We start from the raw sequence: 271351 nt of genomic DNA on the forward strand, positions 1-271351 counted from the left end.
TGCAGACGGGCACTGAGACAGTCAGACTCCAAGGCCTGGCACCAGTACAAAACCATGCAACCGATGGCTCAGGAATGGCCATTTTACCCAACCCTTCCTGGAGCAGGGTCATGTTAGAGCTGCAACAAAATACAGGTATAGACTCTTAGAGGATTATAGCATGAAAACAGGCCCTTCAGCCCAACTTGTCCATGCTGTCTTTTTTTACCACTAAGCTAGTTGCAATTGCCCATATCCCTCAATACCCATCTTACCCATGTAACTGTCTAAACACTTTTTAAAAGACAAAATTGTACCCACCTCTACTTTTACCTCTGACAGTTGTTCCAGACACTCTCCACCCTGTGTGTGAAAAAATTGCCTCTTTGGACTGTCTTGTATCTCTCCCCTCTCATCTTAAACCTAATGCCCTCTAGTTTTAGACTCCCCTACCTTTGAGAAAATACAAAACAAAGGGAGGCACCAAACCCAGTGGTAACTGACCCCCATGCTTTCAAACGCTGATTACAACCATTACATCATTCACCCCAGGTGAGAAACAGATGATATTAAAAGACCTACCTGATCTGCAACCCAACTGTGGTAACAGAGGATTTTAGAGAAGGTTGCAGGAAATGTACTTTGAAGTATATACATGTCCTTGTGAGACGTAAATCCCCTCCACCCCCACTCCTTACAAATTAGGAACCAAAGCCTTGTCAATATCAGAAGTAACATGGGACACTACTGGGGAATGGTTTAGGTAAGATATGAAGGGTTCAAAAATACAGGGGACAGAGAGTGGTGATGGGCAGAAGCCGAGTACCCGAGAACGTCAGTCATTTTCATTGAATTCCTACAGTACAGAAGGAGGCCATTTGGCCCATCGAGACTGCACCGAGGGACAAATAAGGTCGGTCCATTCAAAAATCTGATGGCAGCAGGGAAGAAGCTGTTCTTGAGTCGGTGACCTCAGACTTTTGTATCTTTTTCCTGACAAAAGGCCCTTTCCAAGTGGACCAACTTTCCAAGTTGTCATTAATGGACAATTGTTTCCACTTCAGACAATTCGTGACACATTAACTGGAAAGTAAACAGTGTAGAGAGTGGATTGGCCAATCTAAAATAATATCTTTATAGCTGCCTTGCCCATTTACAGCTATTCTAATATCAGCTCATATAGAATCGGGTAAAATCTAAAGCACGGAAACAGGCCATGCTGTGGGTTCCAGCAACTGCGAAGGAACGGTGATATATTTCCAAATCAGGATGATGAGAAGTTTGGAGGGGAACTTGCAGGTGATGGGGTCACATGTAGGGTAGATATGGATGGCAGGTCTCTTCTCTAAAAAATATTATTGAACCAGATGGGTTTTTCTGACAACAATGGTTTCATGGTAAATTTTTAATTGCAGGTATTTTTTATTGAATTCAAATTGTACCATCTGCCTCGTGTGATTTGAACCCAGATCCCCAAAACATTAGCAGAGTTTCTGGATTAATAGTCCAGCGATAATACCACGAGGCCATTGCCTACCCATATACTCTATACTCTATCTTTATCTTTATTTAATAAGCTGTCCTCTAATCCTGCAGGTACTGGGTTTCAAATCCAGCTGTCTGCAAATTGGACACTTCTTTAATGTGCCACCACCTGACTTTCCCTCTTAACCTGGTGTCTTTGCTCTAGCTGCATGACTGGGAAATTCTTCTGCCTCCTCCCATTCCACCAAGGAGTGCAGCGGGAACCCCATCTACATGCATAGACAAATGCTTCTGCCACACTTCAGGCAAAGTAACGCTGATGGATCTGAAGCAGCTCCAAAGAATTTCCTAGTTTACCTTCCATCGTAGTTTCTATTTCTTTCAGAACCACCCTTCGGAATCCTAACTTAAACAACAGACCTTCAACCTTCTCCACGTCTGAAGTGCCAGACCTGGAAATGGGCAAGATCTAAAATCCAGCATGGATTGTCCCCGGGGTTGCTGGTTTTCAGGCATTGTGTCTGTCCTTTGAATTTCACCACTTAATGTATACTTTCTTTTCTTATCCCTCCTCCCAAAAGGACAGCACAGTGGCACTATACCTCACAGCACCAGGGACCTCGGTTCGATTCCAGGCTTGACTGTCCCTGTAGAATTTGCACATTCTCCCCATGTCTGCGTGGGTTTCCTCCAGGTGCTCTGGTTTCCTCCCACAGTCCAAAGATGTGCAGGTTAGTTTGATTGGCCATGGCAAATTGCCCCTGAATATCAGGGGGATTAGCAGGGTAAATATGTTGCGTTATGGGAAAGGACCTGGGTGGGGTTGTTGTTGGAACAGGCTCAATGGGCTGAATGGCTTCCTTCTGCGCTGCGGGGATTCTACGATTCTAGCTATTATCTTGGATTTCTGTGAGTTGTCATCTGATGGTCCCTTTGATCAAACTACCAAGTTGTCCTGAACTCAGGCTGCTCCACATTTCCTATTTTTATGTTGTAACCACTGCACCCCACCCAACCCAAATGAGAAGTGGTCCCAATGCCAACTCCTGGGGTGACCACTGTTTAAATCGCTGGCAATAGCAAAACATCTGGAAGGCACAGCTATTTTCTGTTCTCTGAGCAGCTTCTTAGTCATTGCCCTACTCGCGGGTCTAATTTGTTCACCAAACCTGCTTCAAATGCCTTTTGAACACAACATCACTGGCATTTCCTTCATCAATACATTCCACTGTGTCCTCAAACAATTCTTCCATTTGTCACCACTTCCCTTTTACACATCCACTCTAATGGACATTACTTAATCCCATTCTGCTTAATTTATTATCCTGAATGAAACATTCCAGAACCCTATTTGCTGCTGACATTATGCTGACTAGTCTATGGTTAATGGATCTATTGTTTTACCTTACAGAACAGTGAGGGTTACGTTGACAGTGACTTCCATATTCAAGAATGTTTGAAATATTGTGGGCAGGTCTTTGCTATTTTCCCTCTGAGAATACCAGGTCCTGTGCCAAAAAAAGGGTCCAGTGACTTTTCCACTTTGGCTATCCTCTAATTTTCTTTCAATGTTTATCCTTGATCTGTAGTTATCCTAATTATTCTACCCTTCTTCCTTCATTTGATGGCAATCTTCTGTGAAAACAAAAGCAAAGTACTCTATAGTGGGCAGCATGGTGGCACAGTGGTTAGCACTGCTGCCTCACAGTGCCAGGGACCTGGGTTTGATTCCCAGCTTGTATCACTGTCTGTGCGGAGTCTACATGTTCTCCCTATGCCTGCATGGGTTTCCTCCGGGTGCTCTGGTTTCCTCCCACACTCCAAAGATGTGCAGGTTAGGTGGATTGGTCATGTAAATTGCCCCTTAGTGTCAGGGGGACTGCATGGGGTTATGGGGATAGGGCCTGTGTGAGGTTGTGGTCGGTACAAACTCAATGGGCCAAATGGCCCTCTTTTGCTTTGTAGGATTCTGTGATCTCTCCCATTCCATCATTTCCATAAAATTTTCTTCCCATAAATTGTTCCAGTTTTAATTTGTAAAAGTAATTTATTTGAGTAAATAATTTGTTATTTGGTGGTCTCTCTTAATATGTCCTTTATAATTATTCCAACCTATATTTCCCTTCCAAACCTGTTTTTTGTGTAAGTACACCTGGATGAATAATATGTTTCTTTTAAATGTTTTAATTCCTCTGCTTATCCCAGGAAATCTAGCTTTTGCCACAGCACATTTGTTTTATTAGGAGTATGTCCAGTTCTGGAGCTCATCTGTGTAAGTGTGGTGGAGAGAAATTTTACCTGAGCAGTATCTTGGCGCCCTGTTAGGGGGACATGGTGGCACAGTGGTTAGCATTGCTGCCTCACAGCGCCAGGGACCTGGGTTCGATTCCCAGCTTGGCTCTCTGTCTGTGTGGAGTTTGCACGTTCTCCCTCTGCCTGCGTGGGTTTCCTTTGGATGCTCTAGTTTCCTCCCACAGTCTGAAAGACTTGCTGGTTAGGTGCATTGGCTGTGTTAAATTCTCCCTCCCGAACAGGTGCCGGAGTGTGGCAACTAGGGGATTTTCACAGTAGCGTTATTGCAGTGTTAATGTGAGCCTACTTGTCACACTAATAAATAAACTTATATTTTTGGATAACTGGAAATGGATCACTAGATGCAGGCAATGCACAGCATGGGGCGTTCCAAGAAACAACAGTGAGGAGCTGATTGGGAAGGGAAGTCTCAATCTTAACGTAACCTTTCAATGTTCCCATCAGTCAGCTTAGAATGAACCTGAAAGCCCTTCACAGCTACTAATAGACACAAGAATCGACGTGACAGCAAGTGCACCTTAATCACTTAGATTGCACAATGTTTAGGCACCAGATTTTCTGTCGTGTGAGTATTATTTCACTCACAGTATTGGCATTTCATGCAGGCAGTTATGAAACTATAATTAGCCAGTTTTTTTTAAATAATTGGATTTACCACATTTTTCTCTTGAAGGAAACCTGGTATTTATAAGTCAGAAAATTCCAAGCGCAAATGTTTTTTTATTCATTTGTGGGACATGGGCGTTGCTGTCTTGCCAGCGTTTATTGCCCATCCCTAATTGTCCTTGCTCAGAGGACAGTTGAGATCAACCACTTTACTGGAGTCACATGTAGGTCAGACTGGGTAAGGGCGGCAGATTTCCTTCCCTAAAGGACATTAGTGAACCAGGTGGGTTTTTGATAACGATTTTATTTATTTATTCATGTCACAAGTAGGCTTACATTAACACTGCAATGAAGTTGCTGTGAAAATCCCCTGGTCGCCACACTCTGGCGCCTATTCGAATACACAGAGGGAGAATTTAGCACGACCAATCCACCTAACCAGTACATCTTTCGGACCATGGAAGGAAACCGGAGCACCCGGAGGAAACCCACGCAGGCATAGGGAGAATGTGCAGACTCCACACAGATAGTGACCCAAGCCGGGAATCAAACCCAAGTGCCCAGCACTGTGAGGTAGCAGTGCTAACCACTGTGCCATCCTATGGTCAACAGCAGACTCTTAATTCCAGATATTTCTTATTGAATTCAAATTCCATCATCTGCCGTGGCGGGATTTGAACCCGGATCTCCAGAACGTTAGCTGAGTTTCTGGATTAAGAGTCTAGTGGTAATACCACTAGGCCATAGCCTCCCGATGTTTGATGATAGCTTTTGGTAACAAAAATCTGAGGAATTTTTCTTAGCTTTTGCAATGATTCTATTCGTTTGGAAGGGACACCTCTTTGTGCCAACTAAATCATATTAAGTTTTAATATCAATTGGAGTCTCATGTCTAATTCTGGGCATCACATAACGGGAAGAATTTCATATTACTGGAAAGAGTCTAGAGGAGATTGCCTTAAATTTCATCAGGAATGATATACTTCAATTACGTAGACAGGCTGAGAGAACCTCCATTCTCCTTAGATCAGGGAAGATTTGATGAAGGTCTTCAAAATCTTGGAGAGCTGAGATGGAGTAAAAGGTGGGAAACTGGTTCTAGATCTGAAGCAATTGGCAAAGCAATCAGAGGCAAGATAAGGCAGATAAAAAAATGAAGAAAGATGTAGTGATCTAGAATGCGCCGCCTGAAGAAGAGGGGGAAACAGATTGAATAATAACTTTCCAAAGGGAATTGGACAATATTTGGAAAGTAACTGTTTGGCTATGGGGAAAGAGAGACCAATGAGATAGCTTTCTCAAAAAGATGGCACAGATATCATGGACCAAATAGCCTCCTTCTGTACTATCCCATTCTATGATGCTATGAACTGGCCTGTAATTATCCAGACACAGTAAGAAGTCTGACAACACCAGGTTTAAATCCAACCAATTTATTTGATAGTAAACTCACAAGCTTTCAAGGTTTCCCTCTGAGGTTTACCCCAGTCCAACACTGGCACCTCCACATCATTATCCAGACACCCAGAGAAAATGCTGGAAAATCTCAGCAGGTCTGGCAGCATCTGTAAGGAGAGAAAAGAGTGACGTTTCGAGACCAAGTGACCCTTTGTCAAAGCTAAAAGGCAGAGAAAATGGGAGATATTTATACTGCAGGGTGAGGGAATGAAAGGTGTGTCAGAGCCACAGAAACCATGATGTGGATGTGCCGGCGTTGGACTGGGGTAAACACAGTAAGAAGTCTGACAACACCAGGTTTCAGTCCAACCGATTTATTTGATAGTAAATTCACTAGCTTTCGGGTTAGCCCCTTCTTCAGGTGAATGGAGAGTTCTGGCCTCGGACAGAGCATATAAAGCACAGACAGTTTACAGATTACTGATTAGAATGCGAAACTTTACACCTAACCTGCTGTTCAAGTCTTAAACATCTCTTTAACCTGTGATCAGTGCTCCTTCCACACACATTGTTGGCCACTTTAAGACTTGAATAGCAGGTTAGGTGTAAAGATTCGCATTCTAATCAGTAATCTGTAAACTGTCTGTGCTGCGATATGCTCTGTCTGAGGCCAGAACTCTCCAATCACCTGATGAAGGGCAAACCCGAAAGCTAGTGAGTTTACTATCAAATAAATCGGTAGGACTGAAACCTGGTGTTGTCAGACTTTTTACTATAGCCACAGAAACCAGGGGAAAGGCTGTCCGTAGAGAGAATAGAAAATGTGAACGGCCAAACAGCAGGTAAATTGAAATCAAAGGGTAAACTGTGACAGATGAAGATGTGGTGGGAGGGTGGAGTTGGGTGAGAGATAAAATTGAGAAAAAGGGGGAGAAGGGGAAGCAAAGGGGAAAAATAAGGTAGGGAAAAGAGAGATAAAGTAGGGGGAAAGAATGGGGGGGGATAGAAAAATAAAGAAAGACAATAAAGAAATAAAAGGTAGAGAACAGTAAAAAATTAAATAAAATGAAAACAAATGGGTGGAGGTGGAGTAGAGCAAATCATGTGAAGTTGCTGACTTTGATATTGAGACCAGAAGGTTGTAAAGTGCCAAACTGGAAGATGAGATGCTGTGCCTCCAGTTTGTGTTGAGCTTCACTGGAACATTGCAGCAGGTCAGGGACAGCCATGTGGGCACAGGAGCAGGATTGTGTGTTAAAATGGCAAGCAACCGGAAGGTCACAGACTGAAGGTGCTCAGCAAAGCGATTACGCTTGGTCTCTCTGATATAGAGGAGACCACATTGGGAGCAGCGAACGCAATACATCAAATTGAAAGAGGTGCAAGTGAAACACTGCTTAACCTGGATGGTGAGCATGGAAGAGGTAAAGGGACAGGTGTTACACCTTCTGCGATTATACGGGAAGGTGCCATGAGTGACAGGAGAGGTGTTGCGTATAGTGGAGGAGCGGACTAGGTAATCCGGAGGGAACAGTCTCTGTGGAATGCTGGCAGAGGGAGTGAAGAGAAGGTGTGTTTGGTGGTGGCATCACGCCGGCGTCATACTCTTTTGTTGAGTGGACAGTAAATTGACTCATTTTCGGTTCTCCCACATTCACTTTCATTTAAACCCTGACATATAATTTCTTGTTCCTCCACTGTCTACGTGGGTTTCCTCTGGGCTCTCTGCTTTCCTCCCACAGTCCAAAGATGTACAGTTAAGGTGAATTGGCCATGCTAAATTGCCCCTGGGTATCCCAAAATGTGTAGCTTGGATGGATTAGCCACGGGAAATGTTTGGGGTTGCAGGGAGCGGGCCTGGGCAAGACTCGATGGGCTGAATGGCCTCCCTCTGCACGGTAGTGATTCTGTGATTTCATGTTTCTTCATCCATTACCTCAAGACGCTTGGATGCATCATATCAGATCCTGGCATCTTGTCCTCCTTTAACTGAATCAGCACTTTCATGTACTGTGTTCTGTAGAAGGAGAGGGTGCAGAGTGTCGTGTTAGAGTCATCGCTAGGGTTACAGAGAACAATCAGCTTACTATAAGGCCGGTCTAATCAAAAGTCTGATGGCATCAGGGAAGAAGCTGATCTTGAGTCAGTGACCTCAGACTTTTGTATCTTTTTCCGGACAAAAGGCCCTTTCCAAGTGGACAGATCATTAACAGACAATTGTTTCCGCTTCAGACAATTCGTGACACATTAACTGGAAAGTAGAGAGTGGATTGGCCAATCTAAAATAATAACTTTATAGATGCCTTGCCCATTTACAGCTATTCTAATATCAGCTCATATAGAATTGGGTAAAATCTAAAGCATGGAAACAGGCCATTCAATCTAACGTGTCTGTGTGGGTGTTTATGTTCCACAGAAGGCTCCTCCTACACTGTGGCGTGTAAGCCTGATCAAATCTGGCCAAAAAAAAAATGTGACTTTCCACCGAGGTGGGTTAAGCAATGTTAATCATTATTGAAGGAAATTCTCATTACATTTAGACTCTGAGATCAGCCAGTGACTAATTGTGGTGCAGCAGTGGTTTCTGTAAGAAAAACTGAGACCACCTCCAGCAACAAGTTAAGAAGGTTTCTGGGTTACGCTCATGATTTTAAAAATAGATGTTTTACAATAGTGAGTTAAGATGGGAATCATCTTTCCTGGTGAAACTGCACCAATAATTACACAGATAATTACACAGATATTTGGTTCATTGTAAAAGATACCATCATTAGAGACTGGACTGCATTGTGAAGACGATACAAATAAAATGAGCTCACGTTTCCTAACATACTTATAGAAAATCATTCAAAACGAAAATAATCTATAAGGTAAGGAAAAGGATTGCACCAGTATATAAATGGCTGCGATACTTTTGCTAAATGCAAGTCTCCTTAATTTATCTTCATAGAATCCCTACAGTGCAGAAAGAGGCCATTCGGCCCATCAAGCCTGCACTGACAACAATTCCACCCAGGCCCTATCCCCGCAACCCCATGCTAATCCCCCGACACTAAAGGACAATTTAGCATGGCCAATCCACCTAACCAGCACGTCTTTTGGACTGTGGGAGGAAACCGGAGTACCCAGAGGAAACCCACGCAGATATGGGGAGAATGTGCAGACTGCACACAGACAGTGACCCATGTCAGTAATCGAACAGAAGGCTCCTCCTACTCTGTGGCGTGTAAGCCTGATCAAATCTGGCCAAAAAAAAAGTGACTTTTCATCGAGGTGGGTTAAGCAATGTTAATCATTATTGGAGGAAATTCTCATTACGTTTAGACTCTGAGATCAGCCAGCGACTAATTGTGGTGCAGCAGTGGTTTCTGTAAGAAAGATCGAGACCACCTCCAGCAACAAGTTAAGAAGGTTTCTGAGTTACGCTCGGGTCCCTGGCGCTGTGAGGCACTATGCTGCCCCCTGTAAAATAGAGAACTGGACTGTTTTGTAGGCTGGAATTCTCTGGCTGTTCTCACCAGCGGGATTCTCTGCTTCCTCTGGCAGTGGAACCCTGTCCCCAGGTTTCCTGGAGGTGTGGAGTGGTTTCATTGGGAAATCCCATTGACAGCAGCAGGACCAGAAAATCACACTGCTCCCCGAGAAACGTGTGGCTGGGAGGTCTCAGAATCCCACCCATAGTCTATTCATTCTATATTTTGTTTGTGGAATGGTGTATTCTCTCCTTAATCCCTTCACACATTCACTTGTGTGGTTGTGGAGAGGGAGGTAGAACATAGAACATTACAGCGCAGCACAGGCCCTTCGGCCCTCGATGTTGCGCCGACCAGTGGAACCAATCTAATGACCCTCTAACCTAAACTATTCCAATGTTATCCATATGTCTATCCACTGACCATTTGAATGCCCTTAAAGTTGGTGAGTCCACAACTGCTGCAGGCAGGGCATTCCACACCCTTACTACCCTCTGAGTAAAGAATGGTGGCAATGGAATGTGGGATTCAAGAGTTTTCTTACCACCTTTCAGCGTGGGAATGTTAAAACATTAAACTTTGTGTAATGACCCTTTTGAAATGTTTGTAATCTTTTTATTACATTGAAATGCCTCAGAGAGCAACACGATCTATGTAAAAAACTCGAATATCATTGCACTTTCTCTATTGACCATCTCGTAATGTTTCGTAATGCCCTTCTAGATATTTTATAAATACAATATATACTTGAAAATAAAAAGACTAGCGTTTGAGTAGTGTTAGTGTGCGTTACTTAGGATCAGTTTTGGAGCCTGTTTCTGAATGCTTTTAAGCTTGTTCCCTACTTGTGACACTAAAATATTTATGGGATCAAGAGAAACCAGAGTTGAGCTTGTTCCCATGAACAAAGAACAGTATAGCACAGCAACAGGCCCTTCAGCCCAAAGCAGTTCAGAGTCAATTGCATTACTGTGGCTCTGGAGTCACATGTAGGCCAGATCACGTAACGACGGCAAATTTCCTTCCCTAAAGGACATTAGTGAACCAAATGGGCTTTTCCGACAATGGTTTTGCGGTTATTAGTAGATTCTTAATTTCAGATATTTTTATTGAATTCAAATTCCACCATCTGCCGCGGTGGGATTCGAACCCAGGTCCCCAGAACATTAGCTGAGTTTCTGGATTAATAGCCTAGTGATAATACCACTAGGTCATCGCTTCCGTTATGAGTTTAGTTTTAGGGCCGATCAGATTTAGAACTAATTCCAGCATTCCTGTGGGTAACTTGTGGAGGGTGACCTGTGGTAAGACACAGGATTGGACATGAATTGAATATCAAAGAACACAGAGATGAAATCAAAGCACTTCAGGTCCAATCACATAGTTTCTTGCAAGTTGTTTCTTATACTACTAAAAGAACATCTGTAGTGAATCCACTGAAATCACTTCCTGACTCAGAGGTTCACCCTGGTTGTTTTTTCACTTTGTGTCTCACCACAGGTAACCTGCCCACCTTTAACAAGTTACCCAGAAGAATGTGTCACTGCAGAGGCGCTTATCTTTGCCCGTCTGTCGTTGTAATTGTTGCTGCTCAAGTGCCTTGTCACGTGACTGTCTGGATTTCCAAATCAGAAAGAATGTGCTGTCTTCTTGTTGTGACTAGCCAGTGGCTAATGCTGTCATCGATGCTGCCGGCTATCTGTACAGCACATTTCCAAAAACGGGCATTCATTATTTCCAAACAGGTACAACCCTGAAATAATTGCCTGCAGCGGAATGGGTTGTATTCAGTGCCGTAATATTTACATTCACGGTGGCCGGTATCTGGTGTGAACCGTGTACACAATTTTGTGTCTGAGAAGACATAGAGACATAGAAATATAGAAGATAGGAGCAGGAGGAGGCCATTTGCCCCTTTGAGTCTGCTCCACCATTCATTACGATCATGGCTGATCATCCAACTCAATAGCCTAATCCTGCTTTCTCCCCATAATCCCATTTGCCCCAAGTGCTACATCCAGCCGCCTCTTGAATACATTCAATCTTTTAGCATCAACTACTTCCTGTGGTAATGAATTCCTCTAATTGTACCAATTGGTTTTGCCACCTTTCTATTGGTAATATTTTCTGCGGCAAATGGATTTCAATTTCAGCAGTGTGAGGTTATTCATTTTGGACTGAAAAGGATAAATCAGAGTACTTAGAACATAAGAATGCAGCTAAGTCTGGTAAATGTCCAAGGAGACTTGGGGGGTTCAGGCGCAATAAATCTTTAAAATGCCACAAACAAGTGTAGAAACTAAAATTTATTTATTAGTGTCACAAGTGGCTTACATTAACACTGCAATGAAGTTATTGTGAAAATCCCCTAATCGTTACACTCCTGTTCAGGTGCACTGAGGGAGAATTTAGCGTGGCCAATGCATCTAACCAGCGCATCTTTGGACTGTGAGAGGAAACCGGAGCACCTGGAGGAAATGCATGCAGACACGGGGAGAACATGCAAAGTCTGTGCAGACAGTGACCCAAGCCAGGAATCGACCCCAGGTCCCTGGCACCGTGAGGCTGCAGTGCTGCCTTCAAGAGAGCTATTGGAATGCTGACATTTATATCTAAAGGGCTGGAGTCTAAGGACGCAGAGGTTATGCTGCAGTTACCCAGGTTGGACCCCCACTTGGGGTCACTGTGAGCAGAGCTGGGCACCACATCTTAGGAAGGATTTATTGGCCTTGGAGGGAGTGCAGTGTATATTTACAAGAACGATACCTGGACTTCAGGGGTTTAATTACGAGGAGAGATTACACAAATTAGAGCTGTTTTCTCTACAATTTAGAAGGTTGCAGGGTGATCTGTTCGAAGGCATCAAGATACTAACACAAAAAGACAGAGTGGATAAGGGCAACACGGTGGCACAGTGGTTGGCATAGCTGCCTCACAGCACCAGGGAGCTGGGTTCAATTCTGGATTTGGGGATTGTCTGCGTGGAGTATACATGTTGCCTGCGTGGGTTTCCTCCGAGGCAGTGGGAGCTCTGGGTTCCTCCCACAGTCCACGTGCAGGTTAGATGGGTTGGCCATGCTAAATGTGTGGGGTTACGGGGTAAGGCAGGGGAGAGGGCCTGAGTAAGATGATGCTCTGTCAGAGAGTCGGTGCCAACTTGCCTCCTTCTGAACTGTACGGATTCCAAGGGAAAGAGAAACTATTTCCACTAGAACTTGGGGTCATAGTCTAAAAATTAGGGCCAGACCATTTAGAAGAGGTGTTAGAAAGCACTGCGACACACAAAGGGTGCTAGGGGTTTGGAACTCTCCCACAAACAGCAGCTGATGCCAGATCAGTTGCTCAATTTAAATATGAAATTGATAAATTTTTGTTAAGCAAAGATATTGGAGCAGGTATATGGAGTTAGGCCACAGATCAGCCATGATCTCACTGAGGGGCTGAGGGGCTGAGGGGCTGAGGGGCTGAGGGGCTGAGGGGCTGCCCCTTCCTTCCCCTTCCCCCTCCTCCCCCCTCCCCCTTCCCCTCCCCCCCCCCTCCCCCCCCCTCCCCCCCCCCTCCCCCCCTTCCCCCTTCCCCCCCCCCTCCCCCCCCCTCCCCCCCCCTCCCCCCCTTCCCCTTCCCCTCCCCCCCTTCCCCTTCCCCTCCCCCCCTTCCCCTCCCCCCCTTCCCCTTCCCCTCCCCCCCTCCCCCCCTTCCCCTTCCCCTCCCCCCCCTCCCCCCCTTCCCCTTCCCCTCCCCCCCTCCCCCCCTTCCCCTTCCCCCCCTCCCCCTTCCCCTCCCCCCCTCCCCCCCTTCCCCTTCCCCTCCCCCCCTTCCCCTTCCCCTCCCCCCCTCCCCCCCTTCCCCTTCCCCTTCCCCTTCCCCCCCTTCCCCTTCCCCTCCCCCCCTTCCCCTTCCCCTCCCCCCCTCCCCCCCTCCCCCTTCCCCTCCCCCCCTCCCCCCCTCCCCCTCCCCCCCTCCCCCCCTCCCCCCCTTCCCCTCCCCCCCTTCCCCCCTTCCCCTCCCCCCCTTCCCCTCCCCCCCTCCCCCCCTTCCCCTCCCCCCCTCCCCCCCTTCCCCTCCCCCCCCCCTTCCCCTTCCCCTCCCCCCCTTCCCCTTCCCCCCCTTCCCCCCCTCTCCCCCGGGTAGAATCATGACCAGGTCAGGGGTGACAAGAACCCGGAGGGAATCCCCCTCCAATGCAATGTCACATTCCCTTGCCTCAGAATCCACCCTTACTGAGGGGGGGGGTGGTGTCTGTGGTTGGGGGGGGCGGAATTCTGACTAATTTTCTCACCCCTTTTGTTCCAGACCGTGTTTTATTCACAACACCTGCCGGTCAAAGCCCAGTCCACTTCAAAACGTCCTGCGGGCAAACATTACTCAGGATTAGTCATGCTGACTGCACCCAAGGTGTGGAGATGGGGGCGGGCGACTCATTGGCAAGTCTCAATTAGGTATTTCCGGAGGTGTTAAAAGTTTAGCAGCTTAGTGTCAAACACACAGAGGGAATCCGGGGTGAGAACAGTCAGCATGCAGGGGGAAACAGCCATATCAAGGGAAGGATTCTTGGTCAAAAGGGTAAGGGAATCTTATTCATTATAAACTGCATATTGCTGCTGCAAAAGTGAGTTCTACCTAATGTTACTCGACACTAATAGATAGTGTTAAATGTGAATCAATTCAAGTGACTATTGTTTCGAATTAGTAATTGATGCCGTAATAAGCTTAAGAAAAGTTTTAGCATTTTAAAGTTGGTTAAAAAGTTCGTGCTGTGTAAACATAATTAAGCATTTCAGACTGAAACATTTTGGGACCCTTTTATTCCTGGCTCTTCCTTATTCTCCCTGCTTTGTATTGTTAGATTTGTTTTCTCACGTAGTTGCTTGTCCGGAATGCAAACATCCAAAATAATTTACTCTCCAATTTGACTGAGGTTCGAAACTCCAGAAAAAAAAAAGTAAGGTTTATTTATTACTGCCATAAGTAGGCTGACATTAACACTGCAATGAAGTTACTGTGAGAATCCTCTGGTCACCAGCTCCGGCGCCTGTTCGGGTACACTGAGGGAGAATTTAGCATGGCCAATGTGCTAATCAGCGTGTCTTTGTGGGAGGAAACCGGAGCACCCAGAGGCAACCCATGCAGACACGGGGAGAACGTGCAGAATCTGCACAGACAGTGACCCAAGCTGGGAATCAAACCCAGACCCCTGGTGCTGTGAGGCAGCAGCACCAACCACCGTGTCACCTGTATTTTCTTGTTTATTTCTATGACGTGGTGCAGAGGATACCAAGATCTTGTCTTTCATTGAACAGAAGTGACACAGGATGGAGTGAAAGTAAAGTTCTTTATTTAGAAAACCTCTTTGTGTATGACTGCTAAGCTCCTTGCGCAGCAAGTTTGAAGTAAGGTGATGTGAGCAACATTAGGACTTCTGTTATTTATTACTGAATAGCCTCCTTCTGTGCTTTCTCATTCCATGGGCGTGATCTTACCGGCTGTTCACGCCACGCTCCCTCTGCAACGAGGGCAAAGATTTTGGAGGCCAGCCAAATCTCTGTTCACTGCAGTGGGGCAGGAAAATCCCGCCGGAGCAACCATCAGAAAATTCCGGCCTATAATTCAATCACCTCGAGTTTTCTCTGCCGCAGTCCCTGGTGTTAACCCTGATCGAGCACAGTTCCCCGGGCAGAAGGAGTCCTCAGGAACCTTTGCTCAAGTGGACTTCATTGACAAGCGAGCCAAGACAGTGCCAGTGCAGATATTTGACCACGGGAGGAATCGCACCAAGCCTAATCTTGTCTTTACCTAATGGGGCTTTCTAACTGAGTTAATGGATCCAAACCAAAGCAATCCTAGCTGATATTCTCCCCCCCCCGTCCAATACTGATTAGCTGGCCGATTGTGAACCCAGTTGGCAGAACATTTTGATCTGAATGATTGTATACCACACCACATGGTTTATGCAGCAAAATGTCAAGAAAAATCTATTTTTCCGTCCAAACTTGGCTGTTCAGGAAACCAATTCACTCAGTTGTGTTAGCATTAACAGTTTACCTTCGAGTTAGGGAGCAACTTAAGATAAGTTGGAAAATGAAACATGTCCTGTTTTCCTGTTCTTTGTTTACTGGCTTTTTTTTTTGCTTCTTCCTGGTTTTCGCTGATATTTCTTCCCTACCTTGTCATATTTGATCAAATGTGCAGTCATCTCTGTGCGATTGGCATTTAAATGTGACATAATCGAAATAGAAAGTGCTGGAAACTCTCAACAGGTCTTGCAGCAGCTGCGGAGAGGGAAACGGAGTTAATGGGTGGAATTTTACAGTCCTGTCATGATGCGAGGCAGGGCTGGAAGGTGTGGCGAGCCATTAAAAAGTCCACTGGCTTTGGCAGGACTGGAAAATCTTACTGGTAAGAGTGGGGGGGAGGGGTGTTAAAGTCCACCAAAAGTTTTGAGTCAAAAATGACTCATAGCCAACTCAAAAAACACCAACTCTTTGAGCAGGATTTTACGTCCTTTGCTTGAGTGAGATGGGAAATTCCTACCCGAGGTCAGTGGGCGTTTCTGTTGTCTGCTCCTCACCTTGCTCTGATTCCATGGCTGGCGAGGCAGGAGAATTTTGAAGTTTTTCTCTCTCCACACCTTTATTATTTTAAACATGTTTGTCTTTGTTGCAAGTTTTTTTATCATCCATGGTATTCTGCTTTTCTTTGAACATGATATTAAATAATCACAGGTCCAACTTGAAATCCTGTTTGATTAATGTCCTATTTAAACTCTCTGGAATAAAAGCAAAATGCCGCAGTTGCTGGAAATCTGAAATAAAGGCAGAAATGGTCTGGCAGCGCCTGTGGAGAGAGAAACACAGTCAATGTTTCGAGTTAGATGTGAGCCATAGCCATGATGGTCAGCGTGTGATGTGGACTGATGCCAGTGGCATGGGTTCTATCACCGTGTTGGTTGCAGTGGTTCATGGAGGCCCGTCTCCTTCACTTTTGGAATTGGGTCCTTCAAGTTGTTTACAACCACTTGGCTCATCTTTTGAATGGAGAGATGCCCACAGTCCCTTGTGGATCACATTAGGGGAGGTTATGGCCTAGGGGTATCATCACTAGACTATTAATCCAGAAACTCAGCTAATCTTCCGGGGTCCCGGGTTCAAATCCCGCCACAGCAGATGGTGGGACTTGAATTCAATACAAAAAAAATTGGGATTAAGAATTACTGATGACCATGAAACCATTGTCAATTGTTGGAAAAACCCATCTGGTTCACTAATGTCCTTTAGGGAACAAAAGATGCTGTCCTTACCCAATCTGCCCTACATGTGGCTCCAGAGCCACAGCATTGTGGTTCACTCTCAAATGTCCTCTGAAAAGGAAGTTAGGGATGGACAATAATTGCCAGCCCGGCCAGCGATGCTCACGTGAATAAAAAAGACTCATGGGCTTGTATGATGTGTAAACGGAGATGACCAGTGATGAGTGAATTCTACCTGAGGTATTAGGTGGGGAACAAGGGCAAGTTTAGCCACGGGTTCTTGGAGTTTGAGTTCAGATTGGATGATGAGGATTGACCCAAATATCCGGAGCTCTCAGTATGGCCGCGAACCCAAAGCCTGGGGAGGTTTCAGTGATGGTGGAGGGAACTCCGGGCCTAGGGTCCTGGGCTTCTCGCTGCTGGTGCTGAATGTCTCTGAGCATGTTCAGCAGCAGCTGTAACTCTCCTGTACAATTCCCTGGCTGCAAACAGATAATACTGACCTTGTAACTCCCTACACTCATAAACAGGCAGCTCAGAGTTCCCAGGATCTAACACAGCATCAATATCCCCAAACTGTGCTGGCCTACTGGACACTTACTCCGTGGCTTTGATGACCTGACGATGTGAAACGCATTTGTATTTGTACTTCCTTTTGGCAGCTTTACGGGGAACTCACAGCATACAATCAGGCCCTTCGGCCCACCTCCTTTATGTTGGTGTTTATGTTCCGCACAAGCTTCTTCCCATCCTTCTCGATCACACTATCAGGGTAACCTTCAGCTTCTTTCTTCCTCATGTGTTCATCAACTTGCTTGAATGGGAGATCCTAAGGGGGTCTTGACAGAGGATTGGAGAGAATGTTTCCTCTTGTGGGTGAATCTAGAACTAGGGCGTTCATTTAAGCCCAAGATGAGAAGTTTGTTCTCTGCAGGTAACAAATCTTTGGAAGTCTCTCCCTCAAAGGGCAGTGGGAGCAGTATTTGAATATTTTTAAGGCTGTGCTAGGTAGATTCTTGATGGCTATTAGGGGTCAGTGAGAAGTTACAATCAGATCAGCCATGATCTTATTGAATGGTGGAACAGGATTGACTGGCCTACTCCTGTTCCTAATCTGTATGTCCATATGATGCAGAATGGTTATGGCACAGAAAGAGGCCATTCAGCACAATGTCTTTGTATCAGTTCCATGCATCAATAACTGAGCCTGTCCCACTTCTCCACCCTCTAGCCCTGTAAAAACATTTTCTCTTCAGATAATTGTCTAATTCCCTTTTGAAAACCACAATTGAATCTGTCTCCATCACACGCCCAGGCAGTACATTTCAGATCCAAACCACTTGTTGCCTAAAGATGTTTTTCCCCATGTTACCTCTGGCTCTTTAGTTAATTACCTTGGTGTTTTCGACCTTCTGCTGATGGGAACAGTTTCTCCCCATTTACACTCCAGACCCCTCATGATTTTTGAACACGCCTAACAAATCTCCTCTTAACCTTCTCTTCTCTTCTCTAAGCTACCCCACATTTGCCAATCTATCCTCATAAGTCTCTCATCCTCAGAACCATTCTAGTAAAACTCTGCACCCTTCTAAAGCCTTCACATCTTGATTTTGTTTTGATTTGATTTATTATTGTCACGTGTTAATGTACAGTGAAAAGTATTGTTTCTTGCACGCTATACAGACAAAGCATACGGAAATAAGGGAGAAAGTGCAGAATGTAGTGTTACAGTCACAGCTAGGGTGTGGAAAGAGATCAACTTAATGCAAGATAAGTCCATTCAAAAGTCCGATGGCAGCAGGGAAGGAGCTGTTCTTGAGTCGGTTGGTATGTGACCTCGGAGTTTTGTATCTTTTTCACGACGGAAGAAGGTGGAAGAGAATATGTTTGGGTTGCGTGGGGTGCTTAACTACGCTGGCTGTTTTTGCTGAGGCAGTGGGAAATGTAGGCAGAGCCAATGGATGGAAGGCTGGTTTGTGTGATGGACTGGGCTTCGTTCATGATCCTTTGTAGTTTATTGGTGTCTTGGGCAGAGCAGGAGCCCATACCAAGCTGTGATACAACCAGAAAGAATGCTTTCTATGGTGCATCTATAGAAGTTGGTGAAATCCTTCCTTTTGAGGATGAACCCCCGCTATATGAAGGTTCATTATTTTGTGCTCTGCCCCTATTTCCAAAACACAGAATTTAGTTTAATTTATGACCTGCTTTCTCGACCTGCCCTGCTGCCTTCAATGATTTTTGCACACTTACATCCATGAGCGTCTGCCCTGTATTTCCTTTAGAATTGTATCCTTAATTTATGTTGCTGCTTCTTCTAATCACACTTCTCTCCATATTGTTCCACTCTCACATGTTTGCCCATTTCTCCAGCATGTTTCTAATCCTCTTGAAGTACATCACTACTCTCCTCACAGTTCGCAATACTTCCAAGATTTGCATCCTCTTCAGATTTTGAAATTATGTCCTGTGCACCAAGATGAAACTTTATGAATATAAATTAAGAAAAACATTTGTCCCTTGATATACCATTCCTCAGCTGGAAGTAAGTTATTCTGCGGCACTGCTGCCTCACATCGCCAGGGACCCAGGTTTGATTCCTGGCTTGGGTCACTGTCTGTGTGCAGTCTGCACACTCTCTCTGTGTCTACGTGGGTTTCCTCCAGGTGCTCCAGTTTCCTCCCACAGTTTGAAAGATATGCTGGTCAGGTGCATTGGCCATGCTAAATTCTCCCTCAGTGTACCCGAACAGGCGCTGGAGTGTGGTGACTATGGGATTTTCACAGTAACGTCATTGCAGTGTTAATGTAAGCCTACTTGTCACACTAATAAATAAACTCAAACATTTTTAATAGGCTTACATTAAACAGTTAAACTGTTGTAAAATGAAATACTAGCTATGCTAATGACTAATTAATCAAAATACCGCTCGGTTCACTTAAAAAGGCTTCATTTTACTGACATTTGAAGACTTGAATAATAAAGATGTGGTGATGCCGGCATTAGACCGGGGTGGGTATAGTAATAAGTCTCTCAACACCAGATTAGAGTCCAACAGGTTTATTTGGAATCACAAGCTTTTGGAGCGCTGCCCCTTCATCAGGTGAACAGACAAAATCCTGAAAGGGCTACACATCACCAACCCACTCAAGTTGAGTCACTCACCTGAGGAAGGAGTGGCACTCCGGAAGTTTGTGATTCCAAATAAACCTGTTGGACTTTAACCTGGGATTGTGAGACATCAAATAATAAATACCTAGGAAAACAATATAATTTTAGATTTAGAAATGATATGGCTAATGCAGTTTCTCTGAGCTCTACAGCTCAAACTTTGGCAGTATACCATGGATAAGGAATGGTCCTAAAGTTATCAAAATTCAGTGCTGATGTGGGTAAGATGCACTTTCCTTGTGTAACAATGAATGTGTTCTGCAAAAGTTTGCAATCGTCACACAGCTGGGTGATTCTGCTGGTTAGGGATTGCTCTCAGGGAGATTTCTAAGATGAGCGTTTAATTTCAGGGCCATGTTGTTCACAACTGGAAGATGCGATGGTTCATATTATCCAAAGATCAGCTTCTCTACTATAAAATACAAGGAGGAAAGAAGGAGCCTCGACCTAGAGGTATCATATCTCTGGAAGGGTGCACTCTCCTCTGTCCATGCATGGATTATGCAAACAGGCCGGTAAGAATTGTAAAGCATGTTTGTATGTTTATAACATTGTAAAGCTTGTTTGTGTACTTTATGCCAATGAATTTCTTTAAACTGTACAATTTTATAAATGAATTGAAGATTCTAAATGCACCATTCCTTTCTGATATTCTTTATTATTTGATAACTCACGGGTGGCACAGTGCTTAGCGCTGCTGCCTCATTGCACCAGGGACCTGGGTTCAATTCTGGCCTCAGGTGACTGTGGACAGGATTCTTGGGCTACACTTGCCTCAAGGCCAGAAAATCCCGCCAGAGGTCAATAGATGTTTGTATGGTCCATGTTCCATCTGCTACGCTTCCCATGGTGGGCAGGACGGCAAAATTCCATCCTGTCTGTATGGAGTTTGCATGTTCTCCCCATGAACGCATGGGTTTCTTCCAGGTTCTCCAGTTTCTTCCCACAGTCCAAAGAAATGCTGGTTAGGTGAATTGGCCATGCTAACTTGACCCTTAGTGTCAGGGGATTAGCAGGGTAAATATGTGGGCTTACTGGGATAGGGTCTGGGTGGAATTTTGTCAATGCAAGCTTGATGGGCTGAATGGCCTTTTCTGCACTGTAGGAATTCTACAATCCCTGACTGATTTCCCTTTTCCCATAACACCCAAGGTCACTTCAGGTCATCGCAGCGTCTCTATCACCATTTCAACTGTGACAAGCTAACAGTGTAGGCAAGACATCAAATCTGGAGCTGTGTGACACTGTTTTACACAGCTCGCAATGCGGCCTTTAGACACTTGACAGAACTGAATTCCCTCAAAGCAATGCTTTAAGGAATGCAAAGTGCATTGATTTTAAAAGAATTATTCCTTCATGGAATGTGGGTGTCACTGGCATTTGTTGCTCCTCTCTAATTGCCCTTGAGCTGAGTGGTTTGGGGGCATTTCAGTTGTGTCACGGTGTCAGTTTTATTTGATCATGAAATGCGGGGGTCGTTGGCAAGGCCATCATTCCCAATCGCCCTTGAGGAAGGGGATACGCCATCTTGTTTAACCGCAGCGATCAGGTGCTGTTAGGGTGAGAGGAATGGTGCTTCCAAGATTTTGACCCAGGAAAGGAATAGAGGTATATTTCTAAGTCTGGGACCAGAATTCTACTGGCCCGCTGGCCTCGGGAATTGGAGCGGGTGAGGGGCAGAGCATGGGAAGGTCTGTTGACCTCGGGTGGGATTTTACAGTTTTGGGATGAGCAAGGCTGTAAAATCCCACCCAGGGTCTTGTGTAATTCAGAGGGGAACTTGGATCCAGTGGTTTTACCATGTGGTCTTGCCCTTGCAGGGGGAGGAGTTTGGGGGTTTGGAAGGTACTGTTGAAGGAGCCTTGGTGAGTTGCTGCAATGCATCTTGTGCACGCTGCTGTGAAGGAGAGACTGAATGTTTAAGGTGGTGGAAGAGTGCCAATCAAGCAAGCTGCTTTGTTTTGTAAGATGTTGAACCTCTTGAGTGTTGTTGGAGCTGCGCTCATCCAGGCTGGTGAAGAGTATTCCATCACACCACCTGCTTGTGGTCCAGTTACATTTTTGGTTAATGGAAACTCCAGGATGTCGATGGTAGGGAAATTAGGTGATGGCAATGCCATTGAAAGTCAAGGGAAATGTTTGGACTCTCTCTGGTTGGGAGGTTTTGTCAAAGAGGTTGAAAATTTTAGAGTCAAGTCTGAATACGTCTTCAACTCTCTTCCAGCTGGTGATTAAATTGAAGGCAAAGAATTCCGTTGAGCATTTCCTGGAAGCGGCGTCCCGTGAACAGCGAGATTCCTGGGCGGCAGACATTCAAAAAATGATCAGAGCTGCTAACCCTGATTGCCAAGAGCAATCAAACACTTCAAACGTGCCGTTTGAAATACCAGCAAACATCTGCCTCAAGTAAGTGTTCCTGTTTCACAGTCTGTGTCCTGTTTTCCTCCCAGAACTTTCTCCTTCTTGTCTGTAGCCATTCCAGACTATAGTCCCACATGGACTGACAGATGTGGCCCAGCTGTACGACCATTCTATTAATGCAAATCTGGACGATCGCCAATTGAACCACTTGGCACATGACAGACAAGGACGATCCTGTCTTCATCTATCTACACACATGTTCCAGCTGGAGTCACAAAAACCCAGTCTGCAGGTGCAGCAGGTGATCAAGAAGGCGAATGCAATGCTGGCCTTTATAGCGAGGGGGATAGAATATAAAAGCAGGGAGGTCTTGCTGCAACTGTACAGGGTACTGGTGAGGCCACAGCTGGAGTACTGTGTGCAGTTTTGGTCGCCGCACTTGCGCAAGGATATTTTGGCCTTGGAGGGAGTGCAGAGGAGGTTCACTAGGCTGATACCGGAGATGAGGGGGTTGGACTATGAAGAGAGACTAAATAGACTGGGTCTGTACTCGTTGGAGTTTAGAAGGATGAGGGGGGATCTTATAGAGATGTATAAGATAATGAAAAGGATGGATAGGGTAGAGGTAGAGAGATTCTTCCTGCTTAGAAAGGATAGCAGGACTAGAGGGCACAGCCTCAAGATAAGGGGGGTGCAGTTTAGATCAGAGTTGAGGAGGAACTTCACTCAAAGGGTGGTGAATCTCTGGAATTCTCTGCTCGTTGAAGTGGTGGAGGCTACCTCGCTAAATATATTTAAGTCACGGGTGGATAGGTTTTTGACAGACAATGGAATTAAGGGTTATGGGGAGAAAGCGGGAAAGTGGAACTGATCCACTTCAGATCAGCCATGATCTTATTGAATGGCGGGGCAGGCTCGAAGGGCCAGATGGCCTACTCCTGCTCCTAGTTCTTATGTTCTTATGTTCTTATGTTCTTATGTTCTTATGTTCTTATGTTCTACTGTAAGGGGAATCATAGGTCAGGGTTTTCCAGCCCCTCCCTCACCCCCACCCAGTGTGTTTTCACACAGTGGGGGCAGCTTGCCATTGCCAGCGGGGTCTTCCAGTCGTGATGATGCCTGAGACGTTTTACATGGCTCATTCACCCTGCCCCACGGGGAGGGTGGGGCTCACCTTCAACAGGACCGGAAAATCCCACCCATAGCATCTTCCAGAGGGAGGCCATTCAGTCCATCTTTTCCATGCTGGCTCTTTGAAACACTTCCCCAATTCCACTCTCCTGTTCTCCCATTGTGCTGCAAGGTTCTCCTTATTGAGTGCATGAATCCCAGTTTCTTTTGAAATTTACTATTGAATCTGCTTCCATCATCCTCTCAGGCGGTGTATTCCTGGTCACCCCAACTCAATTAATACATCCCCAAGCAGACCTAGTCCCACCATGTCTTAGATAATCTAACTGAGCACAGTCCAGGGATTGAACCCAGGATCTGTGTGGTTTGTGTGGCTTATCCAATCATAGCCATCAAGGAAGTCAAAGGAATATCCTAGGAAAATAGGAATTAGGAGCAGAAGTTGGCAAATTCAGCCCTTCGAGACTGTCCCACCATTCAATCAGATCATGGTTGATCTTTCCCTGGTCTCAAATCCACCTCCCCACCTGTTCCCCACATCCCTTTAACCCATTTTTTTAATTAGAAATTTATCTATCCCCTTCTTTAGACCATTTAATGATTCAGATTTCGCCACGCTATGGGGCAATGAGTTCCACAAATTCACTACCCTCTGTGGGAAGTAGTTCCTCCTCATCTCAATTATAAATCTACTGCCTCTCAACCTATACTCTGTGACCTTTTGTTCCAGATTGTCCCATAAAAGGAAACATTTGGTCTACATTTACTTTATCAATCCCTTTTAGTATTTTATATACCTCAATCAGAACGCCTCTCAATCCTTCTAAACTCCAGCGAGTATAAGCCCAAACTGTTTAATCTTTCCTCATACATCAATCCTTTCATTCTCAGAATCAATTTGATGAATATCTTTCACCTTACTGATGCACCTGTTTTGAAAAATATTCATGGCTGATCTCTGTAATACAGTGACTTGCTACAAATGTGCGTTATAAGTGTGGCAATGATATATTTTTGATATTCTCTATTTTATATCATAATCAGTAGGGAAGAAGCTAGATGTTTTTAATGTATTTTGATGGCAGCAGCGTCAGGAAATGCTGCTTTTTATTATTCTGGTTTATTATTTAGCTTCACAAAACCTGAAATAAACTTGTTCTTTAATGTTCAAATTAATTTATTCATAACAAGTTTGTGGACAGCACGGCGGCACAGTGGTTGGCATGGCTGCCTCACAGTGCCAGGGATCAATTCCAGCCTCAGGTGTTGCCTGTGTGGAGTCTGCACATTCTCCCTGCGTCTGTGTGGGTTTCCTCCGGGGTGCTCTGGTTTCCTCCTATTGTCCAAAGATGTGTGTGTGTTAGGTTGATTGGCCCTGCTAAATTGCCCCATAGTGTCAAGGGGATTAGCAGGGTAAATGGGTGGGTTACAGAAATAGGACCTGGGTGGGATTGTTGTCGGTGCAGACTTGATGGGCTGAATGGCCTCTGTCTGCACTGCAAGAAGCTTATGAATCATTCCATTCTAAAGTTTAATATTATCCCCTCCTTCTCACAGAATCATAGAATCCCTATAGCACAGGAGGAGGCCATTCAGCCCATCGAGTCTATACTGACCACAATCCCACTCAGGCCCTATTCCCATAACTCCACACATTTACCCTGCTAATTACTCTGACACTAGGATCAACTTTAGTCAATCGACCTAACCCGTACATTTTTTGGACTGTTATTCTATTATTCAATAAGGCGGAACTAAAACTGATTGGCTTGCACGTTGACTCTGATAGTGTTTAACTGCTGTACACTAATATTCAATTCCAGTGTAAAATCTGGAACCTATCAATTAATATAATAGTTATTAAAATTAAACTTAATTAAATTTCAATTGCCTTGGGATATTTAGCTACGGTAGTGTGGAGGGTTACGCTGCTGAAGAGACTTGAGTTAATACACTGTCGAATGCGAGTTTCAAATCCCACAGAGAAAGCTGGAGAATTTGGTTTTGTAAAGAAATGGAAGTCAAAAATTGGTATCAGTAAAACGTCCTTTAAACTATTGGAGAAAACCCAGCTGCTTTACCAATTCCCCTCGGGGAAAGCTACCTGCCATTCTTACTCAGTCTGTTCTATTTGTGATTCCAGATCACAATGTCTTTGACATTTAATTGCAGGGACCCAGGTTCGATTCCAAGCTTGGGCCACTGTCTATGTGGAGTTTGCACATTCTCCCTGTGGCTGTGTGGGTTTTCTCCGGGTGCTCCGGTTTCCTCCCACAGTCTGAAAGACGTGCTCGTTAGGTGCGTTAGCCATGCTAAGTTTTCCTCAGTGTATCCGAACAGGCGCCGGAGTTGGTGACTAGGGGATTTTCACAGTAACTTCGTTGTGGTGTTAATGGAAACCTATTTGCAACATGAATAAGTAAACTGAGGTCTGAAGATCGAGGTTTTGTTTGTATTAAAGTTAGCTCCAGCAGTTTAAGGAGGGCTTCTGCTCCAAATCCTGAAGGACACAGCTCCCCACATCCGAGAATGATAATAAATAAATCGTAGAATCCCTACAGTGCAGATTGAGGCCATTCGGCCCATTGAACCTGCACTGACAACAATCCCACCCAGACCTTATTTCCACAACCCTTGTATTTACCCTGCTAATCTTCCTGATACTAAGGGGCAATTTAACATCGCCAATTCACCTAACCCACACATCTTTTGAAGTGTGAGAGGAAACCCACACAAACACGAGAAGAATGTGCAAACTCCACACAGACAGTAACCCAAGCCGGGAATTGAACCCAAGTCCCTGGCGTTGTGAAACAGCAATGCTAACTGCTGTGCCACTCACTACCTTTAACAGCAAAATAATATTTCCTTTTCAATTTATAGTCACTTAATCATTGACATGCAAGAAGCCAGCAGTGGGATCAAAGAGATGACAAATGGCGAATATGGGAATACCTACAAGATGTGCTTTACAGGTAAGCGAGTGAATGTGGAACCCTGGACAAGGCTTGAGTTTTGTTTCACTATTTTGTTCTTTCTGCTTTTCTTCCCTCCCTTATGGAAGATATGGTTCCAGACAATCCTCTGAGGCCATTCTTTACTCATTGCTAAAAAGCATATATGTGATGATGGGCTGTTTGACCATGGAGGGATCACAGTTATGCTCAATACCCTCTTCAATTGAATGTGTTTCTCAACACTGCTTCTGTTTCAGCCAGAAGGATAGTATCTCCATGATCACTTCCACTAATGTTCTCAAGACCTGTTAGATGTCATTCAGTTGGAGTCGAGCTCAGTCATAGAATCATTACTTCCAACTCAGCTTCTGTGGCATCTATTTACTTTACTGAGTCAACACTCCAGCTTAACCGATCAAGCACAGTAAGCATAGATCAGTATTCAGAGTCTTATAATCAAACATTGAATATTTGAACACTACAATTTGTAATTCTATTTCCTCATGGCATTGTGTTATTTTGCCTATGACATCTGTCCTGCAGTCTAGAACCCAACACTGCACACCATACTCCAGCCAGGATCTTACTAAGGATCAATGAAGAATCACCAATACACTTTTTACTTCTATTATACCTGAAAAGCAACAAACTTCCATTTAAAAATCTTGACTGTTTTAAAATTAAAAATTGGTTGGTTTTCTCATAATTAGTGATTTCACACTGTGAACAAGTTCATATTAATAAAAGCAAACATTTTCTTCATAAAGATACTAGATAAATGAGCAGGGAACTGTAATCTCCCAGTATAAATAAGGAGTGTTGATATGTTCAGAAAGGTATAGTAAGTCACCTTTATAGCAATAATAGTTCTAATAATTTAGTTTCTTTTTCTCCTGTTATGTTTTTAGTGTGACCTGGAAACTGGTTCTAATTCACTGCTTTAACTTCTGATATGCTGAGGTTTGTTTTTTGGTGGGAACAGATGCTTGATAAGATTTCAACTGAACCTGTCCAAAGAAAAGCCCAAGGAACAAATGGTGAAAGGCAAAGCTGCTTTCAGTAGATATTTACACCCTGGTTCCTTTCAGTTAATGTAAACATTTACTTAGCAAAATACTACTGTAAGAAGGTGCAGGAACATAAAGCCATTTTAAAAAGGATTTCCAATTCCAATTGATGATATATATCTCTATCTCACAGAAACTTATAAAATGCTAACAGGATTTGATAGGGTAACTTCAGAAAGAATGTTCCCAATGGTGGGGGAGTCCAGAACTAGGAGTCACTGTTTGAGGATAAGGATAAAGAGATAAGAACATAAGAAATAGGAGCAGGAGCAGGCCATCTAGCCCTTCGAGCCTGCCCCACCATTCAATAAGATCATGGCTGATCTGTCGTGGCTCAGTTCCACATTCCCGCCCTCTCCCCATAACCCTTAACCCCCTCTCTTATCAAAAACCCATCAACCCGCATCTTAAAACTGAGGTGAGGAGAAATTTCTTCACCCAGAGGGTAATGAATGTGTGGAATTCACTACCACAGAAAGTAGTTGAGGCCAAACGTGTGATTTCAAGAAGAAATAAGAGAGAGCTCTCGGGGCTAAAGGGATATGGGGAAAAGGGGGAAATCAAAATTTTGAATTTGATAATCAGCCATGATCAAAATGAATGGCAGAACAGGCTCAAAGGGCTGAATGGCCTACATCTGCTTCTAGTTTCTATGTTATTGGATCTGAAAGTTGGGCAATAAGCTTATGATATCAAGATTTCACAGTATTACATAGTTTTTGGTACTGTGTGATACGAATTAATACTGATCTAAATATCTTCTGCCTTTTAAAAGTTGACTTCAAGAAAATATGTCAATGGTTAAACTATAATCCCTTTGGAAACTAAATATAGCAAAAACGAAAAGAGTCTGTAATTTTATCACTTGTTTTTCCAGCAGAACCATGGCTTTGCATTTTTTTTAAAGATAATACGCCTGCAATCCCTTATCTGAGAGGTATGGGGAGCTCTGACTCTCCACTGAATAGAATGTGTTCCCTCTATCTCTAGACTAATTCTCAACGAGTGGAGCTAATTATTTAATATCTTTATTTTTCTGTCTAAAGGTGCTACTGTGATTGACTGGCTGGTGTCCAGAAATGTTGTCCCATTTCGTTCTGATGGTGTTGCGTTAGCCTCTCTCCTAATTGAAGACGATTTCATTAAACCAGTTGGAGATAAAAGTACGAAAGCTGTGTGGAATACTGCTGGCACAGACCTGTTCCTCGATGATTCTACAGCACTTTACTGCTTTGTAAGTCTCCAGTTGTGCGCAGTGTCACTCTTTACCTTTTCTCCTCTTTCATTTTCTCCTCTTCTGAAGGTGTTGATTATTTACTGAAACATAGATCCAATGCTGGCAATGCACCTCCAGTACATCCTTTCAGGCAGCATGTTCCAGCTCACAACTCACTGTGTATAATAAATTTTTACAGACACACCATAGAGAGCAGCTTTCCCCACTGCATCACAGCTTGGTAAGCCTCCTGTTCTGACCAAGACCACAAGAAACTACAAAGGGTTGTAAACATACTGCAGTCCACCACACAAACCAACCTCCCCTTCATTGACTTGTCTACGTTTCCCACTGCCTTGGCAAAGCAGCCAGCATAATCATGGACCCACGCATCCCAGACATATTCCCTTCCACCTTCTTCCGTTGGGAAAAAGATACAAAAGTCTGAAAACTCATACCAACCAACTCGAGAACAAGCTTCTTTCCTGCTGCCTTCAGACTTTTGAATGTTCCTATCACATATTAAGCTGATCTTTCTCTTCACCCTATTGATAATTGTAACACTGTATTCCGCAACCTCTTCTTTCCTTCTTCCCTATGTACTCTATGAACAGCATGATTTTACTGTATAGTGCTCCATTTGCACTGCATCCCAATACATGGGACAATAATAAATCAATTCAAAATGTCTCCCCATCCCCCTCCAGTTCTTTTGCCACTTATTTTAAAGCTTAACCAAATGAGAGGCCACCTAGGCTAGTGAGTGGGCAACATGAGTGGCCCCCCTCCATCCCAGTGGGTTACAAGATTTGAAATAGGGCTTGTTAGCTAACCATGGCCCTATTAAAAGTATTTTGGATACACAAATTGCGCTCAGTATTTTAATATTACTTTCACTCCGTGCTCTGCTGAATATCTCATAATGAGCTGTAGAAAATGTTGCAACAAAACAGAAAATGCTGGAAAATCTCAGCAGATTGGATAGAATCTGTGGAGCGAGAATAAAGACAACGTTTTGAGTCTGTATGGCCCTTTGTCAGAGCTTAATCAATCAGATGATTAATCATTTACACAGTAATAGAATTATCATCAACTTGGTAGAAACAAAATAAATATTTACAATTTGGACACGGAGTGCACAACTCTCTCAAACAATGTTGTGAGGCCACGATGGGGAGATGCTGGTGTTGAACTGGGGTGGGCACAGTAAGAAGTTTACAACACCAGGTTAAAGTCCAACAGGTTTGTTTGGAATCAACAGCTTTTGGAGTGCTGATCATGAGATGAGTGGAAAGGTAGGTTTCACAAACATGCATACAGACTGGAGTTTGTCTATCTGTAAACAGACCTATGTATATATAGGTCTATGTATGCCTTGTTTGTGAAACCTACCTCTCCACCCACCTGATGAAAAAGAAGTGCTCCAAAAGTTTGTGATTCCAAATAAACCTGCTGGACTTTAACCTGGTGTTGTCAGACTACTTAATGTTGTGAGCAACTAGCACGCACCTCATTTCACATGCCTTTACTTCATGTGCGAATCACTTCAGTCATACCTATCGGAAAACCACCAAATGGATGGAAATCAGCAGAATGTGACAACCTGCGTGTGAGCAACGGTCAACAAAATGTCTCATGGGTCACACTTAGAATCCAGATGGACCACATGTGCACCACCCACCTCCACTGCCCCCCCCCCCGGCCATAGGTTGCCCACCGCTGCTGTAACTTCTGGCTGTGTACCCACACACGAGAGAACAGTGTTTCTGAAAGTTTGTGGGTTTACTATCAAATAAACTGGTTGAACTTTAACCTGGTGTTGTGAGACTTCTTACTGTGTGGATCCTCCTTCCAGTGGAAATAATTTCTCCTTGTGTTATAGAGGGAAAGCCAGGTGGGCACATTGTCTCAAGGAGGGGTGTAAATTCTTATCTAAAACGGTGATTGCACCATCCTATTTCGGCAGCACAATACATGCCTTATGTCAATGTGACCCCATTAAGTTTCAACATCACGTTGAGACCCCTAAAGGAGAAACCAACCATACTTTTAAACTCCCTTCCCAGTCATGAGGGTGGGGTAGTGGTGGGGACAGGGTGGTGATGTGGCGAGACTGTGGACAGGATGCCAAAACCTAACTCTTGAATTTTGTATTTTCTATAGGCAAAAAATGAGGGGAAGACGGATAGTTCAAATGATAAGATCGAAATACCCCATATGGAGCTCAGCGGCAAGATTGTGAAGCAAGGGTTTCTGGTGAAGCAGGTAATCTGGCTCTTAATCTCTGCAATTCATTTGGCTTGAGATGCGAACATTCTGCAATTAATTTAGTTTGTCGAGCCCTGTGATGGAAGAATTGAGGTAATCTCTCAGGAAAACCTACCTTACAAGTATTTAAAAATGACAACTCCCCAGAGTTGACATGTTGATCAAAATATCAGTTAAAATCCTGGAATTCCCTCCCTAACTGCACAGTGGGTGTACCTACACCACATGGACTGCAGTGGTTCAAGAAGGCAAGTCACCACTACTCTCTCAGGCGCAAATAGGAACAGGCAACAAGTGAGGCCCAAATCATATGAATAAAAATATATATCTTTTGGATTGATGTAGTTTTAAAATGAATTTGTTAATGGGAGTATGTTTAAGTATTAATGTCACAAGTAGGCTTACATTATTACTGCAATGAAGTTACTGTGAAAATCCCCTAGTCCACACTCTAGTGCCTGTTCGGGTACACTGAGGGAGAATTTAGAATGGCCAATGCATCCAAACAGCACATCTCTTGAACTGTGGGAGGAAACTGGAGCATCCGGAGGAAACCTGTGCAGACTCTGCACAGACAGTGACCCAAGGGGTCTCTGGTGCTGTGAGGCAGCAGTGCTAACTACTGTGCCACCGTGTCACCCTATAATTTAACTTTGGGTGAAGGCGTAAAATGGCAAATAAGCTGCTCCTCTATGTCTCCTGCTCTTCATTTCAAACAGTGATCGGGGGCGGGGGAGTGGCTCTAATCTGATTTTTGACAATTTTACTCAATTGTTCCATTGTCTTCATAACTGGAAGGGGAAATGAAATTGGAATGTAGAGGGGGAGTCATAATGGGAAATAAGGGGCCGGGGGATTTGGGGCGTTAATGCCAAATGGGATTCATGAGTTGGCACTTGCTGGAAGTGCCAGTGCTGTCTTGCTGGAGGTGGCCTCCGTATTGGCGATCTCCACATTCACCATCCTGTTAGGGATACCAATGCTGCTGGTCCAATCTGAGGGCCAACAACTCTAGAGCTTCAGCAACCCCACAAGGGAAGATGGGCACAGCTGAGGCAGGCCAGGAATCACGAGGGCACCTCACCATGGAGGATTATTTTGACCCTCAGGTGCAGCCTTCCATGTGGATCCAAAGATGTGCGCATTAGGTTGATTGGCCATGCTAAATTGACCCTAGTGTCAGGAGGATTAGTAGGGTAAGTATGTGGGGTTATGGGAATAGGGCCTGGGTGGGATTGTGGTTGGTACAGACTCAATGGGCCGAATGGCCTCCTTCTGTACTGTAGGGATTCTATGGTTAACCCCCTCTTTGGGGCAAGAGGGGGCCCTCTTGACAGCTCTGATGTCCCCCTGATCTGCTGCAGGGAACCACCTTGATCGAGATGACAACCCCCTGTATGTGGCTGGGTGGAGCCATTGTGTAATCAGCAAAATGCCGCTGAGCCTGCAAAAATTACTCCATAATAACTGGGGCCTTAAACATCTTAATTGGCTCCCTGGTTCTGAGGTGTGGGAGCCATTACACTTCCCTGCCTTCCCCAGGTGTTGGGAAACAGCAGAGCCATGCCCAGATGCTGCTCCCATTACTATCCCAGCCCACTCAACCCCATGGAAGCCACAAAAATCAAGCCCAAAGTTTCAAAATGTTGGTTTTGGCTTTTTTATTTAATCAAGAAAAGGTTAAATTCACCACTTTGAAACTCTGGGTGGATTTTCTATCTTAACCTTGTTTAAGTGGGTGGGAACCAGAGGGAATGAAGACAAATTTATTACCATTGCTAAAGGTTGTTTTGCTAAATAAATATGTTTATGCATTTTTATTGATATTGATTCTATTACGTAATTATTTAATCAATTACTCTTAAGGCTGCTTTGAATATACCCAAGCTCCAATGGTATTGTGAATTAGCTCACCTTTTGAATCGAAGCCAGGTCCATGATTCTAGTTGTCATGTGCATGAATTTTGACCATTGGATTGTGAAGCCAAATATTATTATTTAACCTCTGAAGTGGAACTGCCAGACTGGGTGGTGCTACATTCCAAGCTGCAAAATGCAGCCCAATTTTGACATGTGGGCCAGTGGCACAATGGATAACACATCAGACTATGGATTAGAAGATTCCAGGTTTGACTCCTGGCTGCCTGCTGCCTCAGCACCGGGGATCCAGGTTTGATTCCGGGCTTAGGTCCCCATCTGTGTGGAGTCTGCACGTTCACCCCGTGTCTGAGTATATTTCCTCTGAGTGCTCCAGTTTCCTGCCACAGTCTGAAAGACATGCTGGTTAGGGGCACTGGCCATGCTAAATTCTCCCTCAGTGTTATCCAAACAGGTGTCGGAGTGTGGCAACTAGGGGATTTTCACAGTAACGTCATTGCAGTGTTATTGTAGGCCTGTATGTGACACTAATAAATAAACTTCAAAAACTTTAAGGCAACATGAATGTATCACAGTATGTTCGAAGAGTGACTCTACAATGCGAGAAGCCTGGAGATTCCGCTGAATATCAGTTTTCATCTTAAGTGTTTAATTATCTACATGAAACTTTAATCTTTCTGAATTCCAAGATCTTAAACATTGTGAATTTTGTTTTGTACTTAGGGACACAAAAGGAAGAATTGGAAAGTGAGAAGATTTGTTTTGAGGTCTGAACCTGCACACCTACATTACTACGATCCCTGCAAGGTTAATATTGTGCATTTTAACGTCAGCTTTCTGTGTGAATGTGTTGACTGCTTCATCTGTCCCTGTCATACCATTTCAAGGTCAGCTGCTGGGAGGGATTCTTGTAGCAGAATGAGGTATCTGCCTTGATATCCCCCCCTCCATTAGCTGGACATTCTCTGCCCCATTGCATCCAAATCTAGGCAAAAGTCTGATAGAAAAGTAAAATACGGCAGATGCTGGAAATACTCTGCAAGTCAGGTGGCATCTGTGGAGAGAGAAACTGAGTTAATAGTTCAGGTCGATGACCCTAGAGTTCTTTTGAAAGCTCATTGACTTGAAATATTGGCCGGAATTTTACATCTTGCTTGCCCCAGAATCGGGGCGAGCAAGGCTCGCAGGACGGCATTCTCCATTGGCTCGGGGTGGGATCTTATGAGCCTCGGGTGAGCATGCCGATAAAATTCTGGCCATTAACTCTGTTTCTCTCTCCATGGATGCTGTCCGACCAGCTGACTAAATCCAGCATTTTTTTGTTAATGCTCTGATACTTTTAAAAAAATTATTCAGTCTGATGTCTTTCGCACATTAGACTCCACCGCTGTGATCCTGATCCCAGTTATAACACTCAACCTGGGTTAGTGGCTGCTAATATAGTAAAGAAAGGAATATCACATGAACATTTTGCTCATGAACACTGATTGTCAAAAGGCGACCTCCAGCTTGAAGTGACTAGTGTACTGTGTATGTGTAACATTTAAAACTGTCACACAGCCGTGAATCACTGGATAACACTTACACCTCAATCAGAAAATTGTGCAAAGACTTATAGAATCCTACAGTGCCGCAGGAGGCCTTTTGGCCTATTGAGTCTTCATCGACCACAATTCCATCCAGACCCTATTCCCGTAACCCGACGTATTTACCCTGCTAATCCGCCCGATACTAGGATCAATTTAGCATGGCCAATCAATGTAACACACACATCTTTGGATTGTGGGAGGAAACTGGAGCACCCGACGGAAACCCACACAGACATGAGGAGAACGTGCAAACTCCACACAGACAGTAATCTGAGGCTAGAATTGGGACTGTGAGGCAGCAGTGCTAACCACTGTGTCACCATGCCACCCTAACTTTAATGCAAATGTGAACTGACACTCCACTCCTGCACCTGAGGGAGTGCTGCGCTATTGGAAGTACTGTCTTTGGTTGTTAGGCAACTTGCATCTTCTTTATTAGATGCGTCCTAGCTAATACTTACTAGCACAAAAGGAGGCTGGATTGGAAACCCTCTCTGGATCCACAGTCTCACTTCAAGTCCTTCCCTCTGCTTCTCGTGATGAACTCTACTAACCTCTTACCTCGTGTAAGAGAGATGTTGAAAGGGTGAAGCAAAGTCTGTAGTGGTGTGGAAGGGAACACAATATTTATTTACTTTTTTGGTAGTGGTGCTGTGAGGAGTACAGAAAAAGCTACAAGGTTGACATCTTGAATCCACCTCGCAGATCATGCAAGAGCAGCCAAGAGACTAGGGGGAAGCAGAATGTTATCAAAGTCCTCAGTGTAGGTTTAGCTGTGAAGTGTGGCCTACAGAAAGACCAAAAAAAAATGGAATATTCAAAAGAAAGTTCCTGTGTAACTTGCAGTCAATTTGTGCTTCCTGCACATTAACATTTGTTTTGATTAAATCATGAAAGGTTTTTCTCAACTGACCTGAAATAATTGCTTTGCCTCATTAGGAAAACAATAATCAGCCTGCAGGTGGGTTGTCACTTCGAGGCTGCTTGGTTTCTGCTCTGGAAGACAATGGCGTCGCACCAGGTAAGACCTGATCTCTCATTAGAAATCGGTGGAGATAGAGGCATTAAGTTGCGCAAAATAACCAGTGAAATATCGGGCAACATTTGAGGTGCTTACAGTACAATAATGTGGTGGTTATGGTACTGGAGGACCCACAGAGGTCAAAGGTTAGTAACAGAGGTCATGTACTAGCAACAAGGGTCAAGTTCCAAATCAACTGCTATCAGCCTGGTGATTTGTGAGCTGCCATCCAAAAAACAAATCGACTGGATTATTGTAAAGACCCAACTGGTTTCTTCAGAGGTCAGATCCTTCAACTCTGACCCATTCTGGTGCAGAGATTCAGTCTTGCGCTATCTGGTTCACTCTTAAGTGCGTATGAAATGAACACATGAATAGGATGGGAATGGAAGGATATGGACTCAGTAAGTGCATACAGTTTTAGTTTAGGTAGACATCATGATCGGCGCAGGCTTGGAGGCCCAAAGGGCCTGTTCCTGCACTGTATTTTTTTTTACTCTTTGAAATGGCCTAGCAAGAGATTCAGTTGTTTGGCTAATTACTGCTTAATAAAAATGCGTACCAAGACCTTCTTAGGCAGCAAGAGGCAATAAACAAATTTTTGCTGGTTTCTCCCATGATAAATTAAAGAACAAAAAGTTATGAAAAGCTTAATTCAACAGACAAATGTTGGCAGCAAGTATTGACCAGAGGTTCTGCTGTCTTTCAACAAGATATTTAATTATAAGATTGCAAACTGCACAACTTATGCATTTCATTCAATCATATAAAGGAGTAATAAAGACCTCATTTTATTTTCGAATTTAAGTCAATGTCAATAATTACCTCATTTGTGGAGAGGCTGCTCTCAGTCAAACTTATTAGATGAGATGTCAATTTGGACAACACACCTGAGGAAGATGCTGCAATAAGCAGCTAGTACAATGAGTTTGAAAATAAAAGGGGGAAAAAAAACAACTTCAGAGTAGTATTGGTCTTTTTCAAATCTCTGTTAATCACCAAGTATCACATTTAGAGATTATAGATTAGAGTGGCACAGTGGTTAGCACTGCTGCCTCACAGTGCCAGGGATCTGGGCTCGATTCCCAGCTCGGGTCATTCTGTGTGGAGTTTGCACGTTCTTCCCGTGTCTGTGTAGGTTTCCTCTGGGCATTCCGGTTTCCTCCCACATTCTGAAAGGTGTATTGGTTAGTGCATTGATTCAAATAGGTGCCGGAATGTGGTGACTCAGGGAATTTCACAGTAACTTCATTGCAGTCTTAATGCAAGCTAACTTGTGTCTAATAAATAACTTTAAGAATCCCTACAGTACAGAAGGGGGCCATTTGTCCCACCAAGCCTGTATTGACAACAATCCCACTCAGGCCCTACCCCTGTAACCCCAGGGTAAATAAAATTACCCTGCTAATCCCCCTGGTGCTAATGGACAATTTATCATGACCAATCCACCTAACTTGCACATCTTTGGAGTGTGACAGGAAACCGGAGCACCCAGAGGAAACCTATGCCGACACGGAGAGAACGTGACCCAAGCCAGGAATCGAACCCTGGTGCTATGAGGCAGCAGTGCTAATCATCATGCCTTCATGGCTCCCCTAGTGCTAATCAGCTAGTGCTCATGATGTATCTCATTTAGAGATTTAAAGATTGCTTCTAAGCTGTGACTTGTGTTAGGTTCACCAAATTATTATTTTCCATCAGATGGCAGAAAAGGTCTTTTTAATATGACAGACATAAATATTTATCCTTTTTGGTTATTGAATCTTTCAGGCATAAAGGGAAACGTTCAAGGCAATCTCTTCAAGATCATAACTACGGATGATGTGCATTATTATATTCAAGCTGGCTCCCGTGCAGAAAGGTCAGAGTGGATCCAGGCAATTAAACAGTTGACATGAATATCTTGCAAAGGTGCCATCAGTTGGCGTGAGAAAAACAAAGGAAATGAACTTGATGCCAAATTTCTGAAGTGCTTCTATCTCGTGGCATTTGGACTATTTTTTTTAAAATTGCCAGAGAATGCAGTCCTGAATGTGAAAACATGTCCAATATTCTCTCTCTCCCTTGCACACGTCTACATTGTTGACAGAAGTTACTAATTGGCTTTTGAGATCTCTTTTGCTGGGAGAGCGAGTGAACCTGGCAGACTTTGGATATAAAACAACAACCACAGGAGGTATTAATCTCCAACTCTGGATTAATATTTTGCTATTTGTCCATCTGTAAATGTTTGACAAATTGAGCAGTCACCAGATTGAAGAGATTGCACTCAAAGACTGTGCTCCACCCCACCCCAGTAGGCATGCCACATGGAAACAGTACCTTTTCACTGGAATTTCAAGACAAGATAGAAAATGAGGTCTTTTGCAGTTGTTTAATACCCAAATTATTATTTATGCACTTTATTTTTCTAAATTTTGCAGTTCTTTTTGTCATGTCATTGCTTTAATGTGTACCCAAATATAAATACCTTGTGGAATTTGCTACTGCAGTTGGATTTTGCTTTCATCTAAAAATATTAACTCAGCGCTCCTTAAAATTGGTCTGAGATTTTTGACTGTAATTAAAAGGATAAAAAATCTAATAATTAAAGGAGGACACTGGGTGTTTTGAAGTTGTTTATCTCCTCTCTGGTCATTCTTGATTTGGCTGATTGCTGCCAGTAGGCAGAGATGAGACATTGTTCCGAACAGTTGTGTCCCTGGACGGGTGACTGAAGGAGAAGGTGGGAATTAACTGGGTTTTCCTGCTCCTGGTTGCTATCCAGCAATGACAGACGTAAGATGAACATGCAGCAAGCTTGGCTGTGACGTTTTCGCAGTCGAATAGTCCGTTAAGGTTCTCAGAACTACGTAGCTGCTGACATCTGTGGAACCCTCTTCTGCATCATTCCACTGTCATTGCGATGGGATGAGTTAGAGCAGGAAACAGAGATACTTAAAAACTCACTGGAATTTTTTTTCATCTGTCCTTGCTCAGTGATAGGTTTATCCAGTGAACAGTTGATGCTGGCCAGAGGAGGTTGATACTCCCCTACTCTGCCCTGAGATAGCAGACCTGTGCATGAGTGCAGTAAGGGTACTGTATTCTGTGCCTTAGCCTAGGGCCGGAGAAATGTTACAATCCCACAGAATCCCTACAGTGCGGAAGGAGGCCATTCAGTCCACTGAACCTGCACTGAAATTATCCCACACAAGTCCTATCCCCGTAACCCCACATATTTATGGAATTGACGTTCATAGAGTTCTTACAGTGCAAAAGGAGGCCATTCGGCTCATCGAGCTGACACCGACAACAATCCCACCCAGGCCCTATCCCTGTCGTCCATGTATTTACCTTACATGTTGATTGTAACATTTTGTCCCACTGACACTAAGGGGCAATTTAGCATGACCAATCGACCTAACCCGCACATCTTTGGACTGTGGGAGGAAACCAGAGGGCCTGGAGGAAACACACGCAGCCCCGGGATGAATGTGCAAACTCCACACCGACAGTCACCCAAAGCTGCAATCGGACCTGCGTCACTGGCGCTGTGAGGCAGCAGTACTAACCACTGTGCCATCCCCACAGTGCAGAAGGAGGCCATTTGGCCCAAGTTTGCACCAACAACAATCCCACCCAAGCCCTATCCCCGTAACTCTCATATTCACCATGCCAGTCCCCCAGAAGGGGCAATTTAGCATAGCCAATCAACCTATCCTGCACATCTTTGAACTGAGAGGAAACAGAGCACCTGGAGGAAACCCACACAGACATGGGGAGAATGTGCAAATTCCACACAACCAGTGACCAGGTTAGGGACAGTAACTTTTGTTTAAAGCAGCCAAAGGTTTGAAATTTCAGTTACCCTAGGGAGAATAACAAACAGAATATAATTTACTACACTAAGTCAGGGAAGTAAAATCAATTACCACATCGATATTCTAACATTCAGCATTAACATGAGGCAAATATGAACTGTGATCAAACACAATATTCTGTGCATTAAAGGACAGATGCAATCAAGATGGATCTCAGTAACCTGCCCAGTGACCATAGTGAGTGACAAAATCTTTTTAAAATTCTCCTTTGAGGGATTTTAATTCCTCATTCTTGAATATCTGATTTCCCACTAAATATGCTCTGACCCCGACTGCTTCAATGACTGCTCACCTGTCAATGCATCTGTTAATATCAATCACTTCTCCTGAGACTGCATCCCATGGGATTCACAAAGCCACATTTCTACTTCCAACAATCAGATCACTTGCAACTCCGTTACAGACTGCTAGCTTCACAAAGCTGGCAATGCCTGGGTTTTCTCAAACTCCAGTCTCCTGGCTGCATGAAGCTATAAATGGCTCCTGAGGTTTTTTCTGAGGCCTATCTCTAACATTCTTCAATCTTCCACACCTTATCCATTCCCCAAGCTTCTCCTGACCTCCGACTGCATCAAACAATTTCCAGGGTTTCTTGTGTACTGCAAAGCACACAAGGTCCAAACTGCAATTCTAAGCTGCATTGAATGGCTCCTTGGGCATTTTTGAGCCCACATTGCTTGCAGCTTGCTAACCCTTTTATATGAAGCATCTTCTCCTGTTCCTAGGAAACATACAAATTGAAACCAGAGGATCCTCTTAAACCCCATCAATATCACTTTTTACAGTCAAGAGAAAAGAAAATTCGACAAGTTATAATTCTGGCTGCTGACCGAAGATTGCACATTCTGCATTCCCAGTAAAGACCAATTTCACCCTCTACATCTTTATTCTCTACTCCCTCATCCTCTGCTTTACAATTGGTATCACAGCCTTCAAACATCCGCTCTGCAATTACTGTCCTGTCTCCCTTTCACTTTTGTTACTATCTCCACATCTTGGTGTGTGTCCTCACAAATCCCTTCATCTTTTCCTTTGTTTTTCTCCACTTAGTTTTCCCCCAAACTGTGCTGTCTCGCTCCCCACCACTGCTGCCCTTCATATAAAGGGCCATGGGACATTTTCCCCATTAAAGACTTCCGGAAGCAGAGGAGGAACATTCTAATGGCTCTTTGAGAGAGAGTGAGATTGAGATAACCTCTTCAGTCTTTGACAGAAGACAAAAATTTCAGGAACTAAGTGGGCTTCAGGCATTATTTTTAGCAATGCTGGGATAATTTGAAAGTGGAAAGGCAAGAGTTCAAAGAAATGTTGGAGGGGGAGTAATTAACTGCTTCATTAATGACCCTTAATACCAAGGCGATAGGAAGCCCAGAGGAAGGAGAGAATTAAAGACCTACGGTGTTTCTCAATTTGGATTCTAAAATTTTAACTAAGGTGTTTAGAAAAGGGTGCGAGAAAAAATAAAAGATTTAAGAATAGATGAGCATTGATGTTTCACAAGTAATAAAGAGGTCATGATTTAAAATAAAACCTAAGTTAATAAACTGTAGTGTAAGACAAGCTATGGCTCTAGGACAAAACCCAAACAATGAATGGGACACAAACCATAGAAGAGTCCTTTCAGGTCAAATTCAAGGATGTTTTAAAAGGGTTTGCTGTTGCTACCTGAACTGAGACCCACGCAAGCACTTATCTTTGTAGTACCACCTAGTTACACTCTGGGGAGCCTGAAAATGTTCTGCTTATTCCTTCTCTCTGCTTACTGTACACTAATCAAACCTCAATCCATGCTAATATATTACCCCCTAATTTTATATATATGTGTTAATGCTTTGTTGGGCCAAATAAGGAATACACCTTTTGCCCAAATGAAGGAATGATGCTACCTGAGTACAGTAGGAAGTATATTCAACAGAATATTCAACCTGTAGCTTGACTGTCAATTTAAGTTTAACCTTATTTATTAATGTCGGAGGTAGGCTTACATTCATAGTGCAATGAAGTTACTGTGAAAATCCCCTAGTCGCCATATTCCGGTACCTTTTTGGGTACACTGAGGGCGAATTTAACATGGCTAATGCACCTAACCTGCACATCTTTGGACTGTGGGAGGAAACCGGAGCACCCAGACAAAACTCACGCAGACATGAGGAACATGCACATGTTGCACAGATAGTGACCCAAGCTAGGAATCAAACCCGGATCCCTGGCGCTGAGAGGCAGCAGTGTTAATCACAGACTGTCCAAAGGTTACTTTAATATTAAACAACAGTTTACTTTTGATGTTACTACTGACTTGTGCTCAGGTTGCACTCACTGAGACAGCATGTGGCTTATCTGTTGCTTCATAAAGAGTTGCCGTAATACACAGTAAGCTGTCTGTTCTGGACCCAGGCTTTTGCCTCACCTCCACTACACATCATGAAATGCTGACTCAAACCCAACTTTCATTGTATCAAGGCTTTGTTGGTCTAGGGGCATGATTCCCACTTAGGGGCTTTCGTTGCGTTACTTCAGGGCAGCACGGTGGCACGCTGGTTAGCATGGCTGCCTCACAGTGCCAGAGATGCAGGTTCAATTCCAGCTTTGGGGCACTGTCTGTGTGGAGACTGCACATTTCCCCATGTCTGGTGTCCTCCCAAAGATGTGCAGGTTAGGCAGACTGGCCTTGCTAACTTGTCCCTTAGTGGGCGCAGATTCAAAATAGTTGGCATCGGGGTAACAGTGATATGAGGAAAATGTTTTTCACCCAGAGGGTGGTTGGAGTCTGGAACAAACTTCCTGGAGGAGGTAGGTTAAATTAACGGGAATTGGATTGTATCTGAACAAAAAGATACAGAGATGCCGACATTAGACTGGAGTAGGCACAGTAAGAAGCCTCACAATACTAGGTTAAAGTACAACAGGTTTATCTGAAATCTTGAGCCCTTGCAGCGCTGCTCCTTCGTCAGGTGTGGACTTTAACCTGGTGTTATGAGACGACTTACTGAAAAGAAAGAATGCACAAGGTTCCATGGGTAAGGCAGGGGAGCGGGATTAGGTAGAATGCTCTTTCAGCAAGTCAGTGAAAACTCAATGTGCCAAATAGCTTCCCTCTGCACTGTAAAGATTCTGTACTCAAAGAACACCCATGTTTATCTTTACATAACCTTGCCACACCCTATTGATTGCTGAGAAAGGTGGGAGAAATATCTCTGTTCCTCCCTTTGCCAATACCAGTGATGACAGTATTCGTAGAACAGTGCAGAAAGAGGCCATTTGGCCCATTGGGTCTGTACCGATCACAATCCCACCAGGCCCTATCCCCATAACCCCATGCATTTACCCTAGCTGGTCTCCTTGACACTAAAGGACAATCCACCTAACCCGCATGTTTACCGGACCGTAGGAGGAAACTGGAGCACCCGGAGGAAACTCACACAGACACTGGGAGAATATTCAGATTCCGCACAGACAGTGACCCAAGCTGGGAATTGAACCCAGGTCCCTGGCGTTGTGAGGCAGTAATGCTAACCACTGTGCCACCATGACACCCCAGTATTAATTTGAACTGAGCAGCAAGAGCAGTGACAGTGCCGTCAGAGTCTGGATTATTGTTTGGAAGAGGTTCTCTCAGAAATTGCAGTTTATGTCGGCTTCAGCTCCACTGAAATTCCAAAACTCACCATGGGAAAAATCTGCCGCAGCTAAAAGGTACCAGCGAAGGACTCAAACAGTTGAGTTTCTTTGACCTTTTATAACTGAAGTTTAATTTGGCAAAAAACTTTTTTTTGTTTATATCCAATTTAATCCAATCAAAGTCCAATTCAAAGTCTCAACAAGTGAGACATTCCCAATCCAAGCTGACAATACAGGGCTCTCACCCTCTGTCTGGGGCTTGATCTACATAATCCAAGCTGATTGGAGCAGTCTTTGCACCTTCTCCATGGCTTGATCTCATTTGCATCTTAGCCAAAAGGCCAAAATGCCACTTTAAAAAAACTAATTGCCTATTGTAAAACTTATTATTTTGCATGCTTGTGTGTGTTGGAGGTCAGAATGCGGGTTTACCTTTTTAAATATCTATTTAACTGTACCTGAGTGCATTTTAGCTCAATAAATCCCCTTTGTATTTAAATTCAAGAAAGCCTGTCAGACTGGGTTCTTGATAATCAGCATGTGAATGGTTAAGCACAGACATTGAACTACCTTGTTTTTTCATTCGTGCAACATGGGCGTTGCTGGCTGAGCTAACATTTATTGCCCATGCCTAGTTGCCCAAGAGCAGTTGAGAGTTAACCACATTGCTGTGGCTCTGGAGTCACAAGTAGGCCAGACCAGGTAAGGATGGCAGATTTCTTTCCATAAAGAATCTTCATCCTGATAGTTACAAAAAACCCTGTTGTTATGATCAATCGAAGAGTGAGAAATAAATGCATGAATGTGGCGGACATGTGTCCTGATTGTAACGCCCTTGCCATACCACCTATTTTGTGGAAAAGTTTGTGCAGAAAAACACCTGTGACCACAAGTCCATCAGGCAGTGGCTGGCAGAACTTTTGAACAAGCACCTTGGCTGATGGTGAGAAGGCCCCTCCCCATCTGGTTATCACTGCATGCTGAGCATCTCACTGCATCTGTGCGCTTCCCTGGAGGGTACAGTGGGGTCACCCAACTCCTTCTGGAATGTGCCTTTGCAAAGAAGGTATGGAAAGAGTTGCAGTTTTTTATAAGATTCATTCCAAGCACTCTGTAATGTAGGACTCTCTATTGTACAGGCCGTTCTCAGGGATGCACCAACTCAGTTAAAAATGCTCATTTGGTCTGCTGAATTTTGCTGGTCATCCAGTGAAAAGAGCTGTGGATGACCAATCCTTTCGGATTGGTGAATTCTCAGTCCAGGGCTACATGCTGAGGGACACCATATAGCTCGAGGCAGATGTCATAAAGGTTTCAGTGGAGAAAGCTGCTCCTGCTACAGTAGAACGAGGGGCTGGAAACCATATCAAAGCCCTTGGGCTGGACACACCAGAGAATGGTTAATATGATATGTAAATGCAAATTGTGAAAATGCCCTGTAAGTGTAGTGAGATACCTCATGCATCATACTGAAGCAAACTGATCTGTACTGCACTTTATATAAAAGGTCAAGTTTGAACTGTTGTGCATTGCACTTTTACAAATTTTGTGAATGAAGTATATTTTTGGAAAAATAGAATCAGTGGAAATGAAAAAGAACTCAGCACAGAAAGGGTGATTCAGAATTATGTGTGAACACAGACAATTAGCTTTAGGGAGATTAAAATTCTGTAACCATCAGGTTTTTGTAGGAAGGCAAGTTGAACAGGTCAGGAGCACTCTCTCACCCTATAAAAGAGCTGGAACATATCACCTCAATTCACTGTTTCTAAGATGGATCATATTTAACTGCAATGAGGGAATAAATACACTTCTGAAGTTTAAAACTGTGTCCAGCTCAGCAGATAAGTAAGGAGGGCTTGCAGTAGTGGGCACTCAAATCAACTGTAGGGTGGGGGGAAGATTAAGCTTAAGAGTATGTAATTTACAAGGTGCTAACAGTTCCTCCAGCTGTTGAGATGGCTGGCTCACCTAATAATGTTGAAGCGTTGCCTGCGATGCCATATTTATGCTGCCTCAGAAAAGCAGCTGCATAATCAAGGACACCTCCCTGCATCCCAGACATTCTCTCTTCCACCTTCTCCATTAGGAAGAACATACAAAAGTCTGAGGACACATACCAACCAACTCAAAAACAGTTTCTTCCCTGCTGCCATCAGACTTTTGATTGGATCTACCTCGCATTAAGTTGATCTTTCTCTACATCCTAACTATGACTGTAACACTACATTCTGCACTCTCTCCTTTCCTTCTCTATGAATGGTATGCACTGTCTGTACAGTGTGCAAGAAACAATGCTTTTCACTGTATATTAATACATGTGGCAATAATAAATCAATGGGCATCTATTATTAATCCAGAAACTCAGCTAATGTTTTGGGGACCTGGGTTCGAATCCCATCATGGCAGATGATGGAATTTGAATTCAATAATAAAAATAAATGTCTATAATTAAAAATCTACTGATGACCATGAAACCATTGCTGATTGTTGGAAAAACTGTCTGGTTCATTAATGTTCTTTAGGGAAGGAAATCTGCCATCCTTACCCAGTCAGGTCTACATGTGACTCCAAAGCCACAGCAATGTGGCTGACTCTCAACTGCCCTCAGGCAACTAGGGATGGGCAATAAATGCTGGCCAGCCAGCAACACCCATGTCCTGCGAATAAATAAAACAAAATCAAGTAGCTGTTCGGGATAAACAATGATGGTATAAGGCAAGTGGTGGGGTCTATATGTCTTTTATTGCACATACAAGTGCTCTTTGACATACTTCAAATAATAGGACACATTGGCCAATATTCAAGCAATAGGACAGCTAACTTTTCACAGTGTGGTATAAACAAAAAAGCAAGTGCAGACAAACCTCAAAACATCCAAACTATTTAATTGCAGAAAGGAAAAAGCTCTTAACCAGGTCCAATTTGTCACTATACTTTAAAAGTCAAATTCAATTGTTGAAAAACTTCACTGCACAGAACTGTCTTGAACAAATGCTGATGATTTTTAATCGTTTTTTAAAAATCACACTTTTCCAATGTTTGCAAAAGGTTCTGCTGCTGCTCGGAAAGCCAGTGGTGCAGGATCAGAGAGTCTCTATACTTTAAAATACCTAACTGAGTTATAAAAGCTGGGAAAGGCACCTGCTTCTTAAGTTGTTTTTCTTCTATCATCACAAAAATCAAACTACTTTCGTCAGTCGGACATCACCTGTAATTTTTAAAGCAGTTAGTTTTTGTAGTTGTTGGACGCGGTGTGCAAAATCAAATAGCCTCTGTCCATCCACCTGGACCCGGAACTGCTGGTGTTCACAAAGGATTTCCATCTGAAATCAAATATTTTAAAAGGTCACGTTGTGCAATCACACAACACAGGAAGTGGTTATTGAGAATATCATGCTTGTACTCTCTGTTAGTTATCAAATTTGTCTCACTCGCCGGCTCTTTCCACATAGTCTTTCAAATATTTCCTTTTGAAATAAATACTTTAAAAATTACTATTAAATCTGCTTTTCATAGAATCACTACAGTACGGAAGGAGGCCATTTGACCCATCTAGTCTGTACCTACTACAATCCCACCCACAATACGTGTAACCACACAATTACCCTGCTAATCCCCTGACACTAAGGGGCAATTTAGCATGGTCAATCAACCTACTCCATACATTTTTGGATTGTGGAATGGAAACTGGAGCAACCAGAGGAAACCCATGCAGACAAGGGAAGAAAGTGCAAACTCCACACAGACAGTGACCCGAGGCCAAAATCGAACCTGGGTCCTTGGTGCTGTGAGGCAGCAGTGCTAACCACTGTGCCACCGAGCCATCAGTGTCCTTATATCTGTGTCCTCTGGTTACCAACCCTGTTGCCAGTTTTATTTAAGCTATCAAAACCCTTCATGATTTTGAACACCTCCATTAAATCTTAATATTCTGTACCCTGAGGAGAGTAATTCCAGCTTCACCAGTCTCACTTTAAAACTGAAGGTCTTCATTCTTGTTATCTTTGTGGGAAATCTCCTCTGGACCCAAAGACTTTGACATCCTTCCTGAAATATGGCACTCAAAATTGGACACAATACTCCAGCTACTGTTTAACTGATGATTAATAAAGGTCTAGTATAAAGTCTCTGCTTTTGAACTCCACACTTCTATTAATCAAGCCAAAGGTTGTGTTTATTTTATAAACAGCTTTCTCAATTTGTCCTGCCAGCTTCAAGGATTTGTGTATGTGAGCCCTGCAGGTCATTTTGTTCCCGGACCACCTTTAAAACTGTACCCTTTTGTTTATGTTGCCTCTCCTTCCAAAATGTAACTCAACAGTCTTTAGTTCAGGGCCTGAGCGCTAATGAACAAATGTCTTGGTTCAATGAGTAAAATCAAAGCAGCAAAATGGTCTGCTATCAATAATGTGTATTGTATAAAATCGTTGCTATCTGGCATCAAGTCACAAAGTAAAACCTTCACTCTAGTTATTAAGGTATCAGAAACCAAAGCTGGAGTTACAGCTTTCATTGTGCTGACAGCTATTTACAATGGTGTTCTGGACAATCATTTAGATGTATGCTTCTCCCTTTTGTCACTTTCTGGAAGTGGCTTCATGTGAGATGCTGGTGAAGGGGAAAGAAGTGGATAGGAGATTCGTTCTGAGGTTAATGACAGGCGCTGCGAATGATTTATCCTTGCAAAGGTACCACATATTACCAGAAAATGAGTTGAATCCGATACAGTAAAGTGTCAGGTGTGGGTGTATTTTTTTGGTGGGGATGAGTCTGAAGATTTGAAACAACTGTAAAATTGTTTAGAAATTGAGCCTTTTTATTCATGGGATGTGGGCGTAGCTGGCAAGGTCATCATTTGTTGCCCATCCCTAATTGTTCCAGAGGTGGTGGTAATGAGCTGCCTTCTTGAAGCTCTGCAGTCCATTCGGTGTAGGCACACACAATGATGTTGGGGATGGAGTTCCAAGTTTTTGATCATGTGACAGGATTATTTTATACTAACCACATGCCTAATAGTGTGTAGTTAGCATTGGAAAGTTCTTCTTTGTTATAGTGAATAAGCAGCCATGCTTGATCTCTCTTCATGCACATTTCTGCCATATCATCCAAGATATTTATGTTCAATTATATCCCAAGTACCTCAAACTTCTACAGAGTTACAATAACATAAATATATTTAAATTCATGCCGTACTCAAGTTGTGATCTGATCAATGTCGGCCTCGCCTATTCTTCACTCTTACATGCACTTCATACAGTCTTACAGTATAGAAAGAGGCCAGTCAGCCCGTTCTGCCTGTGCTGGCACTCTGAAACAGTTATCCAATTCATCCCACTCCCCTGCTCTTTTCCCAAACACAGACTTTCACCCTCATCAGTTAGGACTGGATTTGAATCCAGGCCTCAGAGTTTAGGGGCTAGTATCTAACCTATAACATCAACCATAAAAGATCAAAAATTCTCAATCAGGTGTGGCCATTTTGTTTCTATCCTCTTTATGAGAGCACTGAGGCAACTTGCACCCACTGTTGTTCTGGCTCCAGAACTCCGCATAGATGAGAGATTAAGCTTGAAGATTTTTCAGCCACTCACTTGTTGAAGACTCTAAACAAAGGGATCACTGATTTTGAACGTAACTACATTATTAATTATACACAGAGTTGGTAGAAAGAAAATGTTACAGTTCTTGAGTTAAATTATATTCATGCATTTGCCTAGATACTAACTGATGCAATAAAATTTCCACTAATGCTCTCACTAGCTTGAGTTTCTGCTCAATCACTTCAAAGTAATTAGCATATCTACCCTGTCTTGGCTTTCAGGATAGTACATAAAGACGGCACAGGCTTTATATAGTTTTACCTGACACTCACCTTGAAGTGCTGCAAAGCTGCGAATGGGAAGTAAGGTATGATTTTCTCTTCTTTTCCCCATTTTCCTGAAACTTTGGCATTCCGTACAACTGAGCGATCCCGGAAGTTAATAGTCACTTCGAGGCCTACATCTGCCTCTGGTTCTGAAGGGCTGCTGATGAGACTTAGTACAAAGCTGTTGGATAATCACAAGTGCAAGCATTAACCATACGTGATCAGGAAAAAAGAGTCACATTTGAAAGGATGGTCCTTGTTTTCAAAATCACTTTTTCCTTATACTCCTGACATAAGCAGCAAGTTATGTTGGATTACTGGCCCATAATTGGCATCAATTTTCAGCGATCATTACTCATGCAATTTGACAGCAGGCATTCGACTGTGATATATCAGAACCAAACCTGATCCTGGCCTCACCTGGCAGGTAAAATTTTGCCTGCTTTTGCTGTCAGTGAAAATCTTGAACAAATGTTTCATTAGTTAGGTCCAGTGAGCTAATTATAACATCTCCTGTGATTAGTCAACCTTGCACAAGGCTAGAACTTGGGATCTTTCTCGTCTGTTGTCGTTAGTGTGAGATAAAGGCAGCTGGAAAAGCACACAGCACCAAAGGTTTTATTAGTAGGGGCATGGAGTACAAGATCAAGGAGGTCATATTAAATTTGTATAAAAATTTTCTTTGGCCTTGGCTGGAGTATTGAGTTCAGTTCTGGGTGTCATACTTTAGGAAAGATATAAGAGACTACAGCAAAAAATTCATGAGAACATTTCCAGGGATTAGGAACTTCAGATGCATAGATTGGAGAAATTGGGATTGTTTTTCTCGGAAAAGAGAAGGTTGGGAAGAGATTTGGGCATTCAAAGTCATACCCAAATGATTTGGGGCAGTAAGCTGACACAGTGTTTGCACTGCTGCCTTGCAGTGCCAGGGACCCACGTACAATTCTGGCCTTTGGTGACTGTCTGTGCGGAGTTTGCACGTTTTCCCCATGTCTGCATGGGCTTCCTCCGGATGCTCCGGTTTCCTCGTACAGGCCAAAGATATGAAGATTAGGTGGATTAGCCATGCTAAATTGTCCCTTCTTGTCCCAAGATACGTAGGTAGATTAGCCAGAGTAAATGCGTGGTGTTATGGATATAGGGCGGTGGGTGGGCCTGGGTCAGATGCTATTTTGGAGAGTCACTACCGACTTGATTGGCTGAATGGATCCTTTCTACACAATAAGGATTCTATGGTTCTATAAGGGTTATATAATGGACAGAGTAGACAGAGATAAACTGTTCCTACTGCTGGAAGGATCAAGAACAAGAGGGCAATTGGCAAAAAAAGTAATGGAGATATGAGGAGAAACTTTTTCACATTGCGAGTGAAGAAGATGTGTAATGTGCTGCCCAAGAGTATGGTAAAGGCAGGTTCCATTGAAACATTCAAGAGGGAACTGGATTATCTGAACAGGAAAGATACACAGGGTTAATGGGGAGAAGGCAGTGGATGTGTTGCTCATTTGGAAAGCTAGCAGAGACAATGTGGGTCGAATTCTGCGATCTGTTAAAACCAAAAGTGGCTTGTTTCTGTGATTCTCTGGAATCATGAGCTGGATATTGATGTATGCTAATAGCGTAACTTTAACATCAAGTTGGATGAAAATTTTAATTTGAAAGTAATCATAGAATGATGCAGCACAGAAGAGGATTATTCAGTCCCCATCATGCTGGTGTTAGCTCTTAACAAGTTATTTTCCTTACAAGCTTTTACCAATTCCTTTTTGAAAATTCTGCTTCTACCTGTGGAGACAGTGCATTCTGGATCACAATAATTCTCTGCATAAATATTTCCCTTATGTCACCAATGGTTCTTTTGCTAATCATCTTAAATATTTGTCCTTTGATTATCAACTGTCCTGTTTCTGGAAACAGTTCCTTATTTACTCGATCAAATCTATTCACGATTCTTAGAATCCCTGTCTAATCTCTTCTCAACTTTCTCTGCTATAAGAAGAACCACAGCCTATTTAGTTATTCTCATTCTCATCAATCTTTTCTGTACCCTCTCCATCCTTCCAACTGTGTAATGCCTGGAACAGAACACAATATTCCAGCTGAGGCCCAACTAACGTTTGATAAAGCTTCATTCAGCCTTGCGTATTCTACAAATAGGTACACAATAGATTTCTTTGACTTTCACTGCGTCAGTAGCAACAATAACCTACATTTAAATAGCATTCTTTTAAATGTAGATAAAATTTGCTCAGGTGTTTCAGAGAAGACCAAAAGACATCGGAGCAGAATTAGGCCACTCAGCTTATCGACTTTGCTCCACCATTCAATCATGGCTGATATTTTTCTCATTCCCATTCTCCTGCCTTTTCCCCATAACCCTTGATCCCCTTATCAATCAAGCACCTATCCATCTCTGTCTTAAAGACATTCAATGACCCGGCCTCCACAGCCTTCTGCGGCAAGAAAGGAGAATGAAGTGCCGAAGGAACTAAACTGTTATTGAGAGTGAAGAGACATGAACAAAAGCTTGATTGAAGAGAGATATTCTCAGGAAACATTTGGAGAAGTAAAATAGATTAAGAGTGTTGGATTCAATGCTGAAGTGTAGGGAGTGTCGGTTAGTCAAGTCAGAAAAATGATAAGTTATTCCTGGTGCAGGACATAGCATGGGCACCCTCCCTATTTCTTTGCTTTTTTTTTGTGCTGTATAGGTAGCTACCATTGGAAGCTTAGTACTGTGCAGATGGAAGTCATTGAATCCCCATAGTGCAGAAAGAGGCCATTCAGTCCATCAAACCTGCACAGAACAACAATCCCACACACCTCTATCCCCATAACCCCATGTATTTATCCTCTACCTGCACCCCCCCCCCACCCGACACAAAGGAGCAATTTAGCATGGCCAATTAATCTAATCTGCACATTTTTGGAGTGTGGGAGGAAACCAGACCACCCAGAAGAAACTCACATAGGCATGGGGAGAACATGCAAACTTCACATAGACAGTCACTTGAGCCCGGAATTGAACTGTGAGGCAGCAGTGCTGACCACTGTGCCATTGTCCCGCCCCAGAAGATCTATGATTTTAACCACAATCATTGGTAAGATTTATAGAGATGCCAGTCTACAAATCTCATTTGAAAATGATGAAGTCAAGACAATTAAGGAGGGGGGGATTTCAATATTAGCTTGACCCTCTGACATGGACAGTGATCTTAGGTGGTTTTCTTTCAGGCAAAAAATGTACACTCATCTCGAAATTTATACTGAATAACAAAACCTAATTCACATCCAGTACATAGAAATAAACTTGTTTTCACATGCTCACAATACCCAAAGGTACTTTAGAACTAACGGAATCACTTTTACGCTGACAAACAGCCAATTTGCACAGTACAAGATCACATAAGCAGAAGTTAGATAAGTGACCACCTAATCTGTTTTTGTTGTTATTAGCCAATAAATATTGGCCAGAAAACTGGAATGTGTCCCCTGTTCTTTTACATTCATCTCAACTGGTTGACAGGATCTTAAGTTACCCTCATGTGTATCTACTCCAGAAGTAGAAAGGGAATACTTAACTTTTGTAATCCACTCCCCAGATAGTTATACTGAACATTCAGAAACTCTTTGATTATTGTAACTGGGTTGTTCAGGTCAGCTCCAAAGGATATAAGTCCAGCTGAAAAAGTAAGAAATTACTGGGTCCAAGTGACCTAACCTTTTAAAAATCATGCAGAATCAGAGTGTGTGTGTGCGGGGGAGAGGGGGGGCTGTTTGAACAGAAAAGGAACCATGAGGTTGATGCTCAAGGGAGTTGGCAGGAGTCTTCATTACAACCAAACGTAGTGCTCCAAAAGGGAAGAATTGCTACATGCTGGAATAATTAGCACCACGTTATCACAACATAATCCCACTTTGTTGAATCACTCAGTATCTATTTTTTAGATGAGGAGCCACATATCTGTCTCTTCACTGCTTTTTTATTTCAGAAATTGCAGCATTTTGAGACTGGGTCAATTAATTGTTAATATTTGGACGTTTCAACTGAATAAAGTACAATGCTCCAAAATTGACTTAGTGTACGATAGATTCTTCTCCATTCACCTGCATGAGTGCAATTCCAAAAGATCACATTGTCCATGACAAAGTAGCCATTTGACTGGCTCCTGAACTATAACCGTCAATAGTCACTGCCTCCACGAATGATGCGCAGTGGCAGCCGTGTGTACAATCCACATGATGCACTGCAACAATTCACCAAGGCTCCTCTGACAGCACCTTCTAAACCCATGACCTTCCACCTACAAGTACAAGAGCAGCAGACATATTGGAACATCACCACATCACCACACCATCCTGACTTGAACCCATATTACCATTCCTTCACCGTTGTGGGGTCAATATCCTGGAACTCCCTCCTAAACAGCACGATAGATGTACCAACACCACATGGACTGCAGCAGTTCAAGGTGGCAGCTAATCAAATCCTTCTCAAGAGGAACTGATGACAGACAATGAATTCTGATCTTTGTGGTATAGGTTGTAGATCGGTTGGAGACTTGGGCGGAGAGATGGCAGATGGAGTTTAATCTGGACAAATGTGAGGTAATGCATTTTAGAAGGTCTAATACAGATAGGAAATATACAATAAATGGCAAAACCCTTAAGAGCTGATAGGCAGAGGGATCTGGGTGTACAGGTACACAGGTCACTGGAAATGGCAACTCAGTTGGAAAAGGTAGTCAACACACAGCATGTTTGCCTTCATTGGCCGCGGCATTGAGTTTAAAAATTGGCAAGTCATGTTGCAGCTTTATAGAACCTTAGTGAGGCCACACTTGGAATACAGTGTTCAATTCTGGTCGTCACACTAGCGGAAAGATATTGAGGCTTTGGAGAGGGTACAGAAAAGATTTACCAGGATGTTGCCTGGAATGGAGGGCATTAGCTTTGAGGAGAGATTGGGGAAACTTCGTTTGCTCTCACTGGAACGATGGAGGTTGAGGGGTGACCTGATAGAACTCTACAAGATCATGAGTGGCATGGACAGAGTGGATAGGCAGAAGCTTCTTCCCAGGGTGGAAGAGTCAATTACGAGAGGGCGTAGATTTAAGGTGCGAGAGTCAAGGTTTAGAGGAGATGTACAAAGCAAATATTTTTACACAGAGTATGGTGGATGCCTGGAACTCACTGCCGGGGGAAGTAGTGAAAGCGGATACAGTCGTGACTTTTAAGGGGAGTCTGGACAAATACACGAATAGGATGGGAATAGAGGGATATGGTCCCCGGAAGGGTAGGGAGTTTTAGTTCAGTCAGGCAGCATGGTCGGTTGAGGCCTGGAGGGCTGAAGGGCCTGTTCCTATGCTGTAATTTTCTTTGTTCTTTGGTGATGCTCACATCCCAAGAATAAATTCATAAAAAGAATGTTTAGGAAAATTCTACTTTACTTCAAAACCCTTAACTGATCTCAGCTGGCCTTATACCAATGTTTGTTCTGCGTTCTTTTAATTACTTTAAAACATTGTTAGGGTCCACTCCCCCTCCGCCTGAAGATTATATCCTTTTATAGAAAGTGACTACTTAAGTAATTTTCTGCAGAAGGGGATTGTCATAAAGATGCAACACTCAAGTTCATAATAAGAGATGATTTTGTCCTGCAGTTTTCCAACTCTTTTTCATATTGTGATGTTTGATTTTTGGTAATGTGGATGGGTCTATGTAGCTGAGCAAATTCTTCATTGGCACAGGATGTTGATATATCCTGGAATTTGAGAGTCTGTACATGATTTCCATAGTAATGAGGGCCTAACTATGGTAAGGGCGGCACGGTGGCACAATAATTAGCACTGCTGCCTCATAGCGCCAGAGACCCTTGTTTGATTTGTGGCTTGGGTCACTGTCTGTGTGGAGTCTGCATGTTTTCCCTGCATCTGCGTGGGTTTCCTCCAGGTACTCCGGTTTCTTCCCAGAGTCCAAAGGTGTGCAGGTTAGGTGGATTGACCACGCTCAATTGCCCCTTAGTGTCAGGGGGACAAACTAGGATAAATTTATGGGATTACGGGTATAGGGCCGAGGTGGGATTGTGGTCAGTGCAGACTTGATGGGCTCAATGGCCTCCTTCTGCACTGTAGGGTTTCTATGATTCTAAGGCTGCCAGAATTCTCTGAAAAATGGGATAGGTCTTTAACTCTGCTGCTCATGCATTTATACACGCCCTTACCGGTGGCACATACCGGGGAGAAGGTTATATGTTCTGCATTGGGAGCTGACTGAAAAGAAAGGCATAAGGATATGGATACTACACTCCAGTGCAAAGAGTTGTCCAAAACTGAGTGTTGTGCATTGGCATATTCCACGTCAGGGACTACGTGCCGAGAAATGCATTAAAACGTGGAGCAGCCACCAAAAAGGCTCAATGCGGAAAGGCCATTGTGTTAAGGCCTTTTGCCTTGGTGCACCAAGGGGCTGGTAAATTTGTAGAACCTTTCAAACCTCATGTTTGACATGGACTGTATATTGTAAATATCAGTGTAGTGCAACTGTATTCAGGCATCTCAGTGTGCAACATGCTACCGGGACAGAGCTGTGCCCGTAATTCTATCTTTTACTCTCATCCTATGCTTTTAAAACTATATTCTGTAACACTACATTCTGCACCCTCTCCTTTCCTTCTCTATGTATGGTATGCCTTAACTGTATAGTGTGCAAGAAACAATACTTTTCACTGTATGCTGGTACATGTGACAATAATAAATCAAATCAAAGTTGAGTATTACTGCACTTTCTGAAATGCCCAATTGGAAATTCTTTGGAATGTACTTATATATATTTTTTTGAATAAATTATACTTTTTTGGAAAAAAAAGTTTCTTCCTCTCCTATCAACTGTTAAAAATTTTTCAGTTAAATTCCTACCAGCTTTTAATCTTCTATACTCAGGGGTAAACAAGCTTACTCTATGGATTTATAGGGAAGTTTTAAAAGTCTTCTACTTGGGAACTGCTGCACAATTTTTAAAAAATAGTGTTTGTCGCTGTTTTGGGTGGAAAAGAGTTCATTACTGAACTCACTAATTCTGAGATGGAAAGACTGAGGATCGGGCAGAAGATGCTGAGACATTAGAACTGCAGCCCAACATAACGGATGGTTTGTTTCTTCTTCTATTATGAAGACATTGGCTTCGGGACACCACCTATCATGGAGCCTGAAATAAGTTTCTAAAACCCATTTAATTTTCTTAATGAAGTTGATGGGAAACACTCACCCACTGGCTCAAAATGTATTTTTTTTAATTCAGTGACCAGCCAGCCAAAACAAAAACAGAAATCCTCAACTGTGCGGAGTTTGCCAAATTCAGCAAGGTCAGTGTTAATGCCACCATAATCAGCCTCTTTAGTAATAAGAATAAGCCAGGGCTCTCACTGTTGAACACTATTATGTTCCTGCCTGCTGGAAAACCATGTATTAGCTATCAGGTGGGGATAGGAATCACTCGGGCTCTGTTGGCCATTTATGACAATGAAGATATACAAACAAAGGCTACGTGAACATTGTACTAAGAGGTTACCCGGGGAATCATGTCACAGCAAAGGGACAAAGGGATATTGGTTGTAGTCTGGTCAGTTATTTTTAAAAGGAATGCTTTGAGAAAAAATTCATGGAAGGTGATAAATTGCCTTAACTTAATTTTTCAGTTCTATATCTTTCCCCAACTTTGCAATTTCAAGTACTGGAACAGCAAAGTAATACATCAAAAAGTATTGCTCTTTCTTTCTCATCAAGAGATCCAAAATTGCAAACAAGCTGCATCGAGATTTATGTAGGTCTTTGCTTATCTTCTATATTCTGCCAGCATTTTTTTTTATTCAATGTAAATCAGTCGGGTAATGGCCATTATCTTATAGAAGACTGACAAGACAAAAGTGCGGAATTTTGCCGCCTTGCCCAGGGCGAGGCTCGCAGAACAGAATTCTTGGTTGGCCTCAGGTGGGATTTTACAAGTCTCGCCCAACCAAGGTCATAAAATCCCACCCAAAGTTTGCATTTGTTATGCACGATACAGAAAAGGCTCAAGAATTAATGTAACTGTTTTCTGTAATGTGTTGGCATATTTAATCTGTGGTTGTTGAGAACTTGTGCTGCTACTGTTGCAAAACAGCATAATTGTAGATGAGGAGAAGTATAGGATTCATATATTTTTGACCAAAGATGAATCACCAGCACATAAATAGTTGGTGATTAAGCCTTGGGAATGTTGTGCTTTCTTGCTATGACCTATCATCTTCCCCAGAGCCATGAGAAAGTAAACTATGGCATGTTTACTAAAGAATGGGGAATGCTCATTCTTCCTGTGCCAAGAACTCTGATCTCACATGTGAACGCTGTTGACCTCTTAGATTTTCTTTGAATTTTTTGTTGTCTATTCGTTTTGGTTCAATCTAGTGACCTTTGTTGAAAACACATGTATGTAGATGTCTGATGACAATTGGACTAGATCCTCAGTACCTGATACGTTCTCCTTCTCTATCCTAACTAATTGTACTAGCCCTACTCACCACTGCTTCTCATATCTTTTGCCACTTCAGCTCTCCTTTTTCTACTGGGCTGGTTCAGAGTCTCTCTCTGCCTCAAGCTAAGAATCCTGTCTTGTTCACCGACCTTTTTCTCCATTGACCTCATTCCCATCCCCAAAGCTAATTCCTCTGGAGCTAATCTCATCAAGGTTCCTCCAACAAACCCTCAACAACCTTCCCTCTCCACATCAGCCACTGAACTGTATGCAATTTTGAGGATAAGGCTCTCCTCACCCAAGGCCCAATCTTGCAGAACATATGAACAGGAATAGGTCAGTTGGCCCATCATTTCTGCTTTGCCAGCCAATGAGATCTGTGATCTAATTGATAGCTGATCTGTGATCTAATTCTGTAGACCCTGCGTTGCCCCACATCCCTTAATACTTTCGTTAACATTCATCTTATTCATAGTAACATTCATCATTGGATAGCACGGTGGCACAGTGGTTAGCAATGCTGCCTCACAGCGCCAGGGACTGGGTTCAATTTCCGGCTTGGGTCACTGTCTGTGTGGAGTTTGCACATTCTCCCCATGTCTGTGTGGGTTTCGTCCAGGTGCTCTGGTTTCCTCCCACAGTCCAAAAATGTGCAGGTTAGGCGCATTGACCGTGCTAACTTCTCTCTCAGCGTACCCAAACAGGCACCGGAGTGTGGCAGCTAGGAGATTTTCACAGTAACTTCATTACAGTGTGAATCATGTGACTAATGAATAAATTTTACTTTAGTTTTAAAATCAACAATTGACTGAGCATAAACTGCAATGTGCAGAAGCAAGATCTAAAACTTTACTGCCCTTTCTTTGTATAAGTGTTCCTAATTTCACTCCTGAAAAGATTGGCTCTAATCTTTGAGACTATGAATCCTTAGACTCCTCAATCAGCAGAATTAGTTTTTTTATCAACTCCACCCAGCAGAGATCCTGGTTCAATTCCGGCCTCAGGTGGAGTTTGCATCTTCTCCCAGTATCTGCTTTGTTTTCCTCCCACAGTCTAGTGGATTAGGTGACTGGCCATGGCAAACTGCCCTTAGTGTCAAGGGGATTAATAGGGTAAAAACATGGGATTACGGGGATCAGGCCTGGGTGGGATTGTTGTCAGTACAGGCTTAATGGGCTGAATGGTCTTCTTCCTCACTGTAGGAATTTTATGATTCTATCAGTTCCCTTAACATCTTAAACTTGGATTTAAAATATCCTCCTAACCGTAAATTCCAGGGAATACATAGGTTGTGTAATTTCTCCTCATAATTTAACCTTTGGAGTCCAAGTGTTATTTGGTAAACATATGCTGCACTCCCTCCAAGGCCAATACGTCCTTTCTAAAGTGTGGTGCCTACACCTGCTCAAGTACTCCAGGTATGGTATAACCTTGGCTTTGTGTCGCTGACATGATGTGGAGATGCCGGCGTTGGACTGGGGTAAACACAGTAAGAAGACTGACAACACCAGGTTAAAGTCCAACAGGATTATTTGGTAGTAAACGCCACTAGCTTTCGGGGTTTGCCCCTTTGTCCCCTTTGCCACAAGGGAGGGGGGAGGGAGGAAAGGGGGAGGGGGGAAGGGGGAAGGGGAGGGGTCGGGGAGAGAGGAGAGGGGTAGGGGGAGGGGGGAAGGGGAGGGTGGAAGGAGTGGGAAGCAGGGAGGATGGAAGGAAAGCGGGAGGGGGAAGCAGGACAGGGAGAGGGAGGGGTACAGGGAGTATCATGTAATTCTATGCTTCTATCCACAGTGCTTACAATGCCATCTATCTGGAAGATATAAATATGCGGCTCTATCATTATCATTGTTTACTACATGGTGAACAATTGTGATTCCAACTTGGATGCCAGTGGGACACAATTAATCATACCCTGTGAATTATCCCACCTTTGTTTCCAGCCATTGAGCCGTTTTCATAACTATGTCAATAATTTGACTTTAATTCCATAAGTTTCAACTTTAGATTAGATTTTTTTCAGAAGGACATTTTCAAATAGCTTTTGGGAGTCCACTTAAATTACATACATAAACATTACTCCTTCAGCTAATTTAGTCACGTCTTCTTTTTTTAAAAATTCAATGAAGTTCATGAAAGATACAAAAATCTGAGGTCACGTACCAAACGACTCAAGTACAGCTTCTTCCTTGCTGCCAATTTGAATGGACCTCCATATGCTAAGTTGATCTTTCTCTGCACCCTAGCTGTGACCATAACACTACATTCTGCACTCTCTCCTTTCCTACTCCCCTATGTACTGTATGAACAGTATGCTTTGTCTGCTCTCCCTCTCCTGCTCCCCATCTCCCGCTCACCCTTCCTGCTCTCCCTCCACCTCTCCCCCTCCACCCCTCCCCCTGCTCCTCCGCATCCCCCCTCCCCCTCCATTGATTGGCCATGCTAAAATTGCCCGTTAGTGTTCTCAGATGCATAGGTTAGAGGGGTTAGTGGGTAGGGCCTGGGTGGGATTATGGTTGGTGCAGACTCATGGGCTGAAGGGCCTCTTTCTGCACTGTAGGGTTCAATGATCAATAATCTATAATTGATACCCTTGCAAGTTTCTTTTTGTAATATCTTTTTGTAGCTCTTTACTATTTATTTTGTAACCTTCTCATTATCTGCGATAAGGGTAAAACAAAGGGCTGGATATTCTCAGAAGGTAAGCAGCCCCGCTACAGGCACCAGTTGACACAGTGGCACAGTGGTTAGCACTGCTGCCTCACAGCGCCAGGACCTGCGTTCAAATCCTGGTTTGGGTCACTGTCTGTGTGAAGTTTGCATGTTCTCCCTGTGACTTCATGGGTTTCCTTCGGGTGCTCCGGTTTCCTCACAGAGTCCGAAAGATGTGCTGGTTACGTACATTGGTCATGCTAAATTCTCCCTCAGTGTACTTGAGCAGGTGCCGGAGTGTGTCGACTGGGGAATTTCACAGTAACTTCGTGGCAGTATTAATGTTAGCCTACTTGTGACACTAGTAAATAAATAAAACTTGGAAAAAAAGGCCATGTGAATGGGTGTTGAGATCCTGGATGATGTTTTACTGGCAGTGGGAAATGAAGATGCAACCACTGGGACCACCATTCTATTGGGGATGCAGTGGCTCTGTTAAGAGGTGGCCATTACTAAGGCTGCAAGGAGAAGGAGAGAGCCCCATCACGACAAAGTGCCCTAAAGACAAAGTAAGCTTTCTTTCCTGCCATGTCAGATCCCTGGTGATTGGAGAGGGCGGACAGCACCCTCTGTAGCTGCAGGGGTGGCCACAAAGTTGGGTGAACCCTCTGTGGGCCATGGAGTGCTCACAAATGAGACTACCAGTATTTACCCTGTTTCCCCCCATATGGCAGTTGAACATCCCAAAGCCAGTAAAATACTGACGGGGACAATGGTTTCAAACTGTATAAAGTAGAATATCTGTGCTTGTTAAATAATGACCTCTAACATGCTTCAAAGTTTGTTGCCCTGAAAACATTCCTGCCGAGGTCCTCTGAGACTTGGAGCAAGCTGTGGGATTCCAAGTAACTGGCCTCATAAATCAGACCCATTAAAGGAGCCAACTAAAATTATTCACAAGACAAGAAGCAAAGTATGTTTGTGTGCATGTATCTGCGTATAATGTATTGCTGCTTACATCACTTCATAGTATATTTCTAGACTTAGGCTTTGTGACAACATTGCAATTATTTCTGCTCTCTAACTATAACAGGCTAAATACATTATGAATAACATTCTTGTTTTCAACTCCTTTTACTGTGCCCTTTTACAAAACAGTTTAGTTTTTAAATGGTTAAACATTTGTTGCCCAAACCAACCACATATCCACTCCTTTGTGTGGAACTGTGTGATAAGGCAAGGCTCTTTCTGGGACTGCAATGATTAACAAACAATGTATGGAATACACACAGTGCACTATTTATACAGCAAAGCTGACTTGCAGGACACCAGTAATGAGAATTACCCAAGTCCAGGGTCACGTTTGAAAGAGGTGTTCCAGCTCACTCTACCTGTTGGGGTGTGAATGAACCATCCCAGTGATGCTCATCTTCATGGACGGTTTCAGCCCACTTTTGATCTCCCCGACAAAGGGCTTAGCCTGTAAAATGCAACCAAACCACAGAGTAAACTTGAGAAGCAACGCAAACTTCAACACTATTACAATGCATTTTAACAGTGCCTTAGACGTTAGGCTTGAACTATAAAGGGAATAAACCAAATTATTTTAAAAGTATGCAGTAACTTGAAGGGACAATTTGATGTTTGAGACCAATAGATTTCTACATATTAAAGATATGAAGGGACATGGGGAGGGTGCAGGAAAATGACGTTGATGTAGAAGATTAGCCATGATCGTATCTGAACGTTGGAACAAGCTCGTATTTCCTGCTCCTATGTTCCTCTGTTGAAGAACATGTAACATGTGCAAAGTTGAATACAAGCCACCCTAATGCAGCAATTTCCATTACAGCCCGCTCCCACCCTCAAGAAATATGCTTCATTCATAAAATTTGTAAAAGCGTACGTCAAATTGAACATGACAGAAAGTGCAGTGGAATTCAACTTTTCTCCACTTGGCATATTGCACTAACGCAAACTTCAGCCCAGCAACTAGCTCAGATCTCTAACTTTTGCCCCAAGACACAACTTTTTCAAAGGAACGGAGAAACCAAAAACCAGAAAGAAAAAGTGGTTGATCTGTGTAGTTAATGGTCACAATAAATATATATCTTCCATATCACAAAAAGGGAGACACATTTCCCCTGACAGCAGCAACAATGCAGGCAAAAGCAGGTGCTTGTTAAGTTTACACCTTGTCCTTTTCCTCTCTCTCTCTCGTGTATAAAGTTTAAAAGCAGCAATTTAAAATGAAGTTGGATCCAGCAGCAAAGCAGCGACCGCTGCCTGGGGCGAGAGGCGCTACAGTCTCAAAGACATGTACGTCCCACAAGTTTGTCACCATCATATTTCGTAGTAAGAAGTCTGACAACGCCAGGTGTTGTCAGACTTCTTGCTGGGTTTACCCCAGTCCAACGCCGGCATCTCCACATCATGACCATTATATTTCACCAGGCTGGCTGTGATAACAGTGCAGAGCCGGTGATCAGGTCCTGAGGAGAGAGACAGGGAAGCGGGGGGGACACATATCAGCACATTCTGTATGGACCACATTCAGGATGGGTTTCTTTCTAATTTTATAAATAAAAAAGTTGAGACTTACGGACGATGAGTTGTCCTGATCCGCCATGCCTGTGGGGTTTTTTTGGTTAATAGACAGATAAGGGGTTGCGGGTGGGGTGGGGAGGGGTGGTGAGTGCACCACTCGCACTGGAGCTGCCTTTCACTGGGTTATCTCCATTTGGAAGCCGCGCCTGCCTCCAAGCTCCCTCAGCACAGGGCCGCCAGCCGCCGCTGCCATGGTAACCACAGTGGGGCGGACCTATCCGCCAGCCCCGCCCCCTCCCCCCCGCTGCTAGGTAATGCGCGCCCCGCCCCCTCGCTGCCATGGCAACCATTTTACCCGCCCCCTCCTCTCAACTTGCTGCACCGCCCCAGCACTCCGCTCGCACGCGCCTCACTGCTGCCATGGTAACAACCGCACGGGCCCGCCCCCTCCATCAACTCCACGCGGCGCCCCAATTCTCTGTGACGTGCGCCTCCTCACGTTCCGCAGCCATGATAACCCCGGCGAAGCGGGCCGAGTGGACAGCCTCGCCCCCCCCCGTCCCTGCTTGGCTGCCATGGTAACGGCGCCCCCGCCCCTAACCTCCGCTCGCGCGCCCCCAATCACGTTTCGATGGCACGCCTCCGGCCCCGCCCCCTCATTGTCTCTCCTGCCCCATCGCTCGTGTGCCTTCAGCACCTCGCACCCTGTGTCTGCGCAAGCGTAAACCAACTCCGCCCCCCCGCTCCACGTGCCGTTATCATGGTAATTCCGACGGGGTGGGGCCTCCTTATCGATCGTGTCCCTCCTCTTGCTGCTGCTGCCATGGTAACTCCGGCCCGCCAGTTTTCTGCCTTGATAACGCTAATCTGGCTGCGACACATGAGCTGGAGACTGACCAGGAAAAAAAGCCTTGCGTTTTTAGAGCGCCGATTACGGCCTTTTACACGCTATGAAGTAATCCTTGAAGTGAGGCCGCTGCTATTAATGTGGGAAACCTGGCAGCCAATTTACCCTCAGCAAACTCCCAGAGTGACCAGACAATCTGTTTTATTTGTGGTTTTAAGTTAAAGTTTATTTTTTAGTGTCACAAGTAGGCTTACATTAACACTGCAGTGAAGTTACTGTGAAAACCCCCTTGTCGCCACACTTGTTCAGGTACACTGAGGGAGAACTTAACGTGGCCAATGCACCTAACCAGCACATGTTGGGATGCTAAAGGGCATTTTATCACGGCCAACCTGCCTAATCTGTACATTTTTGGATTGTGGGAGGAAACCGGAGGAAACCCGCACGGACAAAGGGAGAATTTGTAAGCTCCACACAGACGATGATCTAAGCTGGGAATTGAATCCAGGGCGCTGGCGCTGTGAGGCAGCAGTGCTAACCACTGTGCCACCTAGCACCTTAACAGTGCAATGAAGTTACTGCATTGTCGCCACACTACGGTGCCTGTCGGGTACAGTGATGTAGAATTTAGCATAGCCAATGCACCTAACCAGCACATCTTTCAGACTGTGGGAGGGAACCGGAGCATCCGGAGGAAACCCACGCAGATACGAGGAGAATGTACGCAGACAGTGACCCAAGCTGGGAATCGAACCCAAGTCCCTGGCACTGTGAGGCAGCAGTGCTAACCACTGTGCTACTATGTTGATGGAAGGATAAATATTGGCCAGGCCACCAGCAATCACCCCCCCGCCCCCCGCTTTTCAAAATAAATGGTAGCCATGATGTGGAGATACTGGCAATGGACAGGGGTGGGCACAGTAAGAAGTTTCACAACACCAGGTTAAAGTCCAACAGATTTTTTTTTAATTCATGTTTAAGGGCAACCTGTTGGACTTTAACCTGGTGTTGTGAGACTTCTTACCGTGCTTACCCCAGTCCAAGACCGGAATCTCCACATCACAGTAAGAAGTCCATAATACCCGGTTAAAGCCTATCAGATTTATTTGGAATCACAAGCTTTTGGAGCACTGGTCCTTCATCGGGTGAGCGCTCTGAAAGCTCAAGATTTCAAAGAAACTTGTTTGACTTTAACCTGGTGTTTTGAGACTTCAAAATAGAACTATAGAATCCTTACAATGTAGAAAGAGGCCTTTCAGCCAACGCTGTCTGCGTTTACTCTCGGAAAGAGCATCTTTTCAGACCCACCTCACCTTCCCTACTGTATCCCAGTAATCCCCACAGGCATTTACCACGGCTAATCCGCCAATCTACACATGGGATTGTTTGCATCTACCTAAGCAAGTATCTTAATTTAATATTTCATCCAAAGGAAAGTGCAGCGTTTCCATGATGTGTGCTTGGGACAATTTAAATTCACAATGGCTGCCATATAACAATGATCCACAGCAAAGTCACTTTTTAAAAAAATACTTGAGATTGCCCATTATACTGCTTTTAAAATTATACACGAATGATTTTGAATGTTCCATTATGTGCCTGCTTCTTTTACACATTAGTATCCTGTGGAGCAGAAATTTATGTTCTTGCTCAAAGCACTGGCTTAGTTCCCTATGAGACATACAAATGGCGAAGATTTTGCACTCGGTGGCAAAGTGATAGTCCCACCACTGACCTTGATGGAAGCTGCCCACAAAGAATTAGCAACTCTGGCAAATATTTCATCTTTCCTGATGTTAATTTACATCTGGCGCCAAGTCAAGAGAATGCCCCACTGTCCAGTAACAGGAGATGTTATGAAGCAGGGTAAGCATTGCAGAATTCTCAGACAACAAACCAGGAAATAAAATGCACTGATTACCCTTAACGTTTTATAACGTATACAGAGAGCAAAATATAACTGCAACATGAACCTTCAAAGCTGATTTATCATTATTTAAAACAAAATTATATGAAAGAATACATAGATTTCAAAAGGGAAAAAAATCCAGAGAGGTTATTCACGTGTGTTATGACCTAGTACACCATTAAAATCCCAGTTACACTCATTTTTATACAAGGCATAGCTTTTACAGGAGATTTTAAGTAGTGAGTAAAGTGAATAAGTAGTAAGTGTAGCACAGTGATTAGTTAGCACTGCTGCCTCACAGCGCCAGGGACCTGGCTTCAATTCTGGCCTTGGGTCACTGTGTGAAGTGTGCATGTTTTCCCCGTGTCTGTGTAGGTTTCCCCAGGTGCTCTGGTTTCCTCCCACATGCCAAACATGTGCGGGTTAGATTGATTGGTGATGCTATATTGTCCTTTCATGTAGGGGACCTGCAGGGTAAGTAGGTGGGGTTTTGGGGATAGGACCTGGGCGAGATTGTTGTTGGTGCTGGCTCAATGGGCCGAATGGTTTTCTTCTGCCCTGTAGGGATTCTGTGATTATGGCATAGGTCGTGGTGGTGGTGGTGGGGGTGGGGCTGGGTGCAGTTAGCTTCATTAGTTAACATGTGGTTTTGATGGGGTTCAATATTTGTTCCAGCTGAGGCAGACCTGGGGCTGCTTCTTCACCTGCCCTGTGGTAAAATCACAGCATAAACTGTGATGTGCTCACCCTGCATAATTGGTAACCTAGAATCAGAATCCTGTGGCTTTTTTAAAGCAACCCTCGACTCATCCAAGATGTGATTAAATAAAGAACATTATTTCATTCATCTTGTCAGTGAAGTGATTGCTAAATGATTTTCTTCTCCGGAGACTTCAAAAGCACATCCTGTGGAAAAGCATAGAATCACTGACAGTAACTTCTAGATTGCCACGTTTAGCTGTAGATGTGTGGACTCTAGAAATAGCTGTCGCTTTCAGAGGAGGTTGCCAGTTTGGCCATTATTGTTGGAACATCTGGACCAGTGTGATCTGCTGGATGCATAGTAAGCAATATAACTTCATTCCATTAACTGAGTACTGACTCTCTGAAATTGACATGCAGTATAACTTCAGCATTAAAGACTCTTCCACTAATAAATAATAATTATTTGTGTACATTGTCAGCGCTCAAAAGATATTCGGATACACAGTTAAGATCCCTTGTTGCCTCCTTATTGACAAGGAGAGGAGAACCGGAAAGTTCCTAAGGCTTCTTCAGTCTGCCCTGTTCAATTGCCTTTTTTATAGGGCATTTTTTACAACTTCTAGTTAGGATAATTGTACACCAGTAAATTTACATATGCTACAAAAAGATAGGCCCAAGACAGCAGCTGTTTAATTGCATCCCATTGGTAGTGTCATAATCTTTAGTGGTAGATGGATCAAATGTCCGTTCAGACAATGGTCACTTAATCATGTATTTATTCCAATTTTCGCGCTGTTAGCAAGGACATTCAACTGTGTACTGTTGATAGATATAGTGAAACATCCTCCTTTGTCGGCACTGTCTATTTCATGTACATGTAGAGACAGCCACTCTACAGTGAGGGTACTTCTGCTGATGTGCTAATTTTCCTGGTCCCCTGGCTGATCCTCCGCTGAGCTCAGTCTCCTCTCTCACTTCATAACAACTACATCTTGCATTGATGTAGCATTGACTGCATGTATGCAGCAGTGATACAGAAATGTGCCATTATTGCATCCACTAATTTGTCATGCAATATTTGATAAAGAATTTAATCAATGTTAATGAACTTTTAAAAAAATTATGACAATTTTCTCTCACTTATCTCCTCCATATAAACTGAATATTTACTGATGTATTATTCCCTGTTTTAGAAATATTAGAACACAAATCATGTGGTAATTAGGATGGGTCTGACAGTAAGATTTCTCTTAAATAGACTGATATAATCAGCATTCTTCGAATGGAATAGTGCAATGTTTGAACATAAGTATTATAGTAAAAATTCATTGGGGTTTTATTTGTTGGTTTCAGCCTATTTGTTTTGAAAGGAAACATAAAATCTCCATTGGTTGCAGAGCTCTGGGCCACATTGATGGAATGATCATGAACTGTGACCTGGTTTGCATCATTAATCTCGAAGTGTCAATGCAACATTGTTCATCTTGGCTGTAAGACATTGGAAGCTTAACTCTGGCTAACGTACAATTTCACTGCATCTGTTAAAAAAGAAATCTTATGGTCAGAAATTTCTGGCTGGAACACAGGGAAACGAAGAAGAAACTCAAAAGAACCTTAAGGAAACATTATAAAGCATTTTAAAGGAAAAGTAAACAATTAAAAGGTTAATTATATCTATGGAACATTTACAAAGATACAAAGAACAACACAGCACGGGAAACAGGCCCTTCGGCCCAACGAGCCCGCGCCGCCGTCCTACTATCTCAGTGACCTATTCATGATTTTAGTCTACGCCTAACGTGCGAGGATCAGGGAGGTCCAATTTAGGGACAATTTTAGTACCCAATCAATCAGCCTAAAAGCACATCTTTGGGGGATGTGGGAGGAAACCGGAGCACCCGGAGGAAACCCACGCAACCACGGGGAGAACGTGCAAACTCCCACAGACACAGGCCCAAATCCATGTGTCCGCACAGCAACAGAGATAGTCTCTGAGCTGTCATGTTGCCCTCGAGATGGTCCAGTTTAAGCACACTAACGACATGAAGCAATAGGCAACTCCCGAAGCAACATCCAAGAGCAGCCCACTACAACATGCCGCCCGCATGCCCCTTGCTGGACTTAAATGCCTGTGGAGACAAAAAAATTCATTATTAAACAGGCAAAGACTAACATTCGAGGCAAAACGTATTCCCAAGCCTACAATGTTCAGTAAGGCCTACTATATCCCCCTATATGTAGCCCGCTCATATGGCTGTCTAAGTGACTCTTAAACAACCCTAGCGTGCCTGCTTCCACCACCTTACTCGGCAGTGCATTCCACACCCCCACTACCCTTTGCGTGAAAAACTGCCCTCTAATATTTGTCTTATACCTAGCCCCCCTCACCCTAAGCCCGTGACCCCTCGTTCTATCCATTTCTTGTAGCGGAAAAAGCTTACCACCATTTACTCTATCTATCCCCTTCATAATCTTATAAACCTCTATTAGATCCCCCCTCAGCCGACGTCTCTCAAGGGAAAACAGCCCAAGTTCATCCAATCTTTCCTCGTAAGACAGCCCTTCCATACCAGGCAACATCCTGGTAAATCTCCTCTGCACTCTCTCCAGGATCTCTACATCCTTCCGGTAGTACGGCGACCAGAACTGGACGCAGTACTCCAAGTGAGGCCTAACCAACGTTCTATACAGCTGCAACATCAGACTCCTACTCTTATATTCTATACCTCTTCCTATGAAGGCTAACATACCATACGCTTTCCTCATCACATTCATTTAATGCGTGAAGGGAGAAGTTGGGTAGAAATATGGGGGGAGATTTCAGGAAATGATAGATGTGTTAAATTAATTACACATATAAAACTGGAGATCCAGTTAAACTATCTTGGGGACTGTAACATATGCAGAGGTTAGTGAAGCATGTGTAAGAAGTTGCCTAGAAGTATTCAATGTTTATAGGTCACCAGGAACCGATGGGATACACTGGAGATTACTTAAAGGAACTAGCAAGTATATGAGGCTTTTGTTAATATTTTCAGAATGTTCTTAAATGGGTTGTTAAATGTAATCCCTGTATTCCAAAGAAATTTCATAGAGAATTTTGATTCTGTTGATTTGTCACTCAAGGATATCTTTTTGGTTATGTGTCCCAATATCTCCTTATGTGGCTCATGGTGTCAATTATTGCTTAATAACTCTCCAGTGAAGTGCTTTGGCAAGTTTTACAATATTAAAGTTGATGTACAAATGCAAATTGTTTTGCTGTTGTAGTCAAGTTGTTGATAACTTCTATCTAACTGAGGAATATTGTCTGCAGAATAACCTTGTTAATGTTATTAAGATTGTTAATTGCCATTTTTATCAACATTCCTTTGCATCCAGGATAATGTAAGAATTCAAAACATTTTGGAGTGAATTCTTCTTTTCATGGGGAGGGTAATTAGACAGAGCAGAGTGCCCGCTTAAACACTCTTATCTTGAACCTTGGTTAAGTCATATGTGAAGATCCATGTACAGTTCTGGTTGCCACATTATAAAAAGGATGCAGAAGCACTGGAGAGTGTGCAAAAAAGGTTTATCAAAGATGTTTCCAGTACTTAAGAGAAAGCTAGCTGGAGGGAGAAGGGAGTAGAAGGTTAATGCTGATAACTTTAAATGAGAAAGGGTGGAAGGAAGGATGCTCTAGAGGAACCTAAATGCTATCAAGGGCTGAATGGGCTAAATGGCCTAATTCTGTGGTGTATATTTTATGCAATTTACCTGATTTTTATCTCAATCATATGAATGGAATGAAAATCCATCAGGCTCTGTAAAGAATGAGTGAATCATTTAGTGAGGTTACTGCCACTATGGTAAGGATGGAAGTTTATCCCCAAGTTGCAAGCAGAGATTGTTAGAATTAAATCTGTCTCTAATTGAGAGTGGAGCTTTTTTTCCAGGTATTCAAAATACTGAAGGACAAGGACTTGACTGCAAGGGAACATTTCTATTTTTTGTCAATTGTACAAAATGTTGACTCCTCATAGACTTTCCACCATCTATAAGGCACAAGTTAGGAGTGTAATGGAATACTCTCCACTTGCCTGGTCTTTGACTTTAACAACACTAAAAATGCTCAACACCATTCAGGACAAAGCATCTGCCATCCATCAAGTTAAATATTAATTCCTTTCACCACCAATGAACAGTGGCAGTGGTGTGTACCATCTACAGGCAGCACTGAGACAACTCACCAAGGCTCCTTCAACAGCATTCCAAACCTGTGATCTCTAGCACCTAGAAGGACAAGGGCAGCAGATGCATGGGAACACCAGAACCTTCAAGTTCCCTTCCAAGCCAATCACCATCCTTACTTGGAACTACATTGTCGTTCCTTCACTGTCGGTGGATCAATTCCTGGAACTGAATAGCCTCTTTCTGCTCTGTAGGGATTCAATGATTCTATCATTGGGCTGTTCTGATTATTAATTCAAATCTACATCATACAAAATACCTCACAACAAATCATACTCTCAGAAGAGAAAATGCTGGAAAATCTCAGCAGGTCTGGCAGCATCTGTAAGAAGAGAAAAGAACTGACGTTTTGAGTCCAGATGATCCTTTGTCAAAGCTGAGCTTTTGGTTTCAGATTCCAGCATCTGCAGCAAGTTGCTTAAATCATATTCTCATATTGCCAAACAAGACCGGATGGAATTATTTTAAAGTCAGCCAAAAGTGACAATGTGAATTTTCTTTCCATTGATCAATTACTGTTTTCACTTTTCTGATACTTACCAGAGTTATCGTTATCTGTGCGGTAAGTTTAATTGCCTCAATTATACTTGTCATTCTGATGTCCCAGAATTTCCCTCAGCCAATTTGGCCTTGCAATTTCTATTAATACACTACCAGTAACTTTCAAAGGAAATGTCAAATACTGCCCTCCAGCTTTGCCAGCTGCCATTTCTTCTTGTCTCTTGCCAAATCCTATCTTTTGTAACTTTTACAAAACCTCATTCCTGCTCCTTTAGCATCTTGATGGCACGGTTGAGGAAAAGGCTCCCTTTCTTATGCAGAATCACAGAGTGGTTATAGTGTGGAAGGAGGCCATTTTGTCCATCATGTCTTTGCCAGCTCTCTGCAACAGTAACTCATTTAGTGCCACTCTCCCCTGCCTTTTCCTCACAGTCCTGTAAATGTTTTCCCTTCAGAGAATTGTCCAATTCTCTTTTGAAAGATATGACCCAATCTGCCTCCACCACATTCTCTGGCAGTGCATTTCAGATCTCTCACTGTATTTAAAAAAAGGCTATTCCTCATGTCACTATGCCTTCTTATGTCAAACACATGAACGTTTAAGGTTTTTGATCCTTTTGCCAGTGGGAACTCTGTCCCAATCACTGATGATTTTGCTCACCTGTTTCAAACCTCCTCTTAATCTTCTCTTTTTCCAACCCTAACCGCACACCTCGCCCCCTTCTCCAATCTATCCACACCCCGGAACCATTCTTGTGGATGTTTTCTGCATCCTCTACAATGCTTTTGCATCTTTCTTAAAGTGTGGTGCTCATAATACTTAAACTGCTGGTAAGCAGTTTTATCATAATTTCCTTATTTTAGTATGTATGCACATATTTATATAGCCCAGGATTTTGCATGCTTTTTAACTGGTTTCTCAACCTATCCTGGCACCTTCAATGATTTGTGTGCCTATACCCCCAGGTCCCTTTGCACCTACAATTTGCACCTACATTGGAACAATGGCTTTAAACATGTTAAAAACTTAAGTTTCATATAAATTAAAGACATCAGGGGCAAAACGGTAAATGAGACTAATTGTAATGCCCTTGCTTCAACCACGTCTGGGATTGGTTAACTCAAACCAGGAATTAATACCTAGACCTCCCTGAAATATAAGGCTTAATGAATGTAACATTTATTATAATTATGCAGAGCCACCAGAGAAACACTATTTTTATAAATGTAAGACTTTCTGCTTTCCTGAACTTATGTTTTTTGTAACATGTCATATCTTTTAACATGGGCAATTTATTGGGTTGTCATGTGGTGATAATGTATTCTTACCTCCAATCACTAACATTACTGATTGAAAACCTCTCACTTTGAAATGTACATTGATGAAACATTTAGACAAACTATTACTTTATAATGGTCACCCATGAAGCATATTATTCAATTTCAAACTAGAAACTGATGTTTTGGATATTATTTAGTTATCTGATACTAAACGTTTCCCAAAAATAAGTGAATTTGTTCTGTTGCCACTGTAATTTCCATATCTCTTCCACTCCCATCTCTTAACAGTCCCAATCCTCAAAGCTATTGACCTCCCTCCCACGCACCTACTGGTGCATCATCTCTCCAGCCTTTAGGAAATTAATTTTCTCTGCAAAGCCCATTGCCAGGCTCTTTCGACCCCTACTAATCCAGTTGCTGACCACCCAACTTTTCCTTTCCATTCCCAAGGTTGCTACCATTGCAACCTCTCCTTTCCTACAGGCATTGTCTACTTTTTCAAACCTAACATTATCACCATTCACTTCAGATTTCTGGATTCTGTTATAAGATTGAGATGTAATAAAATGGTTACATTTTAAACTGTCTCTTTAAATTCAAGGTAAAATGGAAATGGACATATGATCTCCTACTAGTTCAGCTTGGTGATTTGCTTATGCGTATTAGCTGCCTTGGGGTCTGGGGGCCTAGGACAAATCCTGTTGAAATTCAAGTACCAGGTCTTATATCTGGACACAAAGGAAAGAGCAGCTTCCCTTGCTATTGGAGGCCTATTGACTCATAGACCTTAAAGAAAGAGAGTATGATGAACAGCTTCTGCAGCGAAGAAGGTTGTTCTCTGTTAGCCCAGTAAGAAGTCTCACAACACCAGGTTAAACTCCAAAATGTTTATTTGGCAGCACAAGCTTTCGGAGTCTCGCTCCTTCTTCAGGTGAGTGAGGAGATGTATTCACAAACAGGGCATATACAGACACAAACTCAATTTACAAGATAATGGTTGGAATGCGAGTCTTTACAGATAATCAAGTCTTAAAGGTGTAGACAATGTGAGTGGAGAGAGGACCAAACACAGGTTAAAGAGATGTGTATTGTCTCCAGCCAGGACAATTAATGAGATTTTGCAAGCCCAGGCAAGTTGTGGTGGTTACAGATAGTGTGTCATGAACCCAAGATCCCAGTTGATGCTGTCCTCATGTGTGCAGAACTTGGCTATCAGTTTCTGCTCAGTAATTCTGCATTGTCGTGTGTCATGAAGGTTGCCTTGGAGAATGCTTACCTGAAGATCAGAGGCTGAATGCCCGTGACTGCTGAAGTGTTCCCTGACACTTCACCAGTCACGGGCCTTTTATCCTGACCCAATGATATAGGTCAGGATAAAAGGCATTGAGCACAGACAACATGCAAGTTTCACTGGAGTTGTGAATGTTACTCAAACTTGGTGGCCTATGATTGAAGACCTGAGGACTAATTCAAGTATTATGCCTGCTAGAAGGGGGAAACCCCAGCAAATAAATATCCTTTCTCTGTTCCTTGTATTAAACCAATTGTATTCATTTGTATGCAAATACTTTAACTGGGGTGTCAAGTGTGTTCCTATAGATAAGAAAGAGCTGAAACTAATTGTTAGGTTAGGAGTTGTTATGTTTGCAATGTGTATCTATTTTAATAAATGCTTAGAAAAATGTGTAAAGACTGACTAGAGTTGTATCCTTCACTTGGCTTTCTGATGTATAAAACTGACTAATCCATCTCTCTGTTTCTCTCCTTCCCCTTGTCTTGATCATTTTTTGACAGCTATCATCCAGCTCTATGTGCAAGACAGTTCTTCCCTGCTGCCTAAATAATGCCCCCTTCACCCAGATGGGCAGAGTAGCTCATGAATGATGTGTTGAGAACGCTAGAAAAATACTCACATGAAATGACCATTCTTAGGTAAGGTCAGGTTATTTGTATGGATGGGCATGAGTAGCATCGAATAGGCAATATGTTACTGAGCACATTACATAATCTGATGCCACATGATGGAGCCTCCAACTAAAATTGGTAACCATATTAGGAAAGTCATATTGCATGATTGGCTAGAACTTACAGGAATGAAGGAATGAGGAAGAGAAAATAATAAATGACACAGCATATTTATAATTGACCAAAGTAATACCACAATTAATGTTTTTCTCCTATTTACATTTAGATTTTTATAGCTGTCAGCACACAGGGAAGTACTCAAGTACATATTTTTAACTTCAGTGACTGGACCACTAATGATTACTTAAAGATAAGCAGGAAAAGTAAATGTAAAGAGGGAAAAAAAAAACAAAATGTTGGAATTATAAAATTCAATTAGAAACTTTTGGAAAGTGCACAGTAGGTCAGTCAGCATCTGTAAAGAAAAAGATAGACATGGTAATCTTTCAAGTGTAGATCCTTCATTGGAATGCAGTGACCAAAATAAAACAGAAAATGTTAGAAATACATTTGTTAATCAGCATCATAGATACATTTCTTATAAAATATGTATTATATATCATGTATTCATATATAGCTGAAGCTACATAAGGGCACATGGATGCAAAATGACTCAGAACTTTACAGCCTGTAGCAGTACAATCCCTTGACACAAAGGGAGGCATAAGGGGGTCCAATGGAAATTAATGCTACATATCTTTAAGAAACACAGTTTGTACTTTCTGTGGTAGTCTGGAGCTCTTTCTGTCATCCAGGTTCTTTCCCAACAGTTACCTTGCAGAACCTATTTGCGTGGTTACATTATGGTATTGGTGAGGATCTGACTTCTCTGTTAGTTGGTGGAGGGGAGGAGGGACAAACAAGAGTATTGTTTGTTGACTGGGGTTCCCATGAGCATTGGGCCAGATGCTGATGTGAATGCAATGGTGTGAGTTGTGTTCACTGGACTTACATTTTTGTTATTTCTATTTTTAAATGTTCAAGTTTCTCATACTTGCAGTAAGATATATTTCGTTCTAAAATGGCAATTTCTAACTAGTTCAATTCCAATTATAGTATTCTTGTTGCCATTTCACTATTTGGCAGAATATCAAGTGTGTTTGGCTGAAAGGAAATTGTATAACTAAAAATAGCTTTTAATTGCTGCCACTGTTGTCTTTTCCAAAGACAAAGATTGATGGCTTTGTGATATAAAATGTCCCAAAATGCTTCACAGGAGCATTATCAAATAAAAAAATTTGACACCAAACCAGAGTGGCCATAAGCATTGGATTGTCACCTCATGCCCAATTACTTACACAAAATATGTTCTGTGTTGGTCTATGACTTCTTTCTCAGGCCGGGCAAGGCCTAAGCTTCGCAGCTGTCTTGGAAGTCCAGCATCAGAATCGGGCAAGAAGGAGGACCTGACCCCTTTTTTATGGCACTAACTACCATAAATGACAGGCCAGGAAGAAGGTTATTATTTAAGGTAAATGGATAGGATTTGGAGGTAGGATCAGAGGTCGAGAAGAGTGGTTGGGGGGGGGGTGCGGTTGGAGGTTGGGGAGATCGGACATCAGGGTAAGCATGGGGGCATTGGACATTGACGGGAGGTTGATGATGTCTGGTTAGGTTGGAGGGGAGTGGTGGGAGGTGGATGGGGAGGAGGATTTGATCCTGTATTGACAAAGTGGAATTTGGTACCACAGGGAGTGGAGACAAACAGCAAGATAAATCTAAATGCATGCTAGATAAACATATGAGGGTGAAGGGAAAATAAAATCATGATGAAAAGATTAGATGAAGAAGGATGGGAGGAGGCTTGTTTGGAGCATAATCACCAGCATGGATTAGTTGTACCAAACGGTCTGTTTCTGTGCTGTACATTCTATGCGGGCAGCACAGTGGTTAGCACTGCTGCTGCACAGCGCCAGGGACCCAGATTTGATTCCCAGCTTTGGTCATTGTATGTGTGGAGTCTGCATGTTCTCCATGTGTCTGCTTGGGTTTCCACAAGTGCTTCGTCTTTCCTCCCACAGTCTGAAAGATGTGCTGATTAGGTGCATTGGCCATGCTAAATTCTCCCTCAGTGTACCTGAACACTGCCCAGAGTGAAGCGACTAGGGGATTTTCACAGTAACTTCATTGCAGTGTTAATGTAAGCCTACTTGTGACACTAACAAATTAGCTTTACTGTAACATCTGTAGTTGTAGATCTGAAAAAGTGCTTTTACATTTAACAAAATGAATGTGCTGAGTTACAGCAGACATATCTCCAGAGGAGAAAAATCTCAAAATTCAAATTTGCATTGCAGTGGAAAGTCGACAGTAACCTCAAAATAGAATAGGAGCTTTTCACACGAACACTGCATTGCAGGAACCACTGAGAGTCACACTAAAAGACTTTGATATGTTCAGAAACCATCCTTCACTCCTGAAACTATAATCTCAGATGGTCAAAGGAGAAAAGAAGGCAGAATCCTAGATCGATTCTGCTTTTATACTGTTTCGAAGAATCATTAATGCAATATAAAACAACATATTTTGTGGAGTAGTGCTCCCAAGATGAGACATACTAGAAATTGGTAACATCAATTTTTCTTTTAGAAACAGGAAGACGGACAGGTTTGCTTAATTGTAGAAAGGGATTGCACTGTGGTCATTCTGTGTAGCTTATCCACTGTACACTAGAGAATGCCAACTGATCTATATATATTTTCAAAAGTATATATATAAAGTTGTGGCATCATTCTGTGGTCCCTGTGGGCGGAAATGAGTATGTCTGTAAAAATTCAGTCACCGAGATAACGAGCAGACAATCTTCATGAGTGTTTGTTTCTGCCTTTTAAAATTATTTTACAATTGTTTTATAGTTGTGGCTAAAAGAAAGCTGCTGTGGTCCTGAAATAGCTATGTTGTTAAAAAGTTGCATGACCTCACCAGGAGCACAAGATAGGGAACCACAATGACGGGTCTTAATCAGACATTGCAAATACTTACTGTCACGAGGTCTTCCTTCAGACCCATGTGTTTCTTTGTTATGTCTGCAGCTTCCTATGGTTACACTTTGCACGTCCCAACACCTCTCTTTTGACTTGCATTCATCCTTAAAACACCAGCCCTGTTAACTCCTCATGCTCAGCACCAGTACGTTACATGCTATTGACTTCTCAGTATCCATAGCATTCTATAAGGAGTCTTTCAGGATACATTCTGGCTGGGAATCTCATCTACTAATACATAGTGCATAACAGACAATAACAAGGGAATGATGGAAGAAAGTCCTGCTGAGTTGCATCCTCCCGCTCCTCGTTAAGGAACATGCTGACAAAGTATATGGCCTGGGATTTGATGGGACAGGAGAAGTGAAAGCACAAGGTTTAGCCTTATAGTTCCGTTTTTCCAACAGGTCTGTCTTTTGCTGTCCATCTTAAGGACAGCCTGGTGGTGCAGTGGTTTGCACTACTGCCTCACAGCCTCAGTAACCTGGGTTCGATTCCTGGCTTGGGTCACTGTTTGTGCAGAGTCTGCACTTTCTCCCCATGTCTGCATGGCTTCCCTCTGGGTGCTCCAGTTTCCTCCCACAGTCCAGAAGACGTGTTGATTATGTGCATTGGCCATGCTAAATTCTCCCTCAATGTATCTGAGCATGCACTGGAGTATGGTGACTAGAGGATTTTCACAGTAACCTCACAGTCGTGTTAATGTAAGCCTACTTGTGACAATAAATAAATTTAAGGTCATTCTATTTTACATGTAAAGACTTGGAATAACCAATAGCTTAATGCCAGCATTTTTTTGCAAGTTTCTTGGCAAAAAGTTACAGTGAGGACTATGGATAGCAGTTTCTCTTTTCCATTATCTGTGTCTGCAGGTGTAGAAGAAGAAACAGTGAAGGGACCATCTCAACTGCAATTTCCACCCAACCTTACATAAAACACCATCCGTTCCAATTCAGGTCATCAGTCTGAACCACTAGATGAGCTACTGAGTATGAGTAAGCACAAGAAGAAATCAGCTTGAGAAAGCATCTTTTCACTTTGATTCACAGCCGAGGAGGGCAGGGATCCTGAATCCTGCAGTCCGGCTTTCTAAGGAAGGATGCTTTCAGAACATGAGAGCTTGTTGGGGTCATTAAGGGGCTTCCAAGGAGCTTTCAACATATGATGGTTATTGTGAAGGATTCCACAACCCTTGGGTGCTTATATATAAAATATAAGCTTTGGAGTGATTGGGATCTCCAGCGCTATCTATAATGCATACTGGAATCAGTGACACTCCAAAGTACAGCATTTTATAGAGGTTCTGCTGGTCTCCTAGAGCATCCATGGGAGCCTGGTGAAACTCAGAAATTGTGGTCACCCCGTTGACCACCCCCTCCCCATCCATCAACACCTTGAAAAGTAAATGACAACAAAAGGGGAAAGCAAGTGTCCTTACAGCTAGTGAGGATTTATTCAAAATGTTGGATGGTCGTTTACCACAGGAAAGAAGGTCTACACTACGAAGTGGATTTTACTATATGCTTTTACTTGATTCTGAGTATTAGACAAATGAAAACCCAGCAAATATGTTTGATCATTTTCTGCTATATTTATATCTCAATGTTAAAAAAATTTTATACAACAACGTGGTCATTTTGCACATGAAATGGAATCACTTTACATTATGGCCTGGGAATTCCATTCATTACCCACTGTAACTCCAGCTGTTTTGTTGTGGGGTCTAGATGGGGTTTTGGGATAATTTATTCTCCCAAAGTCTGCTGCATGAGTCTGTAGTTTCTTAAATCATTACTCTTTATTAACAGCAAATATTTACACATTTGCACCTCTACACAAAGTTGGGGTTTCTGCTTCTGCCAGATCTCTTACTTCTCAGTCATGTGATCAGACATCATTAATAAATTAGCACATATGTTTCTGATGTTAACTCTTTACAGCTGCAGGGGCACTACCCTGCTTTAGTCTAACAATAGACCAAGGATAGCATACTTTTTCCAAAGGTTAGTGTTCCTAGGGGTTTCTTTAATGCCTTGTAAAGTGTAGACTTTTATTTCCCTGTACAAAGTGAATAGCAGACTAGGCTAAGCAAGCGGTTCAAGGAAAGGGTTATCTTATATTGGGAGCTGAATACATTGGATCTATACTCTCTGGAGTTTAGAAGAATGAGAAGTGATATTGTGAGGAATGATATCATGGAAGGATACATACTTTTTAAGATGCTTAGAAGAATAGATCCTGAGAGGTTGTTGCCCCTGACTAGAGAGTCTAGAACATGGGGGTGCGGTTTCAGGACTCATGGTTGATCATTTAGTAATAAGATGAGGAGAGGATTATGAATCTTTGGAATTCTCTACCCCAGACAATAGTGGATGGATGTTACATCATTAGGTGGGATTTTCTGGCTGCAGTTGTCCTAAGGTCAGAAAATCCCACCCAAGGTCAGCAAACTTTTGTGTGTCTGTGTCCCACCTGCTACAATTCCGGTGGTGGGTGGGATGGATGGGAAAATTCTGCCCATTGAATATATTTGAGAATGAGATAGACAAAATTTGGTCTTGTAAGGAATCAAAGGAAATAAAGTAAAAGTAAGTTTATTTATTAGTCACAAGTAAGGCTAACATTAACACTGCAATGAAGTTACTGTGAAATTCCCCTAGTCGCCACCTGTTTGGGTCAATGCATCTAACCAGCACGTCTTTCAGATGGTGGGAAGAAACCAGAGCACCCAGAAGAAACCCATGCAAACTTGGGGAGAATGTGCAGACTCCACACAGACAGCGACCTAAGCCGGAATCGAACTCGGGTCCCTTGCACTTTGAGGCAGCAGTGCTAACCACTGTGCCACCGTGCCATTACAATCGGGAGTGAGTAGGAAACTGGAGTTAAGACAGAAGATCAACCACGATCATACTGATTTAGTGGAGCAGAGCTGAGAGGCTGTATGGCCGAATGGTCTTCTTCTATGCTGTAATGACGACAATTCTATGTCTACTCCTCCTACTTCATATGTTCCTTTGTCCTTCAGGTGTGTGTCCAATCTAAATCCAATTTCTTTGCATGCATGGGGACAAAAAGTATTTAAAAAAACAATTATTTGGAATGGATCCAAAAAACAAGAAATCTTGGAATTTTTTCAGTGACCTGTACACGAACGAGTCAAGAGGTTCCATATCATTTAGACTGTGTAACTTCATCACATTTATCAGCAGAATAGTACATGGATCTTAATTGGTATATTCAATCAATTCACTATATAAAAATTTACATGCATAATTTAAATACATTAATAAAATGATGCAAACAGCAAAAGTGAAGAAATGGTGCAATTTATGTCAATAAATAAGTAAGCAAAAGCACAATTCATTAAAACAGAAAAACAAAGAACAATATTACTCACATGGCAATATTACTGAGATTGCCTTCAGACGAGTAACCTGAATTAAGGCGGTTAGTATTAGTTTTCTTGAGATACATAACCCTTTGCAGCAATTTGCTTTGGTTGGGAAGTCAACTATGTGTGCAATGAAGCTTTTAGTAGTGTGTAAGAAACCAAAGACTGGGTCATCAGTAGAATCTTTAAGCAAATATTAGGCTGTGCAGTTTGGATTCTTGCAGACTTGACCTTTTCAAATTTGTATGTTTCATTTTCTCTGCAGCATATAATTTGGTGTTGCAATATGAAACCTTGAACATTAATCTTCAGAAACATTAGCTAACAAAATGTACTTGCTCTCGTATGGCTTATAAATCACCACAACTTTGTCACACAGTTGAGGTGGAAGACACCATTAGTTGCAGAGTTTTGTCTTCTGTGTGAATTTGGAAGCTAATTTTCCCCGTCATCTTAAGTTGTTGTGTATAATGCTGTGTTCTTACTGTCTGCTTACTATATTATTGATGGGATTCTTTTGGATTTGTGTGGGGAGACTGAGTAAAATACATTAAATAAATAGCTGTTTGAAAGGGAGGCTGGCAATGGTGCTCAGGTGGTTACTTGCAATCAAAAGCTAATCATTAACAAGATTGTTTAGCTGGTACATCGGCTTGTTGAGATGCCAAGGTATGAACTTGAGACTGAACTTGTTGACTGTGATTGGTGCTACCATTGCGGCACCACCAATCCAGACAAAAGATTTGTTCCATGTCCAGTCCAGTAACCAGTTCTTCACAAAACAATTAAGCTACTGTTCACATTCCATTGGCTTGAAGTACGGGAATAATTCATGTTTTAGTTACCTGCCTGTTGAGTAAGCAGCTGTAATCTGCATTGAAATATGCCATTGAACAGGACTGTTTTGATCTGGAGTACCAAAAGCTGACTCGGAAGTATGATGAATCTCCTTTTCCAAATGTTGCAGTTCCTTTGTTTCAATAATTTCTTTGACGTGATGAGACAGGACTTAAGTATAGTATCGACATGCTGTGCTTGGGTGAAATCATTAGGTTACATTTCAGCTTCATTTGAAGCAATTTTTAAAGCCGCATCTCGGCCTTTTGGCTAAGATGCAAATGAGATCAAGCCTTAGAGGAGAAGCTATGCCCACTCCAATATAGATCAAGCCCAAGGCACATGAATTTGTAAATAAGGTAAAGTTAACATGTATTCCTCAGCCAACACCAACAAAAATACGCCAGGTTTGTTGTTTATGGACTGTACTATACACAATTTGGCTACTGTGTTTTTTCACATAATAAAGGACAATATATCAAAAATACTTAATTCAGCTATCAGTCTGAAGAAGTGAAATGGCAATATATAAATGCACATGTTTCGAGAACTATTTTCTGGCATCAGTTCTATAATATGTACCCATGCCTCTTGAGATGGTGTTTAGGTTGAAACTTTTCTATTCTTAGCAGTATTACATATTTCCATGAGATCTATTCTTATAAGTTATTTTTAACTGTTCCTCATAACTTTGCCAGCTCACAGTTCCAGTGTTTCCTGTGGCTCATTAACCTGGATGCACTATTGAAGTTGCAACTTGAGCTGAGCATTAAACAGCTTCAGCAAAGGCATTTTCAGGATGATTTTCTCTTGATTTGGCATTTTGTTTCTTCTGGCAAGTGCTGCTTTGCAATGTACGGAGAGGTTAATGTCAAATCCACTACTGTATTGGGTCACTTCTGGCGATAGGTAATTATCTTGAAACATTCATTGTTTCTTTCTGCACAGATGCTGCCTGCTCCCCCATAGAGGGGAGCATTTGCAGCATTTTTTGATCTCGTTTCAGATTTCCACATATTTTGCTTTTGGACATTTATTACTCCTGCATCAGACATGCTGACTCACAGGACACTAACTGCGTTCACACTGCACTGTCTTTGGGTGAGATGTTCATCTGCCTTCTCAGGTGGACATGAAATATCCCATGGCATGATTTTGAAGAAAACAAGGGAATTCTCCTGGGTGTCCTGGCCAATATCTATTCCTTGCCCAGGATCTGGAACAGATTGTCCAGTAATTGTCACCTTTATTCCTGCAAAATATCTATTTATAAAATTTGTAAAGGTACATAAAAATGCAAAATAGGTCAATTTCTTTCAGTATAGTGTTTCATCCTGAGGTACCTCATGACATTTATAATTATAGCTTATATTGACAATGTATATTTACATGTCATATCACATGTTCTTTGTTGCATATAGCCCAACAGGTTTTACACTTACAGCATGTCCGTCTGCTTGTAGTCCTGGAATTGAATTGTGCTATTCTGTACCAGTCATTAACAGTTCTTCATTAGGAGATATACCTTGTGGTTCTCTCTTCAGGTACCATGCATAAAAAGGGCATTGGTTACCATAGACATTCACGTTAATCTTGCTCTAAAGGCATGGATCATCATTTTTTGTTACACGTTCCCCAGCTTGGAAGGCTCTTTGAAAAGATTGTTCTTTGTCTAACTTGATTTGTTCTACGTTTGATCTTTCCCATTAGCATCTTCTAGATCACGATTTCTTATCACATACCCAAAAAATTCTAACTGTCTCTTCCTGCTCTTGGACAGCAGAGTTCTTTTGGTCTCAGATTTTATTAACATTTCTTTATTAGCTGTGTCACTTGTCCAAGATATCTTCACTACTCACCTAAATAATATCACATTACACAGATATAGGAGCCAACATCCAATGTATTTCTCAGATCTCACCATGTTGTTAGTTCTGTGGTGCAGTAGTGAGTGATGTGGCACCTAGATACTTAGGTCTACACATAGTTCCTGACTTTTTCAATAATATCACAGAACTTTTACAATGCCAAAGGAGGCCATTTGATCAATTGTGTCTGAACCAGCTTTCTAAGTTAGCAATTCATATAGTGCCATTCTCCCACTGTCTCCCCATAACTTTGCATATTCTTCCTTGTAAGCTATCAGTGTCATAGAGATTTACAGCATGGAAACAGGCCCTTCAGCCCAACTTGTCCATGCTGCCTTTATTTTTTTTTAAAAACCCCTAAGCTAATCCCAATTGCCCACATTTAGCCCATATCCCTCTATACCCATCGTAACCATGTAACTATCTAAATGCTTTTTAAAAGATAAAATTGTACCTACCACTACTATTATCTCTGGCAGCTTGTTCCAGACACTCACCACTCTCTGTGTGAAAAAAATCGATAGTCTAATTCCCTTTTGCCTTGATTGAATCTATGTCCACCACAATCTCAGGCAGTGCATTCAGTTTCTCCTACTCTGTCCAGACCCCTCATGATTTTGAATAGCTCCATTCAAAACTCCTCTCAATCCTTCTCAAGGAAAACAGTGTGTACTTCCCCGATAAATCCAAGAGGTTATAATAACCTGGCTGATTGCGGGAACTTGCTGGGTTGCATTTCATAAATGACAACAGAGCAAAACATCCACGTTCAAATGTACTCCATTAGGCTGTCCTGATGTGATGAAAGGCACTGAGTGAATCATCCATTCCTACCAGTTGTGAGTCTTGAATAATGAATTCTCCTGGTTGGGGAGTGTAGAGGGGAGTCTTTAAGTTAGAAGAATCATAGAATCTCCAAAATGCAGAAGAAGGCCATTCAGCCCATCAAGCCTGTACTAACAATCCACCCAGGCTTATCCCCATAACCCTATGTATTTATCCTGCTAATTCCCTGACACAAAGGGGCAATTTACCACAGCCAATCCACCTAACCCGCACATCTTTGGAGTGTGGGCAAAGACCAGAGCACCCAGAGGAAAAACCAACAGACATGGGGAGAAGACACAAACTCCACAAAGAGACTGTGTTCCGAGGCTGGAATCAAACCTGGGCCCCTAGTGCTCTGAGGCAGTAGTTCTAACCACTGTGCCACCAAGCAGTGCAAAGTTGCTGCAAATATAAAATTTTGTTTTAGAGCATGTTATAAACCTTGTCTTATTTTCACAGTAACTTCATTGCAGTGTTACTGTAAGCCTACTATTGATATTAATAAATAAACTTTAAACTTTTATTATCTTCAGCTCTGACAGAGGGTCAGCCTGGCTCACATAATATCATACAATCTCTACAGTGCTGCAGGAGGCCATTTGGCTCATTGAATATGTACTGACTCTTTGACAAAGCATTTTACCTATCCTGCGACTCCACATATTTACTGCACTAATCCCTCTAACCTACACATTAATTCCCCCTCCTACATATTTTAGGAGACTAAGGGGCAATTTAGCATGGCTAATTCACCTAACCTGCACATCTTTTGACTCAAAACATTTGCCGGAATATTACTGGCTCGGACAACAGCATTCTCCGTTGGCCTCAGGCAAGCAAGACAGTAAAATTCTGGCAATTGGCTCTATTGTCTATCCACAGATGCTGTCAGACCAACTGAGATTTTCCAGAATTTTCTGTTTTTGTTTCAGATTCCAGCAGCCATAATAATTTAACACTCTCTCTAGCGATCACCCCTCTAGTTTTTTTCCTGTAGTTTAGCGAGTGTTTGTAAAGGGTGAGGGTGGGGGGGTGGGGGGCGAGAGACTGAGGCTTCAGGAAGAGGAGGTAGGCCGCTCATCGCCATGGAGACGCGGCCGGAAGTGGTGACCTGCGACCCCCGGACGGATGGAAAGCGGCGTCACGTGAGCCGGCGGCCAGGCTCGAGGTGGAGGGAGGCCGTTTCTCCGCCCGATTTTAAAGCAGCAGCAGCAGCGTCCCAGGGACAGGCGGCATGCGGAATGTCTCCCTCTGTCCCCTTCCAGCCTCACCGATAGTGACTTAAAGTAAGGCTCCTGGGGAATGGGGGGAGATCCGGGGGTGGTGGGAGGAGATGCATTGGCAGGTGAGGGGTTCCCCCCCTCGGAGCAGGGAGGCTGGGGGTCCCCGCCCTCGGAGCAGGGAGGCTGGGGGTCCCCGCCCTCGGAGCAGGGAGGTGAAGGATCCCCCACCCCCTCTCCCCCCTCGGAACAGACAGGTGAGGGGTCACCCCCTCTGCCCGAGGGAAGAGATGAGGGTCTGGGAGTGGGGCCAGTGCTGGAGTGGGACCTTCCTGTCCCCCTTTCTACTTGAAAAACACGCTGGCCCCAGGCTGAATCACGGGGAAGGAAACAGCCAAACTGGAAATGGAAACTAATAGTGACACTTGTTGGAATTGGTCCTGCCTGTCTTAAAATGAAACTCCACACTGGTATTTGTACTGGAATTTGAAAATTGTCCTCCTCCCCTCACCCACCAACTGAATTCACACAAAATAAATGTGGCTGGATGAATATCACTGCACGGTAGCACAATGGTTAGTGTTGCTACCTCTTAGTGCCAGAACCTAGTTTTGATTCCTGGCTTGGCGCACTGTCTCCCTGTGTCTGAGTGAGTTTCATCTGGGTGTTCCAGTTTTCTCTCTCAGTCTGAACGACAGGCTGGTTAGGGGCTTTGGCCATGCTGAATTCTCCCTCAGTGTACCCAAACAAGCTCTGGAGTGTGGCAACTTGGGGATTTTCACAGTAACTTCATTGCAGTGTTAATGCAAGCCTACTTGTGACACTAATAAATAAACTTTAAATTGGGAGGAAAGTTTTTTTTCAGACCATTGTGGCTCTCCAGAACCCAGTTCTGAAATTCAACACTCACTTTCTCTCCCCATAGATGTCAGCAGACCTGAGGAGTTTTCCTACCACTTTCTGTTCTCATTTTGGACCTCCAGCATCCACTGTGCTTTGCTTTTATTCACCATTGTAAGTTTTTGCTAAGTGGTGTGTTTACAAATATAGCTCATTGTTCATGCATCTATCTCCCTTGTCAAAACTTGCTCCCTGGTATGTTGAAAAAGAGCCATGCTGTGTTGAAGCTTTTTGTCTTGTGCTCATTCAGACGCAAGCATAAATTGTTGTTCTCGTTGAAATTTGACACTCTTGCATCTGTCCTGATGAGTGCAAGGCAACAAGTTTTGACATCATGTCTCTTTTCAGAAATAACTGAATTACTGTCCATTCAAGTTTTAAACTTTGCAGCAAATCTGGACCTTGCTCTCACTACTTGCACTTCCCTTCCAAAACTGTTTGGGGACCTTGGTAAGTGTCCAGACTGTGAGTTGGAAGATGAATTGATTGTGGGAGACAATTCAGCTGATTGCAATCCCATCTTCATTTATCACCCATGTACACACTGCACATTTCAGCAGGAATTACAGTATAGGGATCAGGACTGGGGACCCTACCTCACCCACAACTTCATATATCAGAGGTCAGTTGTAATGCTCTTGCTGATACAGCTGAAATCATTCTGTTTTAAGCGAAAGCTTGGGTAGTTTGAGCCACTTGATTTCAAATTGTGCACTGGCAGCTAAAGAAAGAAAGTGATTCTGGGCTTACCTTGAAACTTCACACTACAACCAGTGCACAGTATTTATGTGAGCAGATCATTGTAATGACTTCACTCGGTAGCTTTGGCAAAATTGTGTTTGTCACTCTGTAAAATTTCCTTAAACTGTATTGTCCTTCAATAAACTATTTTCAGAGGTTGCTAAGAGTACATCCTGGGTGTTTGGCAAATAAAAATTGGAGGGAGAGCCTTGAGTTTGAGATGCATTCAATGGGAAAATTCACTAATGTTTTAATTGATTACTTTTAGTCAATTAAATTCAAATTTGTAACCCTAGAATTTCTCCTAGGATCAATTTCACTCTTTTAGATGTATGTGGCATGATATGGTTCATTCTTTGATTTTTAACACTTCGCTGTCATGGTGAGAAATTGAGGAACCGTGTTTAAATAGCTAGGATGTGCAAAATGGAGAAAAATTAACAACTGATTTTGCGCAGTGGCATCAACTTGGAATTTTGTTCAGTCAGCCCAACACAGGATAATCTGTCCTCGTTTTTACCTCTGTCTTTGTTTCCTTGAGGAATAGTGAAGTGTTTTTAATGTTTGGTATGTTTTTTCTTTTTCATTGTTATACAGCTGTTTGTGTTTGTTGCAGTGCCATTTCTGATAGTTTACAATTACATGGGTAGATGAATTGTTCCTGTAGCTATTACTCTTGACTTATCCCTATATGTTGTGTTTGAGAGTACTGATGTTGGCATATGTTGAAAGATAGAATTCATGGGAGAGGCAGTTTCTTAGCCTGGCATTGAAATGAAATGATACATCACTGATCCTAATCAGTATTGACCATTGTTAGGATAGTATAAAATTCCTCAAAGAATGGATGGTTGAAAATATTGCAAATATAAATTAGGAAAATTAGTGGTAAAATGAAATTACATTCTCAAAATTCACATTTCGATGTTGCACTTTTTTACAATTTCATAAGCGATGTTTAATTTCGGAGCAGTACAGGCAGTTTCATGTTTTACATTTTGGAAGTTTAAAGCTGGAAGTTTCTTAGTGGACATTTGCTGCAATGTCCAACTTTGTCATCTTTTATCTGCCCTTTTTGATGGAGAATAAATGATTATGTAGAATGGAGGAAACAAAAATTGCAATGTAAAATTTGTGGCAGCTGTTTACTTTGTGCTTAACCTATTACTTCTGCTTTATGATACTGCAGTAATGCAAGTAGAAATTTCAATAGTTTTAATATAATTTCCTTATTTGCAGGCAATGCGTCTTAAGTGGTTAAATAGCTGATAGTGCAAAATATCTTTGCCATGGAAGGATCTTTGTCTTGCCTGGGCACTGGGACGAAGGTTGCGAACATGCATCCATTTGGGAGAGAGGAAGATGACTCATTGGAGAGGCTGTTTGTGTTCTTCTGTGAGCAGTTGCGGCAGGGACACTGGGCTTTGGCACAAGCCTGTATGCCCCAGTTAAGGCAGTGGCAAGGTGGTGGTGCCGAACAAGTGAAGGAAATCATTCAGGCGATTGTCGTTTGTCCATACAAGCTAAGGTGAGTACTCTGGAGGTGCTTGTAGAAGCATAGCAGTTTACAACACAGACGATCACACAGCCCATTGTATTTGTGCTGACTCTTTCTTTGAACAAACCAAAACTGGTCCCACTGTCTAATCTCTTCTCACAGACTCATATTTACTCTATCCACTTTCCCCTTAAAATTACATAGAATTTTGAAGCACAGGCCAGTTGCCCAAACACTGTTTATGCAATGCTCCTCTCATCTTACTTAATCTCACCCATCAATGTATTCTTCTGATCCTTTCTTCCTCATGTACTTAATTAGCTTCCTCTTAAATTTAGCAGGTAAATGTGTAAGGATATGGGGCTAGCATCTGGGTTGGATGTAATTGGTGCAGACTCAATAGTCCGGATGGCCTTTTTCTGCACTGTAGGGATTCTATTCTATAAATGCATCTGTGCCTTATGCTTCAACCATCTCACTTGGTAGTGAGTTCCACATTCTCATCACTCAATCAGAACTAAAGAACTTTGCCTCAGTCGTGTCCTGTGGTGAAACATTCTGAACTTTAACAATATTCTGTGTAGCAAGATTTCTCGAGCTTTTTCCTCACTTTTGGTTGTAATCTTAAATTGATCATGCTGATCATTGACTCTCCAAGCAGAATTTTAAACCCTTTTCTTCATAGCCTTCATTGCGTAGTGATAAGGGATCCTAGTACCTCAAGTCTCCCTTCATAAACTTAATTTCCCATCTTTGATATTATTCTTGGGCTCTACACTGTGTACTTTATATGGTCTTAGTGTCCTTTTTTATAATGGGATTCCCAAACCTATGCACAGTCCTCTAAGAGTGGCCTTATCCATGTCCAATATAAAGTCATTATTCTTTATTATTGTACCTCATGGCCCTATTTTTAAAACAGGGAATTCTACTGGCCTTTCGTTTTTGGATCTATGTGCTTGAACTGTACTTCAGAGAGATTTTTTAACCCCATAGTCTTTTATCCACTTCCAGTGCCTTTCCATTGGCATATGCATCTGTTGCTTGAACAAAGTGCTGCAGATGCAAGAAATCTAAAGCAGAAACTGCTAGACGAGCTTAGTGGGCCAGGTGGATTTGACAGAAAGAACAGCAGCATTGATGTTTTTGCCCAGACCCAAAATGTCAGCTGCCATTCCAGTTTTGTGTTCCTCTTAAGATCCAACCTCTTGCCATCGAAATTACACATCAGCTGCCTGCCCATTTCTTGAACGAGTTGATTGTTTTCTGAAATTCTTTGCAGTACTAGCTGTGTGAAAGCTGTGGCCTTCACAGCCAACACTTCTAAAATCCTTGTGTAAAGTTTAAAATTTATTTATTAGTGTCATGAATAGGCTTACATTAACACTGCAATGAAAATCCCCTAGCCGCCATACTCCAGTGTCTATTCATATATACTGAGGGAAAATTTAGAATGTCAGTGCACCTAACCAGCACGTTTTCGGACTGTGGGAGGAAACTGGAGCCCCCGGAGGAAACCCACACAGACAGGGGGAGACTGTGCAGACTCCACACAGACAGTGACCCAAGCTGGGAATCGAATCTGGGTCCCTGGTTCTGTGAGGAAGTAGTGCTAATTGCTGTGAGGAAGCAGTACTAATCGCTGTGCCACCGTGCTGCCGAACTTCCTTTGCTGTGCCATCTATTTCTTGTACTTGAAAAAGGGCTCTGTGAGTATGCTTTCACTTCCCTCTGGCACTAGGCTATTGACATCATGTGTCTTTTGGGATTCTAAACTATAGTCTGTTTTGGTTGATTATTGTAAAGCGGCACTCCATTTATATATTTATATAGCTCTATCTTGATCTGCTTGACCATTGCACAAGATTATAACTTGTATAAATTCAAAAGGAACTGAAAGTATGATTAACTGATAGAAGACTCTCCTTCAGTCATAATGTCTTCAACTTTTTGCATACAGATTAACACATGCGTATCAAAATCTCGTATGAAGGACTTTTAGGATGTGGGTTGTCTGTTCTTAGGTTCTGTGTGATAATCTGCTTTTCCCTCCTCAAATATGTTTTTCCCCCCATTCTTCCTAAAGTTATTGATTTGTTGCCACATATCCAGATCGGTATCTGGTAGCTCGACCAGGGGGTTACCTCTGATCTTGGTAGGATTTTGGTTGTAGGGGTGTCAGAGATCATGTGTAATACTGTCCTCAGTCAGTATCATGGACACGCCCAGTGGTTGGGTAGGAGGGTCACTGAACCATGGTCAGAATACTGGTTGATGTTTTTCCTCCCAAATCCATGGGTGTTGTGGCCCATTTGATTGCCTAGTTCAGCCAGCCTTGGGTTCTTCCTGATCATTATGGAGTAATTATTCACTGGATAAGTTTACACATAACTAGAGATTTAAAAATGCCTTTATGTGAGCTGCTCTATGACTGGTTTCACCAGTCTTTGGGATGTTAAATAAACTGTAACCGCTTCAGTCCAGAATGCTTTGGACTAAATACGGAGTTTAGAAGAATGAGAGGTGATCTTATTGAAATTTAAGAACCTGAGGGGAGTTGACAGGGTAGATACTGGGAGGATGTTTCCATTTGTAGTAGAGACCAGAACTAGAGGACGCAGTTTAAAAATAAGAAGTCTCCCTTTTAAGTCTCCGATGGGAAGAAATGTTTCCTCTCAGAGGATCGTTAGCGTGTAGATGTCTCTTACTTGGAGAGCAGTGGAGTGAATTTATTTAAGGCAGAGTTAGACTGATTTTTGAAAGACAGGAGTCGGGGTTTGCGGGGGGGGGGGAGGTGCGTTGGTGGCGTAGACAGTAACATAGAGCTGAGACCATAATCAGATAACCCATCATCTTATTGAATGGTGGAGCAGGCTCGAGGGGCCAAAGGCAAACTGTGCTCCCAATCCTGTATTCTAGATTATTTCTGGATTTTGGAATTTTCTGGATTATAGAATGACATTAGAATGCCTAATTGCAAGTGTGTGAACTAGGAAACACTGGAGATATAAATATTTACCTGAAGTATTAAATATTATAAATCACAATAAGTTTCTTACTTATCCAAATAATTTACATTCTATGTTTCTGCTTCCAAAATACTACACTAAAAAATGCCATGAATTGTTTGGGTCTGCTCAAAGAATTTTGGTACAACTGGTGGTTCTGCATAATAGATCTCCAGACTGGAGAGGTTGCTGCGTTCTTCAAAACTGATTTGAAGAAAATGTTTCAAATGTGACAAATCCCATAGTTCAAAAATTGTAAGCAGTTTTAATTTTTCATCAAGTTTTAAAATTTTGATTTCTGACTGGCTGGTTGTATGCAGGTGGGAGTCGGTTTCTAGTCCCCATCGACTTGCCTGGCTGTGGCTACTGGAGCTGGAACGTTGGTGGTCACACGATCAGGTAAATGGACACTTCATGCATTCAGTGATTCTGTGGTTGATCTCAGTCAAGTTTTATATTAATTTCGAGATGTTTTGTTCTTTGATTCTGAGATGGCCATTAATTTCTTTTGCACCAGATATCGCTCCCACCATTTGTCAAAAGCGAGATTGAATTCTTTCTGCTCCTGGAAGAGCTGCAACCACACATCTCACAAGCCATCATAAAGGTGATGTGTATTTTATTTAAATAATTTCAGTGACTTATTAAACTGATCTCTTAATTGAGACTACTATTATTACTGAAATGTGTGGTGAATTTAATATTCTATTATGTTGCTGTGCAATTTTAAAAATCAAGTGGCAGTGTTATTTCCCCAGGATGGCACTGTGGTTAGCACTGCTGACTCAATGCCAGAGATCAGGATTCAATTCCCAAATGGGTGACTGTGTGGACTTTGCATGTTCTCCCTGTGTCTGCCTGAAGTTTCTTCCTGGTGCTCTGGTTTCTTCCTGCATTCTAAAGATGCGTGGGTTAGGTTGATTAGCCACGCTAAATTGACCCTTCAGGGAGATTAGCAGGATACGTACATAGGGTTATGAGGAAGGGCCTGAATGGGATTGTCTCTGGTGCAGGCTCGATGGGCCAAGTGGTCTCCTTCTGCACTGAAGGGATTCTGTGATAAATTTGACATATTGACGTGTTGACCTTCTAGTAATATTCCTGCGTTCATGTGTGATTTGGATAGTTATACCAAAACTGGGTACAGTAAGAAGCCTCACAACATCAGGTTAAAATCCAACTGGTTTATTTGGAATCACGAGCTTTCAGAGCGCTGCTCCTTCATCAGGTGATCACCTTCTTCACCTGCTGAAGGAGCAGAGCTCCAAAAGTTCATGATTCCAAATAAACCAGTTGGATTTTAACCTGTTGTTGTGAGACTTCTTACTGTATCCACCCCAGTCCAATGCTAGCATCTCCACATCAGAACTGGATAGTATGTGATGCTAATGGTATATTTTATTCTCTGTACAGGAACTTCACAATATATTTTTAAACTGTCATAATCCTGATCTGGCCGTTGAGAAGCAAGAGGAATTCAGCACCTATAAGCTCAGTCCTGAGGCATTTTCTTCTTTGTGGAACCTTTTATCCAGCAGCCCTCAGCTTGTGCAGGCTGTGGTTGCTTGCTTATTGGTAGAAAACAGCAACAACTCTACTGTGGAATACAACCACAGGCTACAGAAACTACTGGTTGACTTTTTGCGGGATGCTCTACATTCGCTGAAGGAAGCTCGCCAGGGAAAGGCTAGGAATGGATCTGCCATTGATGTGCAGGAGTGGACCAAGAACCATATCTACTCTGTTGTTTCTGTGCTCACTTTTGATATGGAAAGGCAGGCCTCTGAAATCCGACAGTTGTGTGAGGAACTGTACGAAGCTTGCTGTGCCACAGAATACGGACTGAATGAGGAGCGTTTACTTGGCTTTATGCTTAGAAAATCAAACCAAACACTGATCAGTTTGTACAGCACTGTATCCATTGAGAAGAATAAAGAGAAGCTAGTAGCACAAATCTCACCTGAAAGAGGTAATCAGTTTTGTGTCCTTCCTTCAGATGCCCCACTCGCATTGTGTAGAATCCCTACAGTGCAGTAGAAGGCCATTCAACCCATTGAGTCTGCACTGACTACAATCCCATTCAGGCCCAATCCTGAAATCCCACATATTTACCCTGCTAATCCCCTGACACTAGGGTCAATTTAGCATGGCCAATCCACCTAGCCCTCACATCTTTGGACTGTGGGAGGAAACTGGAGCACCTGGAGGAAACCCACGCAGACACAAGGAGAACGTGCAAACTCCACACATTGACCTGAGGCTGAAATTGAACCCTGACCCTTGGGCTGTGAAGCAGCAGTGCTAATCACTGTGCCACCATGCCACAGAACTTTAGGAAATAAATTTATTTTGGTTTAGTTTAATCCTTGGAATCACAGAGTCATCTCAAGCTAATAATTTACAAATACTTGTATAGTTTTTATTTTCCAGTTATTTCCATCCTTTAACCACTCCTTCAACACATACATTCCTTGCGAATGAGCTGATAGACTGTTGAGGTATGACATCAAGCTGTATCAGTGTGCACACAGCCAATGGTAAGGCATGGAACGTTTTCTGATTCATTTCAAACTTCTCTCCAGTCTGGTGCCAATATTAACACACAGAGTGGCACAGTGGTTACCTCTGCTACCTCACAGCACCAGAGAGCTGGGTTCGATTCCCAGCTTGGGTCAATGTCGGTGTGGAGTTTGCATATTCTACCCGTGTCAGCGTGGGTTTCTTCTGGATGCTCCGATTTCCTCCCACAGTCCAAAGATGTGTGGGTTAGGTGGATTGGCCATGCTAAATTGCCCCTTGTTGTCGGGAGAAATGGAGTTATAGGGATAAGGCCTGGGTGGGATTGTGGTTGGTGTAGACCCGGTGGGCTGAATGGCATCCTCTACACTGTAGGATTCTATTGCCACAGACTAAGATTGACTAAATCATCATGGGTTAAGGATGAAATAGCCCCGCGAACCCTTCCCAATATGGCAGCTGCTCCACACATTGTCTTTATTTGTTACCATCATTATCCAACATACAGAGCATTTCTGCCATTTAGTGTTTCCTTGTCAGTAGAATGGTGGATTTGTGGACTGAGTCATTGCCATTTGTAAACTCAGTCTTTCTGTTTTAGGCTTGTGCTGTACCTGCAGAAGCAGAAGACTCTGCCAAGTATAACAGAAAGATAATAATTTACATTTGTGGCAATGAGGACCTCCACAAGAAGAAGTGAATTGTATCTTTTGGGTTAAAAATTAGTTGCTGGATTCCAGTTTCTATTGTCTTGAGCTCGCAGATAATCTGGGATAATCCTCCTGGTTCACATGTTGCTGTATTTTTCTGGCCAAATGTCAGATTAGTCAGATATGCAGTACCCAATGAGCAGCATTATTTGAAATGTAGTTTGGTTCCAGGGGTTGAAGCATTTTAAATTATTGGCACTACTAGACAGGTTCATCCAGGTCCCCAGTTTAGAAGGATGGCCTTTAACTTTCTCCTTGCTAGATGCACATCTACCAGGACAGGCTTGGCAGTGGTCCTTGAACTTCTGTACCATGTTGCTGCTTACACCTTGGATGCTCCTCCCGAGCTTGTTACTAGAATGTAGTTCAAAGCAGCAATGTTGTTGTGTTTGAGAGTTGGAATGCACTATTTGACTATTTGTTTTATTTTGTTTCCTTATTTTTTTTCAGTTTCTCTTGGACTGTCAGAGGCTGAAAAGGTTACACTAGCATTATTCACAGACTCAGACAAACCTGCTACCTGGAAGGAAGCTTATTTCTACAGCACAAGCACCAGTAAGCACTTTCTGGAGCAGGTTCTGGTATGTATTAGGATTGAGGGAGCAGGAAATGTTGATTTTGTGTCTTGAGTAAATAGTCAACAATGAATATGGGACAAAGTTTATATCGAGAAATGTACACCAAAATATCTATTGTTTCCAAATTTCATGTATTGATCCAAATGGGTCTTTTCAAACTTCTATATCCCACAATGATTTAATTTGATTTATTTTTGGAACAAAAAATCCAGAACTCTGAACTAAGTGTTATGTTAGTGTTCTTAATCAGATGACCACACACATTGTGGAAACAGGCTTGGAAGGAAAATGATGATTTTGGCCCTATGGTTCCCAAGGTTCTCAGCTATTGGGGTTTTCCTTGTGCCTTTTGTGGATCTATTGCTGTCTAATTGTTAGATATTCACTGCTCTGATTAGCCAGCAACTTCATTATCATTGTATTATGCAGTCAACTACCAGGATGGGAGAAGGTGAACGAGGACCATGGTCTCTTTTATCAAGCATTCCAATCTGCAAATACTAGTCCCAGGTGTTGCCTATGGCTGTTGAGTCATGTCCTTAGATCACTTTGATGTTTCGTTGTATACAAAGTGTAAAATGACAGATCGGTGTAGCCTAGCCACACCTGTGGTAGTGTGCTCTGACATGCAGCAGCTCATCAGACTGAAAGACTCTCTTGCAGATTAAAATCTATAAAATCTCAGTAATATCAGAAGCGATCCTGTAATGTTCTAAGCTGGAATCACTTGGCTTCATTATTGGTGACCAGCTTCTGTGTGTTACGTGTGCTTGGCTTCTAATACAGGAAACACTTGTTTTTGTTTCATATGCAAAGTCTGCAGCCAACTGATTTCTGTTGGCGGAAGGCAAACCTTCAGTATAATTTGCCTTTCTTCAGTTCCAAAGCAGAGTCATATTGGACTCAAAATGTTAACTTTCCTTCTGTCTCCACAGATGCTGCCAGACCTAAGTTTTTCAGCATTTTTTTGTTTTATTTCAGCTTTCAAGCGTTCACGGCACTTTGTTTCAATTTATGTGTAGGTTGTCTTTTTTTAAGCTGTTTAAACCATCAGTCTTCCAAAATATTTTCTGCTGTTATCATTTGCTTGCTTTAGAATGCAGATGTTTCTTGAGATTCACGCTGATGTGGTTGCTGTACTATTCAGTCAATTATAGTATTATATGAATAAGTAATCTGCATTTTTTTCTGTTTGGCTTTATAACTAATTTACCTCATGCAATTTTAGTGAATTAATAACATTAGAAAGTATGGACAGCTGATATAATTGACATTGGCCATTGTAAGAGAAGTGAGAGTGACTGCCCTTGACACTTGAATGTGTGGTATCAAGGAGGCCTAGCAAAACTGGAGTCAGAGAATCAAGAGGGAAAGTCTTCACTGGCTAAAGTCATAATTAGCACAAAGGAAGATGGTTGAGGTTGTTGGAGGTCAATCATCTCTTTCCTGGGACATCACTGCAGGAATTGCTTAGGTTGGCATCTGAGGCTCAACCATCTTCAGCTTCATCATCAATAACTTTCTCTCTGCCATAAGGTTGGAAGTGGGGAGATTTTCTGATGATTGCGCAATGTTCAGCTGCATTCACAACTCCTTTGACATAGAAGCAATCCATGTTCATATGCAGCAAGGCTTGGACAGTATTCAGGTTTGGCTGATAAGTGGCAAGTAGCATTTGTGCCAGGCAATGACTCTCTCCAATGAGAGATAATCTGACCAACTCTGATATTAATTCCACCTACGAGTTATTGTTGACCAGAAATAGAATTGGGCCAGCCATATAAACACTGTCCACAAAAGCAAGGCTGAGGCTGGCAATTCTGTGGCAAGTAACTTGCCTCTCTGCTCCCGAAAATCTGTCCACCACCTGCACGGCACAAGTCAGGAATGTGATGGAATACTTTCCATGTGCTTGGATGAGTGCAGCTCCAACAACAAACTCTGTCAGCAAAACGAAGGAGATTGTTATCGACTTCAGGAAGTGTAAAGGAGATCATGTCCCTGTCTACATCAATGGGGATGAAGTAAAAAGGGTTGAGAGCTTCAAGTTTTTAGGTGTCCAGATCACCAACAACCTGTCCTGGTCCCCCAGTGCCAACACTATAGTTAAAGCCCACCAACACCTCTACTTTCTCAGAAGATTAAGGAAATTTGGCATGTCAGCCATGACTCTCATCAATTTTTACAAGTGCACCATAGAAAGCATTCTTTCTGGTTGTATCACAACTTAGTATGGCTCCTGCTCTGCTCAGGAGTGCAAGGAGCTACAAAAGGTTGTGAATGTAGCCCAATCATCATGCAAGCCAGCCACCCATCCTTTGATTCTGTTTACACTTCCCGTTGCCTCGGCAAAGCAGCCAGCGTAATTAAGGACCCGGTTCAGCCTGGACGTTCTCTCTTCCACCGGGAAAAAAAAGTACGAAAGTCTGAGATCACGTACCAACTGACCGAAGAACAGCTTCTTCCCTGCTGCTGTCAGGCTTTTGAATGGACTTACCTCGCATTAAGTTGATCTTTCTCTACACCCTAGCTATGACTGTAACACTACATTCTGCACTCTTTCGTTTTCTTCTCTATGAATGGTATGTTTTGCCTGTATAGTGCGCAATAAACAATACTTTTCACTGTAAATACATATGAAAATAAATCAAATCAAACAACATTCAAGAAACTTGACAATGGTACAGCACTGACATTATGACAAAGTAGCCTATATGTTCGACATCTCATCCACCACCTTCAACATTCACTCACTCCAAAACCGACCCATAGTGGAAGCAGTGTGACCATCTACTAGAAGCATTGTAGCAACTCACCAAGGCTCCTTTGACAGGGCCTTCCAAGCTTACGACTTCTACTACCTAGAAGGACAAGAGCAACTGTTGCATGAAAGCACCCCACCTGAAAGATCCCCTCGAAGCCACATGTCATCTTGACTTGGAACTATGTCGCCCTTCCTTCATTGTCACTGGGCCCAATCCTGGAACTCCATCTCTAACAGTGCTGTGGATATAACTAATGTAATTACACCATATGGACTGCAGCAGTTCAAGAAGGTGACTCACCACCATCTTCCGAAGAGCAATCAGGATGGACAACAAATGCTGGCCTAGCCTGTGACTTCATGAAAAAAGTCAAACATTGACCTGGAACTGAGAGCGTCTGTCCATAAAATTAAAACTGCATGAAAAATAAGCGAGTAAATTATGATTGACTCCAGCTGAATTAAGTTAGAGTATTATAACATTATCTAGTTACTGATTCTTTAATGTTCACCCTACTGTACTTTACCTGAGAGAGCTTCATACTGGTAGTAAGTGTTTGAAGTGAATGTGTTATTTTCATTATCTCTCAAGGGGTACAGTACTGCTTTGTAATTATTGCTGATCTCACTAATTTGGCAATGGTGCAGTATCAGCATCCCTATGCCCCTGCCACCCACTCCTCAAATACCTCTCCTAGAAAATTAAAAGAGCACCACTTGGAGAGCAGTTGTCTTAACATTGCAATTGAACATTTTTTCATTTAACACTGGCTTTTAAATTAAAATTATGTTATTTTGTGATCATATAGAGGTTGAACGCTGCTCATTTTTCTCTCTTTTTTAACTTTGGTAGATTACTGCCCTACAGTTAGTAAAGCGGGAGGATTACAGCACATTAAGCAAATTGATAAAGACATTTAAACCCCTTTCATGCCTTGTGGTGTTGCTGGGATGGACTTTCTGTCAAAGTCTGGAATCGACTCAGACTCTGCTACACGTGCTTCATGAAAACAAGGTATAAATGATGTTGATTGTAGCAAAATACTTCAGTTGCACAGGCACTGTGAACCTATGGTTAATGGCAATAGCATAAATGGTTCAGAAATATTACCTTGTGACGTAAACATGATCACCCATACAGCTAGTTTCACTTGACTTTATAGTAAGGATAATAAAATTAAGGCTATATAAATGATCTAACAATGCCAAATTCTCAGCAGATTTTACTTTCTTGAACTAAATTCATTTCTGCATTGCCTACATTGAAACATGCCTGACTGAGTTATTCAGTCACCTGCATTCTACTTCCTTTTGTTTATTGACTTTGACTGTCAGATGCAGCTGTTTTGGGAGAATAGAGCCAACATTTTAATGCCCTTCAAGAATCATCCAAACTCAACATTTGTTCTATACTCTTTCTGCAGGTGCTGTCGGATCTGCTGAGATTTTCCACCTTTTTTTGCTTTTTGTTTCAGATTCCAGCATCTGTAGTATTTTGCCTTTATCAGGTTATTTGATTATTTGTTGCATTGCAGTTTGTGGGGCTTTGCTGTGCATAAATTAGGTGCCATGTTTCCTTGTGTTACAACACTGACTTTACTTCATTGGCTGTAATGTACATTGAGGTCATGAAGGGTGCCCTTTACGTACAAGTTCATTATTTTTCTTTCCTCTACATCTAGTTTTATTAGATTGTACCGAGTTCTTTGAGCTGACTCTGTGAGCTAAAAAAATCCACCTTATATCAGTGAAAGTTAGAGCAGAAGGATTTACAAATTCCATCCTCAAAGTCCTAACCGCTCTTGTGATTTAACTGGTCAAAATGTTGCAGCCTTTTTCTTACTGATTTGCTTACAAAGGCTTTATGGTACAGCTTTATAAATAAGTAGCACTGTTCATTTACCTTTTGGTGTTCCTTCCCCAGGAGTTATGTTGTGATGCTGTACTCCAAGAGTTCTGTGGCGGGTTATCTTCTCACATTGAGGTTCTTGAATGGTGTTTGAAATGGAACAGGTAATGACATTGCGATCGTTTTCCAGTCCTTGTTTCACACCATTGTCATCTGTTACAATCTCCAGCTTTGCATCATTGAAATAATTCTTGTCATGTTGCAGATAGATTAACATAAATAAATATTTACGATAAATCCTCTCAGTCCCATGTTTAATTCATAGTCCTTGTTGAGTTAGCAAGAACGCTACTTGTAGTTTTGACATCTTAGGGCTAGGTACTGTACTGTGGGAAATGGAATTGCTTAGGATTCCTGTTATCCTCTACTGAAAAATGCAGCTGAGAGGAAGTTTAGATATGGGCTGGATTTTTTTTGGTGGGGCCTGTGCAAAGGATGCCCTGAGAGAGAAAATATATGTCCTAGGCCAAGAGAGGGGATTAAGGGTTATGGGGAGAGGGCGGGAAAGTGGAACTGAGCCAAGACAGATCAGCCATGATCTTATTGAATGGCGGGGCAGGCTCGAAGGGCTGGATGGTTTACTCCTGCTCCTATTTCTTATGTTCTTATTTCCTCCCCCTGTTTGTACCTCAGAATTGCAATTGCACTTCTACGTGCATTGTATGTTCTTGATTTGCATATTTTAATGAGGCCCCTCCCACCTGCTTTGGGGGGGACCACCTGGCCAGCATTCGTCAAGGACCCCAAAATGGTGGTAGAGGGGGTTTCAAAATAGAACCTTAAAAACTGACTTGCATTTATATAGTGCCTTTTGTGACCACATACATTTCAATGTACTTTAAAGCCACTGGTATGCGGCAGCTACTTTGCACACAGCAAGCACTGACAAAAGTGATGTGTCTTGTTTAGTGATGTTGATTGAGGGATAAATATTAGCTGGGACATGGGGTGCTCCTCTGCTCTTCAAAAAAATTTTGGGATCTTTAAAATTCATCTAAGAGGGCAGAAAGGACCAATGTTTTATACCTCATCCAAAAAATGGTACCTCTGACAGTGCCACTTGAGTGTCGGGTTTGATTTTTTGTTTTTACTCAGCAGTCCTGGAGTGAGACTTGAACCCAGAATCTTTTGATTCACGCAGAGCGCTACCAACTGAGCCATGACTTGTACCTCACTGCAGCAATCCAATTTTAGCGCTCAGATGAAATGTTGACATTGGCCCACTTGTTAACAAATTAAGATACATGCTCTGATTTCTGTTTCTGTTCCTGTTCTTTTTTTTAAATAAATCCCTTAGAAACAGCATTCCTGAGAAGGATTTTGTTCGGCATTTGCACAGTCTGGACTGCCATTCTGCTTTGTATAGCCTGCATCACCTTACCAACCTGCCAGCGCTGAAAGTGGAAGATGTCATTGACCTCCTTCAGAAGCAACCTGCTAATGGCAAGGGTGATGACAATTGTTAGTTTCCGTTAGTTATTTTGAACTGTTAGTAGGCTTTCCCATGACATTAACCTAAAATACAATGTGGTGTGTGAATCTTATATCAGAGAGGTAAGAGTAGGAGTTTAAAAACAGGGAGGTTATGTTGCAGCTGTATAAGGTGCTGGTGAGGCCATACCTGGAGTACTGTGTACTTTTTGGTCTCCATACTTGAGAAAGGATATACTGGCACTTAGGTGGGGGAAGAGGAGATTCATTAGGTTGATTCCAGAGTTCAGAGGGTTGGCTTATGAGGGGAGACTGAGTAGACTGGGACTGTACTCATTGGAATTCAGAAGAATGAGGTGAGATCTTAGGAACATATAAGATATGAAGGGAAGTTGTTTCCACTGGCAGGTGAAACTAGATCTAGGGGCCTGGCCTTAGAAGAAGGGGGAGCAGATTTAGGACTGAGTTGAGGAGGAACTTCTTTACCTGAAAGGTTGTGAAATCTGAAATTCTCTGCTCACTGAAGCAGCTGAGGCTGCCTCATTGAATGTTTTTAAGGCAGTCTCATTGAATGTTTTTAAGGCAGCCTCATTGAATGTTTTTAAGGCAGCCTCATTGAATGTTTTTAAGGCAGCCTCATTGAATGTTTTTAAGGCAAGGATAGATAAATTTTTGAACAAATTAAAAGTTTAATTCCTTTAAACCCTAAAGGAATTGAGAGTTATGGCGAGCAGGTGGGTAAGTGGAGCTGAGTCCACAAAAAGATCAGCTATAGAATCATAGAATCAGAAAAACTACAGCACAAACAGGCCCTTCGGCCCACAAGACCTTAGCACTACCTAGTAGGCTTACCTATAACCCTCAATCCTATTAAGTCCCGTGTACTCATCCAGAAGTCTCTTAAAATACCCAAACGAATTTGCCTCCACCACCACCGATGGCAGCTGATTCCACTCACCCACCACCCTCTGAGTGAAAAACCTACTCCCCAGCACCTTAAACCTGTGTCCTCTTGTGGCAGCCATTTCAGTCCTGGGGAAAAGCCTCTGAAAGTCTACCTGATCAATACCTCTCATCATCTTATACACCTCCATCAGGTCCCCTCTCATCCTTCATCTCTCTAAGGAGAAAAGATCGAGTTCTCACAACCTATCCTCATAAGGCATGCCACCCAATCCAGGTAACATTCTTGTAAATCTCCTCTGCTCCCTTTCAGTGGCTTCCGCATCCTTCCTGTAATGAAGCGACCAGAACTGAGCACAGTTCTCAAAGTGGGGTCTGACCAGGGTCTTATACAGCTGCAGCATTATCTCCCGACTCCTAAACTCAGTTCCTCGATTGATGAAGGCCAGTACACCATTCGCCTTCTTAACCACATCCTCTAGCTGCGAAGCTGATTTGAGAGTCCTATGAACCTGGACCCCAAGATCCTTCTGATCTTCCACACTAGAGTCTTACCCTTAATATTATATTCCTTCATCCTATTTGACCTGCCAAAATATACCTCTACACATTTATCTGGGTTGAAGTCCATCTGCCACTTCTCCGCCCAGTCTTGCATCCAATCTGTGTCATGTTGCAACTTCTGACATCCCTCCAAACTATCCAACATCCCTCCGACTTTCGTGTCATCAGCAAACTTACCAGCCTATCCCTCCACTTCCTTATCAGATCATTTATAAAAATCACAAACAGCAAGGGTCCCAGAACTGATCCCTGGGGCACTCCACTGGTGACTGACCTCCATGCTGAAAAAGACCCATCTACAACCACTCTGCCTTCTGCGGGCAAGCCAGTTCTGGATCCACAAAGCAATGTCCCCTTGGATCTCATGCCCCCTCACTTTCTCAATAAGCCTTGCATGGGGGACCTTATCGAATGCCTTGCTGAAGTCCATATAAACCACATCCACTGCTCTTCCTTCGTCAATGTGTTTAGTTACATTTTCAAAAAACTCAACCAGGCTCGTAAGACACGACCTGCCTTTAACAAAGCCATGCTGACTGCTTTTGATCATACTATACTTCTCTAAATGTTCATAAATCCTGTCTCTCAGGATCTTTTCCATCAACTTACCAACCACTGAAGTTAGACTCACTGGTCGATAATTTCCTGGGCTGTCTCTATTCCCTTTCTTGAATATAGGAACCACATCTGCAATCCTCCGGAACCTCTCCCGTCTCCATCGATGATGCAAAGATCATCGCCAGAGGCTCTGCAATATCTTCCCTTGCCTCCCACAGTAACCTGGGGTACATCCCATCCGGTCCTGGCGACTTATCTATCTTGATGCTATTCAAAAACTCCAACATGTCCTCTTTCTTAATGTCCACACACTCAAGCTTTTCATCCATGATCTTATTGAGTGGTGGAGGAGGCTCGAGGGGCCAAATGGCCTACTCCTGCTCCAGTTCTTATGTTCTTATGAGAGATTGCAGATAATAAACCGAACAGCATTGTTGTTAGTTTATCTGGGTAAAATATTATTGTATTTTTGTGAAACAGTTGAATCCAGTTTCTAGTGAATCATAATTTCTTGCCGTAGTTTGATATGGTCAGTAATTTTGTTCTTTAGTCTTTGTATTTTATGAATTCTCATTTGGACAGGCAGAGTGCAATGTCTTGCTTTGTCGATCACCAATATACAAATATGACAGCATGAAAAACTGCGATCTCTTCATAACATCTTAAAATTCCAGAACTTTGTAATTAGAGACATACTTTCCAATCTACCAGTACTTTGTTGCTATCTTGGGACACCAGTATACACTTTAAAATTGGTTTTAAAATATCATCACAGTTCTTGAGGCTGCTCTCCCCTTACAGTGCTGACTGGTGGTGATTTAACCTGAGGTCAGCACACCTTGGGCTAGGGACAAAATTGAGAAAATGGGGCCTTATTGAATAACCTCAGCTGATATTGGAATTGAACCCACACTGTTAGTGTCACACTGCATCACGAATCTTCTATCCGGCCAACTAAGCTAACCAGCATAAATTATCTATATATAATTGGTATAGCTATGAAGCTTTATGTAAAAGGATTTTAGGTTTGTTCTGTGTGGGAACTTGTGTGTTATAGAAACAAGACATTAGCCTTTTCTGGTGAAAGTTCGGAGTGATTTGATTTGGTCATTGTTATTTATTCAATATGCTTTAAATGCCAAAATTTCATCACATGCAAAATGTAGAAAAAATTTCTGCTTCCTTTGCGTTCATTCATTCTGTTCCATAGGTGCAAGATCTCTGACCATGATTCGGAAGCGAAATGTGATACTGTACCAAGCATTGTGTGCCATCAAGTATGCCATATATGCACTCTGTATAAATGCACATCAGCCATCATTGTGTAAGGACTGTCCATATTGGTCTTTGGATGCAGCTGTTAAAGACGTTTCATTTGAAAATGATCAGTTATATAGTCAAGGTAAACGAAGTGCCATTCTTCAGCGAGCAATTATTTATTGTACCTTCCCTTTTCCATTCATGTAGGGTTTTAAAAAATGTCTGGGTGGATTTAAATGATTTAATTGCTTTTAATTTTTCTGAGTATTGCGTTAAACATCTCCATTAAACAACATAATCCCTTAGGCTGTGTTGATGATGCACTGTCTACACTTTCTAAATGACGACAGTTATTCAATTCAAAGTATTTTAATACTGAAATTGAAGTGTAACCATCCTTCAATTCAATGTCATTTAGCTGAAAAAATACATCTTAGCAGATTTGAAGCAAGTTGAATTTCCTTTTTTTTGGATGATGGAATTTTCTTTTGCATTCTAGCTACTTAAACAATGAAATTAATTTTTAGGAATCGGAAGAATGACTTCTGAGACAGCAGAAACTCTCAGCTCCCTCACTAGGATGGTGCAGTGGTTAGCACTGCCACCTCACAGCTCCAGGGACCCGGGTTCGATTCCTGACTTGGATCACTGTACGGAGACTGCACATTCCTCTCCGTGTCTGCGTGGGTTTCCTCCCACATTCTGAAAGATGTGCTGGTTAGGTGCATTGACCCGAACAGGCGCCAGAATGTAGTGACTAGGGGAATTCCACAATAACTTCATTGCAGTATTAATGCAAGCCTTACTTGTGACTAATAAATAAATACCCCCAGTCCACTCCAGTATGTTTTTTTTTATTTGAAGTCATGACTTGTGGTGGGGTTTGGTTCATCAGCACAACAGCCAATTGATAACTAAGTGACTATCCTTGAATAAGCTAGACTGAGGTCACTGGAAAACAAACAGGGAACACAAGTGATTTATAGTCTGCCCTTTCTTGTTACCCTCTGAAGGGGCCACACAGTCTCTTGTATGACTTGTGCAGCGACCCATCCTGAGATTAGCTGATACAGCAGAAATGAAGCCTTAAACATGGGACCTTCTTTTCCTTGTGACTGATTTCTGCAGGAAATGCCATAGTGACTATCTGAGCGACCAGAATAGCTTGAGCTGGATTCCTTCTACGTTACAAAATGTTGACAATCTTTTATCAGCAGCTGCGAATGAATACGGTTTTTGGAAATAACGCATTAACTTTGTTTACTTGAACAGGTTGTTCTCCAGTTTTCAAGTTGTATTTATCCAGGTGCCAGAAGCTTCTGCACGTGATCCCCGCTCCTTTCCGATTAGAGGTGTTGGAGGATATCTTCTCATTATTATTCTTGTCCTACAATGACCTCTATGGGAATAAAACAGATCATGAAGGACAATTTGCCCTTGAAGAAGAGGGAGACACTGAACAAATCCAGCCAAGAGTGGGCTTTGACAGTATTGTAGAACACTTGGAATCCACAGTAGATGTTGTGGATAATGATATTGTGCATCGTGAGCACTTGAGCACTGGGTTAGATGAGAAGGTAGCACAAAACAGCTCAGGAGTCCTTCATAATGGCTGCATGCAGAAGCCCAGGATGACAACCTTTATGCCCGGATCTGCAGAAAATAATCCGACAGAACAGTTGGAGTATCTCAATCTGAGGCATTTTACCATGAACACAAACAATGGGAATGACTTTTTAGTGAATGCATTGACGATGAACATATTTCTGGAGATGATAAAGGATCAGCTGGAGGCAATGAAATGCCATATTCCTTGGACGCCTGGGAATGTGCCGAAAGAAGATGTGCAGCTTGTGGAATGCCTGAATTGTTCAGTTAGTGCAGACTCTTTCAGCAGCCGATTAAACCAGCTTTCCAGATTCATCTGTGAAGCCCAATGGAGGTACAAAGTAGTAACAAGCAATAAAACGACTGGTAAGACTTCTGTCAATATTGAATATCTATGGCAAACACCCAAAATTGGCCTGAGTTGTACTCTAGGTGAAATGTTTTTCCACTTTATTGTTCCCCATTCTTTTCCATGACTAGTGTAATAGTATTAATATCGTAGAAGCAAACTTGTTCCCCTCTTCTCCAGAACCCATTATCTCATGGTAAAGTATGATTCCAAAGAAACATGGGAGCCTGCCAATATCCTTTCAGCTATGAAATCATGGGTGGAAGATCTAAGTTATGATCACTATCCCTCAGATGCTTTACTTGTCCCATTTCATTCCCTGAAAGTAGATTCAGCACAGCATCCTTCCCCTGCTGGGCTAGACTCTGGTTCACTAAGTTATCTGATAAACATTTTGGGAATTCCTTTACGCTGTTATCATTCCAATCTATCTAAGGATATGTGTGATGGCAATGATTTAAGATGATAATTGGAAAATTGTCTACATATTTTAACACAAGGTGGTAACTCAGGAGTAAGAAAACTCATGAATGTCAAAGGAATGAAAACACATTTTTATTGGACATGGGGATGGAGGGGGAAGGGTAGGCAGGAGAGTCCTAAACTCAATGGCTGGAATTTTACTGGCACGCTCGTCCAAGGCTTGTAAGATAGCACCCGAGGCCAACGGAGAATGCCATTCTGCAAGCCTCGTGCCAGTAAAATCAGGGCCAGTGTCCAGTTTGGGCTTAAATAGTTTCTCAGTCACAGAAACATTATAGCCTGATTATTAGCATGGAGAACTCTGGTCTAGGGAGGGCGAAAGGAGATCAGCCAGGACTTCAGCCCCTAATTGCTATATAATAAATTGCTAGAAGTGAGCATGTGTGGATGTCACTTGAAGACTTGGTTGAGCTTAGATCTTATACCAATGATTTCATAGCCTAAAAGGATATTGGCAGTCTCCCAAGTTTCTTTGGAACCATACATAATCACGAGTTAATGGATTCTGGAGAAGAAGGGAACAATATGGTTTCTTGTTTTTGTGATATTGATAAATTACTTGTTTCATAGGCTTTAATCTCTGGTTCCTGGACTGAGATACATCTGGGACTGTTTATAATGTTAAAAGTGCTATCTAAATGCAAGTTGATATTGCTGCCACTCTGTCATGAGTTATATATGATCAGCAGTGTTTTTTTTTGTTTGTAGAAGGTGACTTGCCTTGCTTCACTAAAAAACACCCACCCCGGTCAAAGCACTCCACACTGAAGAGAAGAAGCAGAGTACGAAGAAACAGGATGGGTAAAAAATGCTATATTCCCCTCCTTCAATTGTTTTCTTCCCCCTCTTGCTTTTTTCTCTCACTTTTGTTCCTCTTCTTGAAGTTGAATGTAATGCTGCCCCTTCACTTCTACAGTAAACTGTCCTCACACACTCCTGATACCCCACGTTTGTCTGTTCCTTCTTGTTGTTTGCCCAAAAACTCTTGGTCATCTCTGGCCCCTTGTACCAGTGATGTGGCTGGTTCCTATAGTGTTGTTTCTTTCTAACCACAATTTATTTCCTGTCTCAATAGAGCATCGAGCCAGTTCACACTTGACAGTGGAAAGCGTGAGTGGAGATTTAAGTACCAGCACCTCAGGTATGTTAATTGTTACACAAAAGAATTTCAAGAATTGCGTCAGTGAGATTTTATTTTTGTCGTGTTCTTGTGTCAAAGCCAACAAGCCCAACGGTGAAGTTTTACAGAGTTACCAGACTTTAATTTTCTGTATTAAGCAACTGCAGTGCTGTGGGGAAAGGACGCATACACTCATCTGGCTTGGATGTAAACATCCTCCTTTTCACCCAATTAAGTTGGCAACAAACCAGTTGGGTTTGTTGTGTAATTCTTTCTTGTCTCCTGGCATTGAGATGAGGGTGTGTCCTGTGGATTTGCACTGCCAAGTGATGCAATTAATTTGTTGTTTACTATCTCTTTTTTAGCAGGGAGGAATTGAGTATAATTTTAGCAAAGTTTTAAAAAAAATTGGTTACGTATCATGCGCCTTGGTGTCATTGTCCCACCTGCACCCTTCATCCACAAACGAAGGTGGGCGAGCAGCAAATGATCCATTTAGGTGGGGGGTGGTTTGAGAATCATACAATCCCTACAGTATAGAAGGACATTGTTCGGTCCATCAAGCCAGCACTGACAACAAGGGGCCAGAGATGACCTAGGCCCTATCCTTGTCCCTGTAACCTCACGTGTTTACCCTCTTAGTTCTCCTAATGCTAAGGGCAATTTAATATGATCACTCAACTTAACCCACACATCTTTGGATTATGGGAGGAACATCCAGAGGAAACCCACACTGTCATGAGGAAAATGTGCAAATTCCACACAGGCAGTGACCCGAGGCTAGAATTGAACCCAGGTCCCTGACCCTGTGAGGCAGCAGTGCCAACCACTGTGCCATCTTATGTTGCACCTTTGCTGATGTCTGTGAAGGCCAATCCTTGAGAAGCAGATTCTCCACGTAATGTTGGGAATTGTTGTTTTTGGCATTGGCACCTGTTGCCATTGGTCATTGTGGTGAACACCAATCGACAAGGCAGTGTCACCATTTACCTTTGCCGTTAGCTAGGGCCAATAGTCGATGTTTAGGATCCTCATGATGTCTCATTTGCAATCAGCTTTGAAGTGGAGCTGTGGATGTCTGACTTTGGCTGCTTCACCATGTAGAAAGTCCTTGGGTACGTGGCTGTCTTCCATCCTGCGGACATATCTGAGCCAGTGAAGCTGTGTCTGTTTGATGAGTGCCAACAGGCTTAAGAGGTCAGCCTTTGAGAAGACTAGCACATTTCTGATTTTGTGCTGGCAAGATATACCCGCAGACAGCTAAGATGCACATGGCTGAGTATCTTGATAGCTGTAAGTTGTCAAAGTCCCACACATACAAAGTAAGGTGCTGAGAATGCAGGTCTTGTGAAGAATCAGTTTGGTTCTGAAATTCTTGAAGGTTTTGTGAATCAACCAAAGATGATAGCTTTCCCTATGCACGTATCAAATTCTGCATCAAAGGACAGATTGTCTGTCTATCATCATGGGCCTGAGGTAGGAGAAATTGCAGTGGGTGTCATATACTGTGATCAGAAGCAGGGATACAGTAACATGTCAAGAAAACTGCAGTCATTGGACAAGTAGAGTCAAAGAGAACAAGTTAAGGCTTGGGAGAAACAGTCCATGAATGATGGTAGATTTCCATCGAGGTGACTAGCGCAGCCGCATCAGTCTAGAGGAGTTCTCTGATCAGGGCACAATGTTTGATCGAGCATAGAGCTTTCTATCTGACCTAGTGTGTAGGTAACTTGCATATCTGCAAGGGGGGACGCTAAAGTTAGAAGCATGAAGGAGAAGATCCCAGGCAAAGTGAGGTCAGGACACAGCCTTATGTGACACCGTTCTTCACGCTGAAACTATCAAAAGTGTAGCCATCAATGAGTGAATGTAGTCACGGAAAGAGAGGACAAGACTTGGGAGTTTTGGTGGACAGCCAGATTTTCAGAATCTTGTAGAGTCCTGCTCAGCTCTTGGTGTCAGATGCCTTAGTGAGATCTTTGCACATTAGGAGATCAGTTGTGCTCATTGACCTTAATCTTTACAGATAGTGGGAGTGTCGTAAATCTGGCTGTAACAAATGAACAGGGATCTAAGTCTCAGGTTCCCAGGCGGAATCTTCTTCTTCCAATGATGCTGGCTCCACCGGAGTCTCTTCTTGTTTCCTGTATTCTGAGAGGAAACTATGCCCAAGCACGTCAGGTAAGCTGAATTCTGTTTCTCAGGGGATCAAATAACCATAGAATCCCTACAGTGCAAAAGGAGACCATTTGGCCCATTGAGCCTGCACTGACAACAATCCCACCCAGACCCTATCCCCATAACCCCACATATTTACCCTGGTAGTCCCCCTGATGCCAAAGGGCAGTTTTAGCATTGCCAGTCCACCCAACCTGCACATCTTTGGACTGTGGGAGGAAACCAGAGCACCTGGAGGAAGCCCATGCAGATGTGGGACAAATGTGCCGATTCTGCACAGTCAGCCGAGGTCAGAATTGAATCTGGGTCCTTGGCGCTGTGAGGCACAAGTGCTAATCACTGTGCCACCCTAATGTCCATCTCTTGACTATAAACTAGAGTTTGCAAATAAAAAAGTAAGTATGGAATGGATATTCAGGGCCATTCAGATCCTCAGCCTTTCCCCTTTCACCCTGGGCAAAAAATATACATTTCAAGTGCTAACCACAGTGATAATTTCACTGTATGACTATTAACATTGCAATCACTTCTGTACTAGGCATTAGCTTTTTTTAAGCAGGTTTGTGTTTGCTTAACCAATTCTATTGTCGGACCATAACATCCAAACTCTGGGGCAGTGTAACAGGGAAGAGGAGAGGGATGCATTGCTGATCTCCCCCATGTTCTCAGGTAAAGATTGTGTGGCAATTTGCTTGGGAAGTGCAAACTTCCAGTGGGCAATTGCCCTGTGCTGGGAACTATCTAAAATGTAATTTGAATGACAAACCTTGGATAGTCCTGATTGTGTTAGATCAGTACTTGACCATGGTCTTCACTTCACTGTGAAATTGACTAGTGTCAGAAGAAGTTTAACAAAATGGAGTTTATAATAAATTTTTATACCACGTTATTAATAGCTCAATGCTGTTTGTTTGTTTTAAGTTAACTGATTTCTCTCAGGTTTACAGCTGTGAATGTGGTACATTGTGTCACATTTCACTGTTCAGCAGTAAATGACTAAAGGTAGTGATTAACTGTTTTTTGATCTCTTGGCAGGTAGTGTTGATGTTTGAATTGCAGTCATCTCACAGCTATGGTGAACTGATCTTTATGGAACGGTACCAACAGGTGATCAATGAACTTGCCAAAGTCGAACAGAAAATGGAGAACAAAGGCATTGACACCACCAGTCGCAAATTAAATGTTGGGAAATTCACATTACAAGCGATTGGTGATGCTGCAGCAGCAGGTACGTAGCTGTTTGGTTCCTTGAGGAATATTATTTTTAACACCTGAGTTAACACTTTGAATAACTTATTCAGCAGGATTTTATGACTTGTCCAGAAATCGTAAAATCTCACCCACGGTCAACAGACCTATCCACAGTCTGCTGCTTGCCCTTTCTGATTCCTATGGTGGGCAGGATGGTAAAATTCCAGTCATTGTTTTAATTTTAACTTTACAGAAATATTTCAGAAGATTTTAGTTTTCCATGTAGAATTTTAGGGAATATTTTTTTCTTTTCTTTCCTTTCTCAGCTTGCTAGTTAAGTCGGTCTACCACCACGTATTTGTAATAGGCTAGGTTTGGTGCACAGTAATGTTCATCCTAATACCTTCTCCCTGTATAGGTATGGTGTTTTATTCAATTTCTGATGTTGTTGAGAAGCTGATTAATTCATCTGAGGTTGCCAACTCAGCGTTGCTGGAGGATTTCTGGAAGAGTAAAGCCCAAATTGAACCAACCAATCCACTCCACGAGATTCTGGAGGATCTCAGCGGTCCTTCCATGGCTATCTTTGACCTGGCTTGCACCCAGTGCCAGTTGTGGAAAACCTGTAAACAACTCCTGGAGACTGCTGAAAGGAGACTTACGGCTACTTTTGAGGCCAAAGGTAGGAGGAACTATTTCTTGAATTGAACCAACATTTCAAAAAGACATTGCCAAGGAAAGTTTGAAGCAGTTGTATATTGTTCCTGATAAGTTTGTGAGTAAACTTGCTTTTGTGAAAGTGACAGAATGTTATTGCTATTGATGGAAGGAAAGGGGTGGACACAGAAGTTCTGAACACCAGATTAAAGTCTAACATGTTTATGTGGAAACGTGAGCTTTCAGAACGCTGCTCTTTCATCAGGGGTGGCATGATGGCACAGTGGTTAGCACTGCTGCCTCACAGCGCCAGGGACCAGGGTTCAATTCCCAGCTTGGGTCACTGTCTATGTGAGGTTTACATGTTCTCCCTGTGTCTGCGTGCGGTTCCTCCAGTTGGTTGATTGCCCATACTAAATTGACCCTAGTTTCAGGGGAATTAGTAGGGTAAATATGTGGGGTTATGGGCTACAGCCTGAGTGGGATTGGTATCAGTGCTGGCTCAATGGGTCAAATAGCCCTGTTCTGTAGTGTAGGGATTCTATTCTATAAAATTCTTAGACTTTGTTATGGGTAGGATTTATCAGACAGTATAACAAACTTGGTGCATTAAGATTGAACATTGCATGTAGGTATTCCGATTAATTGTAAAGTAGATGTTTTCAAATCAGCCCTTCCCTCAAGTCTGAGGCGATCTGCAATTTAATAGGTTGCTTTGCAGCATTTTGAATCTCAATGTGTAGAAATGAATATTTGAAGTATACATTTAGGAGTTCAGTTTTAACCTTCCCCCACCTTTTAAAAGAAAACCACCTTCATCCAGATGAAAAAGGATGCTGACACAATTATTTAAGAGTTTACATGCATCATTTAAAAGAAAATCAATAACTGCCAAATCCACTGATATTATACATTGTGTGCCCTGCAGGCAGAAAGCTCGACTGTGCTCGTCGTCATCCTGATGGAATTCAAGGTTTTCCTACGATTCTTCAACGAATGAGCAAGATCCTGAACTATTCCCATAGTTCACATGGACCGCCCAAAGCCAGTACAGTAACCTTCCCTGCTTTTAAGATGATGGAAATAGGTTGTAACTTTCTTTCCTTTTGCTTTTCTTCTCTCCCACATTTAACTCTTACCAGGCTATTTGCCTCCCAGTGCCTGACCTAAATGACTGTCCTTCTGAATGAGCCTCGACTGTGCGTGCTGGAGGATTATTTAAGCCTTGGGAACGGTGGAGTCGAGCCTGAGTGGGTCTTCAACATTTTGTATCATTCCAGCAGGTGCTGCTGAATAGCAATGAAGAGTGGGAGTCTTTTTCCCTCTCTTATCCAGAGGCACACAGCGTACTGCTTCTCTAAGCCAATTCTGCACAGACTGAGATATTTCTGGTTTCTGTGGCTTGGTGTATTCAAAAAATGAGCTGCTGGGAAATTGCATTGTGCTTTACTGAAAATCCCTGGAAATAGTGCATCTAATGTGCCTGAGATTTGGCCAGCTTGCTACTTGGGAACAATAGGGCAGTTTCAGTTGGGTAAAAATTCACAGGCAAATGCCAAATGTAGCTGCTCTATTAAAAATTGAGAAATGCTTCCAAATATGGTTAGTATGCTGTTTTAAACGCTTGGGTTGAAATCATTAAGGGTATGTATGATAATTGGGCTCTAACAAAGTTTAACAGCAAAATTGAGGGTTTTCCAGAGTTAGGTGGGTTTCAAAATTAGTTTAGTGGCTGTATTTGGATAAACTTGAAATAAAACCTTTGTATGATCAAACTACAGGGCGCAGAATAAAAATGCTGAAGTTATAACCACTTCCATTCTCCCTCTTCTGCTACCATATGAGTAAACAACTTGGCACAGTATTAAATTTCAATTTGTGCCTTAACTCAATGTATGCTAATACCTGTTTGTTTATGCTTGCTTTACCAGAAATCTGCTGATGTTGCTGGTGTTAGATTTTCACCTCGTAAACGCAACTTTTCTTGGCTCTTTTTATTATCTGCTTGTTCTGAACAGGGCAGCGTGTACGATGCTTTATGGAGATTCATTGTCTCTTAGCATTCTGTAGTCTTCTCAAAAAAAAAACACATCTGAATAAATTAGCAGATCAGTAGATGTCATACTCTATCACAGACTGTATCCCAAGTTCTTGATGAGGAGAGGAACAAATTAATCTTTTGCTGGTGAAAATTGTGCATAGGTGCAGTGGTTTTCTACAATACAGGATCAGAACCACCTAACTCCAACACCAGAATGACATTTTCATATTTTGAGTTCAGTGAATGGTTTCATGGAATTCCTACAGTATAGAAGGAGGCCATTCAGCCCATTGAACCTGCACTGACTCTCCTCTGACACCGTTTTACCTAGGGCCACCCCTAATCTTCCTAATCTAAACATCTCTGGACACTAAAGGGCAATTTAGCAAGGCCAGTCCACCTAAATTGCACATCTTTGGACTGTGGGAGGAAACCAGAGCACCCAGAGAAAACCCATGCAGACACGACGAACGTGCAGACTCCACAGAGACGGTAACTCAAAGCTAAAATTGAACCTGGGTCCCTGGTGCTATGAGGCAGCAGTGCTGACCACTGTGCAACCGTGCCATTGTTAGAACCTGTCAAGCCAGGGGATTTTCACGACTTCATTGCAATGTTAATGTAAGCCTACTTGTGACACTAATAAATAAACTTTCAAAACCTGGGGAATATCTGATGATTAGTGAAGATTGTATGTCATTCAAAGATGAATCTGTAGCATTTTTTAAATTTTTTGGCAGAGCCTGCTGAGGACAGAGTTGCTGGCCACCTCAATTGCAGTGTGACAGAGTTCCTACTAACATGTTATCCTGCGCTTTCCGAGGACTGTGTCACTTCGCATCTCAGCTTATCAGAGTGCTTGGAACAGATCATAAGGAAACTTCAAACAGCAATAAAATCTCCTGGTCAGTATCAGAAGTAGAATCCATCTCATATCCTTGTATGTGTTCTGCAATTCAGTGGGGTTTCCCATCAGTCATGGTGTACATGCTGGCAAGACATGTGGAGCTGACTCTGACTTCTTGCAAATTGAAACCATCTCAATGCAGGGACAGTGTTGCAAAAAAATCAATAATGGGCACAATCTTAGCTGCTGTTTACGCCATGCTCCTGTTGCGCGAGGTTGGAGAATTTGGCGGCCAGCCAAATCTCCGTTCACTGTGGCAGGATGGGAAAATCCTGTCGGCATGAATGGTGATAAGATTCCGGCCAGTGTATTTAATTCCCACGTTGTTCTTTTGAAAAGCAGCCTGATGGAATTACGCTGTCTGTTATCTGTCTCAATTATTTGCCCAAATCCCCAGTTACTGGGTAATCAAATGGGGAATATTAGTGCTTTAGTTGTAGATGATTAAGACGGAGTACACCAAAAGTGTTATCTGTCCTGTCACATCTCCTGTATAATTTCACAGGTTGAGGTAATCAAAATTGGTAATATTTAGAAGCAGGTAAACTCTGGAACAGTTTTATCTTACTGTTGTCATGCTCTTCTGCATAGTCAAAATACTGCATCAAACATCTTTGTTTCTGAATGACTAGTTTTAGTACGAACATCTGATTAGATTATTACATCTGCGTAAATGTGCTGCTTCATTTAATTGTTGAAGTTCATAGAATCCCTACGCTGAAGAAGGTGGCCATTCGGCCCATCAAGTCTGCATTAACCACAATCCCCTCCAGGCCCTATCCCTGTAATGCCACATATTTACTCTGCTAATCCCCCTGACACTAGGGTCAATTTAGCATGGCCAATCAATCTAACCCACACATGTTTGGACTGTGGGAGGAAACTGGAGCACCCAGAGGAAATCCACGTAAAAACAGGGAGAATATGCCAACTCCGCACAGACAGTGACCCAAGGCTGGAATTGAACCCAGGTACCTGGCGCTGTGAGGCAGCAGCACTAACCATTGTGCCACCATGCCGCCAGAGGTTCTGAACTATCAATAACACACAAGTTTGATTTAGGGTTAAAATTTTAAAAATCTGCCTACCAAACAAATATAGGTTTATTCCCAGCCATCTTTTGAACTAATTAGCAAAGAAACAGCACTGAAAGCATATGCATCATTCATGATATAAAGTTTAATTTATTACAATCCATCCCATACTGCTGGATTGTTTGGCAGTGCGCACAAGCAATTATTGATCTACACAGGTTGATGCTACACAGATTGTAATGCTGTTATTTTACCTGCATTTAATCAGAATTTGACACAAATCAAAATTTGCTACAAAAATACATTTCATGGGAATTTTGAACTTTTTAAAATTCTGAATTGCTTGCCCTATTAATTGGGGACTGATGGATACACAGACTTGTATTTTCTCCCTCTTTCCATATATTGGTGCATTAACTTGTAGCTTCCATTGCTACTCAATTGAAGCATGTGGTAGGATTCAGACAATAGCCATAAACTTTTCAAAATCAGAGTTGAGAGCTGTGGAACATTTTTAGAATTGAGATTAATGTTTCATAATTTTTATAGAACTATTTTTGATTTTTCTAAGATCTATTAATGTATTGGCTGGAGTATTTACAGTTCAATTTAGCAACTATAGCTCGCCAAAAAAAAAGGATTGTGGAATGATTTGTCCATTAATTATTTATTTTAACGAATGCAAAGTCCCTAAGCTAATCTGTTTCTTCTGGTCCCGTATTGAGTACCGATTGGCCTCCATTGAGTCTGTGGATTGGATGCTCTTCTATGATGTGCATAGCTTGCAGTCTCCCACAGGCACATGGGGCTGGCACTAATGCCCCATCTGTGGAGGTTGGCCAAGTGGGGGCCATGGTCAGTCCTGAACCTGTGTGTCCACTGTATTGTAGCACTATATTTTAATGCATTTTTTTTAAGGAGCAGCTTGTTTTGCAGAAACTGGACACGGGCTGTAGGAGTTTCCCATGATCTCTGGAAAATAGCATTGCATAATACACGCCATGATTAATGCTTTTGTAGGTTGAAATAAACTCTAAAAACCATTTTACTGTTTCAGAAGCAAAAGGAAATATACTCACATGCTTGGAACAAACAAGTTCTCGATCTCAGGATCCAGAAGGGCACACTGCCTGGAACCAGATGAAGCAATTGTTGAAGAATCTAGATCAGCAGGCTCATGACATTATAGAAAACCAGACAAGAGCAGACTATGTGCATTGTTTGTTTGACTACATTAACACACTTGCATCGGTGCTTGTTCGAAGTATGAACCGAGATATGGGTAAGGCCCATAACAAATTGACTTAAAATTGTAGTAATGTTTCTAAAATAAATTGGTAACCGTCCATTGTTTTTGGAAAATAGCTGAATGCAAAGAATGACATATTTGCAGAAGATTAGAGGTAGGGAGAAAGGAACAGAATAACATTGTGTGCTGCAGCAGAAAGCTGTTCAGTAAATTGGTGTTGCTGAGTATTAGGACCATGAGGCCAGCATTGTATTGATTTAGTGCAATATCACCAAGTCTAATTGTCTTTTCTTCATCTTAGATCAATCTGCAGAAGTAAAAGTAGGAAATCCCTTCATAGTTCTGCAACAGACCCCATCACAGCTACTTGCACAACTACTTTTTGAGAAACCAACTTCACCTGATCGGTAGGAGTGATGATTTCAACAGTTGTTCTATTATTTAATGCAAAAAGCATGAGCTGTCAGATTTTTGCATGATGTTTATTGTCGTCTTATATACCCTCTATTGGTCTGCTCACTCCATATATGAGAAGGCTTTTCAGCTCTTTGAACCTATTCTGCTGTCAATTAGATCATGGTTGATTGAAAAAGCTAAATGTTTCTAACTTGGAAATCCAAGTAGTGACTTTTTAGAGGTTTATAAGATGGTAGAAAGGGATACTGGAGCCCTACTTCAAAGGAAAACACATATCAGTAAACTCAGAAGCCATAAATTCAAAATGGGGAGAGGCAACTTTAGTTGAGGTGAACAGATGAAATGGGGATGGGGTGGGGGATCCTCTTTCAGAGAGTCGGTGTAGAAGTTATGGACCGAATGGTCTCCTGTATAGTAGGGATTGTAAGGCTCTGTGGAAATGCATTTCCAGGTGTGTTAAATGAAATGGAAACCCTGAAATAATTTAAAATATCTGATTACCAGCAGCTGAACTGTGATGGGTCATTGGTGTTTCTTGTCCTTGAGTGGCTTTCAACCTGTTAACCCTTTTAGGAATTGAAAGAAACATGTCAAAAACTGAACACTAATTAATTTTGTTCTGTTGCTACTTTGAGAGGAGGATAATTTTTGGTTATTAATTTTGTATGTCTCTGGATTCAGAACCAATGACAGAAACAGCTGTGAGGTTTTTATAAGCATTGGAAAGAATTGTACTTCAGTGCTGTACTTGGTTCATGTGCAGTGCTAAAAATATCCAGTGAATTGAACACAAGATGCTGCTGTGAAATGCTATATTCAAAAAAGTGCAAGACTTGAACATATTCCTTTTGTTTGCAGAGAACAAGTCCCTCATATAAATGTATGTTGCTTTGAGTAAGCATAAATGAGCCACATTGAGATTATATGATTATCCTAAATTCGTTGTTAGTGTAGCCAATAGCACTCAGGATTGTTTGACAAGTGTTACCCAATCAAAAGGAATCTGTTCAAGCATTGTGCTTTGTTTAAATTAACTGGGAGTTTGGGGAACCTGTAGTTCTCTTTTGCTTTCTTTATGGCAATGCTGTAGCCAATTAGAATCAACTTGCCAATGAATCAGCACCTTATTCTCATGTAGTATAAATTGTTGTGATTGTTTGAAATTTGGCCTTCTTACATTTGTCCTGATGAGTGCGAGATGCAAAGCTTTGGCATCATGCCTGTCTTTTCAACATGTACAAATAAGCATCTGTTTAAAGTACTGAAAATCTAATTACTGAAAACTGGCTTGTATATTCTGAACATGGCATAACTCTTCTGAAGACATCTGAATGTTTTAGGATATAATGAATGCCATATTTAAGACATTATATCACATCTTAATCACATAATTAAACACTTCAAAGTACTGCACATGCTGAATATTATGTGTTTAGATTTTATTGTTGACAGTATGGTATCCAGTCTGCATGAGAATTGGTTCTCAAACAGTAATTTATTGGTATTATTGAGTGCATTGATATTGTTTATGGCTACATGAAATGTATTCTCACCCATAGGTTGTTTATGTTACTGCACAAGGAAGAATTGAACTTGAATATACAGCAGATTATTGTTAACTGCTGCTGTGAATATCTTCCTCTGTGGAACACCAGGAAATTCAGTCAGTACCCAAGGTTTCTCAGTGAAGTGACTGGATTGATTGAAGAACATACAAAACACTGCCTGCCTGATTTGGGAATCAGCTTCCCAAGCTCATGGGCAGAAGAAAATCTAAAGGATGAATCCCCAGATTTTTCCTTGGGACAATATTCTCTCATTCCTTCTGCCCTGAATTTCATCAAGTCTCGTTCAGAGTTGCTCGCAGTCCTTGTCTGTCTAACGGCGACACAGGGTCAAAGGGCACTCAAGCACAGTCCATCATGGAAGGAGCGTTTAAGTGGTCGTACGGAGGCACCCCTTGACGTGGAACAGATCGCCAAGGAGTGTGAGCAGTTAATGAAGGAATTTCCGATCCTCAACCACTACCTTTCTACAATGGCCGAACCTTTTCTTGGAACTCGTGAAGAAGCTGCCAGCCTTGAGGACTCTTTGTGTGGTAACCCATGCACCACCTTCTTGCTATCAGGTCTTCATTCAGAGATAGCTGTAAGCACACTTGCAGAAGCCTTCAGACAAGTCCTGTGTGATGGTCACTGGCTCAGAGCATTGAAAATTCTTGATTTGTATGGTGCTGAGAATGACGAGTTTGAGAAACTGCAAGATATCCTGCTCAGCTGTTCTGTCATGGAAGGTAAAGCTATAACACATTCACAAATAATCGTGAATCGTCAGATCCATTATGCATTTGAGTCCAACTTAAAATGTAAACGCCTACCTGGGAAGGGTAGAATAGTTTCCAAGAAAGCACATGTCTAAAATATGTAGCTATTGCATCTCCACCTCATGTAGATTAATGTGGCAAAAACATATTTGGTGTTTTCCCCATTATGCCTATGTTGAAATCCTGCAAAAACTGAGTGTTTTTCCAAAAATCCTTAATCCTTTTAAGGATATCCATATAATAAAATAAACTGCCCTCTGCTGATCTCTACATTGAGTTTTTTCTACACTGACAGCTACTGACATTCTCTATTCCTTTTATATAAAAAACATTAAGGGATTTCCTGACAAAATTGAACTCCCAGATGTGTTTTTTTTTCCCGGAATCACAGATTTGTTATGTCACAGGAGGAGACCATTAAGTCCATCTCTCTCTCCAAAGGAGCCTCCTGACTCAAAGCAATTTCCGTTCCTTTGCCCCATATCCCTGCACATCATTTCTGTTCGAATAATCATCTAATGCCGTCTTGAATGCCTTGGTTAAACCTGCCTCCGCCACACTTCCAGGTAGTGCAGTCCTGACTCAAAGCACTTGTGTGAAAAATATTTTTCTCATCGCATTTACTTCTTTTGCAAATCACTTTAAATCTATGCTCTCTCATTCTTGTTTACGAGCAGGAAGTTTCTCCCTATCTGCTCTTTCCAATACCCTCATGGAATCTGTAATATCTTAATTATTACTTATAGCACCCCCAAAGTACACATTGTTTCTTTGTGTATCAGTTTGTAATAAAACATGTTAACATCTGCATGCCCATTTCTGTCAGAATTTTCCATTGTTCTTTTGTTCACATTTCAGAGATTGCCTGTGTGGCTTGTTGCTGTACTTGCCCTCCTGCCAGTGGAGGCTGTGCACCACTACTGGTAGGAGAACTAATTACAGTGCAGAATTATGTAGGTAGTTTCCCTTGGAAATGTGAACAAAGGAACTTGTAATAGAAGTGCATGAAAACAAAGACAGAACGTATGAATTCAGAATGTTATATCATTTTGCTCCAGTACAGTTGGGTACACTTTGTTTTGATCCCCATGTAACATTGTGGTACGTTCAAGTTCTTCAGTCAGTGTGTCAGTCTTTTCCATTACAAATTGTGGTGCCCATATTTATGTGTGAAACTGTAAATATATTGTGTTGTAATAGTGTCCTCTTACAATGGAAACATTGCATGGGGTGATTAGTATTTGCCAATGTTTTGTAACCAAACGTTGGAAGCAATCTTCCACATTAGCTTGTCTTTCTGCTGCCCACTATATTGTAATCCGATCTGTCCATGTTAGATTGACAAGGACATGTCACACAAAATAACAGTCTACAAATGCTGTTTTCACACGCTATTATCCAACTTAACAAATACTGTAGCATTTACTTCCTTTTGAATTCTGATAGTGAAGTGGTTCACCCTCGTAAATGAGAGTCACTTGTTTAATTATCACCTTGGTAATTAATGTTATTTTGATGATGTATTTCTCTTACATGGGCAGAGAAAGAAGGTTGGAAATACCTGTTCCGTATAAGAAATGCAACTTTGCGGGCAAAGCTTGTTCTCCACAGCTCAGAGAAGTGGCCGCTTGATGCTTGCCTTGAAGTTCTGCTATATTGCCTAAGTGACCCCAGTACAGATAAAAGCGAGTTAAAGTCAGATCTACATGCCAGGAAGAAGGAACTGCAGGTTTATGAGAAGGTATGGGGCATCCATTGATAATCAATTGATGTGATATTATGAAGGATGTTGGATAGCACAGGATCATTGGAAATTATTGGCCAAATGATGCCAGATCGTGGAATTTGTTTCACTCCTTGCTACAGAATGATTTATTTTCCATCACTCTCTCCTTAACTGTCACACGGACATGCGACTAGCTGTAGAATCATTCTTAAAAACATAGATTTTTTTTGCATTAATGCCCCACTACAAATATACTCTTTTGTTATGGGGTCCTTTACAGTATGCGCTTTTGACTACTTGCATCTGATGCTTTATGTGTGGTTACAAACACGTTAAAGCGTATTTCCTTGGGTGGGGGACATGACAAGGGACTCTTGAAAGTAACAAATACGTTTCTAACCCTTTCTATAAGAACGTAAGAAATAGGAGCAGGGGTAGGCCATCCAGCCCTTCGAGCCTGCCCCGCCATTCAATAAGATCATGGCTGATCTGTCGTGGCTCAGTTCCACATTCCCGCCCTCTCCCCATAACCCTTAATCCCCTCTCCTATCAAAAACCCATCAACCCGCTTCTTAAAAATATTTAGCGAGGTAGCCTCCACCACTTCAACGGGCAGAGAATTCCAGAGATTCACCACCCTTTGAGTGAAGAAGTTCTTCCTCAACTCCGTTCTAAACCGCCCCCCCCTTTATCTTGAGGCTGTGCCCCCTAGTCCTACTGTCCTTTCTGAGCAGGAAGAGTCTCTCCACCTCTATCCTATCCATCCCATTCATCATCTTATACGTCTCAATGAGATCTCCCCTCATTCTTCTAAACTCTAACGAGTACAAGCCCAGTTTATTCAGCCTCTCCTCATAGCTCAACCCCCTCAACTCCGGCATCAGCCTAGTAAACCTCCTCTGCACTCCCTCCAAGGCCAAAATATCCTTGCATAAGTACGGCGCCCAAAACTGCACACAGTACTCCAGCTGCGGCCTCACCAATGCCCTATACAGCTGCAGGAAGACCTCCCTACTTTTATATTCAATCCCCCTTGCGATGAAGGCCAGCATCCCATTCGCCTTCCTGACCACCTGCTGCACCTGCAAGCTGGGTTTTTGCGACTCATGCACAAGGATCCCGAGGTCCCTCAGCACCGTCGCCTGCTGCAGTTTTTCTCCACGTAAGTAATAATCCTTCCTACCATTATTCCTACCAAAGTGTACCACCTCGCACTTGCCAACATTAAATTCCATTTGCCAGTTCCTGGCCCATTCGCCCAGCCTATCTAGATCCTTCTGCAGACTCTCCACACCCTCCGCACAATTTGCCTTTCCACCAATCTTGGTGTCATCAGCAAATTTCGACACCATACACTCGGTTCCCTCCTCCAGATCAACATTTTGCTGTCATTTTGTTCGATGTTGCTACACTTAAAATCCAAAGTGACATTTATGGTGATTAAACAAATGCGTTTATTTTAAAATATATGCAGAAAATACTGCAGAGTGCTGTATTTTCAGAATGGATCAGAATATTGGTAGTTTTATCATTTAACATTTGGAATGTTTATATCATGCAGGGAAATGTCAACAACACTAGTTTTAGTGGCTAGGTCAAATTTTTTTTGCACATTGACCATGGTTATTTCACAGGTGCAAATCCTACAATGGCAACTAATTGTTGTGAGTGGCTGAAAATGTGATTTGTGTCGGTGAGATCTGCACCTGATTCCATACATTTTTAATAAATTAACATCTATATAACTGCCGTAATGCCCGCTTGCAATTTATCCTCTCACCCAGTCGGCATAACAAGTCACGAATCACCACTTGTTCTCAAAACGAACACCTGTCATGACTATAGTGGGGGTGTGGAAGGGAACATAGCAGCCAGGTGGTGAGGGACAGGGCTGGGCAATGGCCTGACATTGTCAGGAACAGGCACTCAATGGAGTGGGGGAGTGTGGGTGGCGGCATGTCACAACCAATGCTTGTGGTAAGCAGCTTGATCTCCTGCATGATTGGGGGGCATTCTCCTTGTCCACCATGGGTGCCAGTTCCCATGGGGGTACATGCTTTCGTTCAACTTTTAAGATATGGTACGCTTTAAAAATGGTGCCCTGATCTCAGAACTCTGGCGATGCTGGCATGATGGGCTCCACTCCTCCAGCTAGCTGTGTGATTTTCTGAAATTGCAGGCTACTGTTAAATCAAGTTAGAAAAGGCATCTATGAAGGTGGTGAGTTTCACATAGCTTTTCCTGCCTGATCCAACACTGTACAATTTTAGGAAAATTCACCCATCGTGAATAGCCAACTGATAAATGCAAACTCAATAGTGAGTGGCACAATAGAGGGTGAAGAATGGATGCAGAGTGGTGACGTAAGAGCAAACGTGTTAACATTCATAACCAGAAATGGGAGAGATAACAGACCAGAGAAGCTGGAATTTTTCTCGTTCAAGAAATTAAAGATGAAGGGAGATTTAATAGCGATGTTTATGATGGGTGTTGATTATGAAGATGGGAAGAAGCTGTTTCCATTAGTATCTGAATTAATGATAGGTTGATTTACTGAATAGCAGTGCTCCACAAACTAGTCACATGTTCACAATGCACACCAAGAATTACCTCAGATATGCCCAATTGAACAGAAACTGCTGAAGTGCAGTTAACATCTCACCTGTAAGCCTTGTGCTTACTTGGTTTGGTCGACCTGCTAAAAGGCTGAAGGATAGGCTGCTTTTAAAAAAAAAAAATTCTCTACTCTTTCGGGTAAGCTGAGATAAGAATCAACCAAGACTGAGAACTTTTTAACAATTTATTTTATTAGCGTTAAAACACAACATGTTTAAAGAGCGATCTTGGGCTTGATTTATTATTATCACATGTATTGCGGCACAAGTATTGTTTCTTGTGCACTATACAGACAAAGCATACCATTCATAGAGTACATAGGGGAGAAGGAAAGGAGAGGGTGCAGAATATAGTGTTGTAGTTGCAGGTAGGGTGAAGAGAAAGGTCAGCTTAATGTGTAATAGGAGCATTCAAAAGTCTGATGACTTGAGGGAGGAAGGTGTTCTTGAGTCTGTTGGCAAGTGTTTTCAGACTTTTGTATCTTTTTCCTGATGGAAGAGGGTGGGACAGAGAATGTCCAGGATGCATGGGGTCCATGATTTTACTGGCCACTTTCCTAAGGCAGTGGGAAGCACAGACAGAGTCATGGATGGGGAGACTGGTTTGTGTGATGAACTGGGCTACGTTCAGCACTCTTTGTAGTTTCTTGCAGTCTTGGACAGAGTAGGAGCCATACCAAGTTGTGATACAACTGGAAAGGATGCTTTTTATAGGGCATCGGTAAAAATTGGTAAGAATTGTATTCGTGCCGAATTTCCTGAACCTTCTGCGAAAGTAGAGGCATTGGTGGGCTTTCTTAAATGTAATGTTGGCGTGGAGGGTCCAGGACTGATTGTCAGTAACCTGAACATCAAAAACCTTGAAGCTCTTGACCATCTCCACTTCATCCCCATACCATAAGTGATGTTATTTTGTTTTTGAAGAGGATTGGTTCATCTGGATCTATCTCTTTGAACTTAATAAAATGGAGGGTTTTTTAGTGTACTTGCTAACGCAAATACAAACTTCTTTAGTTACGAGCCTTATCCTTTTTCTCATGGTTTGAAACAAGTTGATGCTTAGAATATCTGATGCTTACAGCAACTCTCCAGTTTTTCAAAGCCTACCAGCAGCTGTCTTCAATTTTATCTTGCTAAATGAAATGAATTTCATTTAGAAACGCAAAGTTGAAGACAGTTGCCAATAGGCTTTCGAATTTCTAAATGAACTTCATCTCATCTAACTCCTAAACAGCCACAGCGCCATGATTTATCCTGTGGTTTCACTACTTGTAACTGTATTCTGCCATTTTAGGAGCTAATTCAGCTCATCGTTTTAGTTTCCTTAAGATGGATACTTGGGTTTTATATTGAAGGTCCAAAATCCTTCTGATGAATAGATGAACAGGATCTAGGTCAGGTGAAAGGCCACAGATTTGGGCAGTTCTGAGGTGGAAGATGAATCAAGGGACAAGTGAGGAATTGGGGAGTGTGCAAAGGTTAATTGAGGAAATTTTTGAGCACTCTGGGCACCAGGGTCCAAATCATTGTTGGGAGAATGGAGTGGTGAACTGTGAAATAAGAAACCAAAACAAGTGAGACAATAGGTTAAAAATAGATGAAAGGCGAAATGGGTGAAAAGTTAGCTGGAAAGAAAGTTCTAGAAGTGAGTATTGGAAAGCTTGCTCCACAGCTCCTTCATTTGGCTGGGACCTGCAATATGTCAATAACTAACTGGGAGGAGCGTTTGCATTTTCAGTAGAGTTTCAGCTACTGGAGGGGCTAAAAATTAACGATGATGAGGATGTATTAGAAAGATAGCCACATTTTGATAGTCACCATGCATTCAAAAGCAACAGAGGGAAATTGCCCATCATCTTCCAACCCCACCTTAATATGAAATTGGTAACAGAGTACTGGAAAAAATATATTGTCAATTAATTGCATTATTCACAGGACTTGCATAGAATTGGCCATTTGGCCGAATTCCATACTGATATTTAAAATTCAACACTAACATCAGCCCACCAACTTAGAAGTATGACCATTTCTTCTTTTCTCCCTCATGTTGATTGAGCTTCCCTTTAAATGCATCTGTTTCAACTACTTGTGGTAGCAATTTCTCCATGCTGACTATTCCCTGGGTAAAGAAACTTTTTTGCCAAATTAGAGACTCATATGACCCCTAATTCTGGTCTCCACACATAGAAGTATTTTCAGCACATAAGAACATAACATAAGAAATAGCATTTCCCTTTGTCTGACTGAGCAAATCCTTTCATATTCGTAAAGATCTCTCAGGTCACCCCTCAACTGCTTTTCTGAAAACAAGCTTTCAGTTTTATGTTTTGTTAGAGCTGTACAGTCGCAGTTAATGAATTATTGAATGTATACAATCTGATCAGTTATTTGAAATTGCTAGTTTGTCAAATTTTTTCAATGCACTTTAATGTGATAAAATTACTTTGCTGAACTGTCAAACAGGTACTCTTCATTTACGATGCTTTTGTTCCAGAAATGACTCAGAATATAGTAAATTGCTAAGGATATGGGGAAAAGGCAAGAGAATGGCATTAAGTTATGATGCTCATTTGGAGAGTTGGTGCAGATATGGTGGGCCGAATGGCCTTTAGCACCGTAACAATTCTTTAATTGGTGTTTTGGGTTCTAAACTGAAGGTTTGTTTTGATAGATCCTTAATCTAGAATCTCCGGTACCTTGGTCTGGCTGGCAGGAATTGCGAACTGAATCTAATGTAAACCCACAGACTGTGATGGACATCATTTTGCAGGCTGAGGTAAGTGAAATGTTTTCTTGTACTTTTAAGATCTCTCTTGGAGAGTCATAATTGTTGGCATGAGAATTAAATTGTTTTGTAAATGTTTTTAAAATTGACTGATTATTGATGAAGTGGTACATGAACTGGGGCCAGTCAAACCTGCATTTACTTACTTAATGAATGGCTCATAATCTTCAGGATGATTGACTACCAATTACTTGTCACTTTTGAAAAGGGAGAGTTATATTACAGTTAGCTACAATTGATAGGTGCTGTGGGGGCAATTGATTGCATTTATTGAATTTAGAATAGATTGTTCTTGTTTCATTTATAACAAAATTGTTCTATTTTAAAAGTGTAAATTAAAATAAATTGCATATGTTTAATGGAAAAGAGACTAAATTAAGAATGTTAAGAATATAAAGTTTATGACATTGCTTGTTTTGGGACTTTAAGGTAAATTGAGAAATGAAGGAAGTCATGTTGCCTACTCTGAATTTAGCCTGACAAGTCTGAGTAGCTTGATTGCTTGAGAAACAATGGGGCCAGGTTAACTTGCTTGAAAAAGGCGAAAGATGCTCATGCCCCATAGACAGTGAGAGGAGCAGTTGTGCTAACTTAAGGCAGAGTGTTAGCCTTCAACTCTTACATGGAGGTATTAGGAACTTCAGGCTTTATAAATGTCTCTACTTCAGGCAATTTATTTACTACTAAGATAAAACTGAATTGGTAGTTCAGAAGATAGCTAATTAGTATTTCTACCTGGATACAAGGCCCATGTGATTCAGGTTGCTACGGTGGTAGACTTTGGGAAGGGAAGAGTCAAAAGGAAGCTGTTTTAGTATCAGATTGGGGGTTTTCTAAGATATCCCCTGAACTGGCTGCAGCTATCTTAGAGGCAAAGAGAGGAGATGAATGGAGCCAGTCCTTTGCCTGAAGAAAAGAAAATGCTGACTCTATCATTTATTATGAGTGGGTGAGAGCATCGGCTCAGATTGAGAGAGCTTGAGAGGATTTAAAGAAGGCTCAAAGGTTTGCCTACCTTGGGGTAGAGGGAAGGAATCTCCATTGTAACTCACCATAAAAATCAGTTCTGGGAATAGAGGTTATCCAGCTGGGTAAAATAAACAGGCTGTGGGGAGCTGAGGGTAAATTGGGACTAATACCTGGAAGATAAAGTATTCTGTTAAGGGACAGCATGAAGTATAATTGTAAATATTCAGTCATTAAAAGGGGCATTTCTTGACTGTAGTTCAGGGTACAGGTTACCTAATGAATAGTATTTAGACAATGTTGCTTTTAATTTGTTTGTTATAGTAGGAGTCTTTAAACTTGAAACTCTTAAGTGACGCTTCCAGTCACTAGAAGTTCAAATATCTTTTTAAAAATTATTGGTCTCTATTGGATTGTAACAAATGTGAGAATAAACCATATGTAGGTGATTATGATGCCAAACATTTGTGGAAAAATAAAATTAGTGTATTAGAGGTAGGTATGAAATTTGCCAAAATTAGGAAGCAAAAGAAGACTTGTTTTGCATTACAAAAGCTGTCAAAGGGCACACTCCAAGGATCACTGAGTTCCTGAATGAAAACATTGAAATAGTAGTTAGATCTGAAAGCAATTCAATTAGTCAATGATAGAATAGAATGCTTTCCAAATCTTAATTTGCCAAAATCTCAAACATCAGAATAAATTGTGGGTATCAGGTATCAGTCCCAATTTACCTTCAGCTTCACACGGCCTGCTTTCTTTACCCAGCTGGATAACCTCTAATCCCAGAACTGACTTTTATTGTGACAGTTACAATGGAGATTCTTTCCCTCTACCCCAAGCTAGGCAAATCTTTGAACCTGCTTTAAATCCATTTGAGCTCTCTCAATCTGAGCCTGTGCTCTCACCCATGCATGGTAAATGATATAGTTTGAGAGGTGATATCAAAATAAATTTTTTTTTCAGTTAACCTTGGTATGAATTGTCTTGTCCGATTACATTGTTGTTTTCACTTTGCACACACATTGGATTCTGTTTGCTAAAAGCTCGATAAATTGTGTGCAGGAGTTTGAGCTTTGCGAAGCTTGGGTCCAGCTGCATCCCGTGTCGGTACATTTTACTATGAAACTCCGGCGTGAATATCTCCTTCACCTACTTGAGAAAGGAGATGTAGAGAGAGCATTCCAGGCAAGTACTACAATAGAAAACTTTCAAAAATGTTTCTGTTCTGTATTGGGACAAAATATGATTCCGTTTAAAGAGAAGGTATTAATTAAAAATGTCAATACTTAAGTTACTTTTGTAACTCACAGATGCAAAGGATCTGTGTCTGTCGAAGTTCCTTGATGCTTTTAGTTAATAAAAATCTTAGCAATCTCAGTCTTAAACTTGACAATTGATTTAGCTTTACTTGCCATCTGCAAAAGAGTTCAAAACTTCTACTGTCCTTCATAGAAATAATTCCTGATTTTACTCCTGTAAGGTCTCGGTCCAATTTTAAAACTGTGCCTCTTAGCCCTGGACTTCAGAAACAGCCAGAATAGTTTCTCTCTGTCTATACTGTCAGTTCTCCTTAATATCTTGAAACCTTCAACCAAGCCATCCAGTAGCTATCTGAATTCAAGAGAAAACAATCCTGATTTGTTCCTTGTAATTACATCCTCGGAGTCAGGAATCATTCTGATACATCTTGCTGTGTTTCCCTCGAAGTGCAACGTAGTCTTCCGAAGGTGTGCTGCCCTTCTTTCAATGCTCCAAGTGTGGCCTAACCAGGATTTTGTGTTGCTGAAACATGATCACTACCCCTTTGTATTCTAGTTATAAGGGTCAGAATTCCATTCACCTCTTTGATTATTTTCTGTACTTTGTTCACGTTCTGTGTTCCTGGACCTTAAAGGCTCTTTGGATCTTCACAGTTCCTAGCTTTTCGCTTTTTAGATTGTACCTTGTCAAATCCTTTTTATTTTCAATATTTGTGTACACTGAAATCCATTTCCTGCAACTTTTCTCATTCATTAAATCTATCAATAATTTTCTGTAATGTTACTCTTCCATTCACTATGCTTATAGTTCCACTCTGCAAATTTGGATATGTGGCTTTCTGTCCATTATCTAAACCATTAATAAAGTAGATTTTTAAAAATAGCTGAAATATGCAGAGTTTTGACTCCCTTCTTTGTGTTCTGCCAGCTCTTGCAGGGAATTTGTGATTCTGACATGTGCCAAGCTGTATGTGAACAGGCTCTGGATCAGCATCCAGGGCTAGCTGCTTGCCACTTTCTAGCTGATTACCTTACCACGCACTTTCACAAGAATCTGTCTGCTGCACGCCATCATGAAATTCAATCCATGCGCATTGGATCGAAGGTAAGAAAGAGTCAGTATCACTTGTCCACTAGTCCTTCACGTTATCAGAAGGTCCATACTAGTGTTTTACATTTGTAGTTGTAAAGTATCTTCTAGTTTCCTCATGGAGTATTGACAACTACAGTTTTGTTTAACTTTGAGAAGGCCTAAATGCAGTAGTAATAATTCCGTATTACAGTGATATGAATGTCCTGCGTATTTAATTTTGATTGTGACTGCAAGGAAAGTGGTGTGTTTGATCGGAAAATTGTTTGCCTCTGGGAGTTGCACAGAATGAATTTTCTGGCAGGGAGCTTGAATTTTGTTTTGTTGTTGATGGAACAATATGAGCTACAAATATGAAGCTGTGGTACCATAATGAAGTATACAAGCATTAGCTTTCACTACCATAGTGTATTGTTACAAACATATCAACTGCTGCTGCACTGCACTTTGACAGTGTGATCTACTTATGTGAGCTTTGTTTCAAGTTGAGTTAATGATACGAGTTCTTGAGTTGAAGTCTTAAAGGGTCAAGGGTTTTTTTTTGCTGTGCTCATCAGTTTTCCTGTGCAATAATCCTTTGATTTTTTTTTTCCTTTGGCAGCTTTTACTAACTCTGCCAGAATCAGCACGTGACGTCTATTCACATCTGTCATCAAACCCACTGCTGATGCTGGAGCAGCTACTCATGAATATGAAAGTAGATTGGGCATCAGTGGCTGTCCAGACACTTCATCGGTTGCTTATGGGACAGGAAGCTGGTTTTGCCATTGAAGATATTGATTGTCTACTTTCTAAATACGCAACAAAGGCTCTTGAAGTTCCATACGCTGTGCGGGAGAAGGCACGATCAGGTAACAAGTTTTTTTCCTGCTTTTATTTCTATGTGAAGCATAATTTGTTTTAATTTATATTGGACCACCATTGAAGCTGTAATCATAGAATCCCTACAGTGCAGATGGAGGCCATTCGGCCCTTCAAGTGTGTACCGACCAAATTGTCACCCAGGCCCCATCCCCATAAACTCCATGTATTTACCCGAGTTCATCCCCCTGACAGCAAAGGGCAATTTAGCATGGCCAATCCACCTAACCCGTACATCTTTGGACTGTGGGAGGAAATCAGAGCACCCAGAGGGAACACACACAGACACGGGGAGAATGTGCAAACTCCACACAGACGGTGACCCAAGCCAGAATCAAATCCGGGTCCCTGGCGCTGTGAGGCAGCACTGCTAACCACTGTGTCACCATTATTGCTCTTAAGTTTAGACCAATTACAAAAAGCTGCTTGGAGGAGTGAGTTACTTGTGAGACTTTATGGTGATATTTATTGTTTGATCAGAAACCTTTGCAAAATCTCTTGCTATGTTGCAGAATCTATTTTTGACAGGTCTATAGTTCCTGTCTCATAATTGCCCCTCTGTCTCATTTCAACTTCATATTATGTTCCATATTTGGGTTGCACATTTAAAGTGACCGGGAAAAATTACTTTCTATCCTTAGTGAGCTGAAGAAACAATTTTTCACTGTTCTATCAGTGGCTTTTCCTTTATGATTACCCATACTCTATTGGACAAGGGTTTTTTTGATCATGACAAATTGTATTTTTTTTGCAATGAACTTCCTCAAGTCAATCTCTGCTTTTGATTAAATTAATTTTGTGGAATCTAAATAAATGAAAGCTTCACATCAGCGTTGTTTCTTCCACAGACATAAGAGTTAACCTTTTTCAACAAGTTCACCGTGAACTTACTAAGATTTAAATTAAATGTATAGTTTATGTTGCAGAGCACCAGCAGGGTTATACCTACACACCCATTGGAGTTTGCTCTGTAACTTGGGAATACCTGTACATATGTATACATGCTCACAAAAAACTGGAGCGCCTAGTGTATGACTTCCTTTGTTTGATTGCAGACCCTGAAATCTAATGGCTTGAGCGTTAGAATGTTAATGGATGCTGTCACATTTGTGCACCTTTTTGGAGTTCTATGTCTCTTCTACCTGTCCTAGGATTTAGTGAAATGTGATCTGCCTTGACTTTATTGCTCAGATATAAAAGCCTGCCAATACTCTTATGTCAAAGCTAAATCAAATTACTTGACTAATAACATGTTCAGGTACCACCGCCACTTCGCTTCCACCCCTTTTGGAATTTATCTCATTGTAAATTGAAAACCACTGCACTTTTAGTTCATGTATATCAAAGACTGAGCTGATAATTTTTTTAGGTTTGCTACATGACATTAATTTTAAACTTGTACAATGTTGTTTTGTGCCCTTCTGTCTAGATTCTGTAATCAATCTACAAGATTTGCTCACTCAAAGTGCGGGACCAGAGAATTTTGCCTTGTCCCCAAACATTGAGCGAACACCAAGTATGTCTTCTGGTAAGGGAAATTTTATAAACCCCGTAGAGATTTACGGTGGAGGAGGAGATAATTTGGTCCATGATGGCATCTGTGGCAGCTCTTGGTTAGAGCAGTTAGTTCAGAGTTCATCTCACTGCCTTGCTGTCCCCCATAACCATACATCTATCTCTCTTTCAGATGATTTCGCAGTTTTCATTTGGGGAAAACAAAAGGTGGAATCTAGATCAATGATTATCAAATCAAATAGAACGGTGCTTGTAAAACCAACTGACATATCCTAAAATGAAAAATAATGTTTATATTTCATTTCACCTCAGATTAACAGAGAATGAACAGATTTATATGATAATCCTGCACACCTTGAGTTACTCTGCCCTACGTTTTGCAAAGGATACTTTGGGTGTTAGACACAGAATGCAGGAATGTAATATAAATAGTAAATTTGTATTCCACATTGAACTATTACTCCACTATTTTTGGGTTTCCACAATGAGATTGATAAAAAAAAATTCATCAGGCCAATACCAGACATGGGAAATGGCAATTATGAAGATGCTGAGACAAGAGTAGGGAAGAAAAGGGGAAATTTAAGAGATTTTTTAAACCCAGGATGAGGAGTATAATTGGAAAAACATTATGGTTTACCTTCTCTGAGTATTTATGTACTTACATTTTGCAAGGAGTTGGAATGTTTGGTATCAATATCAGCCAGTTTTGCATTGCCCTGAATTCAGAGAATGGTGTCTGAGAGTTGGCAGAGAAAAGACATTTAAACCTTCTCATCTGTGTTTGAACTCTGACCCCACAGATTGAAATAAGTGTTCTAATTTGCTAGATGTTCATCTAATTTATTTGCTTTGCTTGAAATGCATTTGTAGACAAGTAGTTATTGTGAGACACTGACTTTTAAAAATTAGCCAATACAACCTGATTTTGTATAGATGAAACTTGAATCCTGCCCTAAAACTACAGTAAGAAGTCTCACAGCACCAGGTGAAAGTCCAACAAGTTTGTTTGGAATCATGAGCTTTTGGGGCACTGCTCCTTCATCAGATGATTCCAAATAAGCCTGTTGGACTTTAACGTGGTGTTGTGAGATTTCTTACTGTGCCCACCTTAGTGCAATGCCAGCGTCTCCACATCATGACCTACAGCTATACTATCCACTGAACACTATTTGATTTTGGTTCAGTTCTAAATCTGTGTGTTTCTGATTTGCAGTTAGCTCCTCTCTCCAAGGACCAGCTACCCCTCGAGAAGGATCCCTTCGAAGGTCCAAATCAATCAGTGAATTTGTTCCTCCTGAAACCCCACCTGATAAGAAAGACTGGGTTCCCGATGATAAGGCATTGTTTTGCATGGTCTGTTGGAAAGAGAGGTTTACCATGGTAAGGAAAAATATTAACCAAAACATCCATCACATCTTCCAACCACTTATTTTGTTCTCACTCAGTGGTTTCAGTGAACTGATAGAATAGAATTTGAAACGGGCTCCTTGCACTCTACCCTGTGTTAGCCTCTGGCAGCTTGCTACTTTCAAACTTATTGGGCAAAAGGACATAAATGTTGAAAAGAATTACATCCATGTCCAGAAGATTAGCAAATTATGTTACCATCCACCGTTGAAGCCATTTATACCATTTATCTTCGGACATGCAGGCGCAAGCAGTTGGCAACAAGTGTGCACAAAGTTATTTAGAATCATAGAATCCTTAGTGTAAAAGATGACCATAAGTCCATTAAATCTACATTGATTCTCCCACAGAGCATCTTACCCGAACCCATCCCAGCCTCACGTTAGAATGTAACCAGCGACAACTTTGTATTGGATGTAATGTGACCAATAGTAACAAGCTATAAGAGTCAGCTGACCCAGTAAATCATGGAACCAATTACAGAATGATATGAAGATCAGTTGACTCACTATCGATAAAAACCTCTTTATAAATAAGAACCTGATTGGCCCAGGGCGAGACCCCAAGTTTGGAGTAAAGAAGTTTCTTTATTAAATCCTTTTATATATAAGTTGAAATAAGTTTTGTTGTATTTTTATTGTCTGCATTTGAAGGGTTCCTTCTGAAAAAGCACCCATTCCCTTAACCCTGCATATTTACCTTACTAATTCCCTCAACCTACTCACCTTGGGATACTAAGGGGTAATTTAGCATAGCCAATCCCCCTAATCTGCACATCTTTGGACTGTGGATGGGAACTGGAACACTCAGAACAAATTGATGCTGACATGGGGAGGTCTTGCAAATTTGCTAAATCATTTCGTCTTTATGGATCTGGGGAAAATAGCACTTTTGTCATTTTCACAGTGACAAAGCAGCTAATCCCTGAATTTGTTTCCACAAACAGCGTTGCAGACAATTGTAAGCAAGCTCTGCAATGGTCTTCCAACATTCCGTTATGATTCCACTGTATTATAGGCCTTGTACTACTTCAATCCTCGTTCTTCCTCTTTTCTTAATTTTAAAGTGTCAACTGGGATCCACAACTTGGTGAAAAATACTTACCCAAAATGGTTACAAGTTATATGCTCATTGAACATATAAAAGGAGTATGTGATTGTCCAGATCAATTGTTTGAGCCCTATTTCCTTAAAAGCCCCAAAAGCTTTTGCTTAAATGTGACCTTTATAAAATGATTCTGAGACTTTCCTTGCAGACAGAGAAAACAATAGTTTAGCAAAGCCAGCTGAAGAGCACAATAAAAATAATAGCAGTTGGTCCTGATTAATGCCTGACTGGAGGGACTATAAAATAAAATAGATTTCAGAGAGTGTGAGAGTCTGTTTTACTGACATCAATAAAACACATTTCTGCAATCTTGGTTAGAACAGTCCAATACCTGGATATTCATTCCTTGTACAGTAATTCATGTGGTGAACAGCAACTAATTTACATCAACTACTGTTCTCTAATACTGAAGTGCATATTGGATGATAGTGTCAGTTAAAAGAAATGAAGGGTGGAGTTTGTAACTAATTATCTGGTGTTTTAACTAGGGAGAAGCAAAATCTCACTGTTAATGTTGTCTTGCTTTTTAAAAGCAGATGGCATGGTGGCACAGTGGTTAACACTGTTGCCTCACAGCGCCAAAGACCTGGATTTGATTCCTGGCTTGGGTCGCTATCTGTGTGGAGTTTGTACATTCTCCCCCTGCCTGTGTGTGTTTCCCCTGGGTGTTCTGGTTTCTTTCTACAGTCCAAAGATGTGCAGGTTAGGTGAGTTGGCCATGATAAATTCTCCCTCGGTGTACTCAAACAGGCGCCGGAGTGTGGCGTTTAGGGGATTTTCACAGTCACTTCATTGCATTATTAATGTAAGCCTACTTGTGACTAATAAATAAACTTTTTTCAATAAACTAAGGGTGAACTTGTGTTGTACTTTTGAAGTTTTTGCATTTTTTTAAATTCATTTTATATTTTTCCAGAAGTGGTTTACATTCTGAGCAGAATTTTATAGATCCCATCTGTACCATGCAAGCCAACCCATACTACTTTCCTCGTCCTCGTCCTCCCTTCCCACCCCCCGACTTGTCTGAAATTTTGGGGTTGGGGAGTGAAGCCTAAGCTGGTCAGCTGACCCTCGCCCCTATTGATACTCAGAAGAGGCCAATTTTTGCCCATTTAATGGCTGCTTCTCATTCCACACAATTGAGTCCAACAAGATGATAGGGGAGAGTGCAGAAGCGGCTTCCTTTTCTGACTACTCACACTCCTGTCCCCGGTGCTTCCAACCTCTCTCCTGCCATCCCCACCTCAAACCAGGCCTTTCCACCCAATGTGGCTGACTCTTAAATGACCTAACACACCACTCAGTTCAAGGTCAATACATTTTACTTCCTTAAGCCCAAAAACTTGTCAGTAAAGGCAGCACATCGCAGATGAAAACAGAGGTTCATGGTTCCTAGCCTGTGCTGAGTTACTCAGTTTCTGCCAGGTTGTTATTTATTAGCCACAAGTAAGGCTTACATTAACACTGCAGTGAAGTTCCTGTGAAATTTATCATCTTAGAGTGGGAAAAATCAGCCATTGCAGGTAATTATAAAGCAGCTGCCACAAAAGTACACATGAAGGAATTGGGACGGGATTAGGATGGCAGCTGTCTCCTGTCTCCAGTGATAGAATTGTTTGCTAATATTCAGGATCTGGGCTCACGCACCATAAAGAATGAACTCTGAGACCAGCATACTAGAGGGCCTCCAGGAGATCTGTGGAGCCCAACTAGCCTTGAGGAGTGATCTAAACTAACCATGGTGAATTTTGTAAGCATTTTTCATTAGTCTTCAGGACCTTAATACGGTGTTTTTTCAGTCATTGTACCGTACCTGAATATTTAACTTTCTTTCTTGACTAGTTCAATCGACGGCATCACTGCAGACGCTGTGGACGTGTTGTTTGCCAGTCTTGTTCAACAAACAATATGGTGGTTGAGAACTGCAGGGAGAGCCCAGCGCGAGTTTGTGACCAATGTTACAGTTATTATCATATAAAGTAAGTCTTGCCTCAGCTGTGGTCATGATTTCACATGTAATGTCAACAATGTGAGGAGCAACAGAGTAATAACTACAGGCAGCCCTCGGACTTGGGACACAATTGGTTTCTGAAGACTGCATCATAATGTAGCAAATGGGAATCGGTTTTCTCATAGGAACGATGGGGGTTTGGTCCATGGACCAAGGTGTGATACTGCACTTTCACTGAATACTGAACGGTTTGAGACCTTGCTTCAGTACAATTACAGTTGTACATTTTCCATGATATAATAGCGTCTACACTTTCAGAGATACTTCTATCTTGTGTCTGAGAAGCAGTTTACCCTTCCGGAGGTTGTGAAAGATGGAACATAAAGAAACACAACAGGTGATAAAGGCCAACTCTTCTCTGGTCTGGGGTTGTAAAGTTGAAACAGGGAGTCAATTTCTAAACATAATTGCCATTCATTGTAACTCAAAAATTGAGGACTGCCTGTATTTATTTCCAAATTACACAGTGACCATCTAAAGTGTATTTATTTATTAGTGTCACAAGTAGACTTGCATTAACACTGCAGTGAAGTTACTGTGAAAATCCCCATGTTGCCACACTCTGGTGCCTGTTCAGCTACACTGAGGGAGAATTTAGCATGGGCAATGCACCTAACCAGCATGTCTTTTGGACTGTGGGAGGAAACTAGAACAGCTGGAGGAAACCCACACAGACATGGGGAGAACATGCTAACTCCACAAAGCCACCCACCCAAGCCGGGAATCAAACCCGGGTCCCTGGCGCTGTGAGGCAGCAGTGCTTAATCACTGTGCCACCAATTTGGTGAAAATCAGTACTGCTCAAATGTTCCATGAAGGCATGATTAAATATTTCAGAAAACTTTTCAACTACTTTTGAGAATATTTCTAAAAGATTGAAGCATTGTTTTCTGTGGCAGTACTGTAAGGCACTGTTTCACAGAATGGTAAGGCATGGATGTGTAAATTAATTCTATGCACCCCTTGGTGAAGCATTAACATTGAAAAGAAAACTAATACTGCTTGTAGTATTTGTGTTTTTAAAGTGCACATTGTGGGCATTTCTGAGGTGAAATCTGCTGCACTTTTTTTGGTGTTCTGTTTATGGTTCCTTCACCTTTTCCATGATTACAAATGCTTGTTGCATCAACTGCAATAGACATGTTGGGTTAGTGGTTCTCAAATGGATTTTTAAATGGATTAGTGGTTTGATATAGTAAACGCAAAATATTGCGATGCTGGAAAATCTCAGCAGATGTGACAGCATCTGGAGAGAGAATCGAGCTAACATTTTGAGTCACAGTTAACATTTTGGATCACCCTTCGTCACAATGGTCACCCAGACTCAAAATGTTAGCTCTATTCTCTCCACAGATGCTATCAGATCTGCTGAGATTTTCCAACATTTTTCTGTTTTTGTTGTCTGATGTAGTGATCATTGGGGTGATTAATGATGTGAAAACCTGTATCTTATCTGATTTAGTCTCCAGGGTTGTATGTTATTTCCTTTTTTTAAATGTTTCCACACGGTGGCACAGTGATTAGCACTGCTGTCTCACAACACCAGGGACCCGGGTTCGATTCCTGGCCTGGGTCCCTGTCTGTGTGGAGTTTACACATTCTCCCTATGTCTGTGTGAGTTTCCTCCGGTTCCCTCCCACAGTCCAAAGACGTGCTGATTAGGTGCAATGGCCATGCTAAACTTTCCTTTTGTGTACCTGAACAGGCGCTGGAGCATGGTGACTAGGGGATTTTCACAGTGACCTTCATTGCAGTGTTAATGTAAGCCTGCTTGTGACACTAATAAATAAACTCTTCTACTTTATAAATTCTTGTATCTATATTTGATTTGCCACAGTACCACAACTGATAGGGGTGTGCAATTAAAGCATGATTTCCCTCCCTTGCGATAGTTCAGAGATACCATTCAGTGGTGCTGAAGGAAAGATTTAGGGCTCTGACTGTACCATGGTTTAAGCCTGTAAATAGCACAAACTGGAGATTGAACCTTGACTTTACTACTTTGGCTCAGTGCTTACACTCCATGGTTTATTTACTCCCCAGTCAGTAGAAAATGCTTCTTGTACAACAGTTTGCCAAGGAAAGTAAAGAACAAATTTCCACTTAAGGCATGGGGTTCCTTTTGGAACTATTCCTTGGAAACCAATGGAGATTGGTACATTTGAGAGAAAATTGTTTTTCTTTATTGACGAATATAATTTAAAAGAAAGATGGTATTTTTCAGGCTTTTCTACAAACTTAGCTTATTTACAAAATGAATAAATTATGCATTTCTAAATGATGGAGTGTACCACTTTAATTATACTGTCTATAGAAAGTGTCTTGCAATTTATCAGTTATTCTATATGAATACAGGTGCAATATCTGGCTGACTGAAAACTATTGTGACCCTAATGAATCAACTCTTATTTTATAAATTCCTGTTTTTGAAATGGTGTGTTAGTCCAGTTTCAGGGGCTCTCAATTTTAGGCACTGTACAGATTGGGCATGAAAAATCTGAAATCCAGCATGGTCGTGGTCCTGAATGTGCCAGATTTTGGACATTGTATTTCTATAGATTATTTTATGATCTTTGTTCACTGTGTTTATTTTTATTTCCTATAGTGAAAAAGAACAACTCGATCAAGGAGAAGGTGAGAACAGCTAGGTGATAGTTTGTGTAAATGTTCTGATTTGTTTTCCTAACTAAATGACCAATGTTTGCCATTCTATTTCTGTGTAATAGATCCCATAAGTTGTGAGAGTGGGTCAGATCTTGCTATAGCACTCCAGATGCCGCGGATGTCAGAAACACAATGGAACCTGACTCTGAACGAAGATGAGAATGAAAATGAGCGCTGTGAGTTTTTCTATGAGCAGGTGAGAGATATAAACCCATTGACTTGGTCTTGGACCTTTCTTACACTTATTGCAGGAATGCCTGACAGTAACAAATTCAATTAGATGCAGTTTCTGAAATATGAATCTCGGGTGCGATTTGCAACCATAGAAAATGTTGCTGTTTCAAAAGAAAAACAACACTTGTGTTTTCAGACAGTGCCTTTAAGAACTTCAGAAGGACTTAGACAAAGTGTTGGAGTAGGCAGAAAGAGGTTCGAATTGGAGATGCGTTTTGGTAGGAAGAACACGGAAAGACAATAGAAAAATAGAGGTAGTATAATTAAGGGGTGCAGGAGCAGAAAGACCTGGGTGTATTTGTGCATGGATCATTGAAGGTGGCAGGGCAGGTGGAGAGAGCAGTTAATAAAACATTTAGTATTCTGAGCTTTATTAACAGGGGCATAGAGTTCAAGAGTAAAGAGGTTGTGTTGAGCTTATCCAAGATACTAGTTAGACCTCAGCTGGAGTATTGTGTACAGCTTGGGACACCACACTATAAGAAGGATGCAAACCCATTGGAAAGAGTGCAGGAGGTTTGCAAGAATGGTTCCAGGGGTGAGAAACTTCATCATGAGAATAGATTGGAGAGGTTGGGACTGTTCTTGGAGAGAAGGCAGCTTAGAGGGGTTGTGATTGAGATGCTCAAAATCATGAGGGGGCTGGACTAGGGAGAAACTGTTCCTGCTTGTACAAGAACGAGAAGGCACAGATTTAAAGTGATTTGCAGTAGAAGCAAATGTGATGTGAGAAAAAACTTTTTCACACTAAATGGTTTGGGTCAGAAATGCCCTGTCTGGATGTGTGATGGAGGCATTTAAGAGAGCATTAGATGATTACTTGATGTTCAGGGGTATGCGGGAAAGGCAGGGGAATAGCACTAAATCATGTTCGTTTGGAGAGCTGATGCGGACACAATGGGCCAAATGATCCCCTGCATTGTAACAATTCTGTGATATATGACGTGTGTTGCAGGATGGGTAGGAAGGTAAATGGGACTGCAGGCAGTACACTACAATTGTTGTGAATGTCCGTGAGCTAGCATGGGATATAATTGTTCCAAGATTTTTTTTCCTGGTTACTGTTTGTGATCTTTCCTCAAAAACCCTACTAGGTAGTGAGGAGCCATGGGTAATAGGAGCTGAAGGACAAGCTATTTTGAAAACTGCTTTCATTTTGTTGCAGCTTCTTTTGGACAGGATGCAGGAAATGCTTGGAAGCACGTTGTCTTTGAAGAATGGTAGGAAACCTGTAGAAATGAGGGCACTGAATTAAAATATATAAACTTGTTTCACAGGCTCCCAGTGCCTCCTTGTGCATTGCCATCCTGAATCTGCACAGTAACTGTATGGTGTGTGGACATCAGCTGATAGATCACTGCAGCAGACTGTCTCGAGCACTAACAAATCCAGAAGTTGATTCCTGTCTCTTAATGGATATCATGAAGCAACTTCTGTTCAGTGCAAAAATGATGTTCGTCAAAGCGGGCAGGAGCCAAGACCTGGCCCTTTGTGACAGGTGAGTCACATTTTACGTTTGGAAATTCTTCCTTGAAAGCTGGGATTTTCCTTGCTTACGGTGTTAAACTGAATCTGCAGTGTGCTGTGACTTATCCACAGTTCTTCACGCACTCATGGATTCCATGACGCAGTGTAATCTCCATAGTGCAGAAGAAGGCCATTCAGCCCATTGTGTCTACACTGACAACAATGCCACCTAGGCCCTATCCCTGCAACCCACATACTTACCCCACTAATTCCTCTAACCTACACATCTTGGGACACTAAAGGGCAATTTAGCCTGGCCAGTGCACCTAACCTGCACATCTGTAGACTGTGGGAGGAAGCAGGATCACCCAGAGGAAACCCAGGGCAACACTGAGAGAATATCTATGTGGAGTTTGCACAATGACCAACCCAGATCCCTGGAGTTGAGGCAGCAGTGCTAACCACTGTGCCACTTGCTAACATTTGTTGTAAATTTGGTTGCCACCGCCCCCCTGCCATTCCCAAGCTGCTCAATAAGCTCATAGTGCCATTGAGCTTTTTTTTTTACCAGGAAGCCCCAGATTTATGGACAGTGAGGTGGATGTTAAAATAGATAATGCTGGAAATAGGTAGCAGCTGTGGAGAGAGAAACGGAGTTAACGTTTCTGGCCGATGACGTTTCATTGGATCCATTGACCTGAAATATTTACTGTTTTTCTTGGTGGGTGCTGCCCAACCTGCAGAATATTTCTAGCACCTTTTTGTTTTGATTTTGGATTCCAGCGTTGGCTTTTGAGGGTGTTGTTTGGTGATTCCTGGGAAAACAGAGGAAAAATGAACCCATCCTGGAAAAATGTGAATGTTAAATGAGGGCGGACTGTTGATTATATCAAATGTAGTTGCTACTCTAGACCACATTTGGATGTGCAGAATAGCCATTTATTGCAAGGCTGCTGCTGCCAGCACCATTCTTGGATCCTATAACTTGCAGGCATCAAGGGACTAAATGAGTAGTGAAAAGCCTTGTGCATTGGTGGTATTGAATTCTGATGCAAGCAAGCATCACCAGTTTTGGTCTCCTCTGCTGTACTGTACTGTTCAACAAAATCAGCACCAAATGAATCTAACTTTAAGCTATGTTCTATTTTGAGTGTGAAGCACAGTGCAAACGTTGACTCAATCCTTATTCACTTTCAGCCTTTGCTCAGATCACCTTGTAACTTGCTATTAATGAGCAACTCAAGCATGATACGTTTTTCAATTTGCTCACTCCCCATAAACTCATTGCATTTTTACAGTCAGGTTTCTGGGTCACCTTCAAGCGGGAATAATTTGCGTAATCATAAACTCTGATGGTGATAGTAAACCATTCTTATTTATGCCCAAATAAGTTCTTGTCATTCTGGAAATGTATCTGAATTCTGCTTCAGGGTGTATTGTGAGTAGAAGTTTATCTTATTCGTGATATAACCAACAATTGCAGTGTAAATGTTAACATGACAAGTGCTGGTCTGTTTCGAAATTGCATACTGTATTCAGTTCAGTGGTAACCGAATAAAATGTAGTTGATAGAATTCCTACAGTGCAGAGGAGGCCATTCAGCCCATTGATCCTGCACTAATGACAATTCCACCCAGGCCCTATCTCAGTTACCCGCTGTTAATCACCCTGACACTAAGGGACAATTTACCATGGCTCATCCACCTAACCGGCATATCTTTGGACTGTGGTTGGAAACCGATGCAGACACGGGGAGAATGTACAGACTGTGCACCGACAGTGACCCGAAGCCAGAATTGAACCCGGGTTGCTGGTGCTGTGAGGTGGCAACACTAACCACTGTGCTACCATGCCGCTCTTTGATGGATAAAGCTTGGACTTAAGTAACACTTTACCATGTTCTCAGATTCCTCAGAGTTCCACAACCAATTAATTACTTTTAAAGTGGGCTCACTTTTGTTTCCCTACATTATAATAATGACTGACTTCAAAAACAGGTCATGTTCTTGAAGCCCTGGAGGAATTGTCGCAATATAAATAGAATTTTATTTCAGTTGCACTTTGTCCATGTACTTGCAAAGTGGTAGCAACAGGCATGTTGTGAACCTCAGTCTCTTATGTTGTGCCTCAAAACTCGATCACAGACTGTGTAGCCTGCTCCTGTGCAACATGGTGACCCTAAAGAGTTTGTCTAAGTGTTTGCTCCACTTGAAAATGTGTAGAAAATCTCTGTGGCATCTTGTGTCAGTTTGTCACCTTAAGAGATATAGAAGTTAAACAAGCTGTCCAAAAAACTCAGGATTTCTTGTAGAAATATCCCTCAGGTTTAATTTTCTGCTTTCTGTCCCTTCGTGCAGCTATATCAGCAAGGTGGATGTGGTGAAGATTTTAGTTGCTGCTAATTATCAGGATGTGCCTTCTCTGGAACAAATCCTTAAGCCAGCAGCTATCACAAGACTGAGGAATAAGCTTTTGGAAACGGAATACTATGAACTGGCTGTTGAGGTTAGTCAAGATGTTTTGCTTTTCTTCGGTCGGAAATGAATTTAATATTTGATAAAGCTGTAACAGTTGTGGAGATTTCAAAGTACTGGGAAATTGCCTCTCTGGACTATAAACTTCTTGCAGTGCTATTCAAAAACTCCACATTTAATTAATTATAGGAGAATTGAAGCCACTATGGCTATATTACATCCATGCCTTTGTTACACATGGTCTTAAGGGACAGAATTCTCCCAAAAAGATTCAAAGTGTTGAATTTGCGTAAAAGCTGGAATAAATCCCGCTGGTTTTTTCAAAATGAATTTTTCGCACTCGCGCATCACAGAGACCCTAGCTTGAATCATGCTATCAATCAGTGGGCAGGGTCTGGTCCTGCTGGAGAGGCCAGCAGCATAGTGCTGAGTGGGCCACTGTGCATACACTGATCTGTACATATGCAGTAGGCTGCATTGCTGGCCTCCCAATCTCTGGCCAGCTCCGTGACCTTGAGTCGCTGGCCGTGTGACTGCCCTCTGCTATCTGTATCCTTATTCGGATTAGTCTCAGAATCCAGAATACTTCTGACATTCAACCAATTACTTAGCGATGCCCTGCAATGTCATTTTAGATGATTCTTTCAGTTCCTGTATTGAGACTTGAGTCCACAATGTTATAACTGTAGGTTTAACATGCTGCTGCTGAACCAACCACTTGATGGTACCCTAGGCTTTAAGCTATTAGGAAGATTTCAATTCAACTCCTGAACTAAACTTTTAATCCAGCCCACAGTTTGTTGATGCAAACTAATTTCTTTTAAACCAGTTTCCAGAGCTTTCTTTCCTCCTGACCTTGTAAATAACTCATATGATTCCCTGTTGTGTTGGATTTTGACAGTAATATTTTTGTGGTATGTTCTTCTTTAAGAAGCTAAAGCAGTTACTTTAAGATGTGGAAATAAAATGGTGGTCAGTTTGTATTGTGACAAGTGACTGTTTGATAATGTTGATTGCTTTCATGTTTTAGGTTTCAACTAAGAGTCAACTTGATCCAGGTGGAGTCTGGCATGCTTGGGGGTTAGCCTGCCTCAAAGTGGGGAACCTGTGTGCAGCTCGGGAGAAATTCAGTCGCTGCTTAAAGTCACCATTCGATCGAAACCAACTGAGTCTTGGTCCTCCACTCCTGCAAGAAATAGTGCAGCACCTGGAGACGTCTGTTAAACCAGTTTTGCCCGTGGTAATGAGTGCTTTTATTTTGTATCAACATCTGAAAATGCTAAACCTAGTTATGTGCCACTGTGCCGACTAATTTGGCTTTGACATTATCCTCTGAGACGTACGGTATTAAATGTCCATTGTTTATGTTTGCTAAAAGATTTCCCCTTTCCATCTACAATGATTTAAGCGTAAGTAGTATTACCAGAAATGAAACTATCTCACTTCTGAATGGGTCATCAGTAAACAAGGGACGTACTTCAGGAAGAATCTCTTGTCTCAAGTCATTGCAGCATTAGATATTTACTTTATTTAATTCAAAGCTAGGTTAAAATGATCAGAGAGCTGAGGCCCAATGTAAATATGATTACTTTGACAGTTGTATATAAAAGTTATTGATATTAGAAAAATTAATTGTATTTCTAGTGTCTTTCCTTAAAATATGCTGCCCTTTTTTTTCCCCCAAGATAAAATGTTCATCAAAGATCAACCTTTCTGTGATTTGCATAGTTTTATTCAGTGAATGTGAAATCCCTAAACCGAGCAGTTTCTTCTGATCCTCCTGTGTTGAGTGCGGATAGACCCCACTGAACTTGTGGATTGGACGCTCTTCTATGATGTGCTGCACAGCTTACTGTCTCACACAGGGGGCTGGTACTGATGCCCCATTTGTGGAGGTTGACCAAGCAGGGGCCATGGCCACTCCTGAATTTGTAGAGGGCAGATCACGCTTTCCTTGGAAAATTGAAACCAGGTGGCTGTAGGGTTGGAACCAGATACTTGTTTGTTGTATGCAATAATTCCCATTCATTTGTCCAGATGGAATTTGCACAGTGAATAACTAAAATTAATGTTAAAGAAAAGAAGGAACTGCAACATGGTGCTTGGCTGTAGACAGAAGCTAGCAGTTCACAGCTTTTAAATTCAAGCTGCTTTTCAACAAAGGTTTGAATAATACAAAGCTTGGAAAGTTGCAGCTGATTTGCATAAGGAAAAGTGGATAAAGTAAAGATACATGGGAGGATTTCCTTCCACTAGGTCTGCGGACTTGTGAACAAGTCTCTGGAATTCACACAGCCACTACTATCCAGAAGTTAAAGTTTCTCACATCTTTAATGCAGGGAAAATCTCAGTGAATAAAGCAACTCTTTCAGGAAGTGGAAACATGCAAGCTATATATGAGTGTTATAGATGCTTGCATCTAGAATCAACTCGATTGTTGATGGAAGAGTAAAGATTTTGAGCAAGGGTGCCCACTTTGAGAGGAATTGGCACGTGGCCACAAATGGGATGAAAATCGTGCTAGCTTTCTGAAGTGAAGCTTGTATTTCCCTTCATTCCCTTCCCTTCAAAAGTAAAACCTTTCATGGATAGCTGCAATTGGTCTATTTTCTAGAAAATAATTGTCCTTGCTCGGAATTTAAAAAAATAATCTCCATGTATTGAAAAATAGTGACTCAGTGCAGTTCTATTCATATAGCTGGAAATGGGTCTATCACAAAAAAAAGTCGTCTTATCTACCACGTGCAAATATCCTGATTTTTAAATAACTGAAAATAGCTTTAAAAACTACGTAGGACCACTTCATTTCTGTAAAGTAACCAATTAATGGGTACCTTGAGTAATTTTAATATCAATGCATCTTATCTTTCAAAAACAAATATTTACTTTTAAGACCTGCTCTGGTTGCAAACTGACCCAGGTAGTGAAAATTTGTTATGTTGATGGAATCGATTTGGATCTGTGAACAGTTATGAGAGGAGTTGGCTTCCAGCATGATATTTTTGAGCAGTCATAAAAGTTTATGAAAACTTGATTGATGCAGGAAGTAACGTGATCTTAAAAATTTCTTGATGGTTTTCTCTAGTTGGACCGGTTCAGGGTAAGTTGTTTGGAAATGTGAGCCCGTTGTTTTAATCTGATGGTTTTACGTTTATTTTCATTTGTAATTAATCAGCAGGATGACGACATCCTTGCCTCACTGAGAGAATTGGAGGCTGTCCTGAAGGGTGAAGGTGCAAGCTTTGAAAATATGGGGGATGGGAAGATCAAGCATCAGGTCTTTTACCAGGAGTGCCTGTTCTACTTGCAAACTTATGGTACTAACCTGGCCATCATTAGTTTTTATATGAGACACAATTGCATGAGAGAAGCATTGCAGCATTTGTTGGATAAGGTAAGACATTGGTGTTGCCATACTTGGATAAATGCTTTATCAAACAACAATGCGTACTGTATAAGATTACTGTGGCGCAAAGGGATGGTAGTAATATGCTGCACTGATGCACCCTGGATACTGATTGTGTGGATTCAGCTGCAGAATTTCCCACCCAAGGCCAGGGACGGGAATGTGGGACGCCTCCTGCTTTGTCAATGTGGGAAATTTGAGAATGCCCACGAACAATGTCATTTAACACTCTGAATATTTACTTTTTTCAAACAGTGTGTGGCAAAACAGCTTCCAAAATTTTCTTGAATCTCAACTTTGCTGTAATTGCCAGGGAATCTTAAAACTAGAGGTTATAAAATCGAAGGGTAATAATAAACCCCATGGGGAACTTGGGAGAGATTTCTTTAACCAGGAATTGGGTAGAATGTAGAGTGGTTCAGGTGAATAGCATTGATGCCTTTAATGCTAATTTAGATGAGCGCATGAGAGAGAAAGGAATAGAGGGATATATTGATGGGATTAGATGAAGAGGGATGAGATGGTGTTTGTGTGGAGCGTAAATACCAGCAGATATCATACTGGTTGGACGAAATGGTCTGTTTTTCTGGAGTGGGTCAGTGGAAACCTGTTTAAGCTTAATATTTCTGGCTTTTGAAGTTTAAAAAAAGTTGATGGTGGGAATTTGAAATAGAAAGAGAATATTCTGCAAATAAACTGCAGGCCAATCGGTAATCAGAAAGAGGTGGCTTAGGTTAGTGATTTTTCACCTGGTCTGGACTTACTTTTTCAGATCCTTATTTGCCTGCTATATTTTCCCATGCTTAATTCACTGTTTCTAACTTGAGTTGTAATTGAAGCGCAGGCTTGTGTTTTAGATGGTGTGTGCCTCTCACTTTCAGGGTTGCCCTGAAGAGGTGTTCATACAAGGGATTTTTAAACCAAGCTATGAAACTGGAAAACTGCATGCATTAGAAAACCTGATGGAACACATGGATCCAAGCCTGGAGAAATGGAGTTGCCATTTAATTGCATCTTGCAAGCATTTGCAAACAAAGGGATTTTTCAACATTCTGTACGATCTGCAGCAATTTATGAAGGTAATTACTATATTTGTCTTGTGTGATAATCCTTTTTCTGAGGGATTTCAGTAGATGTACGGAACAACGTGTTGTAATGTGTTCATTTCAGGATTACATGCGAGCAGCCATGACATGCATCAGGTTTTTCAGTCACAAAGCTGAATCCTACAGAGAACTGGGAGCCAACCAACACTGGCTGACGGAAGCTAAAGGTCACCTGAAAACATACTTGCAAGAAGTATCTAATCGCAGCTCGTCGAGAAAGAAAATTGCCAGCTCTTATCGCAAAAAAATGTCTGCAGCAGATGTCTCCAGGTAGATTTTTAAAAAAAATTCATTGAAGGATGTGGGTGTCACTGGCAAGGCCGACATTTGTTGCTTGTCCCTAATTGCCCGTGAGAAGACGGCAGTGAGTCGCCGCCTTGAACTGTGGTAATCCAACTTTTTTGCAGCGATACGAGACAGCTTAGTGACTTGCTAGACCATTTTGCAAAGCAGTTCAGAATCAGTCATAATCCCTTAGGCCTGGAGACACATGTAGGCCTGACTGGGTAAGGATGGCAGATTTCTTTCTCTTAAGGACATTAGTACAGTAGGTGGGATTTTATGATGATCAATAATGGCTTCATGGTTGCCATTACTGAGACTAGATTTCAATTAATTGGAATTTGTTAGTTAACAAACTTAAATTCCACCAGCTGTTGTGGGATTTGAGACTGTGCTCCCAGAGCATTAGGCTGGTTCTCTGGATTACTAGTCTGTTGACATTACTGTTTTCTCAAATTAAAAAAAAATCTACAGTCCTATAGGGTGGCACGATGGCACAGTGGTTAGTACTGCTGCCTCACAGCACCTGGGCTTGATTCCCAGCTTTGGGTCACTGTCTGTGTGGGATCTGCATATTCTCCGTGTCTGCGTGGGTTTCCTCCGGGTGCTCTAGTTTCCTCCCACAGTCCAAAAACATGCTGGTTAGGTGCATTGGCCATGCTAAATTCTCCCTGTGTGCCTGAGCAGGTGCCGGAGTGTGGTGACTAGGGGATTTTCACAGTAACTTCATTGCATTAGTAAGCCTTATTTGTTGACATTGATAAATAAACTTAAACTTTGATATGCACTCACACATGTAAGCTTTGGTATCATTTTGTCATATTTGGGAGCCCAAATGCAAATTGGAAAGTGGGAATTAAGATTAAAATGAGCGGTTAGTTTCCTTTGTTGGCCAGCGCAGACGTGATGGACCGAATGGCCTCTTTCTGTGCTGTAACCTGTCTATGTTTCTAAGTTCAGGCCGAGTTGTTGGCACTGAGCTCTTGCATAAGAACATAAGAAATAGGAGCAGGAGTAGGCCATCTAGTCCTTCGAGCCTGCCCCGCCATTCAATAAGATCATGGCTGATCTGAAGTGAATCAGTTCCACTTTCCCACTTTCTCCCCATAACCCTTAATTCTCTTGTCTATCAGAAATCTATCTACCCATGACTTAAATATATTCAACGAGGTAGCCTCCACCACTTCAATGGGCAGAGAATTCCAGAGATTCACCACCCTTTGAGTGAAGAAGTTCCTCCTCACCTGCCAATGAATTCTTGAGCAAAAATCAACCAGTGATGCAAGTACCAATATTAAAAAAGCTTTTCTGTTTTTCAATAACTTGCAGTTCTCAAAATTCTGAAAATTCCCACCAAATGTTGAAGTAATTTTCCTAACCTATAGGAATGTTACCATTGCTAATTAGAACGTGTCTAATAAGCTTGTTTCTGATCTCTTTAGATTGGAGAAAATTATGGTAGTCATTTATAAATGAATGTGACCAGCTCTTCCTGTACTGTTAATATGGCAATGAAATTCTGGGAAATGGAATAGTGATGCGTGTACCATTTATTGAATACAAAAAAAAAGGAACCTCCCTCAAATCTCTTGCTACAGGAGAAAAATCCTTATCGTTCTGTGATGATAGAGTTGCCACCCTAGGGATAATGTGTCAAGTGAAAGAGACAGAGATCGCAAATTCCTTCATTAACATATTGTATCAATCTCTTGAAATCCTGTACCTCAGCACTGTGGGATCACAGTGACTATAATAACAGCAGTCAGTGAAGGAGGAGCCCATCATTGCTGCCTTGGGGCAATTAGACTTGGGCAATAAATATGACCTGGTTAGTACCACTCACGTCCTGAGAATAAATTAAAAAAAAACTTTGATCAGTTTGATTGGCATCACTTAAGTTTTAGTTTGGTCAACTGTAGCTCACCCTTTTTTTAATTCATTGGACATGGGCGTGGTGGGATTCAAACCTGGGGCCCCCAGAACATTAGCTGAGTTTCTGGATTAATAGTCTGATGATGTTGTTTCCCCTCTGTGTCACAAAGAGTGTGTTCAAGGAGGAAGAAGTTGAATGCTGTTTTTAGTGTCATGATGTGGAGATGCCGGCGTTAGACTGAAGTTGTGAGACTTCTTACTGTCTTTAGTGTCTACCAGTTGCTTGCTATTGTACTTTTTTTAAAAAGGAGAATGACAAAGTATAAAAGAGCTTCTTTCTTTCATGTCAATAGTTTGCCAGTTTTAATTGAGCTGCTGTAAGAGTACAGGGAGATTGCGGATTGCATGCACATGGGGCATGCAAATCAAAGTTATAACTGCAGAGCTCAATGTTGCCTACCATTTGACCTATTTGCTACCAGGATCTTTTTGCCTATTTATTATAGATACATAAATACAATTGAGCTGCAAATTGAAGTAACCAAGTTCCTACATCGCTGTGAGACCTCAGGAACTTCGAAGAGCAGTGGTCCACCTGCCAATCTCTTTGGAAGTACCAAAATGAAGATGGAAGTTGCATGCAAGGTGTGTTATCCTGATGCATTGTGTTCTGAAGCATTATTCATGGGAGCACATATGAAGATACCAAGAACCATTTTAATATATAACTAATACTTCGATCTAGTTGTCAATAATTTTTTACTGATACTCATGCTCTCTGCTGTAGGTGCTTCTTGGTGGCAAAAATATTGAAGAAGGCTTTGGAATTTCTTTCAGAGTTATTCAGGTAATGAAATGTTATTTTTCTGATGTAATAGCACTCAGTATTGCATTCAAATATTGCATTGTATTATGTTATAGCACTCAGTATTGCCCTGGGTGGCACAGTGGTTAGCACTGCTGCTTCACAGCGCCAGGGACCGGGGTTTGATTCCCTGCTTGGGTCACTGTCTGTGAGCAGTTTGCACATTTACCCCGTGTCTGTGTGGGTTTCCTCCCACAGTTTGAAAGACGTGATGGTTAGGTGCATTGACCCGATTGTGGCGACTAGGGGAATTTCACAATAACTTGATTGCAGTGTTAATGTAAGCCTTACTTGTAACTAATAATAAATAAACTAAAAGTTCATAATTCTAGATCTTGACCTGTCTGTTTTGTTGTTCTTTGCAGTTTTGTTTTTTTGCTCTCAGATGGCAGCTATTCAAAATCCTGCCATTCGCACCTCTTCTTGTCGCATCTTTTGCTTCTTGGCCCATTACCCCTCCCTTTGGCCTTACACCATGAAACCTTATCATTTAATTTCCCTGCCATCCATCTCCCCACCATCCTTTCTTATTTTTCTTCCCACCTTTATCCCTTTCACTTACTCAAAAACTGTTGCATTTCTAACTTTTCTCAGTACGGATGAAAGGTCACAGACCTGAAACGTTAACTCTGTTTCTGTCTCCACTGATGCTGCCAGACCTGCTGAGTATTTCCAGCATTTTCTGTTTCTTTTTAAATTTCAGCTTTCCAACGTCCATAGAATTTCAGTTTTTATTTTCAGTTCCTGTGATGTAGCTGTATGGCTTTGAAGGGTCCAGTTTTGATCCTTATTTTAAGTTGCTCGCTCTTGGTAATACAGATGTTGAGGTGCTACACTTAAATCCGTGCAGTTAACCTCCAGGAGAAGAAAATCCTCAAGTTAAGATTCTGCTTCTGAATCCTATTCTGTGGCTCTGCTGGAAGGTGTATATGAATGGCTGTTAGCTCAGGATAAGAAGGAACATTGTGCAAATGTCCAGATTTACTAATAAGAAATCTGGTTGAAACATTGGAGAGAAGCTGAGATCCCTGGCACCTTATCCCTACAAGACACCATGTCCTAGCAGAGGAAAAGGCATCTCCTTAAACGTACTGTTTTGAGGGGTGTCTCTTTAGTACCGACAGGTGAACAGAGGGATACCATCAGATTTGAAATTGGAAAAGTGCATTAAATGAAAATTCAAAGCAAATATTAAAAAGAACTGCAAAAAGGAAAACAGTAAAGTTAAGGAGTTAAACAGACGATATATAGCAATGAAAAGGTACGTTCTTAATAAGATGACAGCTAGAGTAAAGCTAATAAGAGATAACGGAGATAAGCTAGCAGTGGAAAGTGAGATTGGAACTTGCGTTAAGTATCGCACTCTGCCAGAGGAGATGGATATTGAGATTGTACAGTTACCAGGCCTTGCAATGTAGATTTGTTATTCAATGGGTGATTTGATGGAGGAATTTATTGTTCCAGTTTGTCTAATTTCTCTTTGATTATTATTTTGCTTTTGTCCTAACATCATAAAATTGTTTACTGAAACACTTAACACATTTTTCCAAATTGCTATACATTCTTAAAGAACAGTGAGATTATCATTGGTCACTTTTGTATTCCTCCAATCCTATTTTATTTCTGACCCAGGACTTCCAGCTGGATGCAGCTGCTGTATACGATAAAACTGCAAAGCATCTTCTGCAGCATCGCAAGTTCTGTCAAATCAAACAGTTACTGAAATGTGTTAGTGAATCGGGTGTAGCGAGCAGCGATGATACTGATAACCTCCTCATCCGCTTTATTGAAGGTGGTGATGAACACCTTTCACAGGTGAGAACAGTCTAATCTTTAACCAATGGGATAGTGTGCCTCACTTCTAAAAAAAAAATTCTAATAAAGCGTAACCTCTTTCTATCAGACGGTTGCATTTAAAAGTTGCTCTGCATTAGTCTTACTTTACTGGTCTTATGAGGAGTACCTGGATTGGCACCTTGAGAGCTGGGAACAGGAAGGCGAGATTGGAAAGGGTGTCATTGGCTGGCATGGACAACACAGGCTGATTGGCTGCCTTCTGTGCTGCAACTTTTGTATGGTTCTAAGTTGCTAACTTTTCTAAATTTGTTCTGGCCAGAATGTTTCATTGCAGAGTGAAGAAGCAATAGTGTCCTTTGGTGGAAAAAGCATCATTCAGAACTTAAGCTAAATCTCTCCACTAGATGCCAACATGTGGCTTGGATTGTTCTTCCTCAACACATTTTGGGGAAAAGAATCTTTTAGCCATGGATTTTTAACTTCTAGCTTCAAGGCAGAATGAGTCCAGTGTAATTTCCTATGCATTCTCTATTCTTAGCTGTTTCTCACGTACCAGAGACAAATTCAAAATAACCTTTTTCGGGTGCTGCAAATAGGGAACTCCTTGCCTCACTTCACCAAGTATTTTCCCTTCAGGCATCTGAAACTCAAGCCTGTTATTTGCTGGCGTAAGCTCAATGATTTTATAAGCCTTGCTCGTCTGTTGCACAGTGGACTTAACTCTTGATCCTGGTTTCTCAGTTTGAGGAAAAATAAGTGATGAGCACCTTACTTAAACACAACTTCAGCGGTGAAAAATTTGGTTATCTTTTTTTAAAAAAAAATTCACTGTGGAATAATTTTAGAAGTATGGCCAATCATGGAATAATGAACATAGAAAATAAGATTAGCTTTAGATGAATGAGTACTTGTCATCAAATCTTTTTGTAGCTTGACCTCTTTCTTTTATGAAACACAAAGCTCCCATGCACCACTATTTTAATACTTTGATTGTTACTTAAGGTAACATTCTAGAACAAAATCCAGGGCAGCTCCAAATCATTTAAAAGGCCACGTTTTTAATTTATAAGTGTTTTAGAAAATGTGTTTAGTTTTTACTTGGATCTGAATTGATCTCAAGTTGTTCCTGAGATTTATTCTTGAGACATCTGTGCTTCCAGTGATCTACTCTGCATCTGAAAAACACGTGTTGCAATGATTTTACCATTTGTACAGGATGGTCCAAGGCCAGTTAAGAAACCTTTGATGTTGAATTTCTTTTCTTATATCTCAAACATGGGGTGGCAGGGGAGGAAATGGCAGCCGATTTCTGAAGGGATTAATCTTTCTTTCTTTGTGAGCCCATGCTGAGAGAGGGACTCTACCGAGAACATGCAAGATTCTGTTTTGTAAACTGTTTTATTTCCCATTCCCTCTCCCTTTGGAAGTAAAGGAATTAAGGGTTATGGTGACCGGGTTGACTAGTGGAGCTGAGTCCATGAAAAGATCAGCTATGATCTTATTGAATGACAGAACAGGCTTGAAGGGCCAAATGGCCTACTCCTGCTCCTAGTTCTTGTGTTAAGTTTTGGATGGCATATCTTGAGATCAGAGTAGTTGCATGGTTTTCCCTGAAAACTCTGTTTTGTTGCTTGTTATTGTGCTCTCAAGAGTCAGTTGTTAAAAGGACAGTGCTTTTTGGTGAGCGATACATTTGTTAGCCTTTTGTTGTTTAATGTTTATGCATGAGTAGCACAAAACCAGCTGTTATTATCATGTTGAATAATTTGCAATCAAGTATGGCCTTGTTGAGGAAATATTACAAATTCTGAGAGGTATTAATAGCAACTGACTATGTGTTACTTTGTTAACAGGTTGATTAATGCTCTTTTTGTTACAGTCAAAAGACCTAGAAAAACTGATTCTTGAAATGAAGAAAGATGAAAATAAGGTAAGCAAGCGGAAACTTTTCTGTCATCTAGTAAAGATGTTTTTGACATTCTTGTTAGGTAAATAGGCCCTTTGTTCAGCAAATGTATCCAGGCACCAGTTGAACTGTATAGAATTAAAGATCCTTGTGCTCAGTCACAGAAATATTATGATCACAAACAGAGTTACATAAGGACAATGAAACAGAGAAACAAACATTGATGCAGGGTAAGCAGCAGAATAATAATAAGCCCGGTCAAACAGTAACATAACAGGAGTAATGGGCTCTACTTGTACACAAAATACCCAGACATTTGCTCAGGAAATCTATCTACGTAGTAAAAGATTGTCTTTTCTCTGTCAAATTTCCTGCACCAAATTTCCAATTCCAATGTATTAATTGGCTTCTGTTTTCACTAAATTTGAATCTGTCATCCCTTTGGCAGCACTGCGACAGTGCCCAACCAAGGTCATAAATTCCATCCTCTATTACAGTGACTGTGATCTATTATCCCCCTTCAACTTCACCACAGCCTTTGACCCAGTCAACAACACCATCCTCCTCTTACCCAGCATTGTGGGACTGCCCCCTCTCTCTGTTCCATTGTTAGCCAAAATACTTAGCTACATTGAGTTGAGTTCTTTCAACTGAGTTGAGTTCAGTGCATTGAATTCTTTCCCATAACTTGCATTGTTTGCTCTGGAGGCTTCCAACGATTTAAGTTCAAGTTTATTCATTAGTCACAAGTAGGCTTGCATTAACAGTGCAATGAATTTACTGTGAAAATCCTCTAGTTGCCACATTCCTGCGCCACTTCAGATACACTGAGGGAGAATTTAGCATGGCCAGTGCCCCTAACCAGCATGTCTTTTGGACTGTGGAAAGAAACCGGAGTACCTGGAGGAAACTCACGCAGAGACAGAGAACGTGCAGACTCCACATAGATAATGGCCCAAGCCGGGAATTGAACCTAGGTCCCTGGCACTGCGAGGCAGTAGTGCTAATCATTGTGCCACCATGCCGCCCCTATGCCACTGTGCTGTGATAAGATCTATCCTTAACTATTTTTCTTCCTCATCCACAATTCATTTGCCGACATGGGGTCAACTTCTATACATTAGGTTGACAACAACCCAACCCAACCCGACCTCCATGAGCTAGCTCAACCCATCCACTGTCTCCATCTTATCTGTCATGCAGATGCCTACACACACAGCCTGTCCAAATCACGCTGAAGCATCTCTGCATCCTCCTCCCAGCTCGCTGTCCCACTAAACTTTGTATCATCTGTAGATAATACATTCAGTTCCTGCTTCCAAATCATCAATATATAATGTGAACGGTTGGGATCCTAGCACAGATCACTGTGGAATCCCACTAGTCACCTACTGCCAATCAGAAAAAGACCCATTTATGTCAACTCTTTGCTTCCTATCTGCTAACCAGCTTTCTATCCATCTGAAGACATTACCTGCAATCCCATGTGCTTTAACTTTACATAGTAGTCTGGTCTATGAGTCTAAATAAACCACATCCACTGGTTCCCCTCAGTCAACTCTGCTAGTTATGTCTTCAAAAAATTCCAATAGATTTGTCAAGCATGATTTCCCTTTTGTAAATCCATGCTGACTTTGATTATGATGTGGGTATGCCGGCGTTGGACTGGCGTAAACACAGTAAAAAGTCTGACAACACCAGGTTTTAGTCCAAATGATTTATTTGATAATAGACTCACAAGCTTTCGAGGTTTCCCTTTTCGTCAGGTGAATAGAGAGTTCTGGCCTCAGACAGAGCATATAAAGCACAGACAGTTTAGAGATTACCGATTAGAATGCGAATCCTTACACCTAACCTGCTGTTTAAGACCTGAAGTGGCTGACAATGTGAGTGGAAGGAGCACTGATCACAGGTTACAGAGATGTGTATTGTCTCCAGACAGTACAGTAAGTGAGGTTTTGCAAACCCAGGCAAGTCACGGGGGTTACAGATAGTGCGACATGAACCCAAGATCCCTGTTGAGACTGTCCTCGTGTGCGGAACTTGGCTATCAGTCTTGACGGTCTCAACAGGGATCTTGGGTTCATGTCGCACTATCTGTAACCCCCGTGACTTGCCTGGGTTTGCAAAACCTCACTTACTGTACTGTCGAGACAATACACATCTCTGTAACCTGTGATCAGTGCTCCTTCCGCTCACATTGTCAGCCACTTCAGGTCTTGAACAGCAGGTTAGGTGTAAGGATTCGCATTCTAATCGGTAATCTCTAAACTGTCTGTGCTTTATATGCTCTGTCTGAGGCCAGAACTCTCCATTCACCTGACGAAGAGGGAAACCTCGAAAGCTTGTGAGTCTATTATCAAATAAATCGTTTGGACTAAAACCTGGTGTTGTCAGACTTCTTACTGACTTTGATTATACCACTGTCTTCCAAATGCCAAGTTATGAAATCCTTGATAGCAGACTCTAGCAACTTCCCCAGTATCAACAATACAACCTCTCAAATACTGGCTGCTGAAAGTCAGAAATATGCCCTCATTATCTCTGTTGCTGCTATTCCCAGTGGTTTCCTGGTTAACGTCCTGTTCTTTTTCCTCTGTGAAATTCAGCATGTCTATAACTCAATTTCATGTAAGATGAGGTGAGAGTGCATTTGACCTAGTGTTGCATCAAGGAGCCTTAACAAAACTGGAGTCAATAGTGAGGAGTGGTCTCCGCCGGTTGGAGTCATACCTGGCACAAAGGGAGACAGTTGCGATGGTTGGAGGTCAATGCTAATAGTAAAATATATGTGCATTCTGTCCTGTGGGAATACATAGACAATTGCAAAACCAATTCACAGTAGAAAAGAATCTACTTCACACAACTGCTACCTCCTTGCTGATCATTAACTGATCATTTAACTTGTCACTACACATGACACATGGTAAATGAACGCAAGCAGAATTGTTGAACTTCTCTTGACAGAACCATACTTTTGTGCATGTTTAATTTCTGCAGTGGTTTGATGATTCGTACTTTCCAGGAGATACCTTGTAACTCAAATGTTTTGAATGCATCCACAGATTAAAGCTTTCTTGTTATGTAGTAAGTACCGCTCTGCTTACTTGGTTGCTGTGAAGCTTGAACCGGTGCAGGCGGTGCATATTGTACGGGAAGTTCTGGAAGCTGCCGAGAGAGCTGAGGATGAACTCATACCGAAGATCTGTAGAGATTGGCTGAAGTCACATCAGCTTAAGACTTTACCACACAAAACCCACAGCAAGTGATTTGAAAAGAGCATGAGGACAAAGCAATTGTGATTACTACCTCAAGAAAATTTACCACAAACCATTATTTGACTCAACAAAGGGAAGAAAGGTCCCAAGAATTGTTTGTACAATTAAGGGAATGGCATTATATTTTTGTTGCTTTACCTGATAGAAATCTTTTTTTTTGTTTTGAATTTTAGAAAGTTAATTGTTGAGCTCTTTCTGTTCTCTCTCTCTCTCTCCACCACCCATCACCCACCACATTCTGATTCTACACTTATTCTAAGTTTATTTGCTGTTAAGTTGTTGATTGCTGTCAAGACAGACGTTGACCACTAGCAGCTGCTTGGAAGTGGCACTGTAATAACTGGCTTAGTGATAGCAGAGCTTTAAAAGAGTGTAGGTTACTAATGCTCCAGCTTTGTAAGAGGTGTGATCTCATTTGAAAATAGCTTTCCTGGGTTATCAATTGAGGTCAAAAGCATGTCTTGTGGCTGCTAGTTGTGGTTGCAGAGGCTGAATTCTGGTTGGTCCCGACACTGATTTGTTCGAGATCACCTTGACAGAAAACCTGAAGTTGCTGTACCCAAATTGATAGCGAACTGATCAATTTCCAAAGCAGTTTCCACCGAGTGGCAAATTCCACTGTTGAATTTCAGCTGTGGGCTGTGAGCACCACCCCCTCCAAGTTGAACAAAGATTCTTAAATGTCAGTATCATGGTCAGCAAAGTGCTTCACTAGTGAAACGAAGAAATTGTCATGATTTCTGCTGTTGTCACTAAACTTTGTTAATCTTACGTACACCCACATTGACTGACCTATCTAAAGATGATCAAGTTAGAAGCAGTGTGTTTTCCCCCATTCCTTTTCTCTCTTTGACTCTTAACTGTGTACAGTTCCGCGGTGCCTGTAGACCTCTGGTACCTCACAGAGATGCCGCCATGTGTGATTTGTCCTGGTGACAGATTCCACTGTGGGGCCATCATGGCCTGTGCGTGACCCTGTTTTCACTCTATCTCCGCACAGCAAAGTCACTGAATGGCAGAACACCCAGGGCTTTCCCCCCTTCTGCTCCTCTTTACCCAGCCTCAGAAACTAGCTACAGAGTTTCTCCAGCTGTCCTGGCTGAGATCAGCCAATTTGGCACAAAGCTGACTTATTACTGTTCACACTAAAAGTACCGCTTCACTCTCTGTCATCAGTTGGATTTGGGGATTAATTTGTTTGCATGTCTAAAGTGGGAGTAATTTGGAGAGAAAAATAAATGTATGATCACAAATTTATTAATTTCAGAATGCCTTGACACTCTTTTGAGATTGAACTAAAATACAAAGACATGTTCCTTTGTATTTTAAGTACCTAAAGTCCTATTTGTGCAAATTCAAAGACAAACACATATATACTTCTGCATGTCAAAGGGTGAATAATGTAGATTCAAAGACAAACGTGTGCATACTTCCCCATGTCAAAGGGTGAATATTTTGAAGTATTGAACCCAGTTTTCCTATTTGTAACTTCTCTGATCAGCTTGGATAAATAATGGCTATCTGCGTGACATATGCATGAAATGGTCTTGTCATTATGCAAAAGCATAAGAATTCCGCTGCACCTTTTGCAGAATGTCACCAAATTGTCACGATGGATCACTGCTATAGTAGAGGGTAACAGAGTCCAAAGACTTGCTGGACAAAGGTATGCCTTTGTTTACCACTTTCAGTGGAAAAGGGTACCTGGAAAGTGTTACCTCACCAATTTAGGAACCAATACTGAGCTCACAGCTGTATGTCCAATGCCAGACATAATGACTACACGTCATTGGCGACATTTTGTGAAAATGCACCTTCACATTTTCATGCAGACTGTTTCATTGCTAAACTCTGAATATCATAGTGCCTATTGGTGTTCTGATTAAGGACTGATTAGATGCATTTAAAATGATAGTTTATCTCTGCACAAATAATGCAACTTGAATGAACAGAATACATCTATAAAAAATAGTATGTACTGTAAGTAGTCAGAATTGAAACCCAATCTTTATTGACGCAGTGACCACATAATAGAGCTGCACCCTCTCCTTTTCTCAAGATTAATATTTTCCTCTGCTTTCCTAGAGACGCCTTATTTTTATAACGTACAATTTAAATTTTTATATTTGGAAATTTTAAATTCTAAGGGACTATATTTGGAGTTGTCAGCATAATAAGTCTTGTAAAGGTTGATCTGTAAAGAATGTATATCCGAGGCATGTTGCATTGTGCAGTATTAACATTCATTAATAGTGTATCCTCCATAGTACAGTGTATAATATCATACGTAAATATTAGAATTCACAATGATCCAGGGCTGTAAATATGCTTCATATTCTGTCTTGTAATATTGATGGTTTTGTCTAGATGAAGTCCGGGTTTATTATATTTGGGTTGGGACACGGCCGCACTCAATTAAATATCCAAAATATTGTTATCCGGACTAAACACAGATCTCATTCTGCTTCTAGAAATAAATGCAGGACATGAAAGAAGTGGCACAGTGGAGGGCTGTGCCATGATGACTGGGTGCTTTTCCTTGTGGGAAGATGCATCTTTGGCTGATGGACTAAATCACTTTAAAACCATTCTTTTGGAAACACTGCACACTTTTTCCATATTGCTGTGCGGTGAGGTTCATTGTCCAATGGAATCCTTGTGTTGCCCTCCCAGTTTTCATCAGGAAATGCATTGCCTGTCACAAGAACTTTGACAGAGCTTTGTGACAAACATGTAATTAGAAAAAAAAATTAGCAAATTGAACAGAATAAGAAACCCTGTAAAGGGCAGCAGATTTTGAAATTAGAAATAAATTAAACTAAATGCATATGGCTAAAGAATTGTGTGTGTGCACGCGTATAGGACTGGGAGAAGCTTGACACAGTAAATGCCATTTGTAAGCTTGGTCACATGATTTAACTCTTGGAAACTAATTCACTCAATTTTAATCCTCTTGGGAACTGGGTTAGTTCTGGAATTAAGTATACATTGAAATGGAGTTAAATTGATCCGATGGAAATGTTTTTATAACAAGGTTACATTATTTATATTGAAAAATAGCTTCCTGTTTTAAAACAGCAGTGTTAACAGGCACAGTCACTGGGCTCCACTGCAGTTTCAGTTGACTGTGCTTTTTAATGTGTTTACTGATGAAAGTACAAAACTGATGACAAAAGCCAGACTTGCCAAAGTCAGAGGACATTTCAGTGGCTCCCCACATCCTCTGCAGGGGAACCCCTTACAGCTGGACTGGAAAATCCTGGCCAGTGCTTGTGCTCCTGTTCAGGCTTCAGTTATCATTCCTCTAGAGCTCTAGTGTTTATTCAGAAAGACTCAACAGAGAATGAAATGTGAAAAATTCCTGAGATTTCACTGCTGAGGAGCTTAAGTAGAAATGTACCTTTCGCATTTCCCACTGCCTGCTTCCTGCCTTCAGTAAGAGTTATTTTGTGGCACTGACTTCACTGATTACATTGGAAGCAGCAGACTGGTTAGCTCAGGTGGCACAGTGATAAGCCCTGCTGCCTCTCAGCGCCAAGGATCTGAGTTTGATTCCTGGCTCGGGTCACTGCCTGGTGTGGTGTCTGCACATTCTCCCTATGTCTGCGTGGGTTTCCTCCAGATGCTCTGGCTTCCTCCCACTGTCTGATAGACATGCTGGTTAGGTGCATTTGCCATGCTAAATTTGCCCTCAGTGTATCCAAAGAGGTGCAGGAGTGTGGTGCCTAGGGGATATTCACAGTAAATTCATTGCACTGTTAATGTAAATAAGCCTACTTGTGACACTAATAAATAAACTTAAATCCTCTTTCCCTGGAGCAAATCAGTCCCCTGACATTTTAATTCTTAAAACATTAAACATTTTTGCTGCGGGGAACCTTTATGATTTTGTTTTTAGTGTGGTGAAGTTAGCAAATACTTAACTAGAAGATAAAGATTCAGTTGGGCTGCATAAAGATTGGGATATTGAACATTTCACTTATGTACATTTTAATATACTGTAACAAACTGGCTATTTTGTCCTTTGTCCATTCAAGACTTAAAATCTGGACAACAATCTTATTTAAATTCTACTCTTTTCTATATAGTTTTAAAAAGTTAGGCTAAGAAGTTTTAAAGTTTATTTATTAGTGTCACAAGTAGGCTTGCATTAACACTAGTGAAGTTACTGGGTAAGTCCCCTAGTTGCCACACTCTGGTGCCTGTTTGGGTACACTGAGGGAGAATTTAGCATGGCCAATGCATCTAACCAGCACGTCTTTCAGACTGAGGGGGGAAACCAGAGGAAACTCTCACAGACGGGGAGATTGTACAAACTCTGCAAAGACAGTGACCCAAGCTGGGTCCCTAGTGCTATGAGGCAGCGTTGCTAACTACTGTGTCACCTTGGCTATCATAATTATGGAAAATCGAATGGTTTCACAGCTCTTGCCTGAGCAATCCAGAATGACTTCCACGTTAAAGTTGTCACTGCATGAAGCTATCTAACGGTAGGTGAAGCTTTCAGACGGTGGAGAGATTTTTATTTGGCAACTTTAAATTGAGGCACAGCAGAATTGATGACGAATGATGATTGCATTGTGAGGGCTTCACGATGTGAAAGGCTATGCAAAGTTTATCATTGGTTTGTTGGATACAATTCAAATAAACTGCATCTTTTTGTTTTACTGTGAGGTATTAGCCTCTGTGATTGTTTGCAGAGTTGCACTGTAAAAAGCACTTTAACCTGTGAAGCTACTCAACCCAGCTGTACTGAGATTAACCTTAGATGCCAAATACTTTGGAATTATTTTGCTAACGTTTCTTAAACTGGACTTTCGTTTTAAAAGCTCTGGATAATCCTTTAATAGTTACTGTGAATGTTTGGAATCTGACATCAGGCTTGTGTACTTTATCAGTTTTTGCTAATTGTCAAAATTACAATTAACTTTGTCAAAATTACAATTTTATGCTTGTGTCTACTTTTTGGAATTTTGATTTATAATTTTCATGACTAATATAAATGCATTATTGTCAAATATACAATTTGTGGTTTATATGAGAAATGCACTGCTTCAGATATAGCATTAATTGTGCTGAATTTACGTCCATGGTCTTGTAGAGCATTCACCATAACTGCTGCTATACAATCATTATCAATTTATATAGCACCTATGAAGTTGTAAAATGTTGTAAGTGTAGCATGAAGCAAAATTTGATCGATTACATATCAGGGCAGAAGACTTCAAACTTCAGCTGTAGGTTTTCAAATTAAAATGTACATTTATATTGTACCTTTCATGGCCACCAAATGCCCCACAGTGCCAATAAACTACTTTCACAGCGTTGTCACTGTTGAAACACGGCAGCCACTTTACCACACGCAGTGTACAATGACTAGATAATCTGTTTTTGTGATGTGACTTGAGAGACAAACCGAGGATAACATCTCCATTCCCCCCAACAAGTGACAACTTCAAAGAACTTTCAAATTTACATCAATCACAGCAATTTATTGTACTATTTTAATTTTCTCACTTCACATTGGTGCAAAGTTTACTTCCTGTTCACCAGTTTTAAAAAAAGACCCACACCAAGTTTCTAAAGCACAAAACAATGTTGGTCATTAAAGCAATGCTTCTGTGCATAAACAGGTTGCAGTTAGTGCTGTAGCAGCTTTGAATATTTGTGATCACATGTTGAGATTTTGGCAATTGGTCCAAAACTTGAGCTTTTCCCCACTTCTTAAACAGTCCAGACCATATTTGAGAGAGGTATGGTTCATTTGAGTGTGGTTTCTCCAGACTGGACTTGTGATATTGGTTGCTGATGGCATTGATGCAGTGAGCAACTTCCGAAACATCAACTTCATTATCAAGAAGCTGCAAATTCTGCATTGTTTTTGAATAGCTGTCAAAGTTGATAGAAATCCAGGCTTCAGTCTGCATCTTTTATGTTCTTGGTTCCCACTCATTTTCATCTTGATTCAATCCCACTGAATTTCTAAAAGTTTGCAGCTGATATCCCATAGCTTCCTGGCTGTTGCATCATTTCTCCCCTGAGGTGCTACAAATGCAGGGCTGCAGTCACTGAAGAAAACCAAACATATATCTCATGCTGAGAATGGAAACAGGCAAGTGGGGTCCATGTCATGTCTCACTCGTTATAACACATTTCACTTTAATAGGTACAGCTGGTGAGCAAAAAGGGGAGATGGTGAAATGGCGGCAATGTCACTGGACTAGTAATCCAGGTACCTGTTGCTCTGGAAGCAGCCACAGCCTCCCCTATGGTGCTGCTGAGCACAAGGACCAGAGAATCAAATGGTGCAGAAGGAGGTCAGTCAGCCCATTGAGTTTGCATCAACTCCAGTCCCACCCAGGCCTATCCTTATAACCCCATGCATTTACCCTAGTTAGTCCCCCTGACACTAAAGGACAATTTAGCATAGGCAATCCAGCTAACCTACACATCTTTGGACTGTGGGAAGAATGTGAAAACACCAGACACCCGAGGCTGGGGTTTGAATCCTGAGCCCCGGTGTTGAGGCAGCAGTGCTAGCCACCATGACAGATTTCCTTCACTGAAGATGTTAGTGAACAAGATTTTTTTCTCTGACAAATAACAATGATAACCATGAAACCAATAGATTCTTAATTCCATATATTTTTAACAATTTGAATTTTACGATCTCATGGTGGTATTTGAACCCTATAGCATTACCCTGGGTTACTAGTCCAGTGCCTATACCACTAGGCCGGTGTCTCCTAAATTTTCAACAATGTTAGTTCACAAACCTGAAATGTTTTCCAGAAATCTCTTGCAACTCTTCAGCTACAGCACAGTATATACTGGTTTGTGCCCCCTGCTCTGGTGTTTTGATGAGGAAAGTGAGAGCTCTCCATGCCAAGGACATGGTAGAGGAGTGCCTGATTAGTTCTGATTTAACACAGCCCGGATGCACAGAATTCACAGTGACTTTAGTGTCTGTATTCAGAAAAGAAACAAAGTGAAATATAACAAGTTTTGCTGGAATAAAAAAGACATTTTGTCAAAGCTTTTCATCTTGCACTCATCAGGCCAATTGCAATAAGGTCAGGGAAAACAACATTACTGGTTCATTACACTGGGCAATACCTTGGCCAACAAGAGTCAAACAATACTCTGCAGTTAACTTCAGTCACTGTCAACTGATGCATTCTTCATGGTGATGCCTATACCAATCAATCAGCACCCTCTTCTTAAGAACATAAGAAATAGGAGCAGGAGTAGGCCATCTAGCCCTTTGAGCCTGCCCCGCCATTCAATAAGATCATGGCTGATCTGAAGTGGCTCAGTTCCACTTTCCAGCTTTCTCCCCATAACCCTTAATTCCCTTGCCTATCTACCCGTGTCTTAAATATATTCAGCAAGGTAGCCTCCACCACTTCAAAGGGCAGAGAATTCCAGAGATTCACCACCCTTTGAGTGAAGAAGTTCCTCCTCAACTCTGATCTAAACTGTCCCCCTCCTTATCTTGAGGCTGTGCCCTCTAGTCCTGCTGTTCTTTGAGCGGGAAGAATCTCTCTACCTCTACCCTATCCATCCCCTTCATTATCTTATATGTCTCTATAAGATCCCCCCTCATCCTTCTAAACTCCAACGAGTACAGACCCAGTTGATTCAGTCTCTCTTCATAATCCAACCCCCTCATCTCCAGTATCAGCCGAGTGAACCTCCTCTGCACTCCCGCCAAGGCCAAAATATCCTTGCGCAAGTGTGGCGACCAAAACTGCACACACTACTCCAGCTGCAGCCCCATCAGTGCCTTGTACAGTTGCAGCAAGACCTCCCTGCTTTTATATTCTATCCCCCTCGCTATAAAGGCCAGCATCCCATTCGCCTTCTTGATCACCTGCAGACTGGGTTTTTGCGACTCATGCACAAGGACCCCCAGGTCCCTCTGCACCGTAGCATGCTGCAGCTTTTTGCCCTTTAAATAGTAATCCCTCCTACTATTATTCCTGCCAAAGTGGATAACCTCACACTTGCACAAGATAAATATGTTGCTTCCCTGGATATTGGAATTCTTGCAATCTGTGGGAGGAAACCCACGCAGATACGAGAACGTGCAAATGCCACCCTTGACTATTTGAACCCAGGTCACTGGCACTGAGGCAGCAGTGCTAACCACTGTGCCACTCTTTGGGTGATCATCATCTGTGAGACCTGACAAATTGCAGGAGTGATGTCCTAAGGACTGTCCGAAATTTGTTCTTAAAACGGACTGTGCACTAACTGCCAGGAAAGAATAGAATTGATCCAAATTAAACCGTAAACGTGTCTTCAAACAAAGCTTCCAGCCGCAGCAAAGCCTTCAGCTCAGTGAAAGGGACATAAACAATAATCTCTCCCTCAATGTCAACAAAACGAAGGAGATTGTCATCGACTTCAGGAAGAGTAAAGGAGAACATGCCCCTGTCTACATCAACAGGGATGAAGCAGAACTGGTTGAAAGCTTCAAGTTTTTAGGTGTCCAGATCACCAATAACCTGTCCTGGTTCCTCCACACTAATGCTATAGTTAAGAAAGCCCACCAATGCCTCTATTTTTTCAGAAGACTAAGGAAATTTGGCATGTCAGCTCTTACCAATTTTTACAGAAAGCATCCTTTCTGGTAGTATTACAGCTTGGTATGGGCTCCTGCTCTGCCCAAGACTACAAGGAACTACAAAAGATCGTGAATGTAGCCCAATCCATCATGCAAACCAGCCTTCCATCCATTGACTCTGTCTACACTTCCCTTCTGCCTTGGTAAAGTAACCAGCATAATCAATGACCCCATGCAACCCAGACATTCCTTCTTTTGTTGGGAAAAAGATTCAAAAGTCTGAGGTCACGTACCGACCGACTCAGGAACAACTACTTCCCTGCTGCTGTCAGACTTTTGAACAGACCTACCTTGCATTAAGTTTTTACTTTCTCTACATCCTGGCTCTGACAGTAACACTACATTCTGCACTCTCTCCTTTCCTTCTCCATGATGGGTATGTTTTGGCTGTACAATGCACAAGAAACAAAACTTTTCACTGAGTTAATACATATGACAATTAATGAACCAAATCAAAAAAATGCATTGCAGCCAGTTTTGGACAGGTAGATGGATATTTCTGGACAATGACCTTAGAGGCTAATGAGTAATTGAGTGATGGGATATGGATCGATCCTTGTGTTGACAACAGGGCTGAGTGAGTGTCTTAATACCAAGACTTGAACATGTTCCCTCAGATTTGTTGGTAGAATCATAGAATCCCTACAGTGCAGAAAAGGCCATTCAACCCATCAAGTCTGCACCAACTTTCCAACGGAATATCTCAGCCAGGTCCTCCCCTTCCCCCAGAGTGTAACTTCACACATTTTCATTTTCCTTCCATCTGACCCTCACACCTTGGGACACTAAGGGACAATTGAAAGTGGGGATGATTCTTTGAAACTTTGGGATGTAGTCCCCGGTTAAAATAGTGTTTTTTTAAATCCCTATCTTTCGAATAATAAACCTTGAGTCAAGCCTGATCATGTCCATATATGCATGGTATTCACAGTGGTGTCACGGTTTATGTGATTAGAAGTTTGATCTCTCGCTGCATGTTTTGCCCTTCTCACACACACATGTATTGTAGCCTCCCTGTCACTGCACAGACTGAGACCATACACCAACAATCATACACTGCCACTTCCTTGATCCAGAGGTCTGTTACTCATTTACTTTCTAAGAAGGCTAAGGAAGTTTGGCATGTCCACCACGACTCTCACCAACTTCTACAGATGTGCCATAGAATGAAGCATCCTTTCCGATGGCTCCTACTCTGATTAAGACTGCAAGAAACTACCAAGGGTTGTGAATATAGCTCAGCGCATCACACAAATCAGCCTCCCAATCGCTGACTCTCTCTATACTTCCTGCTGTCTCGGCAAAGCAGCTAGTATAATTAAGGATCCCACGCTGTCCGGTCATTCTCTCTTCCACCTTCTTCCGTCGGGAAAAAGATACAAAAGTCTGAGGTCACGTACCAACCGACGCAAGAACAGCTTCTTCCCTGCTGCCATCAGACTTAATTGACCTACCTTACATTAAGTTATATCTTTCTCTACAACCTAACTAACTGTTACACTATATTCTGCATCCTCCCCTTTCCTTCTCTCTACTCTATGAACGTAATGTTTTGTCTGTATAGCATGCACAAAACAATACTTCTCAAGTCCCAATATAATAAATCAAATCAAATCTGTTTAGACAAAAGATAGGGTAATGTCAAATTGATGAAACAGAAAAAGCCAGAATCTATTAGCCATTGGGTAGCACAGTGGTTAGCACTGCTCCCTCACAGCACCAGGAACCCGGATTCAAGTCCTGGCTTGGATCACCGTCTGTGTGGAGTTTGCGCATTCTCCCCCTGTATAACATGGGGGTTTCCTCCGGGTGCTCCAGTTTCCTCCCACAGTCCAAAGGTGTGTGGGTTAGGTTGGTTGGTCGGTCATGCTAACTTGACGCTTGTGTCAGGGGGGTGGGGGGGATTTGCAGGGTAAATATGTAGGATTGTGGGAAGAGGGATTGGGTGGGATTGTGGTCGGGGCAGATTTGATGGGCCAAATGGCCTCCCTCTGCACTGCAGGGATTCTATGATTCATGCAGTTGAATTGTGATGGATTTTAAATGGATGAGCTTTATATTTGGCTGCATTTTGTGGAGATACGATTTGCATCTTACCTTTCAGACGCCTTGCCAGTTCCCGGGTGAACAGGATATTTGCTAGTTTGCTGTTGCAGTAAGCCAGTCCCCCTTCGTAATTCTTCTCACTGTGCAGATCTTCAAAATTCATCCGACCAAAGACATGAGCAAAGGATGAAATGTTAATAATGCGAGCAGGAGCTGAGCTTTTAATGAGATCCAGGAGAAGGTAGGTCAGCAAAAAATGACCTGACGGAAAAGAATGGAAAACATTCAATGTCTGTGGTCTTGCTTTGATTTTCCATTGCCCCGGGACATGTCGTGTTGCATTTAAGAACTCTTGTCACCACGCTCTGTTATAAAGTCAAAATTCTCAGTAAGTACTCTGACCACCATGTACAACTTTTCTCCTGGGAGAGAATGCGGCTAAGAGGAGATTTGATAGAGATGTTCAACATCATGAGGGGGCTGGATAGAGTAGGTAGGGAGAAATTGTCCCCGCTCAGAAAAACATCAAGAACGAGAGGGGCACAGCAAATATGATATGAGAAAAACATTTTTACACAATGAACGTAGGGTGGCACAGTGGTTAGCACTGCTGCCTCACAGCGCCAGGGACCCAGGTTCAATTCCTGGCTTGGGTCACTGTGTGGAGTTTACATGTTCTCCCTGTGTCCATGCGGGTTTTCTCCGGGTGCTCCGGTTTCCTCCCACAGGCTAGGTGGATTGGCCATGCTAAATTAACCCTAGTATCAGGACGACTAGTTAGGGTAAATGCATGGGTTATGAGGATAGGGCCTGGGTGGGATTGTGGTCGGTGCAGACTCGATGGGCCAAATGGCCTTCTTCTGCACTTTAGGGATTCTATGAGTAGTTGGGATCTGGAATGCGCTGACTGGAAGCAGATTCAATCAGGGCATTCAACTGGGCGTTAGATGATTATCTGAATAGAAACAACACACAGGAAAAAGCACAAAGTCATGATACCCGTTTGCAGAGCCAGTACAGACACGAGGGAGCAAATGGCCTCCTTCCGCATGGTAAAGATTCTGTGTTATCACTAATTAAGATTTGGGGAAGCAAAGCAATGCAGAAAGTGGAAATCTGGAATTAAAACAGAAAATGCTGGAAATACTTAGCAGGTCAATTAGTGCCTGTGGAGACAGAAACAGAGTTAAAATTTCAGTTGATGACCTTTTATTCAGCTTTGGATGTTTCTCCTCCTAATGTCCAAGACTTACAGTGCAAGATGATGCAAAGATGCTGGTGTTGGACGGGGGTGGGCACAATAAGAAGTCTCACAACACCAGGTTAAAGTCCGATAGGTTTATTTGGAATCACGAGCTTTTGGAGCGCTCCTCCTTCATCAGGCGAGAGGAGGTTAATTAACAAACACAGCTTATATTTGCAAAGATAAGTGAACATTCCAACTTCTCTTCATATTCCAATCTGTAATTATCTTGCAATTGTGTCTTTGTTTATATATGCTGTGTTTGTGAATTACCCTCCACTCACCTGATGAAGGAGCAGTGTGCCGAAAGCTCGTGATTCCAAATAAACCTGTTGGACTTTAATCTGGTGTTTGAGAGTTATTACTGTTCAGTTAAGGAGTATCGTAAGTTCCAAAATATTTTGTAACAATAAACTTATTGTACAGGCAAACATGCAACTAGTTTGCATACAGTGTGAGCTTGTGGGCAGTGAAATAACTACTTTTACTTTCGGTGACTGCTACCGGTAGACTTGTGTCTCCTGCTGTGAATCGCGCCGTGGGATCTTTGTTCTCGAGCTGAACCACTGGAAGAGGCAGAAAGAGCCTCTGTTTAGCCCCACTTTCGGGAGACTGCACCTTCAACAGAGAAGCAGCTCCCTCGAGCCTCTGCCGAGATTACTGGGATGAAATCCAACTTAAGAAGTTTATTTATTAATGTCACAAGTAGGCTTACGTTAACAATGCAATGAAGTTACTGTGAAAATCCCCTCCCTCGTGGCCACACCGAGTTGTCTGGGCTCTCATGATGGCTGTGCTTTGAACAAATAAGTTATGTCTCCACTGTCCTCTCTCTCCTGCAAGGTCCATCAGAAACCACTGGCCATGTAACAGTAGCAACTGATCACCCACCGAGTAAGGAGGTAAAGATATGAACGTTTTACGGGGATTACCTCAAAGTGGGGGGAGTGGACTATCTAAATTGGTCTTGAGGAGCTTGCACGGACTCGATGGGCCAAACAGCCTCCTTCTGTGCTGTCCCATTCCATGACTGTGGCAGAAGAATCTGCTGGCATTTCATATTAAGAGTGACCAGGTTAAAGTCCAACAGGTTTACTTGGTAGCAGAAGCCACTAGCTTTCGAGCTTACCTGATGAAGGGGCAGCACTCCGAAAGCTAGTGGCTTGTACTAACAAATAAACCTGTTAGACTTTAACCTGGTGTTGCGAGACTTGTTACTGTGTTTACCCCAGTCCAACGCCGGCACCTCCACATTGTGGCATTTCATAGCCAGGGTTGGTTTTAATTCCGTGCCTCAGAGCTGCCATCCAGTGGAAGCCAAGAGCTGGTGCACCGTGAGATTTATTCCACAGGTTCGGTTCCCTGCTTCACTCTCTCTGCAGTCACTGTGTGGCTGAGAAGAGAATTCCTTTACTGGGAAACACTGTATAAATTGGAAAGACTTCTGAAAAAAATGTTCACACAAAAATAATATTGTGTCCAGATACCATTTAACGTCTCACAATGAAGCACACATATTGATGGTTCAATAGGGTTTGGGAATTAAAGGGTATGGGGAGGGGGTTGACAGGAAAGTGGGGTTGAGGCCACAGTCATAGAATCCTTACAGTGCAGGAGGCCATTCGGCCCTTTGTGTCTGCACTGACTCTACCTGCGCCCTCTTCACCCGCCCTATCCCTGTAACCCCATTTAACATGGCCAATGCACCTAACCCGCACATCTTTGGAGTGTGGGAGGACACCGGAGCGCCCGGAGGAAACCCACACAGATACGGAGAGAACTCCGCACAGGTAACAGCCTGAGGCTGGAACTGAACCCGGGTCCCTGGCGCTGTGAGGCAGCAGTGCTAACCACTGTGCCAATCACGATCTTATCCAACGGCAGAGCATGCTCGATGGGCCAAATGGTCTGGTCTACTCCTCCTAATACACATGCTGGTGTGTACGTCCATACAGCAGAGGAGGTGTCCCGTGTTCCCCCGGGACACCTTCTCTGCAACGAGGTTTCTCAGCAAGGGGTGTGTTGCAGGTGACACAAAGTGGCCTGGAGGCCTGTGTGTTTTGAGGAATTGGACACTGGTCCGACCACCGCCTCACAGTCACGAACCAGCAGCTGATCACTGTCCAAACCCTCAAATAAAGATTAACACTGGGATTGTAACCCCGGCACGGGGGGGGACTGTAACCCCGGCGCGGGGGGGGGGACTGTAACCTGGGTGTGATTCGGAGGCTGACAAAAATTACATCCACTTGAAAATGAGAACATGCATTTGCTAATTTGCATCCTCAGAATCTGCCAGAATATATTAATTCATTACAATAGCCACTGTTGGCGAACCCCAACAGGGTCCGAAGTGTTAAAGTAGTTTGATAACTGTTAACTTACCCAGGTGGTTTACACCAAACTGCATCTCAAACCCATTGCGTGTCTTCATGAAGGGACACATCATCACACCAGCGTTATTGATCAAAACATTGATCTGTTTCTCCTCTGTCAGTAAACAGAATTGGGAATTAGAAAATTACTCACAAAACGAGAGCATGCCAATTCACACAGAATCCCTACAGTGCAGAAGAGGCCATTCAGCCCATTGAGTCTGCACCTTACCCAGGCCCTCTCCCCCACCCTATCCCTGTAAACCCACCCACTGATAGCTAAGTTCCGTACACGAGGACGGCTTCAACTGGGATCTTGGGTTCATGTCACACTATCTGTAACCCCCCCCATGACTTGCCTGAACTTGCAAAATCTCACTTACTGTCCTGCCTGGAGACAATACACATCTCTGTGTATGCTCTCTCCACTCACATTGTCTGTACCTTTAAGACTTGATTAGCTGTAAAGACTCGCATTCTAATCAGTATTCTGTAAACTGTGTGTGCCTTTATATGCTCTGTTTCTGATCAGAACTTTCCACTCACCTGATGAAGGAACAGCGTTCCGAAAGCTTGTGGCATTTACCATCAAATAAACCTGTCGGACTTTAACCTGGTGTTGTGAGACTTCTTACTGTGTTTACCCCAATCCAACGCCGGCATCTCCACATCACCAACCCAAATATTTACCATAGCCAATCCATCTAACCTGCACCTCTTTGCAGTGTGGGAGGAAACTGGAGCACCCAGAGGAAACCCACGCAGACACAGGGAGAACATTCAAACTCTGCCCACCTGGGAATCGAACTGGCGTCCTGGCGCTGGGAGGCAGCAGTGCTAACCACCGTGCCTCTCTAATCAGATTGGTTCTTTTTGAAATGGTGCCAGGTTATCAGGGTATATATTTCCTACCCAGTTTTACCTGTTCACTAACACAAACGCTGCAGATCCTGAGACTCTGAAATAAAAACAGGAAGTGCCAGAACTTTCCAGCAAGCCATCAAGCTGAAACGTTAACTCAGTTTCTCTCTACACAGGGACTGCCAGAGCTGCTGAGCTCTCTCAGCATTTTCTGTTCCCTGTTTTGTTATTTAACCCCCCTCCCCCTCGTGCATTGGGAAAGGGCAGCTGGACACAGGACTCCTCACAAGGTGAGAAAAGGCCGAGGCTTCGCCGTGTCTACACCAACCAGGAGATAACTGGACCAATCAAACCACAACTGACCCAGAAATGACACGAGGCAAACGCCATTGGTGGAAATAAAAACTGAGAACGCTGTAAAAACTCAGCTGGTGGAGTGTCAGAGCTAAAAAGATATTTGGACATCGTGCGTGATCGATCCTTGTTGCCCTAACGATAAGGAGAGAACTGAAGAATTCCTCAGGCTTCTTCAGTCTGCTCTGCCCAGTTGTGTACAGTCAGCCTTTTTGACAGAACACAACTTCTAGTAAAGATAATTGTTTCCAATCACACGCACCAGTAAATTATTTACATCTGATACAAACAGGGAGCTCAGGACAATAGCTGTTTATTTGCATCTCATTGGTAATCTCATAATCGTATAGACGGATGGAATGTCCGTTCGGAAAAAGGTCACTTAATCGTGTCATTATTACAGTTTCAGTGCCCTTAGCAATAACATTCAGTTGTGTCCTGTTGATAGATATACTGAAACATCCTCCTTTGTCTGCGCTGTCTATTTCACGTATATGCAGAGACAGCCAGTCTACAGTGAGGGTGGTGCTGCCCACGTGTTAATTTTCCTGACCCCCCCCCCAGCCAACGCCCTGCTGAGATAAGTACTCCTCTCCCACATGGGCAGTGTCTGTGGAGAGAGAGCGCAGAATGTTCCAGGCCCCTTGTGGCAGGGACAGGACTGGAAAATGCGGTGAGCCATTCGTATGTCCACTGACTTCGACCGAGAGATCCTGCCGGTGAGAGGGACTGGAACATTCCACCGAGAGCGGAAGCTTTGAGTCTAATATGGCTCAAAACAGGAGCTCCGTTTCTCTCTCAGAGAAACCAGAGTCCTTCCAGCACTTTCCGTTTTTATTCTAGGTCGGCAGCGTCCAAATATTTTGCTTTGATCCCATTGGTGGAGAACTTTGGGGAACATGGGTCCATCAGCCTCTCAATTATCGTGTCTCAGATTACCCCAAAATGTTACCTTTGAAACAACTCAACGTGCATTCGAACAAGTTGGTACCAATTGCTCCCGCAGCTCGGAGTCTGTTCCGTAGATTGACCTGTCATTCACTGGAATATTATTTCTGTAGATGAGTTGTGAGTTCAAATACAGATGCAGCAGGTGGTCAGGAAGGCGAATGGGATGCTGGCCTTCATAGCGAGGGGGATTGAATATAAAAGTAGGGAGGTCTTGCTGCAGCTGTATAGGGCATTGGTGAGGCCGCAGCTGGAGTACTGTGTGCAGTTTTGGGCGCCGCACCTGCGCAAGGATATTTTGGCCCTGGAGGGAGTGCAGAGGAGGTTTACTAGGCTGATACCGGAGTTGAGGGGGTTGAGCTATGAGGAGAGGCTGAATAAACTAGGCTTGTACTCGTTAGAGTTTAGAAGAATGAGGGGAGATCTCATTGAGACGTATAAGATGATGAATGGGATGGATAGGATAGAGGTGGAGAGACTCTTCCCGCTCAAAAAAGACAGTAGGACTAGGGGGCACAGCCTCAAGATAAAGGGGGGGCGGTTTAGAACGGAGTTGAGGAGGAACTTCTTCACTCAAAGGGTGGTGAATCTCTGGAATTCTCTGCCCGTTGAAGTGGTGGAGGCTGCCTCGCTAAATATTTTTAAGACGCGGGTTGATGGGTTTTTGATAAGAGAGGGGATTAAGGGTTATGGGGAGAGGGCGGGAAAGTGGAACTGAGCAGCGACAGATCAGCCATGATCTTATTGAATGGCGGGGCAGGCTCGAAGGGCTAGATGGCCTACTCCTGCTCCTATTTCTTATGTTCTTTGCTCCTCCAACTCTTCCCTCCACCTTTTAGTTGCACTGTGACTGAAGGAAGGAGTTTAGTGGAACAGAGAGTTGATAGCCCCGTATCTACCATTCCCTGGTTGGCTCAAATTGTACCAATGACTGCAACCTCGGGTTAAATTATTTCCCCATTCTCAGGCTTTATTTAATTGCAGCCATTCTGATGTAATTTGTTGTTCTGCATTCATTGACCCTTTTCTGTCCCAAGGTGGTAGGTTAGGAATCCCCCTAATGCTAAGGGGTAATATTTAGCAGGGCCAATCAACCCAACCTGTACACCTTTGGACTTTGGGAGGAAACTGGAGGAAACCCATGCAGACATGGGCAGAACGAGCAGATTTCGCACACAGTGACTCAAGGCCGGAATTGAACCCAGGTCCCTGACACTGTGAAGCAGCAGTTCTGACAATCGCAGTAACAACCACCACCCTCCTCCTTGGAAAAAGTGACAAGAGCCACTATTAGGTGATACAGTGGTTAGCATCGCTGCCTCACTGCACCAGGGACCCGGGTGCAATTCCGACCTCGGGTCACTATCTATGTGGAGTCTGCACATTCTCCCCGTGTCTGCGTGGGTTTCCTCCGGATGCTCTGGTTTCCTCCAACAGTCCAAAGATGTGTAGGTTAGGTTGATTGGCTGTGCTAAATTGCCCCTTCGGGTCAGAGGCATTATCTGTTAATTCCTCTGACCTACACACCTTGGGACACTGAGGGGCATTATCTCAGTCTGTCCACCCAACCCGCATATTTTTCGGACTGTGGGACGAAACCAGAGCACTCGGTGAAAACCCTTGCAGACATGGGGAGAATGTGCAAACTCCATATAGACAGTCACCCATGGCTGGAACTGAACCTGGGTAAATATGTGGTTTATGCAGATAGAGCTCGGTGGGAGTGCTGTAGGTGCAGGCTCGATGGGCTGAATGACCTCTTTCTGCACTGTAGGGATTCAATGATTCAATCATTTACCGGCCTCCAAGTCTAACTTCCTTGAGGAAAACAGATGTGAGGCACCTGCATCCAGGGCCTTATCCACTCTGTTTAATAATCATCCCCCTTTTCCATGGATCTTTAATGTTTTATTTATTTTTCTATTGTCTTGTCGACCTTGGTAATCTCCCTGGCAAATAACCTCCCTGGTAAATCCCGAGGCAAAGTAACTATTCACTAAAATACAACTTACATCGTGCATCTCTGTGTCAATTCTGATTCTTCATTTGTCAGCAAGATATTATTTCTTTCACAATTTAATGAGTCTAAACTGAATAAATAACCATGCCCCCAATAGAGAGAGAAAGGGACTTGTTGCGTTACCTTGAAGGACATTTTCAGCAAACTGGTATATAGACACTTTGTCCGCAAGATCCAACTCCCGAACAACGATTTGCTTACTCCCGGTGTCTTCACGAATCTCCTGGGCCGTGGCCTCAGCCTTGGTGAGATCTCTGCAGGCCAGGATCACTCGAGCCCCTGTGAAGGGCCACATTGGCATTACTTCCTGTTTTAGTCCCAAAGGTGACTGATTACAAACACATCATATACTGACCAAATACTGGGGGGGAAGAATAAAGTCATAGAGGTTTACAGCATGGAAACAGGCCCTTTGGCCCAACTTGTCCATGCCACCTCTTTTTTTGAAACCCCTAAGCTAGTCCCAATTGCCTGCATTTGGCCCATTTCCCTCTATACCCATCTTACCCATGTAAACACTTTCTAAAAGACCAAATTGTACCCACCTCTACTACTACTACCTCTGGCACCTCGTTCCAGACACTCACCACTCCCTGTGTGAAAAAATTGCCCCTCTGGACCCTTTTGTATCTCTCCCCTCTCACCTTAAACCTATGCCCTCTAGTTTTAGACTCCCCGACCTTTGGGAAAAGATATTGACTATCTAGCTGATCTATGCCCCTGATTATTTTACAGACCTCCATAGGATCACCTCTAAGTGTCCTACACTTCAGGGACTGATTAAAATGATGCTCTGTACAGAAACAGAGTGGGATATTTCTGTAATGCTTACATTTGTCTGTGAACCTTTAGATGGTTGATGGAATCCATAATGGTGACTTCTTGCAAGCTGTCCCCACCATACCCTCCAGTTCTATCTTTCATTCTCATTCTCTGCTTTTAAAACTGTACTCTACCTCTTCTAAACTCTTTAACAATCTCTTACAGACTTTGCTGCCATCAGACTTTCGACTGGATCTATCTCGCATTAACTTGATCTTTCTCTACACCCTCGCTATGACTGTAACACTACATTCTGCACCCTCTCCTTTCCTTCTCTATGTACAGTATGCTTTGTCTGTATAGCATGCAATAAACAATACTTTTCACTGTATGATAATACATGTGACAATAATAAATAAAATCAAATAACTTCTCAGAAGCCAGTGTCCCTTCACCAGATTCCCTTTGTTTACAAAGTCTATTCCACTCCTGGGAGTGCTCCAGGTACAAAGTCAGAAACTGGAGTGTCAGTAGCCCTGAGACTCTTCTATATATCCACAGGTGAGACCCCATGATTGGACAGGCAAACATTACCTCAATCAGGGAGCTCATACTCAAAGAGGCCCACCTCATGGGCATCGCTAAGGTTGACTCTACTTTGTGTAACTCAGCTGGTCAGCAGAACTGTTTACGTCAATCACAAACCATCAAGGACAAGAGAGAAGGAGAGAGGAGATTAAATTAATTGTTTGGCCATTCTGAGTAAAATCTTATTGTAGAAAAAGAAAATCGTCTTGCTGCCTCAGGATGTCAGAGTAATAGCCACACACACCTCAGGTGCTGTCAAGAGGCTTCAGATTTTGCTAGGACTGATTAGTATTAATTGATGACAGTAATCTATATCTCCAAGCAGCTGCTGTCCACGGCAGCGCTCCAGCCTTCACATGTTGACTACATGGTTGCCTGAATTATTCTAACCAAGAGAGGACTCCACCCTCTGGGGTGATCACTCACTCTCAGTTCCCATTGGTCCCTCAAGTCAGGTGATCCTCTTTTGCTGTACTCGTCTGTCTTAAAGAGACAGGCACCACAATCACAACAGTCACAAAGCACTTTGTAGCCGGTGACATGTTGAGAAGGTGCCATTTGGCCCGTGGAGCCTGTGCCGACTCTCTGAAAGAGCATCTTACCTATTCCCTTTACCCCTTTCATCTACCCTACTAATCCCCCTAACCTGCACACAAAAAACAAAGAAGAACAAAGAACAACACAGCACAGGAAACAGGCCCTTCGGCCCAACGAGCCCGCGCCGCCATCTTATCAAAGCATTTTCCTACACCTACCTTGACCTGTGTGTATGCGTATGGTACCCCCATTGGAAACCAGATTCAGGGGAGAATAATTAGGGACAATTTGGTACACCAATCAGCTTAAGAGCACATCTTTGGGGTGTGGGAGGAAACCCACACAAGCACAGGGAGAATGCACAAACTCCTGCAGACACTGGCCCAAATCCATGTGTCTGCACAGCAAACAGTGATAGTCACTGAGCTGTTGTGGTGCCCATCTGCTGGTCCAGTTTTAAGCATACACAAACGATGCGAAGTACTAGGCCACTCTCGAAACATCCAAGAGCAGCCCACGCACGACCCACCGTGTGCATGCCCCTCATTAGACAACAAGGTGGACCGACACACCTGCGGAGTAAAAGAGACAAAACATCAACACATGTAGCATTAGATTTCCAGTAACGTCCCGAGGCTCTGACCTTTTTTAAAACTGTCTCCTATAACCCTCCATCCCTGTTTCACTCATGTGCCTATCTAAGTAAACCTTAAACAAGTCCAGCGTGCCTGCCTCCACCACCTTACTTGGTAGCGCCTTCCATACCCCCACGGCCCTCTGTGTGAAAAACCTCCCTCTAGTATCCAAATTATATTTCTCCCCCCTCACCCTTAGCTCGTGACCCCTCGTGATATTTGACTCCAATCTAGGAAAAAGCCTGCCACTGTTTACTCTATCTATACCCTTCATTATTTTATACACCTCTATCAGATCCCCCCTCAATCTCCATCTTTCTAAGGAAAAGAGCCCCAGTTTACCCAATCTTTCCTCCTTGGGACACTTAAGGGGCAATATACCATGGCCAATCTGCACATCTTTGGAGTGTGGGAGAAAACTGGAGCACCTGGAGGAAACCCAAGCAGATACTGGGAGAACGTGCAGACTCCACACAGACAGTGACCCAAGCCGGGAATTGAACCCAGATCCCTGGGATAGTTGTAATGTAGCGAAACATTAAGAGGAGTTCGTTCTTTCCTTCTCTCTTGTTGAGATGGTGCAGAAAGGAAATAAATGACTAGTTTCTTAAAGAATGTCGTTGTTTAAAAATAATCCTTTTCTTCAAATAGTGCCGATCTCACCTTTCCTTGCCACTTTCTCTCGCTACAACTGCACAAAATAAATGTATACAAATGAGTTATAGCACGAACAATCTACAAGACAGCCCAATCCCCTCCCTTATAAAACTCACAGAACTCTAGTTAGGTCACATTTGGAATATTGCATACAGTTCTGGTTTGTCACACTATCAGAAGGAAATGGAGGCTTTGGTGAGGGCACAGAGAAAGTTTACCAGGATGTCGCCTGGTTTGGAGGGTGTTAGGTATGAGGACAGGTTGGACAAACTTGAGTGTCGGAGGCTGAGGGGCGATCTGATAGGAGTTTACAAAATTATGAGAGATGTGGATAGAGAGTCTTTTTCCCCCAAGAGTAGAAATGTCAATCACGAGGGGAAACAGGGCTTAAGGTGAAAGGGGGAAAGTTTAAAGGAGATGAGGGAGGCAGGTTTTTGACACAGCGGGTGGTAAGTGCCTGGAAAGAGAAGCAGATACAATAGCAATGTTTAAAAGGCTACGTAAATAGGCAGGGAATAGAGGGATACGGACCGCGTAGAGGCAAAAGGCCTTTAGTTTAGAAAGGCATCATGAGTCAGCATAGACTTGATGGGCGGAAGGGCCCGTTCCTGTGCTGTACTGTCCTTTATTGTCCTGATGTGGAGATGCCAGCGTTGGACTGGGGCGGTCACAATAAGAAGTCTCACAACACCAGGTTAAAGTCCAACAGGTTTATTTGGTAGCACGAGCTTTCGGAGCAGCGCCCCTTCATCAAGTGGGTCTAAACATATTTCCTGCACCGGATATAACATTCAGTCTGTCTGGCGCAGCTGTGTGTGAAACCAAATAGCCAAGGTCATCTTGGTACAGGAAACAAGATATCAAAATAACTTCTATATTGGATGTTTATAAGGAAAACACTTCATTTTCTGTTCATAGTCTCCAGACCATAACGAAGGGGCAACATGTGTGAATTGAGGGCTACGACAGCTTGTCTTCTTAGAGAGATGAAGACAGAGATTTCCAGAGAAGAAACAGGGCTGATGTCTCTGTTTTTACGCTGGGCCAGTGCTTGGGGGAGGCATTAGACATGTCCAGTTTTGATTGAACAAAGTTTAAGTTACGAGCATATTCTGGTGTCACATTCAAACACTCTTACACTGTTGAAATAACTGCCCAGCGGTGACTCACCTCTCCGTGCCAGCTCACGTGCCGTCTCTTTCCCTATTCCGCTGTTCGCCCCCGTAATCAGGACAGTTTTCCCATCCAGTCTGGCGCTGGATGAACACACCCCACCACCAGCGCATCTCCTGTCAAACAATCGGAAAACGTGACACCTTTTCTTTCACTCAGGTGCAGTCGGTAAAAGTACAGGAATGTCACTTTGACAGTCTTCATTTGTAACGTGAGTGAGTCTACATAAGAACATGAGAAATAGGAGCAGGAGTAGGCCATCTAGCCCTTCGACCCTGCCCCGCCATTCAATAAGATCATGGCTGATCTGTCGCTGCTCAGTTCCACTTTCCCGCCCTCTCCCCATAACCCTTAATCCCCTCTCTTAACAAAAACCCATCAACCCGCGTCTTAAAAATATTTAGCGAGGCAGCCTCCACCACTTCAACGGGCAGAGAATTCCAGAGATTCACCACCCTTTGAGTGAAGAAGTTCCTCCTCAACTCCATTCTAAACCGCCCCCCTTTTATCTTGAGGCTGTGCCCCCTAGTCCTACTGTCTTTTTTGAGCGGGAAGAGTCTCTCCACCTCTATCCTATCCATCCCATTCATCATCTTATACGTCTGATCTTTCTTCTTGTACTCAAACTCTCTGAAGAAGATCACACACCTAAAGTTTATTTATTAGTGTCACAAATAGGCTTACATTAACACTGCAATGAAGTGCCGGTGAAAATCTCTTAGTCGCTATACTTGGCACCTATTTGGGTAAACTGGGGGAGAATTCAGCACGGCCAATGTACCTAACCAGCACGTCTTTTGGACTGTAGGAGAAAACCGGAGCACACAGAGGAAATCCATGCAGACGCAGGGAGAACGTGCAGGCTCTGTGCAGACAGTGACCCACGCTGGGAATTGAACCTGCGTTCCTGGAGCTGTGAATTTCTGCAGCCATATTTGAAATCTCAAAGGAGGGCAAGGTGACTGTGGCTCTGAACATTTATGTCAAGTCCTTTCCAGATTGCTGCTACAGAAACAAGCAATGTCTCACAGCCTGCACTGCTACACAGGAGAGATCACTGAGGCAGCAAATGTTGACCTTGACAGCAATGCGCACGTCTCACGAATAAATTTTTAAAAATTACATGTCTTGAGAATGGTGTGGACAGTAATTAAAATGCTATTTGTTTCATAGCTTGTTCTGGTGCGTTACAGAAAATAAAATGTTAACAATTTCCCAAGCTACGTATTAACAGAATGCACCAAAAATAGTTTTTCTCCCCAAAACAAAGTAGCACGGTGGCGCAGTGATTAGCACTGCTGCCTCTCAGTGCCAGGGACCCAGGTTTGATTCTGGCCTTGGGTCATTGCCTATGTGGAGTCTGCACATTCTCCCCATATCTGCACGGGTTTCCTCCAGGTGCTTTGGTTTCCTCCCACAGTCCAAAGACCTTTTACCATGCGGTGGGCATGTCTCACAACATCAGGTTGAAGTCCAGCAGGTCTATTTGGAATCACAAGCTTTCAGAGTGCTGCTCCTTCAAGCCACTCACCTGATGAGGGCGCAGTGCCCCAAAGGCTTGTGATTCCAAATACAGCTGTTGGACTTTAACCTGGTGTTGTGAGGCTTCTTACCGAGTCCAAAAACGTGCAGGTTAGGTGGATTGGCGACAATAAATTGCCCCTTAGTGGCCAAAGATGCATGGGTTAGAGGGATTAGCAGGGTAAATACATGAGGTTATGGGGATAGGGCCTCAATAGGATGCTCTTGTCGGAGAGTTGGTGCAGATTTGATGGGCTGAATGGCCTCCTTCTGCACTTGTCAGGATTCTATGATTCTATTCTACGAAAGCCAAGATTGCAAATACATCCCAGATGTTTGTAACTTCATTGCAATGTGAATGTAAGCCTACTCGTGACTAATGAATAAAACTTTTACTTTCATGAGAAGTGAAAGTCAAGTTAAAATGCCGCAATTTTTGAAATGTGACAATTATTTGGCTTTGTTTATTATTGCTATTAGCATTTCAGGATTTCGTTACAACATCCCAATTTTTCCCCAGAGGAAAAGGGCTTGGATTATACAACATCTTCCACAACCCAAGTGTCTGATAGTTGAAATGCTTTTGATCTGACGTGGGCAGTGGAAAATAAATCTGAAATGCAGTGACCGAAAATCAGCCGAAACACCAAACAGCCAATGAAAGTAGAGGAAAGATGAAATCCCTCCCATAAACCCATCATCTGATCTCACCTTTGTCCAGTTGCAGCGTGCTGTGTATCTTTGCAATGTTCCCGACTAACAGAACTGCAATTAATGCTCAAAACACTAATGGGCCTTTCAACCGCCCTGCAAACTCAGCCTAATTTGAGCACAGACTAAAGGAATTAATCTTTTTTTTTGACGCAGGGCGATTGTGATTTACTTCGTTGCAGCAAACGCTCACTCAGGGAGACAGACAAAAAAACGAGGTTAAAACCAGCAAATTATCCCCATTCATTCAAAATATTATCCAAAGTACATCAATCTATACTTTTTTAGAAAAGCTACATTTTTTATTCTCCCTCCCATAATTCATTCAATTTTTGTTCATATAATCAAACGTGGAAATGTATCAAATTTTTAAATCCAATTTAATTTAAAACGTAACTGACAACACTGGTAAGGAAAAGCAGATTGCAACATTAGATACAATTTATATTCAGTTTGACAACAAGCAGGTTACAGAATTGTTGCAAATACTAACCTGATATAGGGGCCAAATGCTGCCAAAAGAAGAGCAGTGATTGCACAGATCCCAATAATGGTGAATAAGTCTGGCATCCTCACTGAGACTGCAGCACTTCTTGCAAGAAAGAGCTGGGGATGGAGCTGTCAATCATCCTCCCGGGACCGGAAGGGGCTGGTCTGGGCTGTCAATCATCCTCCCGGGACCGGAAGGGGCTGGCCTGGGCTGTCAATCATCCTCCCGGGACCGGAAGGGGCTGGTCTGGGTTGTCAATCAGCCTCCCGGGACCGGAAGGGGCTGATCTGAGCTGTCAATCATCCTCCCGGGACCAGAAGGGGCTGATCTAAGCTGTCAATCATCCTCCCGGGACCGGAAGGGGCTGGTCTGGGCTGTCAATCATCCTCCCGGGACCGGAAGGAACTGGTCTGGGCTGTCAATCAGCCTCCCGGGACCGGAAGGGGCTGATCTGAGCTGTCAATCATCCTCCCGGGACCGGAAGGAACTGGTCTGAGCTGTCAATCAATATCGCGGGACCGGAAAGAGCAGAAAACTACAACACTCAGAATGCCTTCCCCGTCCCTCGGGATCAGACTTCTCCCTTTCAAACCCGCTCCATTTCCTTTCTCCTTTCCCCGGGGGTTCAGATCGGGTCCGTCCTCCTCTCCCTTCCCCCGGCCCAGGCGCAGACCCGGTCCGTCCACCTCTCCCTTCCCCCGGGGTTCAGACCCGGTCCGTCCCTCTCTCCCCTCGGGGTTCAGACCCGGTCCTTTTCCCTCTCCCTTCCCCTGGGTTCAGACCTGGTCCGTCCCCCTCTCCCTTCCCCCGGGGTTCAGACCCGGTCCGTCCCCCTCTCCCTTCCCCCGGGGTTCAGACCCGGTCCGTCCTCCTCTCCCTTCCCCCGGGGTTCAGACCCGGTCCGTCCTCCTCCTTTCCCCCGGGGTTCAGACCCGGTCCGTCCCCCTCTCCCTTCCCCCGGGGTTCAGACCCGGTCCGTCCTCCTCTCCCTTCCCCCGGGGTTCAGACCCGGTCCGTCCCCCTCTCCCTTCCCCCGGGGTTCAGACCCAGTCCGTCCCCCTCTCCCTTCCCCCGGGGTTCAGACCCAGTCCGTCCCCCTCTCGCTTCCCCCGGCCATTGCCGCGGTGCTGGGGGAGGTGACGGGCTGAAGCCATGGCGCCGGAGCGGGATGCGGCTGTGTGGAGGAGGCCGGCCGCGGGGGGTGTCAGCTGATTGCGGGAGGAGGAGCCGGAAGTGTGCGGGGATGCTGCTGTAGCTGCTGCCGGGTTTCCCCCTCAGGGTCAGTCTGTTGTTTAGAGTCAGGATGTCCTCCGAGGAGTTTGAGAAGCTGCACGAAGCGTTCGGCTGTGTGTATGAGGAGCTGAGGCGCCAGTGTGAGCAGCTGGCGGGCTGCCCGGGAGGTGAGGGAGCTGCTGTTTACTGTCAATCCCCCCCCCCCCCCCCCCCAACCACCCAAAACACAACATACTGACTGGCCGCAGACAATCACTGCCCAACTGACCAGCCCTTCTGACAATAATTTTCACCGTATGTGACAATAATAAATCAAAAGACTCTGTCCAAACACCTATTGGTGAACTGTGACAAAAATATTCACGAGGCCCATTGGAGGCTCTCTCTATTTATCCAATGTTAGGCTATGCCAAATTCTCCCTCACTGTACCCGAAAAGGTGCTGGAGTGTGGCAGCTAGGGGATTTTCAGTAACTTCATTGCAGCGTTAATGTAAACCTACTTGTGACACTAATAAAGAAACTAAAAAAAACTTCCATTCTCTGCTATAAACCATCTCACTTTATTCCCTGTTCCCCTACCCCCTGTTCCCCTACCCTGTGAGGAACTTGTGAGCGCCAACCCTCGAGTCTGTCTATGCTTTGATTAGATTTATTATTGTCACATGTATTGGGACTCAGTCAAATGTGTTGTTCCTTGCGCACTATATAGACAAAGCATAATAGAGTACATTGGGGAGAAGGAAAAGATAAGGTGCAAAATATATTTTTGCAGTTACAGAGAGGTTGTAGCGAAAGATCAGCTTAGTATATGGTGGCAGTGGAGAAGAAGCTGTTCTTGAGTAGGTTGGTATGTGATTTCAGACTTTTGTATCTTTTTCCCGACGGAAGAAGGTGGAAGAGAGAATGTGCAGGATACGTGTGACCTCTAATCAAAGTGCAGTTTTATAACTGTTTCTCCAATCCATGACCTGATCCATCTCTCCTGGGAAATCTGTTTACTCCTGCCTCGCTTCCCTCATCTGTCAGCTTTTGACCACATCGGAACAGGAGTAGGCCAATTAGCCCATCCAATCTACACCCCAATTCAATATGATCATGGCTGATCATCCACTTCAATAACTCTTTCCCCATGCCATTCCTTTATGTCACTGGCAACTGGCACAGGGTGTGGAGAGAGAGGGAGGGAGGGTGGGGAAGCATGGAGTAGTGGGTACAGAGAGTGGGGGGAACGGGGGAACACAGGAGGGTAGGGAATGATGGGGGAACATGAGGGATGGGGGAGGTTTACTCCTATGAGTACTACTCCTGAGTCACTCACTCTCTCTTCATCATGGCACCCTTGGCAGTTGCCCAGATGGTAATGCCAGCCCTACATTGCACACCCACTGGAAGCCCTCTGAGGCCTCCCTGAACTCCAGTTTGATAATCGTTGTCTTATTCTGCACCCAGTCCCACTCGCCCAGCTGTCCTGTCTGATCTACATTGGCTACCAATCTTGTGACACCTTAAATTTAAAATAATCATTGTATTCTTTAAATTCTTCTCTTTCTATTTCTAACACCACCTGTACCACAACCAAACCCCACTACTCCATCCCTCGTCCACTGATTTCTGTTTTTTATGCATCGCTTGTGCATTGCTGCATCATCAATGATGAACTGCTACACCTACAGCACTCTTAAGAAGCAAATTCCAGGATTTTGACCCAGTGGCAGTGAAGGAACAATGATATATTTCCAAGTCAGGATGTTGAGTGACTTGGAGGGGAACTTGCAGGTGGTGGTGTTCCCAGGTGTCTGCTGCCCTTGTCCTTCTAGATGGTAGATGACGCAGGTTTAGAAGGTGCTTTTGAAGGAGACTTAGTGAATTGCTGCAGTGCATCTTGTTGACGGTACATGCTGCTGCCTTGATGTGCTGGTATAGGAGGGAGTGAATGTTGAACATGGTGGATGGGGTGTCAATCAAACAGGCTGCTTTGACCTTCTCTACGTTTTTCATCTAAATAGACTTATCTGAAATCCCTCCTGTCCTGTCCTTGCCTCTCTCCCCTGTTGCTAAAATACTGCAGGATGTTTCGAGCAGTCTCTGGCATCTTATCAGTGCCGTTTTGTCTGCAGCTGATGTCCTTGATTGTTACTGCAGCAGTATAATTGCTCTTACATTTGTTTTAATCAGAAAGGATGCAGTGCTCTGATGTTTTAGTGCTCCCTGGAATTGCAGAGTAGAGTTAATTGGGATAATTGACAGATCAGATCATATGACTGGAGACAGCTAGGCTTTCACAGACAATTCCAACTGTGCTGCTGCTTCAGATGCTGTTTGCACATGAGACAGAGAGAGAGCAATGTTTTTGTTTTCCTCTCTGGAGTTGGAGGTTCTGTTATCTGAGTGTTTCTGTTTTGGAAGGCTGCAGGGAGAGAGGTGTTAAAAACTAGAAATCTAGCATCTTGTTTTAGTGCTAACTAATTCTGAAGAAGGATGTATGTCTATGGGATTTTGCTTTAAACTGGAACAACAAAGATAGCTAGCAACTAAGGATTATACTGTGTCATGCTTAATTCTTATAATTGATAAAAGTTAATGCTAATTCTTTTTGTTATTTTCCAACTGTGTTCGTAAATAAACTTTGTTTGATAGAAGTTCCCCAGTGGGTCACTGGAATCATACCTGGTGTGAAACATCTTATGCTCACCAATGGCAAAATTAAATGCAAAACTTAGGGTCTTAGCTAACTTCACAAACACCTTGGAGTTCCCGGCCTGGACAATAACACTGTGCCTCTCTTCAATCAGAACAGACTTCCAAATCTTGATGCCCTCTCCTCACATGCTGCAATTTATCTCTTGTGCTCTGTGTTTGCTTTTTAAACTCTGATCACTACCTGAAATCTGTACTAACTTACCATCGGTCAAAGGCACCACATAGATTTATGTTCAGCTATTGTAACGCTGTCTTAGCCACTGATCTGGATATCAAATTATATTTTGAAACTTCCCGCAATGTCTACGATCAAATAAAATTGAGAAGCTTAGAACATGGAATGTGTATGAAACTAAAAAGACAAAGGAATACGTTAGAAAAAATTAATGAGAAGGCTGATGTGGATGGCGGCTCAGTGGCACAGTGGTTAGCACTGCTGCCTCACAGCGCCAAGGACCTGGGTTTGATTCCCGGCTTAGATCACTATCTGTGTGGAGTCTGCACATTCTCCCCGTGCCTGCGTGGGTTTCCTCCAAGTGCTCTGTTTTCTTCCCATAGTCTGAAAGATGTGCTGGTTATGTGCAGTTGCCATGCTAAATTATCTCCCAGTGTACCCGAACAGGTGCCGTAGTGAGGCAACTAGGGGATTTTCACAGTAACTTAATTGTAGTGTTAATGTAAGCCTGCTTATGACTAATAAATGAACTTTGAAACTTTTATTCACTCTGGAACAAGTCGATAAGTTTAGCACGAATGATAAGAGATTATGATGGCGGTGATGCTGAAGTCAGAAGAAGCATAGAGATAGCCAGAAAGAATTGCGTGAAGATGGAAGATATGTTAACTACAAGGAAATGCAAGTTTGTACCAAAGAAGCAACTTGTAAGATGCTACATTCAGTCCACTTTCCCCTCTGTCTCAGAAACGGAAAGATCTGTGAAAGATCACAGGCCTTTGAAATGTGGATGCTAAGACGCGTGTTTAAAATGCCACATTCAGACCAGAAGACAAATAAAGAGCTGCTTGAAATTGTAAAAGCAAAAAGAAGTCTAAGAAGTGACATCCAAGGAAAAAAAAATCAGTGTTTCAGTTAATTGATCAGAGCTGGAAAGCTATATGGGCGACATGGTAGCACAGTGGTTAGCACTGCTGCTTCATAGCTCCAGGGACCTGGTTTCTATTCCCGGCTCTGGTCACTGTATGTGTGGAGTTCGCACATCCTCTTCGTGTCTGCGTGGGTTTCCTCCCACAGTCCAAAGATGTGCAGGTTAGTTGATTGACCATGTTAAAATTGCCCCTTAGTGTCCTGAGATGCGTAGGTTAGAGGGATTAGCGGGTAAAATATGTAGGGATATGGGGGTAGGGCCTGGGTGGGATTGTGGTCAGTGCAGACTCGATGGGCTGAAGGGCCTCTCTTTGCACTGTAGGATTCAATAAGGACATCACGTGTCTGTGGAGCAGAATGAGGGGCCGATCTAGGCCTAGCTGGGTGATGGATGTCATAGAGCGATTCCAGATGAGCTACAGTGGATGTGTGAGACTGACCAGTATGACATACCATGGTAACAGATCTCTTGGCACAAGTAGCCACAGGCTGCATCAGCAATGTCTGTATCTCAGGCACTCAAAGGAAAAGTATAAAAGCTGGAGGGTGTACTAAATGATGGAAATCTTAGAATCCTGCAGGCAGAAGGAGGCCATTTGGCCCAACAAGTCTGCACCAGCCACAATCTCACCCAGGTCCTATTCCCATAACCCCATGCATTTACTCTAGCTAATTCCTGACACTAAGGGGTAATTTAGTATGGCTGATCCATCTAATCCACATGTCTTTTTGACTGTGGGAGGAAACCGAAGCACCTGGAGGAAACCCACGCAGAAACGGGGAGAACGTGCAGACTCTGCACAGACTGTGACCCAAGCCAGGAATTGAACCCACCCCTGGCGCTGTGAGGCAGCAGTGCTAACCCACCGTGCCGCCCCAAAATATGCCAAGTGCATCAATACCTCTAAAGAGATGAGCCGGGTTTAAGCTTTGGTTGTTCCTTTTTGTCAGGACGGTTTGTTAATGGGTGATGTTCTTCAATGTTTATTGTAAATCTCTGCTCTTGGTGGTTTTTGTATGCTGTGGTTGAAGTGCATGAAGAGATGTGCAGGAGGACAGATCTGAAAGCAGCGGGAATAATGTGAGAAGAGACAGGAATCTGAAAGATGGGGGTGATACATGTTTTGTGAGGGCAACACTAAGAAGCTCATTCAAAGGTTAATGGCAGGTCAGATGTCAGCGACAGGTTCTTACTCTTTTCTAACAAATTCCACTTGAATGACCACAGCAGGAGAGTTAAGGTAACAATCACTCTTGTTTTTATTTACCTTTAATGGAGTAACATATAATGGTTCTGTTAATCTGCTGCATTTATCCAACAAATGGGCCTAATGTGACTAGTGAAGAACAAAGCCTTGTGTGTGCAGTGCCTCAATGGCTAAACCCATGTCCCACGAGTAATAAATACTTCAATTAGTTCAAACAGTAGAATGAAAGTAAGCTGGATTTTGTGAGGATTAAGACAATGCAGTGTTTAGTGATGTCAGCAGATGTGATGCCAAAAATAAATAAAATAAATACTAGTTCAGTTGTATTTGTGACAAATGCAAAGGGGAAAGATAGCTCTGTATCAACAACACACATATTCAGTTTTGCCCATCAACTGAAACATAAAATCACAGCTTGTGCCTCATCTCAGCACAGTGATCTAAGCCCACCATCTTCAGCTGCTTCATTAATGACCTTCCTTCCATCAAATAGTCAGAGGTGGAGATGTTCGCTGATGACTGCACAATGTTCAGCACCGTTCACGATTCTTCAGATCCTGAAGCAGTCAGTGCCAAAATGCAGCAAGACCTGGACGATATCCTGGCCTGGGCTGACAAGTGGCAAGGAACACACAAGTGCCAGAATCCATCAACAGACAATCTAACCATCTCTCTTTGATATTCAATGGCATTGCCATCACTGAATCCCCGATTACTGACATGCTGTGTGGGGGTTATCATTGACCAGAAATTGAACTGGACTAGTTATACAAATATCGTAGCTACAAGAGCAGGTCAGAAGCTGGGGCTCCTGCAGCAAGTAACTCACTTTCTGACTTCCCAAAGTCTGTCCACCATCTACAAAACACAAGTCAGCAATGTGATGGAATACTCTCTATTTGCTTGGATGAATGCAACTCCCAACAGTACTCAAGAAGCTTGACATCATCCAGGACAAAGCAGCTGCTTGATTGTTTGTGGAAGGGGTGCCATTCACTCCCTCCAACACCGGCACACAGTGGCAATGGTCTGTACCATTTGTAAGGTGCACTGTAGCAACTCTCAGCACCTTCCAAACCCACGACTGTTACCATCTAAAAGGACAAGAGAAGCAGATGCATGGAAACACCACCACCTGGAAGATCCCCTCTTAAGTCGTTCACCATCCTGACTTGGAAATATAGTGACCGTTCCTTCACTGTTGCTGGGTCAAAATCCTGGAACTGCCTCCCTAACCAGACTGCAGGTGTACCTACAACACGTAGGTCTGCAGCACATCAGGAGGGCAGCTCACCACCTCCCAGTCCAAGGCAATTAGGGACAGGCAATAAATGCTGGTCTAGCCAGCGATGCCCACATGAATTCGTTTTTAATAATTCAGCCTAGAGATTTGCAGAAACGTTGTTATGGTGAGGGTGGGTGCAAGTTACTGTTTAAACGGTTTAAACAAACCTGGTAATCCTACCAGATTCTTGAGTCAATATTTGTGTATCCCTCAGCCGAGAGATCAGAGAATGGTTTGATTGTGAAATCGCTTAGGTATAGATACCTAATTGTAACTGCTGATTAGAATACACACATCAAATACTTTTAAAATTGCTAGAGTTCAGATTCTTCTCAAAGGGTTTCCCTGAGTGGAATAACATACTATCAAAATGTCATAGGCTGATGTGGTTTGTTTTTAAAAGAACAGTAATGCTACTGTGATTTCATTTTTTTAATGGGTTGGATAATTTTTGTGACACTGCAACAGTTTTTGTCCTGGCTTTCTGCTGTGTTCAAATTCTACAATGGAAACTCTCCCTCAATACCAATGATAGGATCAGTCTACTTGTGCCCCATTTCAAATGTGTTTTTCTCCTGCTCTTTAGTGTGGCATTACACGGATGAGAAGACACATTGGCAGTTCGTGCCAGAGGAGTTTACATTACAACTTCCTTAAATTTTCCTCTTCCTCCCTTTGGGTAATCCCTTCGAGCTACAGTGTCTCCTGCTGACAATTAAGTGCCTTTGGGAACACGTGAGACTCCAAATAAAGCAGACAATTGCAGCTTGTCACTCCCTGGTACAGTGCTCCAATTTACCACGTTAATTCACAAGACCACGCCAATATAAAGGCAAAATACTGCGAATGCTGGAATCCGAAACAAAAACAGAAAATGCTGCAAAATCTCAGCAGGTCTGACATCGTCTGTGGAGAGAGAATAGAGCCAATGTTTCGAGTCTGACTATTCACCAGAGCCCCTCAAAGGGTCGTCTAGACTTGAAACATTGGCTCTATTCTCTCTCCACCGACGCTGTCAGACCTGTTGAGTTTTTTGGGCATTTTATGTTTTGATTGCAAAAAATCAGGGGCGGCACGGAAGCACAGTGGTTAGCACTTGCTGCTTCACAGCGCCAGGGACCTGGGTTCAATTCCTGGCTTGGGTCACTGTCTGTGCAGAGTTTGCAGGTTCTCCCCATGTCTGCATGGGTTTCCTCTGGGCGCTCTGGTTTCCTCCCACATTCTGAAAGACGTGCTGGTTAGATGCGATGACCTGAACAGGTGCCAGACAGTGGCGATTAGGAGAATTTCACAGTAACTTCATTGCAGTGTTAATTTAAGCCTTGGGACTAATAAGTAAACGTTAAAAATTTTAACTTTAAAAATCACACACTTTCTTCTTGGTGACCCTCAGAGAATTAAAAAAAAAGTCTTCATGCTCCTTCCTGCTGGCGGGATCTTCCTGTCTCGCTGATGGCCACCCTCTGCGGCGGGTTTCTGGTAGTGGAGGTGTGAGCCTCATAAAGTATTGGCAGGACCATAAGGTGTTGCCTGTGGCCGATGGCAAGCGGTCTTCACTACCGGATCCGCGCCCCCCCCCCCCCCCTCCCCCTCCCCCCCCTCCCCCAGCTTTGACTTATTAGTCACTGGGGTAAAAGGGGAGAGTGTAAAGCCTGATTAGAGTTGTGGCCACTCATTTACTATTATCTGTCTTCCATCTGATGTTTTGCAGAACAGAAGAAAAGGCTTCTGCGAGAAATAGATGAAAAAGTTGATGAAACCAACGAAGTTGTAAGTACCTCTCTGGACAATTGAAGTGTGACGTTTTATTAGACACCCTCAGGCGGCTTTCAAAACCATGTGCATTGACTGATTTACTGAACAAATCGAATCAGTGATGGACTGTGGAATAGTTTAATTTATCAGGGAACGCAGCAACACTTATTATTTGAGAGTTTGCACCTTTCATTGCTGTGTGCTTTTGTTTCCAGCTGGATGGAATGGAAAAGGAAATAAAGAAAGCACCACCCTCATACCGTAATCAGATGAATGTCAAAATTCGTTCATACAGAAAAGATGTGAGCAAGTTACAGCGGGACGCTAGAAGCAGTGATGCTGGATATGGAGTACATAGTGATGTTAAGTACACTGTGTACAATACTGAAAATGAACAAAGTGTAAGTACTGCAACTAAAAAAAAATTTGTAGCAACTTCATTCTCCTTTATCTCATGAGAATTGAAATGTAAATCCAATTCTGTAAAAAGATGTGTGGGTTAAGTGGATTGGCCATGTTAAGTTGACCCTTTGTGTTGGGGGACTAACAGGGTAAATATATGGGGCCATGGGGATAGAGGCTGGGTGGGATTGTCATCAGTGCAGTTCGATGGGCCAAATGGCTTCCTTCTGCACTGCAGGGATTCTATATTTCTATGTACGCAAGAACACAGGAAATAGGAGCAGAAGTGTAACCATTCGGCCCATTGATCTTGCTGTGCTATACAATATGGTTATCTTGGATTTGAACCCCGTATCATTTGATTCTGAAACACCAAGTTTGTCTATGCCAGCCTCTGAATTAACGATGGAGTATCCACAACCTTCTGGGTAAAGCATTCCAAAGATTCACAACCCTTTTCGTGAAAGGGTCCTGAAAGGTCGTCTTCTTACCCTGAGACTGTGTCCCTGTGTTTTACGTTCCACAACCGGTGGTAACAGTCTCTGTGTTTACCCTATCAAGCCATACACGTTTCAGTGAGATCATCTAGGTTTAATATAACATGATGTATTGCTAATAGACTATTCTCTTCACATTAGAGTTAACTTTTAGTTCACTAAACAAATGTCTTTATTTTTATTGGCAAATTGTAGAGCTCATTAGCAATGAAATTCACTGAAACAGCAACTTATTTGTTTCAAGGGGACACAGTTCAAGATGGAGGGGGGGCGGGGAGTTTAAGGGAGATGTGTGGGGGAAGTTTTTCACTGGGTGTCTGGAACGTGCTGCCACAGGTGGTGGTGAAGCAGGCACATTAGTAATATTGAAGAGGCATTTGAATGTGTATGTAAATAGGAAGGGAATAGAACAGAGGGATACAGACCAAGGGCAGTTTTTTTTTTGTTTAGTTAGGTCATTATGATCGACACGGGCTTAGAGGGCCAAAGGACCTGTTCCTGTGCTGTACTTTTTGCTCTTACTTAATCTATTTGTTGCCCCTTGTATGGCAGAGCAGACTCAATGGGCCGAGTGGCCTAATTGTGCTCCTGTGTCTTATGCCAGTTTGGACTATGTGCAGTGAAGTTGGACTTTGTTCCTTGTAACCTGCAGAGACAGAAGATATGGCTTCCACTGGTCTGGGCTTGATTCCCAGTAGTTAACCTGCTTCCTGATCAGTGCCCCATGTTCAGTTTTCCAGCTATGCTTTCCAATATGCTAAAAATTAATCATGTTTTGATGGGGGTGGGGGGGTATAAAGGGGAACGTGCTTTCTCCCCTCTCTGAAGGCCAAATAAGTCTATAATTGTAGAGTCTCCATTATTCTCTAAAGGGAAGGTGAAAACATGTTCATTAGGTTCAGGACAGGTGTTTTGTGACAAAGTAAATGACTGACTTGCCAGTGGCAGAACGTATCCTGCAAAACCTTTGAAATTGATAAATAAATTCTTGTTCCATTCAGTGAGTGAGAAAACGCTTTGAAAAGATTTAAAGCCATCATGTTTTTCCAGTGTCTGTTTCTTTGTTAAAACAGCTCAAGCCTCAACATTTTCTTTTTGTCCCCCCCCAGAATTACTTATCTTCTCAGCGTGCTTTGCTCTTGCAAGGTACAGACAGTCTTAACCGAGCTACTCAGAGTATAGACCGTTCTCATAGGATAGCAGCAGAAACAGATCACATAGGTTCGGATATAATCGCGGAACTTGGAGGACAACGCGAGCAACTGGAACGGTCAAAAGACAGGGTGAGTTCTCATTGTTACACAGAGTATGTGCATTTTGGTGAGAAGTATAATATTGCTCTGTCTGAAAACTTTAAACTGATACTTTGCCCCTTTCTTTTGTCCCTAAGCTAATAAACACGGGTGAGAATCTGAGCCGGAGTCGCAAAGTGCTGCGCGCCATGTCCAGGAGGTAAGTTTCAGAGAAATCTTGTGAAAATAACAACAAAACTATACATCATTACTGCTGCATCAAGGGTGAAAATTGGGAGTGCCTTAGTCTACACATTGAATGGGACTCAAATCCAGTAGGACACTGCCCACTGCACCACAATATCAGTGGCCAAGGAGGATGGAGAGTGGGAATGTGAATCCCCGTGACGGCAGGATATCTTAAGGTTGGAGTGGGGTTAGTGTTAGGATGGGGGGGAAAAAAAAGGGAATTTTAAAATTGAAGTATTGCTTAACCTGGTGTGATGTGTGGACAAGATTTGGTGTGGGCAGTGTTTTGACTGTCAGTTATAGATAGTACTTAAGATATTCCATGAAGACTTGGTGGAGCAGTGTATACAGGGAAAGATTTTCAAAATGGTACATTACCTCCTGCTATTAATAGTGAAATAATTTAGATATTGATTTTCTTTGTGCTTTTAGTTCCTGTCTCAAGGTGGCAACTGGGACTTGGGTCACTGCATGGGTTTTCTCCCACAGTTCGAAAGACATGCTGGTTAGGGTGCATTGGCTGTGCTAAATTCTCCTTCAGGCTACTGAACAACTACCAGAGTGTGACGACTAGGAGATTTTCACAGTAATTGCATTGGTGTTAATGTAAGCCTACTTGTGGCACTAAAATAAACTTGAAATGGTAGAGGTCTTTCTTCCCATCCTCAGTTAATTTTTTTTAATATTAACAATCTCTTGTGGATAGATAGCTTTCTTATCACCTGCCCAATGTTTTACATGTTATCAAAAGTAGAAATTGAGAAATGCATTCATTTCTGACTTGGTTGTTTTTTGATCTCTAGGGTTATGACAAACAAGTTGCTTCTGGGTATTATCATCCTTCTGGAAGTTTCCATTCTGGCAGCTGTTGTATATTTAAAATTCTTCCGCAAACACTAACTTAAAATGTACATGCATGTATAGTCTATGTGGTTTCAGTGTCCTGAACTCCTGCTGAAGTACTTCCTCTGAAGGCAATAGGTTTCTGACTGAACTGCAGTGTTGAAAGATGAGACATTGAGGATGCATATTAAAGTACTTTTATTGCTGAACCATTCCATTCTTCATCATGTACTCAGCCTGCTCAGAGGACTTCCCTGTGGTTTGATGGGTCTTGCAGCTGATGAAGTATCTTGGAGCAAGATGAAGAAACTTAACAAATTAAGTTGCATTTGATCAGTCTCTTAAATATTGCCAATAACTACATTGTAGTAATGTGCACAAACTTTTAATAAAGTCATTTGATATTTAACAAGTGTCCTATTGGTCTTAAGTTATTGTCTGGAGGGAAAATTTAATATACATTATTAACAGTATACCAAATTATCCCTCCAACAACTTTAAAGGATTTTTATGCAAACAAGCACAGCTTTTGCGCTTCTCTCCTGGCTAGAAAACAGCTACTTTGACAAGTTTATTCAAATTTATCTCCAGCTGGTTGAATAGGGAAATGATATTCATCCTATTCTTCACACTGGAATGTATAGAAAAAGATCAGGGGGGTTTTGTTCACAATACCTTATGAATAAAGAGGGAAGGGCTGAGAACACACTGTGCCCCATTGTGTGTCCCAAGGGTAAAGTGTATGTGGAACAAAATACTATTCCTAAATTTCAGTTCTGGAATATGAATTTGTACAAATGCGACAGCGATTCCTTTCTCCAACCAAGGTCCTAAAGCCGTAATGTCTGTTCATTTGTCCCATATGTTGCACTGGGTGTTGGCAGTTCATCACATTTGCCATGGGATCCTTCTCGGGCCTGTCCCAAAGAAAAGGAGATGACATCCAGAGCAATGTTTACTGTAGCATTAAGCTCCTCATCTGAAGTTGCAAGCTTAGGGTTGACTTCTACCAGGTCCATTGCAGACAGCATCCCTGCACATGAAATAAAGACATCACTGCAATTTAATGCAAGCAAACAGCCAGTTTAAGAAAAATGAGTCACCTCACACCAGCAAAGCCCAAGAATGGCTGAGTGAAATTGTATTCCCTCCACCCTCCCCAACTTGGGATAGACAGCTAGCTGTCTTTCGGCTATTTGTTTCATACCTGTGTTATGAACTTCCTCAGCAATATACATTCCTTCCCGATAAGTTAATCCTCCAATCACTGGAGTGCCAGTTGCAGGAGCTAAAGATGGGTCAATGGCATCCACATCAAAACTCAGGTGCACTGGTCTTTTTTGTCTGAAAAAGAACACATTCCAAATTAGATTTGCATACTTATGCATGTAACAATTGCTAATCTATGCTTAGTCATACTGTGCAGAAAGAGCCCATTGAGTCTGCACTGACAGTAACTACCCACTAAAGGCAAGCTAATCCCATATACTTGGATGTTATATTTTAAGTGTCATCCAATTTTTTTTTATATAAAGGCTTTTGGCCTCCACTACCTTCCCAGGCAGCACATTCCAGACTCCCACCACCTGTGTGGAAAAGTTTTTTTTTCAAATCCCCTCTGAATCTCCTGCCCTTCACTCAAAGTATACCTCCTTGTGATTGACCATTCAACCAAGGGGAACAGCTGCTCCCAACTTGTCCAAACCCCTCCCTGTCTCTCCACCACCCTGGCCTTCTCTGCTCTAAAGAAAACAATCCAAGCCAATTATGGTTTTAACTCTCTAGATTCTGACATTAAACACAAGTGGGACCAACTCATCTTAAATACCCAGACTCATATCCCAACTGATGCTACACCGTTCCCAGTTTTTTGTTTAGGTCAAAAAAGTAGACAAACTCAAATTAAATTAGGACAAAGTAAAAGGGGCAGCTCACCGAAAAGAAGGGGATCAGCCCAAACAAAAAGTACAAAAGGAAACACAAGACAAATCAAAATGCGATTGTCAGGGTCTGTAACACGCCCCAGCCCCTGTGGTGCCCAGCAGGCATGGAAGGCATTGACTGTGCCTGTGAGAAGGCAGACAAATTACTCATCTCTAATCTCTCTGCTAATTAAACTGTATAATGGGTTAGAAAGTGATCCAGCACAATTATGCTTTCCCCATTGTGTTACTCAGATTTATAATCCACATGACAATGTTTTACAAATTGCCCTACAGCAAATTCAAATAGCTAGTCCTTGTGGGCGACCAAAGACAAAGTCTTAACAGGTAATCAGGTCTTAGCCCCATAAAGACCTGATTACCTATTAAGACTCACATTCCAACCATTATCTTGTAAATCAAGTCTGTGCCTATATGTCCTGTTTGTGAACCCAACTCTTCACTCACCTGAATGAGCAGTGCTCCGAAAGCTTGTGCTATCAACTAAACCTGCCAGACTTTAACCTGGTGTTCAGACTTCCTTCTGTACCCACCCCAGTCCAATGCTATCATCTCCACATCTATTTTTTGCCCTTCTAGCCACATCTCTGATTTTAGTTTGCATTAAGTTTCATCATTTAACCCATAGGCTGTATAAACCTCACTGCAAGGAGTGCTGAGCTGTCTGGATAGTCTGGAACATAGGGGTCATTTTCCAAATCAAAACATTGCAACATTTGATTCTTCTGTTGAAACCTACTTTCCGATTAGGTGATCAAAAGTTCTTTCCATTACTTTTTGTATTCCGAGTTGATCCACCTCTTTCATAGAGAAATATCGGATGCCAAAGTTTTTTAGGATGTAGCTGTTGGTAAGAAAAAAGAAAAATGTTTGCCAAGTTAAAATTGCAAATGCTTTGAATGAAAGTTGTGTGTAAGCCCTAAAGTGGCCTTAAATCCACAAGACAGGTGCTACTGCAGCACTGGGGTGGGTGGGATTATGTTTTACAAAATGTGGTTTACTGTGTCCTGCATATCCAAATGGAAATAATGATTTAAATAAAGGAACTTGATATTAAAATGTATAGAAGTTTAAGCAATAGGCCAAATATATAGTTTCAATTTTAAATCAGCTAGACCCTCAGCGATACTTCAGCCGCCTAAAGCAAAACTGTGTCTGTTTCAACCTACCTAATATTAAGCTGATCTTTCTCTGTACCCTAGCTATGGACTAACATTCATTCTGCACCTTCTCCTGTTTATGGTATGCTTTGTCTGTGTAGTGCACAAGAAACAAAAAACAATATTTTACTGTATACTAACATGACAATAATAGATCAAATATTAAGCTGATCTTTCTTTATACCCTAGCTGTGACTGTAGCACTACATTCTGCACTCGTTTCCTTCTCTACAAATGAGATGCTTTTTGTCTGTACAGTGCACAAGAAACAATAATTTTTGCTGTATCCCTATACACAAGACAATAAATCAAATTCACCACAAAGATAGTAACACTAAAATTGAAAATAAAATAGGCAGCAGAGTGGATAGCACTGTTGCCTCAGAGCCAGGGGCCCTGATTCAATTCCTGGTTTGGGTCACTGTGCAGGGTCTGCATGTGCTCCTCGTGTCTGTGTGGGTTTCCTCCCAGTCTGAAAGACATGCTGGTTAGGTGCATTGACCATGCTAAATTCTCCCTCAGTGTACCTGAACAGGCACCAGAATGTGGTGACTAGAGAATTTTCACAGCAACTTCATTGCAGTGTTAATGTAAGCCTATTTGTGACATTAACAAATAAAATTTAAGTAATGTTCTTACAATTCAGCAGGATCAACATCCCGTATTCCAATGTAAACCAAGTCCTTTGTGGAGATGCAAGGAGTGACCCAGGAAAATCCAGGAAGTGATGGTATCTTTAAATTAAAGGAAAAAGAGTCACTTCTAATTTAGGCTGCAAATTTACACTGGTCAAATGCAGCCAGAGCAAATCTTGCTGGGACATTTAAGACAAAAAATTGACAAGATGTCACTTAACTGGTTTAATGTCGGTATAAAATGTTACCTTGTCCTGGAGCTCTCGAATAAGGAATGATACTGGCTGTCCATGCAGGTTACCACTCATTGAAGTAAGAGGTGTGTTTAGATCACAATGTGCATCCACCCATATGACACATAAATCAGGTCGCTGCTGTGCGTGTCCATGGACCGAACCAATTCCTAAACTGGATATTAATGATAAAAAAAAGGAAAAGAAAATGATGAACGTGCTTTGAAAAACTAACACTGCATGGGTAAGAACAAACAGCATTTTCAGATTTAGCCAGGGTCCAAGCCTCCCCCCCCACCAACAAAATTCTAATGCAACTTAAACTGCAATCAACTTCTTGCAACAATTCATTTTCAGACAGAGATCATTTTAGAATTTAGGGACAGCACGATAGCTCAGTGGTTAGCACTGCTGCTTCACAATGCCAGGGACTTGGGACCTGGCTTGGGTCACTGTCTGTGTGGAGTTTGCACACTGTCTGTGCAGATTTCCTTCCACATTCTGAAAAACGTGCTGGTTAGGCACCAGAGCATGGTGACTAGGGGAATTTCACAGTAACTTCATTGCAGTGTTAATGTAAGCCTCACTTGTGACTAACAAATGAACAAACTTTTGGAACTGCTGTTGGTGATCTCACCTGTGGTCTCCTCCAAGCATAATGCTTAGGTGGCCATCACCAACCGCTCGGCTGACTGCTTCAGTTAACGACTGGTTGGCTAAACCCACCGTTCTTGGGTGGTGGACATTGTTATACGGTGTATCGTTAGGCACAGTGGTGAAATTCAGGTCTCCATAGTCATACACTTTACAACCTGAAAAATCAAGTCTTTAATGAATTTTGGAAAAGTAGCAGTCTACGTTAGAAATGACATTTCGCTGACTTGTGAATGCCCATTTCCAAACTTTTCATTGGATTCTCACTTGGGTAGCCAGGTTTGATGCAACATCTTTGTGCTTAGTCTGACAAGGAATTTACCCCTTTCCAACATACCAGTTTACTAATTCACTAAAACGTAAAAGACATTCTCTCCTCAAGTCGTATTGTTGCTACACTGGATGTTAGTTGACTACATAAGAACATAATAGGAGCAGAGTAGGCCATCTAGCCCTTCGATCCTGCCCCACCATTCAATAAGATCATGGCTGATCTGTCGCTGCTCAGTTCCACTTTCCCGCCCTCTCCCCATAACCCTTAATCCCCTCTCTTATCAAAAACCCATCAACCTGCATCTTAAAAATATTTAGCGAGGCAGCCTCCACCACTTCAACGGGCAGAGAATTCCAGAGATTCACCACCCTTTGAGTGAAGAAGTTCCTCCTCAACTCTGTTCTAAACCACCCCCCCTTTATCTTGAGGCTGTGCCCCCTAGTCCTCCTGTCTTTTTTGAGCGGGAAGAGTCTCTCCACCTCTATCCTATCCATCCCATTCATCATCTTATACGTCTCAATGAGATCTCCCCTCATTCTTCTAAACTCTAACGAGCCCAGTTTATTCAGCCTCTCCTCATAGCTCAACCCCCTCAACTCTGGTATCAGCCTAGTAAACCTCCTCTGCACTCCCTCCAAGGCCAAAATATCTTTGCGCAGGTGCGGTGCCCAAAACTGCACACAGTACTCCAGCTGCGGCCTCACCAATGCCCTATACAGCTGCAGCAAGACCTCCTACTTTTATATTCAATCCCCCTCGCTATGAAGGCCAGCATCCCATTCGCCTTCCTGACCACATGCTGTACCTGCAAGCTGGGTTTTTGCGACTCATGCACAAGGACCCCGAGGTCCCTCTGCACCGTCGCCTGCTGCAGTTTTTCGCCCCGTAAGTAATAGTCCTTCCTACCATTCTTCCTACCAAAGTGGACCACCTCACACTTGCCAACATTAAATTCCATTTGCCATTTCCTGGCCCATTCGCCCAGCCTATCTAGATCCTTCTGCAGACTCTCCACACCCTCCGCACAATTTGCCGTTCCCCCAATCTTGGTGTCATCAGCAAATTTCGACACCCTACACTCAGTTCCCTCCTCCAGATCATCTATATAAATGGTAAAAAGCTGAGGCCCCAGCACCGACCCCTGGGGCACTCCACTAGTCACCATCCGCCAATCCGAATAGCACCCGTTGACCCCCACTCTCTGCCTCCTATTTGACAACCAATCCTCTATCCACGCTAACACCCTACCCCCAGCTCCATGTCCCTCGACCTTCTGCAATAACCTCTTGAGGTACTTGGCAAACGCCTTCTGAAAATCCAGAAAGACCACATCCACCGGCTCTCCTCTATCCACCGCCCTAGACACATCCTCAGAACTCCAGTAAATTTGTCAGACACGACTTTCCTTTAACGAAACCGTGCTGCGTCTGCTCTATCAAGCAATTCCCTTCAAGATGCCTCGCAATTTCCTCCTTAATGACAGATTCTAACATTTTACCTACCACAGACGTTAAACTAACCGGCCTATAATTCCCCGCCTTTTGCCTGGCACCCTTCTTAAACAACGGCGTAACATTAGCCGTTTTCCAATCATCCAGCACTTCCCCGGAATCCAGCGACGTCTGGAAAATAACCACCAAGGCATCCACTATCACCTCCGCCATTTCTTTCAGGACCCTCGGATGCATTCCATCCGGTCCTGGGGACTTGTCCACAATCAGCCCCTCCAGTCTGTCGAGCACCGCCTCTCTAGTAACAGTAATGTCATTAAGACCCTCCAGTCCTACCACCTTTCCATCGCTAACACCCGGCAAATTATTCACGTCCTCCTCCGTGAAGACCGAAACAAAAAAGTTATTCAATACCTTAGCCATATCCCCATCCCCTACCACTAGGTCCCCTTTCTCATCCTCTAAAGGACCAACATTCACCCTAGCCAGCCTCTTCCTTTTTATATATTTATAAAAACTCTTGCTATCCTTTTTTATATTAAGCGCTAGCCCAGCTTCATAGTTTCTCCTACCCTTCTTTATCAACTTCTTTGTCAATCTTTGTTGACATTTAAACCTCTCCCAATCCTCTTCTTGCCCACTACTCTTAGCTACTCTAAATTCCTCCGCTTTTAATTTAACACTTACCTTCACCTCCTTCGTTATCCACGGCTTATTACCTCTCCTCCTACTATCCTTTTTGACCATCAGAATAAATTTCTGCTGAGCACCAAGAAAGATCTCCTTAAAGATCCTCCACTGCTCCTCAACAGACCCTCCCTCCAACACGCTCCCCCAGTCCACATTCGCCAATTCTTCTCTCATCCTACCGTACTCCCCTCTGTTCAAACAAAGGACGCGTGTCCGGGAACCCACTTTCTCCTCCTCCATCTGCACCAGAAACTCCACCATACAATGATCACTCTCCCCAAGAGGATCCTTCACCACAAGGTCCCTAATTCTACCCGCCTCATTACATAGCACCAGATCCAAGATAGCTCGCTCCCTCGTCGGCTCCAACACACACTGTTCGAGGAAACTATCCTGGCAGCATTCCAAGAACTCTTCCTCGAGCCCCCCGCGTCCAACATGGGTCGACCAATCAATATGCATTCAATTCAGATCAGCTATAAAATATTGGTTATCAGCATTAATTGGAATGTGGAAAGAATATTAGTTTGATTTATTTTTGTCACATGTATTGGTATACACAGTGAAAACTATTGTTTCTTGCACACTATGCAGACAAAGCATACCATTCATAGAGAAGGAAAAGGAGACAGTGCAGAATGTAGTGTTAGTCATGGCTAGGGTGTAGAGAAAGATCAAATTAATGCGAGGTAGGTCCATTCAAAAGTCTGATGGCAGCAGGGAAGAAGTTGTCCTCGAGTCAGTTGGTATGTGTCCTCAGACTTTTGTATCTTTTTCCTGAAGGAAGAGGGTGGAAGAGAGAGTGACTGGGGTGGGTGGGGTCCTTAATTATGCTGGCTACTTTGCCGAGGCAGCGGGAAGTGTAGACAGAGTCAATGGATGGGATTGGGGGGTGCTAGTTTGCGTGACAGACTGGGCTACATTCATGACCTTTTATAGTTTCTTGCGGTCTTGGGCAGAGCAGGAGCCCATACCAAGCTGTGATACAACCAGAGATAACGCTTTCTATAGTGCATCTGTAAAAGTTGGAGTGTGGGGTAGTCGGCATGCTAAATCGCCTTAGTTTTCTGAGGAAGGTGGTGTTCCGAGTCTACTTTTATAGAAACAGACTTTGAGCCAGGTTGGGTGAGGGAAGGAAAGAAACTTATAATTTTAGTGGATTAGGATGTATTTGGCTGTTTTGACTGGCAGATCTGCCAGAGGGGAACTAGTCAAATTTCCATTTCTACTTGTCATTTAAATGAGACCCACCTGCTTCTCCAAAGGATTGGGTTGTTTTTATTATCTTATAAATTGAGAGTCTACATATGCCCTGTTTGTGAACACAACTCCCACTCACCTGATGAAGCAGTGAATAAAGAACAAAAACAGCCTGGGAAACAGGCCCTTCGGCCCAACGAGCCCACGCCGCCATTTTAACATTACAGTCCCCCCCCTCCACTCTGAAAGCTTGTGCTACCAAATAAACCTGTTGGACTTTAACCTGGTGTTGTGAGACTTCTTACATGTTTTTAAAACCCAGAAGGTAGACATCATTGTAGATTCAAGTGTCTAATTTTTATGGAATGTGGCTTGGCCGCATTCTGGTGCTAAAGGCTTCCTTTATGTGATGTGGGCACACACTCAGTGACGTCTGAGGGAGTTTCATGACTCTGACCCAGTAGTGAAGAAATGACAACATATGATTTTTAAGGGGCATCTGGACAAATGCCCAAATGGGATGGGAATAGAGGGATATGGTCCCTGGAAGGTGGGGGGGGGGGGGGGGGGGTTTAGTTCAGACAGGCAGCATGGTCGGTGGAGGCTTGGAGGGCCTGTTCCCACGCTGTAATTTTTCTTTGTTCTTTGTAAATGGTGGTGTTTCTATCCTGGTGTACTAGTCTGAAGTTGGGGGATTTGGAAAGTACTGTTGAAGGAGCCCTGGAGAATTGCTACAGTGTAGCTTGATACAGTACATAACTGTTGTCACTGATCTTCTAGTGGTGGAGGCAGGTGAATTTTAAGATGGAGATTAGGACGTTGATCAAATGAGCTGCTTTATCCAGCTAAGTGAGAAGTATGTCACCACACTCCTGACTCGTGCCTTGTTGATAGAAACAGGAGTAGGCCATTTGGCTCTTCAAGCCCACTCCATCATTCATTTTGATCAACTCAATATCCTGATTTTGCACCCCCCACCCCCCCACTCAATATCCCTTTAGTCCCAAGAGTTATATCTAATTTCTTCTTAAAGTCAAATGTTTTGGCCTCAACTACTTTGTGTAGTGAATTCCACACATTCACCACTCTGAGGTAAGGAGAAATTCCTTCATCCAGTTCTAAAAAGGTTTACCCCTTATCCTCAAACTATGACCCCTAGTTCTAGACTCCCCTACCATCAAGAACATTCTTTCTGAATCTATCCTGTTTAAAATGTTAAGTTTCTATGAAATCCACCTTCACTCTTCCAAACTCCAGTGAATATAATCCTAACGATCTTAGGATCTCCTCATGACAGTCCTGTGATTCCAGGAATCAGCCTGGTAAACCTTCACTGTACTCCTTCCATACCAAGGACATCCTTCCTCAGATAACGACACCAAAAATGGCCTCACCAACACCATATACAATTGCCGTAAAACACTTTCCTATACACAAATCCTCCTACTTGAAGGCCATTTGCCTTCAATGAGATTTACTAGGATGCTGCCTGGTATGGAAGATCTTAGCTATGAGGAGAGATTGGGCAAATTGGGGTTGTTCTCCCTGGAAAGGAGAAAGGAGGGGAGACCTAATAGAGGTGTATAAGATTAAGAAGAGTATAGATTGAGTGAACAGTGGGAAGCTTTTTCCCAGGTTAGATGCAAAATCACAAGGGGTCACGGGCTTAAGGTGAGAGGGGCGAGGTATAATTCAGATGTTAGAGGGAGGTTTTTCCACAGAGGGTTGCAGGGGCCTAGAATGCACTGCCAAGTAGTGTGGTGGAGGCAGGCACGCTAGAGTTGTTTAAGGCTTACCTAGATAGGCACATGAGCAGACTAGAGATGGAGGGATACAAAAGAACGTTCTAGTTAAGGATCAAGAGCCTCAGGACGTTCCTGGCAATCAGATTCCTATGGGCCATCCAGCATATTTTAAGGCTCACCTGTCTCTTACATTGGAGCTACTGGGAATCTTTTGTGAATGTCTGTAAAGGCTGTTGTATGTTTATTGATGTTTTTTTTTTACATCCACAGGTGATTCAGTCCACCTTGTTGGCCAACAAGGGGCATATACGCGATGGGTCGTGCAAGGGCTGCTCTTGGTTGTTGCTTTGAGTTGCCCAGTGCTTCACGTCGTTAGCATACGCTTAAACTGGACCAACTGACGGGCAACACGACAGCTCAGTGATTATCACTGCTTGCTGTGCAGTTACAGGGACCCGGGTCGGATCTCCGACTTGGGTTGGTGTCTGTGGGAGTTTGCACATTCTCCGGGTGCTCCGGTTTCCTACCGCACCCCAAAAAACGTGCTTTTAGGCTCATTGGTGTTAATAAATTGTCCCCAAATTGGATCTCCCTTAATCTAGTGCACATAATTCTGTAAATTTATACCCCTTTACTGTGGAGTAGACAATGAGATGTAGACAAAAGTCGTAGGTAGGAGGAGGATTGGAATGAGGCACTGAGTGTTAAGATGGGCGGTGTGGGCTTGTAGGGCCAAATGGCCTGTTTCCTGTGCTGTGTTGTTCTTTGTTCTTTACTGCCTGTGTGCAACAGGTGTACCAAGACAGACTGTGGGGAAATCAGATGGCAAATTACTTGCCACAGAATTCTCAGCCTCTGGCCTCCTTTAGTTGCCAAAGTATTTACATGACTGGCCAAGTTAGGTCTCTGGTCAACTGACCCAATTTGCTCACTAGTCCACTGTATAGGAGGAAACGCTGGCATGGTAATTAGCCCTGCTGCCTTACGGCACCAGAGAGCTGGATTTGATTCCTGGCTTGGGTCACCATGTAGAGTTTGCACATTCTCCTTGTGACTGTGTATACTTCCTCCAGGTGCTCTGGGTTTCCTCCCACAGTCCAAAAAAAAAATGTGCGGGTAGGTGGAGTGGCCAGGCTAAAATTGTCAGGGGGATTAGCAGGATAAGTGTGAGGTTACCAGGATAGGATCTGGGTGAGACTGTTGTAGGTGCAAGCTCGATGGGCTGAACGGCCCCCTTCTGCACTGTAGGGATTCTATGAAAACAAGTGACAAAAAACATGTTCCCCATTTGAACTGTTTAGTTGCACTAATCTAATAATTGTGCTGTCAGTTTTGATAACTAGATTAAATTACACTGACAGGCTAACATCAGTTTTAGACACAGGTAGAGGAACTCTGATCCCTCACTGTTCCTTTTGTATGTATGTGCTACATTCACAGTACAAGTCACAGAACAACACAGAATGCCAAACCTTGTACAACTGAAAAGGGCTCAATGATTTTGCTGGGGTTCCTGGTTTAATCCTCCTGTCTTTAGCACAGAAGCAAAACCTTCCAAATATATTCAAAATAGTTCAAGAGGAGGTGAACCAAAAAGAGGGAGTCTACACAAAGTAAATGTCTCTGTTCATAAGTTACTTTTAACATGTTCCTGCTTGCTATACAAGAAAACCTGTGGAAATTCTTAAATGACGTGAGATTGATGCTATGTATTGAGCACTTTCTAGTGAGCAACTAATTGGGATGAGTCTATTTGCTCTCTGCTAATGCACACTAATGTCCCCTTTTTGGCACCCAACTTCTAGAACAGATAAGCCCAGCTAAAGGCTGGAAGGCCACACAAAGTTCCTTTCTTTGAGACTAAAATGCTGCTTTCTGGCCAAAAGTCTCAAAATAAAATCATACAAACCCTACAGTGCAGAAAGAGGCCATTCAGCCCATCAAGTCTGTGCAGACAACAATCCCACCCAGGTCCTATCCCCGTAACCCCATGTATTTACTCTGCTAGTCTCCCTGACACTAAGGGGCAATTTAGCATGGCCATTCCACCTAACCTACACATCTTTGGACTGTGGGAGGAAACCAGAGCACCTGGTGGAAACCCATGCACACACAGGGAGAATGTGCAAACTCCACGCAGACAGTGTGGCTGGAATGGAACCTGGGTCTCTGGTGCTGTGAGGCAGCAGTGCTAACCACCATGACAAGATTGTTCTCTCTTGGCCACATTTCCCAACCTTACTTAAAATTGTTATGTATTCAAGTACTCCCAGTGCTGAGGAGAGATCACAAACCAAGCTGTTCCTGCCACAGACATTACTGAAATGTCACAGGACATTGCATAACTAAACCATCTGACCTCTTTCATCCTGCGCCACCATTCAACATGATCATGGCCAATCTTGGGCTGCAACTCCTTTCTCCCACCTGTCTCTACAATATTGGGAGCATAGAAAAACTACAGCACAAACAGGCCCTTCAGCCCACAAGTTGCACTGATGATATCCCTACCTACTAGGCTTACTTGTAACCCTCAATTCTATTAAGTCCCATGTACTCATCCAGCACCTTAAACCTGTGTCCTCTTGTAGCAACCATTCCAGTCCAGGAAAAAGCCTGAGAGTCCCTTGATTCCGTGCGATACCAAAACTCTGTCCCAGCCTTTCTCAGAAGACTAAGGAAATTTGGCATGCCCACTACAACCCTCACCAACTTATACGGATGCACCATAAAAAGCATTCTTTCTGGTTGTATCACAGCTTGGTACGGCTCTTGGGCAGAACAGGAGCCAAAGAAACTAAGGGCCATGAACGAAGCATAGCCCATCACTCAAACCAACCTCCCATTTATTGACTGTCTACACTTCCCACTGCCTCAGAAAAGCAGCCTGCCTAAATAAGGATGCACCCAGATCACTTTTCCACCTTCTTCCTTCGGGAAAAAGGAACAAAAGTCTGAGGTCACGTACCAACCGACTCAAGAACAGCTTCTTCCCTCCTGCTGAATGGACCTACTTTGCACTAAGTTGATCTTTTTCTACACCTTAGTTATGACTGCAACACTACGTTCGTTACTGAGAGAGGCAAGGAAATTGCTGCAGCCTTGAGAAAAATCTTTGTATCCTCACTAACTACAAGGGAGGTCCCAGAGGAATGGAGAATAGCCAATGTTGTTCCTTTGTAAAGTTCACTGGCCTGTAATTACATCAGTGGTAAGGAAATTAGAGAGGATTTTGTGACAGGCTTTATTCCCGCTTGGAAATCAGTGGACATATTAGTGAGAGGCAACTTTGTTTTGTTAAGGGGAGTTCGTGTCTCATTAACTTGATTGAGTTTTGAGGAAGAGACAAAGGATTGATGAGGGTAGGGCAGAGGATGTTGTTTACATGGACTTGAGTAAAGCCTTTGACAAGGTCCCTCATGGCAGACTGGTGCAGAAGGTAAAGTTGCATGGGATCAGAGATGAGCTGGCTACATGAATACAAAACTGGCTCGGTCAAAAGACAGAGGGTAGCAGTGGAAGGGAGCATTTCTGAATGGAGGGCTGTGACAAGTGGTGTTCCTCAGGGATCAGTGCTGGGATCTTTGCTGTTTGTAATATATAAATAAATGATGGAGGAAAATGTAACTGGTTTGATTAGTAAGTTTGCGGACGTCAAAGGTTGGTGGGTTTGCAGATAGCGATGAGGGCCAGAGGATACAGATCAGTTGGAGACTTGGGTGGAGAGGTGACAGATGAAGTTTAATCCAGACAAATGAGGTAATGCATTTTGGAAGGTCTAACAAAAGGAAATATACAGTAAATGGCAGAACCCTTAAGAGTATTGACAAAGGGATCTGGGTATACAGCTACACAGATCAGTGGCAATGCAGGTGGAGAAGGTAGTCAAGAAGGCATACAGCATACTTGCCTTTCACCAACCAGGGCACAGAGTTTAAAAATTGGCAAGTCACACTTAGTTAGGCTGCATTTGGAATATATAGTGTTCAATTCTGGTCGCCACACTACCAGAAGGATGTGGGGGCTTTGGAGAGGGCACAGAAAAGATTTACCAGGATGTTGCCTGGTGTGGAGGGCATCAGATATATGAGGAGAGGTTGGAGAAACTTGGTTGTTCTCACTGGAAGAAGAGAGGTTGAGGGGGCGACCTGATAGAAGTCTACAAGATTGAGGGACATGGACAAAGTGGATAGTCAGAAGCTTTCTCCCCCCAGGTGGAAGAGTCAATTACTGGGTGGCATAGGTTTAAGGTGCGAGGGGCAAAGTTTAAAGGAGATGTAGAAGGCAGATTTTTCTTCAAAAATGGAGGATGGTGGGTGCGTGGAACTTGCTGCTGGGGGAGACAGTGGAAGCAGATACAATAGTAATTTTTAAGAGGTGTCTTGACAAATATACGAATAGGGTGAGAATAGAGGGATGTGGTCCCCAGAAGAGTAGGGGGTTTTAGTTCAGTTGGGCAGCATGGTCATTGCAGGCTTGGAGGGCTGAAGAGCCTGTTCCTGTGCTATAATTTTCTTTGTATTCTGAACTCTCTCCTTTCTTTCTCTATGAAGAGTACACTATCTGTATAGCACACAAGAATTAATACTTTTACATGTGACAATAATAAACCAATTAAGATGTATTTAAAAATGAAACATTCACAATGCTGTGGGATAATAAGAGTTCCAATGGTCCATATTCTTTTGAGTGAAATAATTTCTTCTCATCTGAAAGCTGAACGATTGGCTCCTTATCCTGATGTGATGCTTTTACATTCCCCAATAAGCAGAAACAAAGTTCTTCCCAAGCAAGTCCCAGAGTTGTGTGTGTTTCAGTTATAACCTGGGTCCTCTGATACTACAGGGGAAAGCTTTACCCTGGGCAGGATCTGAAGATCATTGCACGACTGCCTCTAATTTACACAATCTCTGCTTATAGTCACTACTCTGCTGATAGTGGGATGTTACGATGTGGAGATGCCAGCGTTGGACTGGGGTAAACACAGTAAAAAGTCTGACAACACCAGGTTTCAGTCCAACCGATTTATTTGATAGTAAACTCACTAGCTTTCGGGTTAGCCCCTTCGTCAGGTATAGATCCATAACCAGCTGCAGCACTGAACAAAAAAAACACACCCCCAAGACAAATTAGGAATGTTTCTTGCAGCCAATACAATCTTAATGTTCTCTCCCAGAGGTACTGCCCAATTACAAAAAGCCTTTCACTTTGTAATGGAACATGTATATTGGACAATGCCACCAAGGGTTGCCCACAAGTTACAATTATCTGCAGGGGCAGGGGAGAAATAGGAAAAGCTTCCTGTTCTTTTGATCACAAGTCAGAACAAAGCAAATTAACTGAAGAACATCAGAACTGGGATCAGGAATAGGCCATCTGGCTCCATGAGCCTGCTCTGCCATTCAATAAGATCATGGTTGATCTTTTGTGGACTCAGCTCACCATAACCCTTAATTCCTTTACTGTTCAAAAAAAAAAACCATCTATCCTTGCCTTAAAAACATTGAGAGATAGCCTCAGTGGGCAGGGAATTCCAGATTCACAATTCTTTGTGTGTAGAAGTTCCTCCTCAACTCAATCCTAAATCTGCTCCCCTTTAGTTTGAGCTACACCCCCTAGTTCTAGTTTCACCTGTCAGTGGAAACAACATCCCTTCTTCCATCTGATCTAATCCCTTCATAATTTTAAGAATTTCTATAATATCTCCCCTCGTTCTTCTGAATGCTAATGAGTATAGCCCCAGTCTACTCAGTTTCTCCTCGTAAGGCATCCCTCAACTCTGGAGTCAACCCAGTGAATCTCCTCTGCACCTCCTCTAGTGCCAGTATATCCCTTCTCAAATAAGGGGATGTGATGTGTTACTGATGTGGTTGATAGTGTCAAGGGGCCAAAGCTCATGAAGCTCCATCCAGTCATGAAAGTGTGTAGTTGCAGGAGTGACTTGGAAGATTAGTAATGCCAAATAAGGAGCACGCACAGCAAGTTCCATATTAATAGTTAATGAGCGTTTAAATATTTATATTTCCCTTTGACCTGACATTATCAGCAACCATTAGAGGACACTTGCTACCAGTTTCAGCAGCTGAACATCTACACTCATTTCTCACCACCCTTCTCTGCTTTGCAAAGCAAAGTTTAAGGCCATCGTGACAGAGTTCAGGGAAAATGTGGAAAGACTGACGATGCAAAATCGAAAATCTGATGTTCGCAAGTTGAGATATACAGCAGAATTAGGCCATTCAGCCCATCGAGTCCACTCCATTTGATCACCCCCATTTTTCTGCCCTTTCAACCCAACAATTAAAAATCTGTTTAACTCCTCCTTAAAATTTACTCACTGTCCCAACATCTACTGCACTTTGGGATAGCAAATTCCACAGATTTCATAACCCTTTGGGAGAAGTAGATTCCCCTCAACTCAGTTTTAAATTTGCTACCCCTTTTCCTAAGACTATGACCTGTTGATAGTCTGAAACATTTCTCGGTTCTCCATCAAGCTTGGGATTTTGCAAAGGGCTGTGGATGAGGAATCTGCCTTGATTAGTCCTGCTTGCTAAAGTTTTAAACCAGAATTGAAATGATATTATGAAGTGGAAAGAGAAGGCTAGCTTACATCAACAGCAATTGTAGGTTGTAATGGGAATTAATTCCCAGCCATACAATAGCCTTGTGATTAAGAGGGGTGCAAGTTATAATTAAGGTTTAATATTGTCTGTATACTTCATAGAATCCCTACAGTGCAGAAAGAGGCCATTCAGCATGGAGCCTGCAACAATCATCCCACTGAGGCCATATCCCTGTATTTACCCTGCTAATCTCCCTGACGTGAAAAGGAGAATTTACCATGGCCAATCCACCTAGCCCACACAGCTTTGAACTGTGGGAAGAAACCAGAGCACCTGGAGGAAACCCACACAGACACAAGGAGAACATGCAAACTCCACACCGACAGATAGTTACCTGAGGCCAGAATTGAACCAGGGTCCCTGGCACTTGGAAAAACTGAACCCGTTTTCCCCAGAGAAGATTTGATCGAAATATCCAAAAATCACAAGGTCGAGGCAACTAAACATGGAGAGAATGAATAACCAGAAACACCCCAAAGGCAATTGGCAAAATAAGCAATGGTGCAGTGAAACGGTTAGGATCCAGAATGCACAGCCTGGGAGTGTGGTGGAGGCAGATTCAATTGATGTCTTCAAAAGAATCAGATAATTATCTGACAAATCTATTGGGAAAAGACAGGTGAACAGGACTAAGTGAGTTGCTCTTGTTGAGAGCCAGCACTGATTAGATGGCCTGAATGGCTTCCTTGGCTGCAACAAATGATTAATAATTTATATTAGATGGGCCAGCTTAATTTATTGTGCTCACAGTAAATAGCAAGGCATATTTTTAAGAGAAGGCTGTTGGAACTATGAGATGCAGAGCAAGAATTGCCATAATAGCAAGGCAGGTGAAGGCCCTGTTAATGAAGATGGATTGGTGAGTTCAGCCTGTGATCAATAATATCTGGGAAGAATTTGCTGGAATGGACAAGGAACTAGGAGAGGACAAGCATAATGTGGGAATAGCATGTGGTACAAGATGCAGCATGGACAGGATTTGGGACAGGTTTGCCTCAAGAGCAGCAAAGAACACTGCAAACTGATGAAATTGCAAAAGCGTTTACATAAATCCAAACAGCTTCCTGATAAGATAAGTAAACATTGCTCACTCACACTGAATTCAATGGAATGAAAAGCTAGAGTGGCTTTCAGCAGGAACCAAGAAATAGTCAATGAATTATTATAGCACAGGAGGCCACTCGGCCCAACGAGTTCACACCTAGTCTCCATAGACAATCTAGTCAGTCTCATTCCTCTCTCTGCAGCCTGCACCTCTATCTCCTTCAATTTTGTTCTGAAATTATTGCTGCTTCCACCACCCTCATGGGCAGCAGGTTCCAAGCCATACCCAATCTTGCATAAAAAATTCTTCATGATCCCCTTGTTTATTGCCCAAACTTTAAAACCCTGTCCTTAGTCCTTCTGCTATCAGCTACTTGTTGATCTTGCGCAAAAAGGTGTCAATGACATTGTCTCCTTCCCTCCAAGGGGAAAATCCCACCTTTTCTAGCCTAACCTTGTAGCTTAAATCCACTCCCTCCTCTCAATCTCTGGAAACATTCTGGTAAATCTCCTCTGCACTCCGAGCCCACACATTGTAAAGTGTGGTGACCAGAATTTTAAAAAGTTACTTGTTGGTGGCACATTGTGAAGCAGCAGTGCTAATCAACGCCAGGTACCTGGGTTTGATTCCCAGCTTTGGTCACTGTCTGTGTGGAGTTTGCTTGTTCTCCCAGTGCTTGTGTGGGTTTCCTCCCACAGTCCAAAAGATGTGCTGGTTAGGTTCATTGGCCATTCTAAATTCTCTCAGTGTACCCAAACAGATGGCAGAGTGTGGTGGCCAGGGCATTTTCACAGTAATGTCATTGCAGCGTGAATGTAAGCTTACTTGTGACTAGTTAAAAAAACTCCTCTAATTGTGAAGCCCAAGATCCTGTACAATTTGCTAACTACTCACTCTTGCCACTTACTTTGGATCCTGCTGTCTCTGCACACACACAAACTAAGCAGCACAATATCCATATTGCCTCTCCCTATATACATCACATCAACATTTGTGGGATTAAGTTCCATCCCTTCAGCCCACGTTCTGTTGCAATCAACCAATTTTCCTTTTGGTTTGCCACATCTCCAAGTTTGGTATTGTCAAGTTTTATGAGAAGTTGTGGGTCATTTAGTATTACCACACAGTAAGATTTTGATTTATCATTACCCTGCATCCCAATACAAGTGACAAAGTATTGTTTCTTGCACGCTACACAGACAAAGCATATCATTCATAGAGAAGGAAAGGGGAGGGTGCAGAATGTAGTGTTACAATCATAGCTAGGGTGTAGAGAAAGATCAACTTAATAAAAGGTAGGTTCATTCAAAAGTCTGATGGCAGCAGGGAAGAAGCTGTTCTTGAGTCAGCTGGTAGGTGATCTCAGACTTTTGAATCTTTTTCCTCCCTGATGGAGGAAGGTGGAAGGAATGATGTCCAGTGTGCATGATTATGCTGGCTGCTTTTCCAAGGCAGCAGAAAGTGTAGACAGAATCAATGGATGGGAGGTTGGTTTGCTGGTGGCCTTAGGTATCCCTCACAGGCTACATTTTCCATTACAAAGTCACCAGGAGAATCTATGAAGGAGCCACAATGGAACCCCAGAAGTACCTAGAGTTGGACATCATGACAGGAGAAGCAGCATTAGATGTGTGATGTTTGGATGGCTACAAAACAAGGGTGGTGACATGGAACCAGAACACAAGAGAAACTAGGAAAGGACAGAAATGACCAAGTTAGAAAGCAAATGTTTATTAAAAATATTTAATTTAAAATAGTTCAATCTCAAGTTTTTGTTGAAAAACAAAAAGCAGGTAGTTGCTCCAGTTTCAACTGATGTTGTAAGTCACTATTGTTTGTACCACACTCTTAATAGGGTAAGAATTTGGTTCCAAGTTTAAAAAACAAACTTGGAATGTAGGATCATCAAATACAAAACTAGCAAAACCAGCACAAGATGTTGATTTATGCCAATGTGTCAGAAACAAAACAAGCAGCTCTTTCCATTTACCCAAACAATACACTGGGTTCCAACAAGTGTCAGCGGCTGTTGTTTGTAGCTATTCCTACCAGGAGCTCTGCTGTCATGCAATGTCACACCATCCTCACACATCCAATGCAGTTCACCTGCAACCATTCTGACTTCACCCGTGTCATCCAACCACACCTACCCCTCTTTCTGCTCCCTCCACACAAGATTTCTAATTTTTCAGCGCTGATCAAGTGAGTGAAATACTGACACTCTTTCTGGATGTCTATATAAAAGAGAGTTTATTTTTATCCTCTTGTAATTTTAAGCACTTCACTTATCTTCTTTATAAGGACATAGATATAGGAGCAGAAATAGGCCATTCGGCCATCAACTCTACTCTGCCATTTGATCATAACTGAGATGACCCTCATCCCCGTAACCCTTCCACCCAGTTAAAAATTGGGGTAACTCCTCCTTAAATTTACTCACTGTCCCAGCATCCACAACACTCTGGGGTAGCGAATTCTATAGATTCACAACCTTTGAGAAGTAGTTTCTCCTCAACTCTACAGGTTCATATTACCATCCACGTCTTAGCATCCTCATTTCAAAAGCCTGGGTTTTCAGCCACAGAGCTTTACCCATTACCCAGGCTTCTGAGGCAGCCAGCCGGAGTTACAATTACTTTTGGCTACCTCCATCCTTCTAACTTCAGCAAATTAAGTGTCAGAAACAAGGGAGTTGGAAGGAATGAATTGGAAGAAACTAGGAAGAAGATTGATGTAGATGGACTGGAACAAATGTCAACCCTAACCTTGCACTGATCTTGCTATTGGGGGTGGTAGACTCCAGCATGATGCCGGACACTTTTTCAGAGCAGCCTGATGAGACAGCACAGTTACCAAACCAAAAAAGGAAAATAGAAAAAAGTTGCCATGCATCCATTGATATGCAGTGAGCTCCTCCCCAGATTAGCAGATAAGTCACCAATGACATCTTTCAGTTATTTTGCCCCTCAACGTCTTTTCATTGCAAATTCCCATCTCAAGTCATAACAACTGTTCCTTCTCTGTTAGGCAGCAACGGGTCTGCATTGCTACGGCACAGTGGAAGGCAATGAGCAGCCTGGGGCCAATGTGCCTACATAGGTTTCCTCCCACATTTCAAAGATGTGAGTTAGGTTGATGGGCCATGCTAAATTGACCCTAGTGTCAGGAGATTAGCAGGGTAAATGTGGGATTATGGGAATAGGGCCAGGGTGGGATTGTAGTTGGTGTAGACTTAATGGGCCAAATGGCCTCCTTCTGCACTGTAGGCGATTGTATGGATATGGCTCCCAGTAGTATTTTGAATACAGCACCACGAGACATTGTTGACCATTGCACAAATGCAAGGATATCACATTTCACTGATTTCCATCCATGTAGTTTTTCCTCCTGCCAGCGTGGCTGAAGTGATTCACACATAAAGCAAGGGGCGAGTGAGGTGAGGAGGGTGCTCAAAACATTGACTGAGAGCTGTGCGCTCCCTGTGTCCACATCCTTATTTTTGCCATTTAAAGTTGCTGACAGTTTTTTTTGTTCAATTGTGGGACATGGGCGTTGCTGGCTGGGCCAGCATTTATTGCCCATCCCTAGTTGCCCTTGGAGGCAAGTTGAGATACAACCATATTGCTGTGGCTCTGGAGTCACATGTAGGCCACTCCAGGTAAGGATGGCAGATTTCCTTCTCTAGAATGAGATTACCAGATGGGGTTTTCTGACAATTGACAATGGTTTCATGGTCATCAGTAGACTCTTAATTCCAGATTTCCTAAAATATAGTATCCAAATTCCACCATCTGCTGTGATGGGATTCGAACCCAGGTCCCCAGAACATTCGCTGAGTTTCTGGATTAATTGTCCAGCGATAATACCACTAGAACATTGACATATTTTAGAGGAACACAATGATTAAGCATTTTCTAGAACTCATTATGAAATAATTGGCGTGTATTACATGAATTCAGTCTTACTCATGGAATTGCAGTTAGCCCGATTTCAATCTCATGGCCCACTGAGATGGAGGGCCACTCATGCAGCCCACGTCACACTCTATCATGGCTATCAGGCCTCAATATCAGGATATATCCCAAAGCTGTTTAGTTCAGATTGAGCACAAGCATTTTGAGTTCAAACATTATCAGTATTGTGGGAAATACAGCAATCTATATATTGTTATAATTCAGATCAAAAACTCAAGTATTTTGTGGAGCCTGCCTGAATCAAAAGTTTTGCATCTTGAATTTGGCTAGGATAAGCATGATAGGTTTCACTTCAGGTATGATTCAAATGACCCACCAGGGAGCTTTTACTAAAGTTTATTTAAGAATATAGTTAACATTATAGTAAGAATATTAGTAATAACTGGCAGCATGATGGCACAATGGTTAGCACTGTTGCCTCTCAGCGCAAGGGACACAGACTCAATTCCAGGGTTGGATCACTGTATGGAGTTTGCACGTTCTCCCCATGTGGGTTTCCTTCGGGTTCTCTGGTTTCCTCCCACAATCCAAAGACGTGTTGCTTAGGTGCATTGGCCATGCTAAATTCTCTCTCCACGTACCTGAACAGGTGCCGGAGTGTGGCAACTAGGGGACTTTCACAGTAACTCCATTGCTGTGTTAATGTAAATCCACGTGACACTAATAAATAAACTTAACTTCTATCAACGACAAAAAAACCCAAAAACCATGAAAATGTATAACCTTAAAATATAGCAGCTGTCCCAATCAAACCGAACCCATAAACAAGACCCTTTAAAACAGGTTTAATACAGTATACACCAACACTCATGTGATACTGGAATTGTTTCCTGCAATTCTCTAGATACTCAGAACAGCTTCCCAAAACACCACAAACTCTAGGCAAACCACCAACAGCTGATTCTCTTCTCCTCCTCCCTCCCCAACCCCCATCAGATAACCAATCGAATTTCCAAATAGAACAGGGAGAGAGAAACACTTCTTTTCAGCGTGCTGTCCCTTCCAAAACTAAACAGCAGCTCAAACTGAAAACAAGAGCACCATCACCTGACCTGCCAACCAGTTTTTCTCCTAACAATGGAGTCAGATATCCCAGTAAAAGTAAATAAATCCCCATTTAAGCAGCAACAAAAAGACTTCTCCAGACAAACCAAAAAATCTCCTACAAGTAAAAAAATATAGTGATGTTGTTCACAGGGGAGGAGATACTGATCAGGACACCAGGTCTAAATGATGAAACAAGGTCACTTGTGTCCTGTCCCTCATCTGAGAGGGGGGCCAACAGTTGAGTGCTGCCAGGATTTAGTGCTCCAAGTCCCTGGAGCAAAAAGCAAGAATGTTACCAGTGTAGCACCAGCGGTAATTAATAACACACTGAAATCTGGTAGTTAAAAGGAGAGGATTTGAGTATGAGGATAAGGATGTTTTGCTGCAATTGTATCGAGTGTTGCCGAGGCCACATCTGGAGTATTGAGTGCAGTTTTGGTGTCCTTGCTATAGAGGGAGTTCAGCAAAGGTTTACCAGGTTGATTCCTGGGATGGCAGGTCTATCATGCGAGGAGAGACGAAGTCGATTGGGGCTATATTCACTCGAGTTTAGAAAAGGGAGAGGAGATCATGTAGAAACTTCTAAAGTGTTAACAGGTTTAGACAGAGTAGATTCAGAAAGAATGATCTCAATGGTAAGGGAGTCTAGAACTAGGGGTCATAATTTGAGGATAAGGGGTAAATCTTTTAGGACTGAGAAATGTCCTCACCCAAAGTGGTGAATATGTGGGGTTCATTTCCACAATGTAGTTAAGGTCAAGACATTGTTATTTCAAGAAGAAATTAGATATAGCTTTTGGGGCTAAAGGGATATGAAGGCGGGGGTGCTATCAGGATAACGAACACAAAGATCAGCCTTGATAAAGATAAACGCTGGGACAGGCTCAATGGGCCGAATGGCATACTGCTGCTTCTAGTTTTTATGTAACAAGAAACTTTATACAAACGAGATACAAGGTTTTAAATATACCGTAGCTCATACACAAAAAAGTAACCAAAAATTGCAAATGCAACAGAAAGACGGGTCAGGCAGCGTTAACATTAACTTGCATCCCAGTCCAGAAAAAGTTAGTCAATTCTCAGACCCACAGGTCGATGCAAGTTTACTGCCCTGCATTCCTAACGGAGGGGCAATTGTTTGTTTTTGCACTGCCTGAAGCTTCCCCAAGAGCAGGGGCCAAGGAAAGAGACAGACCCTGAGCAGAGGCTCCCAACAGCAAGTCCAACACTTTGTACACAGTAACCTCCTGTGTTTGTCTGTGTGTGGGGCAGCGCATCACATTCTAGAATGGATACACCATGTGGTGTAAGGTCTTAATAATAGAAATCAAAAGGGAAGGGAGGGGGAAAAGAGTGCAGCAGCTCAAAGTTATTTACCGTACTTGTTTATTTTTCTAAGAAACCCGAAATTTGATAATATAACAATGCTGGCTGAGGAATAGCTCCCTCCAATTGCGTGGGGAAATTGAATAAAAGAGGGGCGATCGGAGCACATGAATGCAGAGCTCCCTCTCTCTCTCACATTATGTCTGGCTTTGTGCCTGAGGCCAGAGTGGCAGCCCAGCTCACAGCACTCACCCAGCCCCGATAGCCTCTCCGCTAAGCCGGCGTCCCGGATCGCTCGGGGCCCACCTTCCACTCCTCGCCGCTTCTGTGCAAAACAGAAAAACATTTGTGTTTTTTTTGTCGCTGTTTGTAGTGTGAGTAACAACAAGGCCGGGAAATCAATCATGTTTGTTAAACAAAAAAAAGAGATAAAGACAGCCGGCAATTCAATTTCACCCCAGCAGTGGATTGAAATGTAGCAAAAAAAAGCTACAATGGGAACAGATACATTCAGTATCCAAATCCAAATAAACATTAAATAACGCTTGCTAGCTACCTGGCCGTAGGAGAATGGTGCTCCTATTATTCCCACTGAATGCACCGATCGTCTCTGCTTGGGGAACCAGCCAAGCTGTTTCTCCAATAAGCACCTTAGTCCTCTCTGCAAAGACATCGCTCCTGTTTAATACCGAGCGCTGGGAGCTGGCTGCTTTTTATAAATGCACCGCTCTCCAACCCTCTCCAATTGGCCCCGAGCACCGAAGGGAGGAGCTTTTCAGAGGGTGGAAGAGAGGGAAATAGTGTAAGCGGAGACATCCCTGCAGTGTAAAGGCTGGACGAGTTTAAAAATATCTTCCTAACTTAGCGTTCCCGCTGCATGCACCAAAGACCCAAGCTGCAGATTTCTTTTGAAAGTTGTTGATTTCCGCCCCCCTCCCTTATAGGACTGTGATTCCACAAATGGTGAGTACCTCCCCCTTGCCTAGATAGATAGATATTACATCTGCACACGGAGATTCACTTGATATTGGGGTCTTGGGGTCTCTTTTAGTTCAGGATTCTCGTAAGGTTAACCTGCAGGTTGAGTTGGTAGTTAGGAAGGCAAATGTTAGCATTCATTTCGAGAGCACTGAAATGCAAAAGCAGAGACCTGCTGCCCAGACTTTATAAGGCTGAGCACTGTAAGAAGTTTCACAACACCAGGTTAAAGTCCAACGGGTTTATTTGGTATCAGGAGCTTTCAGAGCGCTGCTCCTTCATCAGATGAGTGGACAGATAGAATACAATGTGGAAAAGTGTGAGGTTATGCACTTTGCATGGAGGAATGGAGACTATTTTCTAAACGGGAAAATGCTTAGGAAATCATAAACACAAGGACTTGGGAGTCATTGTTCAAGATTCTCTTAAGGTTAATGTGCAGGTTTAGTCAGCAGTTAGGAAAGCAAATGCAATACTAGCATTCATATCGAGAGGGCTACAATACAAGAGCAGGGATGTACTTCTGAGGCTGTATAAGGCTCTGGTCAGACCCCATTTGGAATATTGTGAACAGTTTTGGGCCCCATATCTAAGGAAGAATGTGCTGGCCTTGGAAAGGGTCCCGAAGAGGTTCACGGGAATGATCCTGGGAATCCCCGTGTCTGCATGGGTTTCCTCTGAGTGCTCCGGTTTCCTTCCCCAGTCCAAAGATTTGAGAGGATTGGCTGTGCTAAATTAGTGTCGGGGGATTGGCAGGGTAAATACATGGGTTTACAAGGTTAGGGCCTTGTTGGGATCGTTGTCAGTGCAGGCTTGATGGGCCAAATGGCCTCCTCTGGACTGTAGGGATTCCATGACAGTAAAACATCATCCATCATCTGATGGTTAGGTGAATTGAGCTGAACAGACGCCGGACTATGGCGACTAGGGGAATTTCACAGTAACTACATTGCAGTTATAGAGGTTTACAGCACGGAAACAGGCCCTTCGGCTCAACTTGTCCATGCCATCCAGTTTTTTTAAACCCCTAAGTTAGTCCCAATTGACCGCATTTGGCCCATATCCCTCTATACGCATCTTACCCATGTAACTGTCTAAACGTTTTTTAAAAAACAAAATTGTACCCACCTCTACTACTACCTGTGGCAGCTCCTTCCAGACACTCACCACCCTCTGTGTGAAAAAATTGCTCCTCTGGACCCTCTCCCCTCTCACATTAAACCTACACCCTCTAGTTTTAGACTCCCTACCTTTGGGAAAAGATATTGACTATCTAGCTGATTTATGCCCCTCATTATTTTATAGACCACTATAAGATCACCCCTCAGCCTCCTACGCTCCAGAGAAAAAGGTCCCAGTCTATCCAGCCTCTCCTTATAACTCAAACCATCAAGTCCTGGTAGTACCCTAATATAAGGCTTACTTGCGACTAATAAACTGGGTGATGAGTCTTTTTGCTTTCCAGTTGGTGTAGGAAGGGAATGCATCACAAGAATGGATGTGTTGGCTGAATAATGGCTGGAGTGTGGGAGGACAAGTCATGTGATGAAACCTCCAGGAATGCATTTAATCACAGTTGGCAACACTAATTATATCTTGGGCATAGACTGAATTTGGGATATGCTGACTTAAACCTAGTCATGCCAGGGTAGTACAAGGACTTTTATTTGAAAAGACCATCCAGCTTATGGAAATCCCCATCTCGCACAGTGCAGAAGGACTTTCAAAGTAGACTGCTCCTGCTTCCTCTCCTCTCCCTCAACTTATTATTTGATTTGATTTACTATTGTCACATATTGGGACACAGTGAAAAGTGAAAAGTTTCTTGCGTGCTATACAGACAAAACTTATTGTTCACAGAGTACATAGGGAAAAGGAAAGGAGAGAGTGCAGAATGTGAGGTTACAATCATAACTAGGGTGTAGAGAAAATTTAACTTAATATAAGGGGGTGGCACAGTGGTTAGCACTGCTGCCTCGCAGTGCCAGGGACCCGGGTTCGATTCCCTTTTTGGGTCACTGTCTGTGTGGAGTTTGCATTCTCTGTCTGTGTGTGTTTCCTCCCACGGTCCAAAGATGTGTAGGTTAGGTAGATTGGCCTTGCTAAATCATGGGACTAGCTAGGGTAAATGCATGGGGTTATGGGGGTAGGGCCTGGGTGGGATTGTGGTCTCAATGGGCCACATGGCCTCTCTCTGCACTGTAGTGTTCTATGTGATAAGGTAGGTCCATTCAAAAGTCTGACGGCAGCAGGGAAGAAGCTGTTCTTGAGTCAGCTGGTATGTGACCTCAAACTTTTGTATCTTTTTCCTGACAGAAGAAGATGGAAGAGCGTATGTCTGGGTGGGGTCCTTGATTATGCTGGCTACTTTGCTGAGGCAGCAGGAAGTGTAGACAGAGTCAATGGATGGGAAGCTGCGTGATGGACTGGGCTACATTTGCAACTCTTTGTAGTTCCTTGTGGTCTTGGGCAGAGCAGGAGCCATAACAAGCTGTGGCACAACCAGAAAGAATACTTTCTATGATGTATCGGTAAAGGTTGATGAGAGTCATAGCGGGCATGCTGAATTTCCTTAGCCTCCTGAGAAAGGAGACCTCAGTCTCACCCCGGACATGCATGTTGCTGTTCAACAGTGGCTGCAGTCTGTGTTGTAAGTGGGTCTTCACTGTGGAGCTAGGGTGCAGAATATTGGATGAAGCAATACTTTTTAATAGTTACTTCAGCCAGCTTCAGTTTGCTTCTCAACCTTTGAGCTCTGGGTGAGTCTGGTGTTCCACATTTCTGTTGCTCAATGCAGAAGGCTGCATTCCCTCTTTCGCTGTCTCAATAGATCACTCCTCAACATTGGATCCACTTCTGTACCCTCATCCTGACCTTTGGCCAGCTGATGCGGAGGAGCTACAGGCAAGCCATGGGATCTCACCTGGGGTTAGGGGCTGGTCATTTAGATTTTTGGGATGGACGGGCCCATGGGAGTGACTACCCTGGTTCCCTGCACTGCAGCACCCATCCACGCATCGCAGATAACCGCAATTATGTTATTATTTAAATTCTCATTGCTTATGTGATGTATTTCTTTATTATCCATCCCTTCAAAAGAGGAACACTTTGGTTTTCATAGAAACATGGAAACATAGAAGAGAGGAGCAGAGGAGCCCTTCGAGCCAAGCTCCACCATTCATCTTGATCATGACTGATGGTCCAACTAAATAGCCTAATCCTGCTTTCTCCCCTTAACTTTTGATCCCTTTTTCCCCCAAGTGCTATGTCTAGCACCTCTTGAATACAGTCAGTGTTTTGGCATCAACTACTTTCTGTGATAATGAGTTCCAGTCTTGAATGTCTCCTCATCTCCGCTCTAAATGGTCTACCCTGTATCCTCAGACAGTAACCCCCTGGTTCTGGACACCCCCACCATCGGGAACATTCTTTCTGCATCTACCCTGTCTAGTCCTGTTGGAATTTTACAAGTCTCTATGAGATGCTCCCTCGTTCATTTGAACTCCAGCAAAAACAATCCTAACCTAGTCAATCTCTCCTCCTACATACATCAGTGCCGCCATCCCCGGAATCAGCCTGGTAAACCTTCGCCGCACTCCCTTGAGAGCAAGAACATCCTTCCTCAGACTAAAACTGCGCACAATATTCTAGGTGGGGCCTCACCAAGGCCCTGTGTAATTGCAACAACACATCCCTGCTCCTGGACTCGCAACCTCTCACAATGAAGACGAGTGACACCATTCCAATCTAGTTTCTCAGTTTCTTTAGGAAAGAATACAAAAATAGGAAATCGGAACAGACCAATGCAGTTTAAGAAATAAGAAGAAAAATATGGCCTGGGTGGGATTGCTGTTAGTGCAGGCTCGATGGGCTGAATGGCCTCCTGCACTCTAGGGATTGTATGATCCTATGATTAAGGTCAGTAGATTAAGAAACAGCAAAGTCATAGCCATGCAGCAGGAGCAGGGGTAGGAGGAGAATCAGATTAGAAAATGGACAGGAGAGGGTGGCGAAGAACGAAGAGATAGGATAACAAAAAAGACAAGTTGACTGTCAAACTAACCCCAAAAAAAAGCAGATTTGATGAATTCTTTATGGGATCCATTGGTCTGCGTCACTGGGATGAGATACTAAAATTGTAAATATCTAATGAGATTTGCTTAAGAACAGAAACTTCCACATTTCTGATTTTCACTGATCCACCATTGGTAGTCTGGTTTTTATGCTGTTTCTAAGCTCTTTCAGCCTCCTGTCTTTTCCTTTAAGACCACTCCTTAAAACCGACCATCTTTGACCAAGCTTTTCTGTCACTTCACCTAACACCTCCTTCATGTGTGGCATGGTGGCACCGTGGTTAGCACTGCTGCTTCACAGCGCCAGGGACCCAGGTTCAATTCCAGCCTCAGGTCACTGAGTGTGTGGAGTTTGCACGTTCTCCCGGTGTCTGCATGGGTTTCCTCTGGGTGCTCTAGTTTCCTCCCACATTCAAAAGATATGCAGGTTATTTTGAATGGCCATGCTAAATTGCCCCTTAATGTTGGAGAGATTAACAGGGTAAATAGATGGTGTTACGGGGATAGAGTCTGTGTGGGATTGTTGTTGGTGCAGGCTTGATGGGCTGAATGGCTTCCTTCTGCACTGTCAGGATTCCATGTGGCCTAGTGACAAAATGTGAGGCACTTTTAAACTATTTTACCATGTTCCCCACATTCTCTTTGTTACCTCTCGATTTCAGTATCCTCACACACTCCTGGCTGACTTTCCCCATTCCACCCTCTGTAAACTTGGATCATCCACCCTGCTGCTCCTGCCCTAACTCACACTGAGTCCACTTAGCCATGATCCATGTCATCTCTGATCTATACTGGCTCCCACTTATCATAGGATCCCCACAGTGCAGAAGGAGGCCATTTGGCCCATCGAGTCTGCACCGACCACAATCCCACCCAGGCCCTACCCCCATATCCCTATGTATTTACCCGCTAATCCCTCTAACCATCGCATCACAGGACACTAAGGTTGTCGTTCCCATTTTCTTCTCCCTTGCTGTCTTTTCGTGGAGTCCCCACAGTGCAGAAGGAGGCTATTCAGTCCATCAAACCCACAGCAACAACGGTCCCAAAAACCCAGGCTCTATCCCCGTGACCCTGTGTATTTAGCCTGTTAATCCTCCAACACTAAGGGGCAATTTAGCATAACCGATCAACCTAATCTGCACATCATTGGAGTGTGGGAGGAAACGCACGCAGACACAGGGAGAACGTACAAACTTGACATAGACAGTCACCTGAAGTTGGAATTGAACCCAGTTCCCTGGCACTGTGAGACAGCAGTGTTAATCACAGTGCCGCCATACTGCCCTAAGTTTTCATGGGTATTAGTCCCTCTCTTTTGTTGCTCAACTCTGATGACAATCCCTCGTGTTCAAGGTTAAGTAGAGAAGAATTTTATTGGCATTGTGAACTGAGTCATTTGCTATTTTCGATGTGTCAAGTGCAGTGCTGTACTGATTGAAATACCTATTCCAAACAAAGTGCCAACTAATTCAGTGATCTAGATTAGCAGGGCTCCATGGAAGTTCAGTTGTATACTATTTCTCATTCCAAGCAGAAGCTAGGTGTAAAATGCATCTGGGTTTGTTTATTTGTATATTTGTGTGGGAGTGGTTGCATTTTAATACAATGTGATACTTGGAAAAGTTGAAAATACAACTCCAAATGATTCATTAAATGTTCCATAGTCCATAAAACCCCATCCCTCCCAGCAGAGGGAGGAAGTGGCATTGTCACTGGGGCAGCACGGTGGCACAGTGGTCAGCACTGCTGCCTCACAGCTCCAGGGACCTTGGTTCGATTCCTGGCTTGGGTCACTGTCTGTGTGGAGTTTGTACACTCTCCTCGTGTCTGCGTGGGTTTCCTCTGGGTGCTCCGGTTTCCTCCCATGGACTGAAAGACATGCTGGTTAGGTGCATTGACTTAAACAGGTGCCGGAATGTGACAACTAGGGGAATTTCACAGTAACTTCATTGCAGTGTCAATGTAAGCCTTACTTGTGACACTAATAAATAAGCTTTAACTTTTTAGTAATACAGGGTCAGGGGATTGCTCAGGGCATCCGGGTTCGAATCCCACCGTGGCAGATGGTGAAATTTGAACTCACTGGAAATTCTGGAAGTAGAAGTCAAATGATGACCATGAAACCATTGTCACTTGTTGTAAAAACCCATCTGGTTCACTAATGCTCTTTAGGGAAGGAAATCTGCCGTCCTTACCCGGTCTGGCCCATATATGACTCCAGAGCCACAGCAATGTGGTTGATTCTCAAATGCCCTTGGGCAACTAGTGATAGGCAATAAATGCTGGCCCAGCTAGTGATGCCCATGTCCCATGTATGAATAAAAAAAGACTGATCTTGGATGCACAGCAGTCTAAAAGGCGATGCCTCTGTACTGATTCCACTCATCCCCAAGATTTGAATACTGAAACCACAAACATCGCTAATTGCTTAATTATCTGCCCAATTGCCAGCACTCTGTTTTCAACAGTAGCCAAGTATCTGTTTACCAGAGATTGAAGGAACGCCTTCCTTACCAAGTACAGCAGAATGGGGGATAATTCTAAAAGTGTTTACATTTGGAACCACATAATTGATACATTTGAAATGAGTGAAAGCAAAAATGTTGGCAAACTTTGAAAAAGCAATGTGAAAACTAACTCATAATGCTGATTTATTTAAACTTATAGTGGTAATTTATTAAAAAAATTATAAGGGTGATTTTTGATAAGAGGACAATGTGAGCCTTAATGTGCATTATTTAACAATGAATTGCTTTCAAATGCTTGCTTAACTTGAAGTGTAAATCAATGTCAGATGTTGAAGTGATTCAGTGAGAATGGAATTGTGGACCTGTTAAGCTGTTAATGTTATTAACAGCAACCTCTGCAAGACATGTTGGATCATCGACATGGATGCCATCATCTACCATCCACTAGGTACACGCTACATGCTCTTGTGACTTGGCCAACATTGTCTACCTGATACGCTGCAGGAAAGGATGGCCCAAGGCTTGGTACATTGAGGAGACCAAGTAGACACAATGACAATGGATGAATGAACACCGCTCGACAATCTTCCTGTTGGGGAACACTTCAGCAGTCGCGGGCTTCTGATCTGTGGGTGTGCGTTCTCCACGGCTGCCTTTATGATACACGACAACACAGAAACACTGAGCAGAAACTGATAGCCAAGTTCCGCACACATGAGGACGGCCTCAACCGGAATCTTAGGTTCATGTCACACTATCTGTAACCTCCATGACTTGCTTGGGCTTGCAAAATCTCACTCACTGTCCTAGCTAGAGACAATACACATCTCTTTAACCTGTGCTTAATCCTCTCTCCACTCACGTTGTCTGTACCTTTTAAGACTTGATTACCTGTCAAGTGTTGCATCCCAACCATTATCTTGTAAATTGAGTTTGTGTCAATATATGCCCTGTTTGTGAACACAGATCCTCACTCATCTGAAGAAGGAGCAACACTCTGAAAGCTAATGCTACCAAATAAACCTTTTGGACTTTAACCTGGTGTTGTGAGACTTCTTACAATGTTATTTGAAACAAGTTAGGGAGTGATATTGTTATGTTCATGTATACATTAGTATCCAGGATGCAAAATCATTGCAGTGTTACACTCTGTGCACTGGACTAACAATGTATCCACAACTCACATGGGGAGATGGAAGAAATAAACTCTCAAAGTTCCTGGATCCATGCCAAAAAGTGTGACTACTTCAAGCACCAAAACATAAGAGTTAAACCTTGCTATCAATCTGAGTGAGTAATCTCAATTCCACACTGCTAGTGTGTGGTATTAAGTGAATGTTGTATTGGTGGCTTACCGGGCAGAAAGAATTACCAACTGTGGTTCGACATATTCGTGGAGGTTTCATTATAAGATTTGTCACCCCCCCCAAAAAACCCATGTTCCCCTCTTCCGACCATCCACTCTGTCCATGTCTCTCATAATCTTGTAGACTTCTATCAGGTTGCCCCTCAACCTCCATCGTTCCAGTGAGAACAAACCAAGTTTCTCCAACCTCTCCTCATAGCTAATGCCCTCCGTACCAGGCAACATCCTGGTAAATCTTTTCTGTAGACTCTCCAAAGCCTCCACATCCTTCTGTAGTGTGGCGACCAGAATTGAACCCTGTATTCCAGGTGCGGCCTCACTATGGTTCTATAAAGCTGCAACATGTCTTGCCAATTTTTAAACTCAGTGCCCTGGCCGATGAAGGCAAGCATTGCCATATGCCTTCTTGACTACCTTCTCCACCTGCATTGCCACTGACCTGTGTAGTTGTACTCCCAGATCATTTTGCCCATCAATACTGTTAAGGATTCTGTCATTTCCTGTATATTTCCTATCTGTATTAGACCTTCCAAAATGCATTACCTCACATTTGTCTGGATTAAACTCCATCTGCCACCGCTCCATCCAAGTCTCCAACTGATCTATATCCTGCTGTATTGTCTAATGGTCCTCATCACTATGCACAAATACACCAACCTGTTTGTCGTACTGCAAACTTACTAATCAAACCAGTTACATTTTCTTCCAAATCATTTATATATATTACAAACAGCAAAGATCCCAGCACTGATCCCTGAGGATCGTCACTTGTCACAGCCCTCCATTCAGAAACACACCCTTCCACTGCTACCCTCTGTTTTCGATGACTGAGCCAGTTTTGTATCCACATAGCCAGCTCACCTCTGATCCCATGCGACTTTACCTTCTGCACCAGTGTGCCATGAGGGTCCTTGTCAAAGGCCCAACTGAAGTCCATATAAACAACATCCACTGCCCTACCCTCATCAATCATCTTCGTCGCTTCCTTGAAAAACTCGATCAAGTTCATGAGACATGAACTAAACTAACATGGCGGCACAGTGGTTAGCATGACTGCCTCACAGCGCCAAGGACCCTGGTTTGATTCCCAGTTTGGGTCACTGTATGAAGTTTGCATGTTCTCCCTGTGTCTGCATGTGTTTCGCCTGGGTGCTCCGATTTCCTCCCACAGTCCGAAAGACATGCTGGTTAGGTGCATTGGCCGTGCTAAATTCTCCCTCAGTGTACCCGAACAGGCACCAGAGTGTGATGACTAAGAGATTTTCACAATAACTTCATTGCAGTGTACTTGTTGGAGTTTAGAAGTCTGAGGGGGGAGTCTTATAGAAACTTACAAGATAATGAAGGGGCTAGATAGAGTAGAAGTAGAGAGATTCTTTCCTCATCGAAAGGGAACCAGAACTAGAGGGCACAGCCTCAAAATAAGGGTGGGGGGGGCACAGTTTAGAACGGAGTTGAGGAGGAACTTCTTCACTCAAAGGGTGGTGAATCTCTGGAATTCTCTGCCCTTTGAAGTGGTGGAGGCTACCTCGTTGAATATATTTAAGTCACGGGTAGAAAGATTTCTGATAGACAAGGGAATTATGGGGAGCAGGCGGGAAAGTGGAACTGATCCACTTCAGATCAGCCACGATCTTATTGAATGGCGGGGCAGGCTCGAAGGGCTAGATGGCCTACTCCTGCTCCTATTTCTTACGTTCAGTGTTAATGTAAGCTTACTTGTGACTAATAAATAAACTTTCCCTTTTTTAACTTTTAACCTTTGTATTCAGCTCTTTGGTCGGTACCTCTAAGGCTCGATGAATCTTGGGTCTCCCGCCATGGGCAGTGGCTGGAAAACAGCTGCATGTGTGTGGTTTAAGTTTTTAACGCTGGCCAGGCTCACATGCATGACCAACGGGACTTGGAGTTGAAGTCCCAGCGAGGCCTCAGAATAAAAATGGAAACTCAAAAAGGGCACAGAAGTGAGAGGTTAATAAAAAACCAGGGAGTAAGGACAGGGAGAAGTTAAAAATGATATTCTCAGTAAGGAAAGAAGACAGACAGAGTAGGCAGCGTCTCTCAAAATCTTTATATAGCATAGAGCTGTGTCACGACAGATAAAAGGTTGGAAAGCACCCTTGGAGCCTCCAGGCTAGTGTGAAGTCCAGCCTGCTTAATATGGATAAGATTACAGTAAGGAGTCTCACAGCTTAAAAGTAAAGTTTATTTATTAGTCACAAGTAAGGTTTACATTAACCTTGAAGTTAATGTAAGTTACAACGAAGTTACTGTGAAATTTCCCTAGTCACCACACTCCAGTGCCTGTTCGGGTCAATGCACCCTAACCAGCACGTCTTTCAGAAGGTGGGAGGAAACTGGAGCACCCGGAGGAAACCCACACAGACACGGGGAGAATGTACACACAGACAGTGACCCAAGCCAGGAATCAAAACCCAGGCTCCTGATGCTGTGAAGCAGGAGTGCTAACCACTGTGCTACTGTGCCACCCCAACAGGTTTACTTGGAATCACGAACTTTGTGAGCGTTGCTCCTTCGTCAGGTAAGTGGAGGTTAGTTCACAAACACAGCATATATAGGCAGAGACACAGTTGCAAGATCATTGCAGATTAGAATGTGAAGAATGGTTGGAATGGGAGTCCTTGCAGGGAATCAAGTCTTTACAGAGGCGGTGTGCGTGGAGAGAGGGATAATCATAGGTAGAGAGGTGTGAATTGTCTCAAGACAGGACAGTTAGTGAGATTTTGCAAGTCCAGGCAGTATGGTGGGGGTTACACATAGTGTGACATGAATCCAAGATCCTGGTTGAGGCCGTCCTCACGTGTGTGGAACTTGGCTATCAGTTTCTGCTCGGCGATTCTGCATTATCTTGTGTCTTGGCGAACACTTAACGGAAGATTGGAGGCTGAATGCCTAATCCATGGATAAGGATAGTCATTTAATGCTTCAACCACACAGTAGGGAGATGCCTATACAGCCAATAGATTATTTGATTATATATATATATATACACACACACACAAACGATAATGGAAAATGCCAACAACTCAGCAGGTCTGGAATGCACGGAGAGAAACAAAGTTAACATTTCAGGCCAATGGCCTTTTAGCAGGATGTTTGATCATTCACTCACTTATTTTGGAACTAGATTGCCAAGTGTAAATTTTTTTATCCCCATAGCAACTGCAATGACTGTATTAAAACACTGCTACCCTGGGAATGTGTCATGTTTTTCCCGAGCGCAAGTTGCAGCTTATTGTTACTTGTTCAGTCCCTGAGTCTGTAGTTTCAACTAAAATGTTACAGAAAGTTCATTTATTGTCACAAGTCGGCCTACATTAATACTGCAGTGAAGTTACTGTGAAAATCCCCTAGGCGCCACACTCCGGCGCAGGGAGAATTTATCACGGCCGATACACCTAACCAGCACGTCTTTAACAGACACCCGGAGGAAACCCACGCAGAGAACGTGCAGACCCCGCGCAGACGGTGACCCAAGCTGGGAATCGAACCCAGGTCCCCGGTGCTGTGAGGCAGCAGCGCTAATCACCGTGCCAAAATTTAATGCATCCTCCTTTAACTCTCATCTCTGTTTCGACTTTATTGTATACTCGTTCTGCTTTTGCAGCTATTTAATGCATCCAATTCCACCCTGCCTGTGCAGACGGTAGGAGCTGGGAGAGGTCAATCTGTTTACTCTTGCTGTGTAACTTACAGGGCTTGTCCAATCATTAGGGAGAGAGAGAGAGAGAGGAAAGGGAGGACCAATCGGCATAAAGTGAACCCAGCTGAGGAACGCAATAGGTTCAGGCACACCAGCCACCATCCCCCCCCTCTCCCCACCCCCAGCCAATGGGTGCCGTGCTTGCTTGTTCTATCCCACCCTGCTGGGAAAAAAAATCGCTGAGTGTTTCTTGATGCACTCGCTGGCTGGCACTGTAAGTGATTTGGGAATTTTCCTATCGGATGGTGTGAGAAACCTGAGAGGCACAAACTTGTGTACTGAACTGTTCCCTTCCGTTCCTCCTCCCTCTCCCACCCCCACCCCCCTCTCCAGGGCTCACTTTCAGAGAATTCTAACTTTGATGCTTTCGATGTGTCCCCCCCACCCCACCTCCGGGTAAAGGCTGAGACGGTAACATTTCCAACTATCGAGATATCTACTGTCAAGTTCTAAGCAGAGAAACCCTCCCCTTAATGCGAGGGAAATTCTCGTGACCTTTGCTGTGGGAAAAAAAAAGTTTACAGGACAGTAGCGCTTTCATCTCCTACTGGTTTGTTTGAGAGGGTGAAGGGTTATATGGAATGTGCACCCAGTGAAAGGAAATTCGACCCACAGGTTTAAGCTCAGCAGCATTCTAACCCCCTCCCTCCCCCCCACCCCCACTCACACTCGTTCATCAAACCCTTTCACATAACCTAATCCTTTCTCCCCCTCGTGTTCCAGTCTGATTACAGACTCCCTACAGTGCAGAAGGAGACCATTTGGCCCATTGAGTCTGCCCCGACCCCAATCCCACCCAGGCCCTATCCCCACAACCCCAACTATTTACCCTAGCTAGTCCCCCTGACACTAAGGGACGGTTTAGCACGGCCAATCCACCTAACCCGCACATCCTTGGAGTGTGGGAGGAAACCGGAGCACCCGGAGGAAACTCGCGCAGACACGAGGAGAACGTGCAGACTCCGCACAGACAGTGACCTGAGGCCGGAATCGAACCCGGATCCCTGGCGCTGTGGGGCAGCAGTGCTAACCACTGTGCCACCCATTCTTTCTGAGTAAGAAGGTAGTGGGTACGAGTCCTGCTCCAGAGAGTTTACCATGAGCTGCAACTCCAGTGCAGTACCGAAAGTTTCAGCACAGAAAGAGGCCACTCAGCCCATCATTTTGCTCCCACTTTCTAGCCCTAATCCATGGCCATACAGGTCACGGCACTCCAGATCCAGGTACATTTGCAATGAGTTGAGCATTTCAGTCTCTACACCAATGTGGGCAGTGAGTTCCCGACACCCATCACCCTCTGGGTGAGCAAGTTCTTCCACACGTTCCTTCTAATCTTTCCTCCAATCACTTTAAATCTGTGCCCCCTGGTAACTGACCCCTCCACTAGGGGAAAACAAGTCTCTCCTGTCTTCCCTGTCTATATCCCTCTTAATTTTGTACACCTCAGTTAGTTCACCCCTTAGCCTTCTCTGTTCTAAGGAAAAGAACCCCAGCCTATCCCATCTCTCTTCAGAGCTGCAATTTTCAAAGCCATGGCAACATTCTCGTTCACCTCCTCTGAACTCTCTCCAGGGCAATGTTGTCCTTCTGTAATGTGGTGACCAGATCTGCGCACAAAATCCCAGCCTAACCAGCATTTTAAACAGTTCCATCATTACATCCCTGCTTTTGTATTCAACATGTCACCCAATAAAGGGAAGCATTCCATATGCTTTCTTGACCATCTAGCCCACTTTTCCTTCAAAACCTTTTGGATTCGCACCCCAAGGTCTCTAACTTCCTCCAACCCCTCTCAATATCTTCTGCTTTATTTAGTATTCCCTTCTTTGCTTGCCCTCTCCAAATGCACACCTCACACATATCCAGTTGGAATTCCATTTGCCACTTTTCCACCCCCTGAACTAAACAATTGATATAACTCTGGAGACAATAGCTATCCTCTAAACTAGACGGTCAATATTTGTGTCACCTGCACATTTCCTAATCATGCTTCCCGTATTTAAGTGCAGAACATCACTATGTACAACAAACAGCAAGGACTCCAACACTGAGCCCTGTGGAACACCAACGGAAACTATTTTCACAAGAGCATTCATTAACCATTATCTGTTGTTTTCTGATGTGGAGGTACCGGCGTTGGACTGGGGTGGGCACAGTAAGAGGTCTTATAACCCCAAGTTAAAGTCTAACAGGTTTATTTAGAATCGCGGGCTTTCGGAGCACTGCTCCTTCTTCAGGTGAGTGGTTCAGAAACACAACACATAAAGACACAACTGCAAGATGTTTACAGATTGGAATGTGAAGAATGGTTGGACTGCGAGTCTTTACAGTTAATCAAGTCTTTACAGTGGAGTGGAGAAAGGAATAATCACAGGTTAAAGAGGTGTGAATTGTCTCAAGTCAGGACAATTTGTAGGATTTTGCACCAGGCAGTATAGTGGGGGTTACACATAGTGTGACATGAACCCAAGTTCCTGGTTGAGGCCGTCCTCACGTGTGCGGAACTTGGCTATCAGTTTCTGCTTGGCGATTGTGCATTGTCGTGTGTCTTGAAGGCTGCCTTGGAGAACGCTTATCCGAAGATCAGAGGCTGAATGCCCGTAACTGCTGAAGTGTTCCCCAACTGGAAGGGAACACTCCTACCTGACGATTGCCACGTGGTATTCGTTCATCTGTTATTGTAGCGTCTGCATAGTCTCATGATGTACTAAGCTCCGGGACATCCTTTCCTGCAGCGTATCAGGTAGACAACACTGGCCAAGTCACATTGTCACTGAGCCAGTTTTAGATCAAGAGCTTTGACGAAGGGTCATCTAGATTCGAAAAGTTTTTTCTCACGTTACAGATGCTGCCAGACCTGCTGAGATTTTCCAGCATGTCTCATGATCCAACCTGTGGCCCTGTGTCCCATGGGATTTCACCTTTTTGACCAGTCTACCTTGCGGGTCCAAGTCACATGACCATTGCTTCGCAATAGTGTGGCATCAATTTTAGTTGCCACTTATCAGCCCAAGCCTGAATATTGTCCACTTGGACATGGACTGCTTCCGAGGAGTTGCAAATGGTGCTGGACATTGTGCAATAGTCAGCAAACATTCCCTCTTCTGACCTTGTGATGGGAAAGCAGTTGGGCCTACACTATCCTGAGGAACCAATATCCTAGGGATGAGGAGATTGGTTTCCAACAATGTCAACCATCCCCCACTTTTGCTGCTTATGATCCCGACGTGATTCCCGCTGTAGAAAGATCACTGACCTGAAATGTTTCTCATGCTGCGTGACCTGAGGATGAGTACTTTCAATACTTGCTAATATTATAACCACAAGCTTCATGTACACTGCTGTCTGTGTAATAATCATTAGACGTGGAAAAGAATGTCTTTGTGCTTTTCTTTTGGTCTTTACAGAGGGGATACCATTGATTGGGTGAAACCATTCACTTATCAGATTCTGCTGATTTCCACACAATCCCTAAAGTGCAGAATGAAGCCATTCGGCCCATCGAGTCTGCACCGACATCATTCCCACCCAGGCCCTATCCCCTTAGCCCCACATATTTATCCTGCTAATCCCCTGACACGAAGGGTCAGTTTAGAGTGGCAAATCCATCTAACCTTTGGACTGTGGGAGGAAATCAGAGGACCCAGAGGAAATCCACGCAGACACGGGGAGAACGTGCAAACTCCAAACAGACAGTCAGCCAAATCGGGAGTCGAACCCAGGTCCCTGTGAGGCAGCAGTTCCAACCCCAGTGCCACCCACTTGGATATACAGGAATGGAGAGAGGAACTCAATTTCCATTTCAACTCTTTCTGGTGGGGAACTAGGTCACTCCAGATGTAGATCACACGAGAATCTTAGAATCCCTAGAGTGTAAAAGGAAGCCATTCGTCCCATCGAGTCTATACCGACCACAATCTCACTCAGGCTCTGTCCCCATAACCCCACACATTTACCCTGCTAATCCCCCTGACACTAATGGTCAATTTAGCATGGCCAATCCACCTAACCTGCACATCTTTGGACTGCGGGAAGAAACGGGAGCACCCAGAGGAAACCCACGCAGAGCTGGGGAGAATGTGCAAACTCCACACAGACAGTGACTCAAACTGGGAATTGAACCCAGGGTCCCTGATGCTGCGAGGCAGCAGTGATAACCACCGTGCTGCCCATTTTAAAAAAGTTCTCGCTATGGTTGAAGTTTGGTTGGGGGGTGGGGTGGCGATAAATATTAAAATGATGAAAATTGAGTTGACTAACATTGGATTAAATCCTTGTTTTGACTTCAGTTGAGGGAGGGCAGGGAAGGGGCAACCATTTTGTAGCCAACTTGTTGCTTTCTGGATAACCTTGGGGCTGTGCACTGATGTGTTGGCTGGAGTTCTTTGTTGGACAATGTGTGGAAATATTTATTATTGATTAACTAAATCTGGATACCAAATATTTGTTATTCGGAGACACGATTGACTTGTTTGGTTATGATAAGCTGTTCTTTCACTTTAACAATGAATAACTCATTGTAATCATTAATGGTGCAAAATGTAAAATTTGTTCTTCGTGCAGGCTAAACTCCTGCTCCTATTTCTTATGTTCTTATAAACTGTCACCGCAAATTAATTATTGATCTGTCGAACGGTCAGTGACATATTCAGATGAAGTGAACAGGTCAAAGAACAATGTCAAGTTGTACCAGCGATCAACAAACACAATTTTTTAAGTCTTGATGCAGGAGCTGAGGTGACGCTACACTGAGGAAGGAAACATTGAAGAAATGAGCAGAAACTGAAGCAGTGAGGTGGGGTTTAAAGGTTGGGAGAGAGGTTGACAGAGAGAGAGAGAATTCCAGAGCTCAAATTTGTGTGAAAACTGGAGTAAATCACCTGGTTTTTCTCAGCGTGGTTCCTGAAATGAATCTCGCACACTGTGCACTGCAGAGGCCTGATTATCATTAAAAACCAGCGGACTTTAGGGGCTGAAATCGGCGCGATGAGTGGCACTCCGCACATGCGCACATCTCTGGGAGATCAGTAAAAGACCTCCCAGCATTAAGATCGCTGGCCTCAACTCCTCGCAGACATTGCTGGCCTCCCACCCTCTCCCTCACATCTCCCATGGACTGATTAAAAACTCATTAAAAACCAGCGGACTTTAGGGGGTGAAATTGGCGCGATGAGTGGGACTCCGCACATGCGCACAACTCTGGGAGATCAGTAAAAGACCTCCCAGCATTAAGATCACTGGCCTCAACTGCTCGCAGATATCGCTGGCCTCCCACCCTCTCTCTCACAACTCCCACGGACTCACCCGCACCCCCCCCCCCCCCCCCCCCCCCCCCCAACCCTCACTAGGTCCAGTACTCTCACTTGTGGATGCTGGCAACACAACACAAGCTGGGGTGGTGCCATGCGTCACCTGATTAGGTTGCCTGCCACTGGCATCGTGAGTATGGCTGGCAGGGAGAGCATTCAGGTTGGTACGTGGGTGTGATCACTGCAATCTCTTGAGCCATGAGTGCAAGTACGGCATTCCCTTCCAGGCATGTACTGCAGGTCAGGGACACGGGGCAGGGACAGACTCTTAATTAGCACAGAATGGTTTCCCGTTCACTGCAGTGTGAGTGCCTGAGCACCCTTGCTCGGAGCACCAGCTGCCTGAACTGATGAGCCCTCAAACAGCACATGGTACACTCCCCCCTCCCCCTTCCCTAACACCCCAGCACCCTGTCCAGTCCCTCACCACACCCCACAGCCAGAACAAAGGAACAGACTGCAGGCAGCGGTCTGGACGGCACTTGTTAAGATCCCCATCCCACCCCACAGGGCCAGGGCACAGCACCTGAAGATCTCCAGGAAGCTCCCCACAGCGAACAGTAAACCTCCAGGCCCTACACCTAACCCCACCCCAGCAATCCAGGGGCCGCAGCTCCATCAAACCTACCTCCGTACTTCAGCACTGCCATGCCAACTCTCAATTTCTATACACCTAGGGTAAACCACCAGAGTAACATCACGCCAGAGAGGTGGGAGATGGTAATGGGGGTGGAGATTTATCGCAAGGCGGGATGGGAGAATCTCGCGGCGGGGTGGGAGAATCTGACGGCGGGGTGGGAGAATCTGACGGCGGGGTGGGAGAATCTCGCGGCGGGATGGGAGAATCTCGCGGCGGGGTGGGAGAATCTCGTGGCAGGATGGGAGAATCTCGCGGCGGGGTGGGAGAATCTCGTGGCAGGATGGGAGAATCTCGCGGCGGGGTGGGAGAATCTCGCGGCGGGGTGGGAGAATCTCGTGGCAGGATGGGAGAATCTCACGGCGGGGTGGGAGAATCTGACGGCGGGGTGGGAGAATCTCGCGGCGGGGTGGGAGAATCTCGTGGCGGGATGGGAGAATCTCGCGGCGGGGTGGGAGAATCTCGCGGCGGGATGGGAGAATCTCGTGGCAGGATGGGAGAATCTCACGGCGGGGTGGGAGAATCTGACGGCGGGGTGGGAGAATCTCGCGGCGGGATGGGAGAATCTCGCAGCGGGGTGGGAGAATCTCGTGGCAGGATGGGAGAATCTCGCGGCGGGGTGGGAGAATCTCACGGCGGGGTGGGAGAATCTCGCGGCGGGGTGGGAGAATCTCGCGGCGGGGTGGGAGAATCTCGCGGCGGGGTGGGAGAATCTCGCGGCGGGGTGGGAGAATCTCGCGGCGGGGTGGGAGAATCATGTAGCGGGATGGGAGAAATGCACCCCAAAAACTTTCTCCCCCTCCCCATTTATATTTGACAAAGTGGGAAGTGGTGGAAATCGGAACATTTGAATTGTTTTTACGAAAATCAATGGGGCATTGGAACATTTACTGAAAAATTCAGACTGTTACGGCAGGACGTCCGATCACCCTAACCGGACAACTGAAGGCCTCACATTTAATGGTTGGTCAAAGAGAGTGGGGGAATAGAAAATAGGCCAGTGTTCTAGAAACCCAGAGGTTCTTGAAGGGTTGCATTGCTGGAGGAAATAAAAGCTGGAGGTGGGGGTGGGAGGTTGGTGAGTGGATGGGGAGGGGAATGAGGCGTTGGAGGAATTTAAGCATGAGAACGAGAAGTTTGAAATTCAGGCACTGGTGAATCAATGTACACTCCGCGAGCCCAATGTTTCTCCCTGAGTGGCTAATAGAAGGGCAGCAAAGTTTTCGATGAACTCCGGTATTTGTAGAGTGGAGGATCTAAAGCCGGCCAGGGGAGGCTGCCTAACTCACCAGGTTGGTTGTCTGCTCCATAGAGGCAGGAAGCCAGTTGGTCCAATCAAAGTGTTCACCCCAACCTCCCTATGTGCAGAAACTTCCATCTCAATCCTGGTGGCCATGCAATAGCAGAGCAGGCTGCCCTTGGACACAGAGGCCCTATTCCCCAAACATGATGTGGTGGTGGGGAGGGGAATGATAGGCCTCAGAGCCCTGCCCATGAGTAGGCCTAGCAGAGGGGCTGCCCCTTCAAACCCATCGCCCTACCTGCCTCAGACCTGTAGCCCCAATGCAATGATCAAGGGCACCTCCTTGTAGAGCTTCTTGCTGTCTGGCTGCCAATTGGGCAGCAGGGCAGGCTTGCGGATTGGACATCGCTACAGGTCCTCTGATTGGACATTGCTACAGGCCCTCTGATTGGACATTGCTGCAGGCCCTCTGATTGGACATCGCTGCAACCCCTCTGATTGGACCACTGCTGGCCCTCTGATTGGATATCACTGCAGACCTTCTGATTGGACATCTCTCCAGATTCCAAGGATGGAGAGCGCAGAAGAGGCAAATCTGGAAGTGGCTTTCTTGAAGGTTTTGGGTTGAAGGTGCTGGTGACATGATTGCCCTATGTCTCTCATATGAACTTGAACCTGTGGACTCCAGACTCAGTGGAAAATCCAGCCTTTCTGGCCTGTATCCTGCGGGGCATTCAGATAGGGACTCATCGCAGGAATTGAGAATGACATTGAATACTTCGTGACCTAATCACGTCAGAACATTGATACCAACACAGAGACATACCGAGCAGAAGAAAACGCAGAGATATTGAGAAAAATTGTACCGATATTATTCTATTAGTGATGAACGTGGGAATACTGCTTTTGGAAGGTCAAATTAACTAGATGTAAATAGCCTAACCAAAACAAAACTGGACGACTATTCTGTCCAAATGTTAAATGTTTCAAGCAGCTGCTTTGAGAAGTGGCACAAGGCACGGGAGGCTAATATTACTACATTCAGTGGATGACTTGTAATCTAGGAATCTGATTCTCTCGTTCTGCCCTGTTGTGTGATTTGACTTGGTGGATGAGGTTACACTAGATGAATCTGTAGTTTATTCTGTCGACTTTGCACAGTCACATTGGATTCATATTTTGCTCTGCTGTGCTGTAATTGCTCAGTTCTATTTGTTTGATTTTATGGGGGGTTTTTCTCAATTGGAGCACAAAACAGGAAATATCTGGACACACCATAGCTCCCGGAAATCCGAACTACACCTGGAAAAAAAAAGTGTTCAAACAGGGCAGCACGGTGGTTAACACTGCTGCCTCACTGCGCCAGGGACCCAGGCTCCATTCCCCGCTTGGGTCACTGTCTGTGTGGAGTTTGCACGTTCTCCCCGTGTCTGTGTGGGTTTCCTCCGGGTGTTCTGGTTTCCTCCCACTGACTGAAAGATGTGCTGGTTAGGTGCATTGGCCCGAACAGGCACTAGAGTGTGGCGACTAGGGGGAATTTCGCAGTAACTTCATTGCAGTGTTAATGTAAGCCTGTTTGTGACACTAATAAATAAATTTAAAAAAACTTTATCTTCAGAGAAAGCAGACAAGGCACTTTGGGACCAGATGGCGGCACGGTAGCACAGTGGTTAGCACTGCTGCTTCACAGCTCCAGTGTCCTGGGTTCGATTCTCGGCTCGGGTCACTGTCTGTGTGGAGTTTGCACATTCTCCTCGTGTCTGCATGGGTTTCCTCCAGGTACTCCGGTTTCCTCCTACAGTCCAAAGATGTGCGGGTTAGGTTGATTGGCCATGCTAAGAAATTGCCCCTTAGTGTATAGGGATGCGTAGGTTAGAGGGATTAGAGGGTATAATACGTAGGGATATGGGGGTAGGGCCTGGGTGGGATTGTGTTCGGTGCAGACTCAATGGGCCGAAGGGCCTCTTTCTGCACTGTCGCGTTCTACGATCTATGCTTTATCAGAGCACCGTGATCAAACCGTTACAAATCTGAAGAAGAGTGGGACGGATTCGAAACGTTAACCCTGGCCGCGATTTTCTGGTTTCATTGGGACTGGTTTTCAGGTGGTGCGGGAAAAAAACCATTGCGTTCACGGGTCACCTCGGCGGGCCCTCCCCCCTTTCCTGGCACCGCGGCATCTCAGGGGCAGCGGGATGAAGAAGCTGTCGAGGGGGCACCAGAAAATCGAGGCCTCTGTTCCTCTCTCTCCACAGATGCTATCAGACCTGCTGGAAATATTTCATCCCAGCATTTTCTATTTTTATTTCCAACCCAGCCTCCCATCTATTGACTCTGTCAACACGTCCCGCTCCCTCGGCAAAGCAGCCAGCATAATTAAAGACCTCACACATCCCAGACGTTCTCTCTCCCACCTTCTTCCGTCGGGAAAAAGATACAAAAGCCTGAGGTCCGGCTCAAGAACAGCTTCTTCCCTGCTGCCGTCAGACTTTTGAATGGACCTACCTCGCATTAAGTTGATCTTTCTCTACACCCTAGCTATGACTGTAACACTACATTCTGCACCCTCTCCTTTCCTTCTCTATGAACGGTGTGCTTTGTCTGTATAGCGCGCAAGAAACAATACTTTTCAGTGTATGGAAATATACGTGACAATAATAAATCAAATCAAATCAATTTCCAGCACTCTGCTTTCATCACTACATTACAGATATGAGTCTGCCTACGATAGTTTCCCAAGTTTAGAAGCATTAATTGGCTTCTCGTAAGTAGCCTGAGCTCCTTGCTTTTCTGGGAGCTGGGGTTTTGCTTCCCTGTGTCCAGGGATAGCAGAATAAAGTGACCGCTATGTCAAAAGTGTAACCTGACCTGGATGGCTGTGTTCCTTGGATATGTATTTCTTCAATCTCCCTGACGGTGGTTGAATTGGACACTTGGTGAGGAGAGGCATCCTGCATTGAAGGAAAATTTCAGTCAATCAAACCTTTCTTTTGGGTGCAAGTGGAAAACAAAAATGAATACGCAATTTGTGCTCACACCTCCTGTGTTTCAGAACTGGCTGTTACTGAGGTTTCCGCCTCACTAACCTCTCTTTGGCTACGGGTTTCTCGACATTGTGGTTCAAGGAAGGGTGGCACAGTGGTGAGCACTGCTGCCTCACAGCGCCAGGGTCACGGGTTCAATTCTGGCCTTGGTGACTGTCCATGTGGAGTTTGCACGTTCTCCCCGTGTCTACATGGGTTTCCTCCAGGTGCTCTGGTTTCCTCCCACAGAAGGAAATCCCACAACACCAGTTTGAAGTCCAAACAGGTTTATTTGTAGCAAAAGCCGCAAGCTTTCGGGACAACCTGTCCCTTCGTCAGGTGGCTGGGAGTTCTGATGAAGGGACAGGCTGTGCCGAAAGCTTGTGGCTTTCGCTACAAATAAATCTGTTTGGACTTTAAACTGGTGTTGTGGGATTTCCTTCTGTTTTACCCCAGTCCAACGCCGGCATCTCCACATCATTCCTCCCACAGTCCAAAGATGTGCAGGTTAGGGGGATTGGCCATGTTAAATTGCCCCTTAGTGTCCAAAGATGTGCAGGTTAGGGGGATTGGCCATGTTAAGTTGCCCCTTAGTGTCCCAAGATGTGTTGATTAGGGGGATTGACCATGCTAAATTGCCTCTTAATGTAGCAAGATGTGCAGGTTTGGCCGCGCAAAATGAAGTTTAAAGTTTATTTATTAGTATCATCAGTAACCTTACATTAACATGGTAATGAAGTTACTGTTGAAATCCCTTAGCTGCCACACTCTGGCACTTGTTTGGGCAGACTGAGAGAGAACTTAGCGTGGCCAATGTGTCTAACCAGCACATCTTTTGGACTGCGGGAGGAAACTGGAGCAGCCGAAGGAAACCCACGCAGACACGGGGAGAATGTGCAAATTCCACACAGACAGTGACCCAAGCCAGGAATCGGACCCGGGTCGCTGACGCTACGAGGCAGCAGTGCTAACTGCTGTGCCACCCTATCGTATTTCACTTCCTTAGATCTGAATCATGTCATTAGCAATATTTTGGGGTGTTTTTTTTATCATTCATGTGATTCTGTGAAGGAAATGCAAGTAGCTTGCTGCTTTGATCTTTGCTTTTAGTTACGGAGCTGTGTTGACAGATCGGAATGGACAGCTCTGTCTGATTAAGCAGCACAGATTCCTTTTCTGTCTATCTTGCCAACAAAGGTGGGCTTGTTTCTTTTTCACCCGAATTTTGGCGACTATCTATGTGATTTGAGTTCCTGTGCCGCAAGTTCCTGAAATCCCAGTCAGCTATGACGTCTTAAACACTTTGGCACCGATTTGAATCCTGAAATTACATCTGTTCGAATGGATCTAGTATCAAAATGTTATCAACACTCAGACACTGGGAATTCAGAGCGAGGAGAGGGTGGGGAGGGGTGGAGGAAAGGGGTGTGGGCGGGGAAACAAATAATTTATGGACAAAAGTTGCAAAATAACTTCTTTTTAAATTCATTCTTGGGACATGGCACAATACACGGGCATCACTAGGCACAAGACAGATGAATTAGAGGGGATATGAAGTGGTGCATTTTGGTGGGAGAGCAACGAGGCTTAGTGGACGACACCCCTGCCCTGTGGGGGGACATCTTCAGCAGCAGAGAGGTCTGAAAGCGTCTGCCCTTGATGGTGGGAGGATAAATCGAGAAGGCCGTTGAACGCGTACATGGAATCCTTGGCTTTGTCAATGGAAAAATAAAGGACAGAGGCAGGGAATTTATTGCCTGGACCTTTGTGGAACATTTGGATGAGCCAGAGGTGGTGTCTTGAGTTCAGTCCAGGGCACCGCAGAACTAGATAAAATGCTCCGTCACTGAGTTGTTGAAGATTAAAGGGCCGAATGGACTCCTTCTGCCCCATTAGGGATTTTATGATTCTATTCTGTGCTTCTACATGTCAGGACTTTGGAGAGGATGCAGGGGGATTGGCTAAAATTGGCTCAATTGGGACTTGAGTTGTTTGCAGGAACTCGGAAAGCTTGGGACCCCTCTCTTTCTGGCAGAGAAGACTATAGCGTGTTCAAAATCATAAATAGTTTGGCTCACATAATCGAGAATAAGCTGTTTCCCAGTGGCAGATGGGTTGGTAACCAGGCGACACTGAATTAAGATTGGCCAATGATGCAGCCAGTACACGAGCAATGTCAAATATTCAAAGACTCTGCTCCCATCGCCTTTTGAGGAAATGGCACGGTGGCACAGTGGGTAGCACTGCTGCCTCACAGTGCCAGGGACCTGGGTTCAATTCCCAGCTTGGGTCTATGCAGAGTCCTCACCTTCACCCTGTGTCTGTGTGGGTTTCCTCTGGGTGCTCCTCCCACAGTCCAAAAGACATGCTGGTTAGGTGAATTGGCCGTGCTAAATTCTCCGTCAGTGCACCTGAACAATCGCCAGAGTGTGGCGACTGGGGGATTTTCACAGTAACTTCATTGCCAGCTCGTGACACTAATAAATAAAGTTTAAATTTAAAGTTGTTGCAATCTAGACTGCATGAGTTGAGTACACTCTTGTGAGTACACAAAATATGGGTCAATGAACAGAGTAAGGGACACTTGAACTATCGTGACACTCACTCCAAAGCCTGGTGTACATGGGAAAGGGTGAAGAACCACGCAGTTATAAGATTCCAAAGATAATTAGAAAGGAAAAAATAAATGACCAGGTTATGGGGTCAGAGCGGTGATGTGCAAATAATTGAACTGTTTTACCAAAGAGCCAAAAGGCTCGATGGGTTGAATGGTCTCCTTTTTGTTTTGATTTGATTTAATATTGTCACATGTATTGGGATACAGTGAAAAGGATTGTTTCTTGCACGCTGTACAGACAAAGCATACCGTTCATAGAGTACATTCGGGAGAGGGAAAGGAAAGGATGCAGAATGTAGTGTTACAGTCATAGCTAGGGTGTATCATTCAATGATAAAGAGACTTTCTATTATAGAATCATACAGTGCAGAAGGAGGCCATTCGGCCCATCAAGTCAGTACCAACTCTGATCATTGATGTTGTGCGTCAACAAAAAATCTCAATGGTGTTAATGAGTTTCTGTTCTTATTCATTTCTCATTTCCTTCCGAACACATTTCCAGTCATCACGTATGTAATTCAGTGAGCTCATGAGCACCTCACTTACTCAAGATGGTGAACAATATTTCGTCATGGTGATTAGCTGGCTAGATGGCCTGGTCGGAGCTCAGTCGACGGGTCGGGTTAATAATGTAGGCTGGGTCGGTAATAAGCCTTTAGAGACAGAAGTCCCTTCACCAAAATCTCTTTATTAACAAATTCTAACAGCAGTACACAAGAGTGCTCGCAGTCAGCAGTCTAACTCCCGGGGTGTCAGAGGAACTGACACTCCTGGTTAAATACAAAGCAAAGACTCTTTGGATCCTTAATTCATATTCCAATAGGCCAACCTCAGTGGCCCGATTGAAGTCATTGCAGGGTCCAATCCCTGTTCCAGCTGAAGTAAACCCAAGAGCTCACATCACCTGCAGTGAAATATCGTGGTTCAACAACTAATTACAAGACCTTGCCTTCAGGCTGAGAACTCAAAGAACAAGTTTGACATTACTCTGTGTTTGTCCCATGTAGTTACGTCTGATTTATAAATGAACACTGGGTTACAGTGGTTAGTTCCACTGCCTCAGCGCCAGGGAACCAGGTTCGATTCCCGGCTTGGGCCATTATCTGTTTGGAGTCTGCATGTTCTCCCCGTGTCTGCGTGGGTTTCCTCTGGATGCTCCAGTTTTCTCCTGCAATGTGAAAGGCGTGCTGGTTAGGTGCATTGACCCGAACGGGCACTGGAGTATAACGGCCAGGGAATTTTCACAATAGCTTCATTGCAGTGTTAATGTAAGTGTCATTGTAACTAATAAATAAACTTTTTCCTCATAGTCCAAAAGACGTGCTGGTTAGGGTGCATTGGCCGATCTAAATTCTCCCTCAGTGTACCCGGACAGGCGCCAGAGTGTGGCAACTAGGGGATTTTCACGGTAACTTCACTGCAGTGTTAATGTAAGCCTACTTGTGACTAATAAATAAACTTTAAAACTCTGTTTCTCCCGTCTACCAGGCTTTGGGTTGTGGTAAGTGGGCTTGGGGACAGACAGAGTAATGTCATGATGGTTTGCTATTTCACTCACTTCTGTTCATTGATATGTATTTTTTATACTCACAAAAGCACAAAGTGGAAGTTGTGTCAATTGTCATGACTGCCAATGTACAGAATTTCAACATAGCTGTTGATTTTGAGTTCAAGCTGGTCTGGTGATATCCCTGAACAAATTGTGTGTTGTTGGATGAATCTGTATCAGATAACAGGCTAGTGTGCAGAAAAGAAAAACCCTCTTCAGTTGTTCTAGTCTTAACAATTGTGGTAAAGATGAGAGGATTTACAGATGTTGGGATGACACTAAAAGAACGAGGGAATGTCCAGGGTTAAGGTGCAACTGGATAGACTGGACCACTTGCCAGATGTTATGAATTAAAAAATTATCTCTCATTTTTGGTGTGAGATGTATCTGCCTCCATTAGGAGGTGGGTGGCATGGTGGCACATTGGGTTAGCACTGTCTCACAGTGCCAGGGACCCGGGTTCAATTCTGGCCTCGGGTCACTGTCTGTGCGAAGTCTGTACGTTCTCCCAGTGACTGCATGGGTTTCCTCCGGATGCTCCAGTTTCTTCCCACACTCCAAAGGTGTGCAGGTTAGGTTGATTGGCTGTGCTAAATTGTCCCTTAGTGTCAGGGGAATTAGCAGGGTAAATACCTAGGGTTGTAGGATAGGGCCAGGCTGGGATTGTTGTCAGTGCAGCATCGATGGGCTGAATGGCCTCCTTCTATGAAATACCTGGTGTTGCAGGATGGGGTCAGGATAGGATTGTTGTCAGTGCAGGCTTGATGGGCTGAATGGCCTCCTTTTGCACCGTAAAGTTCTACGTAGTGTTCTATGATTCAGACCTGCTGCAAACGTAGCGATTTTGAGGCAGCCACAGGAATGGGCCACATGTATCCTTCAGAAACTCTGTCTGGTCTTCTGGGAGTTTCTTAAATTTATTTTTGGGATATGGGTGTTACTGACTGGCCAGCATTTATTGCCCATCCCTAGTCGCCTTTGCGAAGGCAGCCTTCTTAAAAGCTGCAGCCCACATTCTGTGGATTGACCCATTGTAGATCAGTTTCAAAGGGGCACAGACTGGGTGCAGGTTTAGGGACCAAATGTACAACCCTCCCATTGCGAACTTTGCTCAGTTTTTTTACATTGCCTTGTAGTTAATGTAAAAGATCATCTGCACTCAGCACTCTAGATGATGCACAGAATATTTACTGCGCTTACTGCTGTTTTCTGGGGATAGTGGGTACAAAGTCTTATCCCCAAAGGATAAACAGTGTCCCTGGTGTGTGAAAATCATCCCAGAATACTCTAACTTTTCATTTTGGATTCTGCCCAGTGCCTCAGTGAGGTGCAGCACATGTCAGTCTGCTGGTTATCTAAATAACAGAAGTGTTCGAGAGAAATGCCTGCTCAGGCAGTGGGAGTAATTTATTAGTTTATTATTATTTATTTATTAGTGTCACACATTAACGCTGCAATGAAGTTTCTGTGAAAATCCCCTAGTCGCCACCCTCCAGCACCTGTTTGGGTACATTGAGGGAGAATTTAGCACGGCCAATGCACCTAACCGGCACGTCGTTCGGACTGTGGGAGGAAACCGGAGTGCTTGGAGGAAACCCACACGGACACGGGGAGAATGTGCAAACTCCACACAGACAGTGACCCAAGCTGGGAATCGAACCCGGGTCCCTGGCGCTGTGAGGCAGCAGTGCTAACCCACTGTGCCAGCCTTGAAATGCTGGAAGAAATTGGAGAAAGCCTGGAAGCTGGTGCAGGGGAAGGGGATAGGAGAACCAAGATTGGAGAGGAGAGCTCAAAGCTGATGGGCGGGTGGGAGAGAGAAAGTTGGAGAGGGAAGTTTGATGCTACATGAAGCATTTCCAGCATTTTTAATTTTTAATCTGTTGAATTATGACATAAAAGTAATTGCAATCACCCATTTTGTAATGATTTTAGACCAGGGAAAGAATTGCTGGATGTCTCTACAGCTCCAATGGTAAGCCTATGTCCCACTGCAGTTGCTGTTGAATCTGTGTTTCACAAGCCGTCAGTCAAGTTTTACTAATTTTTGAGATTGGGAGGCGTGAGACTGGGTTACACACGGTTCCTTAATATCTGTAAGTATTCAGCTGGTCACTATAGCAACAGTGCTGCTAACGTGCTGCACTCTGCACTGGGAAAGGTAAAACAAAAAGGAAATTCTAACACTAAAGGCATGTTTATTTGACAGGATGAAAATAAATCAAACAAATTACCTGGAAGTTCTGGAATTCCTGCTATAGTTTCAAATCTAGCCTTCCCTTGTCGAATTAACTCACCAATGTATTGTGCAGTATTTATTTGGACTCATGTAATACACTTATCTTCTAACACTTCCAACAAATTCCAACACTGCAGAAAGAGGCCATTCGGCCCAACATGTCTGCACTGACTCTTTGAAAGATCTTGCCCAGGCTCTCTCCTCTGTCCTACGTTCATCATGGCCAATCCAACCATTCAACACATCTTTAAACATTAAAGGGCAAGTTAGCACAACCTAACATACACATCTTTGGAGTGTGGGAGGAAACCCACGCAGACATGGGGAGAATGTGCAAACTCCACACAGACAGTGACACGAGGCCGGAATCGAACCTGGGTCTCTGGCGCTGTGAGGCAGCAGTGCTAACCACTGTGCCTCTTCCTTCTGATTTGTGTTCCTGGTCAGTCTAATTTGTGGTGTAATTTACCAAAAGTTGCTTTGAACTATTAAGCCAACGTTTAATTTAGTTTGGGGGAAAGAATGATAATAGAAGTGGTGTGATTGAATCATAGAATCCCTGCAGTGCTGAAGGAGGCCATTCAGCCCATCGAGTCTGCACTGATTCTGCGACAGAGCACCTTACCCAGGCCCATCCTGTTGACATAACCCCCGCACATCAACCCTACCAATCCACCGAATCTACACATCTCTGGATTTTGTGTGGGAGGCAGCTGGGAGGGGTTGACCTGAGCATACACATGTGCTCAGATCCACTCATGAGTCAACTTGTGGCTGAACAGTGATGTAAACTCTGCAACAATGTTTTCCAATTTTTGTGACGTTCCAAACGGGGATTGGTTTAAGGTGGGACTATCCTGGATGTGTCCAGGCAATTGGCGTGGAGGGGTCTGTGTCCAGTGGGCTGGCAGGATGGTGGACATAGACGTTGGTGCAGGAACCTGGTCTCTTCCTTTCTCCTGCTGGTTGGTGAAGCACCTGGCTTCTTCAGGCAACCAGAACATCAGTGAAGCATCATTTACAGGTGCAATGGTCTTTCTGAACAGCCAATGGGTCACACTATAGTTAAGAAAGCCCACTAATGCCTCTACTTTCTCAGGAAGCGAAGGAAATTTGGCATGTCTGCTACAACTCTCACCAACCTTTACAGATGCACCATGGAAAACATTCTTTCTGGTTGTATCACAGCTTGGTATGGGCTCCTGCTCTGCCCAAGACCACAGGAAACTACAAAGGGTCATGAAGCCCAGTCCATCATGCAAACCAGCCTCCCATCCATTGACTCTGTCTGCACTTCCCGCTGCCTTGGCAAAGCAGCCAGTATAATTAAGGACGCCCCACACCCCGGACATTCTCTCTTCCACCTTCTTCCATCGGGAAAAAAGATACAAAAGTCTGAGGTCATGTACCAACTGACTTAAGAACAGCTTCTTCCCTGCTGCCATCTAACTTTTGAATGGAGCTACCTCACACTAAGTTGATCTTTCTCTACACCCTAGCTATGACAGTAACACTACATTCTGCACCCTCTCCTTTCCTTCTCTATGATCGGTATGCTTTGTCTGTATAGCGCGCAAGAAACAATACTTTTTGCTGTACACTAGTACATGTGATAATAATAAATCAAATCAAATCAAAATCAAAATGCCATGACAAAATGCAAGGTAAGGAATGAAGAGGAGTGTGCAATGGGAAGATATTTACATATCAAACTGCAACCATTGGAAGGGGGAAAATGGCAGTAAATGTAAGGGAGGAATTGATTGAGAGCAATTCATTGAAGCAGTTATTTGCGTCAGTTTTTAAAGCTGTCTTTTGATTGGGTAATGGGCTCTACCCATGCTTGTGATGGGCTCCTGTATTGAGGAGGGTCTGACCCTGTGGTGGAGTATTCATGATCCTCTCATTGCCAGAGCCATTGGCTCACTTAATCTGTGGTTCAGGTGCCTGGACCTCACTGGAGACTCTCTAAAAGGGCCAGTAAGGGTCTGCTCCGCAGTGGTGGTGTTGTTTTGTCATTCATGGGATGTGGGTGGTCCTGAGCAGGCCAGTATTTACTGCCCTTCAAAATCAGCTTCATTCTCCTGCCCAATTCCTCCGATCCCTCGGCATTCAAAAGTCAATTGATCATCGGTACGTACGAAGACTTTATGGGAAAGACACTGGGATCGTGGCAATGCCACTGGAGTAATCTGGAGGCCCAGGCTAATGCTCTGGACTCATGGGTTCAAACCCCACCATGAGGAATTCAATTCAATTTATAAATCTGGAACTAAAAGCTACTCTTAGAAACTAGACTCAGGAGGAGGCCATTCGGCCCCTCGAGCTTGCTCCGCCATTCATTATCATCATGGCTGATCATCAAATTCAATATCCCGATGCCCCCCCCCTTTCCCCACCATATCCCTTGATCCCTTTAGCCCCAAGAGCTAAATCTAATTTCTTCTTGAAATCACACAACGTTCTAGCCTCAACTATAGATACATAGAAGTAGAAGCAGTGGTCACGAAACCATTGTCATAAAAACCCCTCTGGTCCACTAATGTCCTTTAGAGAAGGAAATCTGCCATCCTTACCTGGTCTGGCCCACATGTTTAAGTTTATTTATTAATGTCACAATTTGGCTTACATTAACACTGCAATGAAGTTCCTGTGAAAATCCCCTAGTCGCCACACTCCGGCGCCTGTTTGGGTACACTGAGGGAGAATTTAGCACAGCCAATGCACCCTAACCAGCACGCCTTTCAGACTGTAGGAGGAAACCCACACAGACATGGAGAGAACATGCGGATTTTCACTGACAGTGACCCAAGCCGGGAATCAAACCTGGGTCCCTGGCGCTGTGAGGCAGCAGTGCTAACCACTGTGCCACCCTGCCACCCCATGTGACTCCAGAGCCACAGCAATGTGGTTGACTCTCTACTGCCCTCTGAAATGGCCAAAGGAGACACTCAGTTCAAGGGCAACTGGGGATGGGCAACAACTGATGACTTTCTAATGACTATTCCATGAAAGAACCTGTTTACAAAACCCCAAATTCAGCACCCGCTGAGTGAAGGAATTTACTCTTACCTCAGTGCTAAATGGTTGACCTCTTATCCTGAAATTGTGCTTCTAGATTCTCCAGCCTGTGAGAGACAGCCTCTCAGCATCCGCCCTGTCAAACCTGCTTAACAAAATAAACATTTCAATGATACCTTTCATTCTTCTAATCCCTGAGTGCGGGCCCTCTTTCACCCTCATCAGACAACTTTCCCATTGCAAAAGGAAAAGCTACATGTGTTTTGATCTTTCCGAGGCCTAATATGGCAGGCTTTCTTTCAATAGTGCATAGGGATTGAAGGTTTCCCTTGTTGCTGACAGGTTAATGATCGGACTGCTCTACACTCTGAGCACATTTGCCTCTGATTTGTCCATTGCTGACGTGGTGCCGCAGCCTGTCACTGTGTTTGCTATCTTAATTCTGCTCGAAAGCATCCACAGCTGCTCACTTTCCTGCACAGGCCATTCAATTGCGATCAGAGTCTGGCACCCAGCTAGCTTTCCAACCCCACCCTCTGCCCATCCCACTGAACCTGGCCAGCTGCTGAGGGAAATGCAGAAGGAGAATCATTCTCCCACTCTTTCTGGGTACCCTGTCCTCAGAAGGTACTGGTGACCATAGTCACCTATGTTATTCTTGCTCTACAGGTGTGGATCACCTTAGCTGGTGATACGTGCACCTAGTGTGTGAGGCTCTTTAAAAGGATCATTCTCTCTCTACCTTGATCTTTCTTCCCATCGATCGCCAGCGTCCGACTTCTTAAATCATGATTTCTTCTCGTGTGCCCGAGAAATTTCAAGTGCCACTTCCTGATCTTTCTTTGCAGAATTAGGAACATAGAATCCCTACAGTGCAGAAGGAGGCCAATCTGCCCATCGATTCTGAACTGACCCACCCAAGCCCGATTTTCAACTTTTATATCATACGTCATAGAACCCCCACAGTGCAGAACATAAGAACTAGGAGCAGGAATAGGCTATCTGGCCCCTTGAGCCTGCTCCACCATTCAATAAGATCATAGCTGATCTTTTCATGGACTCAGCTCCACTTACCCACCCGCTCACCATAACTCTTAATTCCTTTACTGTTCAAAAATGTATCTATCCTTGTCTTAAAAACATTCAGTGAGGGAGCCTGAACTACTTCACTGGGCAGGGAACTCCACAGATTCACAACCCTTTGTGTGAAGAAGTTCCTCCTCAACTCAGTCCTAAATCTGCTCCCCCTTATTTTGAAGCCATGCCCCCTAGTTCTAATTTCACCTGCCAGGGGAAACAACTTCCCTGCTTCTATCTTATCTATTCCCTTCATAATCTTATATGTTTCTGTAAGATCTCCCCTCATTCTTCTGAATTCCAATGAGTATAGCCCCAGTCTACTCAGTCTCTCCTCATAAGCCAACCCTCTCAACTCCAGAATCAACCTAGTGAATCTCCTCTGCACCCTCTCCTGTGCCAGTATATCCTTTCTCAAGTAAGGAGACTAAAACTGTACACAGTACTCCAGGTGTGGCCTCACCAGCACCTTATACAGCTGCAACATAACCTCGCTATTTTTAAACTCCATCCCTCTAACAATAAAGGACAAAACTCCATTTGCCTTCTTAATTACCTTTGCACCTGCAAACCAACTCATTGTGATTCCTGCACAAGGACACCCAGGTCCCTCTGCACAGCTGCACGCTGCAATCTTTTACCATTTAAATAATAGTCTGTTTTGCTGGAGGAGGCCATTCTGCCCACTGATTCTGAACTGGCCCACCCAGGCCCAATTTCCAACTTTTATATCATAGATAATAAAATCCTGACAGAAGGAGGCCAGTTGGATTTGCATTGATTCTGTATCCCAGGCCCCCTCTCCCACCCCCTCCCCATAACCCCATGCATTTACCTTGGTTAATCCACCTAACCTGCAAATTTTAGACTGTGGGAGAAAACTGGAGCGTCCGGAGGAAACCCATACTGACGACAAGTAAACTCCATACTGGAGTTCTATGAGGATGTGTCTAGGGCAGTGGATAGAGGAGAGCCGGTGGATGTGGTCTTTCTGGATTTTCAGAAGGCGTTTGACAAGGTACCTCACAAGAGGTTATTGCAGAAGGCCAGGGGACATGGAGTTGGGGGTAGGGTGTTAGCGTGGATAGAGGATTGGTTGTCAAATAGGAGGCAGAGAGTGGGGGTCAATGGGTGCTATTCGGATTGGCGGTTGGTGACTAGTGGGGTGCCCCAGGGGTCGGTGCTGGGGCCTCAGCTATTTACCATTTATATAGATGATCTGGAGGAGGGAACCGAGTGTAGGGTGTCGAAATTTGCTGATGACACCAAGATTGGGGGAAAGGCAAATTGTGCGGAGGGTGTGGAGAGTCTGCAGAAGGATCTAGATAGGCTGGGCAAATGGGCCAGGAAATGGCAAATGGAATTTAATGTTGGCAAGTGTGAGGTGGTCCACTTTGGTAGGAAGAATAGTAGGAAGGACTATTACTTACGTGGCGAAAAACTGCAGCAGGCGACGGTGCAGAGGGACCTCGGGGTCCTTGTGCATGAGTCGCAAAAACCCAGCTTGCAGGTGCAGCAGGTGGTCAGGAAGGCGAGTGGGATGCTGGCCTTCATAGCGAGGGGGATTGAATATAAAAGTAGGGAGGTCTTGCTGCAGCTGTATAGGGCATTGGTGAGGCCGCAGCTGGAGTACTGTGTGCAGTTTTGGGCGCCGCACCTGCGCAAGGATATTTTGGCCTTGGAGGGAGTGCAGAGGAGGTTTACTAGGCTGATACCGGAGTTGAGGGGGTTGAGCTATGAGGAGAGGCTGAATAAACTAGGCTTGTACTCGTTAGAGTTTAGAAGAATGAGGGGAGATCTCATTGAGACGTATAAGATGATGAATGGGATGGATAGGATAGAGGTGGAGAGACTCTTCCCGCTCAAAAAAGACAGTAGGACTAGGGGGCACAGCCTCAAGATAAAGGGGAGGCGGTTTAGAACGGAGTTGAGGAGGAACTTCTTCACTCAAAGGGTGGTGAATCTCTGGAATTCTCTGCCCGTTGAAGTGGTGGAGGCTGCCTCGCTAAATATTTTTAAGACGCGGGTTGATGGGTTCTTGATAAGAGAGGGGATTAAGGGTTATGGGGAGAGGGCGGGAAAGTGGAACTGAGCAGCGACAGATCAGCCATGATCTTATTGAATGGCGGGGCAGGCTCGAAGGGCTAGATGGCCGACTCCTGCTCCTATTTCTTATGTTCTTATATAGTTAGTTACCAGAGGCTGGAATCGAACCTGGGACCCTGGTGTTTTAAAGCAGCAGTGCTAACCACTGTGAGACCATGCCACCCCCCTGGGGTCTGATATTTGGCCACTGTGGAGTGTTTTCCAATTAGGCAATGGGCTTTAAAAGGGTTTGGTTTGGGGACTAAAGATTTCCATCACAACTGCCCCAGTTAGTGGTTGCTGATAAGGCTGTTGATCTGACAATGTCGCCACTGTTCTCTGTCCTCCAAGTGTAAACAAAACCAGGCCGAAAATTGACTTCTGGACCCAGTGGGATAAAGAGCCCTTAAAGGGGCTTCTTAAAAAATAATATTTAAATCTGAGCAATTAGCCGATTTTTATTTTAAAATATAATTTAACCGTAGAAGCGTTGAGGAATTTTTATTTTACTGACCATTCTGAATGGGAAGTTTACTTCATAGTAAATGCTTCCAGTGTGTGAGTGTGACACGGGTAAACACTGGGGGGTCTCTGATTACAGTGCAGCAGGAAGTGAAATCATACACCTTCCTTCACGGTCAATCATTGATTTTAAGCCACTGTTCCTATGTGCACGCTACAACTGTACTAGTCCAGAGCAGCACTGCACAACGCTCTGATGCACACTAACTGAGTGGCACAGTGGTTAACACTATTGCCTCACAGCGTCGGGGACCCAGGTTCAGTTCCCGGCTTGGGTCCCTGTCTGTGTGGAGTTTGCACGTTCTCCCCATGTCTGTGTGGGTTTGCTTTGGTTTCCTGCCACAGTCCAAAGATGTGTGGGTTAGGTGGATTGGCCATGCTAAATTGATCCTGGTGTCAGAGGGATTAGCAGGGTAAATCTGTGGGGTTATGGAGATGGGGCCCTGGGTGGGATTGTGGTCAGTACACACTCAATGGGCCGAGTGGCCTCCTTTTGCACTGTAGGGATTCTATGATTGGACTGGGCCATATAAAAAGGGCCTCACAGTGGCACAGTTGCTGGCACTGCTGCCCCACAGTGCCAGGGACCCCACAGTAACTTCATTGCAATGTTAATGTAAGCCTATTGTGACTAATAAATAAATAAGCTTTTAATTCTGGCCTTGGGTCACTGTCTGTGTGGAGTTTGCACGTTCTCCCTGTGTCTGCGTGGGTTTCCTCCGAGTGCTCTGGTTTCTTCCCACAGTCCCAAGATGGGTTGGCCATGCTAAATGGCCCCTTCGCCTCAGAGGGATTATCTAAGGTAAATACGTGGATTATCAGGATAAATACATGGGGCAATGAGGTTAGGGCCTGGGTGGGATTGTTGTTGTTGCAGGAATTCTATGATTCATTCATCTGGAGAAACCCATTTTCTTCAAACAAAAGTCACAGTCATAGATTCATACAGTGCAGAAAAGGCCATTTGGCCCATTGAATCTGTATTAACAATATCTATCGTTAAATGCATGCTAATCCTACTTTCCTTGAATTTTATGATCTTTCAAGTGTTCATCCAAATATTTTTTAAAGGTTAGAAGGTTTCTGGCCTCGATTACCTTCCCAAACAGCACATTCCAGATTCCCACCACTCTCTTGAGTGAAAAAAAACTGTTCTCAAATCCTCTTGGAATCTCCTACCCCTCACCCTAAAATCATGTCCCCTCGTGATTGACCCTTCAACCATGGGGAACAGCTGCTCTCTACACAAACTGTTCATAACCCTCATAATCTTATACACCTAATCATGTTCACCACCCCACCCCCCCAGCCTTGTCTGCTCTACAGAAAACAATCCAAGTTATCTAGTGTCTCCTTAAAGTTCAAAAGGAACATGTCCAAGCCTTGTACGTTTGTTTTTTTTAAATTACTGGGAATATGGAGAGCCTATAAGTAACCCATTGCTTACTCCATGGCAATGCCTAGCCAATTAGAGTCTGCTTGCCAACCAATCATCACCTGTTTCTCCAGTAGTATAGAATGTTGTGATTGTTTGAAATTTGGTATTCTTGCGTTTGTCCTGATGAGTGCAAGATGGAAAGCTTCGGCAACATGTTTCTCTTTCCAGCAACGTTTAGGAACAGAATACTGGAAAACTCACAAAAGCAGAATCTTGTGATTAATAAGAATTATTTTTAAGGTGTTATTTTCTCCAGTTGAGAATCACAACATGACATACTTGGTAGCGATGCACTTGATGACGGCCACCCCAAGGTAGGCATCTGCTGACGTTGGAACCACTGTTCTGTGTATGAGAGGAAATGATTTTGTGCTGATTTTCTCCATTGTGCTAATGAAATGACAGCAGTTAGCAGGTGATTTTGTGTTGTATTGGATTAATTTCTGGCTATTGAATGCCCTGTGCAGACAGCGACACAGATTCTAATGATGGAAAGTCCGCAGCTGACATCATATTTCATTTCATTTGCATTCGGGTTCGTCAACATTCTGTCCGTGTTTCCTTAATTAAAACGGGAAATTGTTTTTTGGTTTGCAGTTCAGAAAGAGCTCCAAGCTTTGAGAATCGCAGCTCAAGGGAAAGCTGCAGTTTTATTTGTCAAACCAATTACATTTTGGAGTCAGTGGAACTCTGTAGTGACGTTGCGTCTGGGAATGATAGATCTAGTTCAGGCGTGGATTGTTGCAGGTATTCTGTGAAGGGTAATAGAAATATAGAAGCTAGAAGCAGGAGTAGGCCATTTGGCCCTTCGAGCCTGCCCTGCCCTTCATTATCACCAGAGTTGATCATTGAATATCCTGACCCCCCCACCCCTCCCTTTGCCCCTTGAGCACTGGTAAGTATCCCCAGCACTCAGGGTTGAAGACTTTATGGGAAAGACACTGGGATTGTGGTAAAGCCACTGGACTAGTAATCCAGAGGCCCGGGCTAATGCTTTGGAGACATGGGTTCAAATCCCACCATGGCAGCTTGTGGAATTCAAATACGATTTGGAATTGAATGCTAGTCATAGAAACTAGAAGCAGGAGTAGGCCTTTCGAGCCTGCCCTGCCGTTCATTATGATCATAGCTGATCATCAAATTCAATACCCTTCCCCCCATATCCCCCGATCCCTTTAGCCCCAAGAGCGATATCTAATTTCTTCTTAAAATCAAACAATGTTTTGACTTCAACTACTTTCTGTGGTAGAGAATTCCACACATTCACCACCCTCTGGGTAAAGAAATTTCACCATTGGTTAAAAATAATGAGGGGGGGGAAAAGGTGGGGGCTTTCTCCCATAGCGGGTGAAGATTAAAACCATAAGAAGCAGAAGTAGGCCATTCAGCCCATCGAGCCTGCTCCGCCATTCAATGAAGTCATGGTTGATCTGATGTGATAATCCTCAACTCCCACTTTCCTGCCTTATCCCCATATCCCTCGATTCCCTTACTGATTAAAAATCCGCCTTGAATTTACGGCCCAGCCTTCCATGGTAAAGAATTCCCAGATTCACTCCCCTCTAAGAAAAGAAATTCCTCCTCATCTCTGTCTTAAGTGGGTGAACCCCTTACCCTGAGATGATGCCCTGTGGTCCCAGACTCTTCCAGAAGGAGAAACAATCTCTCAGCATCCACCCTTCCAAACTCCCTGAGAATCCTAAAAGTTTCAATGAGGTCCTCTCTCATTCTTCTAAGCTCCAAGAGTACAGGCCCCAAGCTACTCAATCTCTCACAAGAAAATCCCAGATTAATCTAATGAACCTTATCATAGAATATTCGAATCCCGACTGTGCAGAAGGAGGCCATTCGGCCCATCGAGCCTGCACCAACAACAATCCCATCCAGGCCCTATTCCTCATGTATTTACCCTGCTAATTCCCTGACACTAAGGGGCACTTTCTCCTAGCCAACTGACCTTGGGCCAAATGGTTAGCATTGCTGCCTCACGGTGCCAGGGACCCGGGTTCGATTCCCAGCTACGGTCACTGTCTATGTAGAGTTTGCATGTTCTCCCCGTGTCTGGGTGGGTTTCCGCTCGGTGCTCTGGTTTCCTCCCACAGTCCAAAAGATGTCCTGGTTAGGTTCATTGGCCGTGCCAAATTCTCCCTCAGTGTACCTGAACAGATGCTGGAGTGTGGTGACTAGTGGAGTTTCTTGGTCTGCAAGAAACATCTCAGTCGGACTCACTGCTTTGCCTTTTCCCTGGAGGCCCGACAACTCTTTTCAGGTCGGATAATCACCCACGGTAGCATACTGGGTTAGCACTGCTGCCTCACTGAACCTGGCGAGCTGGGTTCGATTCCAGCCTCGGGTCACTGCCTGTGTGGAGTTTGCACATTCTCCCCATGTCTGTGTGGGTTTCCTCCGGGTGCTCTGGATTCCCCCCACAGTCCAAAGATGTGCATGTTAGGGTGGATTGGCCGTGCTAAATTGACCCTTAGTGCTCCAAAATGTGTAGATTAGGGGGATAAACAGGGCAAACAGTGTTATAGGGATAGGGGCTGGGTGGAATTGTTGTCAGTGTAGGCTCGATGGGCCGAATGGCCTCCTTCTGAACTGTAAGGATTTTATGAGTCGGGAAACTGGATAGTAATTAGTTTAATGCTGTTTTGCTGTGCAGCAAACAACCGGATGATTTGCAAAATCTATCAGATTACGTTCGATATGTACTGCTGTGTTTGGAATGACTAGTACCTTTTGCACCCTGCGCATGTTGCAGCTTGGATATCAAAGTCAAAGAAAATATAGAAAACCTTGATATCAGGATTGAAGCAGATACGTCAAGGACCCAGGTTCAATGTGTGATTGCAGATGGCACGGTGGCACAGTGGTTAGCACTGCTGCTTCACAGCACTAGGGACCCGGGTTCGATTCCCAGCGTGGGCCAACGTACGTGTGGAGTTTGCATGTTCTCCCTCTGTCTTCATGGGTTTCCTTCGGATGCTCCAGTTTCCTCCTAAAGCAAAATTTATTTATTAGTCAGAAGTAGGCTTACATTACCACCGCAATGAAGTTACTGTGAAATTCTCCTAGTCGCCACGCTCCGGTGCCTGTTTGGGTCAATGCGCATCACCCAGCGCGACTTTCAGGTTATGATTCAGGTGTGTGGGTTAGGTGGATTGGCCGTGCTAAAATTGTCCCTTAGTATCAGGGGTACTGGTTTGGGTAAATGCATGGGATTATGGGGATGGGGTCTGGGTGGGATTGTGGTCGGTGCAGACTTGATGGGCCGAATGGCTTCTTTCTGCACTGTAGAATTCTGTGATCTAGAAACAAAATTAGATGGTCTCAGTAAGGTGATGTTCTGTGTTAGAAAGGGAAGAATGAGAGATTTTATTAATTTTATTGCCTTGCCTGACTTCAACCCACCAATTTTGGTGGATTTAAAACTACCCCCATTTTATATGATGCTGTCTTCACAAAACCTTCATAAACTCATTCAACCTCCTGTAACTTATTTCACACCAATCCCATTCTGCCCTCCCTGACTAAAGTTGGCTTGTGACATCCCCTCCTCTCCCACACCCAAAAACACCCAAGCTTACATGAGTTGCCAGTCACCAAGCCTTTTAACACCTCTGGACAGAGAGACACTTGTCTTCTGATTCCCAGACAGCAGCCTCCAGAGAAAGCCAGCCCCGACCATCATCTCCTTAAACCATTCAACCCAATGATAAATTTCAAATTTGAACGTTCAAATTTTTATTCTGGTGCTTAAGTCTCATCATGTCTTTGCCACTTCCTATCTCTGCCATCACTACATACCTTTTCCCGCTTTACCTTCAACCCAAATTTGGTGAGTGTGCCTTCAGTCACTTAGACTGGAATCCCCTCCCAATCACCCCTCCTCACTGTTTTCTTTTCTCCCTTTAAGAGCATTTGTAAAACACATCTCCTCAACCAAGAACTTCAAGTTTTTAGGTGTCCAGATCACCAACAACCTGTCCTAGTCCCCCCATGCCAGCACTATAGTTAAGAAATCCCACCAATGTCTCTACTTTCTCAGAGGACTAAGGAAATTTGGCATGTCAGCTACGGCCTCACCAAGTTTTACAGAAACACCATAGAAAGCATTCTTTCTGGTTGTATCACAGCTTGGTATGACTCCTGCTCTGCCCAAGACCGCAAGGAACTACAAAAGGTCATGCATGAATGTAGCCCAATCCATCATGCAAACCAGCCTCCCATCCATTGACTCTGTCTATACTTTCCACTGCCTCAGCAAAGCAGCCGGCATAATTAAAGACCCCACACACCCCGGACATTCTCTCTTTGACCTTCTTCCTTCGGGAAAAAGATACAAAAGTCTGAGATCATGTACTAACCGACTCAAGAACAGCTTCTTCCCTGCTGCTGTCAGACTTTTGAATGGACCTACCTTGCATTAAGTTGATCTTTCTCTACACCCTAGCTATGACTGTAACACTACATTCTGCTCTCTCTTATTTCCTTCTCTATGAACAGTATGTTTTGTCTGTATAGGACGCAAGAAACAATACTTTTCACTGTACACTGATACATGTGACAATAATAAATCAAATCAAATTAAATCAGATCAAACTAAGCTTTATAAACCCCTCCCCAACATTCTCTTCCTTTAGTGCAGGATCGGGTAGAGTTATTTTGACCCTCATCTCTGTGTAACACATTAGGATATTTAGTTTGTGTTCATGGTGGCTATGCAAATGTTCATTTTCTGACTGCCAACCTGGGTTAAATGATTTAAGGAGGTGATGGTGGGGCTGGTTTTCTCTGGAGGTCACTGTTTGAGAGTCAAGTGACAATTCTGTCTCTTTGTATCTCTGTCCAGAGATATTAAAGGGCTATAGGACCGACAACTCATGTACGCTTGTGTGTTTTTGCTAACTCATTCTGAAGAGGATCTTGCTGCTGTGGGGAATATTGCTTAAATTGGAACTAATAGAGATAGGTTAACAGTTAAGAATTGTATCTGGCCTTGTTTAAATAGTTAAATTGGTAAAAATTACACTTTTTATTATAGTTAAACTGTATTGTTAAATATGTTATTTTTAATAAAAGCTTCCTAGTGGGTCAATAGAATGACACCTGAAGTGAAACAAATTACGCTCACACTATTGCCAAAATCAAAAACAGTCAAGGCCTAGGCTAACTTTATAAGATACCTTGGGGTTTCTGATCTGGCCCCCTCCAGGTTAGTGGCTGGGAAATGTTGAATTTCAAAGGGACTTGGGTATCCTTGTTTATGAGGTATCGAAAGCCAATGTGCAGGTACAGCAAGCAATTCAGAAGGTAAATGGTGGCCGGACTTCTCTGGTGGTTCATGCCGGCGAGATCTTCTGGTCCAGCACACGGCATACCCCTGCTCTGGGTTTCCCAGCAACGTGGGGTGGAATTAATAATAAATCCCATTAGTAGTGGCATGACTAGAAGAAGCATGCAGCAGGGAGGTCAGAAAGTGCCTTAATGTTGCTCCTGCTCTGCCCAAAACTGTAATAAACTACCAAGGGTCATGATTGAAGCCCAGTTCATCATGAAAACCAGCCTCCTATCCATAGACTCTATCTACACTTCCCACTGCCTCGGGAAAGCAGCCAGTATAATTAGGGACCCTGGACATTCTTTCTTCCACCTTCTTCCATTGGGAAAAGGACACAGAAGTCTGAGCTCACATACCAACCGACTCAAGAACAACTTCTTCCCTGCTGCCATTAGACTTTTGAATGGACCTGACTCACACTAAGTTGATCTTTGTCTGCACCCTAGCTATGACTACATTCTGCATCCTTTCCTTCTCTCCGTGTACTCTATGAACGGTGTGCTTCATCTGTATAGCGTGCAAGAAGCAATACTTTTCACTGTATCCCAATACCTGTGACAATAATAAATCAAATCAAATCAGAACATAGCTGTTTATTTCTCCAGTTTACTTCTCTCATTTACCTTTCTCGGTTTCCCCTTTCTCCGATTTCTGAGCCAGTTTTTACAGTGAGTGAGAACCCTGGCTGCCTTCCATTGACAGTAAAACTTAATGACATTTATTGCCCAAACACACAGCCTCATGTTAACCTGAGAGTCACAATCAAAACATGAAGCCAATCATCTGCTCTTGCTGTCAATAAACAACATCCTTCCTTCCAAAGTAAAAAAACGCTGGAAAATCTCAGCGGGTCTGGCAGCATCTGCAAGGAGAGAAAAGAGCTGACGTTTTGAGTCTTTCTGCCCCCCTCACTCTTTCCCCCTGTTTTTATCCCTCCCTTTCGTACCTTTCCTTTCCCTTTTTCTCAATTTTACCTCTCTCCCACTCATCTCCCTCCTCCCCTCACATCTTCCTCTGTCAAAGTTTACCCTCTAATTTCAGTTTCTCTGCCGTTTGACCATTCACACCTCCTGCCAAATCCTCCCCCACCCCTGCCATTGAACCCACTGGTGGGACTATGGGAGAATTCTGCCCCTGTTTTCAGGCCCATCTGGCTTTAGGATTGGAGAATTTTCTTTTATTCATTCATGGGACATGGGTGTCGCTGGCTGGGCCAGCATTTATTGCCCATCCCCAATTGCCCTTGGAGGGCAGTTGAGAGTCAACCACAGTGCTGTGTCTCTCTGGAGTCACATTTCGGTCAGACCAGGTAAGGATGGCAGATTGGGGGGGGCGGTTCAGAACGGAGTTGAGGAGGAACTTCTTCACTCAAAGGGTGGTGAATCTCTGGAATTCTCTGCCCGTTGAAGTGGTGGAGGCTGCCTCGCTAAATATTTTTAAGAAGTGGGTTGATGGGTTTTTGATAAGAGAGGGGATTAAGGGTTATGGGGAGAGGGCGGGAAAGTGGAACTGAGCCACGACAGATCAGCCACGACAGATCAGCCATGATCTTATTGAATGGCGGGGCAGGCTCGAAGGGCCAGATGGCCTACTCCTGCTCCTATTTCTTATGTTCTTATGTTCTTATTTCCTTCCCTAAAGAACATTAGTGAACCAGATGGATTTTTCCGACAACGGTTGCGTGGTCATCAGTAGATTCTTAACTCCAGATACTTTTTATTGAATTCAAATTCCACCAGCTGCCATGGTGGGATTCGAACCCACATCGCCAGAACATTAGCTGAGTTTCTGGATAGATAGTCTAGTGATAATACCACTAGGCTATCAATCACCTCCTCATGTGTCATTTCAAAATACTCCATGTGCATTTTAACAAAGTATTTAGTGTTAAATGATCTTTCACACACAAAGTCCAGACTGCCAGCTTGGATGTGAATCTCATGTGATGGTTAATGTGTCAGTAAGTATTAATGAGTTTACAATCACACTGGTTTGTGAGTGGTGGCCTAAAATAGGAAGAGAATAATCCAGCATAGGAACCAACTGTCAACCTTAGGGCACATTTTTAATTTCCTTTATTTGCACAGAGCTGGCAAATGCCAGCTTTGTTAAAAATGTTATATTTGCAGAGCATAATTAATAAGTGACGAGAGAGGAAAAGAACAAGGTAGATGCAGCCACGGTAATTACGAATTAAAGACCACAATGTGGAAAAGATCACTGATGTCTGAACACTGAGTCATCTCTGTCTGTGTTCTTTCTGTCAGAATTTAAACCGAGTTAAATATTCCGTGAACATGTGGCTCAGAAAACGTGCCACTGCTGTGTGGCTTGCCGCAATTTTAAATGCATTTATGGATAGCACTGAGAGACAGAAGGTGCACCAAGCTGAGAGGTAGAGATTCAGGATGGGAGCTGAGAGTTGCTACTTTGTGTCATTGCAAGCACAAGCTGTCAAAAGGAATTGAGGAAAATTGAACTTCCAAAGACGTTAGGAAACCAGAGGTAATTTTAAGGGATTTATATTTGTGATGATACTGTGCCTTTAAGAAAGATATTTGTGTCACGTTTCTAGTGCAGGATTTTTTTTTAGCAGTCAGTTCTAATCACCAGGTGCCACCTTGTCTGTAACTGGCAGCCCCTATTGATGCTGTAGAAGCATAATTGATCCTAATTGCTAAAGTGTTTTAATCTGTGCTAATGCTATCCTATTATTTTAGTGTTTTCCCCTGGGGTTTTTCAGAGTGGGGCTTGATTTGATTGACAGTAAAAATCATGTGACTGAGTGGGACTAGGCTTACACAGAGCAATACGCTCAGATGCTGCTTGGAATAGTTAATGAGAAATTGCTCTCTGTCTCTCTTTCTCTGGAGCTCTGCTGTTTGAAGACAGATCTTTCCCTGGAGGTGACTATATGAAAGTCATAAATCATAAGTCTTTAAAAGGCTGGAAATCTAGCATCTATGTGAACCTTTTTTGTGTGCTAACTGATTCTGAAAAGGGAGGCATGTCTATGGGGATATTGCTTAAGTTGGAACTATAGAGATAGCTAAGCTGTTAAGAATTACACAGTATCATGCTTAGGTATTCCAGTTGGTAACAGTTATGTTAATCCATTTTGTTACAATTTAACTGTGTTATGAAATAAAGTTTGTTTTAATAAAAGCTTCCTAACTGGGTCAATAGAATTACATCTGTAGTGAAGCACCTTATGTTTACACTAATGCCAAAATCAAAAAAAGTTGGAATTCAGGTTAACTTCATAAAATACTTTGGAGTTTCTGACATGGTCTCTTTGTATGCTCAATTTATATGGGAAAACATTGGAAATAAGGTGTAGTTTTAGGTAGGTTTAATTTAATCCTCCAATCCTTAGAGTTGTAATTAGATTACATGCTGGACGAAGGTGCTTGTCTGTGTGGGGGTTAGTTTCAGTTCCAGTTGAGACACTATTGTGTTTAGAGAGAGCTATGTCATGAAGAAAGGTAGTTGCTTGACAAGTAGGGGTCCTGTAAAGGAAACAGCTTTCTTTGTCCTTTGGTTTTTAGCAACAGCAGTTGGAGACTGGGAAGGAGTGAGGAGGCAGCTCCGCTGGGAGCTGGAAAAGCTGTCTCTCTGTGACGGTGTGGCCAAATTCCCCTCCAACTCGATTTTCAAGTTTGCTGATGACACCACCGTAATGGGTCGGATCTCAAACAATGATGAGTCAGAGCACAGGAATGAGATAGAGAATCTGGTGAATAATAGTCTCTCCTTCAATGTCAACAAAACGAAGGAGATTGTCATCGACTTCAGGAAGCTTGGCGGAGAACATACCCCTATCTACATCAACGGGGATGAAGTAGAAATGGTTGAGAGCTTCAAGTTTTAGATGTCCAGATCACCAACAACCTGTCCTGGCCCTCCCATGCCGACACTAGAGTTAAGAAAGCCCACCAATGCCTCTACTTTCTCAGAAGATTAAGGAAATTTGGCATGTCAATTACGACTCTCACTTTTACAGATGCATCACAGAAAGCATTCTTTCTGGTTCTATCACAGCTTGGTGTGGGCTCCTGCTCTGCCCAAGGCTGCAAGGAACTACAAAAGTGAATGTAGCCCAATCCATCACGCAAACCAGCCTCCCATCCATTGCCTCTGTCTATCCTTCCCGCTACCTTGACAAAGCAGCCAGCATGATTAAGGACTTCACTCACCCTGGACATTCTCTCTTCCACCTTCTTCTGTCGGGAAAAAGGTAAAAAGTCTGAGGTCACGTATCAACCGACTCGAGAACAGCTTCTCCCCTGCTGCCATCAGACTTTTGAATGGACCTACCTTGCATTAAGTTGATCTTTCTCTACACCCTAGCTATGACTGTAACACTACATTCTGCACCCTCTCCTTTCCTTCTCTATGAATGATATGCTTTGTATAGCGCGCAAGAAACAATACTTTTCACTATATACCAATACATGTGACAATAATAAATCAAATCAAATCTGTACAATGCAAGAAAGGCAGATCCAGAGGGGCCTGGGACAGTCCATGCAGCCAAAGAACCAGGACAGAAAGAAGATTTCAGGAAATTGTAGTGAAATGAACACAGACTAAGGTATGGTTCAGAAGAATTCTGAAGAGGGAACTCAGTACTCTGAGTTAAAGAGACAAGTGCACTTAACTGGATTTAAATAGGGAGTCAGGTCTTCAGAGGTAACTGAAATATTTGAAGTAATTTTGATAAGAACCTGGGATTTGGAAGTTAAATCAATTGTGCCCCTGCCAAACAGTGAAAGTCAATCAAGGCAGAGAAAACCAGACAGAGTTGATCCAAAATCCTGGCATGGATGTCTTGCTAAAAGTGGAATGGAAACACTAGTCAATAAAACATCCCTTGGAAAACGTGAACTGGATGTTGGAATGCAGATCGCTAATTGAATGTATTGCCTTGAGAGAAGAGTTTAAGATGTATTTTGGGAGTGGAATTTGGAAACCCTCCAATGTCAATCATCTGGGGAGAAATCCACAAACACTAACTTTGTGTGTTAATTTTTTTGTTCATTTGTGGGACGTGGGTGTCGTTGGCTGGCCAGCATTTATTGCCCATCCCTAGTCGCCCTTGAGAAGGTGGTGGTGAGCTGCCTTCTTGAGTCACTGCAGTCCACATGCTGTGGGTTGACCCACAATGCAGTTAGAGAGGGAATTCCAGGATTTTGACTGCGAGGGAATGGCCAATATATTTCTAAGTCAGGACGGTGAGTGGCTTGGAGGGGAACTTGCAGGTGGTGGCGTTCCCATGTATCTGCTGCCCTTGTCCTTTTATATGGAAGTGGTCATGGGTTTGGAAGGTGCTGTGTAAGGATATTTGGTGATCTTTGGTGTTAATGAGACTATTGTAGCTTCAAATGGACTTTGTCATCTGTATTAATCTTAAAGCATATGTGTAATGTGTAAATGATTATTGTATTCAAATTTATTTTTCATGCTTAATAGATTTTATTTTGTTAAAACTGATTAGTGGTCCTGTGACTCTGTTCCTCCCAGGGATTCCTGGCTTGAGTCACTGCCTGTGTGGAGTCTGAACATTCTACCCGTGTCTGCGTGGGTTTCCTCTGGGTGCTCCAGTTTCCTCCCACAGTCCGAAAGACATGCTTGTCAGATGCATTGGCCGTGCTAAATTCTCTCTCAGTGTACCCGAACAGGCGGTGGAGCGTGGCAACTAGGGGATTTTCACAGTAACTTCATTGCAGTGTTAATCTACTTGTGATTAATACATAAACTTTAGCTTCAACTTATGGATAATAAAGAAACACTTGGCTCCCTCTGAACGCAGGGTGTGGTTAATATCAGTGACAGTTCACTCAGTACTAGACTGAAGTGATAGCTACATTCATATGTCATTCTCTCATTTGGATCTGACAATCCATCCTTTATCACCTGGCTTTTCTTCGTAGCCTCTGTTAACTTGTCCAGTGTTTCTCCAATCTTAGCTTTCCCTCCATACCGTACAAAAACCCACCTCCAGCAGCTCATTACAAAACCATCAACTTTCTCCCCACATCCTCTTTCTAGTTGATTTGAATTTGTAGATGTTATCTTGCACGGAAACTGATAGAATTGTTTCATGCTCCTGTATCTAAAACTCGGAACCACTTACAATAGTTCTAGTCAAATCCGGTGACTTCAGTTTTGTGGAGCAATGTTTTCCTTGATGCGTTCATGGAATGCGAGCGAGGCTGGAGAAGCCAATGTTTGTTTCCCATCCCTAAGTGCCCTTGAAGGGAATGGCTTGCTGGGCCATTTGAGAGAGCAGTTAAGGATCACATGTAGGCCAGATAAGGTCAATGCAATTTATTTACACTCTCCCCTCTGACGGCCAGGTCAGTGCCCCTGAATGCCATCCTCCTCGTCAGCAGCAACGTCAACTGTCTCATTTTTCTCCATCCTTGCCTTGGTTCACACCCTCCCGCCTTTGTTCAGTTCTGATGCATAGTCATTAACCTGGAATGTTGATTCCACCTCAAGCCCCACTGTAAGCTGTCAGGTCTACTGGCGGCATTTTCTGTGTTGTCACGTCTCCTGGTTAGCCTTGCTTCTTTCCCAACTAATTCCGGCGTATGCCGGACATTCACTCACTCCTGCTGTTACGTCAGAATGATGCCACTGCACACACAAAACAGATAAGCATGTTCTTATCAGCAGATTGACTTTCCAGATACACAATAACTCCGTCATTGTTGAAGTCCTTTTGCAATCATTACCCTCGTTCAGTTTGTTTGTTATTTTGGTGTCCAATATCGTTGGATTCCTCAAGCAAACAATTGCTTAATTCAGAGGTCACTTTTTGGAGGTCTTTCTGATGATCACTGACTTTGTATCCCCACACTTTATTTTCAATCCCTCTATCCCAAACTAATCTTAAAGTTTTAAAGTTTATTTATTAGTCACAAGTAGGCTTACATTCACAGAGTAATGAAGTTACTGTGAAAAATCGCCACACTCTCGGGTACACTGAGGGAGAATTTAGCACGGCCAATGCACGTCTTTCGGACTGTGAGAGGAAACTGGAGCACCCAGAGGAAACCCATACAGACAAGGGGAGAATGTGCAAACTCCACACAAACAGTGATCCAAGCTGGGAATCGAACCCCCAGGTCTCTGTTGCTGTGAGGCAGCTGTGCTAACCACTCTGCCACCGTGTCACTCTACCCTCTCTGCAAGTCCTGTTCTTCCGTCTACAATCGGTACTCTACCAGTGGTTGGTATTCTGTTTTAATTGCCTCAGATGAGATTAAGAGGCTCAGTGGAACTCTGGTTGGCTGCCTCACAGCGCCAGGGACCTGGGTTTGATTCCAGCCTTGGGTTACTGTCTGTGCGGAATCATAGAATCATAGAAACTACAGTGCAGAAGAAGGCCATTTGGCCCATCAAGTCTGCACCAACAACAATCCCACCCAGGTCTTATCCCCATAACCCCACATATTTATCCTCCTAGTACCCCTGACACTAAGGGGCAATTTATCATGGCCAATCAACCTAGCCCACACAGCTTTGGAGTGTGGCGAGAAACTGGAGCACCTGAAGGAAATCTACGCAGAGATGGGGAGAATGTGCAAACTCAACAGAGACAGCGACCCGAGGCCAGATCAAACCCACATCTCTAGCACTGTGAGAGAGCAGTGCTAACCATTATGCCACCACGGAGTTTGCATGTTCTCCCTGTATCTGCATGGGCTTCCTCTGGGTACTCTGGTTTCTTCCCACACTCTAAAGATGTGCAGGTTAAGTGGATTGGCCATGCTAAATTGCCCTTAGTTTGCAAAGATGTGCAGGTTAGGTGGATTAAGCATGATAATTGTGTGGGGTTATGGGGATAGGGTGGGGGTGAAAGCCTGGATGAGATGCTCTTTCAGAGAGTCTGTGTAGACTTGATGGGCTGAATGGCCTCCTTCTGCCATGTAGTGATTCTTTATTTAACCATCATCACCAAACGTAAATGACCTGACCATCTATTTGACTCTTGGTTGTGGTATTTTTCTATGTAACAACTGCGCTGGCACTTAAAAAAATGCCATTTCATTAATTGCGAGTCATGTTGACATATTCTGAGATTGTGAATGGTGCTACATAAAGGCTAATTCTTAATTTAGGGCCATCTTTGGCCCATCTTAATGCTGTCCAGTCCTCTGACTGATAAAATACATTAAA

General features: G+C 43.2%; 6 protein-coding genes across 8 annotated transcripts; 3 read left to right on the plus strand and 3 right to left on the minus strand.

The window, feature by feature from the left end:
• Nucleotides 1-13738: 13738 nt before the first annotated feature.
• Nucleotides 13739-37773, plus strand: plek2 (pleckstrin 2). Its single transcript, XM_080202064.1, has 9 exons — nt 13739-13817; nt 20022-20186; nt 21896-22077; nt 26047-26138; nt 28234-28421; nt 30567-30668; nt 33273-33356; nt 35078-35159; nt 36930-37773. The coding sequence occupies exons 1-9, from the start codon at nt 13770-13772 to the stop codon at nt 37055-37057; spliced, it is 1071 nt and encodes a 356-aa protein (XP_080058190.1). The 5' UTR covers nt 13739-13769; the 3' UTR covers nt 37058-37773.
• Nucleotides 37774-45511: 7738 nt separating this feature from the next.
• LOC145352311 (galectin-related protein A) lies at nt 45512-62470 on the minus strand. Its single transcript, XM_080202065.1, has 4 exons — nt 62275-62470; nt 61064-61152; nt 48516-48690; nt 45512-45966 (listed from the first exon to the last, which is right to left on the minus strand). Exons 1-4 carry the CDS (start codon nt 62299-62301, stop codon nt 45823-45825), a joined length of 435 nt encoding a protein of 144 aa, XP_080058191.1. The 5' UTR covers nt 62302-62470; the 3' UTR covers nt 45512-45822.
• A 22268-nt stretch (nt 62471-84738) lies between these two features.
• Nucleotides 84739-162620, plus strand: zfyve26 (zinc finger, FYVE domain containing 26). 3 transcript variants are annotated; one of them, XM_080203132.1, is made up of 43 exons: nt 84739-84857; nt 85717-85805; nt 87672-87960; nt 91259-91337; nt 91456-91545; nt 92352-92907; nt 94616-94746; nt 98361-98522; nt 99432-99520; nt 100714-100877; nt 104083-104274; nt 105405-106106; nt 107281-107373; nt 107648-107713; nt 109719-109873; nt 110906-111098; nt 111480-111743; nt 112647-112766; nt 114500-114664; nt 116758-116982; nt 117251-117356; nt 118926-119659; nt 121231-121430; nt 126702-126806; nt 128847-128969; nt 129972-130148; nt 130735-130984; nt 132424-132522; nt 133726-133892; nt 136869-137005; nt 139643-139671; nt 139764-139897; nt 141213-141433; nt 143760-143907; nt 144907-145116; nt 147052-147270; nt 148164-148361; nt 148453-148658; nt 151049-151187; nt 151330-151389; nt 153040-153222; nt 155084-155134; nt 158176-162620. In XM_080203132.1, exons 3-43 carry the CDS (start codon nt 87722-87724, stop codon nt 158377-158379), a joined length of 7785 nt encoding a protein of 2594 aa, XP_080059258.1. In that variant the 5' UTR covers nt 84739-84857; nt 85717-85805; nt 87672-87721; the 3' UTR covers nt 158380-162620. The 3 variants fall into 3 exon arrangements, with proteins under 3 accessions (XP_080059258.1, XP_080059260.1, XP_080059259.1); XM_080203134.1 differs by having other exon boundaries at nt 116761-116982; XM_080203133.1 differs by lacking the exon at nt 85717-85805.
• A 1232-nt stretch (nt 162621-163852) lies between these two features.
• rdh12 (retinol dehydrogenase 12) lies at nt 163853-184639 on the minus strand. The gene is made up of 7 exons (XM_080203136.1): nt 183942-184639; nt 181214-181332; nt 176988-177143; nt 172692-172796; nt 169115-169324; nt 165165-165354; nt 163853-164456 (listed from the first exon to the last, which is right to left on the minus strand). Exons 1-7 carry the CDS (start codon nt 184016-184018, stop codon nt 164354-164356), a joined length of 960 nt encoding a protein of 319 aa, XP_080059262.1. The 5' UTR covers nt 184019-184639; the 3' UTR covers nt 163853-164353.
• A 360-nt stretch (nt 184640-184999) lies between these two features.
• vti1b (vesicle transport through interaction with t-SNAREs 1B) lies at nt 185000-196519 on the plus strand. The gene is made up of 6 exons (XM_080203138.1): nt 185000-185338; nt 193182-193240; nt 193441-193626; nt 195234-195407; nt 195515-195576; nt 196409-196519. The coding sequence occupies exons 1-6, from the start codon at nt 185242-185244 to the stop codon at nt 196503-196505; spliced, it is 675 nt and encodes a 224-aa protein (XP_080059264.1). The 5' UTR covers nt 185000-185241; the 3' UTR covers nt 196506-196519.
• A 110-nt stretch (nt 196520-196629) lies between these two features.
• Nucleotides 196630-221145, minus strand: arg2 (arginase 2). The gene is made up of 8 exons (XM_080203137.1): nt 221008-221145; nt 220704-220776; nt 201057-201231; nt 200435-200594; nt 200191-200285; nt 199131-199235; nt 197656-197792; nt 196630-197481 (listed from the first exon to the last, which is right to left on the minus strand). Exons 1-8 carry the CDS (start codon nt 221122-221124, stop codon nt 197279-197281), a joined length of 1065 nt encoding a protein of 354 aa, XP_080059263.1. The 5' UTR covers nt 221125-221145; the 3' UTR covers nt 196630-197278.
• Nucleotides 221146-271351: the final 50206 nt, after the last annotated feature.

Source organism: Carcharhinus amblyrhynchos, chromosome 14 (genome assembly GCF_965287045.1).
Source record: "Carcharhinus amblyrhynchos chromosome 14, sCarAmb.v2.hapA, whole genome shotgun sequence".
NCBI classification, from domain to species: Eukaryota; Metazoa; Chordata; class Chondrichthyes; order Carcharhiniformes; family Carcharhinidae; genus Carcharhinus; species Carcharhinus amblyrhynchos.

Bases quoted from the DNA above. Each gene is read 5' to 3' on its own strand.
- vti1b (XM_080203138.1), top strand. From the start codon at position 185,242: ATGTCCTCCGAGGAGTTTGAGAAGCTGCACGAAGCGTTCGGCTGTGTG. The intron at 195,408-195,514 runs GTGAGTTCTCAT...TTTGTCCCTAAG, and splicing joins TGGAACGGTCAAAAGACAGG to CTAATAAACACGGGTGAGAA. The intron at 195,577-196,408 runs GTAAGTTTCAGA...TTTGATCTCTAG, and splicing joins CTGCGCGCCATGTCCAGGAG to GGTTATGACAAACAAGTTGC.
- zfyve26 (XM_080203132.1), top strand. From the start codon at position 87,722: ATGGAAGGATCTTTGTCTTGCCTGGGCACTGGGACGAAGGTTGCGAAC. The intron at 91,338-91,455 runs GTAAATGGACAC...CTTTTGCACCAG, and splicing joins GTTGGTGGTCACACGATCAG to ATATCGCTCCCACCATTTGT. The intron at 148,362-148,452 runs GTAATTACTATA...TGTTCATTTCAG, and splicing joins ATCTGCAGCAATTTATGAAG to GATTACATGCGAGCAGCCAT.
- plek2 (XM_080202064.1), top strand. From the start codon at position 13,770: ATGCAGGGGGAAACAGCCATATCAAGGGAAGGATTCTTGGTCAAAAGG. The intron at 20,187-21,895 runs GTAAGAATTGTA...ACTCTCTTCCAG, and splicing joins TGGATTATGCAAACAGGCCG to CTGGTGATTAAATTGAAGGC. The intron at 26,139-28,233 runs GTAAGCGAGTGA...TTCTGTCTAAAG, and splicing joins CTACAAGATGTGCTTTACAG to GTGCTACTGTGATTGACTGG.
- rdh12 (XM_080203136.1), bottom strand. From the start codon at position 184,018: ATGCCAGACTTATTCACCATTATTGGGATCTGTGCAATCACTGCTCTT. The intron at 169,325-172,691 runs GTAAGTTAACAG...CTTTTCCGTCAG, and splicing joins GTTTGGTGTAAACCACCTGG to GTCATTTTTTGCTGACCTAC. The intron at 165,355-169,114 runs GTAAGATGCAAA...TTCTGAATACAG, and splicing joins ACTGGCAAGGCGTCTGAAAG to ACACTAAAGTCACTGTGAAT.
- LOC145352311 (XM_080202065.1), bottom strand. From the start codon at position 62,301: ATGGCGGATCAGGACAACTCATCGTCC. The intron at 48,691-61,063 runs GTAGAGTGAGCT...ATTATCCAACAG, and splicing joins GTTCATTCACACCCCAACAG to CTTTGTACTAAGTCTCATCA. The intron at 45,967-48,515 runs GTGAGTGTCAGG...ATTTGATTTCAG, and splicing joins CAGCTTTGCAGCACTTCAAG to ATGGAAATCCTTTGTGAACA.
- arg2 (XM_080203137.1), bottom strand. From the start codon at position 221,124: ATGTCTTTGCAGAGAGGACTAAGGTGCTTATTGGAGAAACAGCTTGGC. The intron at 200,595-201,056 runs GTGAGATCACCA...ATTAATATCCAG, and splicing joins ATGCTTGGAGGAGACCACAG to TTTAGGAATTGGTTCGGTCC. The intron at 200,286-200,434 runs GTAACATTTTAT...TTTAATTTAAAG, and splicing joins TTCGAGAGCTCCAGGACAAG to ATACCATCACTTCCTGGATT.